At 41.6% G+C, this 288358-nt stretch overlaps 15 protein-coding genes across 18 annotated transcripts in view; 9 read left to right on the top strand and 6 right to left on the bottom strand.

Moving 5' to 3' along the window:
• tenm2a (teneurin transmembrane protein 2a) overlaps window positions 1-16791 on the top strand; it is a gene marked incomplete at both ends in the record, with an annotated part of 170095 nt that extends 153304 nt beyond the window's left edge. Inside the window, 21 exons of the mRNA XM_083891509.1 lie at window positions 324-443; window positions 1880-2141; window positions 2420-2687; window positions 3913-4056; window positions 5123-5372; window positions 5739-5759; window positions 5896-6125; window positions 7384-7538; window positions 7818-7919; window positions 8194-8367; window positions 8521-9158; window positions 9468-9643; window positions 12184-12419; window positions 12515-12811; window positions 13043-13600; window positions 13689-13958; window positions 14121-14531; window positions 14653-14763; window positions 14924-15191; window positions 15819-15949; window positions 16054-16791. Coding sequence (XP_083747635.1) covers window positions 324-443; window positions 1880-2141; window positions 2420-2687; window positions 3913-4056; window positions 5123-5372; window positions 5739-5759; window positions 5896-6125; window positions 7384-7538; window positions 7818-7919; window positions 8194-8367; window positions 8521-9158; window positions 9468-9643; window positions 12184-12419; window positions 12515-12811; window positions 13043-13600; window positions 13689-13958; window positions 14121-14531; window positions 14653-14763; window positions 14924-15191; window positions 15819-15949; window positions 16054-16791 — 5560 coding nt within the window. The remainder of the gene's footprint in view (window positions 1-323; window positions 444-1879; window positions 2142-2419; window positions 2688-3912; window positions 4057-5122; window positions 5373-5738; window positions 5760-5895; window positions 6126-7383; window positions 7539-7817; window positions 7920-8193; window positions 8368-8520; window positions 9159-9467; window positions 9644-12183; window positions 12420-12514; window positions 12812-13042; window positions 13601-13688; window positions 13959-14120; window positions 14532-14652; window positions 14764-14923; window positions 15192-15818; window positions 15950-16053) is intronic.
• A 5769-nt stretch (window positions 16792-22560) lies between these two features.
• Window positions 22561-31264, bottom strand: LOC310928696 (cysteine-rich and transmembrane domain-containing protein 1). The gene is made up of 3 exons (XM_083891336.1): window positions 31124-31264; window positions 26361-26680; window positions 22561-23552 (listed from the first exon to the last, which is right to left on the bottom strand). Exons 2-3 carry the CDS (start codon window positions 26659-26661, stop codon window positions 23449-23451), a joined length of 405 nt encoding a protein of 134 aa, XP_083747462.1. The 5' UTR covers window positions 26662-26680; window positions 31124-31264; the 3' UTR covers window positions 22561-23448.
• A 5846-nt stretch (window positions 31265-37110) lies between these two features.
• On the bottom strand, window positions 37111-41602 carry eif4ebp3l (eukaryotic translation initiation factor 4E binding protein 3, like). Of its 2 annotated transcripts, none has more exons than XM_083891195.1 (3): window positions 41157-41602; window positions 38961-39134; window positions 37111-37685 (listed from the first exon to the last, which is right to left on the bottom strand). In XM_083891195.1, exons 1-3 carry the CDS (start codon window positions 41287-41289, stop codon window positions 37654-37656), a joined length of 339 nt encoding a protein of 112 aa, XP_083747321.1. In that variant the 5' UTR covers window positions 41290-41602; the 3' UTR covers window positions 37111-37653. The 2 variants fall into 2 exon arrangements, with proteins under 2 accessions (XP_083747321.1, XP_083747322.1); XM_083891196.1 differs by having other exon boundaries at window positions 37111-37682.
• An 8800-nt stretch (window positions 41603-50402) lies between these two features.
• On the top strand, window positions 50403-58772 carry acsl4a (acyl-CoA synthetase long chain family member 4a). The gene is made up of 14 exons (XM_083891825.1): window positions 50403-51184; window positions 51260-51437; window positions 51527-51636; window positions 52597-52735; window positions 52854-53004; window positions 53330-53453; window positions 53633-53704; window positions 53790-53929; window positions 54025-54197; window positions 54293-54367; window positions 54455-54643; window positions 55963-56077; window positions 56726-56883; window positions 57032-58772. The coding sequence occupies exons 1-14, from the start codon at window positions 50828-50830 to the stop codon at window positions 57187-57189; spliced, it is 2139 nt and encodes a 712-aa protein (XP_083747951.1). The 5' UTR covers window positions 50403-50827; the 3' UTR covers window positions 57190-58772.
• Window positions 58773-58898: 126 nt separating this feature from the next.
• On the bottom strand, window positions 58899-62472 carry nxt2 (nuclear transport factor 2-like export factor 2). The gene is made up of 4 exons (XM_083890966.1): window positions 62357-62472; window positions 62177-62263; window positions 59378-59522; window positions 58899-59097 (listed from the first exon to the last, which is right to left on the bottom strand). Exons 1-4 carry the CDS (start codon window positions 62369-62371, stop codon window positions 58913-58915), a joined length of 432 nt encoding a protein of 143 aa, XP_083747092.1. The 5' UTR covers window positions 62372-62472; the 3' UTR covers window positions 58899-58912.
• A 1323-nt stretch (window positions 62473-63795) lies between these two features.
• Window positions 63796-65520, top strand: LOC310929104 (tripartite motif-containing protein 29-like). The gene has a single exon (XM_083891809.1). The coding sequence runs from the start codon at window positions 63949-63951 to the stop codon at window positions 65014-65016; it is 1068 nt and encodes a 355-aa protein (XP_083747935.1). The 5' UTR covers window positions 63796-63948; the 3' UTR covers window positions 65017-65520.
• Window positions 65521-65887: 367 nt separating this feature from the next.
• Window positions 65888-73312, top strand: psmd10 (proteasome 26S subunit, non-ATPase 10). Its single transcript, XM_083890964.1, has 6 exons — window positions 65888-65896; window positions 66836-67087; window positions 67215-67313; window positions 68955-69101; window positions 72540-72706; window positions 72902-73312. Exons 2-6 carry the CDS (start codon window positions 66974-66976, stop codon window positions 73053-73055), a joined length of 681 nt encoding a protein of 226 aa, XP_083747090.1. The 5' UTR covers window positions 65888-65896; window positions 66836-66973; the 3' UTR covers window positions 73056-73312.
• A 2520-nt stretch (window positions 73313-75832) lies between these two features.
• Window positions 75833-79192, top strand: xiap (X-linked inhibitor of apoptosis; the record flags this gene model as incomplete). Its single annotated transcript, XM_083891583.1, has 7 exons — window positions 75833-76072; window positions 76163-76724; window positions 76844-76943; window positions 77064-77142; window positions 77717-77756; window positions 77882-78064; window positions 78190-79192. The coding sequence occupies 7 exons, from the start codon at window positions 75833-75835 to the stop codon at window positions 78381-78383; spliced, it is 1398 nt and encodes a 465-aa protein (XP_083747709.1). The 3' UTR covers window positions 78384-79192.
• Window positions 79193-80188: 996 nt separating this feature from the next.
• On the top strand, window positions 80189-106767 carry stag2b (STAG2 cohesin complex component b). The gene is made up of 34 exons (XM_083890628.1): window positions 80189-80316; window positions 82769-82896; window positions 84359-84440; window positions 84606-84746; window positions 84866-84962; window positions 85136-85212; window positions 86544-86748; window positions 88251-88402; window positions 91493-91566; window positions 91672-91795; window positions 92845-92943; window positions 93054-93133; window positions 93267-93374; window positions 93671-93782; window positions 93892-94009; window positions 94431-94534; window positions 95108-95200; window positions 95287-95376; window positions 95483-95686; window positions 95933-96003; window positions 96146-96233; window positions 96344-96424; window positions 96865-96957; window positions 97230-97404; window positions 97510-97649; window positions 97735-97836; window positions 97932-98080; window positions 99114-99242; window positions 99463-99689; window positions 101264-101492; window positions 103033-103137; window positions 103229-103355; window positions 105034-105111; window positions 106588-106767. Exons 2-34 carry the CDS (start codon window positions 82853-82855, stop codon window positions 106609-106611), a joined length of 3822 nt encoding a protein of 1273 aa, XP_083746754.1. The 5' UTR covers window positions 80189-80316; window positions 82769-82852; the 3' UTR covers window positions 106612-106767.
• Window positions 106768-124576: 17809 nt separating this feature from the next.
• Window positions 124577-179497, top strand: efnb1 (ephrin-B1; the record flags this gene model as incomplete). The annotated part of the gene is made up of 5 exons (XM_083891323.1): window positions 124577-124692; window positions 147695-147972; window positions 171358-171450; window positions 176511-176627; window positions 178833-179497. The coding sequence occupies 5 exons, from the start codon at window positions 124577-124579 to the stop codon at window positions 179222-179224; spliced, it is 996 nt and encodes a 331-aa protein (XP_083747449.1). The 3' UTR covers window positions 179225-179497.
• A 36005-nt stretch (window positions 179498-215502) lies between these two features.
• On the bottom strand, window positions 215503-226136 carry LOC310928887 (progesterone receptor-like). The gene is made up of 9 exons (XM_083891547.1): window positions 225290-226136; window positions 224187-224323; window positions 223789-223905; window positions 223214-223357; window positions 222859-223068; window positions 220267-220411; window positions 219216-219346; window positions 218963-219111; window positions 215503-216504 (listed from the first exon to the last, which is right to left on the bottom strand). Exons 1-9 carry the CDS (start codon window positions 226102-226104, stop codon window positions 216319-216321), a joined length of 2034 nt encoding a protein of 677 aa, XP_083747673.1. The 5' UTR covers window positions 226105-226136; the 3' UTR covers window positions 215503-216318.
• A 4502-nt stretch (window positions 226137-230638) lies between these two features.
• On the bottom strand, window positions 230639-241348 carry LOC310928185 (moesin-like; the record flags this gene model as incomplete). The annotated part of the gene is given in 16 exon segments (XM_083890678.1): window positions 230639-230803; window positions 233288-233521; window positions 233934-234026; window positions 234429-234589; window positions 234767-234897; window positions 235023-235186; window positions 235774-235870; window positions 237588-237734; window positions 237842-237925; window positions 238028-238179; window positions 239815-239937; window positions 240112-240207; window positions 240372-240455; window positions 240662-240709; window positions 241261-241278; window positions 241280-241348. Coding segments are annotated over 16 exon segments (1866 nt in total).
• A 2487-nt stretch (window positions 241349-243835) lies between these two features.
• Window positions 243836-250299, top strand: zc4h2 (zinc finger, C4H2 domain containing). The gene is made up of 5 exons (XM_083891209.1): window positions 243836-243956; window positions 244649-244820; window positions 245029-245201; window positions 248855-249017; window positions 249661-250299. The coding sequence occupies exons 1-5, from the start codon at window positions 243904-243906 to the stop codon at window positions 249772-249774; spliced, it is 675 nt and encodes a 224-aa protein (XP_083747335.1). The 5' UTR covers window positions 243836-243903; the 3' UTR covers window positions 249775-250299.
• Window positions 250300-252796: 2497 nt separating this feature from the next.
• Window positions 252797-257224, top strand: LOC310928165 (ankyrin repeat and SOCS box protein 12-like). The gene is made up of 4 exons (XM_083890657.1): window positions 252797-252937; window positions 255127-255450; window positions 256262-256790; window positions 256891-257224. Exons 2-4 carry the CDS (start codon window positions 255166-255168, stop codon window positions 257034-257036), a joined length of 960 nt encoding a protein of 319 aa, XP_083746783.1. The 5' UTR covers window positions 252797-252937; window positions 255127-255165; the 3' UTR covers window positions 257037-257224.
• Window positions 257225-262918: 5694 nt separating this feature from the next.
• Window positions 262919-283799, bottom strand: arhgef9a (Cdc42 guanine nucleotide exchange factor (GEF) 9a; the record flags this gene model as incomplete). Of its 3 annotated transcripts, XM_083891691.1 has the most annotated exons (10): window positions 283659-283799; window positions 280360-280449; window positions 279165-279365; window positions 275143-275322; window positions 274670-274902; window positions 273573-273702; window positions 271911-272042; window positions 267633-267876; window positions 265364-265432; window positions 262919-263094 (listed from the first exon to the last, which is right to left on the bottom strand). In XM_083891691.1, the coding sequence occupies exons 1-10, from the start codon at window positions 283782-283784 to the stop codon at window positions 262919-262921; spliced, it is 1581 nt and encodes a 526-aa protein (XP_083747817.1). In that variant the 5' UTR covers window positions 283785-283799. The 3 variants fall into 3 exon arrangements, with proteins under 3 accessions (XP_083747817.1, XP_083747818.1, XP_083747819.1); XM_083891692.1 differs by lacking the exon at window positions 280360-280449; XM_083891693.1 differs by lacking the exons at window positions 271911-272042; window positions 280360-280449.
• Between the last annotated feature and the right edge of the window lie 4559 nt (window positions 283800-288358).

Below are 288358 nucleotides of genomic sequence, written 5' to 3'. Positions count from 1 at the left end.
GATGTCCTTCTGCGTGCATCAGTTCACTGGAATGCAGGCACACAAACACACACACACACACACATACGTATACACATCCATCTATATTGTCATGGTTTGTTTACATAATTGACATGAGCTATTCTAAATGGAGTGGGCTGCTGATTTTTTTTTTTTTTTTTCAAATTAATGGCTGATAGAGGAGCAGTGTATCTGATTAATGGGGAAATGGGATGATTGAAAGATGGAGTGATTCATCAAAGCGATATGATTGATGGTTAGAAAGATTAGACTGATGGATTGACTACCGCTTCGTCACCCTTCTCTCCTCTGTCCTTTTCCAGTTTGACATCTCTAATCCGGGGTCAGGTGTTGACTACAGATGGAACCCCTCTGGTGGGGGTGAACGTGTCTTTTGTCAACTATCCTCACTACGGATACACGCTGACGCGGCAGGATGGAATGTATGTACAACAGCTACCCAGCATGCCTTGCTGAGACTCTGAAACTACCTCACCACATGGACTGCATGATTAGATTAGATTAGATTAGATTAGATTAGATTAGATTAGATTAGATTAGATTAGATTAGAATAGATTATGAAATGTGTATGATGATCCCAAGAGGGCACTCACTGTTTCCTTCATTGACAGTTAGGGATGATTTGAAACGGTACTCAGTATCAACATCAGTCCGATACTGGCCGAAATCCATTAACCCTAAATATAATATAAATGTTTCACCAGACACAGAAATCATGCGTGAAGACGTGAGTGGGAGTCAAATGTAAATGTCTTCCATTCAGTTGAACCATTATGTGTTATCTCCAGGTAAGGTGCTTCAAAGGGTTAAAAGACTGTATCGGACTGTATCAGTAGGAATTCAATGTTGTTATATTGGTTTTGGTATCGTTATCGATATCAGACACACAAAAAAGTGGTATCGAGCTGTCCCTAGTGACAATTGCAATGAAAATTACTTTTTTTCTGTAATAACCGTAATGTTTTGCTTTAATAGGCACTATTTAAAAAAGAAACTTTGATAAACTACCTGATGTCTGTTTCTCCTTCATGACTTCCAGCTTCCAGAGAGTTTTTGCTCTGCTGTAATTTGACTTTTCTGTCTATTTCTTCTCCCCACAAGTTAAATTGAATTTGTGTCTGACTGACATCCATAACATGTTTTCTTTCCAAAATGTGATTCATTGGTGCCCCAGTCTGACCTCTGCTCATTAAATGTACACTTTCTGTGTTTCCAGTCTCAGGTTGTTTGAGCACTTGTCTCTCTGTCTTATAAATCACTTTTTTGCAGCATTTTCTCCCTGTTAGGCCAAGCTGTAGCTGAAACATCTGAACTTCTAGTAACATTTAATAGGCCTTAAATTTCAGGGGGCAGTTATTCACTAGTTCATTAGCCGTATGGACATGTTCTCATGTTCCTACCTGACCTTCTTTAGATTTTTCTTGCAGTCATTTAAGCCACATCACTTACCAAGATCTGGCAATTTCTCCGAAGAAATTGTAATGTGTTTATTTGATATACTAATCATTAGCCCACAGCTTCTAACCATGATTTGTGCAGAGGTGGATTAAAGGAGAACGTCTACTGTATTAAAATCCCTATGCGTTTTGAAACTGTCATTCTAACATTGTAATTTTCATGTTTCAGGCTTTTAACTGATGCCTAGAAAAGCGTGTTGTGAAAGCTTGTCGTGTCATATTGTTGAAAAATTTATTCCAGGTGTTTGTGCTGTTGAATTATTTCTTCTTATGCGGTGGAGTAAATTTTGAGTTAGAGGAAGAGAAACACTTACATTGTATGAGACCGACTAACACTCCACCCACCACAGCACTCCCCACCTGTACCTCATTCCCATCCTCTTCTTGCAAACCTCTCCAGGTTTGACCTGATAGCTAATGGTGGTGCATCACTGACTCTGCGGTTCGAGCGTGCCCCCTTCCTGAGCCAGGAGCGCACCGTGTGGCTGCCCTGGAGCCAGTTTTATGCTATGGACACTCTGGTGCTTAAGACAGAAGAGAACACGATCCCTGGCTGTGATCTGAGCGGCTTCGTCAGGCCTGACCCTCTTGTGATTGCATCCCCTCTCTCCTCCTTCTTCAGCTCCAAACCAGGGGAGAAACCCATCATACCGGAGACACAGGTGCAGTACCACTGACCTCTGGCAGCCGGTTAATCTTCCTTCTGGTTCCCTTGCTCTCTTCCCACTCTCCTGTATGCCTGCCTCTTGTAGCTCTCTCTCCCTTTTCCCGTCTCTTTCCCCCCATTTCTTCCCTCTTCCTCTCTTTCTTTATTACTTCCATTGTTTTTTCCCCTTTTTTTGTCCTTCAGCCGTCAGTGGAAGCGTGACCCCCATTACTCCCTCACTCTCTAATCCCCCCTAATCCTTCTCTCCTGTCATCTTGTCTTTTTGTCTTCCAGGTGCTGCATGAGCAGATCGAGGTGCCTGGCACAAGCCTGAAGCTGTGCTACCTCAGCTCCAGGACACAGGGCTACCGATCCCTGCTCAAGGTGACCATGACTCCAGCTGTGGTGTCTATGGGCCTGCTCAAGGTTCACCTCATGGTAGCAGTGGAGGGACACCTCTTCCAGAAGTGGTTCCACGCCTCACCAAACTTGGCCTATACCTACATCTGGGATAAAACTGATGCATATGGACAGAGGGTCTACGGGCTTTCTGAAGCTGTTGGTAAGTAGAAGGAATCGATGGAGAAGAAGCTGTTTTGAGGTGAAGGCAGCATCTTTTTTCCATGCTTGTACTCACTAAATAGATTAGAAACTACCAGCAAGACAGTGCTCTCTCTAACACAGGGAGAGAGTGCTAATTAGAAAGCTTGAAAGAGATAATACCCCGAGAAACTCGGCCTCCGTCCACTCCTCGGTATAGCCGCAGTTAAGTGCTTCTTTTCCAGACGTCTATTTTTCATTGAGGCGGCGTTTGGTTCAGTCAGCTGTAACTGTGCTGAAGGGTTATTAGCCATCAGGGTGAGTTAGGAGTTAGCTACTGGAGCAGGAAGCAGGAGTCCTGGGGAGCCACAGTGCTATTACAGTCTGCCGTCACAGTCGCTCACAGATGCTGTCAGCCAAACACTGCTGTCAGGCCACAGATGCAGTGGACATCTGGGGCTTCAGTGTGGACTAAATTCATGAGGGGCATTCAGTTTGTGAAATTACATTCAGTCAAAAATCCCATCGTTCCCTGGTGCAGCTGTAATTTTACTCTGTTCAAATAAAGTAAAGCATATATATGTGTGTTGCTTTGAATCAGGTTATTGTTTGTTAACTGTGGATACAGAAGCAGGCGGTATACACTGTTGGTTACAATGACGCTGAAAAGGTGCCTGTAATAGCACTCTCACTGTGACTCAAGTGGGAGTTGATGTGTTAACACACTTTTCCTTTTGACAAGTGCAACACCATTCATGCACACACATTTAAAGTGTGTGTGTGTGTGTGCGTGCATGCATGCGTGCGTGTGTGTGTGTGTACATACTCGCATGATATACAGCAGCACATACAAATATTGATACACATGCATATACTTTTAAAAGCAACATATTGTGCTCCTGTCAGCGCATGTGTGACTGGGATATAATATTTCCACCAGCAGTTTTCACCATGGCAACTGGTTTGGCCTATAGAATAAATCAGACAATCAATCCAATTAACAAGGTTTTTAATTGATTTAGCAGCACGTGAGAGTGTTAGTTCAATGCGAGTGCAGGGTTTAGTGCAGGTGCTAACTAGCTTCTGTGTGTTACACATAACACAATTTAAATACATTATGTAGGCTATGCTCTAATGATGGTTTCCGTTGCCAATCTCTGTGTGATGTTTTTGTTTTATATTTATGCTCGTTATTTCATCACTTCTTGACTCCCCTCTGTTTTTCTCCCCTCTCCTATATAACATAGTGTCAGTGGGCTATGAGTATGAGTCCTGTGCCAGCCTCATCCTCTGGGAGAAGAGGACAGCTATTCTGCAAGGCTATGAACTGGATCCCACCAATCTGGGCGGCTGGTCACTGAACAAACACCACATACTCAACACACGCAGTAGTAAGTATACTTGCACATCTCATATTAAACACAAATAAGTTCAGATTTCTCCCAATTGTTCGTTCTAGTTTATATTTAGCCAGTTTTTACATAAAGCAGGTTTGCAGTGCTGTATATCTCTGACTTTGCTATTGCCTTTGGGAGGCTCTACTCTTTCAGTGGTTCACACTTAGTTGTCAGGCACCTTTTTTACCTGACAGTGGGGATTTTCACAGGTAGAGAGTGTGTTCTCTCTCCCAGTCAGACTCCCTCATACACTCCCATGAGCCCCACTGAGAGAACATGTATACCAACCAATCAGCAGAAGCTAGCAGAGCAGAGGCAGGGGGTTAGGGAGTAGGGGGCAGAAGACTAATTCAGGATCTCTGTGGAGATGGACAAGTGGGAGTTACAGTATTCTTGCATTTTCTGCAATACCATTTTTCAGTTTTCCTGCAGTAATGCTAAAAAGCATGAAAAAAATAAATGGGTTGATGCACTCATTCTCCTGCTGTGACAATCAATGTGCTAATGGAATGGACATAACCAAAGAACCAGTGGGGTGTGGAGGTATTTTTAGAAGTCAGGGAATCAGCCACACCTCCCTCATACCCTCATGCAATGTTTTATAGTGTGACATTACCACCAGACCAATTTGTATTTGTGTTTGTTCTTCCTTTGAGAAAATGTATTGCAGCTCATTTCATAATCTCTACTTCCACCGCCTTGGTTACCAGAAAACATGCTTTTGTCACACTCCCTTAGATAATTGGCTATGATTGGCCTGACCAGTTGCAGCGGAGATGGAAATTGGTCAGAGAGTCCAGACCCATCTGCAAGAGCAAATGAACACAATCTCGTTTACTTATTGGTCTGGTTTCCAGACTCATGTTTTCCCTGAGAATGGTGCAATGCTACGCTGCTGGTGCTTTGCAATTAAAAAGATAAAAATTACAGAATAATTAAGTGATCTATAAAGAACAAATGCCACCCAACAACTTTCAAAATAATCAAAAACATTATTAGAATGACTCCTGATGGAAACATTAATATATTTATAAAATATTCCATCCTCCCTGCTCTCCAGGTATCCTCCACAAAGGCAGTGGTGAAAACATCTTTGTGACTGAGCAGCCCCCTGTTATCACCAGCATCATGGGAAATGGCCGAAGGCGCAGTATCTCCTGTCCCAGCTGTAACGGCCTCGCAGACGGTAACAAGCTGCTGGCGCCTGTTGCCTTGGCAATGGGCATCGACGGCAGCCTCTATGTTGGTGACCTCAACTTTGTACGCAGGGTCTATCCATCGATGAACACGACTGCCATCCTGGAGTTAAGGTAAAACCGCAAACCACATCAGTTACGTAAAGGAAAGCACAAGAAAAGAAAGTGAGATAAAAATACATTTGAAAGGATGAAAGATACTGATAGATAAAAGATAAATTTGGCAGATTAAAGTTGCATGGTGGGAGAAGCAGAGGGGAAAAGATGGAATGTTTTCAGGGCATGCAGAATTGTAAACAGAGAGAATAAGGTGAAACACAGGGGATGGGGAGACAGACTTACACAGATATCATTTCTCCAGGGTGTTTTTACCCATGTTAAAATTCTGCTGTTCACACCGAACCCAGATATGTGTTGTTCTCTGCAGACTCTGTGAAATAACATTTGTTTTGTTCTTTTATCTCACTCTCTCCTCTGTAGGAACAAAGATTTCCGACACAGGTAAGATCCTTATAATCATAAATTGTATTCCTGCACCTAAAACACATAAGAAGTTGAAACCCTGTTCTCTGAAAAATATGAAATCAAACCAGCTGGCAACCGGCATTATATTAATTACCATTTTCTGTTGTCATAGTAATAATCCAACCCATAAGTACTTCCTGGCTGTGGATCCTGTGTCTGGGGCAGTGTTTATCTCAGACACCAACTCCAGAAGAATTTATCGTGTTCGTTCAGTAACAGGAGGTCGGCCACTGTCAGACAATGCGGAGGTGGTTGCTGGGACAGGGGAGCAGTGTCTGCCCTTTGATGAACGCTGCGGCGATGGCGGCAAAGCCACTGAAGCTACACTTATGAGCCCTAAAGGTGAGTCATGGCCAAGAAAAGAAAACGAACCTCAGACACAATTTGTATATCATCTGATTCCTGTCTCTAAAAGAGTTCTGTTTTTTATTATCATGAGGTAAATGCTGTTTGATTTCACACTGTTGTTTTGGACAAAGATTTAAACATGTAATATTGAATTGTAAGACATGATCAGTAAAGCCAATAATCTCTGTAGTATTCAGCTTCATCATATTTGGGATTTTTAAGTTCAAATGATCCTTTTTGATTTCCTCGCTTTGATTTTTTTTTTCTCAGGCAGAGACTTAGATTTTTTTTTTTTCCTGAACCGCAACCAGATTTATGACTCAACTAAAGCAGGGTGGAGACAGAAGGAGGTTATAAACCAGGTTAATGTTGAACTTATTAATTAATTTATTTTTGTGGATCATTGGATCTTAGAACATTGTGACACCAAACTGTCAAGCATGTCACATTGTCACATTTCATATCTGTGCGCACACACACACACACGGTACACACGTGCAGATCTTAGTATGAGTACAGTATGTGTGAGTGTGCTGTGTGGTTGTTGTGAGAGGAGATCGGAGAGATCGGTGACGACAGTGAGCTACTGATTCCGTATTACCTGTCACCGACACAGTCAGCTGTTGCACATCAGCTTATGATTCCCCCTCATGCCTCACCCCCAGCATTCTTTTTCCCTGTCTTTCTCTGATTTGCTCTGTGCGCTGTGCGATGCTGTATCCCTCCCCCATCTGTTGTTGTGTATCTCAGTTTGTGGAGAAGTTATTTTGGGGCACATTTGCCTCGAACAAACACACCTGTCTGAATGTCTGCTGCCTGTTACACCAGCGAGGCTTATACTGCGCCCCTGGTAAAATATAAAACTAGTGAAAACAAAGCGTGAGGGGGTGACAAAAAGTAAAAAGAGGAGCGAGAGGAAATAATAAAAGGAAGTAAAGTGTAACTCATCACTTACCTCTAAAGAATCTGTCTGCAATTTGTGATTGCCCTCTGGGAGGAGTATGAGCGCGTCTACTCATCCAGATTTAAGATGACTCATCCCGAAACAAAGACGTTCTCAGAACGTCACTGTTCACACCCTCACTTTCTTCCCTCTCATTCAATGAAGCATCGAGCAGTTTAGCTGTCAGGGCTGCTATCTGTTTCCAGTCAGTGGCAGGACTGACATTTAATTGACTTAAAATGTCTGTGGGACGCCTGCAGTGTTTGAATTATGAGGCGTCACTCATGGGTTTCATCTTCCCTCTGACAGGTATCGCTGTGGATAAAAATGGCCTGATGTACTTTGTGGACGCCACCATGATCCGTAAGGTGGATCAGAACGGCATCATCTCCACTCTGCTCGGGGCCAATGATCTGACCGCCATACGGCCACTGAGCTGTGACACAAGCATGGATGTCAGCCAGGTACGATGGTTTGGGGGGAAACGCATAAGAGACAAGGGGTGATAGCACAATAGATGATGAGCTAATAATGCTGTAAGTGCTGAGCTATAATGATTGTCCAGAAAGAAGCCAGCCAAGAAGGTTAGGGAGAAACTGATTTAGGAGGTGAGAGTCCATTGATAAATGAATGAATCAAAAGAAAATGAAGACTGTAGTCACTTAGAATAATGGCATCCTTTCAAAACACTCCCCTCAGCATATTATCTTCTCTCATGTCTAACTTCTGCTTTTGCCTACCAGGTGCGTCTCGAGTGGCCCACAGACTTAGCTGTGAACCCCATGGACAACTCTCTCTATGTCTTGGAAAACAATGTCATCCTACGCATCACTGAAAACCACCAGGTCTGTACCATAAGGCTGGATCACCTCTGCAAACCCCATAGGGTGGACACTCACTATTGGTCTTTGACAGGATTTAGTCCCAATTAAGCTTCCTAAGGCAGCTCATTTAGAAGTAGAGCATCACTTTGTTGGAAAGTTTCCCAAGTTTTGCAGTGGTGGAAACATTACTATTGACTCAACTTTGGGCAAGCTACTCTGAAATCTTGATTCATTAAAATCCCTGCCTTTTTTGTGGGCTAATTATAGATTTTTGTATTATCTTTCCTGCCGTCAGGTGAGCATCATTGCAGGTCGGCCCATGCATTGTCAGGTGCCAGGTATTGACTACAGCCTGAGCAAACTAGCTATCCATGCTGCCCTGGAGAGCGCCACCGCCATTGCCCTGTCCCACACTGGCATCCTCTTCATCGCTGAGACAGACGAGAAAAAGATCAACCGTGTCAGACAGGTAAAAGATGGGGAAGTGTAGTGCACAGTGTGCTATGGTCTCAGATTGCTAGACTCTCCATGTAGTTCAGACACTTTGTGCTTTGTCTGTTATTTTGATTTTGATCAATAACTGTGTCCCCTCGTTCCTTTTCTGTCGATGTCTCTGTTTCAGGTAAACACAAATGGAGAAATCTCCCTCCTTGCTGGCGCTGCCTCTGACTGTGACTGCAAAAATGACGTAAACTGCAACTGCTTCTACGGCGATGATGGCTATGCCCCCGATGCTGGCTTGAACTCACCCACTTCCTTAGCCGTGTCCCCTGATGGATCGCTCTTCATTGCAGACCTCAACAATATACGTATCAGAGCTGTGAGAGCCAATCGACCTGGGCCTGCTGTGTCAAGCATTGGCTATGGAGGATCTGCACAGTATGAGGTTGCATCACCAAGGGAACAGGAGCTATATGTCTTCAATGGAGACGGGCTTCATATCCAGACAATTAGCCTGGTAACTGGGGAGCCACTTTATAATTTTACCTACGGCCCTGATGGAGAGCTGTCAATGCTGGTGGACAACTGCAACAATACAGTCAAAGTACGGAGGGATGGTTTGGGCCAGGGAGGAGGAGCCGGCCTGCTCAGACTGGTGCTGCTGCCTGAGAATCAAGTAGTGACTCTGGGTCTGGACCCCACAGGAGGGCTGCGTAGTGTGTCTGCCATTGGCCAGGAGGTGGCTCTGATGGGCTACAGTGGTAACACGGGTCTCCTGGCCACTAAAGCTGATGAGACTGGATGGACCACGTTTTACCAGTAAGTATGTAATAGAGGGCATGGTGTCTGAATGTGTATTTGTATAATTTTTTTCCTTGTTTATGTCAAATAGAAAATGAGATTTTGCATCCTACTGGATCCCCTATTACACGGGCTCTCCACAGTGTTCTCCTGCCCCCTGGTGTTTGCTGTAATAACTGCAGCCAATTCTCATGAGATGACTTGTTATTTTTGTCTCAGCCTTTAGTTTTCTTTTGGGGGGGGGGGGGTTTAATGGATCTGATTGTGTGCATATTTCAACATGTGTTCTCTTGCCAGTCGTCCTCACTGCAATCTCCCACTTCCTAGGTACGACAGCGAGGGCCGCCTGACCAATGTCACATACCCCACGGGTATGGTGACGAGTCTGCACCGCGAGATTGAGCGCTCCATCAACATTGACATTGAGAGCTCAAGCAGGGATGATGATGTCACTGTCATCACCAACCTGTCCTCCGTGGAAGCCTCTTACACCGTCGTGCAAGGTAGAGCCTCATACAGGTCACGGCACAAATACTGAGCTTGCGTAATTAAATTGAAATTAAAATTAAATATGCATATCTCTGATTAATTATATTTCAGGCAGATATGGGTTCATGTAGTTCTGAAAGCTAAAATCAAAAGGCTTTTTTTTGTTACATGATAAGCCTGATGAGATACATAAAGTTATCTTAGTATTCAAAAGCACAGGCGCCCTCTGTGACGGCGAATATGCAGTGGTCTGCCGACTCTAATTGAAAGTCTTGTTATTTTCACTCAGTTATGTGCATGCTCCAGGAGATTATTTTCACAAACAGCTCTCTCGCTTCCTCTCATGGAGTAAAATTACCAATATATAGTCATTAATCCCAGCTGGGTTCATCCTGCTTTTGAATATCACCAGAACACAATTCATTAACTTTGGTAGACTCGAGTCCTCCTCTTCCCTGAAGCTTTCTCTTCGCACACACGTGCACCAACATACAAATACAGCTCTCAACCTGTTCCCATAATCCCTCAGCCTATTTGGCCTGTTTATAGAAGGAGAAGAAGGGGGGGGGGGGGGTAATTGTCTTATTTCTCTTGACCAGAGCAAGTGGTGTGACAAAGGTATGAATGGAGGCTGTGGGCTATATACCTCAGAGAGAATATGTCGTATATAGGTTCCAGGAAGAGGAGGAAGAGTTGTTCACAGAAATCTAAGTCATTTAAGGTTTCCACTGCACTATGTGGGTTTCAGCACAGCTCTCTGCTGACATACTCACTTAACCATCTCCCTCTCTTTCCGCTCTCTCTCTTGCTCTCTTCATTAACTTCTGCACAGTGAATTCTCCTTGGCCCTCAAGCTCTCATTTCTCTCTTTCCCTCTCCCTCGCTCCTGTTTTATTACAAGGTTGTTCAGACAGAGAGAGCAAAGAAGATTTATCTAAAGGCTGTTGCTGCCAAGTCAATGGAAAAAGCTTCACTTGTCTGTTTGAGGCATTGTTAAAATGTGCCTGGAGCTTTAGTACAAATTGGCCTTATGGATTACTGTCATTTATGGTGGGGCTTCAGAGGGAGACACCCACTGATCCTCTCACCTTTTGTAAATGAAATAAAAAAGATGCTCTCCCCTCTGAATCTGCCAGATATTTCGAGCTGAAAACAACTTTATCTCACTTTCAATCACTTGAGTGCGATCAAGATGCCTGTTTTCAGACATCAGAGGGAAAATGTCGTCTCAGCTTATCTGTTTCCATTCTTGTGTTTCAGACTGAATCATCAACTTGTAGAGATGCAGAGATTGTAGAGAGATGTCAGTTTACCCTTTTTTTAGACTACTTTTATTCAGAAGATTTTGGAGTTTGTAGGAATTTGAATCGGGTTCATAAATATTTAATGGACATGAGCTGGTTCTTACTGTCATGAGCCTCCAAGCTTGACTTGAATTTTACTTTCTGTAGTAAACTTAAAAGAGGGTGCACCGCACTTTCACAAATCTGCACATTCAATTTAATTTCCTTGTATCATTAACTGCTCTCCTGAAGGGTTTGGAACAGCATTTCAACTGATACGGTATCTCATCTAATGTTCTGAAACTGGCATTCAGTTCTGGTACTCGAAAATATCTCCTATCTCCCTTAAACATTATGTAATTCATATACTGAAGTATTGTTTGAAGGTTAATAATAAGTCTCTTTCATACTATTTAAGGGGAAAAAACACTGTGAAAAAACTCTCTCCAACTATTTCTTTTTACTCCAACCAGCTCATCTGAAAGTGATGATGAAGTTGATGATGATTATTATTATTATTATTAATGTTTAATTGTCCATGGGGTATTTTAGGTTCTTTGGAGCTGGCCGTGGGCATGCTAACATTAGCTGCACTTGCTTTGGGGTTTTTTTCCAGGCTATCAAACACGGTGCCAGCAGATCCACACATAATCTCCATATCCAGAAATATAACAACACCTCTGCATATTGTTCCACAGATTTTAAACACTATGCTTTTTTGTAAATTGCATCACTGTGTAGGACAATTTCTTCTTGTTTTAAAGTCAAGACACTGAAATTAGTTTATTGCAATCGAGTCAAATGGGAAGGGCTTGATTTAAAGCCCTCTTGTGTAATTCTCGACTCCCAAACATTCACCCTCTCAAGGGAATACACGGTGCAGAAGCCAAAGATGGTTTCAGTTTCACTGGGACTTTAGGGATCAAAGTTAATGAAAACAAAATGTAAGAATTTGATTTATTGCCGGAGAACTGAGCATGCACAATTTGTGAACACAGATTAGAGATTCAGCCAAGGAATTATCTTTTAATTCTCTCAAAGAGGTGGAGCAGAGGAGCATAGGTTCCTGTGTTCCCTTGGCTAAAAAGACACAGAAATGGACACCACTCAGACTTTTCAGCAGATAATTGAAAAGCTGCCATGTAGCTACACAATAGATCCCTCTCATCTTAGAAAACCTTATCATTTCTGTCACATCTATGTGGTCAAACTCTGGCTCCTTGTGCATCTTCGGCTTTTGTCTCTCTGACACTCTTTGTCTCCATCTACAGATCAGGTGAGGAACAGCTATCAGTTGTGCAACAATGGAACCCTGAGAGTGATGTACGCCAATGGAATGGGCATCAGTTTTCACACAGAGCCCCACATCCTGGCAGGTTCTGTTAGCCCCACGATTGGTCGGAGGAACATCACCCTGCCCACAGACAATGGCCTCAACTCCATTGAGTGGCGTCTGCGCAAGGAGCAGACTAAGGGCAAGGTCACTGTTTTTGGCAGAAAGCTTAGGGTGAGTTATTTTAACTATGATCTCGATGTTTTAGATATATCATCTTTAATGTTGGCATAAAATGCTACTACTAAATATTTTCTTTTTTCCTTTAGGCTCATGGGCGCAACCTCCTCTCCATTGACTTTGACCGCAACACTCGCACAGAGAAGATTTACGATGATCACCGCAAGTTCACGCTGCGCATCATGTACGATGCTCAGGGCCGTCCGGCTATGTGGCTGCCCAGCAGCAGTCTGGCTGTGGTCAATGTGTCTTACTCCACCACTGGCCAGCTTGTTGGGCTGCAGAGAGGCAGCATGAGCGAGAGGACTGAATTTGACCCTCAGGGACGCATCCTTTCTCGTTCTTTTGTGGACGGGAAGGTGTGGAGCTACAGCTACCTTGACAAAGTGAGTATTTTTTATCTTTAAAATTGTCCTCTAAGAAGCAGTAGCAATAGAGCATAGTCATTTTGTTTGCAACAGTAAGTGGAATCATCCTAATACTTAATTTTCACAGTTATTAAGATTAAAATTTGTCAGCTCAAAGAAAATTATGCCTGGTGCTATTTCACACAAGGCAAGTCACCCATTGATAATGCTATTTTACTAATCTGTATTCTGCCTCCCTGTCTTTCCCAGTCCATGGTGCTGCTCTTGCAGAGCCAAAGACAGTACGTATTTGAGTTTGATGCCTCAGGTCAAGTGTCCGCTGTCACCATGCCCAGTGTGGCCCGCCACACCATGTTCACACATGTGTCGGTGGGCTATATCCGCAACACCTACAACCCCCCAGAAAGCAACGCCTCCATAATCCATGACTTCTGTGAGGATGGCAGACCCCAGGCCATACATTATCTAGGCACCGGCCGCCGTGTTCTCTACAAGTACGGAAAGCTGGCAAAGCTGTCAGAGATCGTGTATGACAGCACTGCCGTCACTTTCGGGTACGATGAGACAGCTGGTGTGCTGAAGATGGTCAATCTGCAAAGTGGGGGCTTCTCGTGCACCATTCGCTACCGCAAAATGGGCCCGCTTATTGACAAGCAGATCTACCGCTTCAGTGAGGAGGGGATGGTGAATGCAAGGTTTGACTACACCTACCACGACAACAGCTTTCGTATCGCCAGCATGAAGCCAGTCATCAGTGAGACGCCACTGCCTGTTGACCTCTACAGATATGACGAGATTTCTGGAAAGGTAAAGGGTAGAAATTTGGCTTTCATCAAATTTTTTGTGCAGTCCTATAACTTTTTTCCTTCCTATAACCTTTTATTCACTCCCACAGGTGGAGCACTTTGGAAAGTTCGGGGTCATTTACTACGACATCAATCAGATCATCACCACAGCTGTTATGACACTGAGTAAGCATTTTGACACCCACGGTCGCATCAAGGAGGTCCAGTATGAAATCTTCCGGTCACTCATGTACTGGATGACAGTGCAGTATGACAGCATGGGACGTGTGGTGAAGAGAGAGCTCAAAATTGGACCCTACGCCAACACCACTCAGTACCGCTATGATTATGATGGAGACGGACAGCTCAGTGGCGTCAAGGTGAATATTCTGAGTGGAGTGAAAAGCAGCTGTCTCAAGTGTAGAACCTGTCAATTCCACTTCATTCACACAATCTGTCATAACGCTGGCCTTGCTGTTGTTAGGTCATATTTATGGTTTTAAAATACAAAAAAAATAGTGGCATCCCATCATTTCTTCCAGGTGAATGACTGGTCCACCTGGCGCTACAGTTATGACCTGAACGGTAACCTCCATCTGCTGAATCCTGGGAACAGTGCGCGAATCTTGCCACTCCGCTACGATCTGAGAGACCGCATCACGCGCATGGGCGATGTCCAGTATCGCCTGGATGAAGACGGGTTCCTCAGCCAACGTGGTTCAGACGTGTTCGACTATAATTCCAAAGGTCAGCTGCTGCGGGCCTACAATCGAGGTCCCGGTGGTTGGAGTGTTGTGTATCACTATGATGGCCTGGGTCGCAGGGTGTCCACAAGGAACAGCTTGGGACAGCACCTTCAGTTCTTCTACGCTGATCTTAACCACCCGACCAGGGTCACGCACATCTTCAATCACTCCAGCTCAGATATATCATCCCTCTACTATGACCTGCAGGTAAGCGCACAAAGTCTGACATCTGCCTTGCCCAATTTCCCGTCCTTATATTTCAACAACTCAGCAAAAACTCTGTCCTGAAACATGATATGTATTGAATTTCTGACTGTGTCACCATCAGGGACATTTGTTTGCCATGGAGGTGAGCAGTGGGGAGGAATACTACATAGCATCTGACAACACTGGAACGCCACTGGCAGTCTTCAGCAGCAATGGACAGATGATCAAACAGGTACAACACAAAATGGCCTTGAATCGGTTTATTTGATAGTTTTGCAAAAATTTCGTTTTGAAAAATAAGTGAACAGCTTCAGCAGCAGAATAACTCACTCCATGTTTAGAGATGTCCATTTCCATTTTTTATGTATTCTTTTTCCACTTCTGTCACCCAGTTGCAATATACAGCCTACGGAGAAGTGTACCTGGACTCTAACCCAGAGTTCCAGCTGGTAGTGGGTTTCCACGGTGGTCTCTATGACCCATTGACCAAGCTGGTCCATTTTACCCAGCGTGACTACGATGTCTTGGCTGGACGCTGGACTTCACCTGACTATAGCATCTGGCCCAAGATAGGGAAGGATCCCTCACCATTTAATCTGTACATGTTCAAGAACAACAACCCGCTCAGTGACATGCTGGATGTCAAGAACTACGTCACAGGTAAAAGCCAAATATGAAACAATTTATTGAAAATGTTTCAGGTTGAATTCATATTTTCATTCATATATCCACGTATATCTTTTACATTTATAATAATAATAAAATTTGTATTGGATTTGAGTACTTCTTATGTTTTATACAATATATAAATATATATATATATATATATTATATATTCCAATATATATATAATATATATATATATATATATTGGAAAAAAAATACAGATTTTTGTAAATATATATTATATATTTACACAAATCTGTATTCTTTTTCAATAGCCATGTCATGCACATCCAATGAATGTCACAAAGCTTGCTTGGATTTTAGTGCCTTTATTTTTATTGCATTTATATGAATACAAATATTTAAATGTATATTTAATATTTTTTATTTTATTTTTATCAATTGCTTAATGTCTCACATTTCCTAGAAGTACAGCATAAAATCACAAACTGTAAATATACACAAAAACCTGTCCTGATACTGGTTTATATAGGCTGGAGGCTTTACGTTAACACCACCTGAGTCACAGGAGCCAACACACATTTACTTTTTTTTTATTGGTTGAAAAAATGTTTAACTTTGAGATTCAGCAAAGTCATTGTCTCCTTTCTCCTGCTGCAGATGTGAAGAGCTGGCTCGTGATGTTTGGCTTCCAGCTCAGTAACATAATCCCAGGTTTCCCTCGACACACGCTCTACTTTGTGGAGCCACCGTATGAGCTGCAGGCCACCCAGCACTGTGAGAACGGACAGGTACAAAAACAAGTGGCCAATATCTTGATCAAATACAGAGGTGATTGAGCTTGTGTTTAACTTCTTTTTTTTGTGGTAACACGTTATCTAACTTTTCCATTTAGCTCATCACTGGCGTGCAACAGGCAGCAGAGCGTCACAACCAGGCTTTCATGGCTCTGGAGGGTCGTCTCCTCAACAAGGAACGACGCAGACGAAAGGACAAGCCAGGTCACTGGTTTGGTACCAGCACACCCATTATAGGTCGTGGGGTAAGGCTGGCATTAAAGGAGGGCCGAGTAGTTGCTGGTGTGTCAGCTTTGGCCAGCGATGACAGCCGCAAAGTGGCTCTGGTGCTCAACGGGGCTCAGTACCTCGAAGGCACCCATTACACTCAGGACAGGAAGGACTGTCACTACTTTGTGAAAGTCGGCTCTGCTGACAGTGACCTGTTGGCCCTGGGACTAACAAACGGGCGCAAGTCACTGGAGAGCGGCATCAACGTTACTGTGAGTGGCCGCTCAAGGAGAGGAGTGACTGTAGAGTTTGCAGTTCCATCGTTAATACTTAGTGTTCGGTATGGGCTGGCTGTGGACGTGGTGGATGAAGAGAAGGTAAGACTGTTGGAGCTGGCCAGACAAAGAGCTTTGGCCGGGGCCTGGGCTAAGGAACAGCAGAGAGCCAGGGATGGGAAGGGAGGAAGCCGCCTCTGGACGGAGGGGGAGCGACAGCAGCTCTTAACAACAGGTAGAGTACAAGGCTACGACGGCTACTATGTACTGCCTGTGGAGCAGTATCCAGAACTCGCTGACAGCAGCAACAACATCCAGTTCCTCAGACAGAATGAGATGGGCAAGAGGTAACAGCCCACCTGAACTCACTTGAAGGAAAGACTGTTCCCTCTCTCTCTCTCCACAAACTTTCATTTCTCAAATTCCTGCTCCTTTTTCCTACCCAGCCTCCTCAACCCTTCTCCTCTCAAAGCCCATCGAGAATTAACCAACAAATGGGGTTACTCGCGGAACGCTGCAGGGACTTTTGAAAAGAATGACTTATCCGAAAACATATTATTGTTAATTTTACTGCCACAGGCAAAAAAAAAATTATAGTTAAGTCAAATGTTTTGTTTTGTTTTTGGAGAAAACTTTAAACTGAAAAAGCACTGAAGAACTTTAAGAACTGTTGCTTAATGAATAAGAAGATTCCCCTTTTTAAAAAAGATAGTGATATTTTCGCCCATATTTTTTGGGTCACACTGAGAGCGGCAAAGACAGCTCCTGAACACACGGTGGAGTTGTTCTGTGTTGGCATCTGCAGTAAAGGCTTGTCTGTCTCTAATAGACACTGAAGGCAAAGGGACCAAAGTGGAGACAAAGCCACTCCAGAGGGCAGCCATTACAACTACACAACATGAGAGGACATTGTAAAACAGCGGCAGACAAGGAAAGGTTAAATGTTTGTCCAATACTTTGAGTCGTCTCCCTGTCTCAGGCCTCCCATTGTCCACCAAGGTCCAGTCCTCTGCTGCTGAGGCAGCGCACATCCAACCAACAAATGACATAGCTGAACAAATCCAAGCTGTTGATGGACTAGAAAAGAAACTTTTTAAGAGAAAAAAACCAAGTCAAAAAAGTGATGGATATATTTGTGGACCGTGGTATCATACAGCATTGTTTATTTTGAAACAAGGAGAAGAATCATACTACTACATATGTGTCTGACTACACTAAATTTCAGGATGTTGCGTAAACTGTAGATGCCGTAGTTTTGTACGTTTCAGTCGCGGTAGAATTGTGAGACTGTCACCAAGGCACTTCTGTACAGAACACACCACACACACACACATACACAGAGTCTGGAAAACATACTTAAGTTAGTATTTATTTTATTCTTTTTTATTTATTTATTCTTAGTACTATATGACAATCATGAATGAGTCACCAGTTCTATTTGAAATGAACATTGATGGACGAGTTTATTTTCTTTTGTAAAAAAAAAAAAAAAAATGGATGATTTTGTTTTTGTATTAATTTCAGTTTGCTGCCAGGGCAAATAATAGTCACTCTCAAAAAGAATAATTTATGTAACAAAGTGTTTTAAAAAAACAAAACAAAAAAAACACAAAAAAAACGGTTTATACTTTAAATAAAGTCTTTAAAACTGTGAAATCTGTTTTTTCGAAATATATTTCGATGTACAGTGTATAGACCTACCTTTATGCAGCACAGTAGAATATTGTTCAGAATATCAAGTTTTATATTTCTAAGAGGAAGTGGCTTGTAATGTGCAAAATCTTTAGCTGGTCTTACTACTCTAGAGTTTTGTGACACTCTAATATTCCATATCTACAATATCAATGCCCAGTTTGTTGTTTTTGGCTGTTTGTTTTTGTTTTGAAAGCAGAGATATTTCTGTCCTAGATCCCAACAGCAGTAGCAGTAATGGATGCCTCTCACTGTGAAGAGACTCGTGCTGGATGTCATAATGTACCAAATCAGTATTATCAAAGGATGATTCTTATACATTCACTGAAACGAGACTCTTCTGAGAACCTTAACAATAAAAGATAATTGTTTACTTCACCTGAGCACCGTGTAGTTCACTTTCATCTCGCTTGTGTGCTTGAAAAATAATGCTTTCTTGTTTTACAGGAAGCACACTTGCCTTTGCAGCAAGAGGACACAGGTTCGAGACCGGGTCAGAGCAAGAGCCTTTCTGCATGGAGTTTGAATGTTTATCGCTGTGTGTGCGTGGGTTTTTGATTTGGGGATTAGGTAATTTGGACACTCTAAACTGACCATAGGTGTGAGTGTGAGATTGGATGATTGTTTGTCTCTATGTGGCCCTGTGATGAACTGGTGACCTGTCCAGGGTGTACCCCGCCTGTCGCCCTATGTCAGCTGAGATTGGCACCAGTGCCCCCCGCAACCCTCATGTGGAAGATCAAGCAGTATAAGATGAGTGAGTGTTGTACAGAAGGGCAGACTGCACATACACACATAGCTCGTGGCTGGTTCACGTGGTGTTTGCATTCGATGCATAGGTTTCCTCCCTCATGTCCAAAACATGCTGAGGTTAATTGAACACTCTAAATTGCCAGTATATTTTAATTACTAATTAATCAATTTATACTATAAAACACAATCTCCTGTTTTGAAATGATGACACTTTAGAAAGCAAACTAGGGGCCTTCATACCGGTTTTCGGTAACACTACAATAAGTGTCCCTTTATTAGCGTTAGTTAGTATATTAGCATTAATTAACTGTTTAATAATATATTAACAATCATTATTATGTATAACTAAGTATTAGTTAACATTAGTTAACATATTAATAAGCAGTTCGTTAATGTTTACTACTCAAAGTTAGTTAATAAATTATTTAGCATTAATAAAAGTGACCTATTGTAATTAGTTATCATTATGCATGCATCACTTTATTAACACATTAGTTCATATATTGTCAGTCATTAATAATGTCTCTAGTAATCATAAGCATTTATTAACATTAAGTAACAGCTTACTAATGCATCTAATCATTTTGTTATATGATGTACATTTTACCTGGATGAGCATTAATAAACAATTAATTTAGGTCTTAATTAATAATTTACTAATGCTGTGCTGTGTATGTTATCAGGTAGCCCTAACCTAACCTTATGTGATTGTAGCATTATAAGCATTTTTGTCTTATTTTCCCCCTCACTCTTTTTGTTTACATTGGTTGCTATGGTTTCCGTTCTTCACCAGTGGCGCTAATCATTATTGAGGTGAGCCGGTACATAAGCCGCAGTTCGCTCCCCGGTTCTTCCTCTCTGACATGGATGTATTGTAAGAACTGGATAGAGCACCGCCCTTGAAGACAAGTTTGTCATGGTGGCCACTCGTGGTACTGCAACAAAAAAATACTCCCAATACGGCCCAAAAAGCAATTTCCAATTGACCAAAATAGTAAAAGAGACGCCTGTAAAAGTGTCCACAGCACACCTCGAGACATGGACACAGGCTTTTATAGATCTTTATATTCTATATTTTTAATTCAAGGAGTTGCCAAATGTGTGGAGTGGAGCTCTGTGACCTTGTGATACACTGAGCCCTGCGGTCTCTTCACCACTGGTTCGCGGGGAGGCTGCTTGCCTTATGGTTACTATCAGTTCATAAATTTACTGGTAAATGTGATGAACACATCAATAAGAGTTGAAGATAAACATGTTGATGAAAGAATGTGGAGTTACAAAGCTACTTTAACACATTAGTGTTGTTCCTAAAAAAAAAAAATATTGCCGCATTTCCACTGGCTCTACTTGCCTCTGCACGGATAAGTTGCATTTCCATTAGCAAATGTCATAGTTTATTATGTCGTCCAAAAAGTTAAAAAAAATGTCATAGTTTAATATGTCGTCCAAAAAGTAAAAGAAAATGTCATAGTTTAATATGTCGTCCACAAAGTACAAAAAATGGCATAGTTTAATATGTTGTCCAAAAAGTGCAAAATAATGGCATAGTTTAATATGTCGTCCAAAAACGAAAAAACATGTCATAGTCCTGTATGTTGTCAAAAAGTTTTAAAAAATGTCGTTTTGTATGTCGTCCAAAACGTCAAAAAATTGTATAGTTTAATATGTCGTCAAAAAGTCAAAATGTTATTGGGTTAGGACGTTTACCTGCTTTACTTCCCCTGCTCTTGGTGCATCTCCATGGACAGTCATCCTGTTTCATGCATCAACAAAAAAATCTATAAATGACACCAAGTCATAATTGCATGCAAGTTAATAATAGCAGCAACTCTTAACCAGTGTTTTTTCTTCTCCAAGCATAGTCCTCACAGTGATAATTACTCAGATTTAGACAATATTTTTTGACATTTTTTTCATCTATCTTAATGTACTTTTAAGTGGCCATTTATCTAACCCCTGTTAATGTTAATGCAGAGGCCTCAAGACCATTAACTTTCTTTTCCTGAGATAAATTGTCTCCACGGAATATTAGCAGCCTCATCTCCTTTAATCCGTAATATAAGAGGTTTTCATGTCTAAGGCTATTGTTTTTTGAACAGTGGAATAAGTGACTATGTATGACATAAAAGAGTCAGTGAACCCATAAAATATGATACACAAAATATATGTTTTAATGTTGTGACTCACCAGTGGATACATGTCATTTCAGTCTCTGAGAATGAAGAATGTGATTTTAAACTTAACTTTAAACGCTCATTATTCTCCATATCTTTATGGCTGGAGTATGTCATTCATTAACAGATCTGCCACAACAGTAAAACCAACTATCAGTTTAAATGCTGTATATGTAAGTTCAAATGGAACTCATTAGATTGTGATTGTGACATGGGCAGTGGTGCACATAGTGTCATGATAACGCTGATGCTTAGCAACAGCAACATGGAAAAAAAATACAGAAGGTATAATGAGAGAGACAAAGGATGAAGTCATTAGCAATTCTTCCTTTGACATATCAGGAAATTACATTAGAACTACAATTATAGAACGTTAACTTGGTAGCCAGTGAAAATGTACTTATTTGGCCTTCATAATACCTGGAAATGTCATCAAATACAGTACATTGTGAACTCGCAGCTTTCATTCAGACCCCATCTGATGTTGGCATTAGTTCCAAGTTCATGCCATCATGTGAGCTGGCTTACTTTCATGACTTAACTGGGACACTGCTTGGTGGGAAAAGGGCTGGAACCATGATGGAACCAAGCCATCAGCATCATAAATCTTCTTCAGTCAAGACACTGACGCATAAGACACTGTGTACACTGTACTCATTGGTGTGGTGCATGAATCCCGACAGTGGTATTATCTCAAATCAGATGCAGACATTGCCCACTTAAATTAAAATGTGTTACAGCAGCACATGACTGACTGTCACTCGCCAAAAAACGCCAGCTCACATGGCTTGAAAATGGTCTTTGTTTGGTCCAAGTCATGTGACAAGGTAATTACACCACCGTCTGTGTCAGTTTCACAAATTTGAAAATATTCCCCCTGCATAGGTGTCAATTATTTTAACCTTTTAACAATTTGTTGTGCACAATCCAAGTATTTTCTTGCACTGTATTTTTCTGCTCACTCACACACACACACAAACACATTCTGCTATAAACAGGCAGTTTATTTGGATTTATTAAGATTTATTAAGAGATTAAAAATCAAAATTATGTCAATTTTGACTTCTTCATTTTGTTTTTCTGAGTAGTACTCTACCATGCAGATAAATGTAAAGGCACATTATTTTCCTATAGTTATCAACATTGAGAGCATAAAACAAATTAATTAAACTAAAATCAACTACATCAAAACATTACTTGAGTAAATGTGATTTCAACCATTATGTACAGTATTAAGAGAGCCATTCATCCCCTTTTCAGTTTTATGTAAGATTCCCTCTTGTGATTAACTTTCACTTCACTTTTGTGAACAACACTGAATGCACCAGGCAAGCAGCCATGTTGCAACCAACATCCTGCAGGAGCAGATGTGTTAAAATAGCAGACAAACTGTCACACAATCTTTACTCTCTTCCGACCACCGACGCACCACTCACATGCACATGTACAATGCTGCAATCAAACTGATAAACATAAAACGCAGAGACTTACATTTCATGGGACTAAATTTTAATGCAAGATTATCATCTAAAGCAAACAGGCATCTACAACAAGTCATTCGGATTCCTCTGTTGCGCAATCACAACTTTCTTATTCAGATTTTCTGTTTGTTTGCCAAGGTACGTATGTAATAAAAGTAATATCGAAATCATTTTCATATCAAGGTTATCATGGAAAAAAAAGCTGTCAACATTTAATGTGAACACTAATCAGACATTAATCACTGTACCCTTTAAAACTGTACTCCATTTATTGTCATGTGATTCCACCTGAAGATGTACATCTGCAAAAAGAACAAAAGTGTGCACATGCAAGGGAAATGTTTCGAACATGGACTTCTTTAACACAGCCTGATTCTCATTAACAGACAGAGACTTAGTGGCTTCTAAGGACATGGGGGGGGGGGGGGGCAGAGGAAGTAACATAGCTGAGAGGGTGGGGTTAGGGAAGGTTGGATTTGTTTGAAATGTCAGGCAGGAGTAGTATCTTACAGAGGTAATCATTATAAAGTGCCTTAAGAGCATCACATTCAATGAGCCTGAGGTCTAAGTATACTCTGTATGTGTGCATGTGTGAAGTGCCTGAGATTCAGGTCGTGTTTTTGAAGCTCAGTTACAAGCTGCTATCGAGTAGCCCTCGGACAGTGTCGGTCAGTCAATCTGAGCTGAGGATTTCACATTTGAGGAGGAGACAGTGGCCGCAAGAAGAGACTTCCACATGAGATCAAAGCTACTATTTATAGACGAGCAAAAAATAAAAAGATGTGTAGGGAAATTTTAAGGGGGGGTGGGGGGGGGTGCAAAGTTTAAGGCAGATGGGAAGGAGGGCAAAGGGGTTCAAGGCACAGAAATGGGGTGGAGGTGGAGGTGGAGCGGGTGGTCAAGTAGCGTTATGTAAGCATGTCCCAGAGACAGCAACAACACAGGGCTGTCCAGCAAGCTGTTAGGCATGTGTCTCCCGAGTCGTTTCGTCTCCTGTCCTCCACCACATACACTGCAGAGACAGACAGACAGACAGACAGACAGACAGACAGATAGACAGACAGACAGACAGTAGAGAAGGAGAAGACAAAAAATCAGAACATTATCAGTGATTTCTTTTCTAGAAGTGCATAAGACCTCATCATGTCTTCTTCAATTGTCACATCAAGTGTAACCGTGGCTGCTATGATTTTCCTCTAATTACATTCATCATGGGAGGCACATCTCCATGGTGATAACCATAGCAGCCCAGAGCCGTGATCAGACAGCATTACAACTGAGTAACATTAGCGCCGCTTTGAGGAATCATTGGGCAAATGAAACCAGAGCTTTCACCATCACACGCACGTCTGTGGACCAACAAGGCTTTTCCTTTACTTCAAATGTATAGCAGCAGCTTTATTAAATCTTCTGTCAATACATCTAGTTATATGAAAGTATTAGATTACCCTTGTGAATGGTTTGCCTTCTGTTCCAGACCAAAAACAAACAAAAAACCAAGTCAAACAGGCCTTGATGAATACATTTCCCCCTTCTGAATGTTTGTGATTAATCTTTTATTCTGCTCTTAACAGCAAGGTGCATTGACTCATCAAACAGGTGAATGTGTTGCTATGGTGACCTGATCCTAATCAAGCCACTTATCACCCTGACCTCTGATAATAATGCAGCAAATGTCTGGTTAATGTTTAGCCAATATTAAATAAGGAACAGCTGTATCAACGTATCAAAATTAGCCACATGAGACTTGTCGTAAGTCAGTTACAGGTGCAGTAACACCTTCATTCCTCCTCTGCTTCATGTAGGTGTTAAATCTCTTCGTTGGAACATTTATTTTTAATGTTTTACAGTGTGTTTTTCGACTCTTAACTTGTACAACAGCGTATCCTACCAGGTGCTACTGAAGTTTCACAGCTTTAATCTTAAACCTGGCTTGACTTCACACTCCTGAGCCCAAATGCACTCCTCACATGTGTCAGCCCAGTACAGAGCTGAAACAACTTATCACTAAAATTAGAAGACAAAATCATTATTTTGAGAATCAATTAAATGTGTTTCAAGGAAAAATGCAAAGTATTTCATGGTCCTTGCTTTTCAGCTGCGAGGTGAGGATTTCCCAATTGTCCCTGTTTTACATTATAATAAATATTGTTGTGTTCTGGGATTTATGTCGTACTAAAAACAATTAGAATATGTTGCCGTGGGAAATGGAAAAATAGAGTTTAACAGTAGCACTTTATTATCATCTTCTGACATAATAATAAAAAAACCTGAAATGTAATAAAATAATGAATTTATCGTGAATACAATAAGCCAGCTTTTTTGACTGGGAAAGCACAGGTTACTACACAAACACACTAACAATGGCTCCTTTCTATTCAAGTGTCCCTTTATTAGTTTATCTGTGGTTCATCTACTGGGACATATAATAAATGACAAACACCTGATGAGAAAAGACTGAGACAGAGGGACTGAGACCAACACTAAATAAAATATAGATCAGTATCAATCATTATTAGATATTAGCCATCTACATGTGCCTGATTCTTTTGTTATGAACTCATTGGTTGAAAAACTTCTTTCTCGCAAGGTTAAAGAAAACAAACAAAAAACATCTTGTATCTACCCCCTTGATCAAAGCCTCTCTAATGATTAATAATTCCTCCTTGGACCATATCACCATTCAATAACATTTTCCCTTACATTCCATGACTTAATGGGTGAGTCTGTTGCAGAAATAGAGTCTGTCCCTGTTGTCTGTCATGTGGTCCTCGTATTAACTGACTATAATTGAGTAACACTTAACGGTAAGGGTACATGAATGATCATGAATTACCTCATGTACTATGAGTAATGGGCAATGCCATGCTTGACTTCATGATGGCACATGACATTAATGCATTAACTCAGGTATTGGACATCATGACTTACATACAATTGCATTGACTTATCACTGTAATACAACTTGACAATTTTACTTCAAACCTAAATGTCAGGGATGAGTAATGGTATGTGCATTTCCTGACAAAATGATTCACAACTGTCATATGAGGTTTTATAATAAATGATGGTTAAATAAAGAACAGTTGTTAATACAGTTTCACCTGAAGAACTACATAAGATTGCATTATCAAACCACCGATTATCATATGTTGCAAGTGATAAAGACAAATCGCAGTGCCACAAACACGATGACGAAGTAATGCAGAATTCATCATGATTAGAAGACTTGGGATTCAGTAGAGTAGCCGTTTTTCTTCTCATGTCCTTTAGACAACATATTTGCCTATAAAGTTATCAAGAACATCATTAATAACTCATAGGTCATGATGATTCCAATGCCTTAGTAAATGCATTAATTAATGTCATGTGCCCTCATGAAGCCAGGCATGAAATACTATTAGTACATGTGAATTGGTGATAGTTCATCAGGTAATTAATCAATACATTGATAATTCATGTACCATTTCAGTAAAGTGTTACCTATATAACCTTGCCATTAGATGATCAATTACTCATATACATTGTGCTTTATCGTGTAATTTACTCTAAATGGGAACTGAATTCAAAACACTGATTTAATGTTCTAGTGAAGAAGACCTGAAACTGTGCAACCACTGGAGCCACCCCTTCTTTACTTCTGCCCTACTTCCTGGGATTCACTTTTTAAAATGGAAGACTGCATCCATTTATTTGTTTATGGTTCACTACCATGCAGTCATAGCAGTACATCAATAATCTCCTTAAGTAGCCCTTCTCAAAATTCTCTCAAATTCATTCAGCATATTTATACTGATCTTTGTTGTGTGTTATCACTTACCTGTGTTTTTGGGTGCTTCTCCATACATAGGCCCAGGAGCAGGTCCCCCCTGCCAGCCCATCTGTGGTTGTGCTGGGTATCCCTGATAAGGAGGCATTCCTTGGCCAGGATAAGGACCCCCAGGGCCCATTTGCCCAGCAGGGTAGTTGGGGTATGCCGAATTAGGCTGCTCCATGTTCACAGGGTATCCCTGTTGAGGATAACCCTGTGGAGGGTAACCTTGTGGAGGTGGGCCCTGTGCTGGGTAGCCTGGAGCAGAGGGGCCGCTGCCCGGGTATGGTGGTGGCTGCTCGAAGTTCATCTTTGGTTTGAACAGTCACCTGAGAAACAAGAAAATGTTTATGAAGTGGTGTTCGACTAGGGTTACATTACCAGTCCACATTGTTCAACAAAGTGTCTATTTTTCTGTGAACACCCTCTGTCATTGATGTTTGGCTTTGATGTACTGCTGGTGCAGCACATGCATGGGACTCATGGATTCAGAACTGAAAATATGTTTGTTTTTTTTGTCAAATTTAGCCTGTTAATATAAATGAATGCAGTCTTATTGTAGTTTGCCCTTGAAGAAAGTCAGTGGATGTACATCCTTGCACTGATCAATATAGTAGTATAAACAAGAAATAACTGGGGCAATACTAAATACATAATGCAGGTTAATATCAGGTACCACGTGTATACCACCACCATTACAACCATTATTATTATATCTATGGGTGCAGAAAACTAAAATAAAAGGTGCTTTAAGGCTGGGGGTTTTTTCAGTAGATGTGAGGTGAGATAAGATCAACGTGTGGTACTGTAGTCAATATGAAGAATTGTGTGAGTGTGACTTTCATGTGTCTTTCTATGTGTGTGCAATTCAGCCTCTTGAGACACACTAAGCAACAAACTCTCCAGAGACCTGATATAAAGGCATAATATTTTCAGACAGGCATAAAAGTGATGCAACTTTTCCCAGAACAGAGAAGTACAGAGCACAAAAAAAACTCTACGGTTTCATGTTTTTACAGATTTAGTAATATAGTCTCCCTGGCCCTACAGGAAAGACAAGCACAGGGGTTTTTTTTTTCTTATGAGTCAATACAACCCACATGAGCCCAACCAGAGGTCAGCACCATTATCTTAACACTGTTCACACACAGACATCACAAATGGAGGCTTTGTCACAGTGTGCAGAGGTGAATCAAATGAATCATGAGAAATAAGGGCGGGATAAGATTACAGTGACCATACAGGCCTGCACTGGGAGCATCTTCACACTCTTAACTTAAAAACACACAAATGTGACATTGTCCTATTGGCAAGCTCACATGTCCTTGTTGTATTTATCTGGTATGTGTGAAACTAAGGTGATTAAAAAAAACATCCAGGTACTGTTTTAATATTTAGAGATAATATAGAGAACGTTGAGCTTAAATTTGTCAATACGATGTTAAAACTAATAGTGTAAAGTGTAATGGTAATACACAATAAGAACAATTGCTGGTGGGCTTTACCCTCGAACCAGGCACCTGTTGGACAACACCCACTGTCATTGGTGTCCACTCATTTGTGCTGTTTTTGCTACAAACTTTACATCCAGTGCGATTGAGGAAGAGCTGAAACAACCAAGTGAGACCATTAACACCTCAGCAAAATGTTTACTAACATTATAAATCAAATGAGAATTCAGCTGATTTCCCATAGACTTTCAACCGAGTTCTTTTTGCCTTGTTTCTATTGTAAGCTACTTTATCTCTCAGGATTTAGTAGTCTACTGCTGCCTTTATTATAAATGTGAATTTAAAAATGGGAACACTGAAGTCACAAAATAACTGACATTTAAAATGGAGGAAGCAGATGACCAAAACATCTGCGTTCTATGAGGCAAAATCAGTTTTTGTCAGTGAACCCTGGTGCAGGGGAAGTGAGTATTTCAGAGTGAAACAAACCCCAGTTTCATTTGAGATTCGACTGTAGCAAGGTGGAGCAGTGAGATAGGGTACACTTAAGCACTTAAGACAAAGTAGATTTTATTAAGTAAGCCTTTTGTTCGGCTGCCAATTTTGTTTTTTCCACTGGCCTTGCTTGCATTTATGTTTCAAGAACGTACTCACACCCACAATCAGCTGCTTATCAGCACATATAGTGTGTACAGAGTACAGTCATCTACATTATACACTGACAATGTACAAGTACCTCCTACAACTCCACTTCAAAAATCCTGACTATCTGTTTGAGCTGTTTTGGAAGTAAATTAAACTCTGTGGAGGTTATTCGTTTCTTTCTCGGCCACATGAGAAGGAAGTTCACTTCTAGCTCAACCACTAATGGCTTCTGATAAGGCAAATCCTGGTCCAACACAAACGTTGTCCAACCTTTCGTTTCTGAATTTGCTCATGCAGAACAGCGGCAACAATGGAAAGCAGGCCAAATGGAGGACAACAAGTCTGTAAGGCCTCCCAGAGTTCCCGTTATATGTACACCATAAACATCATTAGAGTCCTCTCTAACTCCCCTCAGCTTAGCTGCTGTAGTTATCCACATCGACTCTACTGTGTGTAATAAAACAATGCAGTGTGTATAGTTGTAAGCCAAACTGGGTCAACAAGCATTTCTTACAGTACTAGATATACTACTGGTTGGTTGTTAGTGCCATTATCTGTTTTGGAAAAACAATTACGTATTTATGACAGCCATAAGGGAATTGGAATAAATACACCTGCTGATGTCTGCAGTAAAACATGATTACTTGGTCATGCTTTATGTCTTCAGTAAACCTCTGGAACTGGACATTTCACCACCTTAATGTGTTCTTGAAGGTACAGACAGATGGCAGGTCCTTTGTTACTATAGTTACGGTGCTCCAGGTGGAACAGAACAATCCCCAGTGATTTGTTTTTCTTGGACGTTAAGGCAGGGTGGAATAACAAAATAACACAATGATCAGATTTATCTTTCTCCCTGTAAAAATGGACACCTCTTTGGTGACCGTCCATTGTTGCTTCTCTTTAGTCATCTGCGATTACAAAGTGTTACAGTTACAAATAATCAGTAATCTGACACCAGCCCGGGATGTCTACTGAGCCAAAGTTCAATGTGTATAATACCTTTATTGTGGCCTTAAAGCTCCAATAGTCTTTGATATCAGGTCCAGAAATATTTTACAGCTCTAAAGGCTCACACAATTTGAGCGCATGTTTGCAGAAGAAGTGCTTGCTCATTTGAATTTGGGTCATTTGTTTATTGTTTTTCCCCCTGATGCATTGCACAATTCTGCAAATGAGCTCAGTCACTGTTTCCACAACAACGAGGTGATTATATCACATACATACACACACATGGACATTGCACTGAGCTCTAAACGTAATACTATTGTATAGGGATGGAGGGGTGTACATTAACAAATGTGTCATTTTATGACAGAGTTTCACAAAAAACATAAACGCGTAACTGTGAGGAGAATATTAACCTATATAAAAAATGCAATTATAGATGGGGGAGGGACAAAATTAAGTATATGATTGAATATGTTGAAATTAAGTGCACACAGCACTGTTAATAGCAGCTGCTATCAAGCTCAAGTATACACCAGTGGTTATAAAATGATTAGACATGAATACATTATTGGTGATATTATCCCTAAAATTATGTTCAGAGGTGTTTGGTCGAATGTCCAATGTTGTGTTGTGTTGTGTTCAACACAACACAACATTCGTCTATGTAGCATACATGGCTCGGGACAGCTCTGTAGCCTGGCAGCGACTGTTGACTTTCTTCTGGAGACAACACAATAACTAAGAGACCTAATTAGGATGAACCAGAGGTACAGCCACCTCTCACACCTGGAATAACTTGCTTTTAGCTTATAGAACTAGTGGTTGACCGATGCACTAGTGGCCATCCAGGACAGCCAATATAGTATCTGGTAAATAAAAATACACAACATAAAAATATAACACATTTGTAACATAAACACAAATGTACACTTGTTGACTTGTAGTCATGAGTCATGAAAACCTCAGCTGCTTCCAAGTTTATGTCAGTTTATTTATATGCAATATATTTATACTGCCTGTATTTACTTAATTATTTAATTTAGGGCTGAAGCAAGTAATCGATTAATCGATTATTAATCATTACTAAATAAATCATCAACTAACAATCGATTGATCAGTTTCAGGGTTCTTAAATGTGAATATTTCCTGGTTTCGTTGCTCCACATAACAAATAAATAATTAAATCATGAATCATTATTTAATTGAGGACAAAACAAGACATTTGACAACATCATGATTTCCGGGGTTGAAAAACACAATTTTCTGACATTTAATTGACCCAACATAACTCGATTCATGGAAAAAATATTGTTTAAAAAATGTTAGTTGAAGCCCTAAGTTTGTTGTTTTTTTCTAGGGTGTATATTTATTTTGTAAGTATTCAAAATGGCATTACTATTATACTCCCCCCTTCTCCCAGACGAGGAACACGTTGTGTATACATAAAATGTTAGAATGCAGTATGCTATTCAGGGGAAATTCTAAGTATTTAAATAAAATTAGCTAATTAGTATCATGACATTATCTGTTAGGTTTCATGTGTTAGTTCCAATGTTACATTAAGTCATTTCAATCAAGAATAAGAAACAGGAGGCTACGAACGTAAGTCAGAAAGACGATGCACCTGCAGGCCGCAGCAGCCCAATGTAGCACCAGCTTCATCATGACGAGGCCCCCACACTCAACCACAGAGACAAAGAGTCACGGAGTGAGTGCACCACGTACCTTACAACAAACTGTAGCCCTGTCGTGTCGTGTGTGGCAGCGGCGTCTGTGACTCCTCCTGGCACGAGGTGTTTACTTTTATTTATGTTGTTTTATTTTTCCGCATAGAGCGACCCTCCGTCTTCCCGGCCTCACAACCAGTGCGTGTGTCTGTGTGGTGTTTGCTGTACGTGACGTCATTTTAGGGAAGGGGAGCTGTGGGCAGTACAACGAAAGACGTGATTGGCTGTGGCGACTGCCCGCTACTCACGCCGACCAATCACGAGGAGCCGCAGTACGTCAGAAGAAAACGATGACTCCTGACCAGGATCATCTGACCAGATTAATTATTAAAAAGGGCATACGTCACCGTGTGAGTACGATGAGCCACAGTTGCCGAGACGAGACTAATTACCGTTAATCATTAATGAGTGAACTGGTCACGTCTAATCTATCTATCTATCTATCTATCTATCTATCTATCTATCTATCTATCTATCTATCTATCTATCTATCTATCTATCTATCTATCTATGAATGTAATACAAACTACACACTCAAACATCATTTTAAACAGAATTCAAACAAAATGTAAAATAATAACAGTAACAAACAACAACCAACAAGTGGCGCACTTTTGTTTACAACAGTGCGCATTACCGAGTTTTGGCCAGCAGAGGTCAGACACTTCCCAGCATGTTTTCATCTGTGACACGTTAGTAGCCGTTTCTAGCACTGGGAGCTGTAAAACTGCTCTGTTGTGATCATATAATATTATTTTATATTCTAATGATATTCTAACCCGTTGTTTTAGAAGAGGAGAGTTGTTAAATGAGGGCCGTGGAACATTTCGTGGAATTGTAATTTAAAATAGGTTTCACAAACAAGGAGACCCTTTATCTTTTGGCACATCAGTATCACATTGTCATAAGTATCAGGACTATGTCTGTATCTTTTCCGCAGAAAGAACCAGGCGGACTTGGAGGAAATCGCTGCTTTTGTGGAGGGGCTGAGAGAGGGGCAGCTGGAACTGGTCGACTGCAGGTTGATCGATGGATGCATCAGCGGGCCATTCAGAGGGTTTAATGGTTTCTCAATTAAATAAATTTTACGCCTTGATCACTCGCTCTTTATTCAAATAGTATGAACAGACATAAATAAAATTTATTATTATTACACACAACACTTGTCACAGTCAACGCTTCGACTTTCAGTTCCGGTCCGTCACCGTAAGACGTCCGTGTGCACAATACGAACAATGACAACAATTCCCACTGTTAAACACGCCGACGGTACTGGACGATGTTATTCTCGTAAATGTAAGACGTTTTTCTCGTAAATCTACGACTTCATTCTCGTAGTCTGTAATATTTTTCTCTCTATGGGGCCCTTATACTCCGTCGTAATTTATTTAGGCAGTTGTCAGAAGTTGCATCAGAAATACAGTACTGTGCAACACTTTCATACAGGTGTGGAAAGAAATGTTGCAAAGTTAGAATGCTTTAACATATATCTGAAGTTGTTCTCATTAACATTTAAACATTGTTTGCTTTCATCCATTTAAAAAATGCAAAGTGGCTAACAGGAGAAAAATCGAAGTCAAATTGATATTCAGTGTGACCACCCCTCTGCCTTCTAACCAGCATCATTTCTTCTTGGTGCATTTGATCAAGTCAGGGAGATTGTAGGATTATGGTCAGGTGTACGATTAACCAGTTATGCTAAATAGGTGCTAATGATCATCATTTTAATATGTAGTTTGAAACACAATCATTAACTGAAAGAGAAGCAACTGTGTAGGGGGCTTCAAACGGGTTGAGGAACAGCCAGACAGGTGAGGTTGTAGAAGACAGTTCCATGTCACAGGTCATACACCATGGCACGACTGAGTACAGGAACAAGACAAAAGTCAGTAAGATCTACTCGTTAAAGACTTTAAAGCAGACTGGTGCTGTTCAAGCTCTTTTCAAGAGGTACAGAGAAACAGGCAATTTTGATGATTGTAAATGCAGTGTGGCAGATGAAAGACACATCATGCTTATTTCCCTTCAAAATTGGAAGATGTTCAGCAGTGCCATCAGCTCAGAACTGGCACACCCACCTGCTGTCTGTAGAACTCTGGCCACAAGTGGTCTTTATGGATTGTGGCCAAAAAGTCATACCTAAGACCAATAACTCAAGTATGCATGAAAACATAAGAATTGGGGTGCAGAAAAATGAAATAGTCGATATTTTAAATATTTGGCTGTAGCAGAAAGCAGTTTGTTTGCTTTCTTTTACAAGATACTGACATCATTTGAATTTCAGCTCCTGTAAACAAAGTGCTTGTTCTGATAAACTGGTTTGGAGAAGTGATTTCTCAGTGAGTATCCTGTTTCCGCCATGCACATGAGAGCGCTGTGGCTCATGTGCTACACTGCACGTGTCACACTTTTAACCCAGAGTGTCAATGTCTGTTTTCTTTTTCGGTGGTCAGTGAGTGCACAGTTCACAAACAGAGCGCAGACAACTTGCAAACACATGCATGTTATCATTGTGAGTGTAAATAAGTTTGCATTTATCTTGTGTGTTACAGCAACTGTGGCAGTACCTCAAAACAAACATAAAGATGTTGAAGTAGTAGCAGAATATCTACAAATGTTACAGTGTTATTTAACACCTTGTAGTAGTTTCGGCTGCAATAACATAGTAAGCTGAAACTGAGTAATTTTAGATTATGTTCAGTTGCTCGTCTCTGGCAAAGTGTCATGTTTTATAAGCTGGAGATGCAGTTTGGATATTTATTGTTACTCTGTAGCTCATAAATATAGCTGTCAAATAAATGCATCTATGTACCACACACACACACACACAAGGGCTGTGAGACATGGTTGGGAAACATCATCTCAGCTCCTCCAGTAGACATGGCATTACATGAGTACAGTATGAATATAGTAGCATACCAGCGACTGGTCTGTGTGACAGCTGCTGTTCACAGTGGAAATCCAAAGGAAATTGACTCTATTCTGCCAGCCGAGGCCAAGCTATGCAACAATATGTGATGAGGCTTACACAGTGAATATGTACAATTGGTATATTGGACGGAGTTGAAGTCCAGTGCCCTTGAGATACAAGAACCTGACCTTTGGCAGACTCAGTGAGCTATGTTTACAGCTGGTGTAATGTTATGCATGCAGAACATGAAGACAGGTATTACGACTGATGATAATGTCCTATGGGGCCTCTCAGAGATTAAATCCATGCAGTGTAAAAGTTAATTTATTCACACAACACAACAATAGTTGTTGTAAAAGGCACAACAATAACAATACCACAAAGCAAAAGAAAGTGATACTTGCACGTTAATTAAGATACATCTCAATAAATGTCAGGAATTAAAAGCCAACACAAAGAAGAAATCAAAGACTTGACTGAAACTGAGGGTCTGGGCAGGTTTTAATTATAACAAACTGCTCCACAGTTTAGAGGCACCCACCTAAAAAGGCCTCCGTATGTGTCCATGTTTGAGACAAACATGCAGCCTGCCTGAGCCTCTGTCCCCCTCCCTGTCATGATGGACGTGACCGAGCACTTTATGTGTTTGAGTGTCTGTTTACATCGTCACCCTGGCAATTCATCCCGAGCTCGGACCAGCGGTCTCAACAGGGGCAGCTGACAAAAATAGTTCATTGCCAACTGAACTCAACACAACCCTCTTACTGGGAATCTGGAAGTGGAGCAGGGGGGTAATGGACGGGGTGAGCAGATGAAAAGGAAGGATATTTTGTCTATGGAAACTGCAATGAAGCAAGTAAACTAGGGTTTGTTTCAGCTCAGATGGAAGGCAGGGTGAGGTGAAGTTGTTCCCAAGGCAGATATTTTCCAAAACATAGACATGGAATAAACAAGAACCGTAGTGTATATGGCAATAAAACCACTGAGGGTTTTAAATCAAGCATTTCATGTTTAGACCAGAAGAGGCCACTGGGTCTCATTTATGATCTCTCTTTGGATACTGAAATCCTACTAATCTGAAAAATGTTATATTATTTGTACATCTAAAATGTATAATTATAATTATCATGCACAAACCAATAAAACAATAGAATAATTCAAATGTCTGTTTGCAGGCTCCAAGCATTACCCCAGGGGTGGATCTCATTTGGAAAATTACAGACTGTTACTGTCACTTGTCCACTGATTTATGTTCCGGTATAAACCTCCCACTGTGATCACTGCTGCAAATATTTCTTCTTAATATAGACTAGACCTTCCTTTTTGAAGGTTTTAAGTTTGAAGGTTGTTTTGAAGGACCCTTCAGATCCAGTTGTGAGACTAGTAGGATTGATATCAGTGCCATTTTTTACTACAATTCATGTATGAATAACGCTTTTAAACTATAAACATCTCACACCTGTCTTCACAACTTCTCTGACAGTAAGTAATACAACTTATACACATTTGCTCCTAGCCTCTCTCTCTTCTGTCTCTACTCCTGACCCATTACGTCAGTGGATGATTAAAGAAGTTTGTGCTTACGTGCGCGTGTGTGTGTGTGTGTGTGTGTGTGTGTGTGTGTGTGTGTGTGTGTGTGTGTGTGTGTGTGTGTGTGTGTGTGTGTGTGTGTGTGTGTGTGTGTGTGTGTGTGTGTGTGTGTGTGTGTGTGTGTGTGTGTGTGTGTGTGTGTGTGTGTGCACCAAGACAGGTTTTGCAAAGTACATGCAAGCATCATTTAAGTTACAGGTATCTCTTCCTTCAGTCAGGGTGGAAGGCCATCAGAACCACATGTTGGTGGCTGGTGTCTCAGGTATTTAGACACCTGGCTACCAGCTATGTTGTCACATGCTCTTGTTCAAACGCGTGGTACATGCAGGTGAACCAGCTTATTTTACAGAATCAACACACAACTGTACACTGATCACTTTAGGCAAAAAAAGGTTTTCTTATTATCCTGCTGTGTTGATCTAGTACTTGTTGTAGGGAACCATGACATTGTGTTTTTGCTTTTAGACATATATAAATCAGAGCATCCTAAAGCCTTATGCAATTTAATGTGGTTGCCAATAACATGATCTAGCTGAGCAGACTGTCCCACATCACAACCTACAAAAGACTCATAGGGACCCGTTTATTAGTTCTCACTATGCAGCACTTAAAAAAAAGACACGAGCAATAGCTTAAAAATCCAAATCCTGAACCTCCTCAACACAATTCATTCTCACTAGATACACATTTTCATATGTGAGATACCTCCCGGGTCAAATACCAGAGACTGTCACACCCAACCCCCACGTCGCAGACATAACTGGTTTCAAGAGGTCTCGCATTTGGGCTGCAGCTGCCGTCATTCCTTAAGGCCAGGCCTGCTTAATCAGCACCCCCATTTTTTTTTTTTTTTACCCTGCTCTCAGTGTGTGAGGATGAATACACAGTGCACGTCTCCAGTTTGCCTTCAGCGTTTCTGTAATGTGCTTAGTGTGTACTTTGATTTCTTTCATACCATTCAGGTTTCAGAAGTGTGTTCCCTTTGGATTTATTAGGTTGTATGAGATGCTCATGCATAAATTATGCAAAATAAACAAATAAATAAAACATTCAGTATCGGAAAATGGCTTAATTGCTTTATCAATTCAAACAGGTCACCTCTCTCTGAATATGTATGAGTAGATTTGCCTCAGTGCACAAACACATACCATTCTTATGAGATGGTTACACAACTTATTAACACTTAGGTTTATGTGGCGACATACTTTCCTATTACACATGGAGCTGGGACATAACACATTAAACAACCGAGTAGAAAAACATAATGTAGTTTGTAAAATGGAGCTAAACACTCAAGTTTTTTTTTTTATAATAAATGTGTGACATCACAAGGTGTTATAACTGTCAAGGTTTTAGCATTGAGCTACAAGTTCAGGGAAGAAAACATGACGCAGCTTCATGTTACTGATCATTGTCATAGAAGCAGATAACACAATTCTAGGTATTATGCAACACAGTGATGACAATAAAATAAAAACACATAATTCATGACTGAAATGTTTTTTATTAAATTTGAAATTATTCACATTTCATTCCTCCCTCCATACAAAAGCTGTTTTTTTTTGTTTTTTTTTGTGGGCCAAAAACTCCCAGTATTAGGAGATAATTGTTTGCCCATCACAAAGTCAGTTGACCTTCCTTATTGGGAGGGAAATACAACAAAACTGATGCCCGCAGTGAAAAACCCCACTTTACATGTCTTAATGTAATCACATTACTGTCCCCAACTTAAAAAATAGGCTACATAGTAAATTTGCTTATTTACAAAAGATAAAAAAGTTAAATCAAAATGGATTTTTTCAATCCTGCCACAGCTCTAAAGTGAGTGAGCAACCAATCAACTCATTTCATGTAGGGTCAAAACACCCTATAGTTTTCTAACTTACTTTCTCTTTGGTTCCCCTCGAGCTTTTATTAAAAGAAGGGTGGGGAAAAAAAAAAAGCTTAATGTGTATAATGCATTATGGTCTTCAATGACCTTGGCGGTGTTTTAACCAATAACTCTCCACAGGAGGTAATACTGCAGCTCAGATGTCCATCTCAAACTGGTTGTCATCTGCTGAAAAGAAACGGAAGGGAAGTTGATTAAAAACAAAAAGGAACAGATATGTGACAATCAGCTGATGTTCAACGTTTGTTTGCACCCCAAGCACAACCACACCTTACAGAACTACAGAAGGGGACAAACTACTGCTCTTATCAACATATTCATAACTGGCAAAAAAAAAAGAAAAACACAAAAAAAAACAGAACGTTTGGACTGAGAGGGCGTAGCTCACAAATCCAATCTGCATGACATGTCCTGTGTGTTCACTGAACAAGATAAGAAAACTGAAAAAAAAACAGGTCAGCTCTAATCCCCATGGTCTTAAGTTAGGGCATGAGGAATGGAGAGGGAATGATTGATGGTTGGATTTATTTCACTAGATAATAAATAGCGGTCTCAACTTGCACATGAACGTAGACCTTGTCACACTGCCACAACAATCCACACACAAGGGTCAGTGCCAAAATTATTTCTAATAGCTTTTAGAGCTGAAACAATTGATTTTTTAATTAATCGTCAACTATTTTGATAATCAATGTGAAGCTTTTTTCATTATTAAAACAAGATTTCACATCGTTTTAGCTTCTTAAATGTGAATATTTTCTGCTATACTTTGCTCCACATAAAGAAATCATTAAAGCAGAATCATTTTGGTTTGTGTACAAAACAAGACAGTCGAGAACCTCGTCATTTCCAGGTTTGACAAACGCTGATCAACGTTTGTTTAACATTTTATGGACCGAACCATTAATCGAGAAAATAATTCACAGGTTAATCTATTACGAAAATAATCGTTAGTTGCAGCTCTAATTGTTTTTATTGACTTTACTCAGGAAGTAAATATCAGTGATGCAAATTTGCAGAGGCCAACTGCCATAACAGCCCAAGATCAAACAAAAACAAACTTCAGTCGCAGCCCATAACACAGGTTCAACTGCTGTGTTGCAGAAACAGACAGTGAGAAGACATGCGGCACACATTTGCCATGTTAACACATGCTGCCAACACATGACAGAAGAAAGAGAAAAGTGTGATGGGGACAATAGGATTGCAAGTTCACATCAAGCTGAAAAGTTACTGTCTAAATTGAGACGAGAGTCTCATGGTCCACATGGACCAATATGTGAAGATGGATAAGGAAATGTACATACATGACTGGTATAGATTCTCCGCTATACCATGAAATGAATCACATGCTCGCACAGATATCCATGGATGCAGAAAGTATATCCATGACTTGGTGCTAAACAAGTTTTGAGAGGACCATTTACATGGCTGTGTGCTTACCAATGTCTTTTTCTTCCTCCTCGGCCTCCTCTTTGAGATCCTGCAATTTCCCCATGGGGTGTGACGCGGGTACTGTTACCCCGGGGATTTGGGGCAGACAGCATGGAGGGGTTCGGGCAATAGGGGAGTTTCGACAATCCAACAGAAACTTCCTGTCATAGATGATGCGGGTACCTGTGTTTAAGAATGAATTCATTAATAAGCAGAGTTGACCCACAGTAAAAACAAACATCAAACCTCTCTTCATCAAATAAAGTAGATTAAATGTTTCAAAACACAAACGGGCCAAATGCTGGAGCTTTACAGATGTAAATGATTTGCCTGGTTGTTAGTGGTGCACCTTTGTACCACAGCAAGGAGCACATCTGGTGAGTTCAGTGTTACTCTGTAGTGGAGAGGATTTGAGTGGAAAAAGGTGGGTTCTGGGAGTGATGAGGACTTCTATCACAATGACTTCTAGGAAATCAGAGAACAAAACATTCCTTCTCTGAAGCAAGATGACTTGCCATATTTTCCCCGAGTGCACTGAAACTTAAACAACATTGACAGTAACTATATCATGTTTGGATTTGTATCCAGCGATGACTTTCCTCCTGCGGCTACATTATTTGGGCTTAAAACCACAGGAAAACGTGTATATTAAAGCTCCACAAAACTCTGCATCTCGACACAGCTCAGGTCTATTTGACACGTGCCATGTTTGTCACCACTGGGACTGCATTATAAATAGCATGTACAGACAAGTTTGACCAGGACATGGGTGAGCCAAGGAGTGGTCTGGTGCTCATATTATTCTTTACAGGACTTTGATCTGTACTGTACAGCATCACTTCACCCCTCCGACAAGAAAAACAAGTTATGTAATAACCGAGTGGTGAGCAGGTCATCCTGGACAAAGAGAAGTAAAGAACAGAGGGTGAGTGTAAGACGTGGGGCGAAAAAAGGGGGCTGGAATGTATTGCACTAAAGCACAAGCAAATGCATCGAGCAGTATTGATGAGTGGAACATTTATGTAACAAAAAGGAAAGCCTGGGCAACACTGGCAAAACCCCAATGCAGTTTAATGTTTGGTACTTAAAGTAGAAACTGTATGTCGCAGCTCCCTACACAGCTGAAATTAGTGTTTGGTGCACACAAGGACAAAAATACTTAGATATTGCTCCTCCAGCCCATGCATTAGACATTTCCTGTCCCTCCTCCTCCTCCTCTCAACTTGTACAGAATGTTCTCAACTGTTCCTGAAATGCAAAGCTAAGAGAGGCAGGGATAGGACGGCCTTCAGCTCCTCCACCAGTGCAGAGGCCAATCCTGAGCTGTGCGTGAACACCCTCTCTTCATAAACAAGTCACATGTCAGACAGCTACAGTGCAACAGCAACAAGTGACTGCATGAATGAGACCTCAATGTATTCAACAATTATGTGAGTTGTAGAAGTATGTGCCAACATTCATGTACATCTACATTTCATACAACCAATGCACAACATTGTGCAAAACAAATGTAGATACTGTTGAAAATTACTGCTTATGATGTAAAGTAGGTAGTTAAAGATGCATGTGTCGTATATATACAGCCCGATCAACAAACAGAAGGAGGGACAGTTTATTTACATCATGCAGCTGCAGCCAACAGCAGTTACTGTGCAAAATCCAACTTGTATCAAAAACAGAACCGGGTTTATGGCCAGGTATATTTTACAATTTTGTTCTGGTCGATGGGCCAAACCAAGAGCAAACAAACAAATAAGAGCGAAATAAAACTATGAAAATAATAAGTAGGGTGCAATTATTTACAAGAGAAATATTAATAAAAATGTTAGCATAATGTTAGTTGAAAAATATTACGTTCGCTTCTTGGTGTTACTGTGAGCTTATGTTGTAAGTCGATGTTTTATTGACATTAACTGCTAAAAAGCGTTAGACGAATTGTTGTAACCGGGAGGATTTCAAGCTGATTGGCACTTATGGAAAAAACCCTAGAAGTTGCTTTTTATCGCGAGAACTTACAGCAGAACTGTGCATGTTGGCACACATGCAAGAGTCCCCCCGAGTGTCATCAGCAAGTTAATTATGACTCGTCTCAGTAAGCTTTCCGTCATGTGAACACATCTGACAACAACAACGTACACTACGCATTGGATAGTATATTAGCTGTACGTGTAATAACAACACACTTGACTTGCAAACGGTTCTTACCTCCTGGCGTGGTGGAGAACAGAGTTCCCCCGGGTGTCTGACTGTAACAGTCGGGTAGCTGGGACCAGTCCTTCAGGGTGAGCACTCTGGTGGGGATGGGGCAGCTTTTCACTTGATTCGTGCCGGTCGACATTTTAGCTTTTTGTGTAGCTTCTGTTTAGCTGCAGGCGGAGTGCGGGGTCAACTACTGTTTTCCGTTAAAGTCCACACACTCACAGTTTTAAAGCTCGCTCGCAGTTTCGTACAAAGACAAATGGCGAGTTTTACATTTAACGGTTCCAAAAGGAGAAGCCGTTGCAGCTTTGAGTAGAAATAGCTGAAAATGTTCTTTCTTTTTTTCTAAACAAAATAAACTCGGGAGCGTTGCTGAGGCCCAGCAGCAGCAGCAGCAGCAGCAGCGGTGGTGGTGGTGGTGGTTCTCTGTCTACGCGCAGCTCCAAGCAGCGACCATGTGCTGTATTTGTAGCACAGCTGCAGCAGCCACACTCGTGATGTTTTTGTGCACCAGAGACGAGACACGTGTTCCAAAGTCTGCGGTGCGAGTGTTTTCTTCTACAAGACAGCCCGCCGGGGCGGCGATGTGACGAAGAATACAAGAAAAACAATGTAGCTTTTATGCCACAACAAACTGTTTTGAATTAGTCAACCAAACTCACACCAATCATTCATTTACATAAATCAAAAATAAATAAATAAGCATGCCAAATTATACTATATACCTCATACATAGGGATATCTAACTAAATAAACGTCTGCAATAAATGTTTCCATTTTTTTCACTGATATGTTTTGACCCTCTTAAGTAATTAATATACTACAATTCAGTTTTATTTTATCCATGCATAAATATATGATTCCCCGTTTATAATAAACAGATTTAAAATCAAAACATTGTGATGGAGGTTTTGCGCTACTGTTTATGATGTGCATATGTAACCATTATGTAACTTCCATTTGTAACACACGGCGACCTTGAGTGTCTTGAAAGGCGCCTTCAAATATAATGCATTTTTATTATAATTATTATTATTATTATTATTATTATTAATAATAATAATAATATATAATACAATTTCATCACCAATTCTGTAAATGAGAGAAGAAAAGGTTAATCCAACAGAACCATTGGTGCATTTTTCAAGTGTCTTGTCCTTTTTATTTTATGTTTATAAATCGATATAAAGTCCACATACCTGAGATGTTCTTCTTTCTGGCATGTCTGAAATATAGAAACATTAAAAATCTCACGATGAGAAGCAGACACTGAAAAGCAGTTATCAAAAAGTGTTGTTTGGAGCTATAAATGAGAATGTTACTTTCACACATGTATCCACATTTGTAAGGTGTCTCTGGCATCAAATCTTGCTCCATTGCCTAATGTAGACTAAATATAGATGTGTCAGTCTCACCACTGTCACTCTCACCCTCAGACTGTATATTCTAAAACTCTTCAGGTCGGCTTCTCTCCATTCCTCTTATATAGTTGTACAGTATGTAAAGAACAGTTTAAATTTAAAAGGTAAAATGTGGATTGAAAAGGTTCAGTGATGCACTAGTTCACAAAACAAGCGCACCTCCACCTCATGCTTGTTACTCATTTGACAGCACTGCCCCCTATTGGCGCCTCACAGTGGTTTTCCAGGAAAAGCGCGTCACTGACTCAAAATTCTTAAAAAGTAAACATTTACATGGTAAATACTTCCATAATAATGATAAATCAGGAGCATTTTAACAGTGTTTTTTTAAAAGAAGGAATCTGTATACAGTCCAACAATGTGCACTGGACTATGATACTGTGTTATCGCTCTCTCTCAATTCAATTTCAAAGGGTCTTCTTTGGTATGGTTTAAGGTGGTTGTAGTGCATAAGAAGTCCTTGTCCTGTCACAGCAGTTTACAAATCTTTGCACATTGTTGTACTTCACCCAGCAGGTATGGAAGTGTGTTGTAATCTGTTAGGTTTTCAAAATCTTTCTGGGTGTTTGTGATTAAAGGGAAGTATGTGTTTCTGAGTTCTCGGTATAGTTGACTGTCTGTCTTGTTTTGGGAGCCAGGCCTGCCTCTGGGCTGTGTACCGTCTCAATTTGGCATCTGTCCCAATTTGATAAAGTCCTGGTTGGCTATAGCAGGCCCCAGATCTCACAACCATAGAAAGAAATGGGTTCTGTAACATAATTAAGATTTTGAGCCAGATCTGAATTGGGATTTCTAATTGAATATCTCTTTGATGGTAAAATGCATTCTCCACCTTGTCTCTCAGGGGGTTCACAGCTTTGTTGGAGTTACTGGTGAAATACCTTGTGTGTCATACATTTAATATCTTTGCGTTTTAATTAGGCAAGTGAAATTTCAAATTACAGTGTCAGCACTTTCAGTTCCTTGTTCATATGAAAAAAGTTACTTCTATCTTTTGTCTATTTAACTTTATCAACACATGTTTTTACTTCACAACATTGATGCTAACTTGAGGTTTCTATAGGAAGTATGTTGACAAAGAATGATCCTTTTTTCCTAATGAAAAAACATCTTTATATGTTGAAATTTGAAATTCGCGTAACAAACAATGTTTCTCAAAAACAACAGATAGCAATAATCTGTGAAAAATGTATTTTTCATCAAAATATCGATACAGGCCAATATGCACATTATTATATGCACTTATTGAAAGGGAAAAAAAAGTGTTGCTTTATTTTCGTGGTTGTTTGGACTTCACTGTTCAGAATGATCTGCAGCATTGTCAGAGTTGTCCTGTTTTCACATTTTGCTGTGCTCATGTTAAATCTGCATTTTTAGTGCATCATTTAGTAACATCACTGACTTTCAGTGAAGAGAGTTTGCACTTGTTTGCACATTAAGTACTTTCAACCTCCTTTTTTTCAAGTTTGTTAAAAAAAAAAATAATAATAATAATAAAAAAAAATAAAAAAAATAATAATAATTTTTAAAAAACTATAGCTAATAATAGCCAGATCTTCCCTTTTTTCAGATCCTGAAATATGTCTGAATAAGATCCTTGATAGCATAGCCTTAATCTATATATCAACACTTCCCCAAGTATGGACCGTGAAGGTATTATAGGTATTACATTATCTAATTTTATATTCTATTTGCAGATTTAATTGCAAAATGTATTATTTATTCTGGGGATGTTTCATAAAATATTCCTTCTCGCGTTGTTATTTATAATTTAATGATAATAAGCATCAAATATAGGGCTTCTAAGTTGTGGTCATATGATCAGGTGCATGGGCTTCCAAAGTTTTAAGGGGCCTCAAACTTCTGACCTTTGGAAAGCGATGGTATACATATACAGTACCTAAATATATGTATACGTATACGTACGTACACATGTATATATATCCTACAGTACCACATTTACAGCCAGGAGAGTAGCTGATCTAAATGGTACCTGTTTAGACTAAATTCCGCTTAAATATGTCAAAATGAATGTTTAAATGCAAAAACAAATTAAGTTTCCACATGATAGGCAGTGTAGTCCCAGGAGTAACACAAGGGCAGAAGCTGTACCTTTATCCAACTATTTGCCCTCAAACAACCTTGTCTTCTTGATTTTATTTATCTTTCTTTTTTTAAATGTGGTTGTTTCTGTGCCGGCTTTCTCTGTTAGTCATGTTATTATTAGGGCCTGAGCACTCACACAGTGAACAAACTTGTCCCACAGCTTTGGTCCGATCATCTTCAAACTTGGTAAGGTCACTGTGGACAAGTTGAGGAGCTTAGGTTCTTAATAGTTAACCTTAATCGTTTCCGTTTGTTCACACACATAAGGATAGATATACAGGCATATGTACAAATAACTGAAGACACGTGAAACAGGACACTACATAAACTCCGTAGAGCTTGAAGAAAAAGGGCCCGATCACTAAGTAAACGATAATTATCAGACCATCTAAAAAACACAAAAATTAGGAATTACATTAATAATAACCACATTACAATACTTTTTAATTGCCTAACGGTCCCAAGACAGTTGTTATATTAGTCTAGACTTGAGATATTATCAAGATAGAAACAAGACGATTACAAAGTAGATTAGGTCATTTAAGATCCAGCCATTCAGGTTACTCAAGTTTTAATTTATTTGAGCAGTAAATTCTGCATTCATTTATTTTAGTAGAAACACAGACCCAGTAGCATACATTTTATTGTGTTATCTATTTCATTCCACACATGTAGACCTTTGTAAAAAAAAACTTGTACATCTGTTTATTAGATGCTGTTTTCTAGTCCCACATGGATGTAAAAAAGAGTAATGGGAATGAGGTCACACTCTGTCATTGAGCCTATTTACAACATCATACATTAATTTACATTACTGTAGCTGTAAAAGAGATGGTCAACAGGAGCATTTTCCTTAGATCATGTTATCTCGATCTCTTTGGTCGCAACCCCTAAAGGTTTTAGTCATCTCAAGTTTAAATTCTACTCTCGGCATCTGGGTCATTCTACGAAAACGTGCCATTTTGCATTCTGAAAATCTGATTTTCAAAGCATTATTTTTGTTGTGTTCAAGGACTTATTTGGTTTAAGTAGACCCTTACCTGTCAGGAAAAAAACATGTCGTTTATTAATACATTTCCTAAAATAATCAATCATACGCATGTGTTTTGTACCAACACCAAATTGTATTTAAAAAGTATTTTAAGTGACACTTCAGAATAAATCTGGTATATTATGAAAGATATATCATCCCTGTTTACATTCAAAATTCAGAATTCAAAGTGTTTAGAAATGAATATAATTTTCAAAAATTCATTAAAAATATTCTTCAAGAGATATGCAAATATATTCAACGGATTCTTCTTCAGGGCATGCTTGACTATGACTGTGTACAATTTCAAGACATTCCAAGATACTTTTGGGGTCTTTTTGGACGAAAAAGTTAAGTCACTGCCTAAGTGCATGGATCGCTTTCCTGATTTTCTAAAATTCATTAAAAATATTCCTTAAGCGATATGCAAATATTTTCAACGGATTCTTGTTCAGGGCGTCGTTGACTATGACTGAGTACAATTTCAAGACATTCCAACATACTTGGAATGTCCAAGTGCATGGATCGCTTTCCTGATTTTCAAAAGTTCATTAAAAATATTCTTCAAGAGATATGCAAATTTATTCAACGGATTCTTGTTCAGGGCATGCTTGACTATAACTGTGTACAATTTCAAGACATTCCAAGATACTTTTGGGGTCTTTTTTGAATAAAAAGTTAAGTCACTGCCTAAGTGCACAGACTTTCCTCATTTTCAAAAATTCATTAAAAATATTCCTTAAGAGATATGCAAATATTTTCAATGGGTTTTGTGTGAGGGACGCAAAATGGCATTTCTTCATAGAATGACCATATACAGTGTACTGCTGCACTTTGACTACAATCGGCATTATTTACCTATTATACAGTAGAGCAGCAGTTGAGTATAGTGTATATGTACTGGGCGGTTTCCCTGCAGCGTTTGGACTAACAAGGTTAAACATCCTTGACTGGGATGTTCAAGCCCTCAGGTTTCATTTATAGAGCACTTTGTAAAATATATCTTACAGAATCCTTCACAACATTAGCAGACGGGCTACAGACAGACACGAGGTGGTGCTCAAGCACCTGCCCCTGAGCACTGGGATCAGGTATGGACCGCTTTGAAAGACATTTGTATTCTTTTCTTTTTCCCTCCCCACCCACCAAAAAAAATGATTGTATTAACTTGTTGAGTCAACAGTTGTGTTGCTATAAAAAAAAAATTATCTGAAATGTGCATGCACCTGACACTGTCAGAACCACTTAAATGCAAAATACACAGATCAACATTCTATATTTTAAGTTTGAACATGACTGAAACAGTGGTTCTTTATTAGATGTCTGTGATACAAAGACATGCTGTGGCTTTATTACAATGCTTCTTATTTTTGTTATTAGTGGCTTATCACCAGACACTGCCAGTCAAACTGCACTTTTATTTCCCTAAGTCGTTTAATCATTTCTTATACTTAAAGGTGCCATATGTAAGAATGTGGCCAAAAAACGGTTGCTACATTCAAATTCAAAATACCGAGGTCTTTTAGGTTACGTTTTCTGACGTAACTGGCAACCCGTGGTTGCTCGGCAGCTGAGACTCTACTGACTGCAGTGATTGGTAGACGGCGGTAGGTGGCGCTACATGCCAAAACATGATTTCAAAACATAAACATGATTTGCAGTCTGCAACATATTTTTTTTAAAGGCAAATATTTTGGCTGTACTGTTGTTGTTGGTGAGTTCAGTTTGTTATATGAACATTATTCCTGAGTCTCTGTGACATATTAGGAGGATTTTATGGCCAGTTGCTTTAGATTTATTACATAATGCACCTTTAACCATAACATGTTATATTGGTTACCCATTAAGGCCAGTGTGTCCCAATCTAAGACTTGATATTATCCTTTCACTGTTAAATCCTGTTACTGTTAAATCAGGGTTGTTTTACTTTGGAGATTCCTTAGGTCGCTTATCAGAACTTTAACCTCTACATGAGCTGGTACACACAAAAAAAACTGTTAATCCGATCATTTAAATTCTGTAAATGTTTATTTTATAGCTATTTCTGGCAGACTGTACACAGATGTGTAATGCTGCTTCATCACAGCTCAAAGACAATCCTGCTTTTGCTTTTTTGTCATAGCACTTTATTCCATCATTATGATGATGGTGGTGATATATGACCAAGATCAAAGTAAAACTACATACAATAACAAAGTGCAAACTGTGCACCTGCTGGGAGAGGATGAAGGCTGCTGTGTGGACTGTGATGTTTTTGAGGGCTGAAGGAAAAAAAACCAGGGCAAACCACTCCGGCTGCTGATTGGTTCAGAAATATGGAATCAGATGACGTAGTAGTTCCGGGTCTCTATGTCCTCAGCGAGAGGTAACTGTCGGTCATACAGGCTGAGAGACACGACGGAAGGTAAGGACACGATCATGCCGGCTTGTGGGACTTATTACACCGGGTATCACACACCAGCTTAGCGATGTAATCTCATTGGCGTCTTCATCCCTTTATAGATTTACGTTGGTGTTAATTTGTGTTGACATTTCCCTGAAAATGCCTGTTTTTTTCTTTAATTTAATTCAGTCTCGGTAGCTAACGTAATCAACTTTCCGGCGGTTGCTCAACGATAGCTGTAACGGCAGCTTGTGTGTCGGCGACGGCTTTGTTATCGTCCCGCTCCGCCGCCGTAATAAAACAGGTGTTATACAACATTATGTTTCACTGTAATCATGTAATTTAATGCCGTATTTCGAGGATACTAAATCCAAATTTCCCCGTGTAGCCCGCTGAGCCTTCACAGCGTTTAAATGTTATTTTCCGTGCTGAATGTGAGGTTATTATTCCCCCGTTATATGTTTCTGTGGGTTAAACGACTGCTTCATTTCAGTCATTCACACCCCCCCCCCCCCCCCACACACACACACACACACACACACACACACACACACACACACGGTGTGAGACGCGGGCTCTTTAGTGTGACGTGGGTTTAAAGCTGTGATTGACTGGAATGTTTTGTAATGATTCAGTGGAATAATGATGCCTTCGGGAAGGGGAAGCACACTTAATTCAGGCCTGACTCGAACATATCAAACAGTGTTCCCAGAGGCTGAGATGTCGGTCTTTCCCAGTCAAAATTTCCAGTGTCAATCTTCCTAGTACAGATTAAATCACTTCTCCCGTTCACGTTCACACGTCATATTTTACTCAATTGAAGATATACACAGTGTGGGATTGGGACTATTGATAATCACCAATGTTAACATCCACAATTTTAAATGTGACGAGTCATATTCCCAGATCTCTCAAACTGGAATTATGAATATTAGTCACATAAACCACATTGTAAAGATCTACAATTGACTTAAAGATTCACATGACGGAATAATTAAGTTATTTTTGCTCACACACCAATTAGTGATAGTGAATTTGACCAAGTATGCAGCACTTATCTGGGCCTGGGGAACAATGGGGCGATTGGGTGCCTTGCTCAGGGACACCCCAGCCCTTAGCTGTTCCCTGGATTTGAATCAGCGACCCCCTAAGTTACAATTCCTTTCCTTTTGGCCATGGGCTATATCATTGTGTGCATAACTGATGTTTATCATGGCTTATTTTGAGAATGATTTACTTTCTGTCGTATATATACAGATGTATATATTCAAATCTAAAACAGCTTACCATGCTCCACCAATCCTTAACTCCATGTCAGTGTATGATCGTTGACACACTGTATGAAAGCAGTGGTCGTCAGGAATTGATTGACCTCAATAGTACCTGTATCTTTGTTAGATTCCCATTGACATGGTCTACATACGTAGGTTATCCAACACAGTTGAAAGGTACATCAATGCATTTAGCGAAATTTTACACAGTAGACCTGTTCTCATCCTTGCTATCTCATTTGGAAATGCTTATGCTTGACTTAAAAAGATTCCATCGCAAATCATATCTGGTGTACGCTTTGGCCTGATTTTAACTGAGTTGATACAGCAAAAGAAGCTGGGTTTTTTCTGTTGAATGTTTTTTTAATTATTTTGTTAGTTTTAAGATAAGGTAGAGATACACGCATGTGGCCCTTATCAACAAGTACATGGTGTAATGTTGTTTAAGGGTGGGAACAATAAACATACAAGAAAGAAATGTAGATGTGGTGCGTGTATGGATTAATATTTGTTTTTCCGTGACTCAAATACAAAGAATTTGAAGAAAGAAATAATATTAAGAAAAGTGATAATAATAATCATGTTCTGAATTTGTTACTTGGTGAAAGATGCTCCCACATGACGGCTGATGGCTTAAAATAACCCATCACACTTTTTTCAGCTGTGGATTTAATTTACAGTTCAGAGTGCAACACTTTTTCTTTTTTTTTAACTGCTTCAGCCACACTGTACTGTGAGATCATCACTGAGCTGAGTTTGACCTAGAGTGCCCTCCATACAGAGCATGGAGTGGGGTGAGCCTCAAGAGAATTGTCATTGGCCGTCCACAGCTCGATCCTCTTCAGCATAACCAACCAGGCCGAGTCATTGGCCAGTGTAACTGACTGGACTCAGCACAGTGTCACACTCCCCCCATAACAACTAAATAACTTTATTAGGACCAACAGGTGTTTGAACAGTGCAAGGGAGGAACTACTCCGAACTACTGGAACACACCACTTTAGGAAGTCTCATAAATATGTGAGCTTTGAAAGCTTGTCAGACATATAAAGCAGATACAGAGGCTGTTTGAGCAGGAAAGAGGTGAGTGTCTGAGTGTAGTTAACTATCAGCATAACAAAGTTATTCCAAGTTTGAGAGGAGATTTTAACGGGGCTGATTGAAGTGACTTTAAGATAAAGATGGTATGTAAACTTCACTTAAAGCTGGTGATTTACAAACCATTTTTTGTCAAGGTTCATTGAGTTTATTTTTTATATATATATTTTAAGTGATTTTTTTCTGGGCAAGACTATTTCTGATGGTAATGTGCTTCTGTTTTTTCTCCCCAAATTTTAGGAGTATTGTCAGCGTGACAGTGGACCAATTTTATATTTTACAGTTGTGTGATATTCTCTCAGCTGTCCAGTTCGGGGGATTCCTATTTCTCAAGCCTTCCATCTGGTACAATTCTCCTATAAAGCGGTATGGGACTCCAGGTGGACTCGACACTCCACTCTATTCTCCTCATTCCAATCCACTTCCTGATATGGTTGTACTCCGTCCTGACCTTCCTACCCTGGTACTACATCACCGGTGCTGGCAAAAGAAGAACTATGTCTAACCGGGTGAAGGCCTGTTCCACCTCCGGCCGCCCTGAGGGACCTTACCGCTCTGTGGACCAGTTCGACTCCCTAGCTAAGGAGGACTTCCCAGGCAAGGACACTCTGGACAAGCTGTTTGAGTATGCTGTGCAACGTTTTGGAGAATCACATTGTCTCGGCACCAGGGAGATTCTGAGTGAAGAAAATGAGATTCAGCCCAGTGGTAAAGTTTTTAAAAAGGTAAGAATGCTCATTGAGTTTTTGTGAAGGATGCTTGAAAGAACACAGATGTCTAACTCTTTTCTCCTCTTCCAGCTGATTCTGGGGGAGTACAGGTGGCTGTCCTACAAGGAAATCGACTCTGTTGTCAGTCAGTTTGGAAGTGGATTTGCAGCTTTGGGACAGCAGCCCAAAAGCACTATTGCGATTTTCTGTGAAACCAGAGCGGAATGGATGATCACTGCTCAGGCATGCTTCAGGCGCAATTTCCCATGTAAGCATAGCAAATATACACAAATGTAAATGGTGGAACTTATGCATGTGTTGTTTTTTTACTCAATGAGTGTTTTGTATTCACAACAGTGGTGACATTCTATGCCACACTCGGAGAGGAGGCAATTGCCTTTGGACTGAATGAGACTGGTGTTTCACATCTAGTCACCAGCACGGAACTGCTCGAGACTAAACTGAAAGTGGGTTTATCTCTTTCTGTACTTGATTAGAATCACTCTTTCTGAGTTAAAAAAAGAGAAATTATTTCTCAACATAATGTCTGTTTATTGAAGTAGCCACAATATAAAAAAAAAAAGATGTATTTGGGTCAAGAAAGCTTCTCTGACCACGTAGACAAATGGATGAACACAGTATCTGTTAAGATTAACTGAATCCTCCTGATATAGACTAGACTAAGTTTTGACACAGGAAAGGAAACTCTTTTGATAAGAGTAACCAAACAATTGTGGGAACTTGAACGTTTTCTGTTGCCTTTTTGAATTAAACAGGAGACATAAATTATTAAATGATAGTCCTGCAGTGGTAGCATATAGTATACTTGTGTTTTTAAGCCGTTGACTAAATGCATTCTGACAGTCGTTCAAACTTTAGGCCCTTAGCCAGTTGTGAGAAAGTGTGCTTTACATGAGCTGTATTAATGGATTTGACCTTTTCAATCTTTGTAACGACCTTTATGAGTCATTTATTGAACACATACTTCTAATGTAATGACTGTAACAGATTTACTGGCAAAACATCAGACAGTAGTGAGTGATGATAATGATGTTGCTGACAGTTGGCTTTCCAGATGTATCTTGTAGCCATGAATTTTTGCAAGAGCCTATTTAGTTAAGAACTGCTTACAGCAGGTTGTCAGAACTAATGTCCTGTCTCTGTTTCATACAGTTTATATGAACACAAAGAGAGACATTTTGTCTTGTGGACCTTATCAGGTTTCCCACCCTTGCTTAACCATAGGTGAATTTGAATCAGTTAACGTCACAAAATTCCCAACTTATTGCAGTGGACCTTTTTTTTAGCAAGTCATGCTCATTGTAAAGGTAGAATGTGTGAATATGGAACAAAAAATCTTCCCATTTATAAAATGTGTTATTTGGCATCCTGTTCTGATATCATTGTTGTCCTCTCTTTTTGTGCAGAAAGTGCTTCCACTGTGTCCAAAACTGAAGCATGTGATTTACGTGGACCAGAAGAAAGTGAGCACAGAAGGCTACCCAGCAGGAATATCCATCCACAGCATGCAGGCTGTGTTAGAGATGGGCGCACTGCCTGAAAATAGTGAGTAGTTCTCTGTCCAAACTTGATTGTGCTATTTGCTTTATTATTTTTGTTCAGTTCCTGTCTGAGACGTCTGACACATGCGTTGTAAAAGAATAACTCTTTATTTGTCCTGCAGTGGGGAGGGCTGTAGTGAAGCCCCAGCCCTCTGATCTGGCTGTGGTGATGTATACCAGTGGCTCCACTGGACGACCCAAAGGAGTGATGATTGTCCACAGAAACCTGATTGCAGGAATGACAGGACAGTGTGAGCGCATCCCTGGACTAGGGTAAGTTTAAGTATTCTGTCAGTATGAATTGATACAGTAGGGTGAGAACAGGGCTGTTTCTTGGACCATTCTCCAGTATAGGGCTCAACTTTTATCATCTTTTATTGAGAAATGCATTTCTCCGTTGCTCTTTTATCTATTCCAAGTAAAACATTGATTTGAAGTTGATATTGGTCGAATTTTTTGTCACACAAATCTTTTTTAACACGTAACATAATAACCAGAGAGAACTGTGATCAAAGATGCTCATTGTGAAATGAGGAAAGAACAAACAAAGTATTATGGCTCGTGCTTCTAACCATTTACTCTCTCTCTGTTGATACAGGCCCAATGACACGTACATAGCCTATCTGCCCCTGGCTCATGTTCTGGAAATGACAGCCGAGATCTCCTGTGTCACATATGGTTGTCGGATTGGCTACTCCTCCCCACAGACTCTGTCAGACCAGGTAATCCTCAGTCAGCTTCAACGTCAGGTCTCGCATTCTGTTTGCCAAAACGTGTTCTTCATATTTTTATCATCATGGAGACATAGGTGTGGTTACATTTTTGAAGTAGCCTAATTAGTGTTGTTGTCTTGTGTGAATGATGCATTCAGCAGTTTTTTTTTTCTTCCTGTTTCCTTTAGTCCACCAAAATAAAGAAAGGAAGTAAAGGAGACAGCTCCGTGCTCAAACCCACCCTGATGGCAGCTGTGCCAGTAAGAAACCTGCTTTGTATTCTTTTTTTTTTTTTTTCGCCTACTTGTCATCAAATAAATCCATCCTGTGCTCTCTCCTAAAAAGGAAATCATGGATCGGATCAACAAGAACGTAATGAGCAAAGTGCAGGAAATGAGTATCATTCAGAAGACGCTGTTTACACTGGGCTACAAATATAAGCTGGAGCAGATCAAGAGGGGCTATGATGCACCGCTCTGCAATGCGTAAGAAACCATTACATTGCCCTCAGGGCTTCTACAAATAGAATTCTGTTGTTAAGCCTCAAATTAAATGCACAACAAATGTCGTGTCTTTACAGCGTGTTATTCCAGAAAGTCAAGAAACTGCTGGGAGGACGGGTGAGGATGATGCTGTCAGGAGGGGCACCCCTTTCCTCCGCCACTCAAAGATTCATGAATGTGTGCTTCTGTTGTCCAGTGGGCCAGGGCTACGGCCTCACTGAAACCTGTGGAGCAGGCACCATCACAGAGGGTAAGATACGATTTAAAGTGTAGGGTAAGAGGAGAGATTATAAATGGGAAACGGTAACAATGTAATTCTAAAATATTCTATTCTTAATGATACAGTTGCAGACATCAGCACCGGTCGTGTTGGAGCTCCTCTTATTTGCTGTGAGATCAAACTCCGGGACTGGGCTGAAGGTATGGCTGAATATTTGTGTGGGCACATGCTCTACGATTTAATTCTTTTATATAACCGTAGAGTAATAATCAGCTGTTTTACTACAGGTGGCTACACCAGCAAAGACCAGCCGAACCCAAGGGGGGAGGTCCTTATTGGCGGTCCTAATGTAACCATGGGTTACTACAGGCATGAAGGCAATGATCAGGACTTTTTTGTGGACGAAAAAGGGCAGAGATGGTTCTGCACTGGAGATGTAGGAGAGGTTTACCCAGATGGCTGTCTACAAATAGTTGGTATGTATATTATCGAACCAGTTATTTAGACTTGAAACAGCTAGTATTTTATGATGTAGGCCAGAGGAAGTCGTAACTCTGGTCATCTTAGAACAGAGTTTTTAACGATGCTATTGAGGCAGTTTCTCTGTTAAACCATAAGAGAAAAGAAAGTTCAAAGGATTTCCAACAAAATACCAATTAAACCCACAGAGGATGACAGGCCTGACAGAAAGATGTATGAATAAATATGACTTAAGACCAAATGGACACACACTTGTAGCAAGCTTGTTGACTTTGGCTGTCAGTTTGACGAGAAGTGTGAGCCATAGTACGAGCTGGCCAGGCTAACTTAAATATTTTTTAAGATGGTTAATTATTCTTACCTTAATCTCAGCAATGGCTGAACTGTTTGTTTCGAAACATCAGGGCTTCGTAAACAAGGCAATGACGCAGATACACATTAAAAAACAGCGTTAATTGGAACTTCCGGTCTAGGTCCGCTTTAAATTATTGATCAGATGTTTTAATATTTCCATTAATAACGTTAGCAATTGAATTCCCACATGTTGGATGAGGTAAAATTACTTCTCATTTCAGCCACACAACATTTGTCAGTTCTTATTTTTCCAACACATCAACAAACCAGTTTGGCTTGGTTGCCCTAATTTGCATATCCTGTTTTGCATATACATTCCTGTAGCATAATATTGTCAGATAACATTTCCTAATTTGAATTTTCCTATAATATACATTCCTTAATTTGTATAGTATTCTTTCATTTTGTCATGAGAGACACTATAGTTTAATTCTGGCTTGTAGAATGTTTAATTAACTTATCTTATATATTTATATAATTGTTGATAATATTAATACAATCTTCAGTTATAACAATTGTATTTCTAGTATTATAAATATGGAAAAGAGCGGCTCATTTCTATGTCCGTGATGCCCCGTGTGCCTGACGACACAGTATCCAGCTCTCTACGACTGTACATATTCATATACATGCACACCTTTATTCTTGTACAGTCCCCTCACACTACTGTAATGCCAAAATCTCTGCCTCCATCTCCTGTCATTTACACTGTCAAAACATAAAAAACTAGTTCTGCGGCAGATTCTTTTCACTTTGTTTATCTTGTTATTTCCTGCATTATCAATTTCTAAAATGAAGCCCACGGCTATCATCTGATGGTGTTTGTAAAAGATGCTCCTTTCAAACTCAATTTCATAGACCTAATTTGCATTCAATGTGGTTGTAACTTATGACAGAAAAAACAGTTTGCACGCAATACAAGATCACTGGTTAACTATTCTTTTTTCTCTCTCTCATTTAGACCGCAAGAAAGACTTGGTCAAACTTCAGGCTGGAGAGTATGTGTCTCTTGGTAAAGTGGAATCTGCGCTGAAAAACTGTGTTATCATTGACAACATCTGTGCTTACGCAAACAGGTGCGTAATATATCTTGATAATAAGACAAACTCAACTTTTTCTTTTCACGAAACAGAAGTTTCTTTTTCAAGCACTTTCAGGCAAACTACAGCAATTCTCATGTTGTGGTGCTTTATCAAACACTCATTAAAGGCACATAAACATTTTATAATATCCATTTCTGTGAATCTTCATTTCAGTTAAGTGGGCAGCTCAGAGTTTTGAGAAGATGTAGGACATTTTTCACATTCTTTGCAGTTTGTCTGTTCATAATCATGTCTATGTTCTTATACTTGAGCCGACAAATTCAATGAGTTTTTTGCGTTTATACATAAGAAGTGTCAATACATTAATTCAATATGCACTTCACCTGAATGCTACCAGTGACATTTCACCTCCTTTCAGTGCTTGAACCTTCAGCAACTTCCTAACTACAATGTCAGCTTTTAATTATTCAAACTGGGGATGGGGACATTGAGTTTTATTATGCATCTTGATCAAGAGCTCTCGCAACAAGTTCATCAGGATAAATTTCCATCATCAGTCATGAGTATTTCATGTTAGTGACTTGAAAATGCTGTCTAATTGAAGTCCAGTGGTATTCTGCGAGGCTGCAGGCCAAAATAACTTTATTGACCCTCATACTCTTATAATACTCATCCTTGCAGTGAGCAGAACTACGTGATCAGCTTTGTGGTTCCCAACCAGAAGAAGTTGACAGAACTGGCCAAACAGAGAGGCATCGATGGAACATGGGAGGAGATCTGTGTTCACCCTGAAATGGAAAGAGAAGTTCTGGAGGCGATCAAAGTCGCTGCTGCCAGCAGTAAGAGTCCTTATTATCTTTGCTCTCATGTCTCTCCTGTCCATATCCATGCCTTATTTTACTATGTTGTGTGGTAGAAAATTATCCATTCCTCTGTTCTGATAAACATGACTGAGCGTAACTGTTGTCCCCTTTACTCTTCATCCAGTTAAACTCCAGCGATTTGAGATTCCCATGAAGGTCCATCTGAGTCCCGAGCCGTGGACGCCAGAAACGGGTCTTGTTACAGATGCATTCAAGCTAAAGAGGATAGAGTTGAAGAACCACTATCTCCACCACATAGAGAGGATGTATGGAGGAAAATAGCTTGGACAGTTTCACCAAGAGTCTAAGAGCGCTTTCACACCAACAGCAGTTGGTGCGCACCAAACGATACATTTGAACCAAAAACTCTAGTTCGTTTCGTTTTCATTGGTGTGAAAGCATCAATCGCACTCGGGTCCGCACCAAATCAAGCAGACCGAGACCGACAAAAAGAGGTGGTCTCTGTCCGCTTGACTCCGCACCAAATGTCAGACTCTGGTGCGGTCCCTCTGGTGAGAACGCAAACTCGGGTCCAAACCATATTCTGCAGTAAATGCCATGGACATAGCCTACCTTGTAGGTCTTTGGAGCAATCTTCGTCTCATAGCGCGTCATATCTGCCTGAAAAGACGCGCTATAAGTCTTCGCCGACTCCAGTGCATCAGCTGATTGTTCTCCAGACGCAGCCGCGGCTCATTCTCAAATTGGATATTTTGCCAAAAATGGCCAATACAGAGAATATAATAAACGGAGATCAGAGCAAGTAGCAATGTGCGAATGTGTTGCTCCATAGTGAGTCAAAATTGACGCTTTTCTACCAGAAGATATATACACATTGATGAAACGTCAATCGGGCCAATTTTGGTTCGTTTGCTGGTGTGAAAGCGGACCACACTGGAGTCATATGTTACATAATAACAATTGTATTGCCTGGTGCGGATCAAATAATCAAACGAGTGGTATGAAAGCGCCCTAAGATATCACCATAACCACTGTTTTGTGATCTATAAATATTTCCTTAAAGCAGTTTGTGATCCACATGGAAGTGTCTTGAAAAGCTTAATGCTGTGGATATTAATAGTTGTTTCCTATGTGCTACTTTATATTCACGTGATGAAGTTTTTTGATTGTCGAAGATACAGACTGTAGTGGGTTCCATACCATGGTCACACTCAGCTGCCATCCATTCAAATCTGTTGGCTTTCTATTTGAAGCCTAGCCTACATATATTTTCATTGCACTGTTGTGACTTACATTGAAAATATTACCAACTGTATTCATCAGGCTTCTAAAGCTCTTGTAATGTTGGAGTGCGTTTGTTACTGTGCCTTCAGTCTGCAGTACTTGTGTAGTCGAGCAGAAGTGGGATCTATTAAAAAAAGAAGTAGTTTGAGTGTTTGTTACTAAGAAAATGGCAAAAGTGCCACATTAATGTTTACTTGGGGCTTTAGGAAATATCCCCCCACCCAACCCACTCCATGTTTTATTTATTCAGTTAATGTGTCAATATATTCAGAAAGACCAAAATGTGTACACATAAATGACTCAGGAAGAAAAAAAACAATTTAATATATGAAATTTGGAAATGGTGGGTTTCTTGTATAGGAAAATTTGTTCTAAGTGTTGTGGGGACCTTATTTATTTTAAGTGCAAGTTTGCTTAACTACTAAAAATGCTTCTACACATTAACTGAAGTCACATCTGGCATACTGTAATACAGTGCGTAATTTACCTCAGTTAACAGATTTGTGTACAAATTGGCATCATAAGGTTATTTGAAGTCTGTTCATATTAATGAGTGTTTTTGATGGATTTCCTTGACAGCGTTACAGCTAGTTGTACAGTGATCCTTCTTGTATTTATTATGCCATTTTGATCACAAGGCTTGATCAACACAACGAAAAATAAACATCCTTTTTGTAAACTGAGATGTGTGACATTGGCATTTTATTACAAAGGAAATATAAGATCATGTTTAAATGAGTCCACTGATGAAGAGAGCGCCTCAGCTGTTCCAGTCCTGAAATCGGAAACAGTCACTTGCAATTTTCCAAACAGGCTGGTCATTGTTGGGTGAAGCTTGAGCCGTCAGGAGAAAGTTCTGGTTGAAGAAACGCTGTTTGTTTCCTTCAAACTTGACGGTCCCACCGGTGACCACAAGCAGTGTGGTCTGGCCTTGGGTTGCTTGTTCTGTGAATCAAGAAAAGGAATTACTGGCGTGCAACTACCATGCCCTATGTAGAACATCACATGTTGAAATTATAGACATGGATATTTTCCTACTTAAAATATGTGACACATTTACACACTCCAGGAAACGGGAATGTCCACCACACTTGTGTATGTGTATATTGTGTATATTAATACATTTTATACGATATTATTTGGCTGTAATGATACTGCAGTTTTCACTTTGAAATGAATAAACGATCAGTCTAAACCCATTAGCATTTATGTTGCTCCCACTTACCATGAACTGGCTGACAATCTAGCGTGTGCACTTGGAACTCGCTCGACGGCAGAGACTCAAAAAACTCGGCCAAAGCGTCCTGTCCTGATAAAGCATTGCCATTCCACACCAGTGTCGCTTTGTCCAGATAGAGTCGGGTCAAATTCTGTAAATAAAGACAGCAAAAAGGGAGAATAACGACATAATTTACAAGCAGAATATTGTATTGTTCTCTGCTGCACAGCCTGACCAACACCGACTTGTAGGAGCAATACCGATATTGATATTCAAGTATTGAACAAAAACATCAGATAATGCTAACTTAATTTTGGTGACAAGCGAAATTAAATTCTCTGCATACATATAAAAAGAGCTCAATGTTTGAAAATGGCTTGGCCATTTTTTAACTTAAAGAATAATAAATTATAACAATAATACAAATAAGTAGATTGGTGTAAATCAAGTAGCCTGTTGATCTTGAATCTTGATCAGTAATCAGTGAAATACTACCACAAGTATTAACAGTACTAATTGTAAGGTTTGTTATCATCATGTGCACCACGCGGACAAAAGAAGAGAAACCCCCTGTGACCACAGATGCTAATAGCTCTTTTACACAGGAGACATATTGCCTAGGAGAGACCCAGGGGTTCCTGGTGGCTCTGTTTGGCCACTGTGTCATGTCTGTCTTTTGTGATAAAAGCCCTTATTAGTGGGAAGATTAAGGTTCACTAGAGCACACGCGGAAAAATAAAAAGGTAACAGGTGTTACTGACAACACTAACAACGGCTATTTTCAATTCCATACGAGTCAGCTAGCATGTAAATTAAACTCAGTGAGTATTCATTTGTTATCGACACCTGGACTTTGCCTACTGTGACCTGTCTCCACATCCTCTGCAAAAGTACTCATGTCAGACACATGTATTGTTTTCTCATGTGAAGAGACCAGAGTTTTGAAAACAGAAAAAACATGTTGGCAAGTCACTAATAAGCTCCTTGGAGTAATTATGACAGATCCAACTAAAGGTAGTGATTTATTTTTGTAAACCTATATCATTCAGTACAGTATATTTAATTACTAAGTTTATATAGGTAAGTTGTTTACAGCATTTTATTGTTATTTACATTTATATTTTCACATACTTTATTTATCTTTCCGTTCTTACAATATAAAGAGAAAATTAGAATTTTCTGGCATATTTACGAAAGGTAATTAATCGTGATTAATCCACAGCTACCCTGTGACTTATCTGATTGAAAATGTTAATCTTTTGACAGCCCTAATATACATATATAATTGGGCTGAAAATAAAGAAAATAATTTCTCTACACCTTACTGTTGTTAAGAAATCATTCACATTGTATGAAAGTTATGGAAAGCTTAAAAAAGGTGACCTTTTGGCGTTAAAGGCGACGCAATTAAAATGTGGGTGCACCTTAATTTTCTGCTGGTGCACCTAACTTATTAGTTTAGGTGCACCAGTGCGACCAATGCAAAAAGTTAGTCTGTAGCCCTGTGTACATACAAAGAAGGCGTTCAAACATCACAACTGTAAAATATGGAGGACGCTCAGTTGTTAAATGTTATGTTCAGGGTCAATGAAACCAGATGTTTTTGTTTCTATGTTCAGAGATTGACTTGCTGCCCACTGCTCTGTTATCAGTCACAGGTCATGGCTTCTTCTCCAAAGAAAACAAAACATACATCTACAAAGCAGGTGATAATACAGCATTGTAGTCTTGTGAAGTGGAACACCACAAATCAAAAATCTTAATCCAAGTGATCATTGAATCAGTGATCAATTGCAATTTTGACTGAAATTGTGAAATGATTTGTGATATCAGAGGGAATGGTATTTTTTATACAATTGTTCTCAGTTCCATTTGAAGAACATATTTTAATTTATTACTGTGTGATATTTGTGTAGATCTGTGAGAAACACATATGTTTTCCTGTATAGGTCAACCACCACGGTTGGTGTAGTGGTTAGCACTCCTCTGGCCTTTGCAGCCAGAAGACCCAGGTTGAGCCCCGTTTGGAACATCTTCGGAACAAGGGCCTTTCTGCAAGGAGTTTGTATGTTCTCCCCGTGTGTGCGTGGGTTTCCTCCGGGTTCTCCGGCTTCCTCCCACAGTCCAAAAACATGCGATATGGGGATTAGGTGAATTGGTCACTCTAAATTGACCGTAGGTGTGAGTGTGTGAGTGAATGGTTGTTTGTCTCTATATGTGGCCCTGTGATGGACTGGCGAACTGTCCAGGGTGTACCCTGCCTATCGCCCAATGTCTGCTGAGATAGGCACAGCACCCCCCACGACCCTCTGGTGGAGGATAAAGCGGTGGATAATGGATATTATCCACAATATTTTATCTAAAATGGTAATCCGACACACATTTTGGCTTTAAGAAATATGGCACCTCCAGCAATTTGAAAATGAGTAGGCCGTATAGCAATTTTGAAAAAATTTCGAAGAATCGTTCAGCTCTAATCAAAATTATTTCTGTTAATTTTTTCTCAGTTAAGTGAGTACTTGTTTGGTCCATAAAATGTCAGTTAATGTCCCCCAAAGGAAAGGGAACAAGGACATGTTTACTTTTAAAAGAAGCTGAAAACTCAGAGAGCTTGTTTTAATTATTAAAAAATATCAATTAAAACAGATCAAATCGATGATCAAAATAGTTGAGAAATCAATGAATAATCAATTAATCGTAATACACCGGATAATACACTCGGCGAATCGGGGTCTAGCTTCAGCGTCGTTCGGCCAAAGCTTAATTGTGTATTTTCTGTGAAACAAAGACAGGATCATTACTCACCCTCCTTTTCTTGTCCATACAGTCGTAGTAAATGTTGACAAACTCTTCTGAATAACGACACGACTGGTCCACATGGGTCCTGAAATCCTGTTGTGACAACCACAAATACATCGAGTTAGCCGAATTGCTTGTTCAATCGTTTAATTCAGTCTAAAAGAGCAGCGAACGTTTTAGACTTACCAATGTGGTCGCCATAATGAAGACGGGAAAAACGTTGAGAACAACAATCAAGTGGATAATTGTGAATCTTTATATAATCAAGTTGTATAGTTGTCCTGATTATGATCCAGTATCTGCCGCCATTTTGTTGGTAATATTACTTCCGCCGGTCACCGGCGATACCCTACAAAATAAAAGATTTGCATCTTACTTTCAGACTGTCAGGTTCAACGTCAAACATTTGTTTTTTTTCACAATTTCTAACCACCCTCATTAAAACTAAGTAAGCGCATTTTGTAGGGGAGCAATAACTCTTTCATAAACGACCACCAGAGCCCAAAACCACTTCTTCTGATGAAGTGCACCCAAACCATGCGACTTATCAAAAGAAAAAAGAAAATAATGAGAATAAGAACAATAATAATAACAAAATGTATATAACACAAAAATGTATATAATACAAAACCAGAAACTAACAAAAATAATGAAATAAATCAATACATAAATAAACTAACAACGAAAACAATATAATGCACATTAAAAACTTTTTTTTGTTTGTAATAGTATTTGATATAAATTGTTTTTGGAATCACACTAACTGCTGTCATGTAATCTGGTGTAAGTGCATGCGTTTGTCTTTATTGCTTTGTTCTTTGTAAATGTCACCTGCTGGTTAAAAAGAGTAGCGCTGTGTGAACACTTCCTGTTTTCTTATGTACGTTGTTCTTTACGAAATTTGTAAAGAACAATGTACAATAAGAATAAGAACAATAATAATAACAAAATGTATATAACACAAAAATGTATATAATACAAAACCAGAAACTAACAAAAATTATGAAATAAATCAATACATAAATAAACTAACAACGAAAACAATATAATGCACATTAAAAACTTTTTTTTGTTTGTAATAGTATTTGATATAAATTGTTTTTGGAATCACACTAACTGCTGTCATGTAATCTGGTGTAAGTGCATGCGTTTGTCTTTATTGCTTTGTTCTTTGTAAATGTCACCTGCTGGTTAAAAAGAGTAGCGCTGTGTGAACACTTCCTGTTTTCTTATGTACATTGTTCTTTACGAAATTCCTTTTCAGACAAAAGTATCAGAAATTCGGTCTGCCGGCTTCCACACACCTGCAAACCGGATGTTTTATTTTCCTACTTCCTTTCCCGCTCTTGCACCGCTGAATTATGCGGCTCGGCTATGCCATCCCCCAGAAATAGAAGTGCTGCATATCCATCCATCTGAGTGGGTTAGGGTTTCACAGAGACACACAGAGACACACACACACGCACACACACACACACACACACACACACACACACACACACACACACACACACACACACACACACACATACTCTGCCCACTGCTGCGTCACATGTTGTTGAGCTCAGAGCTCAAACCAGTTCTACTTCTGAGAAACAGAAACTCAAAGCAGTTGTGGTGACCGAGCAGTGAAATGGCAGGAGTTCAGCTGCATAGAGAAACCTTCTCTTGTTCCATCTGTTTGGATCTTCTGAATGATCCGGTGGCTCTTACCTGTGGACACAGCTTCTGTATGAACTGTATTAAAAACCACTGGGACTCAGAGGAGGAAGATCTTCATGCCGAGGCCTGAACTCTTAAAAAACATAATATTAGCAGATTTAGTGGAGGAGCTGAAGAAGACTGGACTCCACACTGCTCCTGCAGATCACTGCTATGCTGGAGCTGAAGATGTGGCCTGTGATGTCTGCACTGACAGGAAACTGAAAGCTCTCAAGTCCTGTTTGGTTTGTTTGGCCTCTTACTGTGAGGAACATCTCCAGCTGCATTATCAATCACCTCCATTAAAGAAACACAAGCTGGTGGAGCCCTCCAAGAACCTCCAGGAGTACATCTGCCCTCGTCACAATGAGTTGATGAAGATGTTCTGTCGCACTGATCAGCAGTGCATCTGTTATCTCTGCTCTGTGGACGAACATAAAGACCACGACACAGTCACAGCTGCAGCAGAGCGGACGCAGAAGCAGAGAGAGCTGTATCTGAGTCTAGAAAACATCCAGCAGAGACTCCAAGACATAGACACAGACGTGAAGGTGCTTCAACAGCAGAGAGAGGCTCTCACTCTATCTGCTGATAAAGCCATGGAGGACACAGACAAGGTCTTCGCTGAGATGAGGCGTCTCCTGCAGAAGAGGAGCTCTGACGTGAAGCAGCAGATCAGATCCAAGCAGGAAACGGAAGTGAGTCGAGTCAGAGATGTTGAGAAGAAGCTTCAGCATGAGAGCATTGAGCTGAAGAAGAGAGAAGCTGAACTGAAGAAGCTCTCACTCACACACGATCACAACCAGTTTCTCCTCAACTACGGTTCACTGTCAGCACTCAGTCCATCTACACACTCGTCCACCATCGATGTTCGTCCTCTGAGACACTTTGAGGTCGTGACAGTGGCTGTGGCGAAGCTCAGAGGTCAACTGCAGGACGTCCTGACCAGAACAAGGACAAACATCTCACTGCCTGTGGTAGATGTTTTACTGCCAGAACCAAGTACTAGGGGTGTAACTAATCCGAAACGAAAACTTTTTCCTACTGCGGTCAAGCTAGCTGAACCTCGGCTGCGCTCCTCATCAGCTTCTAGTGATAGGTCGGTTGTGAACAAGAGCCAGATTAGAGCCGGCTCTTTGAAGTGAATGACTGGAGCTGGCTCGCGATCGAGAGCAATTTAACACATACATACATGAACAGGAGGAAGAGAGACGAGAGGAGACATGGTTGCACATTTTAATTTATGTTTTGTTGAGGATTTGTTCATTTTGATTTGATTTATTTAGACAATGTAGACTGCTTTTATTAAATGATTATGTTTTTGTATTCCTGGATAGTTAAGAGATTAAGAGAAGTGTTTATTTTGGTCTAAAGACAAGTGTTATACTCGTAGTGTTCATGGTCTTGATATTGCAATGCAACAATCGTTTAATAAAAGCTACACATTGTTTCTAGAAGTTTTCCAAAAGGTTTTTCAGTATGTTTTTAAAAACCAATGTTTAAACCGAACTGTGAGTCAAAAACCATGTGACCGAAGGACAGTAACATTTGTCTCTTTAAATATCATAGTTTAATTCTTGTTTGTATTCTTTTTTTCATGTTTGAGGTGAAACAAAGTGCTTGTTTGCTCTTGTTGGCACACACACACCTTGGGCTAAAGTGATGACTTCCTGTCATCACAGCATTGTGTTTGTTTACCATGAAAACCACAAACACAAAGAAAACATATTTTTGTTCCATTAAAAATAGAAAACATTTAATAAACAATGTAAAACAAAATAAAACAGAAGCAGTTTTTTTTTTTAAAACTGTTAACACTAGAACTACCAAGTTCTCGTGTTTTTTTTTTTTATTTGTCACAAAATTCACACTTTGATTGACCATTGAAGAGGGGGCGGAGTCATGCTGTGATGCAGGAGGCGGTCCCACGCTGCTGGAAATCGGGTTTAATAAACTGAATGTTCCCAATGTTTCAAGAAGGTCTAACTGCAGATCGCAGACAGAGGTAGACACACACCCCTTCAGGTAGAGGGACGATGAGACAAACCTATGCAGTAAGCTAGCCAACGCGCAGACGTTCCCAGTTGTCTCAAAGTATTTGCCATAGTGTTGGCAGTAAGGGCGCACTTGAAATGTTGGAGCGGCTGGCTTGACGATGCGAAATCGAGACACGACTGGCTTGACCGCAGTAATGTGATCGCCATAACGAAGACAGGAAAAACGCCGAGACAATAATCAGTAATAACGCGAATCTTTTATAGCATCAAGTTGTGTAGTTGTCTTGTTCATGACCCAGTATGTGCCGCCATTTTGTTGGTAAAATTACTTCCTCCGGTCTTCTTCTTTCTTATTAATGACGGGTTGCAGATTTTGTTTGCGTATACCGCCACCTACTGTACAAGTGGTGTGTAAAGGGACTGGATGGGATAGACTCGGTCGCATTCTTGTAAGGAAAAAATAAATAAATATTATTATAAAAATAATAATAATTAAAAGTAAATCACTGTAACTAAATTATTTCCATTAATCTTGTATTACTTCCTCCGGTCACCGACGATACCCTACAAAAGATTTGCATCTTACTCTCAGACTGTCAGGTTCTACGTCAAACATTTGCTTTCACAATTTCTAACCACCCTCATTCAAACTAAATACGCGCAATTTGTAATGCAGCAATAAATATTTTATAACAGTGAAAGAGTGTACATCTGTAGAACTCTTTCATAACATGTTGATTACCACCAGAGCTCAAAACCGCTTCCTCTGATAAAATCCCAAAACATGCGACTTCAAAAGAAATCATAAAATAATCATTTGTAGTTGTATTTTTTTATTAATCACATTAACTGTCATGTGATCTCGTGTAAGTGCATCTAAGTTTGTTCTTGTCTTTGTTGCTTTGTTCTTTGCACAAACTTGTTCTTTGTCATGTTGTCATCGTCGTTGTGGTATTTTAATTTGAAGGAAAGGAAATCGAGCCATGCGGAAGTGGAGATAATCATTTCCGGAGTCATTGCTTTACTGATTCAAATCAGAAACGATTCAAGTCCTGAATGCACTGGCAGTGTGTTCTGTCTGACAACGACAGTTTATTTATCAATAATGGAGGGTTCCGTGTCAAATGTCGAAGTGTGTAATTTTGCTTACACGGGACAGTTTGAGAAAGTAAGGGAGTGTATACTGTCAGATAAAACACTTGCCTGGAAAACGGACCAGGTAAGAATAAATGACCCAGCAAACTCAAAGCCTCGCGATATTTGCTTTTATTTCCTCATAATATTGAAACAAAGACGCATGCCAATTGAAGCCTCCCACGTGATTGTCTTGTACTGTGTTATTTCAGGACCGGAGAACCGCTCTTCACTGGGCCTGCTCTGCTGGACACACCAACATCGTGGAGTTTCTGCTTGACCTGGGAGTTGAAGTGAATCTGCAAGATGACGTAGATTAATTTATGTTAAATATTTACAATTCTTTTCTGTGTTCAAGTGTGATGCAGTGTGTTTGTACCACAAACAGGTGGAGGTAAAATCCTTAAAACTAGACAGGTGCACCTCACAACACAATCACAACAAGCCAGGTCAAAACTGGTATGTAATATAAACATGCCAATATTCACATGTATACATATTGCCCAAGTATTTACACTTACACATCCTGAAGTCCGGTTTGTAAAGCTTTGCTCTGGTCCTTGACATTATTGTCAGGTGCACCCCTTTGGGTTGGGTGCTTAGAACTACAGGAGACACACCTATGGTCTCTCTCACTCACTCACTCACTCACTCACTCACTCACTCACTCACTCACTCACTCACTCACTCACTCACTCACTCACTCACTCATCTTCTACCACTTTATCCTCCACATGAGGGTTGCGGGTGGGACTGGTACCAATCCCAGCTGACATAGGAAGTTGCCGTGTCCACAGGGTCACATAGAGACAAACAACCATTTGCTTGTACACCCACACCTGTCTACTGCATGTTTTTGGCTGTGGGTGGAAACTGGAGAACCCGGAGAAAACCCATGCACACACGGAGAGAACATGCAAGCTCAGTGCAGAAAGGCCCTTATTCTGACCGGGTCGCAAATCTGTGTCTTTTTGCTGCAAAGGCAAGAATACTTTGGTCTCAAAATTGTGAAATTGTCATGCTATGTCAGGACAAAATCAAAACCATTCAGTTCAAGGAACTTTCATTTTACCGCCTTAATAACACTTAGGGGTGAGGCATAGATCAAGGTAAAGGTATAAAATGTATTCTAGACCTTTGGGTGTTGTCAACGTGAATCACTAGGTCTCTTACAGAACAAAATGATATGTGGTGGTCTCAGTCACAAAGTGAACTTTTGGGGATGAACCCCATCCTCCGTGTCAAGCTAACAGGACACACTTCTTGTCACTCAGGTCTTGCACTGGTGAATGTAGGTAGAGGCATCATGTTAGAAAGTAGTCAAAAGAACAGAGGCTGGTCAATGAGGAGAGGATGAATGCAGACGTAATAATGCACGGTGGAGCTTGAAGAAAACAGAGGCAAGCTCCTCTTTGTGTTTTGCTTTTCCTACTCTGTTTGCAACTGTCTTATTTTACTTTTGCAATGCTGTAAGCATTTCCTGTGTGCACCGTGGGAATGTTGCCTGGGCGATATGAGATCGAAACACAGATAAAATATGTAGATGCCTCTTCAGCAGAATAAATCTCTACAAACACCTACATTTAAGCACTTCTCAACAGGTCCTCTTAAGTGCAATTAGAAAAATTGCATATATTTTGCATATATTCTGTCCGTTTTTGCTTATGCAATTTTCAGGTGCTTGTCATCCAAGCTAAATGCACAAACTGGTTGGGAAGAATGGAATAAACTGCTTAAATGTAGATGTTATGTTGAGATTTATTCTGTGAAATACAATTTAATATGGGGTCTCTATGTGCATGTATTTATATAGTTGTGAAGAAATTTTTTTGGTTCATCAATTGGATTTTTTAGGGTCATGGGTTAGAATTAGGATTATTAAGAGTACCTTCAAGTTTATTCAATTACATTTGTATTGACAAATTAACTGAACGTGATGTTTTTCTTTCCAGGCTTCTTGGAGCCCTCTTCACATCGCTGCATCAGCAGGCAGAGAAGACATAGTGAGATCTCTGATATCCAAAGGAGCTCAGCTGAATTCGGTTAATCAGAATGGATGCACCCCCCTGCACTATGCTGCCTCCAAAGACAGATATGAGGTGAGGTTACTAGCTTGCAGTAATAGTGCCTCATGAAGCTGCTTGTCTGCATGTCTCTGTAGCATCTTTCAATTAGAGTAACTATTATGATTGTTATTATATTAAGTGTTACATTTTGTGTCAGAGATCTATTGGTTTCTACATGTATTATAGTTTTATATATGTGTGTGTAATATATATACAGTTAGGTCCATAAATATTTGGACATCGACACAGTTCTCTTTATTTTGGCTCTATACACCACTACAATGGATTTGAAATGAAACGAACAAGATGTGCTTTAACTGCACACTTTCAACTTTAATTTGAGGGCATTTACATCCAAATCAAGTGAACGGTGTAGCAATTACAACACTTTCTATATGTGCCTCCCACTTTTTAGGGGACCAAAAGTAATTGGACAATTGACTGAAAAGCTATTTCATGGACAGTTGTGGGCTATTCCCTCATTATTTCATCTTCAATGACACAGGTAAAAGTTTGGGAGTTGATTCCAGGAGTGAAATTTGCATTTGGAATCTGATGCTGTTAACTTTCTATACGAGATCCAAGGAGCTGTCACTGTCAGTGAAGCAAGCCATCATTAGGCTGAAAAATCAAAACAAACACATCAGAGAAATAGCAAAAACATTAGGTGTGGCCAAATCAACTGTTTGGAACATTCTTAAAATGAAAGAACGCACCAGTAAGTTCAGCAACACCAAAGGACCTAGAAGACAACAGAAAACTACTGTGGTGGACGACAGAAGAATTCTTTCCCTGGTGAAGAAAAAGCCCTTCACAACAGTTGGCCAGATCAAAAACACTCTCCAGGAGGTAGGTGTTTGTGTTTCAAAGTCAACAATCAAAAGAAGACTTCACCAGAGTGAATACAGAGGGTTCACCACAAGATGCAAACCATTGGTGAGTCTCAAAAACAGGAAGACAAGATTAGAATTTGCCAAACAACACCTAAAAAAGCCGTTACAATTCTGGAAGAACATCCTCTGGACAGACGAGACCAAGATCAACTTGTACCACAGGAGAAGGAAAGGAACTGCTCATGGTCCACAACATACCACCTCATCAGTGAAGGATGGTGGTGGTAGTGTCATGGCGTGGGCATGTATGGCTGCCAATGGAACTGGTTCCCTTGTATCTATTGATGATGTAACTGCTGACAAAAGCAGCAGGATGAATTCTGAAGTGTTTCCAACAATATTATCTGCTCATATTCAGCCAAATGCTTCAGAACTCATTGGACGGCGCTTCACAGTGCAGATGGACAATGACCCAAAGCAAACTGAAAAAGCAACCAAAGAGTTTTTTAAGGTAAATATGGAATGTTATCAGTCAATCACCTGACCTGAATCTGATGAGAGGCCTCACGGAGCATCACCAGGGATGAAACCCAGTGACTGGTGATGTCTATGCCTTCCAGACTTCAGGCTGGAATTGACTGCAAAGGATTTGTAACCAAGTATTAAACGATGAAAGGTTGATTTATGATTGTTTAGATTGTCCAATTACTTTTGGTCCCCAAAAAAGTGGGAGTGAAAGTGTACCATTAGAGCACATCTTGTTCGTTTCATTTAAAATCTATTGTAGTGGTGCATAGAGCCAAAATAAAGAGAACTGTGCCGATGTCCAAATATTTATGGGCCTAACTGTATATATATATATACATATATATATATATATATGTATATATGTGTATACATATATGTATGTATATATATATGTATATGTATATATATATGTATATATGTGTGTGTATATATACAGTACAGACCAAAAGTTCGGACACACCTTCTCATTCAATGAGTTTCCTTTCTTTTCATGACTATTGACATTGTAGATTCCCACTGAAGGCATCAAAACTATGAAATAACACATGTGGAAATATGTAATTAACCAAAAAGTGTACAACTGAAAATACGCCTTATATTAGTTTCTTCTAGTTTCTTCAAAGTAAAATGAAAATAAAGAAAACTCTTTGAATGAGAAGGTGTGTCCAAACTTTTGGTCTGTACTGTATATATATATATGTGTGTATATATATATACACACATATAGTAGAGAATCAACTAATTGTCGCTACATCAGTGTTTAACATTGAAGTCAGTTACAGTAGTAGTTTTTCATCGCACATTTCATATTTAAGAACAGCACAGTGGCAAAATTATTTGTATTATTCTTAGTAGCTAAGAATAGTATTATAGTAGTATATAGTATTATATTATAACTATACAGAAACTACTGTTGTCATAGGAAATGCCCGCTTATTTGCCTATTGGCTTCCCCTTCCATGTATGTGAAACTAAAATATACGCTACATCATCACAGTGATACTACAGATGTGGAAGTGAGAAGGTCAGCTTTTTATTGCTAACCTCTGGGGTTTTCCCTCTTACTATTAGAGAACAACTATAATATTGATGATCTGAAGTATAAAAAAAAATCCCAAGTAGTAGAAGATTAAAAAATAAAATAAAATGATAGAATCAAGAGTATCAAAGGAATTGAGGTTACAGTGCAGTATTAGAAATGACTGAAATGCAGCGGTAAACAGAAAAGTCTTCACTCTTGATTTAAAAGAGGTGAGGGTTTCAGCAGACCTACAGTTTTATGGTCTATGTGGTGCATAGAAACTAAACGCTTTTTTCTCAGAGAGCAAGTTGAATTGATGTTTATCACGTCGTTTATTCTCATGATACTAATTGCAGAACATATTGTGACATTGCGGTGTAACTGGGTGGTGGAGAATAACGAGGAGTAGCTTTGTAGCTCAACTTGCCAGAGCAGCAGCTAACCCAGAGGTTGAGGGGTCCCCGGGGAAAACAAAACAGGGTGGCTAACCCACTAGCAATATTCTTCCACTCGTTACTAGTGGAACTCCTCTTCCTAACAGGAGTATTCCTTCGTGAACAGACAGCCTCCTGCCAATAAAAGAAAACCCTCCCCAGAACTACTTCCCACCCAATTACCCACTATGCTGCACACGTCTCTCAATAACTATTCCCAACAACACAGTGAAGTATACACATAACAGTAACCAACCTTATAATATAAAAGATCTAGTGCTGTCAGTTAAATGCGTTATTAATGGTGTTAACGCAAACCCGAGGCGTAAATTTTTATATCACGCGATTAACGATCTTTTTGGCCGAGCAAACTTTGTAGTAGTTTTTGTAATATTAAAACAATGATAATATATACAATGTGGGCTTTATGGATCTTGTTAAAGTGTGCATTTTAAAGTGGACGTTTTCCTTCATAACCAAATAAATACACGTTACCTGACTTTCCTGATTGGGAAAGGAGTGGTGGATCTAGGAGTCTCACCACTAGATGGCACAAATTCTTTCACAGTGGACGTTCAAATGGAAAATAATAAAATTATTTAAAGTAGGATACTTGTCCATGACTTGTGAGCAACACGGTTTTCTGTCTTTGTAGATTGCTTTGCTGTTACTGGAAAATGGAGCAGACCCCAATGCCACTGACAAGTTGGAGTCAACTCCCCTTCACAGAGCTTCTGCTAAGGGAAACTACCGCCTCATCCAGCTGCTCCTCAAACAAAGTGCCTCAACTAACATCCAGGACACGCAGGGCAACACACCACTGTATGTGTGAATAAGTATTTGTCTAATACCACATTGTGGCTGCTGGCCATGTTTTTGAACATGCTTGCGCTGTTATTGGTATCCAGCTATGCTGATGTGTAGTAGTGTTTTTGTCTTTAAATTTGAGATTTCACCTTTAGTCTGTCATAGCAGAAATTAATTTGAAATTAAAAATTACATTTTTTTTTTCACCAGCCACCTGGCTTGCGATGAGGAACGTGTGGAAGCAGCCAAGGTACTAGTGGAACACGGAGCCAGTATCTACATAGAGAACAAGGAGGAGAAAACCCCCCTCCAGTTAGCCAAGGGGGGTCTAGGCAACATACTTCGTCGGATTGTGGAGGGATGATACCTTTACTGACCTACTAGTCTTGGTCCAGTTGGATTCCCCGCTATTGCTAAGATACCGAATGAAAAATCTCATCCCAGTAAATCCCTCTTGGGCAGTCTGGAGTGACACTTTGAGATGTGTGACAGGTGAAAAATGAGAGAGCATCAAGGACGAATGTTGGACTGAAGAGTGTCTAGCTCTTGTGCATGGATAAGAGCCTGTGTAGACATGAGAGGTCTGATTAAAAACACTCCTGCACTAAGCAACCTGACACTGCAGCCATCCTTTTTTTTTGTGTAAAAAAATAAATACATTTGAATTGAAAAAATAAGAAAAAAAGCGCTTATTAAAAATCTATGTTCAGCCTCTTAATAAATTATGTTTTGGGTATGTTTTTTCTGCACATGTATCTACACACATTGAAGGTGCCGTCATAACTTCCGCAAATGACGATGGCCCAAAATGCTGTGAAAACTCTACTTTATAATGTTATTAAATACACATTAATCTCAACACAAATATATGCATGTTCTAACCCAGGGTTTCTCACTCCTGGTGCTGGGGAGCCACTGTCCTGAATGTTTTAGATGTTTCCCTGCTCCAACACAGCACATTCAAATAAATGGGTCGAATCTGGTGTATTTGAGCAGGAAAACATCTAAACATGCAGGAAAGTGGCTCCCCAGGACCAGGAGTGAGAAACCCTGTCCTCACCATAGATAATTGCTTGTTCTGAGTTTATTTTTTTCTGTTTTCTGTGTGATGCAGGGGGTATTAAAATCAGTCATGTAACAGCATGGGTTAAAGGTGAGTAAAAAGAAGAGGGCAAGATTTACAGTAAATTGTTCTCGGGGTTTACTCGGGGTTTACTCGGGGCACCCCCACCCCACCCCACGCCCTGTCTGTGTTACGTCAGTGGTCAGCTGAGCTGCGCATGAGCAGTTACTCATTTTTCCAACCCCGTTACTTCCACTTCCTCATAGCGAGGTCACAAAAAGTAAACTGCTCGCTTTAATCATTGGCCTAACTTGTAGGCGGTGTCCACGGCAAGGACTGGCTGACAGAAGAGACCAGATATCCACCACATAAGGTATCAAAACGTTATTGTTTTCCGTTTTGTAACTACTACACTAGAATAAATAACTTTCCGACCTATAGCTATGTGCAGCAGTTGAGCTAACGTAGCTAACTGACGTGTGTTGCTATCGTCAGATATCTTTTCAACCCCGTTTACTGAATGTCAATATGCAGCTCAGATCACTGGTCAAAGTCCAGATCAGCTGCTTTTAAACTTCGCTGTTTTCTTTGTCGACGTAGTTTACCCAGTGGCGTAGTTTTAGCTTAACACATTGAGCTAAAACTACGCCACTGGGCTAAACATGCTGTGTGTGTGTGGTTGGTTGGTAAAGTGTCAACGGTTAAACGCAAACATAAACTTTGCTCACATCGACGTTTACCTAAGTATAACTTAGCTGTTGTTAACCCTTTAATCGCGAGTGTTTTGCGATCATTCAAAGTGTATAGCCTCATCGTCAGGTACACAGGACGTCTGAAAAGTGAAAGCAGTGACTGTTGTTGTGATTTGTCTGCTGCTGTAGCCCAACTGTATCAAGGCTCTCAATACAGAGATGGTCCTCTGCTTACATTGGCTGTAATAGACAATATTATTACAATAGTGGTCAATTTCATCTGACCTGCGGTCAACAATCGGGATGAATAACCAATCGCTTTCAAATCGCAATTTGAAGCAATGCAACTAGGACATCGCAAAAGCTGCAACGTCTGTCTGTCTGTCCATCTGTCAGGGTCGCTTTGCATCAAAGTCATCACAGATCTCTTGCCTTCGATGACTTTGAACGTTCCTTTGCCTTTAAAACAGTGCGCCTTTTGATGACTTTGTGAAAGTTTAGTGATTTTCTCAGCCATAAAACAAGCATTGTGAACGCTGTTGCAAGAAGAGGATAAATGCAAGGCTATGTGCCGTGACCGATGAGTCAGTTGAAGCGGAGGTGAGGGTACTGCATCATTTGTATGTAAACACTAGAGATGGTTGTGTGTGAAAATCAATTTTTGACCAATATCCAGACCAACCTGTCTGGCACCAACATTCATGTCTTCAAATTCTCTTAAAATCGCATATCTTCCTCATCCTGATGCTTGGTTTTTACAATTTCTGTTGTTCTTGCTCTCCCATTTAACTGCTTGACATTTGTGTTAATTTTACTTCTTGAAAAAATTTATAGCAAATTTCTTCTCATAGAAATTTAATTGAAAGGAAAGATCAAAGGCAACAAATGGTATTGGGGGGGGGTTAATTGAATGTCCTTGTTCCACTGTCATCATGACAACTTTTTTCGTTCTGTCCCAAACGTTCTGTCCTGTGTTACTATTTTACATCCTCAATATTAGTACTGTTTGATTATCCGTTTAGGAAAAACTGTCTTGTATCCTTTTAGTCTTGTTTGGTTTTCTTTTATTTGTTGGAATGCAAAGGCATACACCCTCAACCCTGCCTCTCATGTGCCCAACCCTCACATGGAATATTCAATGCCACCACGTGATTATGTGTGGCAGTTTTTCTTAAAGGCACAGTAACACTCTTATCGTATAAGTAAATGCTAACTATGAAGTACTTTGTTTCCTTTTATCCTCTATTAAACTATATAAGAACATCACATAATTAGAGAAAAATGGAAAAAGTTTTGGCACAATTTACAGGCACTCATTGTTTTTGTCTTTTTGTTTTATCTACAGAAATTCCATCCGTCAAGCAGTCTCACTCAGCAGGCTCTAACATGTGCGATTTGGGACAAGACAGCAACTTGGAAACAGATTTCACTGATCATTTTTCCAGTATGAACAGTCGACTGGACTCGTTCCGTGGTTCTAGTCTGGCTCAGCAGGTGCCAGCAGAGAGACTGGCCCGGGCTGGCTTCTTCTTCACTGGCCCTGGTGATCGTGTCCGCTGTTTCAGCTGTCAGAAGACTGTGGAAGACTGGCACAGGGAAGACACACCTGTAGAGAGACATAAACAGGTGATAATACTAACAATGAAAAACAGTGTGATTATATTTCAGTTTTTATTCTGTTCTTAATCACTGAATGAATCAATTTCACTGTCACAGGTTTCCCCATCATGCACGTTTCTCAGGTGCACAATTGGCTCTCACCCAAGTTTTGATACAACACTCACAAATGGTTCCATCTACAATGAAGAAGCAGAAGACCTCCAATATCGTTTGAGAACAGGAGAGGTGGTTGATGAGTCCACCTTCCCCATGGTACCTCATATGAGGAATGAAGAGGCCAGGCTTCAGACCTTCTCTTCTTGGCCATCTAATGCACCTGTGAGACCCCGGGATCTGGCCCAAGCTGGCCTCTACTACTTGGGAGCGAGGGACAGGGTGCAGTGTTTCTGTTGTGGTGGCATGCTGGCTGGCTGGGAGACAGGGGACACTCCATGGGGAGAACATGCCAAACATTTTCCCAACTGCTTCTTCATCCTTGGGCACGATGTAGGCAACATGCCATTCATGGGGAGTACAGAGGAGGAGGAGAGCAGCAGTAGACAGCATGGAAACACTCGTGTCTCTATGGGCAGTTTTGAGGAGAGGCTTGATAGTTTTGCAGGCATCCAGCACCCTATTGACTGTGAAAGACTTGCCAGAGCCGGCTTCTACAGCACAGGTAGAGCACAGACGCCTGACCAATGGTGAACACATTGGGAATTGAGAAAGGAAAAATGAACACCTGTTTACATTTTTCTTGGTTTTTGTAGTCATAGCGCATTGTGTCTGTGCTTACAGGGACGGGAGACAGGGTGTTGTGTTTCGGCTGTGGTGGAGGTTTGAAAGGCTGGCAGCCTGAGGAAGACCCTTGGGAAGAACATGCCAAACACTATCCTGGGTAAGAAATAAACATAACATTATGTGAGACTTTTTGCCACACCAGCATTATTCTTTTGGTTCCCACTGTAAAAGCAATCCATACTGCGGCATTTACTTTTGTACTTTTTCTTTTAATCAGTTGCAGCTTCCTGTTGGCAGAAAAGGGACCAGAATTTGTCAACAGCATCCAGCTGCAAGACCCACGACGAAATGGAGCTGTAAGCTTTCAGTATTTTGCATGTACATAAATACCTAGATTGTTCAGGACTTTGCAAGTAATCTAAAGCATCATGTAAACAAACAAAAAGTACATAATATAAACATTAATCTGAACAACGGATTTGATAGCTTATAAAAATAAGTATGTATGACACCAAAAGTAGTGTGGCAACTTACACTGCTTACCTTTGTAACGGTTAAAGAATCTGTTCACTCGGATGAACTGCAGGGTTACTTGCAGTGCGTGTAAAGACATTCTCCGATTTCTCAACATTCATCTGAGTTCTCTCTGTTAGGCCTGCTTCTGTGCATGAAAACACAATCAATCAAATTCATATCTGCTATTGATTGTATTGTAGTGATGCACACAGTCCTGTGACACACATAAATTGTCATTTGTTATATTTTCCAGCTGAAAACGGTGAAGGATGTCACTGATATATATTTGTCATTTAATATTTGCAATACCTGCAGTTGTGTTGTTTCTAGTGATGTCACTCCTGGTGTTTTATTGTACTTAAATTATACTGAAAATAGCTATATCACCTTGTGTGTTCTGTGTTTTTTGTTTAGACTTCAAGTCATCAGAATGGATTTTCTGGAAATACAAATGGTACATATTTATTTTGATGACCCACTACTGATGCCCTGCACTTGAAAGACATTTACAAGTGTACTGTAAGTGTCTAACAACCTAAAATAACATGTGTCTGCGTGTACACCGTTCGTTGTGCTCAGAGGTGCTGCGGTCTTCCATCGCTCAGAAGGCCATAGAGATGGGCTTGAAGCCATTTGTGGTGGAAAAGACCATCTTGGAGAAGATCAGTCAGACAGGCTCAGACTACTCCAGCCTGGAAAAACTTGTGGAGGATACCCTTAACAACACTCCACAGAGTGATCCTGCCCAGACAGAGAGGCAAGGTACTGTACCCTCTCTGTCCAGAGCTGTATTTATCACACCAACAACTGCTGACTACATAAAATAAAGCTTGAGCAGCAGTGCTTTTAGGTAAAGTAAACATGTTTTGGTCTTTTTCTCCTTTCAGATGAGGACCCACTGGAAAAACTAATGAAGCTGCAAAGAGAAAAACAGTGTAAAATATGTATGGACAGAGATATTAGTATTGTCTTCATCCCGTGTGCACATCTGGTCACTTGTGAGCTCTGTTCAAGATCACTCGTCAAATGTCCAATCTGCTGTGGAGCAATATCGCAGAAGCTCAAGACGTATATCTCTTAAGGGAATAACATTCTTGCTAAATGTTAATGCTGCTTTCTCACTATCTTGATAATTGTGTTTATTTTAATAGAAAATGTAGATAATTTGTAATATATTTAAAGACCATATTGTCTGTGTGTATGCCAATGAAAGAACGTGTAAATGTCTCAAGAAATAATATTTTATTTTGACAATCAATGCATTGGTGATGAGGTTATAACTTTTTAATGTTTAATATATTGCATACTGACAGCTGTTGAAACACACTAAAAGATCATTAGCATTTTACTTCACACTTTTTTTTGCCAGGGGTGCCTTTCTCAAGGTTTATTTTCTAGTGTCTGTTTTTGTTGTTTTTACTTTGGACATTTAGCACAGTTGAACTGAACATAAGATAAAGTATCAAGTTTCATTTAAATTTCATACAATTACGTTTTCCTGCTCATGAATTTGTCTGGTGTTGAATGATTAATTTTCGATGATTAACATTTGTTGGTCTGTTGCAACATCCAAGTTAATTTTTTTCAATATTAACAAGTCAACTTTAGTTGTGAACCTGAGATTTAATTAGCATGGTGTAAAGTTATTTTACCATTCCATTATGCAATCGGTTGTACCATGAGAGTAAATAAATCTGAATGATTGTACTTGAAATTTGTTTTTCCACTCATTGCTATTACATTTTTTTTTTTTTTGACTGCACCCATTTGGATTTGGTGTTTAGAGGACACTTAACTCAGAATTGCTGTATAAAATATGATCATCCAGAATTTACTTTTTCCTCAGTTGACTTTTGCAAAGACCCATTGTTGACAGTTTTGAAACTTTAGGCTTGCTTGAGACTTTTCAGATTTTTATATTTTGTTTGGAAATATTTAACTGCATTTTTTCTTCCATGGGGAATGAATTAAAAGTGTGTGCGTCAGTGACAGACAAGGCAGATAAAACATCTCTTTATCTTTTTCTTTCCGCTCTTTTTTTCACTGCAAGTAGGAACTGATTTTATTAAAATGGGAATTGTTTGAGGGGTACTTTAGTGTGTTTTCAATGATTTTGTCAGTGAATGAATGTGTGGGAGATAAGTAAATGTTCTATAAATAAACTTGGGCCTTTGACACAAGATAAATCGCTGTAATTCAGCTGCACATTGGTGAATCTTAACCAAATTTCAAAATTTTAGTTAGTGTCCTGCTCTGAAGACATCAACATGTCAGCATATTATGTTGTGGAATAGTTGCTCAGCAGAGTAGCACGTTTTAAAGCAAAGTGCTGACCTACAGGTCTGACATTTTTATTTGTAATACATCATTCATGGTCACTACTTCCTCGTACGTTTTAATGAATTTCAACAATTTATACATGAAAACCTTCAATTTGTTCAAGACATTTTCTTCAAAGTTGCAAATCTTAACAGATTTGAATAAGGACAACATAAATTCCACCCACACTTTCTCTGGAAATGCATTTTACAACATTTCTTTGGGAACTGAACTACAAAGGTGCTCATGATGGTGTTGAAAATAATGGGAGGGAGAAAAATTATATCAAATAAAATTATTGAAATTGCTGGGCTTGCTCTGGTTGCTTGCTTGAAATAATTCAGGATGTTGTGATTTAATTGTTTTCGTCCTGTAATTTAGAGAGAGACAGAGTAAATGAAGAAGCTACGTGTGAATGTAGTATGCAACTTTGACCACTAGGTGTCAGGTCATCAACTGTGAATCTAATGTGAGCATTGTGGCCGCTAGGTGGTAGCTCTGCACCAGGATTTCCTCCTCCCAGGTCGTCGAAACAACAAACCGAACTACGGAGCAAGCGGGGTGAGAGAACGTCCGAAACCGCCTCTGACCGCGACTTTTAAACTCTTTTTACTGAATTGTGGTGGGATTCGGACGGAGCCTGTATAAGAGTAGTTAAAAGTTACGGTTCTACCGGGATTACATTTTACAACAAGGTAAGTTAGCTATAAAATGGCGGAGAGCTATCTGGAAGTTAGTTGATTTGTATTTTGCTAGCCGTCTCGCTAGCCTGGCTAGCTCTGGATGAGCCCTGAGCGCGGATGTCTGCCTGAACCAAGTCGCTTGGTTAGCTCGCGGTACATGGCTAGTTCGGTTGTTAGCGCGCTAACGAGCAAGATTTTTGGCAAACGACTGCGAAATACATCCTACTCAACTGAAAGAAATGCTCAATAGTTTAAAACGACTTATTTACACTTTGTATATTTGTAAACAAAGTGTTAGTTGCTTATGCAATACGGTGCTGGAACTCCCGAGGCAAGATGGAGGACGCAAGGACGTGCTGTTTTTTTGGTACGTTAGCAGTAGCAGTTAGCATGCTAACCATTGGGAGTTATTCTCGGCCATTTGATTTCAGCATATCAAGTGTGCCTATTTACTTTTCCATTTATGTGAGCACGGCCTGCCCCTGTTTTGAAGACGGAAAATAGTTGATGTGTATGGAAATGGCAGTGCCGAGCGTTATTGTGTGGTGCTAACGTTAGCTTGCGATGGTACAGTACTGCTTGCGTTGTTTTGTTATTATGTACCAACTATAATAGCGTGAGTAAATGCTAACATTTTCTTCATCTGGTACATAATATCTGATGAAAACGCGCTATACAAGTCTGTCGTCCTTCATGTTCTACAATTTGTTCATTCTTTGAGTCGGATAAGTGCACGCTTACTTTAACAAATTTCGTTTAGCTGACGCCGAGGAACGACGCTAAATCCTCGGTTGCTTAGCTTGTGGCGCTAGCACCAGCAGCGCACCGGTGTCAATTTTGACAGGAGCCGCCGCAGAGCATGGTTATGTCGGCATTGTTGGAGGAAGCTGAGCCGGTACTTTTGAGCATCGTTTACGCGCAGGAATGCTCAAAGTTAGGCATGACAATTTCGTCTTATTTAAAATCGTCTGGTCTAGCTTCACAGTCACAAGTTTATGGGATTCATGGCTCGATTTGGCGCCACTTTTTCTGTCTACACCCATAGATCCCCGTCGTCTTGTCACACAATTACTCTTAAGGATTCGGGTCTGATGTTTTTTTTTTCTAGCTAATACATACTGCATTTAAAATTAAACTCAGTACCACAATCAATTAATACATAGTATTTCCTATGTGTCTACTTTGGTGGGATGTTTGATCATGTTCGGAATTTTAACTATTTTACGAAAGGCTCGTCTGTAAAAGATGCCAATATCGCACATGTGGGTCACCATCTCCCAGAGCATCGTGAGGGAGAGGACCCAAGACTTACAGACTGAATATGTTGTAGTTGAACACCAATACATATGTATGCAATAACTACGCCTGCTGGGATTAACATGTGCAGCTACTGTACCCAGAATGGGTAAGGGGGAGTTGATGTCAACCCTTTCAGTTTAGAACAGTTGCTCCTGGCATTTTTAATGGCATGTATGGCTGTTAAGGAGGCATTTACCCATGTTATGAATTGTGGACAAAGTAAGAATCCGAAGGAAAATGCAAAGGTGTCACCCCCCTTTGATGTTGGTGCTTTTAATTTACACATCACAACCATGCAATCGTTTCTCTGTGGCCTGCGGTATCTTGTTGATGTTGATACTGTTTTTTGATTGGTTGAGATGCTAGTGGGGCGTATAGGGCAATGCCGTATTTGGTCGTTGAGGAAGACGCTCTAATCTGTGTTGCATGACGTTGCCTGTAAACCAAGGGAAACGGAGAAAGGGAGGGAGCCAATGGCTAGACTCTGGCGTATGACAGAAACATTCGTATCCGCCCCAGTTACCATGTGAAGCCATTTTTCCCCCCTATGAATGGCATCAAACTAACAGTCCAGCATTAAGATAAAATTGAGAGCATGGTGAGTAGAAAGTGATGGGGGGGGGGGGGGGGGGGGTTGTTCTGTAATCAAACTGGCAAAGGGGAATTTGTTCTGGAATCTGTTACCTTTGGGCACATGTTTTAGACTGGGCATATTCAAAACCAACTGTCTTAAGCTCTCTGTTTTTCTCTCACTCTGCTCAACAATGACACATGTTTATTTCTGTCATGTTCTTATTAAGTACTGTCACTTTTCATGTACATTTTGCTTTTGTTTGTTTTAGATTCTTTTTTTACCTGGACTACTTGTTTTATAGTTGGTGCAATATTATCTTAATAATATTTTGTTTTTTTTATTCTGTTATTTATTCTCTATGCATTATGTTCTTGTTGGTTGTTCTCTATGTGTTGCATTGTTCTGCCTCCATGGTAGCACTTGCCCAGGACAGACTTTTCCTGGGGGGAAAAGCATATTTGAAATATATTTCAACAAACGGCCTATGTTTGCTTCATTTGTATCGTTTATTTATTCTATTGAAATTGCTTGAAATGTGCAATGTGTCTTCATGGGTAGTCTTCTAATTTGCCCTTTTTTTTCCTATTCTAGGTCACATGCAACTTCCCCTATTGTGAATTTCCTGAGAATCTCAAGCCAGTCATAAGTTGAAGTTATCCAGAAGATGTTACAGAAATGATAGCAGCACCAGAAATACCAACGGAGTACTCCTTTACTCAGTAAGTTCATGCTCACCATTGTTCAGGGTATCTGCGGGGACTTACAAAGTCTTAAAAAGTCTTAAATCCAATAATTTGAATTTAAGGCCTTAAAATGTCTTAAATTCTCCTAAAATCTCACAAAAGGTCTTAAATACATTTTAGAAAGGTCTTAAAAAATCTATTAATGTTAGGGCTGGAAGGTTAATCGAATTTTAATCGATTTTGTCTTCTCACGGTCATAAAAGACTATAAATGAAGAAAAACGAATATGCGCCACACCGCGCGGCGTGTATGTAAATTCCAATGCTAGAAAAAGACATTGAATGCACCAGTGTAACGTGCGGCTGCAGCTAGCAAGTGACGTGTGTGGATCAATAATAGGAGCGAACGTTTGAAAAGGCAGAAAGGTAACAAAGGTAGGAAAATATCAACTAACTGGAAACATTTCGGCTTCAATTTGACGTCGAGCAAAAGTCAATTGTTTGCAAAGTTTCTCGCGCCAACACAGTCCTCTATTAAGGACACTGTTTACAATGCCGTTTCATATCCACCACGTCCCGCAGACATCAAAAGATAGCAGAGGCTGTGACGTTAATTAAAAAATATGGTAGTGAAGGACGCATCAGTACCATAAGCAAACCCAGGATTCTAGACGCAAGTTAAGACTTTGGACAAGCGTCAGGTGTTGCCTTCACATAAATATTTCCAGTCATGTATGACAGATGTTGTGCTGAAGTTGCAGAGTATTTTGTTTTGATTTTGCCTGTGTTATTAGTGTTGTCAGTGCATGTTGTACATCTTTGCAAGTTATGCAGCAGTTATTTTTATTTGTGTCTTTATTACTATCATTATTTTAATTTACTGTTATTATTTTTCTTGTTTATGTGTTACAAATTTATTTCTGGCTGTTCTTTTAAGTTATATTTAAAGTTGAGTTTTGGTGGTTCAATAAATACTCAAGTTTGGAATCAATGAATAATTGTGTTTATTAATCATGATTTCAATATCAATCAAATTAATCGTGATTATTATTTTTGCCATAATCTTCCAGCCCTAATTAATGTTACTTTTATTTAAAACATGCATAAACTTCAGTCTCGCTTTGAAATGTTTCTATTTTTGAGGATGTGATAACATAGCTACAACACAGAACTAAAGTAGGCCGCCTGTGCTGCCCGGTGAGAATTTATCGAGCACCACGAGCTAGTGTGCTGTGCGCGCGCCGCGGTGTGTTACAGCTTAGCATAGCAGCGGAGAAAACTTAATGAAAACCCAAGTTCAAAATTTTTTGGCTCCAATTTTCCTTCATGTCTTTTGTACTTTTTTGCCAGTATAGATTTGAAATGGGTCGTAAATTGTATTCATTATGGTCTTAAAAAAGTCTTAAATTTGACTTGTTGAAACCTGCAGAGACCTCGATTGTTATTGACTATTAAGCTCCAGCTGCATGTTTATACAAATGTGGTCTTTTGTCAATCAGGGATACAGATACTCGATTCTCATCAGACACAGACTTCTCAGAAGATCCTGATGGAAGGGGTGCAAACACAACTAAAGGAAAGGTATGACAAAGCACAAATGGCTCCAATGACCTGGCTTGTGGCAGCCTGTGCACACAAATTAATATTGAGGCCTCTTTTGCAGTTTTTTGTAATGTATATCAAATAACCAATGTAGTTTTTGTTATCTCTGATTATTCTTATACAGTATCTCTTTTGTTGTTTCAGGGTGGAAAGAAGGGGAAGAAGGCGGCAGGGGAGAGAGGCAAAGGGAAGGGAGCAGGTCGGTTAAATGGCCACCACCAAGAGAATGGCATGGAAAATATGATGCTGTTTGAGGTGGTGAAGCTGGGCAGAAGTGCAATGCAGGTATGAATGGAGATTTATAAGATTACAGTTCTTTGCATGTTTTTTTCCACCCCATTTAAAGTAAATACATTATTGTTCAATGTCTAATTCAAAATGCATCTTTATCATTCTCCCTGCAGTCTGTCGTTGATGACTGGATTGAGTCGTATAAACATGACAGAGATGTTGCACTTCTCGATCTCATCAATTTCTTCATCCAGTGCTCAGGGTGTAAAGGTGTGTACCTGTTTGAGTCTCTTTACCTTGTGATTGGGCTTTTTAAAACCTTACTGAGGATAATGCTTCGTTCTGCGTGTCCTGCAGAACCATGTTTGGTACTCTCCATTCCCAGAGTTTGTCTCCTTGACCACTGAGTAAATTGCCTCCTGTCTAATCACTGTGCTTACCAGGTGTGGTCAGTGGAGAAATGTTCCGCAACATGCAGAACTCCGAGATCATCCGACGAATGACAGAGGAATTTGATGAGGTAATTTTTATTTACCCTGTGCTGTCATTAATGTATTTTAAACATCCATAGTGTCATTTAAAGGGCCCATATTGTGCAAAATCAACTTTTTAATCTTTTAGTACTGATATTTGGGACTCAGGGGGCCATACCATACCCCAAAATGTGAAAAAACAAGACTTAGTCATGTTTTAGTGGTTCCACTTAGTGTAAATATAGGCGATAAAACACACGATGTTTAAACCTCCCTCAGAATGATGACATAGCGAGCATTTCACCGTGAATGTTGGCACCCCGCCAGGCAGAGTACTTCACAGCTCCACCGTAGCTCCTCCTTGTCCCTGTGAAATACGAGAGTGCAGGCAAGGGAGGAAGAGTGGTTGCACAGCGGAGCACAGTGTTTAACACAAACTTCTAGCCTCAGAGGACTTGTGTGTCCAGTGGATATATTTTATTTATGAAAAAAATGTTCACAAGCTTCACAAGCCCTTTGTTGTTGATCGTGTATGTAAATTTCTATGCTAGAAAAACACCTTGAACGCACCAGTTAAGTGCCTGCAGTTAGCGAGTGACGTGTGGATCAATAATATGAAGAGCACGCGTTTGAACGCACTGCAGAAAGATGTAGATGTCGTCCTACATTTCTTCTCAACCTAAGGCTACCTTTCTGTCGTGTTTCCACGTTCTCTCCTCATATTATTGATCCACACACGTCACTTGCAGCTGGTGCATTCAAGGTGTTTTTCTAGCATAGGAATTTACATACGCGCCGCGCTGCCCATTAATCGTTTTTCTTCGATTCTAATGTTTTTATGATCGCGAGAAGCCAAAATCGTGGTCACTCTATGCATTATGGTGAAACGCAGTTACAACGGGTAAACGGACATTACTATGGGGTATGGGGAGCGGGGGTTGTGACAACGGTGCATGACAATAGGTGATAAGTGGTGACAGTATGGCTGTGGATATTAAGTTAGATCGACACTCCCCTGGAAGCAGTGGGTGTGTGTTTACCTGGGTCTCATTCACATGTAAATGACCAGACACAAAACCGAGCGTTCTGAAAAAGGCTGTTTTGGCAGGGTTATTGAACTGCTATTGTGCTTCATCCTTATGATATTTTGACTAAAGCATGACACCGACATGTTCATTAGGGCATCAGGAACTAGTTTAATTTGGGGTAATAGGGTATAATATGGGCTCTTTAAGATTAAATATCCACTCTATAATTAATTTATCGACAAAGTAAACAGTAAAACTTACTAACATGTTACAGGTTGGAGATGGTATCACATGTAAGTCGCATATCATAAATTCATTTACTGATGGATTGCCCTCTGTGGACTCTGTAGGACAGCGGTGATTATCCTCTAACCATAGCTGGGCCCCAATGGAAGAAGTTTAAATCAAGCTTTTGTGAATTCATTGCCGTGCTTGTGCGCCAGTGTCAGTACAGTATCATCTATGATGAGTACATGATGGACACAGTCATCTCTCTTCTCACGGGACTATCGGACTCCCAAGTCCGAGCCTTCCGACACACCTCAACACTGGCAGGTAAGATGAACTATTTCTGTGTTTGTGTGTGTGTGTGTGTGTGTAAGCGATACATTTAAATGTTAGGGTTGACGTAGGCTACATCCATACGACTCCATTTTCATAAGCTTTCCATACTACCATGCTGTTTGGAGCCCCACAAACAGGAATTCATACATGTTTGTTTATCTCAAAGATGCATTGTAGAATAGATGGGCAAAAAGTAGACATTTGGAAACAATGATGCAGTTACCTGCATTCATGTAAAGCTTTGTTTACACTTGCTCTCACTTCATCATTGATCTAATAAAAAAAAAAAACTTCTGTTCAACTTTTTACTATTGTTGTTTCTCTTTAGTAACACTCTCTGAAACTAAGCAAACAACTGCAGATGAAAGAATCAACTTCCTGTTCACACCAGCATGCACATGCCCAGTGTACCTGTAAGGTCACATGATCACACACAACACCTTTGTTGAAACAAGATTGTTAAGTGTGATTAGAACTCCCAGCTGTGTAGAAGTCACCTGGCAGCAGTGAATGCAAAAGTGTGTATCACAAAATATTGGTGTAAGGGTCTTTTAGTCCATTCTGTTTTGTGTTGCGTCAGAGCGGTCATGTGATACACATTTTTAGACCTGTTGGCATAGAAGCAGAAAAATTCTGAAATTGAGCTAAAATGCTTGTCTGGATGTAGATCCTGTTTTGTCTCAAAACCACAAGTTTTATGTGAAAATGTAATAGTATGGATGTAGCGTTTACGGTACTCAATGTGATCTTGGAGTGGAGAGTTAAATTAGCAGGGTGGGAAAAGTAACAGGGCTGATTATGATCGGAATATTAGCACATTTACACATTTCAAGAGCTATTTTCTTAAAGGGTGGAGGGAGGATAATTGTGTAGGTTTTTAATTGAACAGTGTAATATTTTAATTTGTTAATGTCATTTTGACTGATTCAAAGACATAATTAATACATGCACTAGTAGAGCAGACGTTTCTCCATAATAACAAGAGGCATGCAGAATACACAGCAGCAGCATCATGTGTTTTACAACAGTCATTAATAGTACAGGTGGGAGGAGTAACTACAAGAACACATGCATTGTTGTCTGCGCCTGACACCACTTATGTCATCTTTACCTGTCCATGATTAAGGGAAAGCCAGCTAGTAATCTCTTGAGTAATGATTGTAACTGCACATTTAAGTGCATGTAAATGCAGCAATCAAGGTAAACTGAAATTGAAGTACTTGAAGTATATGGCATTTGTTCACTTAAATTAATTCTGATATAAGCATGGTCCATTTGTCAAAAATAGGTTATTCTTAATATGAAATATATTTAATGTGACCTATTTCATCATGCAGTAAGATAAGCTTCGTGTCAACAACCTTGTCTCCTAATTCTGTGCCTTGTCTTAATAAATTCACACACCACACCAGTTTTTATCTCATTATATATTACGTTAATAAATTGGCGTTTTCTGTGGATTTTTTTCTTGATGCTGCATGTTCTTTTGGCAGCCATGAAGCTGATGACAGCCCTGGTGAATGTAGCTCTAAACCTGAGCATCAACATGGACAACACCCAGCGCCAGTATGAGGCAGAGAGAAATAAAGCTGTGCCCAAAAGGGCCAATGACCGACTAGAGCTGCTCCTGCAGAAACGCAAAGAGGTAAGCGTAACCACATGGCTGTCTATATTCTTGTTTTCCCTTTAAGCCCAATTTATACTCCTGTGTAAAGTGCTCTGCATAGGTTACACAGAGCCTGTCGGATAGCCTCTGGCGGAGCTGATCACCACCGACGACGTCGCTGCCAAACTATAAATACGTCACATCTTAATACACACAGCATATGTTTAGACTCTAAATGGCCAATTTCTCGCCTCAAATTAACTTAAAACTGTGTTCTGTGACACAGAAAAGTGACAAACGGCCACTGTTTCAACTACAACAGTCTTTCTCTCTCGGACGCCATTGCTCACTGTAGCCAGAAGCACAACAACCTTGCGCAGCGACCCCTACTGATCGGGCGGGAAATTGTAGAAGTATGAAGGCTCGAGGGGTCTCCGTGGTTACGCAGACGGAGAAGTATAATGTGGCCTTTAGACAGCATGCATATTAAGTGAATCAAATTGTAACTGAATTTTAGAATTTCAACAGTGGTGTGTTTTGCATAACCTTTGTAGAAAGTTGTGGCCCAGATCACGTGTTATTTTTACTTTAGAACTATGTTTTCACAGTTGTGGACTCTGTCTTACACTCCTTCAACTTATGAGTTTTGCTTTTAATAGCCCCAGTTGCTGGACAAGACAATATTGCAGTATTTTCTATGCCTGAAGACAATGTCAGTCGATGGAACCCCCATCATCTTTGCAGCATTTCCTAAACTCATCAAACTCTGGTTGATGGAGAATATAATTCTGCCCTTTTCACTGCAAAAGCCTAGCTATAGTACATGGGGGAAGGAATTGGTTTCACTGATACTGTTGTAGGTGAGAAGCTGTTTTTTACTGCTAGAGATGGCAATAGTAACATCAAATGAGGAAAAAAATTAATTGGTGATGTTGGCTGAAAACATTTGTTTCATTCTCCAGCCGTGTTGTCATTTAATTGACAAAGGACACAAACAAACAAGTACCTCTCCTATTGTTTACTGATTAAATTTATAATCATGTAAACATTTTAGAAAAAATGACTGTCAATCTTAGTTAACAGCAAGGAAGGCAACCTCAACCACATCAGCAGTTTATGTTGTAAATGTGCCTGACTATGGGTTGACAGTTATGTGGTAGAAACAGCCCTTTAAAAGTGGCTGTAAAACTTCAAATCCAGTTTATTTTAGCAGTCAGAATGAAATACCAGCCGTTGTAATCAGTTTTTGTAGTTTTGACAATGTCTTTTATAATTTATACGACAATGTGCAAAAGTCTTTACTATTTTATTTGTTGTTTTAACAATGCTGTAATGATTATACAGTGATTTTTTTTTCTCAGTCACTTTATTGGAACACATCCAGAAAATACAGGAAATGTGTATGCAGTTAAAAATAAACAAATATTTACTGTGGCCTACCCTTATACTTGAACAATTGCATGATCCTGGCTCTCTTAAACTTGAAAACTGGAGTGGGACCCAAAATAATGTTGCTGGTTAAAACAGTGTTTGTCCTACAATATCATATCAAAATATCTGCTGGGAATAGGGGTGCAAAGGATCAAAAAACTCACGGTTCTGATCGTTTCTCGGATCAGAGTCACAGATCGGATAATTTTTTCGAATCAGCAAAAAAAAAAATAGACAAATAAACACAAGTTTTGTCTTTTCGTTTATTAACACTTAAATTATTAATTTAAAATATATAAAATCGACTTAAAGTGCACAAGGCATAATATATACTTTTTCAACACAATTAATGAAAAACAACTCAAAGTTGCAACATAAAAAGGTATATCTCCTTCCTTTTCAAATTAAAATTGGGTGAATTCAAATTCACTACATGTGCAAAGCACCCTATCTGTTGGCCCAGTCCTGCCTCATTCACTGCATTTATTTGATGTTTGGCATTTCAGTTGTGACTGGGATATTAGTAGTGGACCACTTTATCTTCCATTCCTCCACTGCCTCTGTCAGTAGCTGCGCAAGGTGAGTGCCTGTGTGACTCTCATAGAGGGGGCGTGTCTGCAGCACCAGACTTCTCATCTCCAAATCTGCTGTGATGAAGTGAGCGGTTATTGTCACATAGCTCAACGTCCCCTGGACGTTCACCCTTCTGTTGTGAGCAAAACAGAGGGTGCTCGGGATAGTTAATCCACAACTTTTTTCTTCTCCTGCTCATAGGCTAAATATCTGGCACAATCTTTTAGCTGAAGTGGGTGCGCGACAGTATGTCGTAACGTGGCTCAAGCACTTTCAGCATGTGTTTAAAGCCCTCGTTTTGCACAACTGAATATGGCCTCATGCCTGCACCTATAAACGCACCGATAGCGTTTGTGATAGCTTTAGCCCAGACGGATTGTGCAGCAAGGGGTTGCTTAAATGCCGCGGTGAGAAGTGGTTGTTGAGCAGCTTTTGTTTTCACTCATGTCAGTGAAACACTTGGGTGATGTCGCTTCAAATGTGTGGCCATGCTAGATGTGTTTCCACTGTCATATGGCTTTCTTGTGCTACAGTGCATGCACACCGTCACAAACAGGGGATTTAAATGGCGTGGGGCGTTCAAGTTCCTCCGCTCGCCATGACCACGCTGTGTGTGGACTGAACATGACCACATCGTGAATGGTCTGTTGCACCAGGTTTATTCAAGAGATGGTTGAATAAACATAGAATTCAATGATGGTTCATCAGGAAGGCCATTTTGGTAGCTTCGGTTTTATAAGGTTTACTGCAAGAATCCGCAAAAATGCATCCACTGTATTACCAAGTCAAACCAATTAAAGTCAGAACTTTCTAATTAAAAAATTAAATTTGATTGAAAAACGACTTTTACTTGAGTCTGTTCCATTCATTTTGTACATGAAGCACCTCTCTCTGACCGTTAGTGTTGTGTTGTGTGCTATTCGGGTTGCATTGTCTGCTAGGTTACATAACACGGAGTCCCACAGGGCATCCATCTGTTATTTAATCATGCAGCCACACCGCACCATGGTGGCAGTGTTCACTGTCGCACACGTCTAGTAAAGTTAATGCCTCCTGGTTGCCTCTATAGCATTCTAGCCAGGTCGGATTTATGCTAATGTTTTTTTTTTCTGTTCTTCATTTCAGCTCCAAGAAAATCAAGATGAGATTGAAAACATGATGAATGCAATCTTCAAAGGAGTGTTTGTTCACAGATATCGGTATGACTACGTTATCCATCAACAGTGTTGACTTTTGATACATATCTCATACTTCCTGTTATTGAAAAGTCTCATAAATGTCTACTGTTTTTATTGTTTCAACAGTGATTCGATAGCAGAAATCAGGGCAATCTGTATAGAAGAGATTGGCGTGTGGATGAAACTCTATAGTGATGCCTTTCTCAATGACAGCTACCTGAAGTATGTGGGATGGACCATGCATGATAAGGTGAGTTAGAGGACATTAATACACACATCATCCGTAGGAATTTTTACATTGTTTTTCATGATTTGACCCCTTCTCAGCACCATGGGCATGCACATACTCAGCCAGGTGGTTTGTTTTAATGGTTGTGGATGCACTAATGTGACACCGATACTTCTCACTAACACGCCGTTTTGCATTATTAGTATAGACAAGAATAGCAAATGGAACAAAACAATAGTGACCAATAGCTCTGTGAAACATGGAACAATGAAACAAAACTAATCCCCTACCTGCTATACAGAAACAGAGCAACCTCCACACCCATCTTCTTGCTGTCTGTCCATCATGGTACAGCTATAGCATTGGTTCTCAAAGTTCAGCCCGGGGGCCAATGGCGGCCCGCAGAAACATTTCTGGCGGCCCGCAATGAATTACAGTTGATAGTTTTAATCCAGGTGCTACTAAGCTTGTTAAATGTGTATTGGACATTACTGGATACAGACCAATAAGTGTAAACAAAAATACTGGGTATTTCCCTGGTTTCTATATGGTGAATTTTAGTGTATTATTGGGTTATAAACTGGTAATAAGCAGGTAGCTACAGCCCCCAATTACTAGCTATTTACCCGTAAATATATGGTAACAGAAATGTGTTACTTGGTATTAACCTGTAATTAGAAGGTAAGCACAATGGCCAAAATACTGGGTAATTACCCAGTAAATTACAAAGCGTTATTATATTAATGCTTAAATAACCTTATATTAACACTTATATTACTTAACTCTAAACTGTAGAACTGCAATCTGGTCATTAAAATTATTATAAATGGGATTTCTTTCTGTTTTCTTTCCTTTGGCGGCCCTCAGTCAACTGTTGGGTTCCTAAATTGGCCCTCAGGTATCAAAACTTTGAGAACCCCTGAGCTATAGGAACAATCACTGTTTCAACCAATGACTAAATTACTTACAATGTGAATCCAGAAATAATTTAAAATACAGGATTTTGTTTCCACAGTTCAGACAAATAAAAATCTGTTTACCGTTTACCGTTTACCACTTCTCTTTTTCAGCAAGGTGAGGTTCGTCTCAAGTGTCTGACAGCTCTGCAGGGTCTCTACCACAACAGAGAGCTCAATGCAAGATTGGAACTTTTCACCAGTCGCTTCAAGGTCAGCACCACCTGCTGGGCAACTTAGACACAACAACACAAACTTAATTGTTTCTCACTCTGTCACTGCAACAAACCATGGACTCATTAAATCTCTTCTCTCTCGCTCAGGATCGTATCGTCTCCATGACTCTTGACAAAGAGTATGATGTTGCTGTTCAGGCAATTAAGCTACTCACACTCGTCCTGAAGTAAGTCAATAGTTTCAGTTTTGTGACAGTTGATTTCAGAACTTGGATCCATGTTGACATATCAGAACATGGGATGTTTTAATTCTACGATAAATTTTGACTGACCATTTGTTTCTCGTTTTTGTCTCCGCAGTAGTACGGAGGAAGTGTTGACCTCTGAAGACTGTGAGAGTGTCTATCACTTGGTCTACTCGGCACACAGGCCAGTCGCTATTGCAGCAGGAGAATTCCTCTATAAGAAGTATGCCTGGCATGAATTTATCACTGAATAGTAGCTGTAACTGTTTTCAGGAATATTGATATAGTTGCAGGTTTATTTAGAAGTAGTTAGACACACTCAATACCTCTGTTTGTGTAAGTCAACATTGTAGTAAAACTATTTCATTTCTCAGTTTGCCTAGTAATATTTTTTTACTTCTCAGCTTACCATATGATTATTTTGTAATTTTGATACTTCTTTCTACTGCTTTGTGGCTGGTAGATTATGCAAGGGTTGCTTTTGTTTAATACCAAACTAATGATTTAATATTCTTGAAGATTGTTCAGCCATCGGGAGCCGGAGGAGGATGGTGCCCCCAAGAGAAGAGGCAGACAAAGCCCCAATGCCAACCTCATTAAGACCACTGTCTTCTTCTTCCTGGAGAGTGAGGTACAGCATCACATTTCCTTCTCTCCCCAGACAAAGGGTGACATTTCTGTCCTTTTTTTGTGGGTATGTACGCAGACTGAGTCATCTGTCCTTCATTCTCTCTTGTTAGCTCCATGAGCATGCAGCCTATCTAGTGGATTCCCTCTGGGAATGCGGTCCAGAGCTACTGAAGGACTGGGAGTGTATGATCAGCTTACTGCTAGATGAACCTTTACCAGGAGAGGAAGGTATGACTGGTTTCTTTCAAACCAACTTATCTGGTCTGCTATTCAGGCCACACGTGTTGGAACTACATTGGAGTATGTTGCCAAATCAGGTTTATGTACACAGTGGAACGCAGGGTTCAAAGGAATTGGCTTCATTCCCTTCTGTAAAGTACAGTTTGGATGTCACTCAGTTATACTATGGGATATTTTGACATTTTTGGCACAGGGGAGTTTGATAAAAATGTGTGCATGACAGCTGGATGGTGACCTGATCATTTTCATTTGCAGTGTTGTTAAAAACCTCTTGCAAAAGAATAAAAATAAGTGCCCGTTGAAATAAATATGAAATCCGATATTGTCAACCTAATGTACTGTTGTTAGTTTCAATTGATTTCAGGAGAGTTTACCTCGGTTGTTATTAAAGTGTGTGGTCTTTTTGTAGCTCTTACAGACAGACAAGAGACAGCGTTGATTGAAATCATGCTGTGCACTGTACGCCAAGCTGCTGAATGCCACCCACCTGTTGGAAGAGGCACAGGGAAGAGGGTAAGAGCAACTAGTATACTTTTATTTCCTACATGCCCACAGCTGTGGAGGGATGTGATAATGTGTTGAACATTCACTTGATTAATAACTGTAGAGCTGATTAAGCTCATACCTTTGATTTTTATCATCCCATCCAAGTCTGTTTTCTGGAATTGAAAACATGCTAAGGGTTTGTTAACAGGGATTTTCAGAATTACCGCTTGCATTTTCTCTATCTGACGTTATGGGATCTTTAGTTTCACAAGCTAATAGTTATTGCCGTCTTGATATTTTTATGTTGTAACTGTTACTTATTTCTCATTAGATTTAACTGACGGATTTTGCATCGACTCTTATTTTACAATCATTGTTACAGAGTCTGTTCCTTCTGTTTGATTAAAAACAAACTGTTCTGGATGATTTATGTTACCTAATAATAATGTAAAGAAGATAAACATTGAAATAAAATACAGTGAGTCATGGTCAGGGCAAAGATTAAACTTAACAAAATAAAAAACAGCCCAGCACTGTATTTTTTGTTTAAAAGCAACCTTGTAGTGAGGATAAGCATACAGTTTATTGCTTTTTGATCAGGTGATGACAGCGAAAGAGAAGAAGACTCAGCTGGATGACAGAACAAGAATGACAGAGCTGTTTGCTGTGGCATTGCCCCCTCTACTGGCCAAGGTTTGTTAAGTCCTCTCCTTTTTAAATAATTCACTTCTTCTTTTTCACAATCAGATTGTAATTCAATTGAATCGTTTGTTGTACAGTACGCTGTGGATTCTGAGAAGGTGACCAACTTATTGCAGCTGCCTCAGTTTTTCGACCTGGAAATTTATACCACGGGGCGTCTGGAGAAGGTAAAGCAGTCATCAGGCGACAATGATCCAAATACAAAAAGACCATATACTGAACCTGAGAACTAAATTCTTTTATCTTTTGTGTAATTCTTTCCCTCTAACCCAGCACCTGGAATCCCTGCTGCGTCAGATCAAGGAAATTGTGGAGAAGCACACAGACACTGAAGTTTTGGAGGCTTGCTCTAAGACTTACCATGCCCTTTGTAACGAGGAGTTCACAATCTTTAATCGGGTTGACATTGCCCGCTCCCAGCTGCTGGATGAGCTGGTTGACAAGTTCAGCAGGCTACTGGAGGATTTTCTACAAGAGGTAGGAGTGACGTGTGTGTTTGCTGGCCATAAATATGTTTATGACATTAATTGACTAACTGGTTTCTTCTTATCACAATTATCTATTTGCTGATCTTTTTTTTAGCTTGATAATGTTTTGGCTCGTATCACCCAGGCCAACTGCAAATAGATGTTTCTTCTCATGGTCTCCTATTCGAGATGGTTAATGCTTGAAAATGAGTAAATTCGTCAAACGAAACTTGAGTTGTATAATTTCTCTTTCCAGGGGGAAGAAGCTGATGAAGATGATGCATATCAGGTTTTGTCAACTCTAAAGAGGATCACAGCATTTCACAAGTAAGACGTTACTTTCAATACCAGTTTCCTCACAAATTTCATATAGCTGTGTATTATCTGACGTATCCACTTAGACTGGTCATTTGGTTGTGTTCGCAAATCTTACTCAGTTTTTTTTTCTTCTTGTTTTTATCTTTTGCAGTGCTCATGATCTGTCTGGGTGGGACCTTTTTACGAGTAACTTCAAGCTCCTCAACACAGGCATAGAGAACGGAGATATGCCAGAGCAGGTCGATATATGAACCTCTTCAAGTTGTAGTTCTATGATTCAACAATCAATCAGACTTTTGGAAATGCAACCGATTATTGACCTGTGTTTACGTCTTTCTCTTGTGAGCAGATAGTCATCCACTCGCTGCAGTGTACCCACTATGTGATCTTATGGCATCTGGCCAAGATATCGGAGGGCAGCTCCAGGAAGGTGAGCTATGTTTACTCTAGGGCTGCAACTAATCATTATTTTAAGTATTTTTTTTAACTCTGTTGTTTGATTTGTAAAACATCAGTAAATGGTGAAAATGTCTATCGGTGTTTCCCAGACCTTAACATTTTGATGCTTGATTACGAACGACCATCAGTTGTTCTTAATTCTCTCTTTTTGAACTGTAACCGCTGATGTATATTCACATTATACAACCATTGTGGTTTATTTTGAGTAGGTGTGGGGGAAAATGTTCAATTATGAATCTTTTTTTTTATTTTTTTATAAAAATCACTCGAACTGATCATCAGTCAAAACAATTGCTATTATGAGAATAATCCATTCACTTTTACTGACCTTGTTCACGATCTTTACTGTTTTGAAGATGTTTTGAGGACACAAGTATGATGTTTCAATAAATTCTAACTCTCTTGAACCAGGATGACATGGTGACTCTGAGGAAGCAGATGAGGGCATTCTGTATGATGTGTCAGCGCTACCTCACCAATGTTAACACTTCTGTGAAAGAACAGGTAAAATAAATATGATGGTCTGTGTGTGTAGCAGCAGTCGTAAAAGCTACTTAAATGCAAGAGAGTATAATATAAATTGGAGATAAGTAACGATTGGACAATATGCATTGGAACTCACTAACACTCACATCAGAAACTGACTTCCCTGCTATGTTCATGAATGAAGAAAATGTGTAATGTTAAACTTTGGAGCTCTATGGAATTCCACTAAATCTCTTGTTGTGCTGTGCTTACTGAACGTTGTTTTCTGTCCTTTTTCTGTCTTCCCACAGGCCTTCACCATCCTGTGTGACCTCCTGCTCATCTTCAGCCACCAGATGGTGTCTGGAGGCAGAGAACACCTGGAGCCTCTTGTCTATTCCTCCGAGGACTCATTGCAGTCCGAGCTACTCTCCTTCATCCTGAACCATGTCTTCATAGACCAGGACGATGACACAAATAGCACAGGTACAAATGCTAATGTGCCGTTCAAGACCGCTAATTTACTTCCTGCTCCAATGCACAAGATGAGTAAGTAGAAGACGGTCTCCTAACTTTACTTTCACTCTTCAGATGGGCAACAGGACGACGAGGCAGTCAAGATTGAAGCTCTGCACAAGAGAAGAAACCTCCTGGCTGCCTACTGTAAACTGATCATCTACTGTGTGGTCGAGATGAAGACGGGGGCTGACATCTTTAAACAGTACATGCGGGTAAGACGAGTGTACATGTAATTCTGCTCATATATACAGTACAGTTTTTCTCAATGGCTCAATTATTTATTTTCTTTCTTTGCAGTATTACAATGATTATGGTGACATCATCAAGGAGACAATGAGTAAGACTCGGCAAATAGACAAGATCCAGTGTGCCAAGACTCTCATTCTCAGTCTGCAGCAGGTCAGTGCATTCACACTTTCTTTCACATCATAGTCGCATTCTATTTGTAAGAGAAAGTTAATCCAGTGTTTCCATTTTGTGTCTGTCTCTGTCAGCTGTTTAATGAAATGCTGTCTGAACTGGGTCATGGGTTTGATCGTTCCGCCTCTTCATTCTGTGGAATTAAAGAGTTGGCCCGTCGCTTTTCTCTAACATTTGGTCTGGACCAAGTCAAAACCAGAGATGCCATTGCTATGCTACACAAGTAAGGTTTCATTCTGTTTTGGTTGTCTTGCATTGGTCATATTAGATTGTGGTATTTGTATTTGGGATCTGCCATGACAAACAATTCTTGAATACTGTGTTTGACCTAGTGCGTTTTTTCCTCCCAACACCCATGCACTTAAAAGATTGTAGAAAAATATGTCCAAATAACGCACATCAAGCAAAAGAGCTATTAAACCAAAGTGATCTGTGGTCTGTTACACAGTTGCACACCATGAAACAAGTGTAACACCAGCATCCGTCATTCTGCTGTTGTACTTTTAAATTTTCCCAGTGGCAATGTAAGAAAATGTTGTTAATACTGTCTTGACCTTTGATACACATTTGTTTTTAACAGCTATACACATAATCTTCCATATAACCATCAGTGTTTTTTCCTGCTTATTTTTAATTTTATTTTTTTGAACGATGATTATTATATCAGTCAGGTGTGTGCACATTTACAGTTTTTTTGTTGCTTTTCCCTGGGGTTTTCCCAGTATGCTCACAGCCTGTATGAATATGCCATATTTGCAGCAGTCTTTTGGGTAATCAGATAAAGGCTTCTGCCTTCTTTCTATCGAGAATCTAATATTTTTATACTTAAACAGGTGAGTTAATAACCTCTCTTTTCAAGTTATTGTTAGCCAGCAGCATCACAGGTTTTAAAACAGGACAGTATAACAATACCAGATGTTAATGTTGAATATAAAAATGATAAACGGTTTACATGATTGCTGGTGTGTTGTGAAATAAACATCCAGATAAGTGCTCTATAAAATGTAGAACTTGTTTAATTTTACATCCAATTTATTCATGATTGTGTTATAAGCCCAAATACTCCTTACTGAGCCACATAGCAATAGGTTTTCCAAACTCCTTTTTTATAAAAGTGACTTTTTTCCTTTAGTCCCTGAAGACTATGATGGTTTATAGCACCTAATTCTGTTTTATGGCAGTGAAACAATTTTATTTCACAGCTCACTATGTGCCTATTAATTCTCTCTCTCTCCCTCCCCCTCCCCCTCCCCCAGAGATGGTATTGAGTTTGCGTTTAAGGACCCCAGTCCCCAGGGAGAAGGAGGTCCTCCCCTCAACCTGGCTTTCTTAGATATCCTCAGCGAGTTCTCCTCCAAGCTTATGAGACAAGACAAGAGGACTGTGTAAGTGTTTTCTTGCTGAGTGGGTGGGAGGTTTCGGTGCCTCAGTGCAACAGGTGCTGGTGACAACTGGTGCAACTGGTGTTTCTGATGTGAGAGTGGTTGCCATGAGGCCTTTTAACCCCCGTTGGAATTTGCACCTGGTTATGTTTGTAACATTTGTTCTTTAAATGCATGGATGCATGAGTTTATTCATATCTGTGTGACCTCCCTTCTCTCCCAGCCACATGTACCTGGAGCGTTTCATGACGTTCCAGATGGCACTGCAGCGAGAGGACTGCTGGCTCCCCCTCATCTCCTACAGGAATTCCTTGCAGGCTGGGGGTGACGACGATACCATGTCGGTGATGAGTGGCTACTCCAGCAGAGGCTCCTCCATTCGCTCCAAGAAAAGCAAGCCTCCCTCTGTAACAGCTGGAACATCGGCAGCCAAGAGAAAGCTCCCTGAAGGTACAGCACTTGGAAATCAACAAATACATTTTTCATTGTTTAATACAGGGTTTCTCAATCCTGGTCCTGGGGAGCCGCTGTCCTGCATGTGTTAGATGTTTCCCTGCTCAAACACACCTGAAAACAAAATTAGATGTAATTTTTGGGGGACTGCGGACATATTTTTAGTTAACCTTCCATAGTTCATGCAGTAATTCTGTTTTCATTCGCTTGACTCGGCAACTAATTAAGATAGATTTTGGTGGTCAATATGCAATGTCAGCATGACATCGGATTTGCGCCAAGTGAACCTAGTGTTTCAGGAATGCCAGGGGGTCTTTTATTAAATCTGGCACAAGCATACACTCGGTCTCAGTGACATACTGGGTAGGAACCAAAGGTCACCGCAACCTTACAAAACATGTTTTGGCCATAATTTAAGAAATAACGTGTGTATCCATCAACTGCTGTCAACTGAATATTGGGAGTAAGTTCATTTAGTTAAGCAGTAGGTGGCGCCAAAGTACGTGTCATCCACTGGAGGATTTTCAACTGACGATGAAGACCTTCAATAGCTGTTGATACATGGTTGTGTTTTTGTTTTTTTTCCCTGAAGCATTTTCCCAGTACACTTATTTGCATCTACCCTTTATCCATTTGCCAACCCCCCTTAAGCAAAATTATTTTTATTAAATCTTTTTTAAATTTCCATTCTGATTTATTTATGCAAATTGAAATTAAATTAAATTAAATCAGGCTGATGGAAGAGCAGTGTTTTTCCTTTGGGTTTTTTAGTGTTTGAGTGTGTTTTTTAATACTGCAAGTAAAAATAAATCATGTCTTCATGCAACGCATATATTCTATAGCCTTGTCCAGTCATGATATTACAAAAGTGGTGTCGGAGCCCAGATTAACCCAGATGTGTTTCTAGCACCCTGGCTCAGCCAGCAGAGCTGATGGGTGAGGAGATTAAACAGCAGATGGTAGGATGGAGACAAACCAATCCTCACCATGCACAGTGATGCAGAATGTAGGCACAGTGAAGTGTGTGACAAAGTGTAACTGTAGTGTTACAGCATGCAGTTTTTGGTGTAGAAGTAGTAATGAGCCAGCCTGTCACTGAAGTGCAGTCAAAATGAAACCGTTGCTTTAAGTGTTAGTAGTTGTGATACCTTTTGTTAATATCTAAGGTTCAGATTTCACTGTCAGGATTATTTCTGGCATACACTCTCGCACTGTGAATTGCAAATTTTTCAGCTGTGAAAGAGCAAATCTCCAGATGCAATGATTGGATGCTACTCCTACATGAACAGTATTCCACATCTTTTGAGAAAACGTTTAATTTGATTTTGGAAATTCTACTCCCATATTCCAACCTCATTTTAGAATTCTTCAGCAAACCAAAAGAGAAACCCAGCCTCCAGTGTAAAGAAGCATTTGGTGGTTTTGTTATAGTACCAAGTTAAAGCCCTACATTTGATCACGGTCATATTTTGAAACTCAACATAGTTCAAACTTAAATTTACAACACATGTGCAGATGCTTATCACAGATTTCCCTCACAAGTTGTTTGTCTTGACACGTTTCCCTGTCAGAGGAGAGCAGCAGCAGCAGCGAAGTGTGGCAGCAGACCATGCAGACCCCGGTCATGCTACCATCGCCCCACCTCACCTCTACTGCCATGCGCGACCCTAAGAGGGGCCGTGATGACAGCTTCATGGGAGTCTATCCCCTCCCTCACGACCAGCAGCAGCAGCAGCCCCACCAACACCCACAACACCATCAACAGACGCCTCAGCATCACCAGACACCCATGGATTACAAGTAAGATGAATTCAGTTGCTCAATATGCACAAGGTATTTGATACAAAATTAATTGAAAAGTCATGTTCATGAATTCCCCAGCTTAACATCCAGAAATGATCACAATTATCATTGCATTTAAAATACAATAAATGATGGTCTTATAGTAGGGATAGGAAAATGTGTCCGATAACGAAAAAAAAAGCTTGCACGAGTCATTTCAAAGATATAATACTCCAAGTGTAACAAATATTGTTCTCTGAAAAAGAAGAAATACTCTACTAAAATTTTATATAATTTTTATCTGTCATATATCCGATCCAGTGATTTTTGGCCATTATCGAAACAATACAGATACTGACAAATACCGATTCTCAGCCCTATCATATAGTTGGAGCATAGAATGTATTTGTAAATAGGTGCAGTAAGAAGATTTGAATGGAAGTGAAAATGTGCCTAAAATAACACGATGTCAGTTTTGTAAATTATGTTCCCATGTAGAGGACAATTGATGAAAATGTTTGGTACTTGAGTGTACTCCAGTGTGACTGACAGCTAGTCCATTATGTGGACTAGCTTTTTTATTTATTTTTTTATTTTTTTTATCAGGTGACATTAGTAAAATTGCAAAAACTGCCTGGGTTGTGAGTGTGTAAGTGCCAGAAGTACATTTTGTTAAAGGTTACTGGTGAATGTGTCTCAGGTTTGAGGTTTTCAGACTAGCCACTGCAATTCTTTACAGTCTGCTGTGCTGCAGCAGATGAACAGCAATGTACTGTAATGTTCAGCAATGTACTGAACATTACAACGACATGTCAGTCTGGACAGGTTTCACTACTATTTCATTTTTAGTGCAAATTTAAATAAACAATGAATTCAAATACTATTAAAAGTTAAACGTCAAATTCCCCAAGCCACAAAAAACAAAGCTGTAACATCCTCACAAAAACTTATTGATATTTGTCTGATGTATTTAATGTATGTAAATAAAGGCATGCTTACTTTGTTATTAGTTCAGCTCTCTTGTACACACCATCAAACATATAAAATACTGAATATTGTGCCAGAACTTACACAAATTACTTCTCCAATTTCACAATCCTGCATTAAATTTTATTTTCATTTGCTGGTTAGTCCATCATCATTTCCAAGACTCTTTGATGGCCATTTACTAAAACATCTGTTATTCCTTTGCATTCTAATACTTCCTGCCACAAAACTTTGACCAGGCCTAGACTGAGGTCCAACACTCAGATTTGCTGCATCACTTATTCTCAAAGAATGGAATCAGAGGACTGCAATATGAGCCATGAAACATTGGGACGTGGTTCACTGGAGTTTCCTTTTTGTGTGCAATTAATTTAAATGGTAGCAAAATACTTGCCCTTTCCAGCCTGCCAAGTGTTGGCTCAACTGGGACTGAAACTGACAAGTTTATTTGTCCAACCTGACTCTCATCTGTGTGAGGCCAGTGGGTTATCTGCTCACATCTTTATGGTTTCTCTAGTTAGGTCACCAAACACATGGATAAACAAACGGCTAATTACTCATGTGCTTTTAGTTCCCAGGTCACGTGGATGCTGGCTCAGAGACAGGAAGAGGCGCGCCAGCAGCAGGAACGAGCCATGAACTACGCCAAGCTCAGAAACAACCTGCAACACGCCATGTAAGACACAAACACCCTTTGCACATAAATCATGTCACTGAAAACATGTGATTGCTTTGTGATTACTTTACGGTTTTCTTGGCTTTTGCAGTCGTCGCGGCACAGGGCTTATGGAGGAAGATGAAGAGCCAATCGTGGAGGACGTCATGATGTCATCTGAGGGTCGTATGGATGACCTCAATGAAGGCATGGACTTTGACACCATGGACATTGATCTGGTGAGATATGTAACTAATTAAACCAACATATTTTTGTTTGAGGTGCTAATCCTTTCTCTGAAGGCTGACATTCTGTTTTATATGAAACTCAGTACATCTCTTGCTGTCCTTTTCTCGACTCTTAATATCAACTATATCATTCTTTAGTATCTAAGGCAGCTCCTGTTTGTGTCTGCTAAAGTGGTGGCGATCAGGCATTAGTCAATGATATTGAGGTGCCACTAAATCGAATGATTTGTTAATAATTTGTAAATATCATTGACAGCAGGTCAGCTTATTATTCTGAAAGTTTCATGTAAGAAACTACTGTTTGTTTTATGTTTGACGGCCAATGACCCAACCTAACCTAATCTCTCCTCGCCAGTCAAACACACAAAAACCCATTGTCCTCTCATTAGGGGTGCAATAAAAAAATCAATACAGCAATTTCTCAGCGTTTTTTAAACACGCTGTTGCTCATCCTGTCACGGCTGCAACAGCAGATACTGGATTCCCTTAAACAGTGCTCTTATAATTAAACCTCACTTTGACCTGTCACAGCTGTATAAATGAATGTAAATTATTATTCCTCCTGGTTCAGGTTTGGTATCAGAGTAATACTCAGAACACAAAGTGACCAGGATGATGAAAATATAGAATATGTTTGTAAAAAGAATGGGATAAACAGTAGTAGAAAGCGGCATTAGAGTTTTTCACGGAAGTGAAACTCTTTTTAAATATTTGCAATATGACCCAATATACTGTAATATATTGTTCCGCAGCCCCTGTATCACTTTATGTATCATACCCGGACCTACACTGTTCATAGTTGGACTTGTCAATGTAGGCACAACAACTTCATGTCAGAAACTGGTAAAACACACAAAACAAGACTGGTCACAGGCAGCACAGGAGCAACAAAACTGTCAGAAAAAGTTCTTAGTGTCTTCAGCAGGCAGTCATAGCTCAGTATTGCATTGGTAGATTTAACTTTAGCTGTGCTTATTCCCACAATCGGCAGGCAGACCACAGCATAATACTTGAACTCCCTGTCATTTTGGATGCACATGAGAGTCACGTGCGTGCATGTTCACTGGGCAATTACAATAATCAACCCCCTCGGCCTGAACTCCACCCTCTGCAACCCCCTGCTGCCACAGATAAAATCTAATTCTGTGAGAAACACTGATGTGCTCCGTCGACAGCGCCTCGACACTGTTGATACAACACGTGGCAACGTGATTCTTATTTGAGCGTTCACGCCAACACTACACAACCATGTATGATATGGGAAGCCAGAACTCAATTTTATCCAAGACAAATGTCTGTTTTGGATGCTTACACTTGTGCTGTACTCTGAGAAAGGCTCTAAATGTCATGTTGAATCAACCAGAAAATTGAACAACTGCCCTAGTTCCTTTGAATCGACTGTTCGCTGCGTGTGTGATAAATTCTTTCCAAATTGAGCCACGAGGGTTCACTGTTACAAATATCTGCTAAAATGATTAATCCTTTCTTTAATATGGTAATACATAATGCAAAAGGCCGTGTCTGTGTTGTCTGCCTTTTTGATACGGTTCAAACTCATTTTTAGTGTAAGCAAAAATGGAAACATTAATTGGTCGTCTGCTAAAGCAGCTGTGTTGGCAAAAAAGGTTAATGGAGTGTCTGCTCTCAACCCTTCCTCTTTCTCCTCCAGCCACCCTCCAAGAATCGTCGTGAGAGATCTGAGCTCAAGCCAGACTACTTTGACCCTGCTTCTATCATGGATGAATCGGTGAGGAGCTTCTTGACTATTTAGCCTTTTCTAATCTTGTGTACTCGGACAATCCAATGCAGTGCAACAAACGAATACCAAAACACAGTTGCAGATTCCAGGTGTGTTTGTGTGATGGCCAGCTGGAGATGGTTGAGCGGAACAGGGAGAGTAATCACGACATGTCGTCTCTTCAAAGGAAGTATGCACTAAAATTAGCATTAAGTCTGAGGTTAAATTGAAGATAGGTGGCTTACAATAAGCCTTACATGGCTCACTTGCAAGCGTGTTGTATTTGCAGCACTGAATGAGACAGTAAAACATTGAGACAACTTCAGCAGACCAGGCTGAATGTGCAGCAGCCAAATGCTACATTTCATAGTGGTTGCAAAGCTGCCATTTCTGTCTGCATAAACATGCCAAATGTTATTTATTTCAGTGTGTACTGCCAGCCTTAAATTCTTCAATATGTCTCTGCTTTAATAAAAGCAAGTGATTTGCCTTAGGGGTTTCTTCTTATTTTGTGCTTGGAAATGCAAGGCGCCACCTCAATATAGAGAAGCCGTTGGGTGTTTTCTGTCAGGTTTAAATCACTTAATTGTCATAAATGTATCAAAGCCTTCTCTAAGCAACGTAACAAAGCAGCACACCTGGCTGCACAGCTGTTGACGTCGCTGCAGATGACATTTTGAAACAGACAAAGTCAAACACATTCAACACAGTAGGATTTTAGAAACAGGCAATAAAGGCAATAATTGTTACAGTGAGCAGATTGAAGTTAATGACTAGATGACTTTCTCCCAATGACACTTTGGCAACAACTACAGTAATGATTCACACACTCAGGTGACACCCTGCCTTTAGGAGACCAAACCTGTATTTTTATAGTCGCATATAAACTTAACAGGTTCACCTCGTTACCTCCTCACTTTATCCATAGCCCTTCATTAGACCAATGCCGTCATTCATGTATGTTTCCACGCTATACATGTGCAAGAGAGCTTTTGTTTTTCAGTTTTTCAGACTTCATTGGTTCAAATAGAAATTGAAGAACAAAGTGCATTACATGATAAAATGCGTGCTGCTCTCAAGTCTTCAGGGAAACTGTTCCATAAATGTGGGCCATAGTAACTAAAAGCTGCTTCACTGTGAGTTTTAGTTTTTAGTCTTGGGATAATTAAAGGAGCAGAACCAGAAGACCTGAAGTTTCTCGATGGTTCATAGTGTAAAAGCAAAACTATGAAGACCATTAAGTGCTTTAAAAACCAGTAAAAGGACCTACTTCAGGATTAGTGTGATGTTCGCTTCCTGGTCTTAATCAAGAGACGAGCTGCAGAGTTCTGCAGAAACTGTAAATAATATATGTTCTTTTTTGGAAGACCAGGAAATAGAGCATTGCAATAGTCAACCCTACAGGAGATAAAAACATGAATTAACTTCTCTGCATTGGCCTGATTTGATGTATTAAAACGTTTTTTTTTTGTTTGTTTCTTCTAGGTTCTTGGAGTGTCCATGTTTTAAGCTAGTATCCAGATGATTTTGACGCTGGGATGATGGAAGAGGCGCTTTGTATTTAAAGAGAATTTTAGATGCAAACACAGAAGCGTTTTTCTCTAAGAAAAAGCGAAAACAAGACAAAAAAAAATTTCTGGCTTGTACTCCACGTGGACCAATGACAACCCCACACTCAGTGTTGCTTGCTCAGAGAGGACTTTGTTTCAAATATTTACTTTTATAATCTTGGGTAAGCTCTTCCTGTTAAGAAATAGTGTAACAGGCCACTTCCAAACCTATTAGAAATGAGACGTGTCTGAAGAAAAATCCATATAGTTCTTTTTTTTTTTTTTTTTTTTTTTTTTTTTAAACCCCCTTTCTTTTTTCATCGGGGATGAATTGGTGTGTTTAACTTAAGAAAATTTTTTTTTTTGTTCATGTCTAACCCTTTTTACAACTGTAGTAAGTTACCAGGTGTGAAGTAGTAATTTATAAACAGACTGTAGTAGCTTGCTTGTACTGTGTTAGCCAATTGGATGGAGGTCTTTATGTTCCTGTGCTCTTTCTTTTTTTTTTTTCCCTCCCTCTATCTTTTTAAGTTTCTTCTCCGTTGCTGGGCCCGAGTTGAGGTCCAGATAACCACTGGTGGTTAAGATGGTCAACGGTCACATAGAATCAGTCAGGATTTCTTTTTGATGTAAAGGTTCCCAGAGTCCATTGAATGCTCCTCGCTGTTAAGCAGTAAGTAGTAGAGCTTATCCTCAGACTGAATCACCGACTGGGGACGCGTTTCCCCCAACAATGAGCAGAGTTTAATCCTTGTAGCGCCACTGTGTGGGCTCTGGAAGAAAGCAGCCCAGTCTAAGAAAATCATGTTCTTTTTTTTTCCTCTTAAAATCCAGCAGCATAATGTTGACATGGGTATCTCTCTACGTTTTAAATAAAAGATATATATGAATCGGTGCTGATTTTATATATATATATGTGCTTTTGGTTTTTCTTATTTTCAACTTTTCAACCTGCAGTCACAAAGTTTGGAAATGTGTAAGTAAAATAAAAAAATTAAAGCATGTGAAGCCATGCATCAAGGACGATTTTTAAATTTGTATTTTTATTTTTTGGTTTATTTTTTTCTTCCCCCTCTCCTTTTTGTCTTGATAATGTCTTCGGGTTTCTACCTTTTTTCCTACATGTAAATTAGTTTGGATAAAACTAATGAAAAGACTTGTGAAATTCAGCTTTAAGGTTTTCTCAACACAAAAAAAGTCCTGTCACATGATACTTAAAGGTTTCAAATGTGTAAGGTAGTCATTCAGACAATACTGAAGATGAGAATAATTCAGCAGCGTTGTGGCAGCTAGACAGAGCTTAGATTTTGACATATATTTGTCACACAAGTTTTAATGAAATGTTTTGTCTACTGAGGTTTTTTATTTTGTAGTCATTCCATGCTTAAGCCTTAAACATGCTTGTGAAGGTCACCTTCTCTCACAGTAATCTTCCATGTCCGAGGATCAGTCATGTTAAAGGTGGATAATTGGCTTCTTAGAACATGAAAACATGAGGTGGTCAGATGTAATGTGATAAAGTAGATGAACAGCCTATATGTGTTTTGCCTAATTATTTTATGTAAGTAAAAGAGAAAATTCTTTTAAGGAAAAAGTACTGTTTATTGTTTGTTACTTACCACTACATTGGTATAAATTCTTATTAGATCATGTGTATATATACAAAATTTAATTTCTTTCCTTCCTTTTGGCCATTTTAAGTGTTTGTTTTTTCTTTTTTCCATGCACTCTTGCCTACACTCTAAGTTGTTGTCTATTATCCCATCCTCTTCCAGTCACTCTGTTTTCTGATTTGTACTTGTCTGAAGACAGTAACTTTTGAATAAAAATCAACACATTTCATCGGTGTTACTTTTTACTGACCACACTATGTTCACTACGGTTAAGATGGGGTTTCTTAGGTCTTGCATGGTCTTTTTGTCTCTTATTTTCCTTTTCCACACTGTGCGATTAATGGTAAAATATAATTGTTGTTTTAATGATATCCACCCAGATTGTGTCCACTGTTGAAGCACAAGGGGGCAGTAGAGTCCCAGGCGGATTCCTCCTCCTCTTCACATGTAGTCTGTATCCTTTTCACTCTAAAAGGGCTGTGGAAATGTGTTCTCAGGCCCTCTACATATTCAACGCACACATTTCCCCTGCACGCAACAGCTTTTGCGGTTCACAATCAAAGGGGCTCATTGTAACAGAGGTACTGTCTTGCTCACAGTTTGTGTAATGATAAAAGTGAGGACACGAAGCGGAGACGAGGATGAAAGCAACAGAGACTTCAGTGTTAAGTGCATGATTAATAAAGAGGAGCTCACATCAATGCGAGCATATTCGAATAGGACCGGTAGAGACTTACCTTCATGTCCAGCCTGTGAAACATGAAGAGGCTTCCTCTATCGCTACGTCACACGTCTGCTGTCACAGTAATGTGCAGAAAAAGCACTTACCTCGGCAGACTTGCTCGACTGTCTTCAAAGCTGTCAGCCCTTTTTTGTTACTGTCAGTGATGTTTTTGCAGAAAGAGTTCTAGATCAGTGCCGGGCTGTCGTTGAACCAGTTTTCTGAAAGTTGAGACAAGTCTTTTGTGTTCACATCTCATGCTTCTGTGCCAGAACATGTTTTATCTCTTATTTTCTTTGGCTATAATTAGTTCTCACAAGAGTGCATCTGGTTAGTTTGACTTGGGTTAAGTTTGGGTCAGGACTGAGTTTAAAATCAGAGCCACGGTGTCTGTTGTGCTTTCAGCCTCTTATTTGCCTCTGATAACCCAGAGGCCTCCACAGGCTCTATCAGTTAAGCTGGTGTTGGGACCTCGGAGAGGGTCAAGGAGGACGGGGAACCATGACTCACGAGCAGAGTTCACTGTGTGGGTGACTCATCGAGCAGACTTTTAAAAGTTTTTCATGGCATCTCAAAATATACGTGTTTGCACTGCCACACCTTTAATTGAATTAAGTAAAACTCTCTGAAGGGCTCTTGGCCGTGAAGGACAAGAGGTGGCCAGTGTCCTGCAAAAAAGAAAAAACCCACAGAATTTTAATGTCATGGATAAATCATTAATGAGAGCATTGGTTGTAATCTCCTCAGCTTGTAAGGGCAGAGAAAAGCAGCTGACCCTAGGAAATCATTTACCAGAACCTGCTTTAGATTAGACACTGGGACACACACACACACACACACACACACACACACACACACACACACACACACACACACACACACACACACACACACACACACACACACACACACACACACACACACACACACACACACAGGCTGCTCACATGTCCAGACTCATCTTCTGGAGCTCGTTGCTGCAGTGCACCCCATCCTTGACATTTCTGAGCCTCATTGTTACAACAATGGCCCATGCATGCTGTAAATAGCCAAATAAAAGGAAAGCATCTCTCCTGAATTGCTCTATGGGCCATAACAGAGATGTCAAGGTGAATGTTAATTAAGTGAGAGGATCAATGCCTGTCATTATGAGGAGCAGGTTTCATAAGACAGGCCCGAACAGGTCAGAGATTCCAGCGGAGAACTATGAATAGAGCTCTGTGGGAACTTACTGTCTGCCTCCTGTTGGTTTGCTTTGTATTGACAGGCAGAGCAGCTAAAGGTATGCTGAATGAGTGGACGAGTGATACCACTATTGTACTAAGGGGACAGAAGCAGGGGGATTAGTCCCCCTTTGGCACTGATGGTCCAGTGTGTGGAGGGAATCTGTCATCAGCAGGACTGCAGGTGGTCCAGAGGTCTGGGCAGGGCAGGCGAGAAAACAAGGCGAGTTTTCAGCAGGGAGCAGGGTGATGTTTACCCTGGGTTACCCTGGAATCTGATTCTCTACACCTTCTCTCCTCACCTCACACTTATTGTTGTGCAACCACTTTCACTCGTCCCAGTGGGCCTGCGCTCTGCAGCGGGGATAATAATGTTTCTCCCTGCAGGAGGAGGAAACGAGATTATGGCTTTTCAATTAGGAAGAGGGGGTGGAGGCAGGGTAAATCTCTGAACATGCAAGCTGGCGAGGCAGCACTGTCCCCCAATGAAGGCCGACATTTCTACATTTCAAATTTCTGATCCGTTGAAGCTCATTCAAAGGTGACCCACACTTGACTGAACGTCTTTCTGGGCCAAGCTTGGCTCTGCTAAATCACGAGTCTTGGTAAAGTTTGGATGAGTGTCTTATAAGGGCATGATGAGACAAGCCTCATAAAGATGACAGAGAGCGCTGCATGTCACCAGCCCCTGCCAGGAAACCCCGATGATTAATGAGGGCTCGTACACCTCCGCTAATAAGACTCATCTCTTTAATTGGCTTCATGATATGACTGTGAAAATGGCGGTGGGTGCTGGTGTGTGTGCATATAACAGACACATCTATGCTGTGCCTTTTTGTGCATGTACATGGGGGTCAGGTGTGTGCACGTGTCGGGTGTGTCTGCAGCAGCCACACTTGTGCACGTGCCTGTTATTAGCTTTCCCGACTCCTTCTGCACAGATGCAACCCAGAGATGAGGCATGGAGGCCTCATCAGAAAGAGAGCACTTCTATTTCCTGCCAAGATTTAACACCTCACCCAATAATTTATTCAATCTATTCTTGAGTATTGCATGTGCTTGTAGATGGAGCATAGGTTATGTAAGAATGTGACAGGGCCTAGTTTGAATGTGATATGATGATAATTATAAATCCAAGGGAGACGACAGATGGCGAGGTACTTTAAAGGTTCAGCAGGTATAAGTATTACTACTTTGCCTCTGCCAGATCAGACCCCATGAGAGTGAGAGGGAGGAAAAAAAATGAGAGGCCGTCAAAGAAAGGAAAAGAAGAGAGAGTGCAGACACAGTAAGGGAGAGCTGGTCCCCGTTAGCACACTATTCATCAGCCTTGATGAGGTCGGGGTTCAGGGAGCCCTGAGGGGTGGTGCGTGACCCATCACCTCCCACCTCTGACCCTCAGCCAGCACCTGGAGCTGAGGTATTTCCTCACAACATTAACTTGTAACATTTTGTCTCTATTACCGTGAAGTGAAAAGCTTTGGGTTGTTGTAAATTTGGCTACTATCTGCGGAACATATCGCAAACCAGCCAACCCTGTTTCTGTGTTTGGAGAGCAAGGAGTGGTTGACCCGGGGTGAATGGGAGTACACGGCGCTACATAGCAAGGAGGAAATGCTGAGAGGACAGGGAGGTACGAGAGAAGGAATGGGCAGAGGAGGGAGGGATGGAGGTCAGGGTTGCAGCTGCAATAAAGAGGTCAGAAAGAAAGATGTTGCTCCAGTCCGACAATGAAGAAAACAAACATCCTCCTAAAAATACTTTGGATACCTGCTCATCTGTTGCCACTGTGGCGTCAGCCAGGTGTGAGCAACTATGCTCTGACCTGACATCTGCACACCTCTCTTTACAAACTGGGTTAATAATAATGTAAAAAAAAAAAAGAAAGAAAAAAGACGTCTACAGGCCTCGATCCTGTCTTCACTGGAGTTCTTAGGCCTCTTTGACAAACACACTCAGCGATAGTGGTTGTCTTAACCCCTCCAATAAATATGACATTTGCCTCTGACCACTAAATATCCAACTTTGACCCTTTTACCCCGACTGAAGCTCTTGACTTTCCTCTCTTCATGCGTCTTAATTTCCTGTGAAGCATTTATCCTGAGCCACGCAGAGCTGCTTGGAAATCAGTTTCTGTTTTCTTGGACTGGCTGATTGACAGATTGCAGTGTGAACGAGCCCAAATGCTCGAGGCAAAAAAAGACAAGCAGGAACACACGCACACCTCTCTACCTCCATCTGTCTGTATCATTAATTCTGTCTTTTTCTCTGTGTAGCCTCCCCCACATCCCTCTCCACTTTTTCCGGTGCCCCTCCTTCCTTTATTTATGCCTGCAGTGCCACTTTGTTGTGCTTTTAGTGGCTGGGTTTGTAGATTGAGCAGATGCTGGAGCTGATATTCCGTGATCCTACAGCAAGCCGAGATAAGAGCAGATTTATGCCAGAGTGAGGGAGCATGGGAGTAATTGCTGAGGCTTTGATGATGCGGCTGAGAGCTCTCGTGTACCCTCGGCTGCTTACTAACAAGGACACCCTCAGATTTAGGAGTTTGTCTTCCTTGGGTTTAAAGTCTGGGATTTTGTTTTATACCTTTGGTTACCAAGAGGTGTGTTTGTGAAACAGTGCGTGTAAAAGGCTGTAATCCTTCCTTCTGCCTCCTTCACAGTTAATATTTAGGCAAATGCACATTAGCTGGGATTAATTCTTACATCTTTTAAAGCATTTTCAAACCGTATCACAATTACCACCTGTGTGTGTGCGTGTGTGTGTGTACATGCGCGCCTGTGTGTTTTTATGTGTGTGTGTGTGGGCACCACGCTCTGCAGAACTCCTCCAGGATTTTTATGGCCTCTTTATTTATAGCTGCGCAGAATCGCACTCAGCTGAAAACATATGACATAATCAGGATGACAGATAACATTTTTATCTGCAGATAAGGTTATCTCAATGTGATTTTCTGTGACTCAAATGCCAGTGGATTTCCCATAAACACACAATGGCAGCCTCTAAATTTGAATTAAAGCCAGATTCAGGGGATGTATGTGGAGACTCTCATTCATCCAGGTCACGCTGATCCAAAGGTGTTCAATCCGGAGCAAGTTGTGACGCGGTTGTGGATTCAGAGGATGGCTCTCATCAGCCGCATGCAGGGTTAATGTAAGTAGCCTTTAAAATATAAATGTATGATCAAAGCTGCTGCAGCCCACGCCATCAACACTGCACCTGTAAAAAGGCAACGCTGATGAGGTGGTTGGGGCGACTTCAGTCTGTTCTCTGATTAGGGTTGAATTCTAATGCCTCTTCACTTAAGCTCTGATGATAGATGAATCATCTGCTCAGTGTCCCTGGGTGATGATGTCACCGAGGACATGTCAGCGACACCAGGCAGCAACAATGACACGTTGATCCCAGGGGCTTTGGAGCCTGATCTGACTCTTGACCGCTGCAAGTGGGCTCCAACTGGACAGATAGCTTTGTGAGGCATGCAACACACACACACACAAATCTTATCTTTCTGCGTGCCCTGGCCATCACCCCAGGTCTTCCTGTTATTCTCAGAGGCCCAGGAAGATTCTGTGCTGCAGTCGTCACAGTCGTGTGTGTGTGTGAGGTTATTAGCTCTGCTGTGGAAGAGACACTCTGAGGAGTATCCACTATAGAGGGAAAGAGAGGGGGCTGATAAGAGGAAGATCATTAGAAGCCCTGCACCACGTCCAAATAGAATAAGATGGTGCACACCACAAGATCATAACGCGGGCCAGAATCAGGGAGGACGCTGGGATCAAATTAGAGCGAAATCCCTCTGTATCATTTAGCAACAATAATTTCTTCAACACGTCAGCTCTGTGGGCTACTTGTTTCATTTCCAGCCCTGCCAAAGGAGAGCCAGCGCTCAGTTCAGAGGGGGGAGAGCAATGAGTCAGATCCTCTGCTCCAATTATATCTGCATCCTGCAGTCTGCTCTTTAAAAGAAAACACACGCACACACATCCTCACACAAGACCAAAAATACACACAGGCAGACAGACACACTTTAAAATCCACACTGTCTGCATAGCTGCCAAGAAATGCATGTAACAGTCAGAAAACACACACACACACGCACACACACACACGCACACACACACACACACACACACACACACACACACACACACACACACACACACACACACACACACACACACACACACACACACACACACACACACACACACACACACACACACACACACACACACACCACTTGAGCAGGAGCTTGTTGACCATCACACAGCCAAGGGACTGGGAAGAAGAAGAAGAAGAAGAAGAAGAAGAAGGGGGGAATGAGCTCACAGAGGTCGCTTTGAAGTTTCTATTCAGGTCTTTGTCCTATTCAGGCTGCTGGCAGCAGACATCTCTACTAGAGGCCTGGCCCCTCCCATCATCACACCGTACACACACACACACACACACACACGCACTACAATGAAAAGAAGGCACGTCCACAGGTCCCGTCCATCACACAGGCCTTGATTAGAGTGGATTCAAATGCCCCCCTTTGTACCCTTCTCACTCGCTCCTCTTTCTTTAACCCCCCACCCTCATTTCACTTCTCCTTTCACCAGTTCTCACCCTCTCTTTTTCACCCATTCCTCCCTCTCTCCCTAACCCTTTTTCACTTTTGTTGCCCTCCTTTTTTGCCAGAGAGTGAGGCACCTCTCCAGACATTTTTTTTTTCTTCTCATCGCCTTGAGCCCCTTTCTACCCACTCACACCCCCTCCCGAATTTGGAAGCTGACTGTGACCTAATGTTTGACAGACAAGTAGCCTCGGAGAAAGGACTCATCTATCAGAGGCTTGTAATTCTATTAGAATGGACATAACACACACCCCCGAGCCAGCATTTGGCATATTTTCTCCATCCATTTAGCTCTTCTCTAAACCCTCTGGGCCATGAGTCCACAAAATGCAGTTTACGTTAACAAATAACCACAGCGAGTTAATAACGTATGTGTGTCTGTATGCATGCGTGACCGAACTTCCTGTCCATGTTTTTATCAGGAATTGTTAGAGCATTTGAGGTGTTTGATATTAAGCATCAAAGTACAATTTCTCTTTTCAAATTCTAATCTCGGCTGAGAGGCTAAAATGGAAAAGCGGGGAGCTGCGGTGTGAGTGAAAAATGGGAGGATCACAACAGCTTCTAATCAGGATTGGTATCAAGATTCCCCGTTGTTTATATGTAGACAAAGATGGTTACACGAAACATCTATTGTCTCCGCTCGTTATCAGACCTAATTACTGATATGCGAGAAGTGGAGAGAAGAGAAATGGAGGTTTTGCTTGTTCATCTCCTGCCGTGGTGTTATATTTAGGACATGTTTAGCGCAGATTGTTATTTGTCTGTAATCAGCGCTTTCCTGTCAGTCATGATGGCTGGGATGAGGAGACATTGGTAGAATGCAGCAGCAGAACGAGTGCACACAGAGGAGGAGGAAGACGTCTGGACAGCAATCAGCCACAAACAGGAAACGATGCCCCGGATGTGGCTGCTGGAGTGTTTGGCCTTGCTGCTGTTACAGTTAAATCAAAGCAGCATGAATAGCTCAAACAACAACTTCTTCGCTTGTCTGCCTCTGAAAATAGTTAGTTTACATTAAGAGAGTTTTCCCACTGTTTCAGTTGGCCCAGTGTTTGGACTGAGTCTGTGTTGTTTGCGTTTATGCCCTTGTGTTTTTCTAGTGAACACTTTATAGTGCGTGACATGGACGGGAAACATGTGCTGCTAAGTGCTTGTGTATGTGTGTGTGTGTGTGTGTGTGTGAGGATCTGTTGTCTCACTGGTTAATGGCTGTTCAATATTGATTACAGCTGGAACGTTTGCGTCACATGTTCCTTGTCCTCTCCAGATAATGAGGGTTAACCACTTGACCCTATGCATGCCAGTGGGGCTCCGCTCATACCTGGATCTATAACCCCTCACTGGCTCCACTGTGGCAGTGGCCCACCAATCTCCAGCCTGGCCCAGGGATCATTGCCATGTCACAGAGCCGCACCAAGAGGGAAACGTGCCAGACTTCATTAAGAGCAGATTAAAAACAAGAAGAGGTCACTTAATCTGTGATTAATTTTCACTGCGAGGCTGCTGGACTGACTGCAGACTAAAGAATGATGATGTCATGGTTTCAGTGTTTGCTAAGTGTAAATAACACATTGGGAAGGAGCTATGTTGTCAGCACCATGGTTCCTCTTTGAGTTTTAAAGAGAAGGAAACAAAAGCTACAGCGAAACTATTCTTTATTGTGGAGCTAAAACATGACGGCATCAGATGAATATGAATTTGATACACTGCCCCTGACCACAAAAACAGAGCCAACAGAAAAGCAGTCAGTCATTTTTAGAGCATTAAAAAAAACGACATTTTAATTTAGGATAAAAAATGGGATAAAAAGAGATACATTTTGATGCTTGGCACAACTCTTTTTCAACTCTATTTCAAAATGTGTGCTTATGTCCCTGTACTATAAACTGCACTCAGTCACTGACAAACGTTTTTATGAGTGTTAAAGGTCAAGTGTGTAACATTTAGCAGGGTTTACTGGCACAAACTAAACCCATCATTTGTTTGTAAAAGTGTATGACTGTCTTAAAGTAAAAATGACTTTGTTTTCATAACCTTTGAATAAGCTTTTTATTTGTACTTTATGTAGGTCACCGTCGTGGGCCGTAGAACGACTTTGTCATTTTGAAGTGGATGCTTAAACGACCAAGAACAATGTCCTTGTCCTCTCGTATTCGAAGGCCACCGTGATTCCCTGACACTCTTGGCAAAGCGAGGTGTGAGCGATGGAGTCGTACGTTTGTTACAATCTGTAGTCAAGGATTCTGATACGCTGGTCCTTTGGGTAAGAAACTTTTATGTTCAATTCACATGCTCATTCCTTGTGAGATACGTTTTTTTTTTAATATCAACCACTTTGAAGTCAATTTCAGTTAAATAATAAATAAGTCAATTTGGCCTAATTAGTTTAAAGCCAATTAAGATTAGATTAGACTATTAATCCTACACCAGGGAAATTCACTTGTTACTACACATACAGTGCACACACACATAATATATATAGTGTATGTGTAGTTGAATTAACTTTGGTGAAGCATCTATCGTCAGATGGTGCTAATGATGCAACCTGCAGCTGTTTTTTCAGGTTCGGATCAGTCAGTTATGATTGGAACTGAGTGTTTCCATGAGTCTGTTTTGTCACGAGCTCCTCACAGCAGAAGTCTGTCTCAAACAGAGATGTAAACTCCACTGCCTGTTTCCTCAGAGTGGAAAACATCCCCAGTATGAGCCTACAGTTTACAGAACTGGAGCAGAGAGGGGTTATTCTACTTAGCTTGCAGCTTGTCCTTACTTTTCGGGTCAGTGATTTCATGTTGTAGATTGTCAGGCACATCACTTGGTTCCCCATTAAACAGCACAGTAAACATGTACAGCTCCCTTTGTTTACTGTTTATGTCATGTAACGTCTTGCCAAACGCCTGGAGGAGTGTTGTACTCGCCATCATATTTGCATGTCATAGCAAACTTTTGTTCCCAGTGAATAGGAAAATGCGTAGTGTTTGCAGACATTGCAAAAATCTTATTTTTTCATGCGGTTCTATCAGCTCTGCAGAAACAGCAAGGCTCCTTCACATATTCTCCTTCTTTGGTTTCAGCTTCGTTGCTATTAGATCACTAACCACAAAACTTGCCTGTGCAACATTGTCTCTGTCAGAATGTGGTCTTGTGAAAGCTGGTTGTTGGGCACACAAACTCCACCAAAGAGTATTAATTTTATACATGCACATTTGTCCTTGTAACTCGTCCAGTGTGGCTGCAAGTTTCCAGCTGTAATGATGTTCAACATGGGGCTTTTTCATCACTGCGCACGTCCCTGCAAACTAAGCACTTTTCTTTTACTGTTAACCAAACCCCTAACCTTAGCCTAACCCGAACTTAAGTTGGTCCATTTCTTTTGGAAAATGTGATCTTCATTTACTCTTCTTTTTCTTTACGGCCTCCACGATGCTTGTCAGTGATGACATACAACTGCTAAGTGAGAGTTTTGTTTAAAGACACCGAGCTAGAGGGACCACCCTGAAGAATAGGGCAGTCTACTGTTTAAGTTTATGAAGCTCTAGTTCTGCAGGAAGTGTGCTCCCTTTCATGCTTTGATGAAAGTTTAATTCTCATACTAAAGCATGTCCCGCGGGTGTCAATGCTGTAATCAGTTTGACATCAGTTGGTCTAATCTGCAACACACCCAGCTTGTTGGCCAACTCATCCTCCATCTCCCCAGTCTTCACAGTCTCATCTGATCCATCAATCTTCATTCTTAACAAGTCTCATCAGGTCACCAACCACCATCATCACCACCAGTGTGTGAACTTTGAGAGACTTTTTTTTTTTTTTTTTACTAGTCACTGCCATGTGTGCAGCCAGTAATGGGCAGCCAAGTTTGATTAAAAAAAAAAATATTTTGTTACAAAATACTAAAAACATGTATGTAAGAAAGGAAATGCATTTAAAATTGTACTTATTGTTGCCTTGTGTGTGCCTAATCTGCCGTCTGATTAAAACGGAACTGATGAATGAAGTTGTCGGGGGCCGGAATGTAATTAATTGGTGGTTCCGACAGGTAGCCTGGGCTGCTTTCCAGCTAGTTAGCCGATATAGGTAATATTATCACCACAGCAATGGCTAAGAAAAGTTTGTTATTGTGTTATTTTAAGAAAGCAAGAATTGAGGAAGAAGACGGGCCACTGCCTCCATCAACCGAGTCCAATCAGCCCAGTTCTTCAGATTCATAAGTCCACAAGAAGGTTAGCCTGGCCCCGTACACGGATGTTTGCTCCCCGGCACAATTGTTCTCTCCCGGTCAGGTTGACCCACGCAACGATGAGGCACCTTCACAGCCAAATTTGAAGGTATTTGAAGGTATTTCCCTGCACTGTCACAAATGGAAATCAAGGTGCTTTTCATCATTGGTACGGACAGTTTTCTTAGTTGGAGTACAGTGTAAATAAGGACGAGAGAGGGGTTTGTGGACTGGAAGCACACAGAGAGTGACACAGCCGCCACGCATCGGCACAGTGAGGACACACACACACGAACACGCTCACACACGCACACACATGTATAAGGTCATAAAATAGCACATCATGAGAATTTTTTTTTGTATTTTTGTTTCATTGGAGTTGAATTCTCCCGTTGACTCTCAGGCTGTACATGACCCGGAGGCTGGAGATTCCCCAGCCCTGGTGTACATCATAAACATAATATCTGCTTATCAGCACACTGTGAACATGTTGACATGCAGAAATTAACATTTAGCCCTTAGCTTTACTGTGCACAGTAAAACCTCACAAAGCGAGAAAGTGAAGATGTCACATGATGCCTCTTCTGTCATAATTAAATCTGGTAAACAAATGATTTGTAAAAAAAAGGTGATCTGCTCTGCTCTGAAGCGCATGAGCGTCTGTGGTATCAAAGTACACGGGCACTATATATAGAGAAACTAATCAGCCACCTATACAGATTACCATGATGACCTCATTCCTTAGAAATGCCACTATTTCACGGGCAGTTGTTTGAACGGGTTGGAAATATCACCTTGCCTTCCACGGTGTGCGTGACTGAACAAGAATGCTTGCTCCTTCCATGTACTGCACCATGTCATGATACTTTAAAACTCTAGTGCATGACTTTTAAATACAAACACATGTCTATTAAATTCAAACCACTGTCAAATTAGTTCACACAATGTCGATTACGTGTCTCAGCTCCACACAGCTCGCTCTGTGTTTCTCAGTGTAGCAGTGTTTAGATCTTGTGTGGCCTGGCGACATTCCCACGCTGCACACAGGAAGTGATTTGTTTAATGTGAAGACAAACGATCGCAATGGTGACATTGGACTGGCAAAGTGAGACAGCTGCAAACAGGAAGGAGGACGACAGAAAACACAAGAAAAGGGCCCACAAAAAAGTATCAGAAGTGAAATGTATGACTATAGAAGAACATAGTTGTTCTGCAGTCAGGTGGCACAAAAATGTCTTGTCCCCTCTCCTGTGCTGCCCTCATTCTGCCGCTTTTTCACGATACAGTTCCAGCATGACTCACTCCGGCATGGCTTGTGTCAGTAGTACCTCATCAGTAGAGTCATCATAGCACGGCTGCATGAAACTGCCGTGAGCCATTATTGACTTGTAAAGCAGTTGTTATTAGGGATAGAACGATGCATCGTGACGCGAATCTGTACAAATGCGTGACGATTCGCACAGAAATCGTTGACAGAAAAAATGAATTGCAAATGCGAGAGAAGTAGGATATGTTCTTGTTCTTCTTTCTTTCTTTTTAGAAATAGGTTATGTTATCTTAAAAAAATAGTCACTGGTTGGTAACTTACGTCACTACGTAGGTACGGGGCACAGAACGAGGGAAGACATGGCGACGGTAGGCAACAACTTTGAGATAGAGGATGCACCGATTTGTTTAAAATCACCTGTGTGATGGCATTTTGGATTCTCTATATACACAAATACAACCGGTGAGAAATGGACAGACAAAACCAAAACAGCATGTAAATATTGCAAGAGACTGCTAACATATAACGGCAACACGAGCAACATGCAGCAGCATATTAGCCGCCACCACAGTGAGAAGCAAAGTAACGTTACGCCACCTCATGAGCTGCTATCTTAATACACAAACCACGTAATTAGACTCTAAATGGACAATTTCTCGCCTCAAATTATCTTAAAACTGTGTTCCGTGACAGAAAAGTGAGAAACGGCCTCTGTTTCAATGTTATTCCGCTTCCACAGTCTCTCGGTTGCTCACTGTAGCTAAAAGCACAACAACGTTACGTAGCGACCCCTACTGATCGGGCGGGAAATTGCAGTTTGTATCCGTCACCACGAAGGAGAAGTATGAAGGCTCGAGGGGTCTCCGTGGTTACGCAGTCGGACAACGCATTACGCAGTCCGAGAAGTATAATGTGGCGTGTTTCTAAAGAAAGGAGATGTTTTTCATGTATTTTCTGTAAAGAAAGCACCTCTAAGATTTTTTTCCTACGATTAAAAGATAATTTTATTAGTTCGTAATTTGTCTGTAGCTCATTTTGATAAAAAAAAATTGTATCGTGAACAAAAAATCGTGAACCATATCGAGTTGTGAGTTGAGTGTATCGTTACATCCCTAGTTGTTATCATTGTACTGAATCATTAGAATTAGTTAATGGAAATATTTATTTACAGGATTGTTCAGTGCTTCCTGCATGACCGGAGCACAGGCTCCATCTGACAGTCACTGAACTGAAATACAGTGGAAGAGGATGCTCGCGAATGCGGCGACTCATGTTTTTAGGAAGTCCTGTGAACTGATGCTCACAGGACTGGTGCTCATGCCTCTTCCAGTGCCTTCACTCTGCCAATCAGTGGCAGGCTGTCTGTCGACGTAACACATAGTATCAGCGCAGCTCGCTTGGAACCCTGCCAGAGCAGGTACTGTAGTACCAGATACCAGGTACCAGGTACTATTTCTAATTGAAAAGCAAAAAAAAAAAGTGCCTTGTTGAGCTGTGCTGTAACTGGGTAGTGGGAAAAGTGCCAATAGTGTTGCTTGACAGAGCCTGTTTTTCAGATGAAGGTGGCAGCATACTAATAATAACACCAACAACAACAGATACCACCACCCAGCAGCTTTAAATTGTTATGTTTCTGTAAAGTGATGTGGACAGTCCATTATCTGCTACAAATCCTCTATATAATCCTCTTGTCCTGTTTATAAAGAGGTTTTTCTCTGTAGGCGTTTATTGTCGGTATGTTTACTTTATTGCTTCCCACGGCAAGTGCCTGTATAATATTATACGTGGCTAATACGTTGTTTTTGATTCCGCTGATACCAGACCACGATTTGATCATTCGGTTACAACAACAGCTTGGTATGTCCACCATTATTGTCCTGCAGACGTTGGTCAGTCAGCCTTGGCCACAGCTGTGGCAGCCGTCAAACTTGTACACAGGAGGCGTCTCATTGGCTCGCAGCAGATCAGGTATCTATCTGTGACCTTCCGATTGGCCGTTAAGGTATCAGGTATCCCATACATCTTGGCCATCAGAAGGAACATACCATCCCTGTGGCAACTGGCTTATGTTTGCTGTTACTACGGCAACATTCTGATGGTCTGTCTGTCTGTAGCCAGGCTCCTGAAGCAGCTATGGCACTCAGTGGCCCCTGCTATCACACACACACACACACACACACACACACGCGCACATGCACACGCGCACACGCACACGCACACGCACACACACACACACTTATAACTTATAACTTACACACACGTAAATACTCTCGGGCAATTAGAGCGCATTATCATTTGGGTGTGAAGCTGATGTTGAGCTCATTGTTTCACAAAGATTTATGGGCTGTCAACCCACAACAGGATGTAATAAAAATAATTCCAGGGGCCAAAAGACATGTATTTAAATGTCTGTTATCTCTCCTTTTCCAATTATAATAAATCCTCCCCTTTCAGATTATGTGAGTTGGTCTCATTACAACCATTAGGGGGCGGCATTGATTGAACAAATGCAAGAAAATTATGGGAGAAGCATTCTCTGTCTATCTCTCGCTCTCTCTCTCTGACACACACACAAAGGGGGCACAGACATGGACATGATCAATTATGTGTCAAGCGTTTCTTCCTCAAAGAATGAATGGCCCAATGACTATAGGATACCGACCGTCTATTGTCTATTGACACTGGAGACTAAGTTCTCATGCAGTTCATTATGCCAGGAGGGGGACAACTAGGAAGAGATCCAAAGAGACCATTAATCATCATACCCTTCAGTGAGGAAAAAAGGAAAAGAAAGGACTAAAATAACGTACTGTAATCCTATACAGTTAGCCTTCAGGGTTTGTGAATAGCCCATATACCTGTGTATATACATCTAGAAAGGCTCATAATGTTATTGTAGCAGAGTTGTAAAGCCAAAATATTACAAATCCAATTATCCCACCTACCACATACATAATTACAACTCCCTTTGGACAGATTTCCACTGGCTTAAACTATAAAAATGTTATGGCATAATTGTTTAGTTCAGGGTCTGCTGGGACATTTAGGTTGTGGACTTTAAAGGGGACACTTTTTGCTTCTGTAAGCACTTTGACTCCAGCAGCCTATCACACTCACCAAAAGCTTTCAGTATGACGAATAGGCCTAACTCCAAAGTCCATTTCAATTTGGGTCGATGGCCGGGGCTCGGGGTGTTGGTGGTGGCGGTGGTGTGAGTGGAGATGTGGGGGTCAACCCAATAACACCCCCCCTCTCTTTCCCTCCACGTCCCCATAAATGTTTTTGCTTCCTGCTTCCAAGTTCGGACAGAGCGCTGTGATTGGCCGCGGCTCACACTGTGGGCTGTTCCCCCTCCTGCGCTGCGCTCAGCTCGGGTTACAGTTGAGCTGGAGCTGCCTCACGCACCGGAGCGCCGTGAGTTCTTCACACGCCTAAACAAAGCTATACCGGCGTGGAAATGTTGACGAGCGGATTCAAAGCCACGGATCAGACTGTTGAGAGGATCTAAATTTCCCCTCAGCACTTTTTTTTTTGGTATTTTGTTTCCGTACTGTGACAAAGGTGTGTGTGTGTTTATATACACACACATACATATTTACGCACCGGGCTCCGAGTCGGACTAGAGAAGCTGTCCTGCTGGGGCGCACTAAGAGCCGGGAGGAATATTTACAATAGAAGGGAAGAATAGCAGCAGCAGCAGCAGGAGGTGGAGGTGGAGTGAAAGATTACACTGGAATGAAGTGGACCTCGAGATTCCCAGCGTGCTGCGGAGTTGTGACTGATGGATGTGGTCATGTGTAGGGTAGAAACAGCGACAGGTACAGACGCAGCAGCAGTAGCAGCAGCAGCAGCAGCAGCGGGGGAGCTGTGACAAAGACGCTTCAGCCGCATCACCATCCACCACATCGTTTCTTCAACAACAAAAAAAACACTGTATGACTGGTTAGATCTGTTTTGCCACAAACACCAACCAGATCGTATCGCCGAGAGAGAAGCAGCAGCAGCAGCAGCAGCCACAGGTCAACCAGGACACTCCGGAGCCGATTGTCCCCTCACATCACACTCCACAATCCACGCTGCTGCTTTGGAGCGTTTTATGAAGAAGTCGCACAGAAGGACATGTATCTGACATCGACCTCACATGCTCCCGACTGATCGTTTCTCACCTTCCCACCGGGCGAACCACAGATAAAGGCTGCCACGCGCACCGCGCGACTCTCGCTCAGAGTTCTCGGCTCACTGTCTGTACAATTTAGCAGAATGGCGGGACCCGCTTGTTGGAAGTATTACCTCTGGATCTTTATTTTAATCTGCAGGTCCGCGTTGCCTTCTGCGAAAACGATGGAGACTATAATTTGGAGCTCACAGAATCCCAAGTAAGTCTCGTATTTCGTTTATACAAGCATATGCCAAACGCGCTGGGCGAGTGTTCTGCGTGCGTGCGTGCGTAATGGAGGACTAACATTAATACTGGAGGAAAAAAAGTTGCCATTGTGTGCAAGTTGAGTTAAATGTTCCGTTAGATATGGCAATTATCTCAAAAAGAACACAATTTATTTTAGTTTGAATTGTTATTCCTGCACCGCAGAGGTTTGTGCTGATTTAATTCTCAGTGGGGGAAATTCCCAGCACCAAAGAAACACAGCAGGCACAGGCTTACACAATATACAATATTCCACAACTAATCCACTATAATAAAAGGTTAGTTCTCGCAATTTAGGACTCTGTTTCATGCACCTGTGTATTACCAGGCTGAAGAGCTTAGCTGCTTCATATCTGAGAGTTTCAGAGTTTGTCCACTTCCTTAAAATTAACCTTGTGCGTGATGTCATTTGTTGAGTAAGAAATGAAAGAGAAAAGGCAGGTGAAATATTAAAAAGCCAAACAAATAAACCTGGGGGTTCCACGCGTCCTATAACATGGATAAAGTCTGGCCTCACACAGGGCCAGGCCACACTGGCTCCCAGCCCTCCAAGTTTCTTTTCACTTTCTCCATAGAAAAATCACAAACCACGTGATAAGATGATTTCACAGATCAGAGAAGCAAATGCTTGGGGGAGAAACAAATGATTAAATGTTCATAATTGCCCTGGCCATGACCCAACCCTAATTTCTCAACATCAAATCAAAGTTTGTCAAAGGCAAGCAGCCGGAGCCGGGCATCTTTCTGAACAGTTATATTGTTCCCATCAAAAAGAGCAGAGTGAGCCCAGACTGCTGATAATAAAACACTCTCTGGTAACAATTATCACCCACTTAGACTTGACTCCCACATTTGCATGATGTTGGAAAGCATACATGAGGGAAAAACAAACTAAAAAAGAGAGAGGGGAGGAGTGTTTCTGTGTGGTTTGAGCTGCGAAGCTGACCTTCATTTGAGCTCCCAGGGGCGAGGGGGAAATGGAGAATATAGCTCCACCAGCTTATAACTAGAACTTACTCATTCAAGTGAATCCATGATTTATCCCCTAAATGTCAGATGTCATTGGAGCTCGTTGTGCAGCCAGTGAGTATGAATATTGCCACCATGTTCACTGGAGTGGAGGTAGATACGTGTGTGCATGTGTGTGTGGCCTGGTTCCTAATGGTGAGACTACGGCCCATCAGCTTTTATTCGACTGCAGAGGTAGTGGAACAATGAGCGTCAGCATGCAGACTCACACACACATCCACAGACAGCATTATCCTCGCACACAAAAAAACTCCACACTTTGTGTCAGACATGAGAAGACAAATGAAAAGAAGACGGAGGGAGGGGGGGGGCAGTTATTGATTGATGATGTCACCTGCAGAGAATGTCTAAGAAGTTTACCACGCTGGTTTGGGGGATTGAAAGATCATTTCTCCATCTGTTCCTCCCCTTCGCTCCTTGTAAAAATCCCCACGCCGGCCGAATATTTCATAAAGTTCACAGTGGAACAATAATGCACTCTGCAAAGTGTTCGCTCTCAACCTAATTATCCTGCTGCTCTGCGCTTAGAAAACAATAGACAATTATCTTGCTGTGCACAGGCTTTGCAATAACAAAAGACAAACCTGTTTTTCAGTGTCTGATAGGCAATAAAAAAGGAATATTTTTACTGCAGTCAACATCTGTCTTCCCCGCTTGTTGCCTTAAACTCCATCTTTCTTTTGTTGGGTCTATATATATATATATTGCTCCACTGTGATAACAGAGAGAGAGCGAGGGAGAGGCCTACAGAAATGTACAGTACACTATCTTGTGACTTATCTAGATTTACGATGTCTTAGTTCCTGTTCCCACTTTGGGGAGCACTGCAGCCTGAGCTAATAAATTAATCTGGCCCTCTGCTTGCTTACTGTACCACATACACACAAAATATAACAATACCAGCGCCTCCCCACAGGCCATGAGTTATGAGACAAACTGTAGGAAACCAGCAGGTTTGGGCCCCTCTGTGTGTGTGTGTGTGTGTGTGTTTGCAGGCTTTATGTGTGTGTCCCCTTGAGTGTTCCCTCTGTTATGGATTTCCATGTGAAGATGCCATCACTCCGGCTCCTGCGTTATCAATAACTGGGGTTTGCTTAATTGATTTCCTCCCAGCATGCTTGAACAGGCAACATACATCATCAGCTTTAACGCCATCTGCAAAAGAAGGCGAAGAAAGGGGGGGGGGGAAAGAAGCAACATTCCTAGGTTTTCATCGTCGCTTCAGGATGTATGAGGCCTTTTTGATATTTAATTTGAGGCTGGATGAGTGAAATGTCGGAGGAGTGTGAGTGTGTGTGTGTGTGTGTGTGTGTGTGTGTGTGTGTGTTGGGCAGCCGCGCAGAGGAACGATAGATGTGTGAGCGTCCCCGCTCGGTAAAGAACCGTCCAACATTTGATCAGAGCAAATCGGATTAGCTCTCATTTAGCTGAGTGGGATTATGCCAGAAAATGTCACTTTGTTATGACTGATCACGTTCCATCAGTTTGGCTGGAGCCAGCACGACAGTGTTCAGGCACATACTGCATACATAGTGTACACTCACGCAGTGTGCTCAGGAATGCTGCAGTGATGCCAATTTCACAATAATCTGACAAGGTTGGCATGGGCGGATCCTGCACATCCTTAGCTAATATCTACCTCATGACCTGTAGCCTGTACGCGGCAGCAGCAGCAGCAGCACAGGAGACAAACAAGATGATGAGAGAACAAGCTGGAAAACCCAGCAGCACCTCTGAAACCCGCTGACACACAGCAAGGGAACGGCACGACATGGGCAGAAGTCTGCTGTACTCACATTGAACCCCTCACATTTCATCCAGTCTTGGAAATATTTTGACACATATTTTTGCGAAACAACAACAAAATAGCCAAACAGAGAGAGAGAGTGGTGTTTTCTGTTTGTGTCGATAAAAGGCAAATGCAGCTTCTGTTGCTTCGGGCTTTTACTTAGTCATTTTATTTCCCTCTGTGTTGACCTCAGCTGCCTGGCTCACAGTTGTAACACTTGAGTGATTTGGTTTATAATGTGCTTGCATGGTTTAAAGGCTCAGTGAGTTTGATGATTACTCTGGTTTTGATTAACGCCGTGGTTTTTTAGCAGAATAGAAAAACAAATTTCTGTCGCATTATTTTAAGGGGAAAAAAACACAACAACCCTGAACTTTTAAGATAATGGGGTGGCACGTTTATTTTTAAACACCATTTAACTAAAAGCAGCATCATTTTATTTGTCTGCTATTAAAAGAGCAGGTACACAGACGGCCTCATTAAAATTAGGTTTAGTAGGTTTTGTTTTCATCATTAGGTTTTTGAGTCAGTGTAATTAAAGGGCAAAAATGAAAGAAAATAGGAAAAACAGAAACTCCTTCGGTGTCTTCACTTTCATAAGCTGCTGTTTTCAAAGCAAACACTAACCCTGAGAAAACGTTGACTCGTTGCAAAGTGACATTTACAAAAGACCCATAATGCTGACGCTCAAATAAACTCATTTCAGTCAGAGGTTAGAAAAACAAACTGCAATTGCAAAACTTGAAACTGCCACAACCTGTCGAGTGAGAGCCAGGTGAGACTGTAAACAGGATTTGGTTCCTCACAGCGAGTCCACCGAGCACTCCCCCGTGCTGGTCGCTGCAGTCCGGGTCACTGCTGAGAGGGTCAGAGGCCCGGATTTTGTCTCTTCCCTGCCCCTCGCTCTGCCGCCTACCCCCCTTTTTCACCCCACTGCAATATACACCTTCTCTTTCCTTGCCTCCCTGATTCCCCCCTTTCTCTCCCCTTCAGACTCTGATCATGTTTCCCTCTGATACAGATCTCATTACACACAGAGAAGACTTAGAGCCGGAGCCCCACTCAGAGAGAAAGAGCGAGGGCTAACCAACAAGAAATGCTTCTGGAAAGCAACTGGCCCGTGGTGCTCCAGAGGGCTCTCTGTGTCTCAGTATAAGGACAGCTGCATTTGCTTTTATGTGTGTGTGCATTTCTGTGCCTACATGACTGTTGTTTCAGCGGTGTGTAACAACAGATTCTTCGTTTGGTTATCTTTCGGAGGCACCTGGGCTCAGAGAAGGGGCTGTAGAGCTGTAGGGTATTTCAGGGAAACATTTTTGTTTTTCCATCATAGTTTTTTTTTTTTTTTTTTACTCCAGATGGACTCACTTTATCTGCTGGTGGTTTGGCTGCCACATCACTGGAAACTGATCATTGTTCCTTTTTGTGTGTTATTGTTGCATTCGTTTTTATGTCTAACCAGCGGTGCTCATGAATTTCGAGCTTCATTCCACGGCTTGCAACTAATTTTTAGCATTATTTAAAATGTTTGCTGCATGACATCCAGAATGGTCCTCACGACCCCGAGTTACAGTTCAGTTTCCTTAAAAGGCATTTACAGTCCCCACATTCACAGCCGAGTGTATTGAACCACTTGTATGTACAGAGTTTTGAGGAAATAAGTTAACTGATTAACTATTTGGACTAAAACAAAATTACAAAAATCAGGGTATATTTTATATTGCCACATTTTCAGTGTTGTTATATATTATATTTTCTTAAACTTTATCAGAGAGTAACAACTTTGTTTTGTTTAAAAGGAAATTAATTATCCGACAAATAAAACAGAAACCCAAAGAGTAGAATGGATTTTTTTTATTGTCTTTTATTTCATTGCTTGTAATTAATCTGACAAAAACAATTTAAATGTGAGGGTATTTTACAAAACCATGTGTTTGTGTTATTGAGTATTTGTCGGATGCATGCAATTCTTAGAAATAATAATAATAATAAATTGTCCAAAACTAATTTAAAAAAAATGAATGAACGATCCTCAATATCCATAGAATAGGCAACTGATCTTGACAACCAGAGTTTGGAGTTACGAGACACTCACATAGGCGTGACAGACATAGGATTAGTTTGTCTGTGGTGAGTCACTAAAATATGACAAACTGCCGAAACTTTGTATTAGTCAACATATTTGAAGACTTAAGACCTAAAGAAACCAAACCAAAAACCAGTATTAGAAATGTCTTCTGTATCTGGACCAATTTGAAAAATAAAACAAATCCATTTAAGTACTGTTTTTTTTTAAACTTAGTTTCTCTTCTTGCTGCAGTTAAAGGACATTAAAGCTCATGTGAATGGGACAAGTATAGGCTTATGGGAGTGAATGAGTGCTTGAGAGTGCATGTCGGTGTGCTATTGTTCTTTGTTCAGCCACAGAGCAGCATTAAGGAAGTGTTTGGAGCGTGCCAGTGTGCCCCTGTGAAAGTGTCGAGGGCCGAGTGGTGAACGAGCGTGGAGTGGCTGAACAGTGGCTGCCTCACAGGCAGTTAGTGAGCGGGCTTCATTAGACGCAGGCCTGGCAGGCAGCAACCAGGAAGTTCCCATCAGCTTCAGCTCTGCCAAGCAGAGATGCAGCCTTCGCTGGTGCTGGAAACCTTCCCTTAAGATTTCCACACGCCGCCCGCCTCAACTGCGCCGTAGCCGAATCCAGAGAAAACGTCGGGATGCAGAGTTACAGGAAGAGGGGAAAAGTTGAATGGGCAAAGTCTGCCTTTTGTTTGCCATTTTAGTTCTTTTGCAGAGCAGTTGAAAATAAGGGGATTAAACAGGAGAGGAAAGGAAGCTAATGTAGAGCGTTGAAACGCGGCCCTGGGCTCAACCGCACATCCTTTCAGTCCTGCATAGAGCTTCCAGATTACTTCCATGTGTCAGTGCGAAGGGAAAAGAGAAGGAGAAAAGAAGAAAGGGGGACAGGGAGAGAGAAGTTGAGCGACTGAAAAGCAGACTTGGATTGGTGGAGATCAGTGGCGGTGTTGGACAGTGGAACGGATCTGTGTGACAGCCATCTCTAAAACCATTACCCCCACGGCTCCAACTCGGGAACTCGTAACCTCCTCCTCCGGACGGACCATATAGACTTAACTCTTTCTCAGAGAACCCCTCTGTGCTGCAGAGGCAGCCCTCATCAGTCTCCAGGCCCAAACAGCGTGCAGGCAACCTTAACAGCCAGCTGCACTACCAGTCCTTTAAGACGTCATGAGTTGTCACCGGCATACAGGCGGCGAGGGATCTGTTTCCCCCCTGGTTTGTGGCACTCCAAAGACTTTTGTGGGAAAGTTTGAATTTAGCATGCCAAGACTTTGGGGAAGGGGATGACGGATCTCAACAAATAATGACAACAAAATGAATAGGACAGGACTTAGAGTCCTGTTGTGGTTTTACTGAGAAACTGAGCCTGCTCTGTAAACCATGATGCAAGTACAGACAACTTTTTTTAGAGAAGGAAAATAAACAGAAAGAATGAAAGTAGGAAAGAAAGAACAAAAACAACTTTATTAGTAAATTTACAAGTCTATTGAGACACTTTAAACTAAAATCTTAATCACAAAAGTGTGTTTGGAAATAATTAACCTCAACGACTAATTTGCTTTGTAAGTAGACTTACATTTTTCAGGAGCTGTTAAATAGTTTTTGATAAAGAAAAAATCATATGTATATACAGTAATATATGTATATATATATATATACACACACACGCACGCACACACATATATAAATATATAGAGTATAGTATAGTAATTATAAAAATAATAATGAAATAGTAATTGTAGAATAATAATAATAATAGTATAATTCTTTCTGGAGATTTCAACAAGTTGTCAAAAGTTTACAGCCAAAGCAATTCCAACTTAGGGTAACTCTAATAAAAACTCAGCCACTGGCTGGTAGTATAAGTAAATAAAAAATATAAATAAATAAATTCAAAATTTCAAGACTTGATTTAAAATAATTTAAAAATGGTCAAAAGCAATATAACTTCACTTAATATAATAAAATATAAGAACAGAACAGAATAGAGTAGAATAGAAACTGGTAACAGTTTCAGCTTCCATAAAGTGAGATTTACTTTGGTGAGAAATACATATATTTTACACACAGATACTAAATGAAGCACGACCAAACCCAATCATCCCTGAACACATCATCGATGAGCATCATTCAGCTCTTTGTTCACTCCTACGAGTACACTAATGGAGTGACAGTGTAATTGAATGGAGTGGTAGGATAATAGAATGATAGAATGATAAAGTAATGGAATAGTATGGCAGGAGCCTCCTTTTCCCAAGGGATGCCCCCCGTAAGTGTGTCAGCGTGGCAGACAGGCGGTCTGTGACAGCACCCCCCCACCCCCATGTTAATTATAAAGCATCATAATCCATCTATGGCATACAGAGGCAGGACATGGAGACTATTAGGGGAGCATGGAAATGGCACAGTGTATAATCCCCAGGACTTTACCACTATTAGGCTCCACAAGCAAAAACCACTAGTTTCTCCGGTAATTTAGTCTGAGCAATACCTTGCTTGCTGTCCTCTGTGAGTGTGTGTCCCACATTTTAGGATATTAACTGGAGTTTTGCTTTTGCCTTTTCTCTTTTCTTCCCCCTTCTTCATTTTTTCTTGCCCACAGGCAAGACCGACAACACCAAATGCATTCTAGCTTGTGTGTGAGTGTGTACGCATTCCTACGTTAACCCATTCTGCCAAGTCTTGGCTCGGCCCTTTCTATGCAAACTCCCAGCATGACCCCGGTCCCCCTTGTGCTGGTGAGAGGAGCTGGAAGAAAAGGCCTTGTGGGATTCCTGCAGCTTCCAGGCTCGTCCCCGGGCCACTCTGTCTGAGAGGGCCGGGCCTGGGATTTGCTGTGCGCCGCGGCTCTGTGTGGCAGCTGTGAGTGACGCTTCAATCGCCTCTCCCTGGGACGCCCCAGTGCAACCCTGCATTCCCTTTCACACCTCGGAAACAGGGGGAAAAAGACAATTACACACATATTCAGCACACCCCCCCTCCCCCTTCCTAGTTTCTCAGCAATCCTGCAACTCTTGACGTTTACTTCATCCATAAAAAATATTTTTATGTGTTGTGCAAACAAGTCCTCTTCTAAACAAGTTATAAATTAGTTTTATGGTCAGCCTGTCTGCAATGTCATCATGTGTTTTAAGTAGCTCATGTTTATTTAATCTCTTCCGAGTTGTCATGTCCCCATTTAGAAGTTATAAGTCAGCTATTTCCTTTACATTTCCCTGGATATTTTGAAAATGTAAGTAATGGAAAAAGATTTGAGCCTTAAAGTAGAGTTAATGCTATCATGTATGGATTGCCAGTAAATTGAGTTTTTCTCTAGGCTATTGGAGCAGGGACTCGTAAGCCAGCGGGATTTCTGTCTCTTAATTGAATTATTTTGATTGCTGACTTGATTGATGGAGTCAGATGTGCTGCAGTTTCCACGAGTTTTTGTCTGACTAATTCTTCTTCCAATAGAGCCATACCAGACAGACACAATAGGAACCTGCAATCAATCACAAGTGCAACCCCGGGCATTTTGTTCTGAGTGAAATGAGTCTGCCATCAGGTCAGAGTTCCACAAGCCATCCAGACAAACGTAAAACCAACAATGACATCAGATAGTAGAGCTCTCTAAAGTCTAATCTTTCCATAATGCCATGCTAAACCCCACAGAGACCCACGGCAGGGAGAAAAGCTTTTTTTTATGCCCCCACACTGATCCTCCTCCCATGGCCTGTGGCTCTCTGTGAGTGTGTGTGTGTTTGTGTGTGTCCATGCATGTTGGGCTAGAAAAAAAGAAGTGAATGGAGATGTCACTGTCAGACTCTGGCCTCCACATGAATCCACTGCAGAATGGCCATATTGGCAGCTTGTGTGTGTTGAGTGAGACAGCCTGTTGGGGGTCTGCCATTTCCCCTCCACGCCACGTTCTCGCGGCCGTGATTTGAACGCGGCAGGACACAGGTCTATATTTCATCCTATTCATATGAGGGAGGCCGTTTCATCTACCACACACATGTTTCCCATCAGATGTGTGTGTTTATTCTCCCCCATGATGTGCTTGGGCATGGAAGCCTCTCATCTCTCCAATATTAGAAATAGGAGCGAGAGTCTGCTAAAGCAAACACAATATCCTAAACTTCTCGGCTCTCTTTATGAACTCTGTAGAAAATGAGACCGAAGGCTTTGCGTCGACTCAATTTAATGAGTAACCATGCCAGGTTTTCCTTCTAAAAGCTCCGTAATATTATACTTCACACTGTGATTTTAACACACTAAGCCTAATGTGCCACGCTGGCCTGTGCTCCGTTGTCTCATCTTCCACTTCTGCCCTTGTACTAAAAACTTTAACTACTTTTAGCTATTCTCCTCATCTGTCTCTCAACCTCCCCGCTGTGAAACATGACAGCCACCACCTCCACCACATCACTCCTCTCTTTTCCTCTCCTGTCTCGGAGATGAAAGCTTTGCTTTTGGAGACAAATCTCTGTGAGTCCTTTCGGCGCGCCAGGCCCGAGCCCCGTGTTTCTGCTTTTAGTAGCTCTGTTTGCAGCATTTTCTGATTTATTTATACACTTCTGATTGTAGCACCCCGTGCATGTCAGGAATCTCATAGTCAGAATCTTGCATGTGCAGTATGCGGGGCTGAGTCAAATTCTTATTTGAAATATACATGAATGCATGAATATATTTATCATCCCGGAGCCCCTTGTTCATCTGGGGCAGTCTCATTTCCTGTCGTGGCCCTTCTCTGGAATGGAGTGGCGTGATCCTTGAAGGCGCCCCGCATGCGGCCACCAAATAGAACCGCCTGGTGCACCGCTCACACAATGGAATGGTAGCGGCAAGGGAAATGATTTGGCTCCTAACGGATTGGCTGGAGAATTCCCTTCAAAGCAGTGTGCCTGGCTGGGGCTTTAACCGGCCTTCTCTCTGCATTAGATGTGCGTCCTGTGACGAGCCTTTGAAGGGTGCGGGCAGCTCTGGCTGGGAGATTGCGATTGCATTGCAGTGCACGGATGTCGGGGTCCAGCCGTACACAAAGACAGAGAGAGTTTTGCAAGTCTGTGGCTGCAGCAGGACTGTGCTGCTCCTCTCCGCGTTGCTTAAGTAGGCTGGACTGAAACGTGTTGACCCGAAAGCCGCAATGTGATGAGGGAACAGCTGCTGTGTCACGTTTTGATATACACACACACACACACACTTGCATGCATATATCACACAGCGGAAGGTAGTGTGGATGTGTGTGTACTCACTAGCTCGGGAGTCAGCTGTGGTTGGCTTGGGCAGATTAAGGTCTGAGTGTGCCTTACAGATGGCGGTAATAATGATCAGATAGCCCTTGTAATGGAGACGGCCCAGTTTGTAATGGCTTCCTAAAACAACACATGGAGCGTCTTTACGAGGCCACAATCCGCCCCGGTTATCACAGAGCAAACTGTGTGAATGAAAATAGCATCATGTCAAACAAGCAATTTATTAGCACACACATCACACACAAACACACACATCACACACACACAGACATATTTCATTTTAATACCGACAGCCTGCCTCTTGCCCGCGCTTGGCTTGTTAAAGGCGAGTTTTATCAGCGGAGACACAGACTTCCACTACACCAGTTAGACTCATCCTCCCCCTTTACATTCACTGTTAATGAGCCTAATGATGTGTGTCTCTGTGATCGCATCAGTCAATATGCTGTTCAATATGGGGTTTAGAAACCCACTGACAACTTAAGCATGTCCGCCTGGATAAGATCTCCCATCCTAGGGAGGAACCAAAGAGCAACTAATTTGTCTTGCATTGGATGGGACATGTGTAGCTGTCTTCTACAATCATGAGCTGAGATTGTAAGCAGAGAATAGACTTGTCAATCACATCGTGTGATAAGAAGCTGCTTTTAACGCAAGCAGAAAAGCAAAGCAGTGCGTGTATTAAATACACCGTGCCCCGGACTGAACAGCGTCCCGTGCTCTCGTCTGTGCAGATCTATTGTTTGTTTGGCGTAAAAAGTTCTCTGTTGAGCACAGTTTTTAGTCCAATGCGGGTTTTGTTTTGGGTTAAATTTTTGTAATGTTTTATACGGGGTTTAGCTGGAGTTATATTTCAGTTTGTGTCAGAAGGTATTTAGTGTGTTAGAGCACAGGGACATTTAGATTCATGCTTTGTTACAGAGTTGCAGCTGGAGTTTAATAGTCTCCGTCTACTGATTACAGATGTCTTTTTCATGCCTGTACATTTTTTTCCCACTGTAACCTATAACCCTTATTATTTTAGTCACATTATTAGTATAATTTTCTCTCCAGCTGCTTAATATACTTTCTCTAGCTTAGTGTTCTGTTTGTTTTATATTTAGCTTACTGTGCTAATATTTTTGTCTTCTGTCAGAAAAGAAAAAGAGTCGGCTGAGGCCCTTATGACACTGAAACACTGTTCTTTTCATAAACCACACAGCCTTTGATTGATCTGTCCTTTGGTCTTGATCCCTGGGCTTGGTTGATTAAACCTATCCATCAGCTTCTCTTATCAGCGTCCTAACAGATCGACTGCAGGACACTCAACTAAAGCCCCTTTATTGTTGTTACACAGAAAAAGTCAAAGGCTAAGGACAGGGAAGGGAGAGGTTTGCCAGAACCCTCCTCGTCACGGCCTTTAGAACAAAGAGAAAAAGCCCACACTTTGTTGTTTTAAAGAAAATAGCTCCTGGTTAAAAAACAACAACACGGCTTTTGTCATACCATGATATCATTCTCATGTTAGGGCCCCACATATACACACACACTTACATGAATGTGTTGTACACCCTGATGTAACCTCTAAATGAGGTCGAACAGTAGCATTGCATATTGCGACAAGAGTGTTTCCCCTCTGGAGAGATATCAGAAAGTAATGTTTCCTGTCCTCAGAGTGTCAACTCTCCACTAGTGATGTGACCCTGCCCCTGGTCACAGCTCGCAGACATCAGCCCAGATAATGACATTTCTTTCACTGACAGGCTGTCAATCACGCGTCTGTGGAAGTATCAACTCACACTCGAATGTGTACGTGCAGGCGTGATTGTGGGCTCACCTGAAAACAAGGGCACGACCGTTGTTATGATTCATTTGAATGATTTGCAAGTCAAATTGCCCGTTTGATAAGCCGTGGCTGTTATTTTCCTGAGATAGATTTCAGTTTCTCATCTTCCATGTGACTGTTAAGGCAAATACATCAAGGCTCCTAAAACGCGGATGATTGCATGTCACTTTGCTCTCATTTATCTGGAGGCATCTATTACCATCATGTTGTCAAGTCACTGAAAGCAGCACAGGAAAAAAACCAACAGATGGCTTTGTATAATTCACAGATGTGCGGTTTTGGGACGGTTTGTTCAAGATAAAACCTCTTATCCTTGTTCTTATCTCAAACGTCTTAAACTGCCTTGAATTACGATTCTTAACATACAGACTAAAAACTATTACACAGACTTAAAGATAAGCGCAATTTTCTATGGTGGATAACAGTCACAGTCTGCATGCTGGTTCATCCAAGCATTACTGCATATCAGGATCTGATAGTGCTGAAATTTTGCAACTTACTGCCTTATCGAGAAACCATCAACCAGAGTTTACATAGCCTCCTTTCACATTGGAAGAAGATAGTTTATTGAATTCCTGTTGCAGCATGTCCTGCAGAAGCAGGTGTGGACATGCTCGCTTGTCTATTTGCCACTAGTGATTTCTTGGGGGAGGGAGTGTGAACGCTCCCCAAATGTTAGACGAGAGAAGTTGCCTGCGTGGCACATTCATTAACCTGGAGTCTAACTAATCTCCTGGCTAATTCATTTAGTCCTCGGAGGACTCCTGCGTATTAATATCCTCGCTGCGTTGCTGCTCGGGTTGTAGTAGAAGCGTAGCCATGGCGATGATTGTGTCATTATTTTGCAGTCAGATGAGTGATATCCCAGAGGGCTGTAGCTGGGTTGTCCAGGCCAGTTGAGTGGGGCTGATTTGAATTGCAAATGGATGCCAAGTGTTGTGTTTATTGTGTGTCTCAATATTGGAGACAATCAGGCGAATCAAAGCCCTCAGCTGGAGAGATGGGACTGAGGCACGGTGGGCCTCTCTGGTTGGCACTGTGTCCTCAGTGCTTGCGCAGTTCCACCCTCCCCTCTCGCTTTCTCCTCGCTGTTGCCCCCCGTCTCCCGGTCGACTTTGTCGTGTGTGTAGGCCCTGAAGTACGTGGACACAGCTGGAGGAGGAGAAGGAGAGACAGACAGAGCCACTAAATCTAGTGCACTCAATCATCTGTAGTGTGTCGCTCCTCTCACACAGCTGAGAAATATTAAACACGCTTTATGATAATGAAAGTGCTGGCGACAGACATAAATATCACAGGCAAAGTGCTGAAGGATTAAACTGTCTTGTACGTTTGCTCATAACACAAATTTGTCATTGATTTCATGGCTTCTTGAATCGTTAGAGACAGAATTATCAGCTTTTCATCAGTCGAATATCTTTTTTTCCCCTCCAAAGCCTGTCTGTGATGAGGAATATTGAGTCGCTGCACATTGTAAGGCCTCAGAAATATTCACATATGTGCATGCGGTGCAAATGTGAAGCCCCAAAAATGAAACCTATTGGCAGCGTGCCTTTGTTATGGCTGGGTGACAAACTGTGGTGCAAAGTGCCCCAAACACATTTTCTCCACAAATGACTTGAGGATTGTTCTTCCTCAGCGATTGGCCATTACCCGAATATTGACTCACTGTTTGTACAAGATTCAGTGAAAATCCATCTGAAAGCCATCCAGTGCTACAGGAAACTAGTGTTTTAGCTCACCGTGTAATTCACTCTGTCAGTTGCACACAGAGAGGCCTATCTTCTCCTGTTTCGCTACTGTTGGCTTGTAAAGAATGAGTGTGTATATATAATGTACAGGCACATGTAAGAATGTGTGTGTGTGTGTATTTGTGCACTCATGCGTGTGTACATCTCTGTTAGAACACAGGACAATTCCTCAGGTCAAACATGCTCCCCATAAATCCCAGCATGACCAGTCACAACAGGTATACGTGAGTCCCAGGTATGGGCATGCACAGCGTACAGGTATCGCTACAGGGAAATAACTGTTAAAGCTACGTTTTATTGCGCCACACACGTTCTTTTAACCTCCGGCTGCTGCAGGCTAAATGAATAACTAATTTAAGAGGAATGTGTTCACACTTGACAGAAATCCCATAGATTTACTGTTAGCTCTTACCATGACTCATGGATGAAGAGAAGGCCTGCAGCCACTGTAATGCTCACATGACATGATCCAGTTGTGGGTCTTTGAAAAGCAACAGCGCAGTTGTTTGGACTGCGTTGTGTGTCGTTGAGCTTGACGAGCAACTGACGAGAGATCCTTACATTGTGTGTGTGTGTGTGGAAGGGAGAAAAAAAGAGAATGGTTGAGAGGCAGAGTGTGTGTCAGATCGCCAACGTGGACGTTTCTGAGTGTGTGAAAGCGAGGAGAGAGTTCATGAGGTGACATCTCGTCAGCTGTTTGACTTTCCCAGTTTCCCAGGGAAGCAGTTTCTAGAACAATGAAGACGAAAAATCCACCAACCACCGACAATTGAAATGCCACAAAAAAAGCCCCTCCGCTGTTTGTTGGTGACTGAATTATTGCTTTTGCTCGAGACTCGAGACAAGGGAAAATGTGTGAGCGACTGCACTGGGCTTGTAGCAGACACATATCACCGACCGGACTCCTCTACCAATCCATCTCCCTGCGCTCTTCACAATAACAGGAATACATTAAAAAAAAGAGTGAGTCAGGAGGGAAGGGGATGCAAGATAAATATTGTGTTAGTATTTACCCTCCCTCTCCCTTCCAATTGTCTCTCAGGCTGACAGATGAACAATGAAAGTATTTTGAACTTTGCTGCGTGCTATCTTTTACTTCTGGGTTCAGAGCCGTGCTGTCAAAGCCAGGCGTATTCTGACAGAGATTGATTGATTTGCTTTCTGAGCACCATGTCTTCCCTTTGTTCTCCTAAAAAAAAGCCTTTGGTTTCTCTCCAGTATTCCAGACACTGTAGCTGTGTCACATTAACACCTGTTTAGAACACACAGACCCATAAAATATCGATTCAGCTCCCTTTTGATCGAAAAAGTGTTCCGACTGGAAGCAGTTTATTTCTTTATTCTGAAAGACACAAATGTCAAGACAAATCTCTCCGCTCTTTTGAAGGGAGGGGCAAGGGGAGAATAAAAAAAAAAAGAGAAATAAATACAATTTCAAGGGAATGTATGAATTTTGCTTTCTTGCCAAGTGTTAGATGAGAAGATTGATATAACTCTCACATCTGCTCACTAAAGCCACCCTTAGCCTAGCTTAGTGACTGGAAACAGATGAAACAGGCAGCTTGGCTCAGCCAAAAGGTGACAAGAGGAGCACCTTAAATGTACTAATTAATACATTATGCCTCATTTGGTTAACCTGTTTAAAATGACACTTTGCAGTGTTACAGACCGAGCTCGCAGGCGGATCCTGTTACCCACTGGTGGAGCCTGTTTACCCCTGTTTCCAGTGTTTATGTTGAGCTAAGCTGCTGCTGACTCTAGCTCCCTTTGTGCCTCACAGATATGAGCGTGATATCAATTTTTGGGAACTCTGGGGAAGAAAGCAAACATATTCCCCACAATGTCAAACCATTCCTTCAAGAAAAGCCTCATTAGTAATGGGTGTCAGGTTTGTTTGGGATATGTCTGCACTGATTTGATTCCCAGATGTGTTGATGCCAAAATACTGCTGTGCTGGGCAAATAACCGCCCCACCTCTTCCTTCTCTCCTCCTCGGGTTGTCTGAGAGTCAACTCATTGTGTGCGCGAGTTAAATAAAACTTTAGCTCCAAACCGTGGCCGTTTCTTATCCTCAATGAGCTTTTCACTCTGCCTCATAAAACTGGGATCCCTGGACTAATTTTTAACCACACTGAGACAGAAGGGCAATTGTAAAAAAATTGAATTTAGCCAATTACTGGCCCTATCTAAATCTAATAGAGCTTTGTGTAATACAGAGTTGCGTGGGTTGCCAGTGTGTGCTTCTATAAGTAAATGCGATATGGTTATTGAGAAGCAACATTAAACGGGTGGTTTTTTTTAAGAACTGCTGTCTGTGGGCTTATCGGTGGGGTTGAAGATATGGAGCAGAAAATGGCTGCTGGTTAACAACACGGGCAAGCTGCGTGGGTTTGATAATGGTTATGATTCTTTCTCTCTCTAGTTTCTTCTTCTCTCCCCTGAGTGGGAGTGAAACACAATCGGGTGAGTGTGAGAGGCGCTATTGTTCATCTGGGAGGTTCTCCTGCTTTCGCTCGCCTCCTGCTCTGCTCAGCACTGATTACAACCTTGCATCCTGGTCCAGATCTTGACTCTCTGCTCTGCAGCTCTTAGTCCCGGGGGGGGATTCCTCTGATCAGGACTGTCCAGCCTCCTGACCACTGCACAGAAACACACGCACGCCAACGCTGGGCGTCTGGCACACTAACACACAAACACTCACCCACTCAGGGTAGTATGGGCACACATATATGTGCATGCACAGTCACACAAACACACTCACACATACAGTGGGCTCGGGCCAGGCGGGTTTGGCAGCAACTGTAGACTGGGCCTGTGGAGAGATCTTTACGGAGCATGCAGAGCCCATCTGTGGCTGCTCCTCGGTGATGGAAGGCAGCTGGCTCTGTGTGTGTGTGTGTGCGCCGTGTCATGGCCAGAGAAAGAACTAGGAGAGGAGGAAAGAGGCTTGTGCGTGTTTGGGCCACAGATCAACTCCAGAATGAGGCTAAACCCAAGATGAAACTGACCCAAGTTCTCTCCTCTATCCTGATCTTCTCTCCTTTCCTCTCCTTACCCGACAGCCCTCCAGCTGGAAGGGCTCAGTCTCTGGGCTCCAGGATGAATAAGTGGAGACAAAGAGAGCAACAGTCTGGGCCTTCTCTTGCTGTCAGTGATACCGTGGATGACGTTCAATCACAACCACATACACCCGTGCTCGCTTAACTCCCCTGCTCTTAGAGAGGGATGGGCTCTGCATTGACAGAAACCACAGAGGCCATAAGAAGAAACAGATTATGCTCTTTCTCCTCCCTAATGACTTGTGACACTGCTCTCGCTCAACAGTCCTCTTCAGCCTGCTTGTCTCGTAACAACGTCCACTTCTGTCCTCCTTGTGGCAAGGCCATCTGGGTGTCATCTTGTTAGCTCATTATGGCCGCTGATAGTGCGATGCTAACCCCTCATGTGACAGTGATCGAGGGCAAGCATACTGAGCCTGTTTGGTGAACATGAGAGGTGTGTGTCAGCCATACTTGTGTGTGTGTGTGTGTGTGTGTGTGTGTGTGTGTGTGTTGCCTGTGTGCAACTGTTATGAGTCACGCTCAATCTCATTTGCTGTGCATGCCAGGCTGTTGACTGAGCTAAGTGAAACTAGTGTGTGTTTGTCTGTGTCTGTGTGAGAGCGAGGGAATGGGTGTCTGTGTTCACACGTACAAAAGCAGTTCTCTGCAGGGTGGAATTCAGGATATTCTGTCTGTCTTTTTTGCCTCTGACATCTTCATTTATGTCTCTCTAATGGGGACAGCCTGGAGGGAAAATACCACGCTTTCTGCTTTTCAGCAAGTCACTCCTGCCAAGTCTGTCCTACTGAGGTTTTAATGAAACTTGGATTGAGTTTATAGTTTATCCAATACCACTACCCATTGGCGAGTTTGTCCGTCTTTTCTATAATAAGGGTCAAAATCCCTTTTGCTTTGCTAAACAGTTCTGCAGCCAGATGGCCCTTGTTTTTCTTAATTTCGGGATCCTTGTGTTTGCTCGTGTGCCTCCATGTGTGTGTGGCCCTCACGGGCACTGAGGCAACTTGTTTACCATGCTTGACATGTGAGGAAATCGGTGTGTGTACACATTGGGGCGTGTGTTTATGTATGCACCTTTATAGTCAGGACTTCCTTAAGAACATCTGCCCCTGTCTGACAGAAGCCAGCTATGTATACAAGCGCTCAGGTTGAGCTGCCGGGGACGAGCTAAGACCTACGATCAGCTCACCTTCCCACGGCACCACTTCAAAACTCTGGTGGGAGATTGTTCAGACTGGGCTTAGATCTGTTACTCATATAACAGACAGTTCAAATGGCCCGACAGTATTACAGATGTGGCAAATTTCTCTGGAGCATTACAAACACACCGACAGTTTGATGATACATGCTTCCCCCCCCCCCCCAAGTATGAAATGATCGCACTGTGTCAACAGCACTGAGTGGATCTTAACCACATATCAAGAGCGAAACCATTCAGAAGCCGCTTGAATGTTTCCATTGTGAGCCCAGAGTGAGCATGTGGCTCTATCTTGATGGATCTGAAAGCAGGCTGAAGGCTGAAGCAGTCGTTGCTAGTGGACAATTATTTAATATTGATTGACTTGAATGCGCACAGGATGTGTTTGTGGCCTGTGATTACACAAAACATAGACAGCCTCAGGCAAGTGAAGCTCTAAATCTCCGCAGTTATATTCATTACACAAGAGCTCAACTACAATGCTCTATATAACACAGCTTTGTGTTCACTCCAGACTTAAGTGTAACCCTGTCATATGGCTGAATTACTGTAATTTTTCATAAGAAGCCATAAAATGTGTCCGAACTGTAAGCCTCCGCAGTATTGATTGAAACGGTTGTAAATATAGCTGCTGTATGAATAGTGACATCTGGAATAACAGGAGGGAGGCAGCCACGCTGATTTTGTGGATGATGTAAAAGAAAAAATGATAATCAGAAAGGTAACACTTTCCTGGTGTGATAATTACCACACCGATAGCAAGGGGATAGGATCCCTATTGTGGTGATGATTATGTGTGCAGCGTGTGTGTATTTGTGTGTTTGTTTTTCGTGTGCTTAAAAGGCCTGAGAGAGAGAGAGAGGGAGAGAAAGATCAACTGTCTGACTGCAGAAATGAGGACAGCAGGAAGCAATAGCACCTTCATCCGGGCTGATGATGAAGTCAATCATCTCATGTATACGCACAGTACATGACAATAATTAATTTGAATTGATATGTGTGGTATGTTCGTGCTACTGATAAGGAGGAACACATCGGTTTCTCTTAATATAAGCGGTCTCTGTCTCTTTTTCTCATATAGTTCCTGTGTTTCAGGTCCATTCATTGAACAGTTGAGGCTGCCTGCCAGTGCAGTGCTCGGGGCAGAGGCCTGAGTTGACTGGACGGGGGTGGAGGACACGGGGGGAAGGGCTGGTAACTGGTTTGAGGCTCTGTAAGGGGCTTTGAGTGGGCCTTAGTGTAGGCGGCGTTTTATACGAAAGTCGGTGAGGGCAAGGCGCTTGAATAGGGGTGGCTGGGAAGTTGGGCTGGGAAGGTCCAGGATGCACCCCACAGTGCTTTTGTGTGCTCTCACATCCGTGTGTGTGTATGGGGAGGTAGTGGGGGTGTGTGTATAGCATATGTGAGATCATGTGCTCATATTCACCAGTGGAATGTAAAAAGAAAGAGGAGGTGGGGGCTCTCCTCTCGCCTCTCTTTTCCTCGGCCTCGTTGTTTTCTGTTCTCTCTCCACTGTGCTGTAGCCTAGGTCTGTTTGTGTAAGCTCTTTACAGGATTGAGCACACTGTGGAGCCATCCAGATGAAACAAAAACCAACCTCATTTGGTTGTTTTGAAAATGATTCGCTTTATTTTGTTTGGTTCGGGCAGATCCACCTCGTTTGACATGAGGGGGATAAAGGGTCCCTCACGTTCAGGGTCATTTCCCAGAAACATCGTTTGTATCTGCTTGGGCTCTTCCTCTGTGCACTCAAACTTCTTTCATCAACAGGTCTTATAAAGTCTCCAGACGACATAAATGAAAGATGCAATTCAGCCTCCCCTTTCCCCCCTTTTTCCCTTTCGACCTCCTCAAAAGTACAATAATCTTCAGTCACTCGCCTCCTCCTCTCCATTGCGTGGCTGTGTGTAGCACCGGAGTGGTGCTGATTAAGCCAACAGAGAGACAAACGGGAGACAAAGTCCCAGCCCACCAGTTTAGTTTCGCATCCTGGACTGGAGCTGGGCCGTAGCTTGCCAAGTGGAGGGCTTTTAAACTGGGCTAAACACTAATTGCTGCCCTATTTCTTTTATGTTGCTTCTTTCCCATCTGCGATTGCGCTTCCAGACCTCCACAGCAGCCAGAGCCTCATTATAGCAGACAGTTAACAAAGGCTGGGAAACAGAAGCGGAGAATTCACTTAGGATAGCTATCTAAGCGCCAAATAAGGATTCCTGCTCTGAAAATTGAATCAATGACAGGGGCCGGATTGTGATAAACCCCTTTGGGGATAGTAAGATATTAATATTTGGAAATTTTAATTATTGCTATAAATTGTTGTGGCTTAAACTGGGAAGACAAATTTATTCAGTTTGAGAGGCAGATTCTTCAATATTTAATTTTTTATTCTGCAAAATGTCCTGCTTTACCGGAACAGAAGGGAGAAAACAGCAACTTGTTGATTAAAAGAAAAATTGAAGTTTAATTGTGATGTTTGTCTGGACTTTTCCCGCTGATTCCTCACTTGTTTTTCTCTAGGTGTTCTTCTGTGAGTGGAGAGGTGGGATGTGTGAGGGGGGAGAATGGGGGGGAGGGGAGGGGGTTAGAGAAAAGAGAATGAAGGAAATGTTGAAGAGGTGAATGAGAGAGAAGGATAAAGCTGGAGGGAATGAGATCGGGGACTGGAATTAAAGAGGGGGCTGAGATGGAGACGGGGGGGGGGGGGGGGGAGAGAGGGAGGGATGGCGAGAAGGTGGGAAGGAGAGGGGGTGGTCAGCAACAAAGCCGAATGTTACCATGGAAACTTGTTTATGCCTCGCTGATGCATCTTGTAGATCCAATTAGGGACTGATTGTGTCCATGTCTTCATAGACATACACACGTGTGCCCAGACATGGTGCATGCACGCGCATACACACACGCACGCACACACACACACACACAGGTTTGTGCACCTATTCTTCTTAGGACACTGCATTGTCTTCCATTCATTTGTACAGCCTAAACAAAGTGTTTCCCCAGAAACGAGGTTCTGCCTCATTAGGACCAGGTTTTGGTCTCCATGAGGACTACTGGTCCTGATAAAGACACTGCTTATGCCAGAAAAGGTCCTAATGAGGCAGCAAATACAAGCACACACACACACACATGCAGGTACGCTATGCTTATTCACACTCACTCACGAGCACATGTAGAGTGTTGCTGAAAAGCAGCAAACTGTTGAAAGAGGCAGGACAAAGGATATCCCACATTCTTTCTCTTATCAGCCTTTTGAATTAGCGCAAACCCCTCCCCTCGTCCACCCCTCGGCCCCCGGCTCATCGACATGAGCGTCAGACAATAGCGGCGGAATAACGTCTCACCCGCATCCCAGCCTTGCACCAGAGCCCCTGTTGCCACATGCTTTCATGACATCATATTCAGCGGACAAAAAAGGCAGCGTAGGGAGGGAGCGGTGGACAGGATTGTGACCGCTTTGCACATTTTATTTTGCATTTAACTCTTTTGTGAAATGAGCCATTTATTTGATAGTGCCCCTGTCCATGAAGAATGCACATGAATTTTGAAAAGGCCCTAATCCAATCATGTTTATTTTCATGGGGGGTATTTCTTCAGAAAATTGGGCTTTGAAAACAATGTTTTTTTTTCTTCTCATGGCCACTTGCCAGGATTTTACATCAGAGAACAAGGGATGGTGATCATGAGCCTCCTCCTCCTATCATTCTTCTTCAGGAGCCATCACAATCTCCCCGTCCCCTTAGCCACTCTGAAGAGTGAGTAATTTAGTGGTAAAATGATGTGTGTGATGATGAAATGAGGGCCTGAAGATAAGGTGAGATTAGAAAAGAGAAGGGGGAGACAGAGAAGGACAGAAAATGGACCCTGCCCCTGATGTCTTGTTAAAATGCGAGGGATCAGAAAGAACAACAAATGTATCGTGTGCTGCTAAATCCTGCTTAAATCCGCTGGCATGGGCAGATCTAGCAGATAGCACTGCTGCTGTGCTCACTGTGTCCTACCAAAACACACGCACACACACACACACACACACACACACACGCACATAAACACACCCGTGGTCAGTCCGGCTGTCTGGGTTAATGCTTGGCTAACTGGGACAGCAGAGCTGAACCATGTTGACATTTTAAGCCTCAACAAGTCCAGAACAATGATTCAGCCCGTCTGCCCACCACTCCACCCCCCACACCCCATCAGACCGCAACCTCAGCCTCTTTTGCTGACCGACTAGCACACACACACACACACACACACACATGCAGACCTGCATAAACATACACACCACTGCCCAAACACACTGTGAGTACTCAGTGCACTCCCGCCCCCTCTCTTCACACACGCTTACACACGCACACTGGTTCGGTCTCCTCCTGTTCCCCACCTTTAGTGAATAAAAGAGAACAAAAGCTGATCTGATTGAGTTGACAGCAGAGAGCGAGGTGGAGAGGTACAGTAAGGCCACATGGATTATCTTAATCCTCCAATGGATGAACATGGACAGAGGGAAGATGAACCCGGAAGCCTTAACCTCCTGACTGACCCCTGCCCACCTCTGAAGTAGCAGCAGTGCCGATATTAAGTTGAGGCCACTGGTCTTATGTGGAACTCCAGATATATGAAAAAACAATCCGCAGCATTCTTCGGACGTAATCCTATCTGCAGCCATTTCTGGGGCAGCCATTTTGTGTTTGGCCACCTTGTTTGCCCCCTTGTAAACTTTTGGTATGCTTTGATTCACATCCAGAACTTTAGAGGATTTGTGTGCCGCACTGTTGAGTAACACTGAACAATGTCAGGCTGCTACATGTAGTCATTTTGTGGGGCCAAATTAACTACACTCCACTAAAAGCCCATTCCAGACAAATCTAAACCCATAACTCCCGAAGCTCAAAGTATTTAGACAGTGTAAACTATTGTTGAATTATGTGCCTGCTTTTCCAGACTCCTTTTATGATGTGCTATTTATGCTCTGTCATGTTTTCCTTGTTCCTCAGGTTTCTGGTTGGGAAAGGCCTGGTGATCTACCCAGACATTGGGGACAAGTTGGACATCATCTGTCCCAAAGCAGACCAGGCTAGAGAATATGAGTTCTACAAGCTGTACCTGGTAAAGAGGGAGCAGGCGGAGAGCTGCAGTACAGTCCTCGATCCTAATGTCCTGGTCAACTGCAACAAGCCCGAAAAGGACATCAAGTTCACCATCAAATTCCAGGAGTTCAGCCCCAACTACATGGGCCTAGAGTTCAAGAGGAACGTAAACTACTACATCACCTGTAAGTTTGTCTGACAAGATGATTTATTGTTCATATTTACAGGCTTTTAACCTTCATTTAATCACAGAGGCCTGACTCAGAGATTTGAACAATAATCTCTGCTTCACACTCAGTTACACACAGTCACACCTGGGAGTTTCCAAGTAAAACTGTATTTCCATAGCAACAAGTGGCTTATGACAGGACGTGCCTTGCTTATAAAGAAGTGGTATTAGGTGGTTTCTCCGACAGTGCAGGACCCAGACTGAATACATATACTTCATGCCTTCATGCTTTATTTCGTTTTGGAAAAACACATCATCTTTTATGTACGTTTACATTTTTCATTACACCTCTTTTTTCAGAGCCAAATATTAGTCAAATACACCACAATCGTCATTATTAATAAACTAACCAAACATTAACATTTAATACAGCAGGAGCAATGATAATAATATTCCATAATTACAATATTCATGAAAGTGGGTAATTATATTTTCAAATCAGCAGATTATTGTAATTTTATAGAAGCTTTGTGAAAAAAATTACAGTGTATTTTAGGAAAAAAGAAATAAAGACAGGGAATTTGACATGTATTACTTGTGAGTTACTGCAGGTCAGGTAAACATTTTAAACTTGCAATGAGGCAGGACAAAATTTGATTATGAAACGACTTTTTTCTAATGATGAACAAATAATGAAAAAATATTATTGTCGTCAAGATTTAAATGTATACTTAATTCTGCTTTTCTCTGTAATTATCATCTATTTAAATGTGTAATATATTGTTATCGACTGGAAATCTCAGAAGTTTAAAATGAGGCATTGCCTAAAAGTGCATTTAGAAAGTGGTTATTTTGCATTATGGGTTCGTTTTCTTATTTATTAATAGTCACTTAATGCGTTGCCACATTCCAAAACACTGTTTACACATAAACAGCGGAGAGAATTAACAATTCGACACACACACACAACCACATTTACTTTATGATTTATTGGGAATGTATTTTTTTAATTATGTTAGGATAATTACATTTTCTGTGCAACTGCACAGTGTTTTAAGGATCCAGTGAAAGGAAGCTTTATTTTATTTTCTTCTCTGTCATCTCTGTCATACATCTGCGTGATCAACAACAGAAACTACAGGTTCAAGAGGAGGGCAAAAAGCAGCTGGTGAAGCTTCAAACACTATAGAGTCTGTTTGTCTGGTCCACTTTTTGTTCCTCTCCTGGCCCTGACTTTAATTTCTGTCCTCCCTGTCCTTGAAGTTAGTATCATGAGTGGTGTCAGTGGGACCACAGCAGAGTTTAGGGCTCCACTGGATTCTGAGTGCTCTTCAAGGCTTGACTTTCATTGTCGTCCTCCGTGTCCTGATCCATTGAAACAGATGGTTGCAGCTTCAGCAGGGGGTAACGGAGAAGCTTGAGCAATCTCAGCAGAGTTTGGTTCACAGGGGGATTTTTGGGACCTTATCTGGGCTCGGTTTTCCACTGCCGTGCTCCCTGGTCTGAATTTGGAGGTTCTTTGAGGACAAATGTGTCCACATTCCTCAACTACATGAACACAATCCATCCTCAGGACGGATTAGAGACCACCTCCTCAGCTGACGTTGTTTGACCGGGGGTAGTTTTTTTTTTACACTAATCACCAGAATGTTAACACTCGTCATCACATGATCTCTTTTTTTTGAGTGGTTAAAACTTTATTAGACCTTAGATCCACTAGGGTTCCCTCTTGTCTCTTTCCCCTCTTTCTCTTTGTCACGTATGGACACATAAAAACCCGCTGACAGTGGACACAGCTGCACAGTCAAGACTCACTGAAAACCACATTTTGTGCTTGCAAACAGTCTATTTAAAGCAAAAATGAGCTGGGTCTGATGTGATCACAGGATACGCATCCAGCACACATTTTTAAATTAAATTAGGTTTTAATTAATTTATTTATTTATCTACTTAGTTATCTTCTACTAGGACCTTCCTCTTAGAACTGGAAGCTGTCTTCTCCTCAGGTGGTGTGGGGCTCTGGGGATGAAACATCCTACAAATCTGTCTGAATATAACATCAACAATACTTCTCTGCAGCGCTGGTGCCAAACTGTTTATTTAATTTATTTTCCCCAGGATATCGTGTGGTTACATCTGTATGACCTCTGTTAGGATAGACGGGACCACATCATCCCATATGAAATGGGAGAGGTTAGCCTTACATTCCACAGTGCTGAAAGCATTGGAAGTGGCCATCGTAAACACCCAACATGTTGTAGACGGGTGAGTGGGAAGCATCCAGAAGCCCTGCAGGACGATGGGAAAAACCTTTATCACAACTTCCTATGGACAGTTGGTTTTCCCTCTGGTTCTTTGTATAGGCTGAAGATTACATTCAGTACAATTCATTTTGAAACCTTTGAGAACATCACTGAGATATTAAACGGCCAGTTTTCAACTGTCAATACATGTGTGTCAAATGTGACTCACTGAAAAATAGGAGACAAGAAGTCTGGGGACTTGAAAGTCCTTTGCGCTTCAAAGTCATCATCCCTCATTTTGTTGATGCCCAGACCTGAAGCAAGCAATTAACTGTGACTTTTCGTTTTTGGCATATTTAGATATTAAAATCAACATCATAAAAATAAACAATTGGAATAATTTTTTTTGGATTCTTGTCTGACCAGAATCAGAGGAGGTTTGACGTCCTCCTCGCAAAAGAATCTTCCGCCTCAGATACAAAACACAAGACTTTAAAGAGAAACAGAGCAGAAAATGTATCTTTAATGTTCCACTTATTTCATTACAGACAGGTTGTGACATGAGTTCAAGCTGCAGTGGTGGACTCCATCTGCGGGCTTATGCTATCCTCCCAAGATGATATTTATCATGTCTTCAGCAGTCATCTGAGATAGGATCTGGCTTTCCTGCTAGGAGTTTCACCAAAACTGCAATCTAATTTAGGAGATATGTCATACGTTTGCAGACAGTCTGAGGCTTGTATCTGCTCATATGCCAGCATACCCACATATACTGTAACTCATTTGAATAAAATAACACCGTTAGTCAGCTAAGTCAGTTAAATAAACACCTCAAAAGCTTAAACATTAAGAACAAAACTCCCTCACACACAGTGATGGCTCTGAAGTGAGTCACCTACTTCTTCCAACAAAAAACTCATACATATGGAATTCCTATATATCACAATAAAGAGGAAATTACATTTTCAAGACAACATTTAAATATGTAATATAGTGTATGTAAATGTGGTATTTACATATATGGAAAAATGTACATTCAATCATTTTTCAAAACTAGGCAATTGTAAATGATGCATAATCTGCTTTTTGTCATTATAAGCCATTAATTACATACCAACATTCTTAACTCTGCTAAGTCCACTGGTATAGTTTTCAGCAAATGATAAAGTGGATGATGTTTTAGAGTTTTTATTTAACTGTCAACAAATCCCATGAAAGCACCAAAAACCAAAGTCTTGCATTTTCTTGGAATAACATGAAACGCTTTTTTCTAAAATCACAACATGTGTTGTGGTTGATCTGTCAGATGGGAGCTCTGCTGCATCTGTAATTGATTCTGCTCTCAATCAATGAAATGATCAGAGATTGCAGAGATGAAATGTCTGAATAATAATACAACAAGCCTTTCTTTAAGAACTGCTGGCAGAGTAAAAAATAAAAAATAAAAATCAGCGGAGAAGCTGCAGGCATATAGTGGGGGAAAAAACCCCCCCTGATCAGTCACAATTTACTCCCATGTAACACTATTAATAAAAATACTGTTACATATACAATGGCATAATCCACCTTTCAATGCTTTTTATTTTCCCCTGGATATGGATGCAATGCTTACATAGATTTAACTTCACATAATTCTGAAGAAGATATTAAGTTGCACGTCTCATATACAAACCACAGTGTAGTTTTAGTTTCTCCACATCATCTCCCTGTGATGGAACAGTCCACTCCAAATTAAAATCTCATGTATGTTTTTCCTCTGGATCTGTGGCAGCTCAATCAATATTTGTGAGCTGACCCGCAAAGGAAAAATGCAAGGGAGCATGAAGCTTGTGATGTTATCAAGTAGCAGTTTTTCGGGGGGGGGGGGGCTCATCTGTAGCAAAATCTCGCATGGACATTCTGAGTATTATTACACCCATATGTATGTAGAAAACACCTTGGGGCAATTTCGGCGTCTGCTCAAACTCCTGTCCGCCTGTTAAAGGGGGTTGTCTCGTGATTACATCATAAATATTTTAACCGACTCCAGTTGCGTGTGCACGGGCCGGCATCTTTTCTACGGCATGATCCAAAACCAAAGCAGAAACATCAAATTAACTTTGGGCTGAATTTGCTTTTATATAACACACTCTTGCGTCTCCGCCGTATAACAACATTCTTGCTGATGTGTGTCTTATATGTTGTGCGTGTTAGTAACACTTAACACCCACGGCATATTGTTTCTGTGACTGTGAACTCACAACTGGAACCAGTTGTAAATTCTCCACGATGGAAGCAGCCCGTGGCTGCAGGATCCAGCCTGATGGTGGATCATTATTAGGCTCATATACTGTAACGTTCCCGCGTCAGCAGTAATAGGATGCAGTATTTGTCTTGGTATTATGTTAATGCTGTTGTCCTTTGCAACAGAAAGAGCTTGCTTTATTTATTCCACTGCAGCCTGTGCATACACCACGACACACTTCATCTATCATTTAGATAATGGCCGTGTGTGGCTGCTGGGTGTGTGTGTTTTTCTTGTAAGGGCCAGAGAGCACCAATGCTAAACATACTTCCCCAGCATAGTCCTGAGTCAGTGTGTTTCCGTTCATAGTTCAAGTCAATCTTGTAGCTCTGCAGTTGAAGCCTGACTATGCCATTTAATTTGACAGCTTTCCTTGTTGTTAGTATTAAGAGGTTTCCGCTTTAGTTGACAGCTAGTTGTCAGCATGTTGCGCACCAGTCTTTAAAATATTCAATTCTTTGAGCTGGCAGAGCATTAACTCAGTGTCCTCATGAGTTCAAAAATAAATGCAGCGGCCTGGATTTCCCCTGGTTTTCCTTGCTGTTGTCTTGTACCATCTTTTTCTATTATTTCCAGAGTGCCTTGGCCAACGCGAGTCCGACCAAACATGCAGTAGTAATTAGATTCCCAGCTGTATTATCTGTTTGTTAGTCCAACTTTAAGAAATTCAGTCTGACTGAAATTATACTAAATACATGTTTAGATGTGTTATGAAAGTCCAGTTTTTGTGGGACTAACACCCTTTTTTTAATCTGATTTTAACATACTGACCTACTCCATGTATGTGTGTGTGTATGTGCACGCGTGTGGAAGCCCATTAGGCCAGCTTAGCCCCACCTAGAAGATGTGAGTGCGTTATCCCACCGTCTCTGTTGGCGATGTGATCCAGCCGGCCAGCAGAGCAGTGTAAATCTCCTCGGCCTATAAAGACCCAGCTTATCTGACCTGATTAACGGTCAAACGTGGCAGACGCTGTTTGAGACGAGAAGAAGATGCATAGGGAGTGAACATTCCTGCACTGAATCTTCCGGCAGGCCTTTTTTGTCTCCACGGCTCCGATTGTCACTCATCCCCAACCCCCCACCCCCATCTACTTCTGCTCCTTCCAAGAGGTAGAATAAGCAACAAAGGGTGTGGGGTAAAGTAAGCAACAAATGGTCTGTGTGTGTATTTGTTTATGTGTGTGTCCCGTGCCTTGGTGTCACAGCAGGGGATCCTGTCCACTCGGTCTCGACCGTCCTAGCTGGACTCTGACAGGAATCATGGGGAGGAGGGGGTTATAGGTCAAAACTCACGGGGAAGGGTCACGGAAACACAGCAAGGGGTTAGTAATGATAACCCATTCTGCTCTGATCTAAACCCCAGACCCAGCACCAGGCTGCGCTGTCCATCATCACCGCCACCCCCCTCTCCCCCCACACCCACACACCCCCTTTGTGCACACACACTTACATACATACTGTATACATATATATATATACCTTCCAGGTTGTATTTCATCGCGTTGTCCAAACATAGGATATGGGATGAGCTGTTTGTGAAGAAAAGGGGCTCAGCATCAGGAGAGAAGTGATTTCTGACAGGAGGCTCTTAAAGCAAAGGATATATCATGGAGAAAATTAGCAACAGAGAAGAGAAGATGAAAGAGAGGACAAGCGCATGGCCACACATGCACACACACTGTATATACAGAGAGGCTTTATATCATCCCAACAAAGCAAAAAAAGTCCCTTCATTTTTGCTACCATTTGCCCCAAGTCAAAATAATGCACTGTGGGTACTTGGTGAGATGTTTGCTGTGGTTAGCTACGCCGGTGAGTCTCTGTTCTATATGAGGTTGAGGCCATGAGGCACTAAACAGAGGCAGCCTGTCGCCGTGCACTCCTTCCCTCCCTTGATTTCCTGTGTAGCGGGCAGGGTAAGCCTGATCCTTCCCGACAGCTGTCACTCTCCATCTCAGTGTACCATCGTGGACTCTGACACACGCCTGCTCCCTCACCAGAATAATGCTGCAGCTGGGCACACACTATCTCACCTCCAGATGATTGCCTTGGAGAAATATATAATGCCAGCTCGCAGCATCCAGCCAATGTGTTTTCACTCTTGCTGCTAAGTTTCTTTGACATAGCAGGCAAATCCACTGCAACTTCTATCACTTTATAGTTTGGGAACACACAGTGACCGATAAGCACTTTATTATTCATGGACAAATCGGTAATGGAAATGCTCTGTTTATACTTCTGAGTTGTTTAAACACTGGGTGCTGACCCAGTCTGTGAAAAACAAAAGACAAGAATGTATCTAGGCAAATCACATTTGACACTGGGAGGAAGATCTTTCTGTGGTAGTCAAACTCGACAGGATTAAGGTTACGACCTAACACCTACACCCTTTAGCGTGGGCTCTTCTTCTCGATCACTTTTTTGTCTCTTCACACCGATCACCTCTCCAACCCAAATGAATCCTCCTTCACTGGGTAATATGCACCCAACACTACACATATTTCGGCGTCTTCTTATTTGCCTTTGGGAGAGTTGAAGGTCAAGTATGAAATCGCTGGCCCGGCTGCAGCAGATCACAAGATCCTCTGCTGCCCTACATATGTGCGTATGTGCACAGGCACTCCCACGCAGGTACTCATGGTCATAATGCAAGTGAGCTCAAGAACACACAAACACACACACACACACACACACACACACACACACACATATGTAAGTGAAGGCTTGTACAATGTAAATATGAGCGAGGGCTCGATTTCAGAGCAGCAGCAGTGATCAGATCAGAGTGTTAAATGTCATGTTTTAGCATAAACATAAAAGGCCTGCAATCAAAACCACGGCCACTCTGGGGAAAAAAAAGGCAGTTGCATTTGTCAGCGGCACGTTTGAAAAAGACAAAGGCATTTCGACTGTCACGTTATAGACATGCTAATAAATCAGGCACTTCCAACTTGCAATTAAATGATTTTTTTCCGTTGTTGTTGAGGGATGACAACTGTTCTCATATGGTAACCTCCATCTGTAAAAATCGCACTGAAATGTTTTAATTACAAGCAAGAGACATCAATTATGGACTTCCCCATGTGCTTGTCATCAGTAGAACAAAGGACAGGCATTAACGAAAACAGAAATAATGATTTATTGTGTTGCCAACATTTCTATTCCTTTTCAAAATGGTTTTATATCACACACACACACACATGCATGCACACACAAAAGAGAATATAAATGCTCGGAACTTGCAATCATTTTTTATTAGTCCATATTCCAGGGTTCCTGCGTTGACTGTTAAAGTTAAACATTACCTTTGTCAGTGCTGCGGCATCAATCATTTTGTTCCTGTTTTGCTTAGATTTGTTTTTGAAGCCGTTGACTTTTAAGCAGCTAATCAGGAAGCCTTAACGGATTTCATTTCCAAGGTAAACCCTGCTAACAGGACAGGTTAGCAGCAGTAAAGCAGCATGGTCCAAGATAAGGAGATTTAACCCCCCTCTGTGAGTGACTATAGCCAAGTGTTTATTAGAGTGCCATTGTAATATATGACTTTGTGCTTGCTTTGCAAATCTATTCAGGGTGCCTCTGCTGCTTCTCCTCTGGATATTTCATTCGGAGAGGGTTAGCAGGCACAGCGTTATTGTGGCTGGTTATTGCCTTTCGTTTATTACAGAGGAGTTTGTTTAGAGTGGGGGTGGGAGGGCAGAAGCAGGAGGGACATGAGGATTTTCCTTGAGAGGGAGGGCTCTTCATGTGACTGTACAAATGAATGGTAACCATTGGTTACAGCTCAACCCATTGCTGATAGATGAGACTGATATATTCATTTATTCATCACAATTAGTCCGCTCTGTGCATCTCCAAACGCAGACACTCATCCCTCCTCAGCTGTGCTCCGCACTTATCTTATTAGAATATTTTATACCGCGTGCAAAGGGCCACTCACTCCCTCTCTCTCTTCTTGTATGTCATCCCTTGCTCCCACTCCTCCAAACATCCCGTTGTTCTTCTTTACTTCTGTCCTTCCGACATTTGGAAGTTGTTTATGTGCGTGAGAGTGTAGGTGCTGTGGCAAGTCTGTGTTCAAGTCCCTTTTGTTAACCGATATCTTGTCCTCTCAGCACACAGAGCGCGGGAGACCACAGAGCCAACTCTGCGAAACAACAACATTGTTGATTTTTTGTTTTTGTTCTCCTCTCAACTAATGCAAACTCATTTGCTGAATGACTTTTTTTCTCTTCTTTTTCTTCTTCTTCTTCTTCTTCTTCTTCTTCTTCTTCTTCTTCTTCTTCTTCTTCTTCTTCTTCTTCTTCTTCTCCGTGAGCGATTTTCAATTGTTAAAAGTAGCTTCTTGGTTTTTCTTTCATTCCATGTGCTATGCAGAAAATGTCTCTGTGGTTCTGCAACCCTAAAATAGCTCTAAGCAAAAGGAGAGGAGACATCCTAAGATTGCTGGGGAGATGCATGTTTGGAGTAGAGTTCACAGTGATGAAGAAAAGTAATTGAAGGACACAAAAATATGAATACCGTCCGTGAGGGAAATTGTATCGGACAGTGTTGTATCATTAAAAAAAAACAAAAAACATAAGCACAGGATAAAACAATGACAGCCCATAATCAAAAACACTTGAGAAATACATATTTCTCTTTCCATTTGAGATGTCTGAGGTTGTTTGCCCTCTGCTTTGCCAACAACACATATCCTCAGCGTCTTTCTTCTCCGGCCAATAGCTAAGCTCAAATCACAGCTCTCTGTCTGTCAGACGGAGCTTGCTCTCCCTCTCCACCATCCCAAGAACAGTGGTTTCTCTTTTTTCCAAGGCACACTCTGAAATGGCTTTGTTTTCCAACAACCATTCAGTGGCACCCTCGGCTTAGGTCTGCCAAGAAGTCCGCCTCCCCGAGCTGGAGCCCAGGCTTGTTTACACAAACTCATTGGAGAAATATGGATGTATAATTATAGAGGTTGTTAGTTTTAATGTCGCATCCTCGCTATGGAAACCACTGCATGCTTGGTCAGCTACGATGAGGGGTGGCTGATGAAACCCTGACTGGGGATGGCGTGAACATTTCTGCGGAAAGCGTTTTCGGGGGAGCAGGAGAGAAAAAGGAGCTTTTTGATGGAATCGAATCAGTGCCGAGCAAAAGCAAACAAACATGAATCGCAAGGCGGTGATAGAGATTGCTGTGGTTGTCCAACGCATAAATACAGAGTCTAAATACTGCACACCAGGCCAGGACCAAGCCCGTTTCTGTGAATTCAGCTCGGTGGCAAAATGTCCATGTTCCATTCCAGCATGACCACAGTCTCACAAACACTGTAACAGGAGCAGACAAACACACAGGATGCGTGTGTGTGTGTGTGTACACAGGCATAAATAAGCACAAAGCCACATACGCAAATTTAAATATATATATACGCTTATACGCTTGCAGTAGCATGCAAATAGATGCACAAAAGACATAATGTGTTCATGCACGTCCATGCTCCTCTCTGCTAAGATTTGCTTGCATTACAGTGTGCATTGTGCATCTGGTAATGCACATTAGAGAGGGCACTGGAGCTTCAGTCAGCAGTCCCATGGGTTTGAAGGTGTGCACTGTCAGAGTTTGTGCACTTGCACCATGATGGATGGATGCTGACTGACACCTCAGGACTTCACAGATATATGTGTTGTTTTTGAGCTCAGGCTCTGCTACCTCTCACTGAGAGCTGATGATTTCATCAACAGCGATGGCACAATTTTACCTCCCATTGCAAACCCACAAGTCCAATTTCCCTCTCGCTCTTTATGTCCCCCTCTTCTCCTTTTTTGTCCTGCAACTTAATCGCTCTCTCTCTCTGCCTTTGCCATTCCACCTATTTTCTCTCCCCCTTAGATCTAACCCCTCCTCCCCTTGCCTCCTCTCTTCGTGCACAGTGACAGATCCTTCAGGAAATTGTTTCTGGTCTGCCAGACTCTTTTTTTTTTTTTATGTTGTAGCTGTTTATTTGTACTGGGGGCACGGGGCTCCGGAACCTCGGTCTCTCTCCTGCTCTCGGGCTGAAGGTTAAGCTCCAAAACTCTTTTCACCGCCCTGCACCAAAACACACTGATCCTCGATCAGCGTGGCTTTACCGTGTAACTGATACCAGGGATGAGGATCGAGGAGCAGCAGAGAGGATGTAATCAGTGTGTGTGTGTGTGCATGTTTGTGTATGTGCGTCAGCTGCTGGCTTTGTGTGTATTAGGATGTAATCAGCAGCATTTTCTCTGTGGTCTGCTGTGCTCTCTGATTGGGGTTTTGGCGAAAAACAGGGGCAGGGAGGAAAAATGTGTCTCTCTTCCTGCTTCTTGTGTTGCAGCCCAGCCTCAGAGCTCGAGAAGCCTTCGCTGTGGTTAGAGGCTGCGTTCGAAACTCTGGCACTTTACACATCAGCTTCATCAAAATCCTTTATCTATTATATATTATATAGACGCTGTCTCTGAGATATCATGTGTATGTTTTATTAGAGATGCGCTGACTTGGGTCCCGTGTTTGTTGCAGTCAGCTTTGTTCAGTCACCTCTGCGTTAGCAGGTACAAGAAAATCCCTGCAGGGTTTTAGGTGAACACACACACACACACAGATGGATGGAGACGGACACACACCTGTGCACTGTTCTCTCTCTCTTGCTCTCGATCTTTGTCTTTGTTCTGTCTGGAGTTTGTTTTTGTGGACAACAGATGGCCTGACATCGACTCTCTCCTCTATAACAAGTACAGTCTCTGTACTGTCCCTTACTCTGTCTCTGACATCTCCCTCTCTCTTTCACTCGCTCTCTCTCTCTTTGTCTTTACTGCCTGTCTGCTCTGTAATCTCTGCGGCGCTGAAATGTAATCATTCGAGGAACTTACCAAAGAAAAAATCTTAAATATGGAGCCATTGCAGCTTCTTCTCAAATGTGAACATTTGCTGCTTTGCTCTGTTAAATATCATTGTATATTGAATATGTAGAATGTGTACTGATGCATAAGGTTTGGAAACATCACCGTCTATCAATTTTTCATAGTTTTCTGGCATCTTGTAGACGCAACGATGAATAAGTTATTCCAAAAAATAATCCAAATGTCAAAATAAGTTAGCTGTAGTCCCAAATCTTTCCATATTTTTGTTTTCCTCTGACCTGAGGAAAGTTTCATTAGCCTGAATACGATTTTCCATCTCAGCCTTCTCTCTTCTCGCACGCAGCGTCCCTGCAGCTCATTGTACCTCATTGGATTTATTTTGCATTGCCTATCTGAGATTGAAAGTGCTGAGCCTGCGGTAAGAGTTTAGTTTTTTCGGTTCCCATCTTTGATGTATGTTATTGTGCTGAGGAACACGGGGTTGGCCCAGTTGTCATAATGTTCTTCTGGAGGCCAGTTTGAAAAGGTCAGTGAAAATGAAGCTCCTCTCTACAGAAGATGAATGGACACAGTGCAGCAGCTCCACACAGACACTGAAAAGCCGCACACACACGAAGACATCGAAACACATTTATTCAACAACCCACAAACACACATACACAAGTACATGTGAGCACATTTTTTATACATGCACCAGCACGAGCAGCAAGTTCTCTCTCTGATATTTTGGCCTCTGCTTTCCATCGTGCTATGGCTTTGGCTCCGGTTTCCCTCAGTGGGGAGTTAGTTCACAGTTTAGCTCTTTAGTCCGTCTTGATTTTCGGAGCCTCATGGCCTTTGACATGCCACCACTATCTCCCACTGCATTCCGATCCATCCCAGTGCTTCTTTTATCAGGCTGCACAGGCTGATTTGTGGCCTGTGGACGTTGAGATCGAGCAGGGCGACTCCTCTGAGGAGTTCAGAGTCCCACATCACCTTTGTAGATGACCACAGAGGCCAGTGAAAGGACAGAGGGGATCAGTTTTATCATCTGCTGGGGTTTAGAGAGTGAACCATGATTCACCTCATGTAATTATCAGCACAAATGAAGAAAGAGGAAAACGTCAATAAGCCTCTCGCTGAGGAACAAGATCATCCAAGAGATCTTCTGTGAGCATCTGTCAAATGATTACACATGTGTAACCTGACAACACAAATACCACCCACTAATATGGATAATACTGGCTGTTTTTGAGGAAAACTACTGGGATTTCAGCTTAATACAAAGATTTTTTTTATGGAAACAATAATGGGATAATTGGAGCACTATGCTCTGTTTTCTCTTTTGACAGCCTATAATTTTAAGTTTCATTGCACTCAGAAAGAAATCCAGAGCACTGTGTTTAGTTATGAATTGGGTGCAAAATTTGTTTCCAATTTTAATAAGTGCATAAAATTGCATCTTTACATATTTGATTCCAACTGACGCACTGGGACTCAAAATGTGTGGTCAAGAAAAAGATTAGGTTCAGAGGATAATTTGAGGAGATAAACGTCTTTTACATAACTGTTGCCCCCCCCCTACTTTTCTCTGTTATTTTCAGGTTAATAATGGGTCATTTGACCTCACTATGCCTCTTAAAATGAAACAAAAATATCTCATATAATTTGAGAAGAGAGGTCAAAAGTAGACTGAGCTTCATTTGAAGGGGAGGCAAGCCAAAACGTTTGGGAATAATTTAAGTTGGCTCTCTGCTATGCATAATGTCCAATAATGTATTCATAATGTCCAAAGCTCAGACTTATATTATCCAGACCATCAAGCCTAATACACACACATATGTGTGTATATTCAAGTCCACATAAAACAGTGATTCCCACTCATCTTTAGTTTATGTGAAACATTTGCAATTATTTCAGGGGTAATTTCAGGACAGTTCCTCTTATAGTAGCTTTTTATCCCTCATAATAGGAAATTTGATTAAATACCCATTTTCTTGGTCTGGAACCTCCTAGATTGATTTCAACTTGAGGTGTATCCAATGGAAATTCCTAAGGTGAATGGTTTTTAATTTGAAGTTGCTTCAGGAAGTGATCAGTCAGTTTAACTGCAGCTCTTCATAAGAGGCTCGACTGGGAAGTACTGAGGGGGAGCTGGAGTAGTAGATGTCATGTTGACTGATTGTTGATGTGGATTAATGGACATGTTGGTCCTCGAGTGTTGGCGTCTTGCCCGCTGTTTTCTGCAGTAAAAAATAAACACTGGGCATGTGATTGGATTAATGAAACACTAATGTGTGGCTCTCCTCTGTCTTTAATAAGGGTAAAACTCTGTGTGCTCACTGTGACCGGCACACACACGCTCACACACACACACACACACACACACACACACACACACACACACACACACACACACACACACACACACACACACACACACACACACACACACAGACACTCCGTACATTTCCATACACAGTTAAGTGGAGGGACTACAGTGTTCAGCTGGACGACTGTCCTTGTCCAAGTATACACTAGGGGAATTGATTTGTGTCTGCCTCCACACGGGGGCGAAATGCTCCTTCCACATTAGGCGGTTTCCAGTTGTTAGCATGTCGAGCAACATGCTGAGTCTTCCCTCCATCCACCGACTTAATAACATAAATCTTTTTAAAGCTTATAGAGCATAAAATTGGTTTCCTTATCAGTCCAATAAATGTCCCTGTCCTGAATTTTGCCATGTTTTTTTTTTTTTTTTCCCGCTGCTGTTGTCTCATTCTTTCGTGAACTGGCTTCTATTATTTCGGTGGCTCATGTGCAGAGCTCCCAGGCCAGCTTTAGTCCAACTCTGGTCCAACTGAGCCTGACTCCCAATCGCATTATCAGGGTGTGTTAGTATGACTTTGACAAATTTGATTTAGTGCAATTTCAGTTGGAATAAATAGATTTTAAAAATTAGTTTTTTGTCGGACTAACACCATAAATTTTTTTTTTTTCTAATATCATGGATTTTCCTGACACACACACACACACACACACACACACACACACACACACACACACACACACACACACACACACACACACACACACACACACACACACACACACACACACACACACACACACACACACACACACACACACACACACAATAACTCAGCAACTCCCACATGAACAATATTAACCTTTTAGCTTCTCAGTGTTTGAGCGAGTGTGCGCGCTTCAGCATGTGTTGAATCTCTTCTAACCTTTAGCTCGGACCAATAGGAAGGTGAAGTGCCTTTTTTTTTCTCTCTGACCCAGTTCCCTCTCTGCTCATTTCTCTGAACACGCAACATTTCAGCAGCTATTAGTCAAATGATGCGCTGTCTGCGAGGGGAGTTCGCAGGCAACTGTGTGTGTGGTGTGTGTGTGTGTGTATGTGTGTGGTGTGGCTCTCAGGGCATGTTTGTTCACCTGTTAGTGTTGTGTATTCAAGGGTGCTAATGTGTGTGTGCCCAGTAGGGCTGTGCCAGTTTTTTAAAAATAATCATGTAATGGGGAGAGGGGGGAGCAATGATTACACAAACAAAGAAAAATAACAGTTGCAACCTGAAATGTTCTATTTTCCCCCCTCTGTCTTTCATTGAATCTGTGCTTTTAGATACATGCAGCTGCTGGTCAGCGGGAACAAAAAAAAAGTGAGCGGGCCACTTCAACAGTCTGTTTTTTTTCCACCCTGCACATGATTTGTGTAAAATTGCTAAGGTTTTCTGTGGCTGCTGCTCAGCTCAGTGATATCGGTGAAAAGAGCCATTACAGCCAATTAGCTACTCTGTCATTAGGGAGGGTTGTGTGGGCTACTGGCAACTTCTCCACACAACAGAATACATTATGGCTGAAATAGCTGGTAAAGCTGAAAACACTAATACCTAAAAAATGTTCCATATTGGGAACAGCAGAGCTGTGGCAGGTTTTTATTTTACAGTCAGTGTGGTTATGAAATTAATATTGGATATTTTGGCTGCTGCCTTCGCGTCTCATAAATTCAGTACTATATGCAGAAGCTTATCGTATTATAAAGTACCCCCTTCCCAGGTTACTTTATTTCATTGTGCCAATTGACCATGTTCAGAATTCTGCACTCCCCCGGTGCACACCTGTCAGATCTTGTGGGTTTTGGCGAAGAAGCATGCATGCACATTTTAAACAGAGACCTCCTTTATTTTGTGTGATCAAATGTGTGTGTGTGTGTCTGGTGGAGGGCAGGGTAAAGGAAAGGGCTATGAGTGCAGCCGAAAGGTTTAGGATGAGATGGACTCGAGTCTGTCTGCATCTGTCATGTTGGAGTGTGCTCAGTCTGTTCATGTTTGAGACAGATGACTTGCTCTGCTCCCCAAGGTCCTTCCTGTTATTCTGCATCCTTTATCTCCTACTGATCCGGCAGACGGCCTGCACACAGCCGCATGTGTACTCGTATGAGCGTGAGTGTGTATGTGAACAATTTTTCTTGTGCACATCTTGTCTTGTTTGCTTCTTCGAACTTGTGCATTCTATACGTGTGTGTGTGTGTGTGTGTGTGTGTGTGTGTGTGTGTGTGTAGGGGGGTGTACTCCAGCAAGTTTTGTGCTGTGTATTGAATCCCAGGGTTTTGCAACATGCTGAGTTGGGAAATGGGGAGTGGAGAGTGCAGCAGTACAGAAGCTCTGCCCCTGCTAGATCCACCGGGGAGTTCACATGCACGCACGCACACACACACACACACACACACACACACACACACACACACACACACACACACACACACACACACACACACACACACACACACACACACACACACACACACACACACACACACACACACACCTGCAGCTAAATGATGCAGAAGGTCTGTGTCTTTGCAGGCTGTGGAATGTGTATGGAGACACAGTCACAGATACACACACAGACACTTTGGGAGCCGCTGACAGGTCCTCTACAAAGGTTAAAAGCTGTCATAAGTATCTTTGAAGCACCAGTGGTGCTGGCTATAGAAGTCCATAATGCTCAACGTTTAGCTCTGTAATTAAGGGATTGTTATGACTGACAAATAAACAGACACGTCAACACACACCCACACACACATACTGTTTTAAGCTGCTATTCTTCTTAAGACACTACAATGGCTTCCATTCATTTGCACTTGACTAAACCAAGTATTATTCCTAACCATAACCATGACTAGTTAATGGATTTACCATAAAACTTAAACAGCTCTACCTCATTGGGACCAGGTCCTAACAGATACAAGCACACACACACAACATGTCACGTCACATTCAGCTATTATATCTGTTGTTTCATGTGCCAGATGACAGCATCAGAGAATACTATTATTGAGGCCAAGTTTCACTCGGTTTCACCAGGTTTATACTGGCCCTCATGTCTGTAGACAGGTGAAAGTGGCTGACTTGGCATGTATTAACCGTTTATTATTATTTAATTAATTATTTTATGTTAACATCTATTTTTTTATGTTGTGCTATAGACCTTCTTCGTCTGTTTTTAATCTAACAATGATAATAAAAATTAAATGCGCACTGTTGCACCGGGACCATACTGCACATGGGCAAAATGGTGAGTGTGAGTGAGAGGGAGGCAAGTTGGCAGTCGCACACACTCACACTCGCACTCACACTCACACTCACACTCACACTCACACGCTCACATGTATGCTTCCTCTGCTCCATAGAGAGAGATCACCTCCCACTTCTTCTTCTTTTTTTTCCAAACTGAGCTCTCCTCCTCCTGTTCCTCTCAACTCCTCACTTCATCACCTCCTTCCATATTCCCTCACCAGCATATGCACGCAAGGACAGATCAGGTCTCACTCCTCTCTGGCTCGCACACTCTCATGTCTTAAAAAAAAAGGAATCTCTTGCTTCCACTCCTGTCCAGCACTCCTCTTTCCATTCACCCTCTAAACACCTCAACCCCCCCCCCCCCACACACACACACACACGTCGCCACTTTACCTCCCTCACTCACCCTTCTGCAGCACCTCCCAACCCTCCTCACCCCACCCCATTCTATCCCATAGTGCTCTCTGCTGGGAGGATTTAGAGGCACCCTGTAATTTTGGTGCCGGAGGAGCTCTTAAGTCCTGCCTGATCTTCTGGCTATAAAGGCAGCCAACGTGTGTGTGTGTGTGTGTATGTGTGAATATGAAATTATGTGTGTGCGCATGTCAGTGTGTGTTCCATTCTGTCGGACCTAGTGCTTACATGTATGTTTTTTTTTTTCCCGCAGCCATTTCAGATGTGGATGTATCTGTATGTGTGTGCAGCCGGGTATGCTCTTGCTTTCTGTCTCAGTGTGTGTGTGTGTGTCAGAGAGAGAGAGAGAAAGAGAGAGCAGCAGTCTAATCAGGGCACAGGAGAGGAGCTCCCCCTCTGGCTGTATCCTGAAGCTGTGAGCTGAGCAACAGTTGTGTGCACTGAGCTGCTTACCACCCTTAAACCTTGACACTAAAGCCCCATTTCTATGGAGCAGTACATTTGGATTCAGTTTGGCACATGACGCAATGATTTGTGTGTGTCAAACGTTGAGGAGGGCACCAAAATAACAAAATCCTACTGTCCCACTTTTGGAGGAGCAGCTCCTACAAAGTGGAGCTAGACACCCTGCAGTCTGTTGACTGGTCGACAGAGAATCATCAATTTTGTACAACAACGGGGGAAAAACAGCAAACTTTTGCCCGTAAAAGCCTGCAGCCTTCGCTCAAGCTTGTCGTCTTGTGATAAATAGCTCTGTGCCGAAAAAGAAACAACACAAAATGGGAGACGTTGCTCTTTGTTTACTGTGTCACATTCGTCTTATTCATGGGATTTATTGGCGAGCCACACTGTGTCGCGCTGGTATGTCGTCATGTTGTTTGTGTAGCCGACGCACATTATGTAAATAGCTTCGTTATTTATGTATCCAGCCCACACACCCCGCAGTGGAAACACAAGTCAGATCAGGGTGTACCAATCGAAACCTCACCGTGGTGAGCTGAACTGCGACTGTACCGCTTGGTGGAAACCTGGCTACCAGCATAGCAGCCTCTGGTAAGAGGCGGCATGCAGAGATGTGAGAGGTGCTCCATGGTGATACTTTTCAATAACTAAATGGCTAAAAATTGAAGAGGAAGATTCGAGAATTAGCCGTGTCCTTGTGCATTATTCAAAACCGTGCTCATCCTAAGCTAAATTAAATATTGTATTCACAAAATGGCATGAAAAACATGCAGCGCTGGTGTCAAAGATATGACTATTTAATATTCTCTGTCAACTTTGATTATTGTGAAGATAGAAGAAAAGAAAATATTGGCCGAGCTCAGTGCCCCCAATTCATCTGAGATGATAAGTCTCAATGTATTTTCTTTGCCGATGCCAAACCTGCGGAGGAGGCGATGGGGCGAGACAGCGAGTGAAGGGGTTGGAGGTTGATTACTGATTTCCATTTCTATTTCAGGGACAAAGAAATGGAAGACTGATGGGCTGGGACATCTATTTAGATCTATTTCATTCTGCCATAATCAGGCTTTAGCCATGCCCTAATACTTGGGATTAGAAAAGGTTCAAAGTGCAAACATCTAGATCCCTCCGTATTATTCCAGTCTGTCAACCTCACTTTGTATGTTTTTGCATGTGAGCGTGCACATGCATACTTGCATGCGTGCCAGATCTGCTGGGAAGGGTTATCAAGCTGGATTCAGCCCCATAAACCTAATCTGACCCTCCCTGTGCTCACTCAAGAGTGAAATATTTTGGTCAAATAGGTCTTCCTCTCTCCTTCTATACCTTTGTTGACTCATGGTTCACTAATGCAAACAAAAACTGAGAGAGGAATATTGCAGGTATGATAAAAATCCATTTCTGCTGCGACGCCCTGTTTGATACAGACACACACACTTGAATGCTTGTGTTTAGCTTCCTCCTTTGAATCAAACGGATGAAACAGCTCTTTGTGTTCGTGTTTTTTCCTTGATGCTTAGTGTGAGTGATCAGACTGTGGTTGTGCCTGTTTATATATTTAGCTCATTTCAGATTTTTCTTTTCTTTATGTCGACATTATTACTGGTTGTTACTGTGAGTACCTGCTGCTTGCTTGGCTCGTCTAAGTGGAAGTCTGAATGCTGGGGAGAATGGGGCGGGGGGGGGGGGTGGTGTGTGAAAGGTAGCCAATGAATGTCACCTCTCATCCACTTTCTCATTAAACAACCTGCTCTCTGTCTGTCACATGGGCTGTATCCATCCCCTCTTTTTGTGCTGTGGGCGCGTAAGCGTGCACGCGCATGCATCGACACAGGAGCACATGAACATGCGTGTACACACAGCGCACATTGTGCCGTATGAAAGCAAGCCCCCCTTGGGCTGGACAGGAATAATAAGCAGCAGATGATTCATGATGGAGATGGGGAATGTATTCGGCAGGACCACCTGAGTGACCTCATTTAGCAGACCTGAGAATAAATATAGACCACTGTTTCGCACTCTCGCCTTACCTTGTGTGCGTCGTCTCGACCAGTCAGCACTACGTCTCTCACACATCTCCCACTCCTCTCCTCGGAGCACCTCGGGGAGCAGTCCTTCTACTCTGCCCCAAATGTCCTTGTGAAATCTGTGTGCATTTTTGCATAATGCAAGTGTGTGCATTCATGTACGCACGTTAATGTGTCAGCAGCAGCGGTACGTGTATAGAACTGGAACAGGAGCGTTTGTTGTGGGCCAGCTCTCACCCTTGTATGGCTTTCTCTTGGCTGATACTTTGTACTGTAGATATTTCCCAACATCAACATTTGGCACCTGGTTTCTCTTATGACTTCAGCAGCTGTAGATCTTTTGTTCTCCCTCTAGTCATTCTGCGGCCAATGATCCACACCCACAAAAAGGCCCTAAATCTTACAAAAAATTTCTCTTTGGAGCCAACTGCTTTATAAAAAAAAAAAAAATTCCTTCATGCAATGACCAGTTCTTTTGGTATTCTGGGCCACTAACATTGAACCAGTTCTCTCCAGTAAATCATTAGCAGTGGACTGGTTTCTTTGTTCTTCGCCCTGTCGTTACTTTATCCCCTTGTGTTTTTATCTCCCTGCTGAGACAGGAAGACCCAGTTCCCCAGTTTCCTCTCTCCAAAACATGACATGACTGTCGGCCTTTTAATATCTGTAAATCCAGATATGGATTAGTGTTTGGGGATGAAATGAGAGAAAGAGAGAGAGAGGGTTAGAGAGTAAGAAAAATTGAGTCAGAGAAAGAGGAGATGGAGTGAGTGAAAGGCATTCAGATTAAAGAAAAAGCTGGCAGCGTGTATTTGTGTTGGAGTCAGGTTATAAAGTTGGCACGTCTGGAAATATGGCTGGCAAATCACTGACTTTTTTTTAGAGTGAACTTTTGACATGAGCGATCTAAATACACTGATAAACAGAGATTAAAATGACAAATGTAGCAGTACTTTAGAGACAGCAACATTTTGGAAATGCATTTTTAATGCACTCAGCAGTTGTATCTGTAGCTGATTTCCATCTTGAATAGTACTTGAAGGATGGATTCACATCAGGAAATGTGCTTACAATTTGACGCAGTTAATCGGATTATGAATTTCCAGGAGAACAGTAAAGGTCTTGAATTATTTGACATTTTAAATGTCTCAATACAAACAACATGTAAAGCGATCATTTCTTTATAAATCCAGCTCACTTTCAGTTGTTAGTACAAACAGGGACCTCCAGGGGCAAATTTATCATCATGCCACATCAGTAATGCAGGAGCCTGAAGGAATAGTTAATTTCAATGACAGAAGTAAGTTAACACCGAAAAGATCTGCTCTCCCTGAATGGATATAAAATTCATAGCACGATGCTCACAGAGGTAGATTATTCCAGTGCCTTTGAGCTCGATCTTCACAGAGCTAATTTTTCTATAACCTTGCCCTGGAAATTTTCAAATTGAAAGAAGAGGGGAAATTGGGTGGAAAATGGCAGGATGAGGTTAGTACTCGTGGCAGCGTTTGGGCCCTTCAAGCTGAGCGTCGCTGGAAACAGCCGTGCTCACTTTGCTGTCTTTGAATGTCTCCTTTAGCAGCGGCCTGCTCCTTGCATAGACTTTACATAAATCATAAGACTCACTTAGCCTTGAGTGTTCATTCACAGTAATGGCCCACGTAAATTTGAAATGTTTGTGTTCCTGTGCTGCACTCGGCTCCGGCTGACCCCTCATATATATATTTCACTCAGTGACCGGTTCACTCGGTTACAGTATGAGTCGACAGTGGGGGGGGGTGGTTTGACGCGATGTTATCGCAATCATTTTCACAAATTATCACGCACTCAACAGTATGTTGTGGTCCACTTTGTAATACTGAGCTCTGAGTATGATCTGATAATGTAAATTAATGTTAGTGCAATTCATTATTTAGTTTTCGTCAATTTTCGCCACGGTACAAAGCTGAAGTCCCACAGGGCAACGAATGTCAGCATTAATAATGCTTAGGAATGACAAGGCATGAATCAACTAGATGAGCTTTTCCATAGCTGCAGAGCCAGATTTCAACACTGCTTGATGTAACATTAGTTCATAGCATGGAAATGAACATAGAAACAGCCATACATCATAGCAGAGACGGCGCGGTGAGTATTTTGATATTTGTGACGCATTATTCCAGCCCCCACCCTTCCCATCTGTAGCTGAGTCTGTCTCACAATGTCATCATTAGATAAACACCCACTCAAAGACTATCTCATCATAATGAGGGTGCCATCTGAAGCAATCACCCAGGGAGATGGTCATTGAGTTAAGAGGGAGGGAAAGGGAGGGGTAGAGCCTGATAGCGCAGATAAAAAAAAAGAAAAAAAAAGAACTGATTGAAAAAAAAAACCAGAGAAAGGCAAAGACTGATAACGTGAGGAAGAGAAACAATAGCATTTCAGAGGAAGGGAGTTAAACAGCAGGCTAAGTGGAGATGGAGAGTATTTGGGGAATTCCAAAATTAGAGCTGCCATCGTCTGCGCCTACTCGGATGCACATACGCTCGCACACACACGCACACACACACACACACACACACACACACACACACACACACACACACACACACACACACACACACACACACACACACACACACACACACACACACACACACATGCACACCCCTACACCTTACAAGTGCCTTGTGCTTAGCTGCTCAGTGTAAAGGTCAGAGTCACACTCTGTCTCCCTAGGTCATTATCATGAGCCTGAAAATAGACAGCCAATTGTGCCACAGTGTCTGAAGTGAATGTGACATTGAATAAACAACCGTTGACCCTGAGCTCCTCACTCAAATCAGAGCAGAACACACACTTTTAAACAAAGGGAAAGAAGCTGACACACACACACACACACTAATATATACTGTAAATGACACACACACACACACACACACACACACACACTCACGAACATTAAGGGAGGCATTTAGCTCTCAGCACTACCAGCAAGTAATGACACATGTGGCTCAGAGGGAGTAAGCTGCTCGAGGACTTGGCGAGAAGCTGGAACTCTCGCTGACATGTCTCACTGCTCAACTATGCACAGACCAAAAACACACTCCCTCGCTTTCTGTCTGTCTCTCCCTATCTTTCACGCACACACACGCACACACACACCCCCCCCACACACACACACATAGACCCAGGTCTGACCATGTCCCTCCTCCACCTTGGCGTCCACCCTCCCTCAGTACAGGCTCTAATGTTGTTCCATTCATTTGACTTCACTTTACTGTGTTAATGAGAGATACCATTGAGAAAAGCCGGCGGTTGATTGAGAGTGAGAATGGCTAATCACTGGGACAACTAATCAGCGCTTGTCGTAAATATTGATTAGTTCTGTGCGTTATGGACATGCTCATTAACCAATGTGTCTTTTCTCCTCCTCTTTTTCGGCACCTCCTGCTTTTCTTCTCCTCACCCCTCCATCACCCCTCTTGTCTTTCTCCCCTCTTCCTCTTCCTCTGTATCTTTGCCTCCTCCAGCGACCTCCAATGGCACAGTCGAGGGCCTGGAGAACCGAGAGGGAGGCGCTTGCAAGAGCCGAGCCATGAAAGTCATCATGAAAGTCGGACAAGGTAAATGTGCGCTCATGTCACATGCAGAACACAACACAGAGCCGATGCCTTAAAGCCATGTTTCACTTTTGTGTGACATTTTCATTTATCGCCATGTGTGAATAGCGTGACTTTGTCCGCCACCAGCCTCTGATGGGACCTGCTCTCTACAGCTTTAAAGGTGTGTTGTAGAATGAAGAGGCCACCGGCGTTGATGACTTCAAACAATTTTTATATGAACGTCTTTAACACCACTACCTGGAGCTGCAGCATAAATCAACTGTGACCTATAGGGGTGTCCCATCACAATTATGTGTTTGAAATAATTCCAGTAGTCATTAAAAAATGGTTTATGCACCTTTTCACCATTATACTGTTCACTCTTCATCTCAATATTATGACATGACACTGTAATTAAACATCACCATACATTGGCAGGCTATATCAGTTTTTTTCAGATATTGAAGATAAAAATATTTATACTAAATAATCAGGAGCATGGTCAGCTCTACAGAGGCTGTAGATGCCAACTGAAGGCTTCAACACACATGGTAGTGAAGGGTGAGGTGAGAAGCTGCAACATGTAACTTAAACGTATAAATGTAACAAAAAAATAAAATATAGATAAGTTAACAAATAATAATGAAATTACTTTTCTCAATGGGTATTTGACAACCCAGTGTGAAAGAGCTGTAATTATATTTAATGATATATAACTGCACTCGTAAACAAATTCCTACTGTGTGTAATAAAACTTGTATTTACTGTTTATAGGTATGTACAATTAGTACAATTATCTAGATGGGTTTAAAACTTTTTCAATTAAGTTTGACATAATGTTTGCAAACCACAAAACTTAAAAAAAAAAAAAATCAAACAGTTATAAATGAGTACTTAATAACCACTTCAGATTTGTGGTTACAACACATTACAGTTCATTATTGTTGATTAGAAAAAGTCTTCTATTATTCATGTACTGGCTACAAATGCTAAGCAGCTGTGTTTTTCGCAAAGTGAGAAATGGGTCAGTATAAATAATAGAAGAGATTTGTCTCAGCAAACCACTGACACTGAAGGAACTGTCCCTTTAATAACTCAGATTTGCAGGCAGCAGTGCAAATCAATAAGCAAGACTGCCTCATGCACTGCTTTATTGGATTTGCAGGATTTTTGCTTCAGTTTGATGAAGTACCCTGATTTCTTAGATGTGCCGTGTTTATGTTTGTCTTTAAGGAACACTCCATCGGACTACTTTCTAATTTGATTTAGATAGATTTTTTGATACCGTGCTGCAAATTTTCATTTCTTGTGATAAAAGATCGTTATCATGTTCCCCACCTCTATTAGGCTCATATTGTGTTTTTTGAAGAAATCGCTTTATATACAAACTCAAAGGGACGAGGTTTGAAGAGTTTGCAGATGTTCTTCCACCTGATTTTCGTTAATCAGGGGCACAGAAATGTCAGTGCATGCGTGGTCGCCGGCGCTAAGTCGTCTTAAAGTGCTGGAAGTAAACAAACTAGCTTTGTTTAGATATCCTCGGACACAGCATTTGGTTTGCATCATACATTTCACTTTTAGATGCAGCGTTATTCAGTATGTGGACATCCATATCCTGATTTTGACAGGGTTTAGTACACAGATGTGTGACTCTGTAAACACCCCCCCTCCACTAAGTGTGGTTGTTTTGACTGAAATAGACACTAACCATCTGAGAGGAACATCTGCCTGCTGCAATGATTCCAACTTTAAAGCTGGATCTCAACATGTCAGAAATAAACTGGGACTTGCTGAACAATCTGCGAAGTGTGTGTGTGTGTGTGTGTGTGTGTGTGTGTGTGTGTGTGTGTGTGTGTGTGCGTGTGTGCGTGTGCGTGTGCGTGCGCGTGCGTGCGTGCGTGTGTGTGCGCAGATATTTGAATGTTGGCTAGTTGGATGACAGCAATGTATCCATGGCAGTCAGTAGGAGAATAGAAGTTAACAAGCTGCTGATGCTCGTGAGGTCCGAGTCAGAACAAATTCAGCAGATAACCCATATTCTCAGAGACAGACAGGTATCACACTAGAATCCCATGTAGGTCAATTACAGCATTTGACAGCCCAGCATTGCAACACCATCGTCAAATTACACCATAGTTACACAAATGCACACACAACACACACTCTTGCATGGCAAACACTAACGTACACCCAGGAGAAAACGGACGACCGTGAACGTGTTAATGAAATTGGAGAAAGGAAATGTCGAGTTCGAGGACAGTTCTCGGAAAGTTCCTCCTCAGCTTCTGTCTGTTTCTGTGGCTGCCGGCTGTTCCTCAACTTCGCCAGAGCCATGCACTCATTTCCCACAGAAGTCTGAAGCTGAGCTGTCACTCACAGTCAATGTGCCCTAAAAACCCTGTTAGAAAAGATGCCGTTGGCCCAGCTGCTACTACTTAATCTATAAAAATATATCGACTAAATCTTTTTTCTGTGGATGAAATCGTTGGTGCATAATTTGCGACCCATTCGACCCAGTAATTGTTTGAAGAAGGGCTGCAAGAAATTAGTGCATTGACAGAAACTTTGATTATGCTGCTGTGGACCATTTCTAGGAGATTGTTTTTCCTGGGAAAATAATGAAGGTGCCATTAAGGGTTGCCAGTGCTGAAAAGATTTGCTGATTAATTGGCTAAAGTGTTGACAGAAAATTCATTTGATAGTCATTTATACCAACGAGTCATTAACAAGCAGAAAACTGCAAATAGTTGCTGATTCTTGGACTTGGAACAGAGAAAATCTGCTGCTTTCCTGTGTTTTAATTAATTATACATTGAAAGCATTTGGCTTGTGGACTGTTTGGAGACATCACCTTGGCCTCTGGGAGACTGTGAAGGGCTCGCTACTTTCTGACATTTAAATCGATGTATTGAAAAAGTCCCTTAAAAGACTGATGCGTGATGGAAATAGTCCTTATACTGTATGCAGCAGGAGACTCTACGTTCTGCAGCCACACTCACACACTCGGCTCTGACCCAAGATGGTATTGTGTTTAAGCCACATTTCCTCTGTCTCTGCAGCTGAATGCCAATACTCGCTCTAGTCAAGTCTCCAAGATCTCTCCATATGTCCACTCCTTTGCATGTTGTACTGATTTTTCGGTGACTCATAACAATGGGTAAAATGTTCCCATTCTTTTAATGTTACAGTTGCATGGAAACGTTCCCGGTCTTAATCATGTTGAATCGTCACCATTTGCAGGAAGTTACGTGCCCTGACACATTCATATCTAATTGTGCGTTAAATGCCTGGTGTTCCGTCGTTTGTCTTTCTATTAAATGTGAAGTAAAAAGGGAAGGGAAATTGAATGAATAGGGAAAATAGGAGGTGCCCATATTTTATACATCCGTCGCTATTCGGTGCTCCTTTTTTTTTCCTCCAGCACATCATTTCGGTGTGCTCATTAGAAATATGTTGACTCACTGCCTCGCGCACACCCTCCCTCCTCGTTTTTTTTCCTCTCCTTTTCTACCTCTCCTTACATATCTGTCTCTCCCCCAGTGTCGCTCGATCATTGTCTCCCTCGCTCTCACTCCCCCCGCCGCCTTTTCCCTCCTCCTGGTGGGCTGGCAGTTCTGAGGTAGCTGCTGTCTGCATAGCTAAGAGAAATGTCAGCAGTACACACAGAAAAAATGGGTCAGAACATTACAACGCTGCCTGCACATGCTCAGTGGTTGACACAGTGTTGGTCTATAAGTAGGGAGTGAATCAGATCACTGTGTCCTCTCATATCCTCTACCATGCGTGAATGTTCCCACTTCTCACTCCTGTCCTTTCTCATCAATTATTGACGGCACACAACAGCTCATGGCTACACTCAACGCTGCTGCAATCAGTGCTGGGCCATGTGATGGTCAGGATATGAACAATAGATGAGGGAAGGGGAGACCAGTATGTTAATAGTGTGCTTATTGTCACCAAGCAGTGGACACTGCCATGGATTCATATTCTCTTGCTTAATTCTTTTTCTTTCTTTCTGTTGTTCAAAGTGCCTGCTGTCCCACACCCAAAGCTTTTCTCCTGACAAGTCAAACTGGGTTGGAAATAGCAAACAGACTGCTATCCCCCTCTCTCCCTCTCACACACACACATATGCACGCTGACACACACTTGCCATGAGGGACTTAGATGTAAATTGCCTCCCCACACGCCCTCCTCTCTATTTCTCACACACGCCTTGAGCAGGCTTTTGGGCAGATGCAGATAAGGCCCGATAGAGGAGAGGCATCTGATAGCGTGCTGTGGAATCCATCTGACCGGCATCGGTAATAGTTTAGAACAGTCCCCCGTCTGCTGGCCCTGCCCTCGTAAAAAAGCCACGCCATGGACCCACCAGTGTTTACCGCACAAAGACTTCAAAGTGTGTGTGCTGAAATCACAACAGACAGACAGATAAACTGTCTGTTTCCTTTGCGTTCTCCTCAGAGCTTTTGCGGCCCCCTCCTCTCCGCTTCTCCTCGTCTCCCCCTGCTCTCCCTGCACTCCTATTCTCTTCAGAAGTGTGCCTCTCTCCGGCAGAGTTAAAGCCAGAGCAATAAATAAGGCATATTATGGCCTTTTAACGTGATGAATAATGTAAAACAATAAAAAGTTAATATATAACTACTTTACCCTCATTCTGCCATGCCTAAGTGTATTGTAAGTATATTCTAGGTGTGTGCATATATGTGTGTTTGCAAGCATGCCTGCGCGTGTGTGTGCTACGCTCTCATGAATGTGTCAGTGTTGGAAATGCCTGTCTGAGTGTTTGCTGAAGGAGCAGCTGATGTAGATGTGAGCTCATTTTTTACGACAGGACAGGGATACTGGTGTGTTTCACAGACGTTTGCTAACTTGTTCTTCCTCTTTTTTTGTGCTTTCATCTTCACTTCTGAGATGCTTTCAGCGCTAGCAGAGATAACCTTCTCTCTCTCTGTATAAATGATATATCAAAAGATAATAATAAAAAAAAAGAAACCATGCCAGTACAGAGGAACAAGTCATTGTAATTCAGCATGTGCAGCGTGCCAAGGCTGAGTTTCTGTGTTTTCTGTTTCCCACAGTTCCAAACGCGGTGAACCCTGTGGCGCCGGAGGCTCCAAAAGACAACGCCATACCAGAGTCCAGTCCAAGTCCGCCTGACCAAGGTCGCGATGGGCCTGAGATGCCAGGAAATCCTGGTGAGCAGATTGACAGACAAACAGTACACCCATAAACCGCTTCTCGAGACTCTTCAGCAGAATGCTTTTGAGATTCGAGAGTGCAAATTTTCTTCGAAGAAAAGGGTTTTGAAATGTTCACAGCCTCGAGGGCTCTTCCAAGAGTTAATCACAATTAGCCTAAAAAAATAACATAAAAATAATCGTTGACTCACTCAAAGTACCTCATTCTCATGCGGCTGTCTTTTGCCGCAGGCTGTCTTGATTGCTGGGGGTCACTGTGCTGGAATAGACGTAAAACCAGTTGCACAGAACACAATGATACTCAGTTAAAGAATGACTGCAAATAACACCAAATTGAACCCCTCCCAAAAAAGAAATATGGCTCGAACTGCGTTATCAGACGAAACACAAAGGTTGTGCTGCACCCAAAGAGACTCAAAGGTTCACTACTACTTTATGAGATGTCTTTTTTAAAAAACATCTGTAGAATCACAGATCAGTGAAGATTAAACACAGAGTTAAGTGAAGAAGTCACTTCAGCCTCCTTGGATGCTCGGGGCTCTGCTTGTTTCCTGTTTTCAACAACACCTTTCATAGCTGCTGCTTCCCACTGGAGGAACTTCCTCTCTCGCTCTCTCTCACTCTGTTCAATAACTTTTTGACTTACTCCACAACTTTGTATGCCACAAACTTCCTTCAGTACAGACTGTTCTGCCTGCCTCAATGTGATAAGTTGTCCTCACTTAGTAATTGCTTATTTGACACAATATAATAAGAGTTCCTTCCTAATGTCACTTTTCCCTATTCCTGGGCTTTTACCTGTCTACCACTGTTAGATCAGTGATTACGTCAAGTGAAGAAGTGCAGGGTGGAATGAAGGATGTGTCACTGTGGTTTGAGGGGCTGATATTTCAGGAATGAATTTTCTGACAGCCTCTCTCCAGCTCGGTCCTCCAGTGCCCAGACTGTACAAAAATTCCTCGCGAGTCTGATTTCGCCGATAAAAGCTGGACTCGGTAGCTTTCAGTGATGTCATTGAGTTGTGATAAGGCTGTTATCCACCTCTCACTAAATGGTTAAGTGCAGAGTGGTCAGTGGAGTGCTGAGTCACAGTCATTAGTGGGGAGGGCAGTCTCTGGAGGTATGAGGCTTTTGTGTGTGTGTGTGTGTGTGTGTGTGTGTACATGTGTGTGTGGGGGGGTAATGGACAGTAAAGAGGTGGTGCATGGGGTCCTGCTCTTTGGCAGCAGCTGCACACATACATGGAAAACAGATTTGGTTCTTCTCAGATTTCAGTCAGCGGAGGAGTCATGACCCCCCCCCCCATATGTCTCTCTCCCATCCTAAATAAAAAGGATAAATAAAATCAGATGTTCAGATATGTACTCCTCATTTTTGGTTGATATCTCACTTGGCCTCTGCCTTAATATGGTGGCCTCCACTGGTCATAAAGTCTGCACTCTTATCGGAGCAGCAATCTTTGTTTTGCTGAGCAATGACTGCAGATTTCTTTGGGAAGCAATTTTGACTGACGTAATTCAATGGGATTAAATCAACAGGGCTGTTAGTGGTGTAACGCACACAGAAAAAACAGGGCAGTGATCATTGTTGATCCAGTACCAGAACAGTAAGATCTAGATATGACAGGGCAGAACAGGGTAGCTGTGAATGTTATTAGACCTGTGATTGTGTAGCAGTCTCTGAGCAGGGAGGAGGTGCTCATAAATCCAAAATGTTTTATTTGAACATGACACATGAAAAGGCAAAGGACGTCCCTGGGGTTGTGACTGCTTACTCTGGACTATGACTTTCAGTTAGACAATAACAGCAATATTTATTCAAACAAATGATGAAAATACATGTGCAGCCACTTTCAATTTGTAAATAAATAGCTGCTAAATAAGCTGTTTTAACAGTTACCAACTGAGTGAAACAAGAAGAGGCGAATGTGCTGAAGGGCTTTCGCACCCCAACCCATATTGTCTGCATATGGCCAAGTAGAACTTCGTGGCACATGTGAAAACCATCTTTTTGATGTACCTATTCAAGCTTTTTTTCATGTAATAAATCTCAAAAATATAAAATAGAGTTATGGGGGGAAGTCAGACGACCCCTCCTCCAAAAATAAATTAACAATGCACTCTTCCTCCTCTGACCCTTCCTCTCTCCATAATAACTTTTGTCCAGTGTCTAACTCCTTGATCTTTTTATTTCTCTGTCTAGACCACATGAATCAGGATCCGGGTTCTCCGCCAAACACAGACAGCATCTTTGGATCCAGAGTGGCCGTGTTCTCCGCCATTGTGGCGGGCTGCATCATCTTCCTCCTGCTCATCCTGCTCCTCATCATCCTGCTCATCAAGATGCGCAAGCGCTCCAGGAAAAATACCCACTCTCAGCCCCGCCCCTCGGCGCTGTCGCTCAGCACGCTGTCCAATCCCAAGCTGCCCGGGGGCACAGCTGGCACTGAGCCCAGTGACATCATCATTCCGCTGCGGACAGAGAACAACTACTGCCCTCACTATGAGAAGGTGAGCGGCGACTATGGCCACCCCGTCTACATTGTCCAGGAGATGCCGCCGCAGAGCCCCGCCAACATCTACTACAAAGTCTGACATGCTCCGCACAGCCAGCGACACAGCCAGGAGAGAGAGAGAGAAAGGGGGGAGCGCTTGATTTATGTTCCTGGGAAGAACACCTTCCTTTGCATTCTGGGGACTTGATGTTTCTTCAAGCCCCTGTTATTTCTACCACCTGCTGCACAAATCTGGAGAGACATGCACTGACCAGTAACCAGCAGGGTTGTGAGCTGACTGATGAGAGGTTTATTTTGTTTGTTTGGGTTGTCTGAAATATCCCCACCCTACTCCCCCCCCCCCCCCCCTCACCTCCAAACTCCTTCGTCTCCCTGCTGGGCGCCAACAGGGGGGGCAGGGCTGTAGCAAACCAACAGATGGAACTTTAGCTTCCTGGTTTGCTGTCCCCTTTAATGGGCAGGATATAACTTATCTCAGTTCCCTGAAGTACAGTCTGTGCTACACCCAATTAAATACACCACCCGAGCACACCAGCCAGGAACAGGCTGACACAGGCACCGACCGCCACTCAGCCTGCAGTTTATGTGTGTGTGTGTGTGTCGGCGTGCATGTGTGTGTGTATTAGTCAGGGCTCTGTGCTGGACCAGGAAACTCTCCAGATAGCTCAGGTATCAGACACAGTGTGTGAAATGATGTGTTCCTCTCCCTTTCGCACCTCTGATGTTTGCCTTACTTAACTATTTTTGATGGAGGATCTCCTCAAACCCTGAGTCAGTTCACAAAGCAGTTGTATTTTGTTAGACTTTTCCTACAAGTGCACAATGTATAGAGTTGAATAGATCATCATTATTACACCAACATCCTTTCACTACCAATGTCATCCTTTGCAGTCATATCCCCCCCCCCCCCCCCGATTAAAGAATTAGCTGGACTGCTGATGTTGAGGTGTGTATGTTAATGTTCATGTATGTGACTGTGTGTGTGTGTGTTCATGGTAATACTCCCTCCACCACTAGTCTGATGTGAGTTGTGCCATTACTCTGGTATTTATGACTTGTGTCCTTTGAACGAGTGAGTGTGTGCGCGCGTTTGTTCGGACATGTCTAGACCAGTCTAGTATCCAGGCAGACTTGTTGGCTTAGGGGCAGAACAGTAAGTTACTGTGTCATATGCTTCAAAAAGAAGACGGACAGACTAACTGTCTTTCCTGAAGACATGCCCGAGATCTAACTGGCACCAACTGATTTATTGAGTGTGATTAGTTTTTTTTCAGGGGAGAATGGTTTTCCGTACTCTGGCAGGCATGTTGATATGTGTTTGTTCTCACTTCTGGTGCTACGGTGTACGATTCAAACAGCTAGTTTTGTGCCTGCTGCCTGAGCTCGGGTGCTCAGTGCTGACTGCCTGGCCTACATAGGTAGAATGCCCTATATATAAGTTGGAGCGCACGCTACGGCTGAAGATTGGGATACATTACTGTTAGATGCCAATTGGCTGCCATCTGTACATGAGTCAGTGGAGTGTGCAGTCAGCGGTGTCGCCAGCGTGTGACTAATCTGTGTGCCATCTCCATGCCCACACTCACCAGCCGGGGAGGAGAGTGAGTGAGAGGAGAGCATGAGAGAGAGCGGCAGATGAAGGAGAAAATGTTCTTGTGACTTGGCTTTAACCTGAGAGCAAGATGGCGGTGGGTACTGGGTGTAGGGGGGGGTTTGGCAGGGAGGAGGAGGTAGTGGGGGAGGGGGAGGGGGGGTGCAGTTTAGTATTCATTTTTTCCATCCGCTCACCAGTTGTGCTGTGAATTAAAAAAAAAAAAAAAAAAAAAAACCCTGTGCAGAAATATTCCACAGTCAAGGTGTGCAGGCTGCGAGGACACTGCAGCTCAGCTATCACACAGCCCAGGGCAGCGGCACCGAGGCAGGATTTACTGCAGCCGGGTGCATGAACATGTGTGCACACTGAAGCTCGCCTTCAGGTGGGGTAGAGGGAGGGGTGGTGATTGAATCTGTCTGTGTGAACATGTAGGTGTTTTTTTGTGCTTATATTTGCAGTTTTTCTCTCGGTGTGTATGTGTATGTGTGTGTGTGTGTATGTGTGTGAATGCTTATGGGGTTTTAAGCAGCAGAAGGGGAGGTTGGACTAGAGCTCGGCGCTCCAAACAGTGTAGCCGCCGAAGTACGAAGCGCCGCAGTCCCAGTTAATGATGTGTGAGAGGAGAGGAGATAAGAACGGCCGTTCCTCAGCATGCAGACACAAGCTGACGTTTAATGCACATGTGCGTACAAACACACGCACAGACTGACGGGTTCGGGTTTATCTCCAGTCAAACGGTCAGACGGCCGCTGAATGTTTATTCACCAGCGGAGGGACCTATCATCTGCTGCCACAAACTATCGCCATCCACTGATATACACTGCTGGGATAAAAGGCAGCCCAGCTTGAAGACACAGGGAAGACTCCAATAGCTTTTGCGTGTCGTTAACCTTAAAGTTAACAGCCTAAACAGCTGCTCATGCTTTAGTGGTCCTGTGTTTTAACTCAGCATGCAGCCCTCAGTGGCCCTCTGTGAAACACATCCAGATCAAATATTTTTGTTTCGCATCAGTGCGCATCCGTTCACCTAAACCAGCCAAGGGAGTCATTACCAAATTACCACAAACCATATCTCACTTTCATTCATTCTCGTGACCACTTAATGTTATTCAAATTTGGGGGAGAATAAAAAATTAAGAGGGGAATATCAGAGAAATGTAAATATATGGATAGAGTCCAATTTAAGATGTAATTTCACCTGAAAACTGCTCATAATAAAAAAAAAATTTAAGATTAGATTTTTGTAATGGAGGATGTTTGTAAATAGCTGTCTTTTTAAAAGTGTGTTTTGTATGAATCCTTGCATTTTTTTGGTCTCTGTTTGCAATATGTTTTTCTTTTCTTTTCTTTTAGAGTTAAACTGAATATTGCAGCAGACACAGACACGCTGTCTCTTTTTGCAGTGTCCAGTATTGTCAAAATAAATAAGTCTTTGTTACCACATGTGTTAAAAAAAGAGAAAAAACACCACCACCAACAACAACAACAACAACAACAACAACTGGGGTTCAGAGTTTTTTATGTTGCCATTCAACAGGATTTTCATTGCTCAGAAACTGTTCAGGACTGAAGCTTTGTCAGTGAGCAGCTTTGAAATGGATATGTCATGATAATGATAAGGCCCCCTTTCCCTGTTGGAGACAGCACTTAACTCTGCGTATGAAGACTGTGTTATTCCACTGCCTTTGAGGTATCTACACCTTCCACTCCATTATGAGATGTAACAAAAACATTTTTGGTCCTCAGTGATTAATCCTTTCTCCGTTTTAATAAGTCCGATGGAGAGAGACGGAGAGAGTGAGGGAGAGAGAAAAGGAGAGTAAAAAAGGAAAAGGGGCCACGTATGAGAGTGTGACCGTACTGCACCCGCTAATAAATCATCCGGTTTACACCACTCATTATCTCCCAGGCGGTCCTTTGTTTTAAAGTTGCTCTCTCTGCCTCTCTTTCCCTCCCTCCGCCCTTCTCCTTTGTCATCTCTCTTTTCCTAATTTAGCACAAGGATGTTGGTCGCTCATGGTATGAGTCTCACTGTAGGTTGATTTCTGCTATTGTTCAAAGCCACAGTATTATTTTTCAATGTGCATGTGTAAGCAAAACCTGTTGACTTTGTTTCCCTTTGTTTGAATCATAGCTGTCAAGTTTTGTTATTTTCTTTCTTTTCTTTTTTTTGTTTTGTTTTGCCATTCACTTTTTTTGCCGCTTCTCAGCGTAACATATTGGCACCAGCTACAATGGAAATAACGTTCCACCAGTTTGGAAACATCTGCATTATTGATGAATAAAATTTTTCCCATGGAATATGCTGTCGACTGATGTTCTTTCTGTCTTCATTCATTCATTCATACATTGTTTCTTGTCCTTTCAGCTTTGCAAATGAGCGTAAAAGGTTTCATTTCCCATCTCACTGGCCACTCACTGGTTCATGGTGGGAGCATAAACCAGCCGCCCACGCTCACAGCACTCCCCCCCGCCCCAAAACCCCTCACCTCAGGGGTCAGTGCTGCACAGATGGGTTTGTTCTGATACATTAGTCAGATTGAAATCACAAGCAGGCTTCATAAATTCATATTCGGGGAGTATGGACACGCCTTTTTGCATAGTAACTAATACCCATATCAACCCGCTCTGCCCTGATGTCCTCCAAAATTACATTTCTTCATACATGATTAAATCTGATTGGCTGCACCCGGCATTTCCACTGCGTTTGTCTGGAATTACACTCTGCATTTATCCGACTGAGGAACAAACTCCAAAGTCCTTGGTGAAAGCAGAGATGGCATGAAATGTTATTAAAGTGATTGGGCATTTTACCCTGACAAACACATCAGTGTTTGTGGGCTCGGCTTTTGTGTGGCTGATGAAGTAAGCAGGGGACGCAGAGGGCGAGCAATGAGACTAATGACAGGGGAGTCAAACAGCCAGCGCAATGAGAGACAGAACATGCCTGTGGCTTCACTGCCACACCAAACACCCCCACCCACCCCAACCTCACCGACCCCACCCCACACAGGCCCCCACCCTCGCTGTCACTCCGTGTGCCCCAGGGCAGGTACGCTCATCTGGTTTCCCGGCTCGGTCTCGCGACACCACCATGGATCCACAGCACTGTGGATTTATTAAAACCTTCCCCCTCACTGAGCTACTGTGTGCGACTGCATGCTTTTTTGTATATAGGAGAAGACCTTTTTCTGTGTGTGTGTGTGTGTGTGTGTTTAGATTTGCCAAAGGGTTGTTCTGTTGTTCTACGACAGAGTCATCACGACACAATAAGAAAAGACTACTGTTGCAGCATGCACTGCAGCATTTTTACTCTGTGGAAAATGCATCGTCTCCTTATTAAATTAAATATAACCTTTATTTATGGATCCTTTAATCCTTTAATATAAATTAAATATTAGTTTTACATTCATTGAATTGAAATTAAACCGCAAGGTCAAGGGTTCAAATGTTTTACTGGGTATACAATATCAGCAAAGTAAAAACAGGCATTGTAATGAAACAGTGATAAGGGCATTATTTCTTATATTTATGGGGTGTTATTACACATTTACAAACTTAAATATTGCTTCATCAGAAACATTTACACTCCACTACATTTTCTTAAAAACTGTGGCACAAACACCCCCTTGAGTTTTCAGTGGATGTGAGCGAGTGTAATTGCCCACGTTGTTTTTTTTCTTGTTCAACATGGTGGCTCACATGTCTTTAGATGGAACAAGTCACCTGGGAAAGTAACAGCTGCCAGCAGTTTGAGCTGGCTTGGGAACAATTTAACTCTCACTCGTTTTCATCCATGATCATGAATACTAATTCCAAGGAAGCAACATCCACTTCAGCCTGTACTGTGGAAAATAAGTAAATTGGGCCGCACATTTTCATAGGGTCACTTTTGAGGCGCGGACACCTACAGGCAGAGCAAACGTGCCACTTATGAGTGGAATAATGTTTTACTTTCTTCTTAAACTGGCAAATAAATTGCATGATATCAATCCATATCCACCATAGTAATTACTGTCAAACATATAGAAACTAAATGAGTGCAGGGTCTTTTAAGGTGAGGAAGCAACGTGTGATTTTTTTTTTTTTTGAGTAATTCATTTAAGAATGCAGTGGGCGTTTGCTTCCCTCAGATGATGAGTGACTGGTCGTGCATTAGCATAGTTTACTTGTCACTCTATTTACCTCTAGATACCTCTGTATCACTGCTTGCAAGCAAAGTTGTTTCCAGTCCTGACAAGGCTGCGAGGCCAGTGCCATGACGGAGCCGTGCAAAGAAAATACAGCTATCAGCAGGAGATGTAACGTGATAACAAACCAGAGCAGGGAAAGAATTCAATAAGACTGGTACAATTCTTTTAACAGTGTAGTTGGCACCGTTTCCCCCCACTTTATTTCACACACTCTGCTCCCACACAAAATCTGCTGCATGTGCAGACTCTACCCTCTACTTGATCTGTTAAAACAAGGGAGTTCAAACTCTGCAACTCCTCAATCGTGACTGTGCATTCTAAAAGGGGGGGGGGGGGTGCGTCAATGGAGCTCTTAAATGATTTTGGTGTACCATCCCATCCCCTAATGTTTTTTCATATGGATCGCGGAGCAACGCTCGTAACTCACGCCATAATCAATATGACATGCTATGGGACATGTTCTTTCTCATGTAATGTACATATACATTTTTAATGAGTTAATGCATCTCCCGCCGTTCATAAATAATGCAGGCCTGCTAATGCCTTTCATCAAATGCTGCTCATCAAATATCAAGCAGATTTTTTTGGTCAATCTCAGAGCGGCGCAGAGGAAACCTGAGAGGGCACGAGGCAGCTGAAACTGAGAGCAGGAAAAATGGTGCACGAGAGTTCATTAGTCAAACAGTAACATATGGATCGTTCATGAAAGGCCTAATTAATGTGATCCAAATTCCAATCAATGAGGGGGAACTATATCTAAACATTGTTCCTCTTTAATCCCTCGGAGGGCCAGGAAATGGAAATTCCACCAAAGTATGGAGGGTCTCTGGGGTTATTGTTTGCTTCTCTTTTATGTTTCATTAAACACACACGCACACCCCCCCCCCCCCCCCCCCCCCCCCACACACACAGAGTGGATTGCATTCCATTCATTTAAACAGCCCAAACAATATCCCTAACCTTAACCTTACCAAAATGTGCATCTAAACTATCTATCACCATCTATGTGCCCTAAACAAGCATATCCTCAGCTTCATTAAGACCAGGTTTTGAGGACTACTGGTCCTGACAAGGTCAGTGTTTATGCCAGAAAAGGTTCTAAAAAGTAACACACACACATGTACGCACGCACGCACGCACGCACGCACGCACGCACGCACGTACACACACACACACACACACAGCCGTCAACCATTTATTGATGGCACTGTTATGACCAGAACATGCCTGATCAGGCCTGGGCCATGGCAGGGATCCAGGTCCGACCGAGACTCATCAATCATGCATTGGGTGAGAGAACCTAAGAGACTTTACACACATGAGAATCTGAAAAATGCACACACACGCACACACACACACACACACACACTCTCCACCCAGGCGGCTGGCTGCTGGGTCACAGGTGTGGAGATCAAGAAAGAAAATGAGAATTATTCCCTTTATTTCCCTCCTACACTTAAAAAGAAACAGCTCCCCTTCTCTTTCTCTCTCTCTCTCCCTCTTTGCTCTCTCTCTCTGATGTCTTCCTCCATCTTTGAAAACATCACATTTCCATCCCGTTTTCCTTCCCCCAATTTAAAACCCACACTTCATTTGCCCCTTCAGCATCACCAGCGCTCTCCTCCTCCTCTAACTTACACTCTCATTTAGGCCATGCCTCGAATCTCAGGCATTATCTCTGCTGGCCATTTATACAACTCCAAAATGCATTTGCACACTTTTCCAATTACACTATTATGCCTCCAAGCTTTGGTTCCCTCTGATGCTCTCATTTCCCCCCTTTCACTCAAACTGCTCTTGATGTTTAACACTACAAAAGATTCAGCCCCTGCAACACCCACTGCCACTGTAGTGTAATAGCCTTTTTCCATTTATTCTTTGTTGATATTTGTGAAACTTTCTGTGTGCTGGCACTGGCTGACTGACAGCTAAGAACAGAATACTCAGTAGGTAGGGCCGGAAAAGACCAAAATATCATAGAAAAATAATGCATACATAATCAAATGTACTATACATTCTTGCATCACTGGTGTTTAATCCAGTTATTTGACCAATAAACCTGATAAGTCAATGCAAATGAATCAGTAAAACTTGAAAGTGAAACTGTTCCCTAAGTCAGTAAGTGTTGAACCCAGAGGATCTTGAATGAAGCACCTATAGAAAAATATAAAATAAATGCCAGAAAAGCTGAACAAGTATGAGGACCCACAGATATAGGAAAGAAATCCTGAGTGAAAATATCAAAAGTTATTAATTATGAACAGAATTTCCAGAAGTATGTTCAGAGAAAGCCTATGAATTATTTTAGCTTGGAATGTGGAACGAATGCCTAAAATATTTAATGAGAAGTGAAGAATATTGAATGGCCATGGTAAAATATTAAGGCAATAGTGTTGTGTGACATGGTTAGAAAACGGAGCCTGGGTATAGTGAATGAAAACCTGATCACAAAAGTACTACTTACACCAGCAGTCCTGTGGTGTAATACAAGTATATATGAAGGAGATGAATGAGTGAGCATCAGCATAATAATATTGAATATAAATGACTAAATTACTATTTGGTAACACTGAAACACAGTCTGAACATATTGATCAAAATCATCACAATATTGATAATTGAATAAAAAAATATAGCAGTAATACATCAATTACATTTTTACATGACCTTAAAAACTTCCCACATTATTCCGTTAGTCTGACTAAAACAGGAGTTTTAAAATACATGTTAGTCCAAAACCGCAGCAAATCTCATTTCTCAAAGTGGCACAAACACACGCAGATAATGCAAGGGGGATTTGGACAGTTCCAATTCCCCAGCTCAAACCCAGAAATGAAGCCGTAACACAAAAGAATAAGACAACAGGGACAAATACATGGGGGAATTCAGGCCGCTCAAATTATTTGGGCTTTTTGGACTAAAAGAGGAGACTGATTTTATGCTCTGTCAGCTTTAAAGAATTTAATATTTTACAGTTCATGCGTGGTACGAAGAACCGAAACGGCCCTTCACATGCAAACATCTGAACCGTCAACCGAATGTGCAGTATGTGATGGTACATGATGGACACTGAAACTTTTTATTTTTTGCTGCGCGACATGCACAGCTTGTGTGAAAAACAAAAGAAAGACACATGCACGGCATGCATGTGATGTGACATACGGTCTCGTGAGTTACCATGTGCGCCTTCATGAAGAGAGAGACATACTGCACACAGCTGGCTCCAGGCGTAAGCGAACTAAGCGGCTGCTAGGGGCCCCCTCATCACCAGGGGTCCTCAATAGTGTGTGGGGAAAAAAGAGAATCTGTCACGATCTTCCCTCTCAGTCATCTCGTTCACCTCAGCTCACAGTGTTTCCACCGGCTCCTCCTCCTCATCACCTGCCTGCCACTCCCTCCTCATCAGCACCACTCACCTGTTCACCGCAGCTGCACCTGATCACTAACCACTCCATTATATATACTCCTCTCCATCATGCACACATTGGGTTGTTCTATGTCTCCAGCACTAGTCTTTTTGGACTGTTTTCCCGGTTTTGACCCAGCCTTTCCCTGACCTGTCTGCTCCAGTCTTCTGCCTCTTAAAGACATCCAGAGATCTACAGTGAGCCCAGCTTCCCCTCGCTGGGTTTTCATTGAACTGTCGCTGAACATTGTGGCTAATAAACGTCATTACTAGCTGTCTCCGTGTACTGCATTTGGGTCCTTCCCTGACTCATTACAGAATCAACAAATGCTCGGATACATTTATATAACCAAGCTTTTTTTTTTCTAACTTATTTGGTTTTATTTTTGTAGTTGAGGAATGCACATGTGTTTCAAGTTGCCTGCTGTCTGTTGAATTTTCTTATTTTTCAATCCAAGTTTAGTATCCGCACACTTAGTGCTTCACTTTACAAAAATGAAAATCAATACCAGGCCACTTGAGATTTTACTCGCGTCTAATGTTAAAAAAACACCACTTGTTTGGAGTAAATAAGACAACTATAATATAATTGGAATTTATAGTGTTTGTATCAATAATAGGTGACTCCAAGGGGCCCCCAAAGCAAATACAAACAAGCTAAAACCAAGCATATACATATAGACACCTTATGGAGCGGAGTTGGACTTACTTCATCTACCCTCAAAGAGAGTAGTCCAATTAAATAGCATAACCATCAGTTACTTCACCATGCATGTGCGACAGTAACAGCAGCAGCAGCAGGAGTGTTTACACTGAGTTTATCATAATAATAGTAATATTCTAGTAACTGTAAACTGGATCACAGCATTTGTGTCTTGTTGTCGTTAGCAGGACCATAACGCTGTTTGGTGTCCGTAAGCAAACACTGTCGGTTATAATTAACAAAGAGCTGCACTTCCGGGCCTCTCCGGGGTGGCCGCAGAGCTGACTGCTCTATTGTATCAGTTCCTGGAAACTCAAGCTAATACAAGCGTTGCTGACCACCCAACTGCAGACTAACTGACCTAAATACTAAGCCACATCTGTGGGCGTAGAGATGGAGAATGCTGACGGATAGAGTATGTGTGTGTGTGTGTGTGCGCGACTGTTTGACAATGACAATGACAGAATAATAATATCTCTCAGTCAGTGCAGAAGCAAAGGATCTCTCAATGTCAGTTGCATTAAAGAGATCAGAACAGACTTTTCATACTGCAGCTCCTCAAATTCAAGGCAAATACCCCTGCAGAGAAATTACATCTGAAAAGAGTGGTCAGGAAGCATCATGAGTGGATGTAGCAGACATGTCTTTGTGTTGCCTGCGATGATGCTGTGGCTGAGCAGCAGTTGACAGGATGCATTAGACAATCCCTCAGTGAAGGGTGTCTGACCTAAACATGTGAACTAAGTGCTGCCCTAGTTTTAAGGGTGCCACATGAGGATCAAGAGGAATTCACTCAGCTGCGTTTTATTGTTGGCTCCAGACAAGCTCACATTTTTTGGGAGAAACTATAACGCAATCCCTATTTTTTTTTTTTATTTGCAGCAGTAAAGACAGCTTTGGGGGATCACTGTTACCAGGGCAACCTGTTTTCCCACACGCAAACTGACATCAGTGAGACATCAGTGTAACACAGGGGGTAACTGAATATTCATGAAGGGCAGGGACCCATTTGAAAACCAATGAACACTCCCTCCCTCCTGCCCTCACACACACACACACACACACACACACACACACACACACACACACACACACACACACACACACACACACACACACACACACACACACACACACACACACACACACACATGCACAGTCCAGTCACAGAATCATACACACACGAGAAGTGCAAGGACTTGTTCCATACCAGCAGGCACATACTCATCTCATGCCTCGCTGCACTCATTCATTTCAAAAGCGCATGCTCATTACATACAACGGCAAAACATACACACACACACACGCATTATAGGCCAAATACAACTCATCTAACTTGACTTCTCCCATAAAAGATATAATAAACATTTGAACAGTATCTCTTAGCAACGACTGCTTATGAATCCATTAGCTCAATAAGTGTATCTCTTGTTTCATTATAAAATGACTGCTTAAGATAGCTTAAGGCTAAATCTGCCATGTGCAAAAAAGCAATGAGAAGAGACAGCTCAGCTTAAAGCAGATGGTTCCTCGCAGCATCTAACAGCTGGATTCATGTTTCCCATTCATGCAGACATTGTTTGACATCGTGATTATTAAACAGGCCCATTTCAGCACTGTTTCTCTTCTATGTTATTCTGATATTGGTATGCAGAGGCGCCCGTGAGAGGAGGAGGAGTGGACGGAGCGATGAGAGGATAGTCTTGGATGTGATGAGAGGCTGAGGGCAGTCAGTCTGGACGTTTGGCACAGAGACAGTAGATTCCATTTTCATGCCAATCTGCTTGTCTCTCTCTGAATCAGACTTGACCTTCACAGGCTGGCAACTCCAGAAGCCTGGGCCAGCAGAGGCCAACAGGAAGCATGCACAATGGGAAAAACATTCCCACCCCGTGCACTCACAACTACAGTATATTTGCACACACTCAAATGAAGCCATGCATGTGCGAAAAGCTTTAACCATGACTTAGTATGGGGGGGGGGGGGGGTTCTCTCTTGATTTACTGTAGAAGAGGGATACAAAGGATTGAAATGAGACCAGATTGTCTTAAGAGAGCCAACCCTCGGCGCAGATGGCTCTGTTTTTCATCTTCTGTCTCTCATGAGATCTCATTTTCTGTGCTCTGTTCAGCACTTTCACTTGTTTTCGCCATTCAAGTTTGCTTCTATAAGACGACAACAGAATCCAACTCAACAAAACAAATAATTAACAAAATAAATGGCTCTCTAGAGGACCCCCCCTCTCTCCAACCCACTACTTTTACACCTCCCCCATCTCCTGCACACACCTCTGAGGTCCAGGTACTCAGCCCCCCGACTTCCTTGTGTTTAAAACCAGACTAAAATAGACCTTTACAAGTCGCCTAATGAAAGTGGGCCCTGTAGTTAATTGACCACCTTTAAAGAGTGTCAAACTGCGGCGGTCATTAGGCTGGGGGTTGCCACAGGTCACTGCTGGGGTGAGACAGAAAGAAAAAAAAGAGTGAAAGGGGGTTGAAACGGATAAGGCAGTAAAATATAACTATTCCATGTTGCTCTGTTGTGTTGTTGCTGTGTGTGTTACCAGTGTGATGAACATTATACATGCACTTCTTTATGTGCACAGCCCCAGGGCAGCACCTGTCCTGCGAACAGTGCCTAACGTAACGCGTGAAGCAGCAACCATATGGCTGGAAATTCTTATATGTATAATATATTACACCCAGATCAGCTGTCCTTCATCTCTCCACCAGCCACATTTAGTATTTTGCCTCAGCAGCAGCTGGCATCTTTTTCACAAACAAATCTAATAAGCAAGCCAAGGAAAATAGAGAAGTGTTTCTCTGTTTGTGCTTGAGCCGCATAGGCTGCCTGTCAATTTACACCTCTGCGTCTGATTTAGGAACCGGGGGCAGTAAACGACCACCATCATCTAGTCTGACACTGTTGTTAGGACAGAGATTTGTGTTTTCATTTGTTTCAGATAATAATGAATACCTATTTGAAGGCGTGAATTTACTGTTGATGACCTTATTTCAAAAGCATATTGCAAGCAAACAAACAGAATGTCCTTGTCCTTCGGCGCAAACGCTCCTCCAAGGATACACAAAGACACACTCGTATATGTTTGTGGGCATGTGCGCATACGCACGCACCTAAAGCCTCTGTGTTATTGGATTGAAATGGAGCCCACCACATATTTCCTTGGAGTATTGATTCAATCAACTGCGTATCATGTTAAGACCCGTATCATCCGATGCAACACACACCACCAGCAGGAAAAAGAAGCGATCCATCACCATTTAGCCGGACAGGCCCTTGTAGTCTAAACACGGAACCATTACGCATGGTTTAACATGGACACTTTGACCTTTGGGGGGTGACAAGGTCAATGACATCATTAGACAGGAGTCAGTCTGTTTGCTGGAGTGAGACTAATTGTTATCAGACCTCAATCACGACTAATAAATCCTTAGATTTGTTTCGATACTCATATTATCCACTTCGGATTTCCTGACAGGTTTGTTGTCGTTTCCACACCAGTAGAGGGAGAAGCTATTGGCACCACATGTGGTTTGTTGCTATGGCCTCTCAGTGGATCCTTTAATCTTAAGACTCTGTTAGTCCATTCAAAGGTACCTAAGCTTACAAAACTGCGAGCAGGTGATTTGCCAGACACAGATAAAGCCCAGACTTGAAAATCACTTTCAAAGTATCAGCTTCTCTTAAGATACTTTGAACCCCTGGAGACGCATTTGAACAAGTGATGCATGGAAACCTGAGGCTACATCCATACGACTATATTTTCATTTAAAAAACTAAATTTTACATGAGATTCAGCTGCATATCAGAAAGAAATGGGAAACAACAATGGTAAAGACTGTTGTTAGACTGAAAATGAGGTTACACTGAAAGTGCAAGTAAGAGTTAATGGAGCATGTCATTCAAAGCTCAGAGTCAGATGGTGGCCAATAACAACTGTTAAGGTATTTTCAAACGAAACAGAGCCAGGAGTGTTTTCAAACGTCTCCATTTTGGGACTGTAAAAGGCTAGGGTATTTTGGATGGCAAGTGTATTTGGAGCTGAATTTATGAGTTTCTAAATGAAAATGGAGTGGTGTGGATGATGGAGCCTGAATTTTCGAGGGAAATGCCTACATTTCCATGTCCTTCTTCTTCCCTGTAGTGTGGCGTGATGTTGCAGTTGGCCACTGTGGTCCAGGTCTTGTCACACTATCACAGGCTCGCCCTAGAGGCGCCACAGACGGCCTCACCCATCATGGCTTTGTCAGCGACCTCAGTGGACCATGAACACAGACAGAGCGCTCCGGAATGTCAGCAGGGCCAGTATCGACCTAAGCGCTCAAATGGACGAGCGCACAGATGAGTGCACACACACACGCACACACACACATGCGAGCAGAAGTAACTTGATCCAATGACACAGGAGCTGCCTCAGTGTGCGGCTAACTGCCTTATCTCCCTCTGGCCGCGCTCCTCTTTCCTCTCAACATTCTTTCAGGTATTTGGCCGAGACCTTTTCTCTTTGTCTGCCCTTTTCAAAGACTTGCTTTATGCGGGGAGCCCTCCAGCCGTTGTTCAGCAACCTCCTCTCTCCCTCTCGCTTTCTTTTGACCCATCTTCTTTTTTTTCTGCCCACACATCTCCAAAATTTGTGTCCCCCCCCCACCTGCTGTCCTTATCTTTCAAATCCCTCTCTCCTCCACTGTAATTTTCCTCCTGCTACCTCAGCTCATATTGGAGGAGAGAACGACACCTGTGTTGAATCCTAAAGGTGCAAGGTAAGGGATAGCAATTCCCAAACTATGCCATTCGGGGACACAAGTGGACTTAAGTTAGATTAATGAGACATGTGATCTGGTCTTTGCAATGGAGCGAGAATGGCCTTCTCTGAAGGGACAGGTGAAGTGTTTGTGGCCACATATGGGGGAGGATTGCAATCAGTGTGCATCTGTGAAGGGCCATCCAGTGTCCTCAAAAACCCACCAAACTAATCTGTCGTTGGATGACTGACTAGTGATCACACTTCAGAAAGCAATGGCACCCAGCAACCCACACAGATGCTGTCCACCCAGGTGATCAATCGATTTTTTTGCGTGCACACATTCCTTCATGACTACAATCCACACAATACCTGTGCAGCTTTTGGAGAGCGTTTGGACTAATCAGCTCTGACAAGTGGAACAAAACAATTTAATACAGGGCTGATTTCACATCTGAGCGGCTCATCATTTACATAAGCTTTTCACAGTCTGCTCAGTGAGCTGCGACAAGCATGCAGTGTGCCTAGAGAGACCAAAGGGCTGCTCCAAATGTTCCCTCTCTCTATCTGACCTCACCAAGGAGAAGGTTACACATGTGCCTGTACACGCAAAGGCTCATTAGGACACACACGTGTGCAAATCATAGTCCCCAATATCCTTGTTTCCAGCACACACCCATAAACATGCATGCACACAGACATTTTTAGTGTCCAGTGGTTAGGAGAGAGAGGAAGCAGTGGCACATCTCTGTGCTGACTTAATGTCTTCTAACAGTTTGGCTCCGGGACCAGGGGTTGGTCAGAGCTGAGCTTAAGCCAAAAGTGGGCCTGATCATCTGTGACGGCAAAAAAAACCTGAGGCAGTGTGTGTGTGCAAGAGTGTCTGAGAGAGAGAGAGAGAGAGAGAGAGAGAGAGAGAGAGAGAGAGAGAGAGAGAGAGAGAGAGAGAGAGAGAGAGAGAGAAATGCTTCTCTGCCTGTCGCACGCTCCCTCTGCTTTCATTGTCTCCATTTCAGCTTCTCCATATCTGCATGTGTGTGTATGAAGTGTGTGCCGATGTGTGTGAAACACTTTGCTGGTTGAAACTACAGGGGACAGAAACACCAGCGGACTAAATTACCCTGGACAAAGCCACTGACAGAGGCATTAAAGTGACAATAGAATATTTACAGCCCACAGAGCTGATTCACTTTACTGCCTAATATGCAGCACATCAATATCCAGGAGAATGTTTGTAGCACACTGCAGTGCACCGTGGTGGAAATTAGCCCGGCATACAATCTCGCAGATGCACAGTTGCACACGCGTACGCACACACACGTGGAACTACTAACTGGTGCTGACTTGAAGGCAAACGCGAAGGGATGGGGAGCAGAGTGGAGCAGAGGAGGGCGGGAAATAACTGCTGCTCTGCTTGAGTAAGTTCTTCTCAGCACCGAGGAGAATAAATTGCTGTGTCCCATTGCAGGGGTTTACCTCTCAGGTGGCCCACAGGACACCAAGTCACCTTGTCATTTAATATCAGACACAGGAGAACAGCTGTACCTTTTTCGAATGTTTATGCTGATGGGCATTACCTCCATAATTGTGCGCGTGTGTGTGTGTGTGTGTGTGTGTGTGTGTGTGTGTGTGTGTGTGTGTGTGTGTGTGTGTGTGTGTGTGTGTGTGTGTGTGTGTGTGTGTGTGTGCCTGCATGCATGCTCACGCATGCTTGGAAATGATTTGAAGTTCATAGCCCAAAGGCCCCGGGTTTACCCCCCGTTCCACCAGAGCTCCTCAGAAAAAAATCTGCACCAGATCACACAAACATGTCATTCAGTTTGCTAACTTTCCTCCCAGACCACTAACCACCGCTCCATTCCCCGTATTCACAGCCAGTTAGATCATGCTCACATGCACGACAGACCTCTCTCCCCTGTCTCAGTTTCACAGTCCAGAGCTGCCGAAATAGCCAACATATGTTTGGAAAATGAATGTGCTGCATAGAGGTCAAACAGTTATGCAGTGCATGGCTCTAGGCTCATTTAGTTAAGTATGGACCACCACATACTTAGCTTGATTATGAAACCCTCTCTGCTGTTGCTCTACGCTCGTTTTTAAATATTTTATATCATTCATAATTTACCAGCACTGGAAAAATTAAGAGCACTTACAATGGTTGTAATTTGAGAGAAGAAACAAGTCATTGGAGTGCTGTTTGCTGACAGTGATATATGTACGAACCACTGATTAGAAATGTTCATATTGCTATGTTATATGCATTAGAGGAGGAATGCCAACTGATATATTGTGTGCTGGCATACGACACAGAACAATGAAGTGTTGAAACACACTGAACTGTGATACAGCAGTGTGGCCTCTTTGAAATGAGCCAAATGTTTTCTGTGTTTGGCTTTGAACGCTGTAGAATAAGATCTAGGGAAAAGATCTGCAGTCTTTCTGCAGTGGCACATTATGCGTTGAGTTAAAACTTGACTTCCTGTACAGTAATGTTAAAGTGATTAAAGGAGGTTTAGTGCTGCTATATCACTTGCTCTGCAAAAATCCCTTAATAGCAAACAAGCAAAAGACTGCAAATTCGACAAAAATCTAGCAAAGTGCATAGTGGAAAGAAGAAAAAAAAAAAAACCTCCAAGAAAATGTTTTTGTTGTGCCAAATCTTCACCAAATCTCAACTGCAGAGGTAATCAAACAGGAGTCATTCAGCTAATTTATAATGGTGTTGTTTTTTAAAAAGGCAACAGACAGTTTTCATGTCCCTTGTGGTTCCTCTTTGGTCACTGTAATAAAGAAGCAGCAGTAGTCAAATGCAGGCAAGGACACAGATACTTTTCATCCAAGCCAATGTTATGTCAAAATAAGAACTCAGTGTTAAAATATAGTCGACACTTGGTGAACGTTAATCATGCCAGTTTTAGATAAGGAACAATGCAGTTTCTTTGTGCCATAAACTGAGTCGTAATTGTTCCTCAAAAAGGAGCAATCAGAAGGACAATTACGCAAAACAACCGAAGACCTGATTGGTCATTAGTGTCATTAATATCAGTCCAAAAAACCGACAATACTGAATGTTAATAATGTCTGACGTTGTGTCGAAAGCAGCCTTTCCTAAACCTAAGGATGAAACCGCCCCTTTTTAAATTCTGCAAATCCTCTATGGACCACCAAAACCTTAAATTGTGTAAGATTTATTTCATGAAGTCAGAAAATAATGTTAAATAATGTAATGTGTTTACTTGAATGTAACAATAACAATAAAAATTAGTAAATGTAACAATAATCTTACTTTTAAGTTTTAGATTACTAGATTAGCTTTGTGATTTTAGTATAAAACGCCCTGTCTCTAACTGTATCTCTAAAAAAAAAACTTTTGTGCCAGGGCTCCATTAGTTCAGGAATGTAAAAAAAAGAATGTGACACCATAATATTTTACTGCCAATGTTTTATGTGAAACAATCACAACTGTGGCAAACACCTCTTTTCACTGACTTTCCCAGTCATTTCTTCAACATTTTCCTTCTTGAAACAGTGTAGGTAGCGAGCATAATTTATGTGGGCACACATGTACAAACGAAACTGAGATCAACTGGGTTAAATTAGGCGAATACTTTGAGTTTTCTGTTACGGTAACAGATGTTTGGGATGTGAGTGTGACAAACCACGCAATTAAATTCTAAGACCTGCTCCTTGTCAGCTCTTGCTGGAAAATAGATTGAATAACTTAGTAAGACAAATTAAGAGCGGTAGTGTTGAGTTAATAATTCATGACAATTGGTGCCTGACAAGATAATTTATCTTCGATATGAAAATGAAATTAGCGATTCAACAGCGCTAAAAATTCAGTTTCTTTCTTGAATTGCCTCAGAGTTTATCATTTTGATTCATATCATATTGAGGGTAAGTTTGTTCCCACAAGCAGAGAGGTGGGTGAAGTGAGAATTGCTGGGTTTCCTCTGCAACAAATTGGAGAGTAATACCAGTCCCTCAGTGAGATGTTCAACTTTCAACTCAAAGACGAGTGGGAGCGGGAGCTGAAGCAGAGCAGCAGTGCAGAGGTGTGGATATTGACCAACAGCAGACGACAGATGAAAGAGTCCAGCCTGTCTGCTGTCCTTCATTAGGACTTGTCCGGGATGCAGATGGATGTACTTAGCTTTAATAGTGCTGATAATTAGCCCTGCCATTCCACATTCTCTCGACGTAAACACACCGCCACTCATACGCTCACACTCGCACACAACCACACACACACACACACACACACTGCAGAGTTTATTACTTGGAAGGGAATCATTATCAAGGATAATTTGAAAGCAATTTTGAGGCTCACCTATTACCTCTGTTTTGGTTCCTCCTGGTCATTAGCAGAGCTGTCAGGAAGATTGAATATTACACATTTAGAGGGGGGTCCCTGACTCCAGGTGTCAGGAGAGGTTACGTAGAGCAAACGCAATGACAGACCATCACACATAAAACCACGGCCTGTCCCCTGAACTGCACCTTCATTTGTGTTTCTTGTTGAGAAATTAGTTATGTTAGCAATTTTGGTAGTTTGTGTATTTATCATGGGGGTGTACTGATTCTAGCAGAGATAAATCTGGGCTCCGGTTAAATCAGAGTTGCAAGAGGAAGTTAAACATGTTCCCTGTCCTTCTTTCTTTTCTTTTTTTTAACTGTGAATGATTAATCACTGTTTCAGTAAATGTGTTGGAGAAGCTGTGGAATATCAATAAAGGGGCCAATTATAAATTTGAGGTGCAGCCATTGTCTGTGGATGGCTTCTTTTTTGCTGGATTAATTATGAAGCTGCCTTTTACCTGCTGATTTTATTAATCCTTTTCATGTCTCAGGTTCCATCTATTCTTTGAGCATTAATATGCAGATCAAAAAAAGGAGGCAGATTTTCTCCGGCAAACAGAGAGGTCATGCTTTGAATTACCATATTACTAATCTACATAAAATTGCTCCTCATCTTATTAGAGTCACAGCTCTGGGTGCAGTTTTATGTCGACTCCATAGTGACAAGGTTGAGTGGGCTTGTTATTCTAAATGTAACACTATTAACTTTACACTAGTACATTCCACGGTATGTGCTTGCATATATTTGTCTCAGTAGGGCTGCGTTCATGGCTGGCACTTTACAACTCTTGTATTGTATATCAGTCCATTTTAAACTTCACTCAATCAACTGTTTCAGGTCATAGTAGTGAGGGGGAAATACAGAAGAGATGCCTGTGCTAATGTTTGAATGTTATTGAGATGCAGCAGTGAAACAGACAAGCCCAAACCTACTGTATGAATAATCTGCCTTCGTGTTGATATTTACAAGCTGACTGAAAATGTCATCGTCTCTATAGATCATCTTTTCCCCCCATGTGGTTGGGTCTGTTTTGTATTCTCTCAGCACTTTAAGGTAAAGCCGGAGAAAATTAAATCATGAAATCATTACTCGGAAAGGTCAGAACATAAATATTTCATAATGCGATATTTTTTCGTGAAATATTGAGTTTATGCACCGTGACGCGGCGGCTTTGTGGAGATAGAAATATCAGGCTACTGTGTCTTTATCTTAGCTAAGCAAGTTCTCAGTGTGATGTCAGGAAAATCACTGGCGACTTTTTTTTTTTTTTGCTGAATGTCCAAACTCAGACCACAGTCTGGACAATGACGGATGAAAAATGGCACCGCTGCACTTCTTTGTAGTCTTTGCCCCAGCTGTCTTGCATAAGTTAATCCTTTTTTACCACTTCAGGCAGATCAATAAAGTTCTATACCTGCTGGTCCAACTAATAAAACGGTCGGGTAACTCAAGTCTCCACAGTGTGTCATGGGGTGCTGAGGCCCACAAGTCTGTGTGCTCTGCTCTCCCCACACCCTTCCCTTTCTTAATGATCAGGATTAGAGAGGCTGGGGCCTCTACTGTAGGAGGAAGCAGCTGCTTCCATGCTCATTATAACCTCACAACTCCATAGAGTGGTAACAGCTGGAACACACGTTTCAGAGGGAGAGAGCTGGGATACTACGAGGATCTCATGTGGCAACAGGCATTCCACAATGAGCAGTGAACTGCGGCATCGCATGACAAGCAGATGACAAGGGGAAACCAAAATGAACTGACTCGTGCATTAGTCAAATCATTTGTTTAGGTGTTGTAATTTGATGTTATCAACTGACGTCTGCGGCGGACTGGGAGGGCTGCTCGACTTTCCATTGCTTTTATGACATCTCCTAATCACCCATATTTCTGTGTCGATGCAGAGGTGGATTGGTGGAGAAATAAAAGCCGAGTTTCTCTTAATTGAGCATTTTTTAATCAGGGGATGCGGTGTAGTTAAATGACAACTGCAGACTATATCAGCAGCTGATGGTAATGACACAATGAGGTGGGCTAATGAAAGTGATGGTGGAGTACACTGATAAGGCTGCTGAACCACAGTCCAGGCTCAAATATTACTTTAATGACTTGATCGTCCTTTGCATTTATAATGGGACAAGGATTGTCTGCAGCGGCTTGATAAAACAGTTCCAGTGTGCAAAGGTGACAGGCCATTTGCTCAACATAACATTTCGGGCCTGTACCTGCAGTGAAACACCAGCGTAGTGGGAACACTGCAGTGGCAAAGGCAGACATCAGTGTGACACATAGACACTTAACAATAACATTTAGAAATTTAATGGCTGGAGCTATCTCAGTCGACATCTCCTAAATACCTGCAGAAATTGAGTTTGCCCCCATTTAGTTTCCCTGAGAGCATCCATTTTCTTCCTCCCTGCCAGCAGCATCTCATCCCCCTGCTGTGAGAATGCGGATATCCCCGTTGGCAAGCGAGGCCAGAGCTCGGGCTGAGACGAGACGGACTCTGTATATTACCTAACGCCGCGCCTTCTATAATTCTACACTAATTGTCTGAAGCCTCTGCATTCAGGTGTGGAATAATACGGACCGGGTGGCATATTGAAATTTCACTGGTCTACTCCCTGGGGTCACATTGACAATATGCAGCTCCACAGAGCTCTGAATCTAGAGTTTAGCCTTCTGCACAAGGTAATGAAGAGTTGTGTGCATTCAGAAGAGCTCCCTCTCCACTGCGACGAGGCAGCGGCACCTTTGGGCTTATTATCGCAGCACTGCTGTGACAGGTACAGGCGCTTCACGCCCAGACACCCTGAACTTTCATTACAGCGCTCCTCTGCAGAGGTGCTGAAATCATAACAAGGACTTTTATGTTCCTACATCCATCCTATCCTACTGAAGAGAAGAGAAGAGAAGAGAAGAGAAGAGAAGAGAAGAGAAGAGAAGAGAAGAGAAGAGAAGAGAAGAGAGAAAAGAAGTGGCAGTAAATAAATGAAGCAGGCACAATGATAGATGATGGAAAATAAGCAAGACAATAAGAAGGACTGAAAAGAAGAAAAGCTTTAGCATAATAAAGTAGTACATAACAAAAGCTCCACAGCAGGCCAAAAGCAACTCCATAGTAAGCCCCCTCTCCATTGTAACCCTGCTTTTGAGTGTGTGGACACCATGTGGGTATTTATACATCCTGTACCACCAACTCCCCCGTGATGACTAATGAAGTTGACACAGGGTTTTCAACAATTCATGACTCGGGGTCTGAATTATTTGTTGGGTTGATGTAAGCAGACAAACTGTTTCCAGCGATCAAACCCTGGAAGAAAAAAAACTGTCGCCCTCTGTGGGAATCTTTCGACTAGGCGTGCCTTTGATATCAGAAGCACTGTCTCTGTTTCCGACATCAGCTCCTTGCATTTGGGGTGGATGTTTTGTGCAGCTGTGGGCATGCAAGAGAGAAGAAGAAGAAGAGACAGAGGGAAGAAGATGGAAGAGGCTAAGCCAAAGCTCATTATGGTTCCTGCTTGCTGGCGTTGTGTGGATATTCTATTAGCCATATCTAAAGTGTAATTGTACCATGGGGGGGACAGTGTTGTTGGGGTGCCAAGCTTTCTCTCGCAACTAGCCGAGTGTGGTAATCTCACACACCATCTCATTACAGTTTAAACCTCCAGCAGCTGCTTGCATTAGACTTTTATTACATGCTGCCGCTCACAGCTGTGCTGGCATAGGCCCGGACAGGATGGTGAGAGACGTGAACAAAGACAGACAGACACAGGGATTCCAGCACAACATTTGGCTCCCATCAAAAAAGTGGAAATATCGAAGCAGAGGGTTATAATGACCCTAACAGCCTCTCAGTGTGATAACTCCACAGCCCCCTCTACTTCAGACCCGCAACCAAGGCCAAGGACAGTCACACAGATGGACCAAGTCAAACCCAGTCAGAGTGGGATTCAATCAAATCTGCCAGAGCAGTGGTCATGCAAAGGCTTCATGCAGGGCCAGCTTTCATAAGCATTTGTCTCGTTCTGAGAGCAGCGTGAGGTGATGGTGCTCTGTTATTTCAACAGTCACATCTGTTTTATGCAACTGTAAGTGTGTGTGTGTGTGTGTGTGTGTGTGCGCGCATGTACACAAGAACATAAGTAACCGTGCAACCTATAAAAGTCCATTTTATTAGGTACAACTGTCCTAGTGCTTGTGCAAGCAAATCTCTAATCAGCCAATGATACGACAGTAACTCAGTGCATTTAAGCGTGTAAGCGTGGTCAAGATGACTTGCTGAAGTTCAAGCATCAGCATGGGGAAGAATTTACTTAAAATGTGCCAGATGTGCTGGTATAAATATTTCATAAAATGCTGGTATACTGGGATTTTCACACACAATCATTTGTAGTGTTTACAGAAAGTGCTCTGAAAAAGTGAAAATATCCTCGTTGATGCCAGAGGTCAGAGGAGAATGGCCAGACGGTTTGAAATGATGGATAGGAAAATACTCCTATCCACTATAAACAAGTTCTGCAGAAGAACAAACAACAAACCTTAAAGCAGATGCGCCACACCATCAGAAAACCATGCCATACACCACTGCTGACACTTTATTAGGTGTCCTGTGTACCTAAGAAAGAGCCAGGTATATCTGTATATATGATAATATGGATTAAACCCAACCTTATGAAATGACCAGACACCAAGACAGATATTTTTAATTTTGCACACTGCAATTATACTTATTAACCTGGTCATATTGTATTTCTCAACAATGTGAGGTTTCAAGGTTTATACAGGGTCATATTCGCTTAGGTGTGGTTTATCATTTAAAAATCTCTGTATTTATGATATTGTTATAGGAAGGTTGTTTCTGGAGCAACCTTCTCACTGCTCATTTATTTTCATTTAAGTATGGAAACAGATAACTAACCTCCGTTTTTTTGGCAGTCTGAAACAGATGCTATAGTGTTTCTGGCTGGTGATTATCAACCGAGTCAAAAATAATTCAGGTTTACCCAAGTAAAGAGTTTTGGAGATAAAAGGCTAAATAGCGAGACATCATTTACTCTTGACAGTTGGCCCCGGAACCACTGAATGATGAATATCCTGTAAGATGTTCACATTATTAAAGAAACAAAACGACATAAACACAATACAATATAATGCAATCCAGTGCAATAGCAACAAAATAAGCCGAGCTGCTGTATTAGGTGTTATTGTGTCCATGGTCTGCATTCATAATACTGTTCTCCTTATGTGGCAGCACGTCTTTCTGTGTCGGCTCTCTCTCTCTCTCTGTGTGTGTGTGTGTGTGTGTCTCTGTATCTCACCTTGACTTCTGTGTGAATGCACTGGACTCGCAGAGGACACCGGGACACACAGCCCAGCGGGGGATGGAGATGAAGCACAGCTGGGGATAATTAAACCCAGCACCATCTCCGTGAAGGGGACAGGCAGCCGGGCCGGCCTGGTGTCCCCCCCCCCAGTCAGAGCAGCTTGGACTGGGACTCATGATACCACAGTCTCCCTTCACTGTGTTCCCAGATCAGAGGAACAGACAACAATCTCAGCAGTGGAAATATGTCTGGATAAAAACCCAAAGACACAGCATGACTCTCTCTCTCTCTTGTAGTTTCGCTTAAATGAACAATAATTTTGTGAAGCCACCCATTTGCAGTGATAAGCAACGTGCGATTGTAAGCATCTGAAAAGATAATTGGCTAAACCACTGATAACACGGAGGTTAACTGTAATAGACCTGGCTGAGTTTATCAGCTCTAAATTTGCATTGGCTCTGGGAGCAAACATGGACACTGGCCATATCACAGCCAGGGCTTGTCCACATCAAGCTCGGGCTGAGGTTTGTCTAATTTAGGGAATGCCTTTTCCTGTTTCTCCTCCACACGGCTGATTAATTTACAATGGCACCGCACTCCGTCTGCACTGCACCGGTTCTGTATCATTGGAAATGAAAAGGTTTATTTTGGATGTTGTGTTAGAAAAGTGAAACCCTGTCTGGATCAGCCAAATATCTTTTTAAAAACCTATGGAGCATGCCAACTCAAACACTTTTATATTGAATGAATTGACCTGTCCTCTGTTCTTGGTGTGATGATAAAGTGGCACTTTCCGAGAACCATCAACCTCATTGCTGTTGCCAAAACTACTGAGGTGAATGACCTAGTGTGCAAAAACTGCAGTGTGATTAATCAGAAAAGACATAGGAGCAACACATTGCCGACTGAGCTCTAACAACTGTTTCACTTCCCACTATTTGTTTGAACAGGTTCGACTGCTGAACGGAACCATTTGATTACAAAGGCATCGAGCTGGCTCATTAATGATGCTGTTAATGGCATCCTCCATCATTGTGGAATCACTATGTTGTTCTACAAGCAGTCAATACAGCAGCCATTTCACCGCCTTTATTAAGTTACACTTTACTGGTCTGTAAAATTTGACTGCAGACATTTTATTTGCCACTTCTTGATGGCTGTGTTTGAAATATGGGCCGTGTGGAACATGTGTAGGCATCTATCTTTCCTCTTCAACATCCTACACTTGCTTGGTTGTAAATAATGCCTGGGTCTCACATCTCTCTTTAACCACCATTTGGCTGCTTCACTGCAACCTTCACCTGTGAGTAACTTTGTCGTCTCAGCTGTAAAAAAGAAACAAGGCCACAGGGAGATCATTAGCTGCAGTTAGGTCAGTTATTTTTCTGATCGGAGCCTCAGTGGTTAGGGTGATAATGTGCAATATGTCTTCATTATCATAAATCATTATTATGTATTCTGAGTAATGGACCAATGGCAGTTGTGCAAGAGCAGCTACAGGATCTTTGATTAAATCCCAAGCTACAGAATGAGCTCCATTGGCAGTGGCATTACTTTTTATTGCCTAAGCTTTCACATGAAATGGTATTTTAACAAAGCAAAGCTCCCTTTTTTCAATATGCTTGATTTCCACGACGGGCACGGATCTCACTTCAAGATGTGTCACTATACACCATAGCAAGCACGAGACAGGCAAACACGTGCCGAACACCATGATCAGCCAGGCGTGAGTTGCAAAATAGACTGCATTATCAAGTGGATTAGAAGCAAAACTGATAAACCTTGTACACAGAGCAGCTCACAAACAAGCCGTCTGTTTGTTCATTTGGCCTTGATATTTACTCCAGTCTCTGTAACTAACAGAAGATGTGAATGACACTCATTCATATCAGGTAACTATACAGATTAGCAAACATGCTCTCCCGCTTCAGTTGCCATCACAGCACACAGATAACAGCTCTCTGCCTCAGTTCTGCACACACACTGTGCAAAGCAAACAATTTAATTTCTTTGTATCATCACGTCTGAAAGGATCATTGAACCAAGGCATAATAAATGCAGCTAACCATGATGGATGGCTGAACAACTTCATAGTCCTCTTCCTGCCTCAATGGAGATGAGTTGTTTCTGCATTGCAACATCAATTGTGACGTCTCCTTTGGGTTCTTGTGGGAAGGGAACTCATTCCACCCCTCGAATCCATCAGACTTTAGCAGGGGCTCCCCGCAGCTTGTTAGAGTAACACGTATGACCACGTAGGGGCCCTAATGAGCTGGGAGAACTGTGTCTGAACGACAGAGAACATAAATCTCCTGTCCCACTCTGCACCCCAGGGACTCCACGGACACCAAGACTACGTGAATCTACAGAGCATGTGTGTGTGTGTGTGTGTGTGTGTGTGTGTGTGTGTGTGTGTGTGTGCATGTACGTATAGGGGGTGCGTGCAGGTGAACACACACAGAATGCAGATGACTGAAGCAGTATCCTCCTGAGAGCTTCATCGAACACAGTTGAAAGAAACAGGTTGTTTGAATTATGATCTAACAATAGTGTTCCACACTCCTACTCTATAAATGAATACAATACTGGCATAACTATCATTACCACAGGATGTGGATGTGTGCTTGCTTCTTTTTATTTGAAAACGCTTTTGAAATCAATCCATCCATATTCTGGTTTGCACAAACCACTATGCAGGCAATGATAAAGTCTCTCTGTTTGTCAGATCTCCGGTACGCTGAGGCATTGATCAGATTTAATGTGATCAGATTTAGTGCGTCTCACTCACTTCCTTCCTGCTTCCAAATCTGCGCTCATCGGCTGTACCTTGGTGGTATAGAGTAACATGTGGATGGATGGTCTTCTTCCCTGAGACGCACTGCACCTTTCTTCACCTTGCAGAGCAAAATGACTGCAGTGGGAGTTGTGTAGCAAAGGTATGACAGTCCATTAAAGCATTGATTTGTAGATAAATGTTTACCTCCCGTACTGTGGGATATGGCTTTAAATAAAACTGTGTTCATGTTTGGGTGAGTGCAATAGAATGAGAGAGAAAGAGAGAGAGAGAGAGGGAGGCATGGGGCAGTGAGCTTGCATGCATGCCACAGGAATGTGTACCATAGTGTGTGTGCGGCAGGGAGAGAGAGTGTGTGTATGTACGGGTTATATAGCCCTACAGGGAGCTGCTATGGTCATATTTTAATAACAGGCAGTATGTTGTATTATGTACTGTGGACTTGTAATATCACACCGACAGGGCAAAAGCCCTAAATGATACTCTGTTAGCTGGCCCATAGCAGGAAAATATCCCCCACATATCAGGGGACTCGCTGAAACATTGTTTTCAGTTTTGCAGCACTTGTGAAAATGTGCGTTCCCACATGATTCCAGTTCAAAGGTATGCCTTTGCCTTTTTGTCTGCCTCAGCACGCGGAGCTCTCTCTCTCCCAGCTACAATGAGCAGAGCTCCAGGTTTAATAGGCCTTAAGTAGTGCACCCCCCTTTGCTGCCTTTGAAGAGCAAACACTCTTTCACTTACCCACACACACACACACACACACACACACACACACACACACACACACACACACACACACACACACACACACACACACACACACACACACACACAAATACGCAAGTTGCTTTGTGAACAATAAAAAACAGTGGCTACTTCACTCTGACACATCAAACGGGGAGCTGAGGGGAGTAATGCGTGGAATGATGTGTGTGTAGGCCAAGGCCAGGATGCCATTCATGGTTGTAACATTGCGGTTTTAACTGCCCGAGGAGGCTTTGAGTCTGTGGTTGGCAAGTTCAACACAGTTGTTTTAACACGCAGTCATGCCACGATCTCAGGCGCTGTTTGTGCATATATTTCAACGTCACATATTTTGTATCAGTGTCTTCGTTTTACCTGACCTAAGTGCAGAGAAACATCATTTAATGACGGTCAGGTGATTGTCATTAAAGTAGCTGCAATATCAAAATCACATGGCTCACTTTATAACACAATAAAAGCCCATAAACAGCATTGACAAACATACTGTTGTTCAGGAGAAAGAAAGTGAAACTGTACTGTGCACACACACACACACACACTGCATGAGTGTGTGTCCTGTATGTAAGCACACATGCATGTTCACATGTCTGACTTTGAGCTATCGTATAACTCAGGCACTGAAGGAGAAGGGGAACGTTACAATTAGACTGCTGCCGAAAGCACAGCCCCATTCTCTGAGGCATGTTTACGCTTTAGTCATGCGGTAATTACATGTGTCGTCTTTTGTTTTCTGTTTCTCATAAAATGGTGAACATAATGAGGGAAAAAGAAAATCAGGAAGAGAAAAAAAAAAGCCAACTACATGGTTCTCTTTTTGTCTTCAAGCTCATTTAGACCTCAGCAGACATCTATGGGGTTTGAAATGAGAGGAGAGGAGAGGAAGAGGGGACTGTAAACAGCGACTCTGCTTCTCCAGATGAGAAACTTCTGTTAAACTCTTTAGTGAATGCACAATGACGCAAATTTGCTTGATGGAGCTAGACATGGCAGCGGTCTCCTTCAGGAATACAGAAAAAAAAACTATCAAAACTTTTGCCTTTTTCTTGATTTACTCCCTATGATGCATTTTGAGCTCTAAGTGGAAGAGAAATGTCTTCATTAAATGTTTCAGAGAACATTTTTTTTCCCTATTCTTTCTAACTATTGCCCAAAAAGGGAGAGTCAGTGAAGAGGCAAGTACAAATGATAAAAAAACACAAAAGCAGGAGTGACTGCTCCTAATGGGACTGTTTTCAGCAGCTGCATTAACAAGCCTGTTTGATTTCCGTCTCCTAAGTGAAGTTGTCAGCCCATGTGTCCAGTGTTCTATGTTTAGGATGTCTAAAAGAGTGTGTTTTCTGGCAGCGACTGCTAATAAATGCTAAAGGGGTGACCTTATGTCTCTTTCCCCGTGTTGCTCTACGGTCATTCTCAAAACAGACCGAGAAATCCTCCAAGCCAAAGGTCGGGAATCCATCACCAGGGTTTTTACAATAACACGCAACATTTCCATACTGGCTCTGTGAGAAACGGGCCTCAAGGAAAGGGGGAGTTCTGCCTCTGGTCGGTTCTGATGTCCTCTCAAAACATCATAAAGCAACAGAACACTTTCAATTGGAGCTCTTCTTGGTTAAATAGGGTTAAAACACTCGCAGTTCTCTGAGTGTAGTTCTTTACATATGCAAATGTGAGCATACATAATTGTCTGCTTTCATTTCCATAATGTGAATCATCAGTGTGCTGATTTGCTTGGTTGATTTCCAGCTAGGCTCAGAAAGAAATCCATATTCTGCTGTGGAAAGAAGGCACAAAGAGCCAGAGTATTACTCATGTTGTGAGGACCGAAATCTGTTTACACAGTCACATTACGGGGACTTATGGGTACAAAAATCAAGTCTCCATTACATACTTATTACATTTTAAGGTGAAGGCATGTTGAATGGTTAGGTTAAGGTTAGGCCAGTATAGTTATGGGAAATGGATGTCCTGTGGTTTTGCACACACACACACACACACACATGGCTTATAAATAATATCTGGATATTTTTAGGCTATCTCAATACACAAGACATACAGGGTTATAAAATATAAAGCTACACACAGGTTGTTTCTCTGGGCTCATGAGAGGATTCACAGTTCACTCTAAAATAATAATAAATAATAATATATTGTTCATGATCTGTGTTGCACACTTACAAAACAGATATTGCCTTTCATTTAAGAAAATACCTTGTTTATTTCTTTGGCTTTTTCAATATTAAATGTGTCATGCCTGTGTCGTTTGTCTCCTTTTGTGTGTCTCTGCTTTATTTTGTAGTTCTTCCTGTGTGTGTTTGTGTTTCTCCCACTTACCTGCTGTCTCTGCTCACTCCCCCTCCCTTCCCTGTTCTCTTGATGAGCCTCAGCCTGTTCATCTGCGTCTGATTTGCCACACCTGATTTCTGTTCTCCGTTCACCTTCCTCCCTACTTAAGCCTGCCCTTCCCAGTGTGTCTTTGTCAGATTGTCACTCGAGTCCGTGTCTCCCTTCCCCTGTGTTCATATGTCGCTCTGCCCTGATTCCTGATTGCTTGTGGTTTTTTTGGATTTATCTGCCCGCCTGTTTTTCCTGACTGCCTTTTTGATCTGCGACCTGTCTGCCTGCCTGTGTTCTGGCTTGTTTCGTTTGACCATCCGGTTGAATAAATCCTGCCTTTTTGAGCTCTGAAACGCTGCCTGCGCTTCGGTCCTCTGTACGGCCTGACAAAATGAAGGATATTTATTTGTGTTAGAAACAGTGGGGAAAAAACTATAGAAACAATGAAACTGCCTGTGAATACAGTCAAAGTGTGCTATAACACACATGGCTTAAGATTAAAGAAGTGCATTTCTTTTCTTTTTTTTTGTTAAGATTCCATCTCTCTTTATATCAAATTATAATAATGTATTTATATAATATTTCTTATATTTCATTATATATATTCAATGTAATAAATATGATCATTAACAATGCAACAGCCTTTTAAATCAGAAAAACTCATCAGAGATACCTTTCCACAGTATGATAATAAATCCAACATGATATCTTGTCTCATTTTACAATATATATATATATATATATATATATATATATATATATATATATATATATATATATATATATATATATATATATATATATATATATATATATATATATATATATATATATATATATATATATATATATATATATATATAATACACGCTCTCGCACTTCATAGACCAGTGTATTGTGAAAGAGTTCCATCATCGTGAATAACCAAACCATGACAGTTATGATGAAAATGTAAATGTATCGTCTTGTCCTTGAAAATGTGGCACAGCAGTCGATAAAGTTCCGCAGAATCAGTAATACTCTTCACTGCGAAGGCATCGGACTAAAGACACATTTTGACTGTTAAAACAATGGAGGGGGATGAGGAGGAAGAGGAAGGACAGGCGGAGGGAAAACATTCTTTTGCACAGTGTGCATTATTGGATTTGGATTGTAACATGGTAGGATCAAGTTAGGCTGAGAAGGGGTCTGTGAATATCACGTTGAAATCACAATAGACAAGGGCCGATTGTTATTGCACTGCACTTCCATTAATAATTCAATCATTTGACCCACGACACGATTTCCCGTAAAACAATCTGATCCTCTGAGGGGTGATAGAGATATTTGAAATCTGTGTGTGTGTGTGTGTGTGTGTGTTTTGACCTTCCCAGTATGACATAGAGCCTATGCCTGAGGGTATAAGTACAAGTATAATATTTAGAGGGGAGAAGAGGAGAGACAAGACATCAGAAAGTGTGAACAGTGCAGCTCAACTATGCCGCAGTGTTTCCTAAACAAAAAGATGTGCCTGTCCCGAGGGTGCACCAATAAGAAAGCCACACAAATGGAAGGCCTTACACAAACAATGCACTTAAAACTGAGCAGCACTCTCAAAGCATGGGCAGAAAATCAGTGCAATGCATGCAGAGTGCATAAAAAAGAAAACACACACACACACACACACACACACACACACACATACACACTGTGAGTGAGTGGAAATGAAGCCCAGGAATATTATAATACATTGTTTTAGGGATCACTACTGACAGAGGAAACGCTGCTGTTCCAGCTCTGGCCTGCTTTAACACAAAGACCCATACACATGTGGACATAGATAAATGAGATGAGGGACACAAATGCAAACACAGATGTGTACACACACACACACACACACACACACACACACACACACACACACGTTTGTGCAGCATTCGCAGTGAGGACACTCAGACATAACATATTCACTAGACCATTACACTAACCTTAACCATCTCAACTTTAATGCTCTAAAACCAAGTCCTGACAAAAATCCCCGTTAAGGGGTGACAGGATGCAAGGACCAGCCAAAAGGTTCTCACAAAAATTCCCATACAAGAGTACACACACACACACACACACACACAAAATACCAACACACTCGCATGCATGCGCAGAAAAATTGCAGGGGTGCCATCCATCAGGCTGCAGACTGGAGCCTTGGATGGGGAAATCTGTCCTGTGATGGCTGTAAATGAGGGCTGTGGCAGCGCTGTCACATCGCGTTTGGCTGGGACACAGGAGCTATCAGGGTCTACGAGTGGCGGAGGCCGTGGACACTGTGTATGGATATAATGAACTTGGGAGATAGCTGGGGCACTGGCAGACAATGTGATTCTGTCACAGCAGGTGGTGCACCTACTGCTGCAGCTGGAGAGGGAAAAGGGAAAAGGGAAAAGAGAAAGGTGGGGGAGAGGAGGTGAATTGAGTGCAGGGAGGAAAAACAAGTGAGGAAGAAGCAAAGACAATGATCGAGACACAGGAACAGAAGGAGAATGACGAACAGGGAAGCTGTGGGAATGCATGAGCTGCCCCTCGGAAAAAACGCAGGGCTAATCACTGTTGGAGTGGTGAAGCAACACTGCTCTTATAGCACAGGAATATTTACTCTAATTAGAGCCAGCTAATGTGTCTCCAGGTATAAAGGCTGTCGACGCTTTCCTGTGAATAATTAGGAGAGTGGAGCATGAATTGTCCAGGAGAGCTGTGCAGAGCTGCCTTTGTACACTATTAACAGTTCACTGACAACAAAAGCTAAGTTAATAGAATGTAATGTGGTGTCCTCACCCATCCGTTTGTAGAATGGTTATTAGGTAATCCAGAGTAATTTCTTCCTTCTGTGTTTCCACTCCTCTCACCTCCAAAGTAGCCCTCTGAAGTTATTTTTGTTTTATTCACCTTGACAGGGAATTGACTCTAGTCTCCCACTGTCCTCCATACTGAGATGATAAATGTGATTTTATGGCATATTACAAACATCAGTCTCTGTAAAACACACAAAATCCCAGACAAAAGAATTAATTCTGCTTTGCAGAGAGAGGGAGACAGAGCCAAACGTATGGATTTACAATTCCACACCTGAGTTCCCCACCACCTTTTAATGCATCATAAACACTTGGTGTTTTTTGGTCTCTGTTCCAATAAAAACAGAGCGCGGGGGTGTAATATCTGGAGCTGGGGGAAATTAAAGCTGAAGTTCCTCTCCTCCTCGCAGCACTCCCAGCACATGCACACGTGCGAGCACACTCATTGAGACACACACACACACACACACACACACTGACTGACCCACACAGACACACATAAAGATACACACACAGTTAATCAGCAGCCCAGAGAGAAATCTAAGACCACATCTACACCCAGTGGAGGGAACCTGATACAACCACATCTTTCCCCCTTCCCACATTCCCTTCTTTCTCTTAATCATCAACAAACACACACACACATACACACGCACAGACACTTGCTGATAAATTAGTCGCCAGGTTCAGTATGATTAACTAAAGTTAATGAAGACTGAAAGTGATCTCTAACAAGGTAACCATAGAAGGGAAGTCTTTAAGAAAACACGACGACTCCATTAGAAAACCAGGAGACATTCCTTTTTTCCATTTCTGCTTCTGCTGCTATTTCCAAAAGTCCTTTCAGTGTGCGGTGACAAACATAACCCTTCTGACTGGTGGAAAAATAAATCATACTTTCAAGTGAAGACAAATGCCTTATCCGCTGGGAGTAGCCTCAGGCTATAGTCATAATGGCCTCTCTCTCTCTCTCTCTGCCTCTCTTTCTGCTTCTCTTTCTTTTCCTCTCAAGACAGGGAGTTTCCCTGATGTAGTTTTAAATGTCCACCTCAAACCAGCTTTATACAGCCAAGAACGCTAATGCAGGATAGATCACAAGCAAGGCAGTTATTTCAGTTTTATGTCGTATAATAAAGTTCTTCACAATAAAGCTCACAAAAGTCAACTATTACTTTAAATCCCGGAGGCGAAAAAAAAAAATGCTGCTCATCTGCAATCTAAATCTAAAGTAAACAAGAGCGAACCCATTAGTCACATCTTTCACTGTCAAAACACAACTATGATCAACACATGGCGCAAAGGTCATTGCTCATGTCTGATCTTGTGTCAGAGCCATAAAATCATGGATTTCCTATCGCTGCGATGCCCCTGTGTGTGTGTGTGTGTGTGTGTGTGTGTGTGTGTGTGTGTGTGTGTGTGTGTGTGTGTGTGTGTGTGTTGCCCAGCTCAGGCTTGGCTCGGTGCAGGCCAGGCCAGCTGCAGAAGTCTGTCTCCTCTCTCCATTCCTCTGCTCTCAGTGCTATCAGGTTGCCACTCCTCCTCCTCCAGCCCATTACACAGGCCTCTTTATGCTGCGCTAAAAGCTGCTCATGTTCAAACACTCCTGGGAAAAGCTCCTTAAAACACGTCAAGATGAGAGGCCCTGTCTGGTAAAATATTAATAGGAAGTTAATTGGTTGTTAATGGACTGGTGCTTGGGCAGGAATCACCCTCCATTAGATAGGCCACTGAAACAACCCATTCAATGGTGTCTTCTTACCACCTCCACAATCTAATTGTTTTCCGGTCACTGTAGCCGTGAGTTGTGGTAACCTGGTGTTAAAGACATTATTTCTGGAGTTTAATGTACGGCCCTTCGAGCAGCGATGTCCCCCCACGCCAACTACATTTCCTCAGGAGCGTGGTATCGTGGGTGTTTGGTTACTTTAGCGTCAAGTTTGAACTCCCCTTCCATGTTAGTCGTGCTCTCCTTTGTGTCATCCTCGCACATTTAAACTGTTACAAGTTGGAAAATCTTCCATTCCGTTGAACTCTCATCTACATCTGCACATAAGGAAAGAGTTTTAACTTTTGTTGTTTGAGGCCAGATTGTTTGTGCTTTCTGTGGTTGCTATTACCCAACAGGAAAAAATCCCTCCTCCGCTACAGTAGGCATGTAATATTGATGCAGAACCGACTCTGAGAGAAACACAGAAATCAAATGGACTCTAAACTAAGTTCAAATGTCGACATCAACACATACATTTTTGATTACTGCAAATCTACAAGACGCAAATGCCTTTTAAGGGAAACCACATGGGCATGTGTGGCAGGGAATATATTTAGAAATAAGTGATATTTCAGCATGTCTTTCAATTCCAACTTCGTTCAGCTCCGATTCATTTATGAGAGGGACAAATATTTGTTGAAAGAGCAGTTCAGGAAATGGGCCTTGAGACGGCCACAGAGGTTACCCAGACAGACTGCTTTTACAGTTTGGCTTTTTTAATGTGCCGTATAACTAAAATACACCAACTCCTACAGATACTTCCGCTTATAGGTCTATTGTACGTGCTGAAAAGATCCATTTATTTTAAAAATAAATCATGTCAGCTCTTACTTCCTAACGTTTACCTTTTAACTACTAAGTCAGCTAATGTGCTTTTAATTCAAATGCCTTCTTTGTTTACCATCACCCTTTAATGCCATTAACTATCCTCTCGTGACACTGACTATTTAACGGTAACCTCATTCAAACATTGAGTGAATCCGTGTCCAATTACATTACGCAGCAAATGTCAATGGATCCAACAGATGTACTGGTGTGCCTCACCGAACAGTGTGCAATAGCCGCCACCAGATGGCACAAAAGCACAAGCAGAAGAATTAGAGCAGAAGACGTAGTTGCTTGGTTCAGGATAAAGACGATGGAATAACTCATCAGTCCCCCCCTGTAATGTTTGAAGTTTGCGTTGTGATCCATTACCTGGGGGATGAAGACTCACATAATCTCTCCACTTGACTTCAACACAACCTGAACTGAATCCATCAGAAAGAGGAAAACAGGGAGATTACTCCATTGTTATTGCCATGCACCCAAAAGAAACCACAATCAAACCCAGATTTGTGCTCAGCAAGTGACTCTGCCCTAATTATAAACGGACAGGTACACACTCATGCTTCAATTTTATTACATTCAGCAAAGTAGATGTAGCAACAAACAAGTAGATTCATTTAATGTGTCAAAAGCTCCAAGAAGGAATACATAATGATACACAACGAAGCACCTGTACTTTAAGAACACTTTAAGAAACTGTAGAAAAGTTCAAACAGTATGAAATGTCCACTCGGTAAAATCTATAATTGAATAACATTTAACATTCAAAAACGAGCAAACATAAAAAGAGAGAAGTCACTGTATATTGTTAGCCAACTCACAATGTGTGTGTGTGCACTAGTTAATAGCTTCATTGTTTTTAGTGAACTTTGGAAAATATACATCTGAAATTTCCTGACACCTGAAGCCAGTCGACTGTTATTTCTACAGAGAAGAGCTATTTTTCGATGCTTTATGGCAGTGCGGCTCTGCTTCTGCACATGCATGTCCCTACCATTTATTAACTGTCAGTCAACGCCTTTGTTCATCTCAGTTGCACACAATAACATTCATTGTGGGGGAAAAAAAACACTAGTCCAAATGTCACACTACTACACACACAGACATGCTATGGTGATGTGAGCACAGCAAAATTGTTTTACTTACAACCGTCTCCAAAAAAAATGAAATATTGCCTGTTGACACAATCTGTATGAAGGGTTGAGGAAGTCTACATGCTGGGACAGTGGCCACTCGCAGGGCTTTGTGCAGGAATGCATGCTAAATAGTGTTTTAATGAGCCCCAGAAACATTTGTTGCGCGTGATACACAAAACAGGCAGTAAGAAGAGCAGAGTACAGATGAAACGAGATTAAATTAGACTGGAAGAATGTGCTCTATTCCCTTCAGTTAAAAATCCACTCATAGCCCTCACTGTGTCCTACTCTCACACTGTCGGTAAAGAGGGGCTATTCTTTTGTTTTTACCTCATAAAATCATTAATTCTCCCTTGAAGGTGAAGAGCTTGAGTGTCTCCTCTATCTCCCTCTCTCCATTTCTGTCTCAACCGTGTGGAAAAGGATGGGCTTGACCATGCCGGACAGGATCTTCGGCACATGAACGCTCACAATCTCTGAGATCATCTCTGGGAAGTTGACCCGCATCTGCAGGGACTGAGCTTTGACGAAGAGATCATAAGTGAACTGGTGCAACTTCCTCACAATCTGAGAAGAAGAGAAAGAGACAAAAAGACAGCATGCAGGGGTTATTAGTAACCAAGCAGCCTCACTTAGATTCAAACAGCATTAAAAAGGAACAAAGCCTGCAGATGAGAGAGGAAATAACAAATGACACACAGGACCAACTTTGATGGAATCTTTAAGAAGGGGCTTAAAACGATGACACTTTTATGGCGCGATAAGCTCCACAGGCAAAGGTGGAGCTGAAGGTGATTGAACTGCAAAGTCTCGATCAACTCTGGTCTCCCTCCTAAAGAACTCTGCCAGACAATCCCTGGCTAACTGCCAGCTCTTAAGGCCTGGGAAGATCTGAGATGTGAGTAGGACACAGACAAAGCTGAGCCTTTAAGAGTAAATCCAGTGTGAGACGCATGAGGCTGAAACTGCGGCCGCTCTGCTCTGTGTGGGAGGAAATGTTCCTGTGCCTCTTGTCACACCCCAATCTGGAGTTTTTCCTTTGACAAATAACTGTTCTCACCAATTAGTTAGCAGTTTAAAGGTATAAAAGAAGAAAGTGTCTACGCCCTCTAGTGGCTGCAAATAAGTCCCTCTGAACCAAATCCATAGCTTTTGTTAAACACACTACATAAGTACTACAAGTGTGCAATTACAGCATATTCATCCTCTGAATCCAAAACATTATTGATAATCAATGTCCACCGAAAAATAAAGGCTAATTCAGAAATATTTAAATTGGAAAAAAAAAAAAAAAAAGAATGCCTTATTTCAGGTTTTACAGATATTACATGTTCCCCAAGCAGGAGTCTGGAAATATTAATGGCACAGGAATTAGCAGTGTAACTCAATTAAAGTATACTGTGAGCCTCTAGTTTAACTGCAGTATAAGAAATATTATCCTTCATAGATCCATCACTTAATAATAGAACAACTTATAAAACTGAAAATCTCTGTGTCATGCCATCTTCCCCTAGATATTAATCATACAGAAATAAAGTTCATCTTGAGGCTATAAAACAGCAAATGTTAGGTTCAGTGACTTGGGCTTAATGTTAGGCTTTTATAGGCACTTGACAATGAAACAGGAGAGTCTGTCAAGTGTTTCTAGGAAGTAGTAAACTATCCAGACCTGACTGTTGCACAAAAGGAAGGTGTGTGTGTGTGATTCGTAAAATACTTTTTTTTGTATTGTCCAGGATTTAATTGCACAGGACTCCTCATCCTCCTCCTCTCCGTTAAGTAACACATAATTATTGGTGTGTGTTCTGAGTACAAGTGGGAATCACAGGGTACCTCACCATACACCATGATATCTATAATATCATGATACAAGGATTCTGTCATAATCAATATATTACGATATATCATGATATCTGTCTAACAAAAGACTTTAAGACAAAAGAAGTTCAAGCGGACGTAGACCGGAAGTTCCAATTAACGCTGTTTTTTAGTGTGTATCTGCGTCATTACCTTGTTTAATAAGCCCTGAAGTTTCGGAAAACAAGCAGTTCAGCCACTGCTGAGAACGATGTGTTTTATTGTAATCTCAGGGCTCAGCGAGATCTCTGAAAATCCCGTTATAGTTACGTAAACATCGGTTCTCCTGAACAGCAGATCCTCCTGCTCCGGGCACTAGTCCGGGCACATCTGGTTGCGTACATTGAACCGCAGAAGAAGAATAACGTCCGTTGTGGAGGTGTTTCACGAGAGACAGTGTCTTCTGACTCTGGGTCTGACTCCGGGTCAAAGTCATAAAAGGGACTGCGGCAGGGAGTCGTGACGAAGCTAATTTTAAACATTGTTAAAACAATATTTTGATAATCAGGAGCAGTGCATCCACCGTTCCAGAGGGTGGGGAGCTGTGCTTCTGAGAGCTGGTGTGCTGATTATGTCACTTCCGGGTTGAGAGATTTGAGTCTCAAGTCTCGCGGCTGGGAAACACCGTCAGAAAAGAGGATTTCTATCGGCTCGTTTACAGCAACTACAAGGTTTTTGACCATAAAAACAACTTAATGTATGTAAGTAGACCTCCATAAGTAACATGTGCAACAGGACCACTCTATGTGACCTTTAAAAGTATAGGATTTCTCAATTTATTCAACATAGAGAACTTGTTTTTTCTTGTACACGGAGAAAACCACACACACACACACACACACACACACACACACACACACACACAGGGACAACATACAGAGTCCACACAGAAAGACCCTCATCAGAGCTGGGATTCAAACTGGCTGCCTTCTTGCTGAGAGGCAACAGTGCCCTGCCATGTGGCCCACACTTAAATATACTACGCTTAAATAATAAAAACAGGGCAGTTTAGCTCTTCATAATAAGGCTGCACTGACTTGCTGTTAGCCAAATACCTTGTCTGTGTACTCTATCTACATTTCTCACTCGTGTGGTTCTGTGACATTAACTAAAAGGGTATTTATACACTATTCCACAGTACAATGTGAAATGGAGCTGTGTGTATTACCGACTGGAGGTAGTCCAGCAGCTGTGTGAGCTGAAACAGTCTCTGTGTACGGGTGGTCTCTCCGCTGTAGCTGGCCAAACGGTCCAGCTCCTTGATGTAGGAGGTCCGCAGTTCATCAAAACAACGTTGGCTCTTAAGACCCAATGGCACTGTGATCACAAAGCCAGAACATAACAGTAACTCTCACATACTTTATCCATCCCATCAATTCTATGAAGTGTCGTCATATTTCACTTGGTCTTATCTGACTCACTGATGCTGAAGAGGACCAGGGCCTTCATGCACAGGAACTCCTCTTGGGTGACCTTCAGCGAGCAGAACCTCTGGGAGAGCAGCTTCATTCTCACACAGTGCTCATACATACTGGAAACTTGCATCCGCTGGCTGTGAGGGGAGATGAAGGAGCACGAGGTGCAACACAAAACAGGAGGTGAGAAGCAGCCAAGGTGAGGTTCAGATAAGACAAAATATAGTGAGGAGAAAGACAATTCATGGTGGCAGAAACAAGAGTGGATGGAAAAGAGGAAAGAGCAGCAGAGGTGAGAAGAAATGAGTGAGATGGATAATGGAAAAAGAGAACAGCAGCGAGGCAGAGAAAAATGAGGGTCAGCAACAAGGGCAGGCTTATCCATGACCAAGCAGGTCAGAGGAAGAACAATAAAGTGACAGAGGTTTAATGCAGACAGAATGGGTGTTTCGCTAATGCTGTGGGATAAAGCAGCCATGAGGGCCTGAGGCTAGCTTTAGCATTCTGAGCAAGACAATCTACGGATGTGAGGCTGTAGCCCTGAGATACTATCATTTCATGCACAGACATTTGTTTCATTTTATTTAAGTGCAATGTTTGTTTCATTTTTTTTAAGTGCAATGAGAAGAAAAAAACAGGGTCAAGGGTATCACAGAAACATTTTTATAGAGGTTGCAGTGCGAATCCATACTTCTCGAAGTAAAGAAAGAAGAAGAGAGAAGCAACTCAGTGTTGCAATGATTCTTCACAATTGGCAGTTTTTCAAAGATAAAACAGAATACATCAGCTGAGGTGATGGCCCTGCCTCCACGTATATATCAGATAGCAAGGAAACAGTAAAACAGAACAGACGTGTTTACTGTCTCGCCTAATAAGGTGACATTCAGTGTGTGTGGTTTTTTTTTACAGTCCTTCTCTGCAGCTCGCATTTCATTCACTATGCATTTCTTTCTATTGTAAGAAAACAATGATTATTATTACAGTTGTCTAGTGCAAGCAAACTCTGCCATCATTTAAGACCTTTGTGTGAGTGTAATGAGTATTTTTCTTGACTTACTCATTGAAGACTAGGTCTGGAGCAAAGTAGAGCATGGAGCTGTTAGTAAGTGTGTAGGACCTCCAGCCCAAAGCAAGCACCATCACGCCCATCCATGACAACTGAATCGCAGACATCTGATCATCCATGTGCAGGTCACGGAAACCTGTTCACAAAATTCACGTTTATTCTGGTTGAACTGATGAAGCACAACGACTTCAAACAACTGACTTTAGAGATCGTACAGCATGCAGCACATTGCTGACCATTTCCAGCTTACAGGTCTTGGCTTAAATTTGAACATATCTCCCTCTAGTGGTTGATAATTGAATAGGCTGCTTTCCATTGCACAGAATTGGCTGCTCCAACATGGTCGTTACATTAGCACATAATGATGGCATCGCTCAAAGACATTCTCAATACAAACAGAGATCAGACTGTAGGACTGCACCATGTTAGAAAAACATGTGAAATGCAAAAAGGTTCTTCAGGATTTCTGATGCAATAAATAAACTATTATTTTTTATACTATTTATTAAAGACAAAAAAAGAAAGTTTAAAGTATATATATATATATATATATATATATATATATATATATATTGAATTGAATTGTTGAAAAAAAGGAAAAATAATAATCTGAAAACTATATTACATAAATGTGAGCATACTAATCCAAATGCATCGTCCGTAATTTTTAGTCGTCTGACCAATTATTCTCCTCTCATGTCTATGTCCAGCTAGAATTTGGAGTATGAAGATGTTGCAATAACGGTGGGTTTCCTGTAGAGTAAAGTGTGCTCGGTTGACATAATTGCAAAAATTCAAAAAATAATATAAATGATCTACCTTTATGGTATGTATAAAGAAAACTAACAAAACAATATGTACATTCTTACAACTCAAGCAGACACTGCTATATGTAGATATATCTTTTTATTTTGTGTAAATTGCGCATCTTAATATTGCTTCATTCTCTTTTGGCTTTCAGCGGATCATCTCGTCTCTATCATGTCCTCTCCCTTGTGTCCTCTTACACCAACTATCCTCATTGTCCTCGTTCACAACATCCATGGACCTTCTCTGTGGTCTTCCTCTTTTCCATCTGCCTACCGTCTTAAACATCCTTTGTCTAATAACACAATCGCTCCTCTGCAGGTGACCAAAACCATATCAACCTCGACTCTCTTACTTTGTCTCCAAACCGTTCAACCTGAGCTGTCCCTCTAATATGCACCATTATCTCCAAGCCATACATCATAGGAGGTCTCACTACCATCTTGGTGAACTTCCCTGTCACTTTTGCTGCTATCCTTCTGTCACACTTTACCCCTGACACTCGTCTCCACCCACTCCACCCTGCCTGCATTCTCTTTTTTACCTCTCTTGTGCACTGTGCATTGCTTTGTATGGTTGACCCCAGGTATTTAAACTCAATGCACATGTTAATATATTGCAATCATGATACATTATAGATATATTCTGCAACCCTATTAGGTTATGTTCAGATTACCAGGCTTAGACTACTCTTATCAGATTTAGTCTGTTGATGTGACTCAGATCTGATATGTCTTTGGACCGTGAGGACACAGAGATCCCATCATTAATGCCAATTGTTTTTAATTAGATTTGTGTGACCTCATTGTGTGGTCCTCTAGGATTAGATTTATATTCAATATATGCCATGTGCACTGTGGCAGAGCAGACAATTCATACAATAATGCTAAATCTCACTCACAAATTTCCTGCAATAGCTTCCCTTTCTGAATTCCCCCTAGTGGGGATCAATAAAGGAACAATACATCTTATCATATCTTACATATATCCCACGTGAATTCAAAGTCTTTCAAATATGTCATTTTCTGTTGTTGATGATGATGAAGGGCGCATGATATAAAAAGACCACGAGCATTGTAAAAAGAAATAACGAGTATCTGAATACAACATCCCCTGCTGTGGCAAAAACACACATAAGCCCAAGCTGTCACAGTAATATCTGCTGACTTGTCTGAAACTTTCACTTAACAGTGGGAGTAATGATAGAATCACGCTCCCATCTTGTGGTTGCAGTGGTTTTTTCTCTCTCTCTGGACACATTGTCCTCTAAACTAACTGTAGATGTGGGGCCCGGCTGCTGGAAGCACTCAGAAGTGTTGCTTGCTTCCGTCTCATTTCACCTTGGTTCTGTGATGCATTAGCGTGCTGAGCTTGACCCTGTGGAGTCCAGTCCTCTCCAGTCACCAAAAAAGCTAGACACACTCGATGTCTGACCAGTGCAATTTTATAATATTGAAATAGTTTCCTAAAGAAGATGACTGCTTTTCCCACCTGCATTTTTTGCAAAAACAAATAGCTTGAGTGTAAGACCTGTTTAAGTACAGTGTTGATACATATAGTTATACAGAAATCCGGGCCCTTTTGCAGTGGGTATACCTGCATATCATGTAAATTACACCACTGATCCACCCTTTTTTTACAGTATTGTGAACAAGTCTGATCTTGCACTGTTATACTAAGCGCAATCGTTTCCCTGGCAATATAATTACAACAGCAGCAGTGACGGCCTTGACACAGACTAGTTTGCAGTATGTTACCTTGGCCTAAACTCTTTACCTGGTATTGCCTTGGCCCAACGCACCACAGTAACCAGCTGTCTTTCCCCGAGCTCATTGAGACTGGTGAGCAATGACGTAGGACTGTCTGGCTGGGTGGGGTTATGTCCGGCATTGACAACGTTTGGCTCAATGGCCTGCAGGACGGAGAGCAGCGAGTGGCAGGAGCGCGGGTTCGGGGATATACCTATAGCCAGGGTCTGGGACATCCCTAAACATGCACAGACATAATAACACAAAGGCCAGAGGAATAGTACAAAATTAAAGAAAACAATTAAACAATCTTTTATGATCAAGGTATGTTCAATATTGGGATAGCCTGATATTTGATCTTGTAAGACACTAATCCACACCACCTTGAGCCCTGGCACCTACACTTCCAGGCTGCAAGATAACATCTTTCTTACCAGACTGCTCTCTTCTATCTCCATGGCCCCAGGCAGAAGGAACTTGCTCGTCCTCTCCGTTTTTCATCTGTCCACTTCCCTTCAGCCGGCGACCTAGAATTTGCCAACAAATATATCATTAATTAGAGGGTAAAAATGGCTGAAACGACAGTAGAAGCATCCATTCTTTGTATTCCCTGACTGCACATAATTTAAACTTGAAAAAAAAAAATCATGAAAATACTACAATTACTATGACGAGGAGAATAGTTATATGAACATTAGCTCAAGGCACTGTTCCTCATAGTGACCATTTGGAAAAGGTTTTAATCACTGGCTGCTGGACAAAATAACAACAAAAAAACTGTTTTGGCCTTTGCTGAAATGCATTTCTTACGCTGTATTAAGATGAGAACATTTGATTAGAAAGTTCTGATCCAGTGCATGTCAGGTATTTAACCACTAAGCCCCTTTTCCAAGGACACATCACACATACAGTTCTTTACTTCCCCTTTCTCTTTCTCTTCTCACCTTTACTTCCTCACCTTTAAGGCTCATTCCCGACATGAAGCATCTCTTCAGGCGACAGGAGGCACAGTTTTTCCTCCTCAGTTTGTCGATGGTGCAGTCGTTCCGGCTGGCACACAGGTGGTTCTGCTTACCTGGAGGCACACAAAAGTCCTGGGGGATGAGGGGAATGATTTCGACAATGCCTCGTCCTCCACTCATAGCAACGACATGTGGGTGTTTACTGATAACAAACAACTCTCCCTCGTAATGTCAGGTCACTCTGCCCTGCCTGCATGAGCGAGCGAGTGGGTGTAAGAAATTAAATCAGTGTATGGGTAATTGTGAGTGCACAGTGCATCCGTGTGTGTGTGTGTGTGTGTGTGTGTGTGTGTGTGTGTGTGTGTGTGTGTGTGTGTGTGTGGATCACACCCACCTGCAGCGGCCCTCTTGAAGAACACTTTGCAGCTGCCACAGGTGACTGCTCCATAGTGACAACCAGAGGCATCGTCCCCACACACCTGACACACTCTCCGGTCTGACAGGTACACACCTGGAAATAAATCCTCATGCCTAAACAATACACGGGAACACACACACAGACACAAAACCAAATATAAACGATGCTCTTTAATTATTCAAAAAGAAGGCACAGGCATTAGAAAAGAATTGTTTCCCTGGGTGCAACCTTATACCTGTAGAGACTAGGACAGACTGCCAAACAGACGCATTAACAACAGATTTAGGTCACTAGGTCTGCACATGTCAGGCTTACTGATATGATGTTTTGGGAAAATAATTCCCTAAATCCAATTAAACAAGGGGAGTCCTCTATCTGTTTGATTACATGAAGTCAATTCATGTACAAATTAACCTACAATTAAAGAATTCCGCTGTTGGGCTTTATCAGAAAACAACAAGTGCAAGTACTTTCTTTCCCAACTCTGAGCAACAGGTGCTATATCTTGAGATTGTAGTGACATTGATATAGTAGCGGTTACTATGCCCAGGCAAGTAGACACAACACTAGTGGTTCTGGAGAGAGTTAGTGATTGGATGACCTTTGACACAGTCTGAAGATCACGCTGAAACACTGCACCAAGGCCAGGAGGAGCAGGGACGTTAGAGCGCCAGTGATTGGTGGATTTATGAATTTATGAGCACCTGCACAAAAGTCGACTTCATAATGTATTCAAGGATGTCATCATGGCACATAATAAAATACATTTGACTTGAATTTGTTTTGATTGCGCAACACAAACAGTATGAATATGTTCAGTGAGTGAGGAGTAAATAAGCCTCGTGTTGATAACGCTGCTTTAATAGAAGACAGGAAGACAATTTAACAAAGCAAAACTAATTAGAACCTACACTAGAGCTTTGTGGATTTAAGCGCAGTCACTAGGCACGCGCTTCACGCTGCGTTTGTCCCTTTGTCCCTGACTGAAGAAAGATGAGACCGAAGGAACGGTGGCTATTAACAGAGCTGTTTACCTGGTGCCAATGCAAAGCAGAACTGATCAAAACTCTGACATTTACCTGAAACTGCGATCTGCGCAATCCACCCAAACTCCCGGCTCTGTCTTGATAGTAGAAAAAGTGCCTTGTCCTTGAGCCATTGCGCTTTGGTATCTTTCCATTTGAGCATACCGTTGTTCCACCACTGAACGTAAGCCCCCTTTGCCACACTGCTCGCCTTTACCGTACCAGACACAGCCGCACTCCTGTTTGGACCCAACGGGAGTTGATCCACAATTACAATATTTGCACAACATATTATATCCGCCGGATGCGCCTCTCTCTGGCTCGGACCGAGCGCCGTATGCGCGCTCGTTTCCGCACCACACACTCTGAGTGTCTCTGAGCAGGTTTGGGTGAACAGAGTACGCAGAATATTGTTTCAGAGGCAGGAGTTCACCTGACTGAGTGGGCACGGGCAGCTCCACGACGTGGCCGGTGAACAAGTTCGATTCCTTGCACACGTATCTGGACATGAGCGGACCGCGCGTCATGGACTGCGCGTCGTCAATTTCGCCCGATCTGAGCATATCCATGCAGCTCACCTGCTCCATGCCGTGGCACACTTCTCCAAAGTCCTCCTCGCTCGTACTGCTGTCATGTGAGTTCGCGTTCCCACCTGTTCCCAACTCCAGCACCACTCGAGAAGTGTCCTCCACGGCGGAGGAGTCGTAGTCCGCGAAGGCGCCGCTGCTGCTGGAGCAAAGGTTCATGTTGCTGAGCGGGGAAGACACTGAATCCAAACTCAAGGACACCGACACTGCCTTACTGAGCTCGGCGGTGCTGTGACACACATACACGTCCGCGCTGCTGTCCAGGCGATTCTGCTCATTCATTATTAAAGTGTGAGACGTTTCTTGTATAGCGCACAAACTCGGGTGGAAGGCCATGCTGGACTCGCGTCGCGACAGTTGAAACAGCTGCGGTTGGTTACGCGGAGGACAAATAAAACAACACTTTCCTTCGGAGTGAACGCCTACCCACTGAGCCTCAGCGGAGAGGACCAGTTATCGACGTAGGTTGTTAGTTCAGGATAGGGACGTCCCATCGAGCCGTTCTGCAGGGAGCGAGTGAAGAGATGACGAACTTACAGTTGATCTCTTTGCAGAAACTAAACTCGCCTCAGGCAAGAACCACACGCATGAAAACCGATTACGTTTGTCACCGTGACCCGTTTTACTCACTGAACAAACAAACTTTATATCTCACTTGAAATCCCTGCCAGTACCGCGCCACAGCTTATTAAAATGCAAAACTATTCTAAATCTCGCGAGAATTAGCAGAATTACACTATATCCATATAAAACAGGTTGACAGTTTTACTTTGATCCATTCTTATTTTTCAAAATGTATTAAAATGCACCACGGATCTTACGACATAATAGCCATATTAGTAAGAGAATAAAGTCGAAATATTATGAGAATAAACTCGTAATATTATGAGATGTTTTTTTGTTTTTTTTTATCATTATCTAATATATTATTAAATAGCAACATCACGCAGATGTAACCAGCGATAGCCTACAGTCTCCTAACCTGTGTGATTCTTGCTTCCAAACAGACTCAGTATTATTATTACGTCCTGATGCTTAACATAATGCGGTGCTGGTGAGCTACAAATATTAAGTAGTTATTTATTTGTGAGGCCACAATCAAAATGTAAACTTCACGAAATGCTCAAGAGCAGAAGCGTGTTGCAGCAGATTTTGCTCTAATAATAATTACGACTTTATTCTCACAATATTAAGACTTAATTCAGGAAATATTACAACTTCATTCTCATAATATTGTGACTGAATTCTCGATTTCTTTATTTTCTATTTATTTTTTATTTTTTTAATCTTCAGTGAAATTCATAGATTATTTCAGAGACAACCCAAAAATATTATCATGCACTGTGGGGCATAGCACAGGTGTCACATGCTGGGTCTGATAGCCTTTCTGGATTTTCAGTTTATTTATGGGCAGCATTTGATGGAAGAGAACTCTTGTCAGCAACAAGAGAAGGTGAAGAGAAGACTTCGGATCAGTGGAATTAGTATGTATATGTCATGGGGCGTCTGGGATGTTTCAGGGAAGCTAGAAGGCATTGCACTTGAGAGCAGTGAGATGGAAGAGGTACAGGATTTGGGTAGAAGGCATCAATGTCACTTAACATTACACAGACAGACGTCTATTTGAAGGCGATAATTGGATTTTATTTTTGATTACAGCTCATCAGTTGTGCTGTACAAACAGTTGCCTCATTAGGCACAATAGAGGTGATGCTTTCGCATACACATGGGAACTGACGCACAAACAATAGTTTCTGTGTATTTTATTTTTTGCAATAACACATGAAGCTTTTACCATTTATTTTGAGTAATGGCAAATGCCTCGTTATTATGCAATCGCCCTCATTATTCTGTATTAATGAGGTTTGCGTGCGTTGGCATGTTGCATTTGCAAATGTGTGTAATAAGATTGACACTGACAAAAGCTCCTTGGTATGACTGAGAGCACTGGTGATATGTTAGCCTCATATATTTGCAACACTGCACTGGACCGGTAATGTGTTTTCTGTTCCTCTGAAATGTATTTTGAAGGAGAGATGTCATTTTTCTGACTTATTACTCTGTCAAGGAGGTTGTAGTTTATTCTCTTTTTTTTTCAGAAGGATTATGTAAAATTGATTTGCACTAAACTTGTCGCAGGGGGAGAATCTATTTGATGTTAGTGTGGATCCTGTGACAGGTTAATAACACATGTAAAATGGTCTGTATTCACATAACACTTTTCTACTCTTGATGACCACTCAAAGCTGCTTTACACTGCAGTTTGGCAATTCACCCATTCACACAGCGTGTCTATGTGCAGCACAACATCTATCACACATCTTTCATATTCACACGCTGCCATCCCGGCCGTCACGAACAACGTGGGGTAAAGTGTCTAGTGAAGCCGGAAATTGAATCCAGAACCTTCAAGTCTACCACTGAGCTACAATCGCACCTATGTATCTCGATCTGGTGACATAAAAACAACGTACCTTGAACCACATGCACTACATGCAATTAATGAAGTTACACAACTGCCGTTGTAAAGCTGACGTGGGATTGTTTGGCCTTGGCAGAGGCAGGTGCTCCACTGAATGTTACTCTAGTCTATCACTAAAATTGTTCAGACGAGTTCCTTGTTTACAAACATCGCTGGGCGCAGACACACCCAAGGGTGAAGCCATGGCAGCTGATAATTTCTGTTATTTAGAAATTAAACAGCTGCTGAAATCCTGTGAAAGTGCTGTTCGGAATTTGTACGCATATCAGTATGTCTAATAATTTACCATCACTTTACTGAAACAGTTCTGTTGTTTTCCCAATTCCCACACACCAATTGAAAACACATGGTGTGCGTTTGTGTACTTGTGTTTGTTACCTCTTTAGAAGTCTGTTGTTAGGATCAGTTGTCCTCACGGAGACCAAAACCTCATCCTAATGAGACAGAACCTCACTATTCTGAGGAACTAGTTACACTACCATTCAAAAGTTTGGGGTCACCTATACAATTTTGTGTTTTCCATTAAAACTCACACTTTTATTCATCAAAAGAGTTGCAAAATGAATAGAAAATAAAGACAAGATGAGAAAGAATTATTCAAAATAATAGTTTTGCCCTTCAAACTTTGTTTTCATCAAAGAACCAGCAAAACTGTTTTCAGCTGTGCTAACATAATTGCACAAGGGTTTTCTAATCATCCAATAGCCTTCTAACGCGATTAGCAAACACAATGTACCATTAGAACACTGGAAATGGGCCTCTATACACCTACATACTCCATTAAAAACCAGACGTTTGCAGCTAGAATAGTCGTTTACCACATTAACAATGTATAGAGTGTATTTCTGATTCATTTAATGTTATATTCATTGAAATATAGTGCTTTTCCTTAAAAAATAAGGACATTTCTAAGTGACCCCAAACTTTTGAACGGCAGTGTAAGTTTAGCGCTGTGGTTTGAATTGTTGTATGATTAAAGGGATATTTCACCATTGAAAAGATGAATGTCTATTAAAACTGGGTCATATATGTAGCAGAAATGTGAAATAATATTTGAAGCAAGTGCCTTCTTGGAAGAGAAAAAAATAATTTTTCGCTCATGTACACACATGACATCAACTCCCATCAGGCACTGCGCTCGCTGCCCCGCGAGAGTCTCGCTGTCTCCAGTGTAACTTCTGTGACACAGAGGTGAAGCAGATAGCATTAAATGTGAAAACACACAAATCCCTGTGAGGAATTAGTTGGCTAATACATTACGGACCTGCAAATTACACAGGTTTTTTCTATGGTGCTAAATTGTACCGGGATGTAAAATCAAGGAAAAGTTCCCATTACTTGTTGGTCAGTCTTTCTCCAGGCGCTGGTACCCGGCTCTGGCGGCAGTCTTCTCAGTTCATAAGGCCAAATTAAAGAGAGCTAGAGCCAGGTGTAACTATTAGTAAAGATGGTAGACGCCATGTTTACATTCTGGGAATGGGTGAGACTAAAAAGTGCAGAACTAGCGTTGTAGTTTCAAACCGTGAACGTTTTGTCGACCAGTGATAGAGTGGGCAAACAGAGGCGAACCAGTGAAGAATAGCTCTGTGTGTGTGTGTGTGTGTATTTGTTCAGTTTTTGTTGTCCTGGTTTCCATGTTGTAGATGTACACAGAGTTATGAAAAAAAAGTCAAATTCCTTGTATGTGTACGCATACTTGATTCAGAAACAGTATCTAGTAGCAGTAATGCTACATGCTATCTCCACATAGTGCCATGACCTTGTGTGTCCTGAAATAAATAATCCACTGACAGCATGGGCTTCACTTAAAAGCACATTAGCACGGAAAAAATAATGTTGTGATGTGATGTTTCCTGTATTTGCAACATTATGGAAATTCTGCTTTCAAAGGATTAGAAGTGTGCTTCTCTATTGACTGTAAATTATTCATAAGCTCAAAATACGGACGTCAAACAGAAACACATGGCAGTGGTAGTGGCGTTTAAAGTGCTGTTTATTCCTGCTGTTTTGGTGTAAAATCCACAACATTCATTAAATCCTGAGTTGTGACCAGATGGGCTGTATGAACTAAACGCCAGGGTTACTTCTTGGGATAATGATAGTTTTAAAGTATTTACGTTGATCTTCTCATAAGCTGTCTAAATAGTCTTGTTTGAAAACCAAATCATTAAATCGTGACTATCAATACAATGAATTAGCTGTCATTTTCAACTTTCAATTTATTTACTAGCTCTGAAATTGTCTGAAACTACACCTCAAAAATATATTTGTGTGTCCAGTTCTTCATCTCTCCTTGCCTTGCCTCCAGTCTGAGTAGGGCCACAACACGCGCTCTCACATGGACTCAAATTCATCGATACGTTGCTTGGTGTTGCCCTGACGAATCTGACGTAGTGTCTTGTATTTGTCGCGGCCCGCCTTCACATTCTCAGCATGGATCAGGTCATTATGGGTCTTTTTGCTCTCGTCCACAGCTCCAGCCAGCTCAGCGCTCAGGAACTAAAAGAGAACGCAAACATGCAGTGAATGAAATCCTCTTACACTAGAATCTTTGTGAGACTATTCAGAAGCCTTACCTCTCAACAACACACTCCCCCCCAATCCCCATCTGAAAACACTCTATTGTCCAGAGTTATTAAGTCCATTTTTGTGTTGAGTCCTCTGTGCAACAAACATATCTTGTTTTGTCAGTGAGATAGATACCAATTTCACTTCAGCTGTAATAGGCTCTGGACTGTATGAGATTTGCAACATGAATGAAAGAAACCCAACACAGGGATAATTTACCGGCAACAATGTTTGATTATTAAAAATGCAATGAGTTCTTGGTGATCATTTTTTTGCAACAGAGTCAAATCACTAAACCACTATTTAAACAGCACAACTGTGAAAAAGTGTGGGTTTCAAACCACATATTGTATAAGGTGGGACAAGACAGAGTCACTCTGAAATATCCTCCATATATCTTATTAAGCCTAGACCACTGAAATACTATTATGGACACCGAAAGTGAGAGCCTGTGGAAACAAAAAAAACAAGTTTCCAGCTCATCCTGTGTCATCTTGTGTCACAGCTTAGGCAAAGTGTTATTTTAGGCTCAGTTTTACTCATCGTCAATATCCTGATAGTAATCTGTTATGCTAACATTCCCAGGTTTCCAGGTACAATTTGCAGAAATAGATGTTCAGGGACTTCACAATGAACCACATATACCAACAAAGTCTTGTGGTGCATGTTTTACCCTGCGGAGACAATGATGATCTATTCAAAATGTCATGGCAATTCACATCATTGTCCTTGATGTTTAGGCTGAGGCAGTAAACAAACCAGGAGACGGCCTCACCACAAGTGGGCGAAAGGCTAAAGTGCCATGCCAACATGTTCCCAATGACACTGTCAAAAGGTATCATGCATGTGCAGTATTTCCCTACAGTCATTTAGCAGCCACCGTTGTTAGATTATTGACTCCATAAATGCCACACGATCAATTTATTCATCGATTCATCAGTGTGCCACTAACGATTGTCACTTGTGCAAGTGGCCACCAAACACTGCAAATTAAGATAAGGAAAAACAAAACAACAACAAAATGAATAACCTACAATTACTATTTGGACATTTAATTCAAAAGCAAGAAAGTCATCAGTTTGAATCCTGGTTCGACTAAGGGCCTTTCAATGTGGAGTTGTCATGTTCTAACTGTGTGCGCATGGGTTTTCCCCGGGTACTCAGGGTTCGTCCCACAGTCCAAAAACATGCAGAGGTAATTGGACACTTTAATTTGACCTGAGGTGTGAATGTGAGAGTGAATGGTTGTCCAGCTCTTTGTTGTTTTGCTCTGCAATGGACTGACAAACTGTCCAGGCTGTACCTTACCTTTCACCCCATGTCAACTGGACTTAGCTCCTGTATTCCGCAACCCTCATGTGGAGTTTGAAGCAGTAGACGATGAGTGAGTGAGTGAGTGAGTGAGTGAATAATGGGCCATGTCTTTGGGCCAGGGATACACTGATGTACCATATTCATCGTCATGATTTAGGAATTTAAAAATGTTTAACATTCTGGTTTGAGGATAGGATGATTTTGCTTTAAATAATGTAGAGATGTATAACTTGAAATTTTACCTAGGGACATTTAGGGAAAAGTCAGAGAACATCAGTGAATGCATTAGAATTCATAATTTAGGCACAAAGAATGTAAAAAAAGAAAAAGTATGAACCACAGTGGTGCAGGCATGGCTAAAATCTGACAGAGGTTGGGAGTTAATTTTGATTCAGTTATTTCATGTTGTTGATGCATTAAAGGTCCATTACAGTGGATTAATGTGTGCGTTGTGTCAACGCTTGACAGTGGGCTCGCCTGGCACTTGGTGCTGGAGGAAGTTATCAGAGGCTAGCAGAGCAGTGTTTGTCATGCTGACTGTGAAGCTTAAGTGAAGATGATGTGATGTTGGCATATCTGCCATTGTTGGCTGCACTTTGTCCAACAAAAATACCAATAGAACAACCTTGTGTGAGAGCTCACTTTAACCTGCGTAGTGTTTCAGCTAAACACATAAATGTGATTTAACTGGTCTGTTCCTGTGTTGGTATATTTGCACATCTTGTAAAGGTGAACATTTGCCAACTCCTGCCACTTGCAACACGAGCAAAGCAAAGCAACAAACCCACAGTGCTTGATGCTGCTCCATTCAAAGTGAATGAAAATCACTTCTATTTACACCTCCTCTGCGTATGTGTGAGTCCAGCACAGTCTCTGGTCTTAGTATTCAGCTGGGGTTGTTGTAAATTTAGTGTGAGTGGAGTGTGTTATCTCCTGATTAAAATACATTTGAAGGCATTTTGTGATTTGCTTGTCTGCAAACTTAAAATCTCAAGGGCAGCTCCAGACTTTCTAATCTGCTGAACTTGACCTATGACCAAAAGGGAGGAGGAGAGCAGCAAATTAGTGTTAAGGAATATTTAACTCCTCATTTGACCTTACCTTAAGGTTTTTCTGCAGTCTCTGGTTCTTCTGAGCCTCTGTTACTCTTTCCTCTTCACTGCGATCTCGGACCATGCCTGGAGAAGTCAGCTCAGCGCTCGCCTCTGCGCTGCTCTCATCAGTCTCATCGTGCTCGTGCATGTGGGGTTGAACTGAATCCTGAATCTGGACACCCATGAGTTTAGTCTTCAGCCCGTCTTTGGTTCGCTCCAAATCAGCTTCAGCCATCAACGCCTGCCAACCCACATGACATGTATTAAAGAGGCTGTATTTGAGACAAATGTATACTCTAACTAAATGATTGCTTGAGGTTTGCTTGCATAAGTGCAACACATTAGAAAATAGGTGTGAGAATAACACTGTGGTATAACAAGACAATGTGGAGATTATACTGGCAATCTTATATATTGCAGGCAAAGATTCCATTACAGTCAAGATAAAACTTGGCTCAGGTTTACTGTATGTGACAATGCAGTGTCAATGACAAATCATTCGATCAGTTTGAAAGTATAGTAAAAATCTTGTCGGTAGTAGAAGTTTTACTTCTATTTTACTCAGCTTTAACACTTGGTCGTGTCAGAAATTCCTCTTTGCTCATGTTTGATTCATCCTTCACCTCTCTTGTGGTTCTTTGATTAATTCTCACCCTTCCCTGCCATTTCTTTGCCTCCTCGTCCTTTTTCTTCTTGGCATCTTCCAGCTGGGAGATCTTAGAGGTAAGCTCTGCCAGCTCAGTGGCCTGTACACACACAGGCACACCAATGGGAAGAGAGTTAAAAGTGCTCTGGATCGGAGGTCAGTGTGCTCTATCTGCATGTGAATGTGTGTGTTTTTTGAGTGCTCTCATATCTATTCATATGCAGAATCACAGAGGTAATTTATATCAGTTCAAGATGAAAAAATACAAATCAGTTTTTGTTAAAAATCCTTTGTGATGTTAGACAGAATAATTTAATAAATCATTTAACAACACAAAGAACTAGAAAAAACTTTTTTTGGGGGGATATACATATATATATATACATATATATATATATGTATGTATATATATATATATACATTTTACAGCAAAACTTTTTAGGTACGAACAAATGTGCAATTGAATGACTATATTCAAATGCAAATGTATGTGGAAAAATACCAAGCCTTCCTGGTTCTTGATCTGAGTTTCAGAATGGTGTAGCAGGGCTGCTTTAGCTTCTACAGCCGCTCGGCGGTCCTTGTCCAGGAGCTCAGCCTCCTCCTGAGCAATTTTCCTTTCCTTCTCTAACTCAAGAGCCCTCCGAGTCTGCTCCTCCAGCTCTGAAATACACATGCACAAACATCCAGCACACGTGCAGACATCCCCCACGTATGATATTTAACAGATAATGCATTAAAAAGTAAGCCCATACATTATGTTATTATGTTTTTTAACATTTAACAAGAAAAAACTGAAGCTTGAGTTGAGAAACATTTGTATTCAGAAAGGTATCAGACCATCTTGAGCTCTCTTTGTCTGCTCTTCAATCTGTCTCAATCTCTCCATCAGCTCCATGGTCTCACGGGCAATCTTCTCAGTTTCCTTCTCGGCATTTTCTCGCTTTTTTTTCTCACTCTCAAGCAGAGCCCTGACAAGAGAATTGAGCATAAATACACATCTAAAAAAATATATCGCCTCGCAGTTCTTTCTTACAGCAAAGAGAACACACTGTAAAACTGTTAAAAAAGCCTACATTCATTTATCCACTCGTACCTTTCCATCTGCCTCTTATTCTTCTCCTGTTTGGCCTGGGCCTTCATCTGCTGCACCTCGATGGTATCAGGTTTACGCCTGCGCATGTACAGGTCATGATTCCCCATACACAATGCAAGGATTCGTTTGTTAATGCGAAGACGAGGAACGTAGAAAACGAAGTCCTGCAACACAAAAACCACGAGCAGTGATTGCCCCGGGGTTCATTTATGACACATAATCAACATCACATCTGTTTTATATTCAAGCATGGGCTTGAATAACCTAAAGCAATAGTTCAGTTGTGGGGGAATTCAATTTAATTTATTATTTTCCCCTGAACTTTTGGATGTTTTTCTTAAGCATGTGCGTGCGGTCACGCGGCAACTTGAACTGAGAAGCTAAACCCACGTTTGTCTGTTTGTGAACGAGATCATGTTCTATATCCACTGCGGTCATTACATTGTTCTGGTTTATGCTTTTTCAAACTTGGTATTTTTCCAGTAACAAGGATTCGGGGTTCTCTCACATCTACAGTGAAGAAATATGAAATATGAATAGGCATATCTTTTTGAATGTAGTTGTGAAAATGAATTCCTAATACTCACATTTGAAAAATATCTAATTTCCCACAAAATGATCGAGTTTATATTTTGACCTGACAGCAGCAGAGAAATGTACTGTATTTCATGAAATGTCATGGTCCATAGAAATTGGAGCTGCTGCAGCTCAATCACAATTATGGATCACTATTGACAATGTAATAGAATACCGGAGCCTTCTTGTCAATTGGCTTGATGAGGAATTTCTTGTCATTGAAGGAAATATTTCTGATCTCACTCCAGGGGAAGCCAATCTTCGGGGTCATCCTGTAAAATATAAAATAATATTATAAGCATTGCAGTTCTTCATAGCATAATATCATAATAGCATACAGGGCTCTGTCAGGCAATACTATCAGACATGACTGAGGGAGTATGAGTGCATTGATGGGCAGGTGAAGAAGCATTTATCCCATCAAGTAGATTAAACTTTTCCTGGACACTTCTTTAAGTTTTCAGTCATAAGCTCACCGGTCAGTCAAACATTTACTAGCTTTGCTGTTGCCTCTGTCCAAGTAAGTAGCAGCCTGTAGTGATGTCACCCACAAGAATTTGGTTTTGCCTGAGGATTTGCAATTTGGCCAGCACCATGTAGAAGTTTTGCAACCAGACATTTACCAATGTCCACTGCAGCCAGGCACCTATTAGGCAACAGCGGCTGTCAGTCACAGTGGTGTTCACTCAAATAGGCTGTGCTGTGCTTTGTTATCTATTTTACTCTAAATGGGAACATCATTTACAAAATTGACATCATGATCTATTGGAGGAGTTGAAACGAGCAATTTAGAGCATTAACTCTTCAGGAAAATGTTCACCGACATAGTAAATCAAGGGAGCAGCAGGCTCATGATCTTATAGACTTCCATTCAGAACCATTTCTTTTTCCAGCTCTTCTCTCACTATCGGGTTGTCCTGAGCCAGCAAACTGAAAGTCTTTGGCCACTTTTTATATACCATCATAAATCTTGTCACAATAAGAATCACTTCCTGTATGAAACGAGATCACTGCTATGTTGAGATAGGCTTATTAATTATTGTGTGAACTCATTTGACAAAGGTCTGAATGTAACTGTGAATGTATTTGTTTATGTTTAAAGGTTACACACTACAGCTTTAAATAGGAGCATCATAGGAGCATCAATATTCTCTCAAACCCACAATAATTATGACTACACCAAAGACATACACAAGTTTGCCATGTTCATAGAATAGAAAATAACCCTTTATTGTTAAAAAATACGACAACATTTTGTTGTTATCATTCACTCCTCCCAAAAAACGCACACTCACATACTCGCACATAAAAATGATGACGACCTAAAAGCAAATTAGTGCTATTTAAAGACATGTTTAAAACTGTTATTGCATATCTGCGTGCAGGAAACCGTCCTTAATTATTGTGGCAGTGGTGGGACAGGGCGTGGGATGATAGGACAAGAATTCATCACTTCAGTATGTGAGTTAGCAGGCTAAAACTGCTGAGCACTAAATTCAAACCTTTATAATATATTATGGATTTTTCAGTGAGGGAGAAAGAGCAGATGTGTTTTTCAGAAAGGTCTAATCTTACACTGAGCCTGAAGGGGCTCGTAATGTGTGTACAAAATTTAATGTGAGCAGTACATCTAGTTGTCAGCACATAAAATGTCAAAAATAGTAGCACCAGAAGAAAAAAAAAAACAATAGGTCACCAAATGAATTATTGTTCAAACAGATTCAAACAGAAACAAACACCATTTCGTCCTTAGGATTTGGGACAATTCGTCTACTGCATATTTTAGCTGTCCATCTAATTGATGAGCTATTTCAGTATAAAAACTGATCTCATTGTGACACAAAATGAGAGGTCACTAATTTGAGCACACAGTTTAGTGCTAATCATTGTCATAGTCCAAAGTAGTTGAAGACTGACCAGTCATCATGACATACAGGAGTGTACAACTTTGCCGGACACAGACATGTACATTTCAAAAGTGTGACTTACTTATCCTTTTTGTCGTAGATATTGAGGCCCAGTGCGTCCACTCCCAGCCACAGCTCTGATCCTTTCTTGTTTTTGATGCTGAAATAGTTAACCCCATACATCTCTAGATCCTGGGCTATTTTCAAATATTCCACCATGGCATCTTCTCTGTGGTGTGGAATAATTTAATGAGCTACAGAAAAACTGTTTGCCAAAACAAAAATTAATTAATGACTTTTTATAGACTGCAGACAGCACATGCACGGCTGTAGTACCTCAGCATTCCTTTGTGCTCCTGATGCCACACTTGAATTCTTTCCTCCCACTGATTCTTATTCAGTTTGTGCTGTTCCAAAACCCTGGGTTTATCAGTGGAAAGGACACATCAGTTAGATTCAAGTTGACTGAACCTGGAATTAAGGTGACCTCTGGTTAACACTTCAATGTAAAGGACTCACTACCTCTGTGGCAGTAGCTTCTCTTTTGTCAGATATCCTGGTACGTGATAGTCTTTCTTGTAGTCCCCGTGTTTGACCTGAACTGCATATGAGGCTAAGAGAACTGCAGTCTCAGGAGGACAGTATATGTCGTCATTTAAGATGCACTCCTTCACCTAACACACAGACACAGGCATTAATCTCTCATGTTTTTTTTTTTTATTCTATCATCATATATAACATAATAATTCTAAAACCGCTCACATGACTCATAGGCAATGGTCAAAAGTAACTAAGTACATGAGTTCTTGTACTTTACTTAAATTTGCAACATTTGTAATATACCTCTATTGTATTTTAGATGGAAATTATGAACTATCCACTCCACTACACTTCAGCCCCTTTTCCACCATATATGGTCCCAGCTCGCCTTGGCACGGCACGACACGGTTTAAGTTGGTTTTCCACTACATAGTGCTTACTCAATGTGGGCGGAGTCATCACTGCACGGCTGCATGAAACTGATGTGACTTTTTTACACGCGACACAAATGAGTGACTAGTGACTTGTAAAGCATCATTAGAATCAGTTCATTAAAAATATTTGTTCAGTACCTCTTCCATGACGGAGCACAGACTGAAATTTTTTTAGGGTTGTTTTCGTCTTTTTAACTGATCTACAATTCAGCATTGTTCGGCTTGATTCCTGTGTCGGATGGCACTCTGACCAATCAGTGGCGGGCACTCTGGCGACGTCATGCATAGTATCGCCTCAGCTCGCTTGGAACCTTGCCAGAAAAGGTATTAAAAAAAGTACCAGGTACTATCGCTAGTGAAAACGCAAAATAAACGTGCTGTGCCAAGGTCGAGCCTGTGGAAACACACAATGATTGACAGCTATAGTTACTGGTTACCATTTCGTTGGGGATTTCACACAGTGGCTTCACACTGCAAGAAAGCAGTGTGTATAATTGAAATCTTAGCAGTGCCATCAAATAGCTCTAATCTTCTCACACAGCTTCATTTTGATATAAATACTCAAATAGTCCAATATTTCATAAAAGATTGAGGATTACAGGAAAGGTTCAAGAACTGACATCAGAAAAGTGTGTCAGATTATTTCATTACCTCTCATTTTTCCTCATGTCTGATGTTTGTAAAACTGTATATAAAGTAGCTCAAACTTCCAACAGTAACAAGCTGGTCATGTTTATGATGCAGTATTAATCTTCTGATGATATCATAAATAATAACACTCCAGTCAAAAGTATCAACCTAGCACTAATATAATTACAATTTGCTATTAATTTGTTTCGAATTTCACCTTTACTTGTCATGAAGTACTTTAACAGGGTTGTAATCCTACTTCTACTTCCACTGTGTTTAGTTTGTGTACCTGAATCCATATTATGTATGCATGAACTCCCTTATGGAAAACCCAGGAGGATTATTGGGATCTGCTTGAGTCATCATGAAACCCCCACTGGTCGTTAAGACATGTTCAGAGTTTTGTTTTGATTAAGATCTCTTATTTGTCATCACGTGTTATGTGTGCCACTCTTGCATAAGATAACATTATTCACACTGCAATAACAACTAATACACATTTATGTTTGTTCTAGTGAAGTTAATATGAACTTGCATTTAAGAACATAGATTGTTTGTAAGGTAGGAAGACAGAAATATTGTCCAATATAATTCAGACATTCTGTGAGATAGACTATAAAAGCTCATTATTTCAAAACTGTGTTTTAAAATACAATTCTTATTTTTTTAAAAAAACATCCATACTCATTTGTACTTATCTACAACCTGCAGAAAGAAGAGGCGCTGCGTTGCCTCCTGGATCAGTTCATCTGTGACATCCTCAGGGTAAAACTTGGCCCTGAACTTGATCAACAAAGGGTTGTCCCTTTTCACATCTTGAGCTGTCACCTGGGATTGGCAGCCCACAGCAATGGGATGCCAGAATGAAGAAATAGATACTAATTAGCCTCAATGGGGTGATACAGTAACTTTACCGAAACCAGAATCATTAGTGCATCTTCATTTATATCCAGCTGTCAAGGGAGTCAGGTTGTGAAGCTCATACAAAAACTTTGTTCTCACCCTCTTGTTCAGTTTGAGCCACGTGGAGAAGCCTTTGCTGTCCTGATACTGGAGGCCAAAGAACCAGGTTTCCCTCAGCCCAATGGTCTTCACTATCTGAACATAATAAAAAACACATGATCATTTTTTGCAAGCCAACGTGCCTACTTGATACCTGCACAAGTATTTGTTCTGACATAAATCGCAATTCCAAATGATTGGCAATATATTTTTGAAATGTGACTTAAATTTGAAAATGATAAACTGTTCAACCCTAGTACCTGGTCAAAAAGTTGTTTGCCAGTTGTGCTGGGCAGGATGGCGAAGTCCAGCTCAGCATCCATGGTTGTAACTCGGACATTTATCTAGCAAAGAACACAAGCACACTGAGCTACAAGAGGAGAAAAAGATCCCTGCTGTTCGTTCATCTGTGTCACTGGAGAAGCATCAAGGAGCAGGCAGACTGAGCAAAAGAGCAGTACCACTTCTGAAATGGCTTTGTTTGTTATTTGAAACAATGCTTAATGTCTTTTTGTGACAGCAAAATGACCAAAAAAGAGTTGTTCCTTACATTCTTTTGTTCAACCAGGAGCATCCACTCACAAGAGGTTGGTGGGGACTACAATCAAAAAATGAAGCCCACAAAATATTTTAGACTTAACCAAGAACATGGGGGTTCATTCAGTGACGACTATTAATGGCAGGGTGAAACCAGTGACACCCGATTAACAACATTTATCTTGGATTGTACATTTACAGTTGTTCTACCATCTACACAACAGATTTGCACTTGTTGGTAGAAACTGACTGGTGAAATAGAGAAATTCAGCCAAAAAAAAAGTTCACTGCTCACAAGCATTTCTTCAGTTTGTTGTGCAAAGCAGCCTTCCACCAAAGCCTACGACAATACATTGATATAACAAATGTGCTGCGGTTATAAGACCGTTAAAGTAATTAAGGGCTTAGCATTTTGTTTGTGCAGAAAACGTGAGAACTCATTACTTCAAAGGGAACATGATATCATCACAGATTCAGCTCAAGAAAAGGACGAACAAACACTTTCTCGCAGACTTTACCTCATAGAGCAGGTTCACGCCTTTCAATCATACTACTGCCATAGCAATCTAGACATTCCAATAAAAGTATAATCAATTAAAGATCAATACTTACAGTTGACATTTGTGTTGTTGTTTTTTATTTCTAGTCGAAACACTTCTGGAGCAAGGTGCTTGTAGAAGCCTTTTCTCTGCGGAGTCATATGAAACTGCTTGCAATACCTACAAGGATTATAGTGAATGAGAATGGACCATTGTATTGTTCCCAAGTATGTCTTAGTTAATCCAGCAGCTAGGGGGCCCACATAATTTAGACTGACAGCCTTCATCTGCAGTGCTAGCTTTTTCCACTTACATTGGTAAGGATTTCGATTGATCATTACTCACCGAGTTCTAAGACGTGATCGGTGTCTGCTAAACTTATAGGGTCGGGCTTTAGCAACACCTCAGCACCTGCAGATGTTCCAGTAGCAGTCAAAGTGCCAGCACATTCTGCTATTCTATTAATCATTCCAGGTAATGTTTTAAGCAAATGCTGTTATGGCATACAGTCATCTTGTGGTTGATGGGGTGGTATGTTTGGCCCGACACTAACTGCACACATTGCAGCAAGAGCGTATTCATGTGAGCTGACAGAGCTGGCATACATACTGAGACCATGTGCCCAATAAGTCTCATTTCTGTGTAATACATTCAGTACATTACGTATATTGCATTTTTCTTATTTTGAATGCAACATTTTACTTCAACATTTCTTCCTTGAGATAAGCCAACGTCTACTTTCATGTGTGTCATTTGATCAGAACATTGAAAACATGACCAGCATATGTCCCCTTGATATGATCATAAACATTGCTTTACCCTGTCATTCATGTATTGTATAATGTAGTGGGTGGTGCAGTGACTAGCATTGTTGCCTCACAACAAGAAGGTTACCAGTTCAGGTCCTGGTTCTGTTTCTGAGTTTGCATGTCCTCCCATGTCCTCCCTGGGTACTCTGGTTTCCTCCCACAGTCCAAAAACATGCTTGACAGTAGGTGCGACTGTGAGAGCAACTGGTTATTCGTTTCTGAACACATGCCTTGTGATGGACTGACGCCTGTGGATAGTGGTTTTAACATTTAATCAGTTGACAGGGTATCAGGATCATTCTTACTATTTAAAACTACAGTTACATATCTGCAATTCAGTACTAGTCAGGACAACGTCACAGTTCAAGATATCTTCAATTATCCTCAATTGAAGATATCTACATTGTACTTCGGACATCTTGAAATAAGTTTCAGATAGTCAGAATGAAGTTGTAGATATCTGAAACTGGAAACTGAATAGTAGATACAGTCAGGACCATACATATTGGGCCATCAACACAATTATCTTCTTTTTGGCTCTGTACACCACTACAATAGATTTGAAATGAAACGAACAAGATGTGTTTTAACGGCACACTTTCAGCTTTAATTTCAAATCAGATGAACATTTTCTATATGTGCTGCCCCCTTTTTAGGGGAACAAAAGTAATGGGACAATTGACTGAAAAGCTATTTCATGGACAGGTGTGGGTTATTCCCTTGTTACATCATCTTCAATTAAGCAGGTTAAAGTTCTGGAGTTGATTCCAGGAGTGACATTTGCATTTGGAATCTGTTGCAGTTAATTCTCAATGTGAGATCCAAGGAGCTGTCACTGTCATTGAAGCAGGCCATCATTGGGCTTAAAAATCAAAACAAACCCATCAGAGAAATAGCAAAAACATTAGGGTGTGGCCAAATCAACTGTTTGGAACATTCTTAAAAAGAAAGAATGCACCGGTGAGCTCAGCAACACCAAAAGACCTAGAAGACCACAGAAAACCACTGTGGTGGACGAAAGAAGAATTATTTTTCTCTGTAATTGACTGCAAAAGGATTTGCAACCAAGTATTAAACAATTAAAGTTTGACTTGAATTGTTCGTCCCTTTACTTTTGGTCTGCTCAAAAGTGTGAGGCACATATAGAAAGTGTTGTAATTCCTACACCGTTCACTTGATTTGGATGTATTCAAATCAAATCCATTGTAGTGGTGTATAGAGCCAAAAAGAAGAGAATTATGTCCATGTCCCACATCTGTAATGACAAACACCATACACCTGAATGGCAAAAGTGATGCCATTCGGACTAATAAAACTGTAGTTTTGATTGGCAAAAATTATAAATAAAAATTCACAGATATCACAGGTAACAACAATTCATACTAGTCCCAATAAAATGACGACTAGTCAAAAGGACGTCACAGATATCTGTAATGGAAATTCCAGAAAGTCACACTTGGTGATTAAATGTTAAAAAGGCTTGCCATAGGTTCCCTGCCAAAAGTACAAAAGACTTAATGCCATGATTATGTAAACAATACAAACACATTAATGGGTAGCTTCAATTTCTGCCAGTTACAACTCCTAAATGTCACACACTAGACCTTTAACTTTGAAAAAGTATTCATTTTCAAGTCAGTATATGTTATTATTACTATTTTAATAAGAAATGTTGCACTCACCATTTTCAAAAACGTGCCAGTACAGACCTGTGGTTGTTACCTGTGTTGTGTGTGTGTCTGGCAGTCGGCGGTGCCACTCATCACACGTAGCCACGGTTTCACATTGCGGGCGCGTGCTTGTGTGCGCGATCACGCGGGCTATTGTGTTTTCAATCAACAAGGAGAGCACCGTGTCCAACACGGTGAACTGAGGCAGCCAGCTGAGCGACAGGGCACCGTTAAACCATGGCGGATGAACAAGAAATCATGTGCAAATTAGAAAATATCTTGGAAATACGGTAAGACGTTGTACATGGAATACATTAATGGTTTCCAGGTGTTTGACACGTACCTAGCACATTATCTTGTAAGCTAACGTTAGCCGGGCCACGAATAAGCCCCTGGGCTTCGCTTTTGTTACTGGGCTAGCTTCCATTAGCTCGTCTGCGCTGAACCCCCATTTTATAGCTCTCTGCTCCTGTTTGCCTTAGTTTGTTTGTGACTGTGTTGCCAAGCATATGGTACATGTTAACTAAGAGATAAATACACCAAAGCTGTAGTTAAGCGACATGTTCACATACACACACATCGGTAATCCAGATGCGTGTCAACTCAATGCCAGATGTGCGCTGCTAATAATTGCTGCGGGTAAGCTAGCTACTTAGCTAGCAAGCTTCGCTGTCTGTCATTAACTGTTAACTGCGGTGACAGTATTGTGTTTGTTTACACTGTTGTATTCACAACAACACTAAAAAACACAGCAACAAATGACATTATGTCACAGTAGTAAGTATCGGTTCCGTGTAAACGTAGGACACCTGCGAAGTTAACGGTTGTGTGCTGAAGAACAACCAGTGGAAAGTATGTGTAGTGACTGTACACACAGTTATGTTTGGAATAAAACCTCTGTATTTAGTGATTTACAGTATATATCTTTTGGTTTGTGAGGAAAATAACTTGACAGGTGGTTTGTCTGTGCTGCTGACTGCAGGAACAAGACTATCCAGATGCAAAAAATCAAGTCTCGACTGAAGGTTGAGTTTGAGTCTCTGGAGTCTGAGGAGAAGCATCTCAAAGAGTACAAACAGGAGATGGATCTCCTTCTACAAGAGAAGATGGCTCATGTGGAGGAGCTGCGGCTCATCCATGCAGATATTAACGTGGTGAGTGAATATGACGTCTACAAGTAAGGAAGTGTGTCATCTCAACTCAGACAGTCTAGTTACAAATTGATAGTAGCAAAGTAAAGATCATGTAAATGTAATTTCTGTATCTTTGTTATTGCCATTATAATGGCATAATAACTAGGCCATCACAAATAGCTTATCATGTTACTGTGTTTTTCTGAAATATCTAATCACGGCCTTTCAGATGGAAAGCACCATCAAGCAGTCGGAGAATGACCTGAATAAGCTGTTAGAGACAACTCGCCGTCTGCATGATGAGTACAAACCCCTGAAGGAACATGTTGATGCCCTCAGGATGGCTTTAGGTCTACACAGACTGCCAAACCTCAACGAAGAAGAGGAGAAACTCTCTTTGGAGTATGTATTCACACACGTTTATTTATACATTATACAAGCACACAAACTAAATGCATGCAAACCAAGTTCTTTTAGGCTGGTTTTGTCTTGATGTAGTTTTGTGAAACAGGGTTTTCTTCGCTATTTTAACAAATAACCTGTTATGAGTTTCGAAAACAGCTGTTTAATGTTAAGCCATGACAGAAATAAATTCACGATGAATGGAAATTTGTTTTTGGAATCCTGGACACTGCTATCAGAATGACGGGCATGCAGAGCAGGCCATTTTTTACGGTCCACCCGCTTCGTGGTATGTGGTCGACTTGACTTTCCACAAGCCCATTGAGATGATTCCTACATGGACATCTTCCTAGTTTGACTATGAACAAGGGAGAAACTCTGTCAAGCAGACAAGAATTTTAAGTATCACTGATTAACTGTTAGAGGGAATAATTATAAATTCTTACTATTACTAGTGGCCACTGGGTAACTGAGCTGTCTACAGACATTCAACTGCACAAAACACTTTTGTATTTTCAGAGGGTTATGAGAGGATGGCTGTGATACATTTTCTCCTCAAATTCATTGACTAGAAATTTTATTCAAGATAAAATTGTTTCATCTTTCTTTATAATGTTTGGTTGTGATGATGATTCTAATTATACATTTCATATAGACCACATTTCACACTGCTCAGACATTTTACATAGGCTTGAAATTGGAAAAATTGGAAAGGAAAAAACACACCATGTAAAAAAAAAAAGTCTGTGTTGAACAGAAATGACCCAAAATGATGTGTATGAATATTTGCACAATGCAAAACCGTCAAACACACATAACTTATTTGTCAGTTTGTTAACGTCAGTCAGTCAGTTGTCTATTTATTTTCCTTGGCATGTCTTCTTTTTCTGTTTTCATTTTAATAACACAGAGAGCAGGAAAAAAACTGAGTCATATTCCTGGCATGTGCAATTATGTTTGGCCAATAAAGCTGATTCTGATTCTGGTATGAGTGTCAGACCATGTAATGCACATATAAATAGCAGCAACAACTGACATTAAAATGTCACTAAGCGTAAGCAAAATATTTACTATTAGAAATTGTGAACTGTGCATTATCAGAATTTAATTGGATTTGTAGAAACATAAGAAGTAGTCTAGGTGCGTTTGTTTATTTATATAAGATGAGAACAGATTGTACAGTACATAGAAGGTCCATGAAAGGAGTTTTGTGGAGCAACATGTGTTATTACCTTTTCATTTGAATGTTGGAACTGTGTTAAATAGCAGTGCAAACATAAGCACTGAGCAAGAGATTAATTAATTAATTAATTACAACAACACCTTTGATTGTATCGGTGACTGAGCAACAGTAGATTTGATGCTGGAAAATGTGTGATGTCTGTTTTTAATTATTATTATTATTATTCAAGAATTTGGGCTATTGAAGAAGGTGGTGAATTATGATGAATTTAGCTGATGCTGTGTTCAGAGAGACTGGCTGTGATTACAGCAAATAATCAGAAAATTAAGTAGGGCAGGAATCCGAGATCAGATATTTTTGGCTTTATCTACAAAAGCTACATATGTTTGGATCTTGGGCTGACCTGATAGAGGAGTGGCTAGTGTGAATATCAGTCAGTTTGAGTCTACAGTGGTACAGTCAAGACGCTGTTTGGCTGGACTATTTGCTTCATGTCGTTCCCCTGCATACATAATGTGTTTTTATAATAATTAACAAATGCGTTTGATACATCAAGTAGTATGTAATAAAAATTAATGAAGTGTGCTTATTTGAAGTGACTTTTCACAATCAAGAATTTTAGTATGTCTTGATCATTCTGCCAGTGCACCACATTCTTTTGTGCATGAGTAAAACAATATGTACAATATATCATTATTTATCCCACAACTGGTGGGCAAGATTTAGGATGAAATCCCTCTCAAACAATAACATAAATAGTTTACTTTTTAATTGTAAAAAGCATAATGTAATATTGTAGATTTTAAAAGCTGCAGTTATAGTGTTTTGTACACACTAGATTAGATTTAAACACACTAAAATCCCCCAGAGTAACAGATGTTTTACAAATCCAGCAGCATAACCTCACAAGGGAAAATAAGGACTGAAGCAGATTAATTTGCAGCCTGTTTTAGTGCAAACAGAAGGCAACACACATCTGTCTGACATATCATTGTGGTTATTATGATTGCCATCATTGTTAGTTGGGGGCAGGAAAACTTCACCTGAAAATAAAAATGCAGTTTGGGAATTCAAATATTTTAGTTTTTTTCTGACGGTCATGTTGAGTGAGTGAGTGAGTGAGTGAGTGAGTGAGTGAGTGAGTGAGTGAGTGAGTGAGTGAGTGAGTGAGTGAGTGAGTGAGTGAGTGAGTGAGTACAGCAGTGCTATTGAATGTTTCTGTAGCATAACTGGAGTATCATGAGGTAGCTGTGGCAGAGAGTGGATGGTTGTAATAGGTCATGTGTGTCAGGCACTACTGCCTGCTGGTGACATCCGCTCAGATGTCACCAGCTTGTTAGGCTATGAAATGCAGACAAGCATGGTGCCAATTCTAAAGACAATGCAAGATAGCGTAAACCTTAGTGGAGATGGAGGGCTGAAATTGAATGCAGTTTGGTCATTAGATGATTAATTTGCTGCAGTCCTGTGAGTGGGAGATTGTTTTACTGCATTGGCATCCACTTTAACTTGGTATCCAAAGTGTAAGTGTTATCTTTGGTACTCTCATCATACAAATTTTGTTAATTAGGATCTGTCTGTTGCAAAATGAAAATTTTCTCACAAATGAAGAGCTGAAATTTGCGAGGAATAGTGTTGAACCACTCTGCGTGCTGACAGCATTTTTGGCAGGCTGGCTTCTCAGTTTGGCTTTGTAATGTGTGGAAGCTTGGATGATGAGTTCATTTCTGGCCAGGTGGTTCTCATCTCCTTTTCCCTTCATGGTGGTGTGGTTCTCGTTGTTCCTCGACTTTATGAGCGAGTTAAACAGTTGTGGCCAATCACTGCTGTTCCTTCGATGGCTTTTCTTAGTAGTCGGGGGGCAAACTACTAGTAGCAATAGTGATTGTGCCTACTATGATAATATTCAAGGTGATGGAACATTCTGGGGGCATTCATTTCAGGCCACTGAGTGAGTGATATATCTGCACAAAACCGAACATTCTACACCTCAGGTATGGTTAAAAAATTACAAACAAAATATTAATTTATATGAAAACATTGTAATTCATGTTTTAATGGTGTATATACGCTTTGTTGTTTGGCACCTAAGTAGATTGCGGTTACACTGACCAGCCTATGAACTTTGTTCTGTAAATGCTCTAAGTTCTTCTCTATCTCATTCCTATTTTGAGAGAAACATTTATTCTTGAAAATAAGCCAGTCAGGCATTAAGTCCAAGGCCACATTTCTTTCCCAACCCTCTCCTGCCCACACACACACACACACAGGCAGACACACACACACACACACACACACACACACACACACAGGCAGACAAACACTCTCACCATGACCGTACTCAAGCTCAGAGTTGCTCAATAAAGATGTGATATTATTACTTTGATGTGGTCATAAGCTCGAGTAAGTCAAATAAGACCCACGTGTAAAAAAAAATACCTGGTTTTCCGTGTTGCTTTGTGTTCGACAGCTACTTTGAGAAGCAAAAAGCGGAGTGGCAGAAGGAGCCACATGACCCTCCCATCCCAGAATCCCTTGCAGCTGCTGCTGCAGCAGCACAGCAGCTTCAGGTATCCAGGAAGCAAGATGCCCGCCAGACAGCCACCTTCAGACAGCAGCCTCCACCTATGAAGGTAATGATGCTGTCGATTTAAAACAGGGGTTCTCAAAGTTTTGATACCTGAGGGCCAATTTAGGAACCCAACATTGGACTGAGGGCCGCCAAAGGAAAAAAAACAAAGAAATCCCATTTGTAATAATTTTAATGACCAGATTGCAGTTCTACAGTTTACACTTATTGGTCTGTATCTAGTAATGTCCAATAAACATTTAACAAGCTTAGTAGCTCCTGGAAAAAAACTATCAACTGTAATTCATTGCGGGCCGCCAGAAATGTTTCTGCGGGCCGCAGTGCTAAAGGGTAGGCAAGAAGAAAGAACACAAATTTACAATTATATGAACATAAGAAAAGACTCTGAACTGTTTGTTCAGTGTCCTCCTTTTCACAACAGCCTTAAATGTTTCCTGCTTGCAGCCAATCACAGAGACAGCTTTATAAATTAGTTTGAGGAGTGTTTTATTTTTGTTTTCATTTTTACATATATTTAAAAAAAAAAAAAAGGTTTACGTCATGGCAAACAGTGGCAAAGAACACTACACTGACACTGTAATAGAATAAACAATTGAAATACACAGCACCTGACTAATTGTTTGCTCATAGCTGCAAGCGACGTAACTGACGTAGTAACTGTTGTGATATTCCCTCCCTTGCTCTAGGCTTGCTTGTCCTGCCACCAGCAAATTCATCGTAATGCTCCCATCTGCCCATTGTGCAAAGCCAAGAGCCGCTCCCGCAACCCAAAGAAGCCCAAGAGGAAGCCAGATGAGTAGATCCGACTCCATCTTCAGTTGTGTTTATAAATGGAACTGCTCCAATACACTGATCAAACATTAGCCACGCCAATAAGACCGCGTGGCTGAAATACTGTAAGATCTGTGCTGCTGGACGACTTCCACATTCACTCCCCACTGAAACAGTATCTTGTTCTTAGTAACTCGGTCATAAGCAGTCAACAAATGATTGAGGATCTGATAATGTCTTTTTGTTGTCTGTTTTTATTAGTGCTTTGGATGTGTAGCAGTATGACTTCCATAGTAGGTTTTGAGTAGGTAACCGCAATAATGCAAAAATGAAGTCGATAAAAAAATGTCCAAATAACTTCCATGACCATGTCGCTATTGTTCATTGCCATAGATATTGTGATGTACTTATTATGTTTTAATGCATGAGGCTTCCATACTTGTCTGTTGTGCCAATTTAAATAGGTTAAATTGCTAAGTTAAATAAAACAGTGTTGTTTTAATGTTTACAAAGTTCAAGTGACTTTAAGCTGGACGGAAAGATGCCAGACATTTGCTCTGAATAGTGTTGTGTGTAATACTTTAATACAGTGATAAGAAAATAAATGGCTGTTTTGTACTATACACGTCGTCGTTGTGGTTGTTGTGTTTTGAAAAATATGCTCACTTGGTATGTGGCGTGAACGTTAACAACCGCTGCTGAGTACGGTAACTGCAGACCACCATCAGCATATGGATCAATGTTTATTGGGCAAATTGGTGGGTTTAGTATGTGTGTGTGTGAAACTAAGAGGTAGGAATATGTCTGACTCCACCACAACATTGTCCCTTCTATTATATTAATATGGTGCCCGTCATGTCTGCAGCTATCTGTCTGGAAAAGGACAGCGAGGTCTTGCTAAATGAGTTCCTGTAGCGCTTTTGTCAGGGTGACCCCTCATTTCATCTGTTGCCAGGGCAACTCCACGTTCCTCAGTGGTTGCTACGGCAACCCCAGGTTGCTGTGACCCGCATATCTTCACCAAGTAGTCCCTCCCAAATCCAGTGAGGGGTATCGGGCGACTTTGGGAGATACTGCACAAACCTATCCAATTTGTATCATCCTGCAAACGACAGAGAGACATTTCAGTGCGGTAAATAATCCATTTGATCAGCCATGCTGGCATAAATATGTGACCTAGAGTTGGTCTTTCAGTGATATAATGCCTCTTACTCTGTGGCTTGACGGTGTGTTTAGTCTGCCCGTCAGTGTTTGGAGCTGCAGTTGTGTCTTCTTCCTCCAGATAAAACTTCTCAAGGCCAGAGAAGCCTGTTGCTGCTCACACATGCTGCACAGACGGGGATCATGGAGCTCCATGTCTGCAGCCTGCAACACAAGGAACACACAACGAGTGCAGTCATTTCTCTGCACTAATAACGGACACAGTAAATCGGGGGGCAACTCCGGACAGTCTCCTCCTCACCCTCCTCATCTCCTCCTTCAAAGTCTTGAGCCTCAGCGTTGAGATGAGCTGAAGGGGGACAGTCTGAACTTGTGGACCTCGACATTTGAGACCGAGGGAGGGTTGATGTTCAGGGAGGTTACACTCTCTGTCTCCAGCTTCACTCCTCTGTCTCCTTTGGCCTCCTGTTTATTTTTCCTGCTCACCTCCTTTACCGAGCCTTGAAGCTGCTGCTGCTGCTGTTTGTGCCGGACACGAGAAACCATCACTCTGCAGTAACGTCCCCGGGCCTCCTCCTCCTCCTCCTCTTCCTCCTCCTCCTCGTCCTCGACCTCCATCTTGCAGAATATTCAACACTTGGAAGTGTTTTAGTTTAGTAACTCCCCTTTCTTATTAACAAATCATGTTAGGGGTTAGTTAAAATGTTTTTATTTTATTTTACTGTCTGTAAAATGACATTTTCCTTTGTCTCTCAAGATATTTCTGGAGAAACAAATGCGTAGAAATCATAAAATCTCTCCGTCCGATCCGATACAATCCCATTTACAAAGCTGTTTCCACACTGTCTTCTTTTACTGTTTTCGAACAGCTGCATTTCCTGCCATCGGTGCATCACTACCGCCCTCTGGTGGCCAACAGGGGCAGAGTCAGATAATACATTTCTACTTCTGCATTAGTGCATTTGCATTCACTATCAAACTGCTTATGCAAATTATAATTAATAATATATAATAATCTATTTGAACATGACACAGTTGTGAATTGTCTGTGGTGCCTTGTTGATACTGCATTATTATTATGATTATTTTACTTAATTTTTGGGTTTTTTGCGCTATAATCTGTGACTCTAATAGAAGGACACCAGACGTTAAAATAAATCATTGTGTTGTGATGGCTGCTCAGCTCTTGTGTTGTTGTGTCACTGCTATTGGGTCAATGAACTTTGTTTCGAAAGTGGCCCTTGCTCTGCTCTTCCACATTTGATCATCCCATGTCATGAATAATACTTCTCCAAGTACTTGTACAATGTCTGGTATCTGGCCTCCTGTGCCATCTGCTGAAAGAATTCAGTGTGTCTCAGCCTTCCTTCCCTTTACACACGGGACAGTATGCAGACATGGGTGGGTCTGGCAGAGGAAACAGCTGACTGGCTGCTACTCCAAAGCTTCTGACAGTCACACAGCTGACACTTACCAAAATGGCTGTCTTGGTGTGAATCACGGTAACAGGGTTGCAGCAGGGCGCACGGAGCAGACACACTTTTTTAAATTTCCTCATAGATCAGTAGGTGTTACTGTTCCACTGGGAAACACACAAGTGACCACACAATGCTTTCGGTGGAGTTAAACTGACTCTGAGACATGGACGTCTCCATTTACGTGCTTGTGTTTTTATGCGGGACACAGGGAGAGACACACTTGCCAATCACAGGAGGAGTGTTGCCATTCTATCACCTTTCTAATTATAAACCTGAGCCTTGACTCTCCAAGAATGGAAGTTTAGCCAGGCCCATCTGTGGCCTAAAATTAGCCTCCCACCCCCCAGACAGGAGCTCTTCCCACCTTGTCAGCTAACAAACACACACACACACACACTATACTGCACTATTCACAGCTCTTATGCGAGCATCACACACTCCTTGGAGAACATTTTGCTTCTCTCATTCTCTTTCTCACATGACTTGTCCTGGAATTTTAAAAGGGTTTAGGTCTAATATTGTTGGAAATAACTTTGGCTGGCAGCACAGTGAGGTAAGTGTCTTGTTGCATCACGTTTTTTTTTTGTTTTAGATCGCTGACAAGCATTTCTGGAAACTCTTCACACAGTCTGCATGGCCAACATGCATCTCAGCCGAGCACTTCATCTCACCTCCGTACAGCAGAAATCCACAACGCTCTGCCGTCGCCCTGTTTTGATTGTGTTTTTAACAGTTTTGACAAAGTGTGTTCATGTTTGATAAAAAAAAAAGAGTCCAACAATGAAAAGTCATTCACAGTTACCTCCACACAGACTCTTTTTTTTACTGACTGTGTGAAGAGTGTTTGGTAGCAACTGAAAACCTGTTTGCTACTGTCATAACTGTGTTCCTATTGGGTGAAATCTGTCGACGTGTGGAGACAAAGATATCATTTGGTGTAATTTAGGTACAAAATACTCTCTCTTGTATGGTCACGTTAGGTTCATGATAAATCACTTAAAAGTCAGACTCTATATGGACAAGAGTATTTGGCCACATCTGGTAGAAAGTAATGAATTCAGGGGTTTCAATCAGGCCTTATCTCTAAGAAAGGACAATCTTGACTCCTCAGCATACCAACACATTTTGGGCAATGCTATGCTTCCAACTTTGTGGCAGCAGTTTGAGGAAAGCTCTTTTCTATTCCAACATGATTGTCTCCCGGTGCACAAAGCAAGGACTATAAAGACATGGTTTGACTTAGAGTTTGGTGTGGAAGAAGTTGACTGACCCGCACGGTGCCCTGACCTCCACCCCCATCGAGCACCTTTGGGATGAACTGGAACAGTCAGGCCAACATCAGTGTCTGTCTGACCTCATAAAAGCTCTACAGAATGAATGAGCACAAATTCACATAGAAAATCTGGAGGAAAGTTAAAGCTGCAAAAAGGGGGACCAACTCAAGTCCTGCATGTATGTATTTGTATTTGAATACGTCATTACAGTCACTGTTGGCGCAATGGTTAGGCGTCGGAATACTTGTGTCCATATAGCGCACCTTTTCTGAATTTGCCATCACAGACACAAATATGTTACTAGCCACCCGATCAAATTTGAATAATTGTCTTTAAAAGTGTTCAAATCATGTAAAATGCAGCACTGCTCTGCTCTGATACACTGGGGACGTGTCCACTTTAGCCACTTTATGTAGTTAGACGCACATACTGGTTTATACGGTCTAATGGGGACCAAAGTCAGCAAAGGACACTGCTTGTGCAGAATATGAAAGTAAAAATGCACCAGTATCAAACTTTCAGAGAAGTGATGTCCATCTGTTTTGGTCCTAATGCACTGCCACACACACACACGCACGCACGCACGCACGCACGCACACACACACACACACACACACACAGAGCTGGTTTAGCTGCAGTCTTCCCTTCTCTATCAGTGGAAACTACAGCCCCACAGCAGGAGTCTGCTCTTCTTTCTGTGTTTTTCTTTGTCTCCATTTCCTCATCTTTAGGATTTTTAAATAAAGTAGCAGAGCTTTTCTTTGTGTTTTTGCATCAAAGTGAGACCCATTTTCAAGCCAGATCCATCTCTGCTGGCAAACCAAAGACTAGCAGTTACTCAGTGTGAATGAATAAACGGCCGATAAATCTCACTGAGAGTTTTTATATCATTAACGAGGAGGAGTTATGCTGAATATGGCTCTAGTGCATCAACAAGCCATTTGTTTAGGCATGTCTAAAAAATCCTGAACAGAAGAATGTTTTCATTCTTTACTCGTTTCTAAACACTGTTGTAATTAAAGGTGCATTATGTAATAAGGCCTTAAAATCCTCCAAATATGTCACAGAGACTCAGGAATAATGTTCATATAACAAACTTAACTCACCAACAGCAACAGTACAGCCAAATTATTTGCATTAAAAATATATATTTTGCAGCCTGCAAATCATGTTTTGGCATGTGGCGCCATCTACCGCCGTCTACCAATCATTGCAGTTAGTAGAGTCTCAGCTACCGAGCAACCACGGGTTGCTAGTTACGTCAGAAAACGAAACCTAAGAGACCTTGATATTTTGAATTTGAATGTAGTGACCGTTTTTGGCCACATTCTTACATATTGCACCCTTAATGTTGCTCACGTGTTCCCAGTCTCGATTTTCTAACAAATATACTAAAACCAATAAAGTCAAGAGTATTTCAGCTTACATGTGTCACATGGTGCATCATCTTCCTCCCCTGTCACTACAGATGGAGGGTCTTTGACTTGCACTAGCCGGAAGTCACACTATGGTTCTGGGTCGAGCTGTCAATATGAGTTTGATGGACATTTCCAAGATCTTTTCCCTGCTGCAGCCTAAGGAGGAGGAAGGGGACAACGAGCAGAGTCAGGCCTTAAACAATGCCGTGAGCAGCAACAACGTGACTCTGCTCTCTGAGCTCCTTTCCCAGGAGAGCCACAGAAGGTGCATCAATGCTTGCAGTGGGTGGGGGGTCCCAGTAACCCCTCTGCGCACTGCAGCCGCTCTGGGACACTTGAGGTGCCTGGAGTTACTCTTGGAGCACGGCGCAGAGGTGAGATACAGAGAGAGAGATTTTTGTTCTCAGATGTGGATGATGAGATTGGGTGTGAATGGGGGAAGGTGGGATGCTACAAATGTGTCTGCTGGTGGGTGTAATGGACAGAAGTATCTCATTTGAATATGAAAATGACGCGCTGCACTCTGCCTGCACACATTATTTGGAAGATGTTTTCATCCCATTTGCTGTAATGAGTTGTTTTTATATGTATATAAGGGATGGATCAAATTTACTACACGTAAGGAAAAAAATAGAAGTGACAAGCCCATAAATGTCAATGCTAAAAAGCCTTTCAGCATCTGTTAGTTCTGTTTTTTTGGCAGCTGTGAATAGATTTATTGCGATGATGTTGCACACAGTCGTACATGTTCGAATAAAAAAGATCTGAAATTATAAAATATAATAAGACAACTCTTCAGGAACATGTTTATCTTTGTTATAAATCAAGTGAGAAGTTGGCCCAGACTTCCACTCAAATGGAGTCGCCTCCTGGTGGATAACTGCTACTTCTGTCCTTCATGGGCTTCACTTTTCAAACAAGAAGACTAAGTCCATTTTTTATACACATTCTATGCTAACAATGCCAGATAGGGGAGTGTATTGTGGGTAAGCCTTTGTGGACGTTTGTTGTATCTGAGTGCTTTCTCTTTAGTTTTCACAGCTAATCTCACAGAACTGTATCAGGTCAGAACTAAGGAGCAAACCAAGCAAACCTAGTCCCTAGATTTAATTCTTGGATCTTGAAACCACTGTTTGCTGCGATTACGTGTTATGATGTCAAACCGTCTCCTGTGTTTAACTTCAGATTGACTGCCTGGATGTGAAGGCCCAGACACCTCTGTTCACAGCTGTCAGTGGGAAACATCTGGACTGTGTGCTTGCCCTGCTGAAGGCTGGAGCTGATCCCAATGGCAGCGAGTATAACAACTGCTCTCCGTTGCTGACCGCTGCCCGGGAAGGTGATGTAGATGTGCTCAGAGAGCTGCTACGGTTTGGAGCCCAAGTGGATGTTAGAGCCAAAGTGCCTGACTGGGCCTCCAGTGGCACAGCGTGCCGGGGGCCACTGTATATCTCAGCTATTTACGGACACCTTGACTGCTTTAAATTGCTGCTTCTGCATGGGGCCAACCCCAACTACAACTGCACAGATGAGAAGATGCTGGCCAGGATCAAGCAACCAAAGACAGTTCTGGAGGTGTGTCTCCGTTATGGCTGCGGGGTGGAGTATATTCAGCTTCTTATAGACTTTGGGGCAGATGTTTATCTCCCTACACTCATCATTGACAAGACCACAAAGCAGAATGAAGCTCTGATGCTACTGTTAAAGGAGAGAGGTGAGAGTGTTCATGATTGTATCAGAAACTGATTCAAACACAATGTCTCAACATAAAACGTTGATCCATCTTCTTTTTTTCTCCCGTTTCTTTCTTCAAGTTTGTCCCAAAACACTGATGTCACAGACTCGGCTGGTGATTCGTAGACACGTCTCCTTCACCGATAAAGAGCCTGCCATAGACAGTTTGGATGTTCCTCAGATCCTGAGGAACTACCTGAAACATGACACCACGGAATTCATGTGATCATTCTCATTTGAAGACACATGGCCAGTGAATTCTTTTTTTTTACCTCGTTACTGTAAACTCATGACTGGATTGCTTTTTAGCTTTAAAGGACAGTCCCATACCCAGTCTCAACATTGATTTATTTTTATTTTTATTATTATTATTATTATTATTATTTAAAAAAAAAACAAAACAATAATAATAATATTAAGGTTTGTGTTGTTTCTCAGTTAAGTCCCGGGCATAACAGTGTGAAAATAAAAGTTTGTTTTTTTTTTTTTTAAAGAAGAAAAGGAACCAGTTTATTTAAAATAAATTAAATAAAACAAACAGCTCTGTGTCATGCCTGTGTCTTGTTTGTCTCCTTTTGTGTCTCTCTCTGCTTTATTTTGTAGTTCTCCTTCCTGTGTGTGCTTGTGTTTCTCCCACTTACCTGCTGCGCCTCGTCCTATTCACCTGTGTCTGATCCGCCACACCTGATTTTTGTTCTCCTCTCACCTTCCCAGTGTGTCTTTGTCAGATTGTCACTTGAGTCTGTGTCTCGCTTCCCATGTGTAAATCTGTCTTTTTTTTTTTTGATCTGCAACCTGTCTGCCTGCCTGTGTCCTGACTTGTTTTGTTTGACCTTCTTGTCGAAATAAATCCTGCCTTTTTGAACTCCGAAACGCTGCCTGCACTTGGGTCCTCTGTAAAATGGAAGAAAAAGACACATCAGCAGACTCTAATCAGCCAAAATTAAACTGAACAGTCACCTTTCTATACAGGTGTAGTATCACCCATTGTGATCGTAGTGCGAACATCTTAATTTAATCACACAGCTTTCTATGCTGCACACAGAATTACTGCTCTCAGGCACCAGACCCTGCATTTCCCTCTTATTTAATCCCCAGTAGAAAAATTGGATGTCTCTCATACCACCCTGGAACACAACATTCAGTGAAGCTGATGTTTGAATACATATTTTTTCCAACTTCTCCTTTTAGCCACAAAGATGCTTCCTTTTAGAAACATGCTCTGTCCTTGGGAAGTGCAGCACCACACTTGACCACTAGAGATCACAGTTACACTGCACATCGCAGCTCCTCATGCAAGGACGTCACAGGACGTCTCACATCTTCCCCGGGAAAAAAAAACACTCTCACATCTGTAGACTTCAAAACGTTAGGTAGCAGAGCCATCAGCCAACACTTCTGCATGGCCAACTGGGAGAATACATTAGCATAAGTATCATTACTTATTGATTACAGCATAGTTATATTCAGGCAACAATTTGAGGTTGGAATTTCTTCTTGTCTATCTCCAAAGTCCAAGGCCCTTCCTCCAAAACATGTCCAGGAATGAATGTGTCAGCTCTTGGGAATGGGCCTAACAAACAGGAAATGATGTCACACAACAGGAAACCCGGCACAATGCTCCCACTCACACTTTGACGCCTTGACACGCAGTTCTGCAGAGAATTTATTTTCAACAAAAGTACAGCTATATCAGATATGGATTTATTTTTACAGCGAAGTACAACATATTCCCAGTGCTTCTGATTACATCAAAACATATAATGTACATACAGTTGACATCTCCACTCTCCCATTCACAGTTTCTGGATTGAATAGGCATTATTTTTGAAGGTTTTTCCATTTCTACAACAAATAATCAAATCAAAATGCCAGCAAGAAAGGAAATGACAAATGTTTGTATATGGTGACAAAGGAATGAATGACACTGTGAGTACGTTTTTCCGTGATAGGCAAAAATCCAGAACTAGATGGTATTATACAATGACTTCAATTTCAAAAGTGGGACATCAGTCTTCTATTAACCTTGTTGTCACTCAACACCACATTAATATAAATGGCTCATTGATGACTTGTTGTTGCACCCTGACTAATCTAAAACCCAAACTCTGGACCGCATATCCAACTGCGAGGAGTTCCTACTGGAGATGTGGCGATGCTAAATGTGAGTGAACGCATTTACGAGCTTGTGCACACCCGGGATTAAAGAAAGCACAGAAATCTGAGCAAACTTCTGTTCCTGTCTTGGTTTTTTTGACTGAAAAGAGAAAAAATCAGCTGCACATTGGCAGTACAAGGTCAGACTTATAATTATATATCTATATCTATATCTATATATATATATGAAAAATAAAACCAATATATACATCCTTTTAACCATGTGGCCAAAATAGTACTATTTAATACTGCATTCAAAAAATACAAGCAAGGAATTAATTTGCCCGGTCAAGTCATTGTACTCTGAAGGAGAATTTGTAATTTGAAACAAAAGCATGACATGAACTGCAATGCAGCACTATGTATGTGTGTGTGTGTGTGTATGTGTTGTCAGGATTATATTTATTTTTAGTTTGTCCCAATCCCAAGAAGTTGCATTTATTCGGTTCTTCTACTTGACTACAAATCTGTACACAAACACCCATGATTGCTACTAACTCCTATTTGGTTCTCTGTTGTCATAGAAAAATGATACCCGTTTTTTTTTGCCTCAGCAGTTAATGGCATAAAAAAAAAAAAACACACGTCAACAGCAGCAGTTTGGACGATGAACAGTGTATGTTAAAGTGAATGAAAAGGAAACAAAACAATAATAAGAGGTTTAAAACAACATTACAGTTAAGAGTACCCATTACATCTGGGCACAGAGAGCATCAGTGCCTTTCATTTCATCACTCACAACAGTTCAGTCTTTGACTCAGCATGAGGAGATGTGTTCCTCCATGACTTGACAATAAATAAAACCAGAAGCTACGACGCTGGCGTGCAGTGAGCGGCACACACGGGTGGACACGGAAAAGAACTCCTTTAGTGAGAATGGCGTGGGCTTAAAATGAAAACTGAAACTAAACAATCCGTTAAGAGTTGTCTGAAGTCTCATGCAAAATATTGGATGCCACAAGCATGCAATTACCTGGTACTGAGGTCTACCGCACGCTAGAACTGGAACAACATTCGTCTCCAACGCAAAATACCAATATCCAAATATATGATCTGTTCTTTTTACAGTATTTACAGTGCTTAGTTGATAAAGGTGAAATAGATGATTCTTCTTCTAATTCATAATTCACTATTAATAATAAGAATCTGTTTCTCACTATATATTGAAATGAAACCGTCTTTTAGCAAGTTAAATAGATAAAAGGAATTCTACATAGTTTCTAAACATCTCAAATAAGAGTTAACTTCTTTTTTTGTGCAATAAAATTACCGCTATGTAAGTGTGACGTGATATAATAAGGTGTTTTAAAGTGTTTTCAGTCAGACAGCACAGTATCTACTCATATGAAAAGGCCTGACCTCTACGTTTGTGTCCGAGTGGATCTCGTGCACCGGGGAATGAGGGATTCCCAGTGTGTATGAGAGATAGAGAGAGAGAGAGAAAAGAGAAAAGTGAGAGTGAGAGAGAGATGCAAGTCCCACATTGTGAAGGGAAAATACATGACTAATTCAAATCTGCCTGTGAAACTGAATAGATAATCACTAGTGGAATGCTGGAAGGCACTGTTAGATAGCATCTCTCTTCTCCGCAGCAGAACGGGCCAGCGAGCATGTGCATGATGGTGTGTGTGTGTGTGTGTGTGTGTGCCTGGATGCTTGTGTCTAAATGTTGGTATTGGTGATGGTGGTGGCGGCGTGGAGCTGGGAGGCGGGGGAGTGGGTAAATGGGGGTGGGTGTAGCACGGGACCTGAGGTTATCATGGCCTGGGAACCATATCTTTTTGCTGTGCCAGATGTGGGAATTATCTTCCAAAACAATCTCTCTGGGAGCCATCTCTACAGACACCAGCAGCCAATTCACCCATTTCTCAACTTTCTTTACTGAAACAAAACATAAATTACACAACATACAAAGCAAATCTAAGGTCTTTTTTTCCAATAGGTTATAAGGCCCGTAAGAAGGCAAACAAATGACATAGAACGATATATAACTCTTTTATATCACGTTGTAGTGAGTAGTGAAGATATATGATGATATATCACATTGCACAAGTTGTCATACTGTATAAGTACTGTCCATCAGGTGATATACTTCAACACAAAGTGTACTTCTGTATCTGAGGTTAAAATATGATCACAAATCCTGGACAGTTGTATCACTTACATTCCAGCTGTAGAAAAAAAAGAGCAACACCTTTGCGTCAAACGTTGTGTTTAAATTGGTAGTTTTCTCCTCAGTTGAAGGACTCTGGAGTGCAGCACTATCTCTCGCTCTCTCAGCGGGGACTTTTGTTGATTAAACAAATCAATCTGATCAGGCCACAGTCCTTTCGTAAATCACTTAACAGTGCCAGAGCTACAACAGCCAGGACATGGATCAGATCTGGAAAACAATGTGGCGGGGGAAGAGAGCCAAGTTTTGAAGCCGCAGTCTTCAGAGATGCATGGATCTGTCAGGAGGACACCTGCGTGCTACAGACTAAATTCATCTTTCTGCCTCCCTGTGTTTGGCTCGCACTCTTCTTAAGCACTGACTCACAAGCTACTCATACATTGGTCTTGTTCATTTAAAATGTCTGCCATTTTGTGGACCATTTCCCCTTTGTGCTGGGCAGGGTGCTTTCCTAATTTGTCACACTGTGGCATAGCTGAACACTGAATATGTGCTGTGCTTTAAATTTTTTTTTTTTTTTTTTTTTTTCACAGCGATACAAAATAATCAAGTCAACTCAAGGAGTCTTTATTTTCTTTTCACAGCTGACAGGGGGGGGGGGGAAAGAGAGATTAATTTAGACCTTGGCCAATGCATCAACTTCATGCCTAGCTCTCAGTGGATTTTTTCCATGAGGTAGGCCGTGCTCTTACCAAACACCCAGTTAGCTGCCAGCACAGTGCTACAGGGGTGGTCTCTGGGGGGGGGGGGGTCTGGGAAGGGGATCTGACACAAGGCAGGTGAACCGTAGCCTGCCTATCTCCTGCTCCCAGCTGTTTCATCTGAGCGGCGAGCTCTCTGTCAAATGTAACCCACAGCCCCTTTGGCGTGATCGGATATGAATACCCTGTCAAAATTGGTTGGTGAAAGGATGTAAATATTCTATTGATGTTCTAGCTATTGATTTGTTCCTTGACCCATCTTATCGCAGCCAATGGCAAGCTTCCAAGAGTATGAAGCGCTTCCTCTGAGATCCTCTGACTCACAGAGGCTAAGCAGGTGGGTGGAGAGATATGGAGGACAAGAGAGGGATGTAGAGAGGGTGTGTGATGCTTGTGAGCGTCAGAGGATGACTATTGAATATGCAGACAGCCAGAGAAAGGAGTACGGAGAGTTGAGAGAGGGGAGGGGATCCAGACGCATGACATCAGAGATGGTCTCACCAGTCTGTGATCAGCGGCGGGGTGGATCTAACATAGACGTGGCACCGACAGCGGAGCCTCACAAGTCCTGGGGTCCATCGTCATTCAATCTCACATTCACAGGAATGCAACAAGTAATCTCACATAGCAGCACAGCAAGATCTCAGCTTTTGGACAACAATCATATCATCATCATCGGGGGAATGACTCGCCTCAGCCTCGTGTTTCTATCCAGGTGACGGATTAAAAATGAAATCATACAGAATAATAATCTCAATAACTCAAGTATTTTCAGATGGTGTGGATAATGCACAATCTGTGGGAAGGAGTTCATGACAGGTCGAAAGCATGATAACTAAGAAGGTTACTAACATATATGAAGTGAGTTGATATTTTTCTTCAATTTTTATTTTTAAATCCAAGTCTTCAGTCCTCTTGCTCCTCCATATCACACTCTTTTCAACAACATTGGTCCTTTGCTTCAGAGTCTTTAATGTATGTGTGTTTTTCATAATTTTCTTCATCATGGGACATGATCATCCAGTGTTTAGTGCTTCTAAGAAAAATAGCTGGTCCTTCAGAAGAGTCTGTGTATCTCTATTTCTTAAATGGAGCTAATCTACTAAAATTCTGCCAGAAAGGAGCCTGGCCTCTTTTGGATTGACTGAATTCAAAAACTTCTCCTTGTGCCATGTCCTCCGATACCTCATACTGCCCCGCACTGAGGGGGTCCTGGGGGGGCGGGTATGAGGGGGGTGTGCACCTGTTTACACCTAGGGAGGCAGGTGCAAAAAGAGCAAGGGGGGAGGAGACAAGGAGGCAGCGCAGGGCACAAAGCAGAGGAGATAAAGAAGGGGGAAGGATAGCAAACAGGAAACATTGTCAGTATCGCTTCTGAAACAGGCACAACAACACAACACCAAGTCATGCGTCCACAGAAAACAGGCACACAGATGCACAAAAGTGGCCTCCAGTGCTAACATTCCTGCATATTAATCCTGACACATGGCACATTGTGATCAGACGATGGCAGCTGAATTAGGAGAAAAGTGGAATTCAGCTCTAGCGATGACACAAGGGAGACTAAAGATGCTATTCAATCAAAGTCTGTTGCAGGCAAACAGGAGAACCCACATATTACATCAGATAGATAAGATGATGACACCAGGCATTTGGACAAGGGACACTGTTCCTCCATGTTTGTTGACAGCACGGTTGTTTGAATAGCACCCTTGACACTTGATAACACAAGAGTGGGGAAAATATAGAGCCAACAGAAAGCTGTTAATATGCATTTAACTACAGTCTACGACGTTGTTCAGCTACAAGCATCACAACTAGTGTAGCTAGTGTAATCCAAAAATTGAAACAATCAATATTTGAAGATGACATATTCAAAAGTTGCCATGGCATCTTAGACAAAAAGACACGGATGATGAACAGTGCCTTTTGTAAGGGATGTTTTTGCCCAACACTGTTTAAGCAGTTTGCAGGGTTCACTGTCTTTGTGTTAGTGGGACCGTGTTGTTTTGGACAGTGGACATAATGCTGTGTTAACAAGATTGAACAGTGAGCGCATGCTCCACTGCCAACGTTAAATCAAAGCGCCTCCCAATGCTGCTTAGCAGTTGCCATGGCATCTTATTGTGCTAGCTCTAAGGAGAACTCTAATGCATATACCTTTATCATTCTCAAACCATGTCCATACAACATGGCCCTCTTTCTCAAGATGAAATCTATAAATGAATCTGAAATTCAAGAGAGTACTTCACCTTGTGCCAGCCATGTACACACACAGCACTTAGAAACACACATTTACTTTTGACAGACATCTACGGGGAGCCTAACATCAGAGAGGACATTCCAGCAGAGGTCATTAGTTGTTTAATACCTCAATTGATGATCATGCTTACTGTGAAACTGGCACTAGCAAGAACATCAGTCATGGTAAATGTACAAACATCTAGCCTAACACTAAAACGGTTAAATCTTTAAGGATGATGCCAGTAAAGTCTACATGTGGGTCATCTGTCTTTGACAATGCACCAGGGACGATTAACAACTTGTTTGACATGTTTTTCTGGTTTTAGCTGGTATCTGTTGTTTTTAGAGCCTGATCCGATATGGATTTTGGGGGGCAGATGCTAATAAAAGACAATGTAATTACTTAATTAATTTCTCTCTATTTTACAACAATGATATTTATAACAAATAGCTAGAAAAAAAGAAGAAAAATACTTATTTAAAATGCCCCGCTTCAATCACCACTACAGTGAACCAAGGGACCAAACACGTTTGGTGCGCACCAAATGCTGTAGGTGTGAAAGCACCCTAATATTTGATGGTGATCCCTCTGCCTCCCTCTGAAATCTACGTACATGTGATCAAGTGTGGGAAACCTTCAAGGGACATTTACAACCATTTGTTTTAAAAATTGCAAAAATCTGCATTTCGTATTTAATCAAACAGCAGTTTTCATATTGGTTCCTATCGGCAAACATAAATGCTGATACCAATCACATCTGTCAACCACTATATGGGTCAGGCTCTATGTCATTCCATTGTTACACAATTCAGGCTAGGTTTTTCTGGATATTTATGGAGGTGCAACAGCAACAAGCACTCTAACTCAGGAAAAGGAAAAGAAAACTGTCTTAAATCACGCGACACAAGACCCACATGTCAAGAACACTGGTATCGCCCTTTAAACTCAATAGTTCATGCAAACAGCCCTCTGTCTTTTCATTGATGCTTAACAGCTGCTTCATAACTCACACAGTATCAAGTCATCCTCAAAGCCATAATATTGAAATTAATCTGCTGCCGTTAGATGACATGAATTCACTGGACTTCTTCTCGCTTACGCACTACAGAGCAAATCTAGACCGGTTCATAAACATCAGCGTGTGAGTTTGGAAAAAGAAGTAGAAGGTAAGAAAAGCAAAAGAGCAGGTTAAGGAAAGAGTAAACAGCGATGAGAAGACAGAGCACGCCGGCAAAGAAAAAAAGGGGAAATCACCTGATATCTTCTTGTTGCCTCACCTTTCTGTTTGGTCACCTTTCTCACTGTCATGGCCGCCTGCCGCTTCTGGTACTCGGAGATCTCAAAACCTAAAAGACAATATTGTCATAAGATTTATGGCATGTAAATAAACAACAAGATGGAATAAGTTACTGATTTATCTCTCACTTTGAGCAGAACTTTGAGTTTTCTAGGTTTAGTCACAAAGTAATCAATAATATTCAACAACAACATTTGTTACGCTCAGACTTATGACGCAGAGCCGCTTGTGTTTTGTACAAAAACAAGCCTCTTTGTACTCTGCTGCAGGATATTCATCACATACCTGAAGGCCCATTGTAGGACATGAATCACTATGAGATTTTCATGGTATGATAACCTCTCAAAAACATTCACCGTTTCACTGTACTGTATCCACAGTTGACCTTTACAGGAATGAAAACACAAGGTTGTATAGTTGAAGATGTTTGTTTACATGTTAGCAGCTGTGGTGGGGGGGGAGGATTCAGTCCTCTCTGCAAAAGCTACTTTGCAACATCCAAATACTGAGGAGTAAAATTAACAAACACGTACATTAAGAAATTGGTACATTTGTTTCTGAACTTTTTATCATATTTGATGAACTCTTCTTCTTCTATGTCCTGATATTTAAAGTTTCAATTTCTGAAATAAGCACAATCACTTAATTTCCCACATAACCTGGTGCCTGACCTTGGTCTTCAAAACAAGCCAAAGACACAGCTGAAGGAGCCACAATAGCCAGAAGTTAGCGAGCAAGTCAGAGGAAGAATGGCAGAGAAAGTGCAGCCATATTCCCAGTTCTTCAACAGATGATGACATCCAGTGATTTGGGGGGGCTGAGATTTTTTTAGGGCTAATCCAGGAGTTTGGGATCGGGGTCTTTGTTGAGGTTTTTTAAGTTTAGCTTTTAAGTATAAAAGTATTGTAGGTATGTATCTCTCCAAGTTAACCTAGTTCCCTGGTGTCCTAATGAACATGTCTGTGACATGCTTTGGTCAAAATACCATAATAATGAAGCACCACAGCAGTTCAATCACCCTGCCAAAACAGCCCTGTTCAGAACGCTCTGTTTAGTAGTATCTCTTTAGGTCCACCTTAAAAAAGTAAAACGAAAGTTAAGGGACAGGAAATGACATCAACCACAGAGGCTACTGGGAGCTAACAGCAGTTAGCATTAGGAAAAGTGATCATTTGCAGGCTCTAGCAGGCACATTGCTGTCATATATAACATGTATCCAGTGGACAGATAAATAGAATAGAATATAATTTTTGCGGATTTCACGGACTTTCGGTTTTCAGATACCATTAACCTCGACAGCACTCTCGCCTTTTACAGTCAAAGCAGAGCTCCGTGAGACAACAATTCCAGGAATTTAGCACGTTGTGCCGCCCCAATGAGTGCGGAAGTCAACATCGCGTGGTTTATCTCCTGAACTTAGAGGAGGACCACAAAAACATTTTTTTACTTTCTTCTTTCAAAGTTGATTTTGCATAATATGTCCCCTTTAAGTTTAGTATTTATTATGTGAATATTGTGGCTTGATAGGTAGAAGTCTTTAAACCACAAGGTTGGACATTCATTCCCAGGCTCCTCTAGGCTACATGTCCATGTATCCTTAGGCAAGACCCTTAAATGCCAAATATGTCATTTCTGCCACTAGGGGTCTGTCAATCAAAACAATAACAAAAGATCAGGATTGATGACATTTGTGAAGCACAGAAGAATCTTAGGAATTGTTGTCTGAGGGAAGCTTTTACAGCAGAAACAACAGCACATGGCAATGAATTGAAATGATCCATCTGTGACAAACACACACACACAATGAAACGCAAAAACAAAAGACATCACACTGGTTAACTAGTACAAAATATTTTCTTTGTCACTCTGATGTTTCCTTGGGGTTTTTTCCCCATAAGTTACAGCTGTCATATACGGTATTAATATGTCTGCACATTTGCAGCAGACACGGCGGTAACCAGAAGTCAAGGATCCCAGGAGAGTCGTAAGAGAGAACATAGGAGTGTGTTGCCTGTTCTGTGTCTGTGTGGATTTGTGTTATTAACGTTTTTGCTTGTCATTTTTAGACATTTTAATGCTGAAGGTGTGTATGAATATGTGTATGGCAAAACTATAATGTGCTTTGAGTTGTCATCAATCCTAGAGAAGCACTACATAGGTATACTCTGACTATTACTCATTGTGTGCATAAAAAGTATCCTGAAAAGAATTGCCCCCACTTTCCAAAACAGGGATGTGCAGTAACTAACCGATTTTCTCATCCTCCTGCACCATCTTCCTCTCCTCGTGGAAGGCTCTGAGCCAGCGGATCTTCTCCTCAGGCTTCTTAGCCAGGAAGATGTGGATCTCCTCGCTGTCTTTGTTGCACAATTTGAAGGCGTTCTTCACACTGACGTTGAAGTCATCGTCACGCCCGTCTATCGCGTCTCTCACTTCGTAGCGGTCCATGTCAATGCGGCCCTTATAGTACAGGATGTCCCGGCGTATCAGGTCCTTGGTGAGAAAAAAGGAAAGTGTGTGTGTTAATGTGTATGTGTGTGCTGAACAAGCATTCTTCCACCAGTGTCCTGAGAGGCACATCATAGACATCATGCATTCCCTAACCACTTACACCAACCTTACACATCAGAACTAAGTGCTTAACCTAAACCCAATTCTAACCCTAATCTCTTGACCCTCAAAAAGCAATTTAATGTTGTGGTACCCAGACAAAATGTCCCCACAAGGTTAAAATGTCCTCACAAACATAGGTTTGTATGTTGGTTTGGACCTCAAAGAGATATAAATAGAAGTACACACACACATGAATGCATTACTGGAAAAAAATGGTATGATAGAGATTAGATTTTGTCTTAGTCTTAGTCTTTTGGACTAAAATGCTTATTAGTTTTAGTCAAATTTTAGTCACTTCTATATGTGATAGTTTTAGTCCAGTGTTAGTCGAGAAAAGTTAAGTCTAGTTTTAGTTGATAAAAGAAAAAAAGAAATATAGTCTTTTAACAAATCTATTTAGGTCAATAAGTATTGGAGATTTCTGTTGGGCAGTGTCACACATAAGTTGTGAAAATAGCAGCAGATCTATAAGTGCAACACATTGCAACACATGATTTTTTTTAGAGGCTGCGCATAGCCCCTGCTGACGCTCTTCTCCCTCTCCTACATTGTGTGCCACTGTAGGCGGACTCTCTGTATCCAACGCACAATGGATACTTTCTCTATGCGCAGTTATATCTCCACATCCATATATGACACATAAACAATGATTTTTATGATGAGGATCGAGTACAGTCGCAATGAAATACAGGGGATCCAAGTAGATCTTAGTAAAACGCGTTGACAGATTCTCAAGAGCTCACTTTTCATTATTTTCACTCCATGGTCTCAATCTTTGTGTAATTAAGGGAATAACAGATGCATCGGATGAGCTGATCTCTTTAGTTAACTGCTCAAAGGGGGAGAGAGAAGAGAGGAGTTCATAATCTGCGCTGTTTGCAGCCAAGTTTTCGCTTTTTTCCAGCATTTAATAGGTGCTGTTCCACCGTGTCCTCGCATCTTGTTGGAATGGTTTTATTGATGTTCCAAACTGATCTTGGACAGACTCTAAGCGGGTACAGACAGGCGCGTGCTGGCCTCAGTTTTTGCATGCGTCATCACAACATTGTTTCGGTGGTTACGATATGTGTCCAGCCATGGCAAAACCGGGAACAGGGATAGAATGCAGCAGCAGATACTTTTTAGGTTTTAATTGAAACGCACAATAAGCAGAAATGTGATGCATTTTAAACGTCTGACAGACCCCCCACTAACATTTTCGTCAATTCTCGTCTCGTCAACGAAAACTCACGCAAGTCTCGTCATGTTTTAGTCATCAATGCCATGTTTATCTCGTCACCGTCTCGTTATCGTCATGAAAAAAAGTGCCGTCAACAAAATGATTTTGTCATCGTCATCCTTGACGAAAACAACACAGATTATGATGAACATTCAGTTGTTATCAATAATTATGATAATAAATTATGGTTTAAGTCAAAGAACCCTGTAAATCGTGGTTCTAAACTATTTTATGAACCAAAAAACCGACAATTACAAAAATATTTCACACATCTAGGGTAAAACATTCAAGGCATAAACATTATATTGACACATAATGTATACTGAACATTATGATTAAATAAAGTTAACTACAACACAACAACTGCTGCTATAACCCAAGTTAAAATTGCTCAGCAAACTTTCTTAATGTAATTCGTGATTGTTGAACCATTGCGGCCCCTGAAAATACACAGTACGAAACAACTGAATATTTAATTCTCATTTTTCAGCTACATCAGCATGGGAGCCACCACTAATGATTACTTTCATTAACAATTTATGTGCCAATTATTAATGGATAAATTGTTAGGGCTACGAAATGTCCAAGAAGAGCAAAAAAAATGCAAATCACGAGGATAAAAAAAAAAAAAGAACTAAATATTTAATGTCAAGCGACAACCACAGAACGTTTATCCTCCAAGAGTAAAAAACGACTTAAATTGATTAAGTAATTCTCTGCCAGTCTATGAATCAATTAATCAACAGATTAACTCCCTCCACCAAGCATAAATAAACTGAATTGATTCAAGGTTTGTGGTTTGTAGGAATAACACTATCATGTGACACAGTCTTTGTTGTGACTTCTGCCTCAGGACTAAATAATCCAGTCACACGAAAAGGTCAAGGAAGGTAAAATAAAAAAAGGAGCAGGATTTTTTAATAAGTGTACGGCAAGACAAATCTGCATCCGTGTGCTGATAAGAGATGAGAGGAGAAGATGGAAGGCTACATGCATCTTGCTAATAACACACCCTGAGGGCTTCTATTATACATGTTGTACAGAGGATGCTGAAGCAGGAAGTGTACAACAAAGACAAAAAATTACAATTTAAGATGTCTTGGAGCTGAATTTATGCAGCCGACCAGAACAGCCAGCACACGTGTGTGATCTGCAGACACACTGGAGTTTGTTCCTGATGCCAAAGATGTTGAGTTGTGATATAAGAGGGGAGGATGAGGACAAAGGGGGAGCTATAAAAACAGAGAGCCAGCACACCTTGTATGTATTACAGTAGGCTATCTTCTATTTTGGCATGTTTGTGTGTGTAATGTTGAAATGAGTGTTCCTCTGTGTGTACAAATGTGTGCCTGTGATGGAACAGTTATTCAGCCCTGGTGTGTTTTAATGTGTGTAGTGTCTGTCTACTTTTATGTCCGTGTCTCTGTGTGCATGTACTGCTGAGTCCAGTCAAGCGTGAACATCTGTCTGACAGGAGAGCACAGCCTTGGTGCATTAGAGCCCAAACTACCACAGCTCCATTTTGTGAAAGGTGCTGAGGTTTGGAATGCATCTTTACTCGGTGCTAGTGTGTCTGATAATGCATTTATTTGCAGAACTTTGGTAAGACTGAAGAAGTTTATAGTTATTATTGTGTAAGTCTGAGTAAACCAGACTTTAAAAATCCAAGTAAACCAGAGTTTTGCATGTTCTCCATGCGTGTGCGTGGGTTTTCTCTGGGTTCTTCGTCTTCCTCCCACAGTCCAAAAACATGTTATATGCGGATTAGGTAAATTGGACTCTCTTAGTTGTGTGTCTAATTACAATAATGGAAGTAAACATGCAATTCCGACTGAAATTACACTAAATCAAATACCTCAACATAATGTGACTGGGAGTCAAAGTACTATGTGTACAATCAGACTCTGAAACTGGCTTAGGCGCTCTGTGCATGCTCCACAGTTTCCATCCCGGGGCTTTGACCCGGAAAAGAAAAAGAAGACAACAGCAAGAAAAAATCCACACTGGTGCATTTTTGGACTGACAGTGATGCCAACGTAATGCTCTTTATAATGGTTGGTAGAATGGAGACTGTCCTCAAACGAATGGGTCATATTCAGAAATTTCAAACCGGGTACGTTGTTAGAATAGGCGCAGCAATCTGGTACCTTGGGTGTGTCATCATCAAGTAACTTTGATGAGGTTTCCACCCAGCAGTTCGCTTAGTGGATAAGTGGATAATGTGATCGAAACGTGTTCAACGCTCATTTTAGACTTTTCCACATGACACACAATTTTGTTTTGTTATTTTCTGTAACTTAGTGCATAGCCCTATCTTGTTTAGCTCTAACGTCACTAACACTTGTGCCAAGATGTGTTGAGAAATACCTAAAAACGTACCTATGGGTCGTATATATAGTTGGTAAAAAGATAAAGAAAGGTGCTCAACAGGCGAACAACTAAAACAGTTTCAACTAAAGTTGTTTTAGACTCTTACCTAACCAAGGTCATTAGGTCAACTGGGAAACATGCTTAGGAAAAGAGTCCAATTAAATGATCTAGTCAAGCTCGACAGAAAAGTATTGACTGTCCTCAAGTGTCTCTGTCACTAGAAATACAATACACAGCTTTCAAGAAAACAGGTCAAGCCAGCTAAGTCTTCAAATGTTCAAAAGAAAAGAAAGACAGTGAAGAAAGAGACATAGACGTCAACTACCTTCTTGCAGAGGACCAGCTGGTGATCAAAGAGGAAGAAGACTCGCTGCTGGCTGCGTCCATACGGCTGATAGATCCATGACAACTCCCCGGTGTAGATGAGCTCCGAGCTCCTGTCCAAGATATCATCTCCCTACACGTACACACAAACACAGACACAGTTAATACACGAAAAGACCACTAAACCGCTTTATTCATCAGGTTGAGCACTTTTCATTCTGACAGTTGTGCATTGTTTTAATCCCTCATGGTGACACCAGTATATCAAAAAGAAGTCAAACACCGTTACCACAGTAACCACTAAGAATTGTGACATAACCATCCACAAAACATTCTGTCTGTGAACATGTTTTTGCCCTTTGAAAACATGCTACTGTTGCACTAAACAGCCTGATGAGGGTAATGGGTTCATATTACACACTAACAAAGCAACATTTGATTGTGAAATGATTATGCAAGTGCAGTTTATAATCAGTGAGGTGAAGGGAAGGTTGGAGCCTGGGTAGTAGTTCCAATTCCAGTAAGAGGGTTCATTGGTATATTAGCTTTAAGTTTGAGCCTTTCATATTTACCTCAGGAAAGGACCTTGCTCTGCAGATGCTGCCATTTTGCACTGCCGTCTTTCGACAGCAGGTAGAATAGACATAATCTGACAAAGACAAACAGCTCTGACAATTCAAACCTGATGAATAATCCAAAGATGAAGAAGAAGGAAACGGCAGAAAGAGTGGAGAGAGTTGTGCGAGAGTGTTTGCTGACACACCAATTCTGTGTTTCCATCATGGTACAGTTCGGTTTGATGCAGTGCAGTAGGGTTTGCAGTTAACAGGCTTGCGTTTCGACTGATAACAGTGCCTTTACTTGCTGGACGGGGTGTGAGAGCTGTAGACTGACACCTTACTGGTGCGACGACAACAAATAACGACATGAAACGCGACATATCAGACAACTATGGAGGACATCAGGCACCTCTTCTTTGTCCTGCTCGATTTGTGGCTGTTTGTCTCAACACGACGTCAAGCTTTGTATGAGAATAGACAGATCAGCTGACTTGGTAATATTCCTAATGGAAATGCACAAAAATATGTACCGTGTATGTATCTGTACCAAACCACTGAGGTGAGTGGAGGAGTTCTCAGTTTGCTGCACCACTCTGCAGTCTCACCATTCGACGTCACAAATTCTTACACACTGGACCTTTAAACACAGCCCCTGTACCTTGGGTCTTCAGAAATATGCCATCAAGGTCAAAGTCAACTGCACAAGTGGCACTGAAGGAAAAGCAAGGGACAAAAACAGTTCTTCTTTCTTTCTTTTAAAAACTACTCAGTCCATTGTTTTCGGGTTCAAGTCGGTAGGCGTTTTGCTGTAGTGCTGCACTAGTAGGCTTAAAAAGACATGGCTGTTCAATAATTTCAGACAACCTCACAGTAAACTATGTTTTTTTTTGTTTTTTTTTAAAGATAAGGACAGAAAGAGAGCCGAAGAAAAAAAAAAATCAAAACTGATTGATTGTTTTCACGGGTTTGGTGACATGGGGACAAAAATGTAACTTCACTCATCCGTAATAAAAACCACGCCATAAAAACATTAGATGCAATAGATTTTTTGATTGATTTTCAATTGAAGATGTAATTATGTTACAGTCAGTACAAGCACATACCTCCCAGTCCAAAACAGAAGCTTGCCACTGGGCAATCTTGTCAATGTTCTCCAGCCTCCTCTTCCTTTCATTGATCTGCTGGGTGACGTTCCGCATTACTGCCAGGGCAGCTGCCACATATCGATAGTCACTATGGACACAGTGTGCACATAATTACACCCAGGTGTTAAGGGATGAAGTTACAGCTCCTGGAGACTAGACACTCTTAAAAAAGACTTAATGTTGCAGTAGTGAATGGCACAGAGTAGCCTATTAAAGACAGGGGTTATAAACTAAAAGTAACAGCAGTACATCTGCTGGAGCACAGTCATCAGCCATTTTCTCTATCCACGGTTAACTCTGACTGCGTCTTTGCTAACTGAGCTGGATTTATCCCTCTGGCTTAGATGTGCAATGGATCCAATCCTCACCGTGGAAGATAATGCATGTGTGTGACAGAGCTGTGTGTGTGACAGAGAGCTAGCCTATATTAGGCAGATTCTCCATCGCTCCCAACAGTCAAATGCTGTGATCTGGCATGCCTCGCTGGCAGAGCTGGCATCTTTCCCTCTCTGGCTGGGAATACATGGTTTGTGGATGACCTGAAGCTGGCTGAGACCCTGAATCATTGACACTGTCTGCATGCATGAGTTTGCACATCTGGTTGCTCGTGTGCGAGTCTGTTCATGAGAGATCATCTGCAAATATTTAGATTGTATATTGCTCCTCTGTGCTGTGCATACAGTGTGTGGAATGTTGATGCTTGAACATGTGCTAGAAAAGCCCAAATTCATATTTAATCTGCCTTCCATTTATATACAAAGTTCTTAATATGAACCCATGGCCATGTGCTGATATGAAAAACCATTTGGCTCATGACATTCAGTACTGTGCTGTTCATTGATAACAGGACTGCAAATCCTTAGTGAAATATTATTCCTCCACAACAGTTGCACACCATTAGTGAAACAATGGAAAAACAACATTTGCCTCAATTCATGCTTGGATAATAAACCTGACACCTGAAACAGCTGCATCACAACACAATGCATCTGGAAACCATCGATGCATCAGTAATAGCTTCTTTAGGAGGCAATAGATTCTGCAGTGTAGCGTACCTGTGCTCCTGGGCAGTATATTTGAGAAGCTCAGCCAACTGGAGCGGATATTTGCAGATTTTCTGGACCGGTGTGAGCAAGAAACCATCAATGGCAATGTCAATCATCTGCTGGAGGAGGCGACAGGCCTCGAAAAAGTGCTGGTACCTGCCATCCCTCATCAGTTTACTCAGCTCCATACAGGCGTCCAAATGGTTGTTACAGTATTCTGAGTAGATCCAAAAACCATCTTGCTGCAAAGTGAAGGAGTTCAGAGGAACATAATCAGAGAGGAAGATCCTCATTTCATTAAAAACCTGGGAGAAGCCATATAAGAATGGCTGTTTACACTTTTACCAATCCTTTCGTCAAGATTATGAGATAACTATCTCATTATTTTTAAGATATTGTTGCTCGTTACTATTATCTCAAGAGTTCTAACCTATAGGCAGCAGGCCTTTGTAGTGCAGGAACATTATAATAGCACAACTCACATGTTCTAGAAAACATGGTCCGATCTCAGAGAGGTGCGGTTCCTCTGTGTTGTACTGTTTCTCCAAGTCTCTGACAAAACCCATCTGGAAGCGGTAAATGTCCTCGATGTTCCCAAAGATGACCTTGAGCTGGTCGTCATTGAACATGTCCACACGCTTCCTGCACTGGCGCAGGTAGCCCTGCAAAAAAAATATTGGTTATGGCTGCTGAGAGGTTTTCACAAATGTTAAATGAGGTACACTGGACCTCATTGGACACTCATTTGCATAAAACCCCTACAGCCCTGACAGGAAATAAGACAATTAACTTCTGAGCACCAGACTATTTCTTTTCTTGATAAGTAACTTTTTTTTATTTATCCTGCACTTGTAATAAATTAAATTGTGTACATCAGATAAAAAAAAGTCATCTTTCAGGACACTTTTTTTTTTTTTACTGAACACATTACGTTTTTAATTATAATTCATTTGAATTAAAATGAACTTTGACTTGCCATAGGCTGTTTGAGAGTCAAAAAAACAACTTTGCATGGGTCGAAGTGTTGTCCCAATCTGTCAGTCCAGTGCTTGTAGTTAATTAAATGCCCTGATGCTTTGGCCCTGAAGCTTTGGAAAAGATCTGCTGGAAGACTTTTTCTATTTCACTCTCCACCACCCAGAATTATCTCTGCTGTCTTTATGAAATACACACACACTCTGATCCTTTTAGCTCTGCTTCTTGAAGCTTAGTCCAAATAACCAAAATGAAGCAGTGATTCGACTTGGGGTATCATCCATTTATGGAAATGTTGAGTGCTTGTGTGTAAGACAAATGTTAATGTAATGTAAAATGTAAATGTTTATGGAATATTACATGTGCAGAGTACGTGGTGTATTATGGTATGAAGCACTCCATCATAAACAAATCCACTCGATGGCATTTAGACATGGTGGGCAATGGGATTCCCACAGAAAATTCTCCTGAATCCTAAAACCTCTTACTTTTACCTGAATATAAATAGTCTCTTTGACCAGCTTATTCATATCTATTTTCTACAGCTGAAAAAACGGGTAATCCAGTACCACATAATAGCTATGCGGTTGACAAATAGAATATTAAAAAAACAACTGTTTCACATTCCATCCATCACCTGTATTGCTTCTCCTGTGTGAATCTGCCTCTTGATTAATGACATAAAAAACCCTGCACAGGTCACCACAGTCAATTACTCTAGTGATGACACAAAGAGACAAATATTCACACTTGCATCCACACCAAGGATTTAGAATTTCCAACCTAACCTAATTTCAGTCTGCATGTCTTTGGACTCTGGGAGAACATCCAAACTCCACACAGGCCAGCAATCTGTCACTATCACGCATAATAATAGTTAGTTTCTGTTTGTATTATTAATGTTTTCACCTTATATAAGAATTACAATGGAAAAAGTGTGATATTTACAATAAACCATGTTAATATTAAAGTAATAGCTTGGTAATGAGAATAACTATACTACAATTAGCATAATGCTTTCATAGGAAAATCCTTGTGAATCACAGCATTGTGGCCTCAGAAAGCACAGCATGGAGGTTCTTATAACAACCAGGATGGCCGAGTGTAGTCCTCGTGGGTTCGAACCCCACTCCTGGTAATAAGTGGTAATTTAGCATCCCATGACCAAATGGAAAGGGAACTAGTCTTGTAACTGTTCTTCCAGTTACAAGCTCCTGTCAGCTCCTCCTAAGTCTAGGAAGGTTTCTTGTAGAAGATGGATTAAATGCAGGGAATTAATTTCCCCTGTGGGTCTGATAAAGGGCTATTTGTTTTAAGTTGGAACTTTTGTGCCAAACTATTACTTGGTGAAAACTAAAGAAATTAGATAGTACTACCATAATAATACTTCCTCATTACAAAAACGACCATACAATTACAATATTGTTACTTTACTGCATAGGGTTCAGCTTCCGCTTCCACTTCACCTCATTTAGTTTTAAGAAGCAGCAAAAACAGTGATTGATAAGTTTTACTGACAAACACCAAACTGTTCAATGATGGATTCAATTTTAGAAAACAAATATTCAATTGTACTACACACATAAAAAGCAAATTCCTGGCACTTGTCGCTATAATTTGTTTCACAGTTGCTTTTTCAACAGCTTCACTCCTTGCTCTGCCAGTGTTTACTACTGTCTTTTAATATGTATTCCATTTGGGGCTGTTTACAGTGTTAACGTAATGTGTTAGATTGATTTACTTTGTATTAACTCAATAAAAAAGATCACGTTGTTATTGTTATAGTAATTTGTTATTACTTTTATTATTTATACAGTTTTCTCCTGCAGTTTTGTTTTGCCACACGGAAATCAAATCTGGCAGAAATTGACTCAGTTTGTGTTTCTCATTCCGTTTGACAGGCAGACAGACAGCTGTCTGTGTGCTGCTGTTGTATCACTGCCCATGTGTGCAGAAGCTCAGCCAGCGAGATGACAGAATAAACAGCGTTAGCTTTGTGGAAACATTTGCAGAATATCACAGTAAAAATGGAAGTTGTTTCTGTGTTACACGATATCGTTGACTGCGAGGAGCTCATGCACCTACTGCAGTGAGGCAGGGGAGGGGGAGGAGGAGGAGGAGGAGGAGGAGGAGGAGGATGCTGACAACAGCGTTCTTCAGCCCCAAGACAACACCTAACTTTTAACTAGGAGTTTCCTTTAATAAAATGATCAATACAATTCCTGAAACTCATCACAGAAGGTGCAGTAGCTGACAGAAAACCCATTTCTGTTACCCCAATATAGTTGACTTGAACATGATGAAGTTAAGTGTTTGGAATAGGTTTACGCCACAGCAAACGAGTAAACAGCCAACGCTTAGAGTTTTAAGGCCATGATCAAAAGCTTACTGGATTCAGTAAGCTTTTACTATGCAAATAACAGGAACATCATAGGGGTGTTTATATTTGATAACGCAGAAGTGCTGTAATTAGCTGCTTTTCTCAGTTGGTAGTGTGATGTAAAGAGTTACTTTTTAACTGCAGTATCTTTTGGTGCTTTTCCACTACACAGTTCCGGCACGGCGCGACTTTTCCATTAGCGATAGACGATAGTACCTGATGGTACTTTTTTTATTACCTGCTCTTGTGAAGTTCCAAGCGAGCTGAGCCGATACTATGTGATGTCCACTGACTGCTGTAGATCAGTTAGAAAGACATTTTCCTACATTGAACATGGGAAAATCTCAACCTTTAACAGAGGAGTCTGATTTAGTGACAGCGCTGCTGGAAATACATAGTGGAAAAGTGCCATTTGTAACTGAACTAGTTACTTTTAAAAAGTAACATTCTCCAAAACTGGTTATTAATACTCCTTTTATGCCAATAGGCTAGTGAGGTTTTTTCCCATGTGAGTCTAAAATGAATCCGTGGTGAGACAACCGGTCCTAAAATGTAGTTGGTGCAGTCAAACCACACTACAACCAAAAACTGTAGAACTGTTAGATTCTTATGGGAGGATCCCTAGATACCAAGTCCCTACATGCTTTATATGTGTGGTTCACAGTGTGATCAATGTGAAAGATCATATCAGGACACTGCAGTGAAATAACAACAATCTAGGTTGTGATTTGTAACACACCTCATTTTGGATTTTAGATTCAGGTTAATATTTGTTATGTTGTGATACTTTACAAGACTGTGTGTGCAACGCTTAAATGTGTTTTATTTTATTCGGTGTGAATTCTAGCTTGTCACTTACGTATGACTCATAATGTAATGACAATTTTTTTCTGGACTAAATCCCTCCAACAGTGTGCAACTGACATATTGTGTTTTCATATTCAACACAAATATTTTTGGATTGTTTTTTGGAATAAGAGTGTGGATGTGGGAGTGTTAATAATTCACACTAGTCCGCGGCTTCTTTGCTTCTGTTTCTGCTCCTTACCATTTATCTTTGCCACTGTGCCTTGGTATTAAAATGTGGCCTGGAATAGCAGTACATCTCTGTGTGTGCATGTGTGTGTGCGTGCGTGTGTGTTTTAGTACCTCACAGATGTCCTTGAGGTGTTTGATATAGTGCCTCTCTGTGCTCATGATCTCATTGATGACGTTAGCTCTCATCTGGTCTCGGTTCTGGAGGGGCGAGCCGAGACACAGGCAGTCATTGGTTGGGTCCAGGTGACCGTTCTGCACCTCGCTGGTCCTTTCAGCTGGTTCTGCTCCCCCATCCTCTTGGTTCACCCACAGCTGAGAATACACACGTACACACACACAGCACACACACAGGCACGCACACCCACACTCACTTGAATATGAGATATGCAGAGATACAAACGTGAGGTCAATGTAAGTATGCAAAATCGCAAAATCTTTCCAATAAAAATAGACTTTTTTTTTTATTAAAAACACACGTACACACACACACACACACACTTCTTCGTTTAGAGGGTCGCTGCTGGTTTGGACAGTGATGAAGCCTCTTGGTCCAGCATATCAGAAAGGTGTGGGACAAGCTGCCAAACAATCCGCAGCTTAAAATAAGCCTCTTTCTGAGATTGGTGCCCAGAATTCACTGTAATGCCAAACTTCAGCACCGTGTGTGACACAAAACGTCTCCCCTCTGCACATATGCATGCAGACACACACACACGACCTCTTCACGCAAGCATGCACGCATTGACATTCACACACACAAAGATCCACATACATAGTATATTCCACTCTCGGCCTCTGAGTGTGGTTTCAGATGCCCAGCAGCCAACACCTGATGACACACAGTTTGCCAAGAGAACATCAAAGAACCGACGGGTAGAATGCCAAACACAGAATGAGAAATGCAGCGCCACAGACAAGCAGAGTGACGGGTGGTGGAGCACTGACTGCACACAAGAACTAATAGCGCAGCATTAAGACTGAGAAATATTCAGAGTCAATAGTAAAAAAAAGTCCTGAAGAAAATGATAATGACAACTATTTAACAGGAAAAGTGATTTCAGAATTCATCTGCTGTAGTTCTATGTGAAACAATTTCTAGAATTTAAGGAGAAACTGAACAGAAGGCATTAGAGATTATCTTTACTTTTGACTCAGCTGTGCCTCTCTATTGACCCCACTGAGAATGATGTGACAATTTGATGGGAACGTTAATGTTAGGTAATGTCGAGGGTACGTTGCGTAGACAGACTGGAGCGGGCGGGTGTGCGGGCAGGCTGGATGGGTGGATGAAGCTGGGTAAACGCACCTTTGACGTGGTGTTTTGGAACCGTGGAGTTGCTATGGGGTTGATATAGAAAACCTGTTTTGTTTGGGGCTGAGGAGGGTGGGGTTCCACCTTGGAGAGAGAGAATGACAGAACAAAAAAGTACTTTTTGGATGACAGTCAGTCAGCCTGTCTGCCCTGCCCTCTCAGGAGTGACAATATGGAAAGGTAGGAATGGTCATGAGGAGGGAGGGGAGGGGTGGTATCTACTGTGGCAGCGTCCACCGACAACAAGGATACCATTTTTTTCCTGTTATATGTTAGGGGAAAGAGTAAAGTGGCAGGATCTCCGTGTTAAAGGGATAGTTCAGGTTTGTGTTTGTATGATGTATTGTTACATAGGTACAAACAGGAACAGAGGAAAAACAGATCATGGCCGCTAAACAAAAGGCTGACCTCATAAAATCTACACCTGCTATGCCTGGAAGTTAGAACAACTGCTCTCCCTCCCCACACCATAGTCCAGTGGGTTCAAATAGGGTTTCTTGTGAATTCTGTCCTTTCTTCAGAATAAGTGAAATAAACTTACCAGACGAGGGATCAGTAGACAAGCACCAACGTAATCTTAAGATATCATAGACTTATGCAGATGTAGATTTTATTACATGAGCCTTTTGTTAAGATAATCTGTGTCCACTTCCCGGGCTGGACGGCACATGGGGGGAATTAAGTGTTGATAATGTGTCAATACCTCATACAACCACACTTCAAAAAAAAAATAAAAAATAATATTTAATGCACTGTTGATTAAAACAGTAAATTCAGGTATGGGTGATATCATAAAAGCATAGAAAAGCAAACACGTAATTCATATTAATGGTTTCAAGGATAGGAGTTGAAGGTGCTATCATACTAAAAGATAGCCATCAGCATTTTGTCATCATCATCGACATAAAAATCATGATCATCATCGTCATCATCGTAGTTTTGATGTCCATGAGCACACTGTTATGTAAAGCTGGTTTCACATTGGTTGCACGTGTGATGTGTTGCAGCTGCGGTGCCTTGCCCCCCTTCTGTATTTAGGCACACTTTACCGTTTCATAACGTTCTCTAGGATTCCATCCAATGAAGACTTTCAGGCTCTATTGTGAAATGTGTGCAACTCAGACAGCAGTGCAGCTTCATACTGAAGAGTCCTGGGGCCTCATTTATAAACGTTGCGTACGCACAAAAGAAGGCGTACGCCACTCTCTACGCAAACCATGGGATTTATAAAAAGAGAACTTGACGGGAAAATGTGCGGTCCTCCACGCCAACTCTGACCCATGCGTACGCACATACCTGGGGTAAAGCGAAACTGCGCCACCGATGGCAGAAGAAAGAAACGGGAGAAATGTGTGAAACTGATCGTGTAAAATAAATTATAAGTTATATTACCTCTCATATATGAACAGTTTATTTGCAAGAAATGGATAAAAACAATTACATTTCTACAACGAACAAACAAACTAACTCCCTGGAGTGCACACGGGAAACATATGATTTAGGACAATAGTAAGACAACAGTAGGGCAAATTATGTATTCACTGATATCAGGGTAATTCTAACACGTGTAGCAGATACCTAATCGATGGGCATATAAAGGCAGGTACTCACAATGCGTCATGGCGCACAATGCTTTGGCACTGTTAGAGGATGTGGCAAACGGAAGGATACGGAGGGAGCGGAACTTCCGAGACGAGCTAGATCCACTGGCCAACAGTGATGAGTGGCTGATGAGCCGTTTCCGACTCCCACGAGCTGTCCTCTTGGATCTGTGTGCGGCATTGGGCTCAGCCTTAGAGAGGAGCACCCGCAGAAACCACGCCGTGCCAGTCCCGCTCCAAGTGCTCACAACACTCGGGTTTCTGGCGACAGGTGTTGTGCCAATGTAGGTATCCCCGACAGAAAGTGTTCACCCTGGCCACGGAGGCGGAGGCGGAGAAACAGTGGTGCGCTTGCTTTCACCCAAGTAAATTAAAACAATTGCATTGTTTAATGATTTATTTTATGTATACTTCACATACTAGTCTATAACCTCTGGTATTATGAACAGCTTTCTTCTATTCTAGCCGAAAATATGGGGGGATACAAATTATGGCAGACAGGTAAACAGTCTGAAATAATGTGTTTCCCCCCATATCTTTGCCAGACGTTATAGAGTAGTATGTGAAGTATACATAAAATACATCGTTAAACAATGCAATTGTTTTAATTTACTTGGGTGAAAGCAAGCGCACCACTGTTTCTCCGCCTCCGCGGCAACACTTTCTGTCGGGGATACCTACATTGGCGCGACACCTGCATGGGTGTCCCCCTAAACCTCCGTCACCTCTCCACTCAGGAGGGATTCCCCGATGATCCCCGCCAGTTTTTCATCCAGCGGGGTGAGCGCCGGTTGGCCCGTTCCCCCGCCCGTGGCACACTTTTTGGCGTCTACTTTAATGTCTGATCACTTTTTTTTCACCTCGGCCACACTCCGACCTTCTGAGGAAACAGCATTGAAATTATCCGCCACATGCTGCCACTCTAGAACACCAAACAATAAAGCCTTCCTCTTCTCCACCTCCCCAACAAGTACTTCCACCTCGTGAAATTACGTTATTTGGCCTTTCTCTCCGATTTCTGCATGATTTCAGTCATGAATCAATATTTATGAGGGGCGTTTCTCTGAATATTTATCGGCAAATATGGGCGTGGTATGACCCGCACACAGGTGCGCCACATTTAGAGTGGATTGTGATTTATAAAGGGAAATCGGCGTAGGACGTGCGTGCGCACTGTTTTATAAATCAGGATATTTTTGTGCGTAAGCACTTTCTGTGCTTCGTGCGTACGCCAATTTTGACGTCGGTCCTACGCACAGTTTTATAAATGAGGCCCCTGGTATTCAGATGAGCACCGAGGAGTATGCAAAGTATTTAAAATTATCTTTTATGATTTTGAAAGTCAAATTCTATGTAAAAGCTGAACAGAAGCTCTGCACCAGGTGAGGAGGACATATGGACTTGGTTTGAATGACAGATGTGGGCAAGACGCAGCAGATCAGCGCTGCTGCAGTAACATGCCACACACGCACCCAGTGTGAAACCAACCTGAGACTGAAATAAAGCATTATTCAACCGTGTGAAGAGCCAACATATTACTGTGTCTGTGTGTGTGACAAGATAATTGTGCACACGTACCTTCCTACTGTGTATTTATCAGTTTCTGTGCATATGTTCACATGCCTCCATCTTGGTTTGTGTGTGGGTGTGTGTTGTGTCTATGCTGGCCAGCCATGGCTACAGCTAACTCACCCGTACAAAGCTGGCAGGGAACCATCCTTCCTCCTCATCAATCTGGCCCCACCACCAGTCCTTGTTGGAGGCATCCAGCACCTTGATGACATCACCGGCCTTAAACGCCAACTCCCGGTCCGCCATGGTCACATGGTCCCATACCGCCTCAGCATTGACGATTGAACCTCCACTTATCAACTGGAGATATTGGAGGGAGAGACAGGCAATGCCTTATGTTTTATTCTCGTTATGTGGAGCCTCTGCTGTGGAAACACCACTAAAACAGATAAACATCACAGAATGGACTGCACAATCAATATGGAAGCTTGTGATCTAAAACAGAATGTAAATCGAATTTGAAACCGATTGTAATACAGCACTCAGCCTCATTTTGGCCCCTGATTTGTTGTTAAACCCACTCAGATTACTAATGAATGCAAATACACACCCTCAAAGGCAGGGCCCACTGGCAGCTTAAGGACTGCAAATAGAGCAACACAATAGCTAACACAGACCACAGCACAACACAACAACACAAAAAAGGAAGAGCCATTAGTGGAGAAACAACACAGCGTTCAGAGGCACAGCACCAGTCTCCACACAGGGATGGTAATTGGCCCATTATGACATTAAAATAATTACATGTGTTAATTTAATATAAATGCTGAGGAGGAAACAAATGTGAAGGGATAATCTCCTTTCCTTCATGCTGTCACCAGGGCTTGTTATTTTATCTGCAGCTCAGTCTAAGACAAAACATGGATGGATGACTCATCACATCTTTTCTATTGATTTTTACATAATGAATAAAGAATGTTGAAATTATGCGACACTGAAAAAAACAAATGTGAATTGTGACTTTAACTGTGTCGTGCACATGAGTAGTATTTCCTTTTTGGTTCGCACACTGGATCTGAAAGGGTAGTTCTCATTTACGGACATAAAACAGTGGACAATGTTCCCTAGAGTCTGACATAATCAATTTACCAAACAGCACCACTATCCATCACACTAAGGACTTAGCTTGGTTGCCTTGAGACATGCATCGGCACACACACAGACACACGCTTGTGCAGCATTTGTAGTGAGGACACGCATAGACAAATGCATTCCCAAGCCCCTCACTCTAACCTTAACCATCACAACTAAATGTCTAGCCCTAACCTTTACTCTAACAATAAACTAAACCCAATTATATCCCTAAACCTTAAACCAAGTAAACCCACAATAAGACCTGTTAAGGGGTGAAAGAATGTGAGGAACAGCCAGAATGTCCTCACTTACCAAAAAGTCCTCACTCCCTATGGTTTATACGTTTCTTGGTCCTCACAAATACACCCATACAAGAACACACACATGTGCAGCCACACTTATGCATCAAATCTGTGCACGCATCTGTGGAACAGCTCCAACTCTTTGTTCCAATCGTTCCGTCCAAAGTATTGTTCATCAGCATTCTCCAGTCCAGAGCTAACCATGCATCCAGTCCCTGGGGCAGTGGGCAGTGTGGCCAGTGCTAACCAACCCTGACAGTAGCTGCTTAAGCTCCAGGTAAGGAGCTGTCAGAGGCCGGGGGACAGCTTTGTCACATGGATGGACGTAAAAATTAGTCCTTCACTATGGTGTTACTAAGACCTCTGCATGTTGATATTGTGATGGTCGTGTTTTCGCCTAGTCATTCAGCTTTGCCAGCCTCAATGAGAAAACCTTTTAAATTGAATAACACCAGACCAGCACAAAAAATGCTATACCATCTTCCTGCTGATGCGGTGTATTTATAAGGATGTCCATGAGAAACTGCAGATTGTGTGCATATGTGTGTATGGAATAATCCCAGCCCCCCATGAGGATCAAAGCTCTCAGACTCAGCAGCTGCATTGCCCCATCCACCTGTAGAACAGAGCACCTCCCTGATGGCTTATTTGAACAGCTACAGAGAAGATAAGCCAATCAGAGCACAGGAGTGAACACAGGGAGGGTCATCCATGCCTGGAAGGGAAAGAACAGCAGTAGTCATGGCGACAGATGAGGATGCTTCACTGGTATTGACAAGATGATGGGATGAGGCAAGGACACTTGATGTTGCACCAGGATATTTCCAAATTTAGGTGTGTGCGAGTGCCTCTGTGAGAAGACATGGAGCCAGTGATTCAATGCAACATATCGTTCTAATATGGACTCGTAGAATGACAAACCAATCCCATTACAGAATTCAGCCAACATGATCATTTCCACGCTGATGTAAAATATAATAGTCCAGCCTTTGCAGGCAGATGTTAGATTAAAGCTGTCTTTGAGTAGGTTGATTCAGTCAGGTATCACATAGGCTGGTTGGTGGGATAACAAAAGCTCCAGCCTATATCTTAAAACTCTCCACTACAGGAAGAGAAGAGGATTACTGAAAAACATGTGCTATGCTGCCATGGAAACAGGGCCAATGAAATGAACTGTGCTCAAAAAAAAAAAAGTTGATTCATGGAAAAGAAGATTTTAAATGATGTATTACACAACTAACTGGACAGGTGGGAAAATAAAACAATGCTGCGATAACTAGGTGCAGCCAAATCAGTTCTGCTTGACCGTCACCATCTGACATGAGGACCTTTGTCTAAAACAGCATCCGTAGAACAGATGAGCCTTGGCACCGAGCCCCAGATGCCCCCCCTCTCCCCACCACCACCACCCCTCCATTTTCTGCCCCATTCACTCCAAGCACAATCTCTCCAGTCCCCATCAATCACCTGTAATATGGCCAACAGACAGAAAGAGCAAGGAGAGAGAGAAAGGGCCATTCAAATGTTCCTTCTTGCTCAGGCACCTCCATCTCCCTAATGAGATCAGCACTGGCCTCACCAATACATTGCATCCCTTTTCCCCCTCTACATGTCTGAATAAATTAAAAGCATTACATAATCAATCTTCCAAATTCCTCCCTGAGCACTGTTTCATATCTAGCTTGATCAAATGTCAGAGCAGTGGACGCAAAGACACACAGATGCAGAGATGTCTTACAAAGACACTCATCATTACCGGTGTCCCTGCTAGGTGTAATAACCTTTGTCATCATTATCGTTTCACGGCAGTTACAATTATAAACATCAGAGTGTCGTTCAGTTGGGAAAAAAAAACCTGTATTTAGGTCAATGCAAATGAATGCAGAGGAATCTGTCCCCATACGTGTACATATGCTACGATGCTCTCTGCTTCATGTTCCAGCACATAGTCACAAGGAAATATGTAAAAATGAAACATTCCGAATCACTAGCTTATATGGTCTTTGCAGCACAACACATCAGCATTCACTGCACTGGCAGCTCCACTGCATTCCAACATCCTCTTCTATCTCTAGCCACAGCACAGCTGCACCAAAGCACCTACAGCATCCCCGAGAAAACACACACACCAGCCTTACCATGTTTGTGGTATGAAACTGCTCGGAGAGTGTATGCATGGAGAAGTCTGGCTCATACAATCATGATAATTAAATCCCTTCAGGAAGAGGTCGAGGCGATGCTCCTCCGCAAGAGCTGAGTCCGGGATGTTGAGTAACAAGGTGGTGTATTCCAGAAAGAGGCTTCTCTTTCCGACGCACTGAGCGAGTCTCGCGATCCGTCCTCCCTGTGTCTGCCAGCCCTGTTATGTAATACACTTACACCCCGAGTCGAGGAGCCAATCAAAGATCCTCTACCTAAAACCGGTGAGAAATACACACACATCCTCCCTCACACACACACACACACACTGTTGTCTTGCTCGCACACACAGCAACCACACATTGATACTTCTGATTGCACAGCATTTAACAGAACTCTATTAGAAGGCACCTGTCCTAGAGGGAATACAAATGTGTGAACACCTGGGACATGTGCTAGGCACAGATTCAAAGATGAACTACGGATAACACCCACCCAAGACACACAACATAACATGCACACCCACAGCCAGCCAAATGAGCCATAACCACTCTGGTCTATAAAATGATGATGTGATGTTTAAGGCTCTGTGGGGGTCCATGCAAGGAGGCCTGTGTGTATGCCTCATACCCTGTGAGGAAAACATCAGCCTACAAGCCACGACTGTATGTTCACTGTATCATCATAATAAATGGCTGCCAACCATTTCTTTCCACACATACAGTACACCATTTACCACTTAACTAGACACACATTCACACAAACCCCACAGCACTTAGCCAGTTTTAGAGAACACATACAGTTTCTTCAAATATCTGAGCCAGCCTGCCATAACTATAAATAGGACCGTCATGGACAGCTTTGGGATGGGCTTTTAGAATATCTATTTCTGACATTCATTCAACATTCATGACACCTGCCTCAAAATCCTTTATCAGATCGTGCCACTGCATGTGAAGGAGAGGGGAATGGGCATTTGAATCTCCATCAGTCCAGCCTTCTGAAAGGAACATGCACATATATAGATGATAGATGTGTGTTCAGCCATTGTTAAGCTATTGGCTTATTTTTACTTATATATGTAAGTTTACACAATGTGGTCTTAGAAACTTGATAAATGCTGTATAACTTTTTTTTTAAATTTACATCCAAAATGTTATTTGACACATAATTACGAGTTAATAATTGTGACTTAAATGCACTGCAATGCAGACTGTTGAGTGTGGTTCAGTAAATGTAATTTTATGTTTTGCACTTGTGTGTGTGTTTTGTTATAAACTGTACAAATCAGCATCAGTGGCCAGC

This window comes from Microchirus variegatus (assembly GCF_963457635.1).
Source record: "Microchirus variegatus genome assembly, chromosome: 6".
Taxonomy (NCBI): domain Eukaryota; kingdom Metazoa; phylum Chordata; class Actinopteri; order Pleuronectiformes; family Soleidae; genus Microchirus; species Microchirus variegatus.
Note: the sequence above shows the minus strand (reverse complement) of the source record. Positions and strands in the feature narration are given on the sequence as shown.

What these genes read in the sequence shown, in the direction of transcription:
- LOC310928696 (XM_083891336.1), bottom strand. Translation starts at nt 26,661, where the DNA reads ATGAACTTCGAGCAGCCACCACCATACCCGGGCAGCGGCCCCTCTGCT. An exon ending in AGAAGCACCCAAAAACACAG is followed by an intron (nt 23,553 to 26,360) that starts GTAAGTGATAAC and finishes CTGTCTCTGCAG; the next exon opens with TGTATGTGGTGGAGGACAGG.
- eif4ebp3l (XM_083891195.1), bottom strand. Translation starts at nt 41,289, where the DNA reads ATGTCGACCGGCACGAATCAAGTGAAAAGCTGCCCCATCCCCACCAGA. An exon ending in GTTCTCCACCACGCCAGGAG is followed by an intron (nt 39,135 to 41,156) that starts GTAAGAACCGTT and finishes TCTTAAACACAG; the next exon opens with GTACCCGCATCATCTATGAC. An exon ending in GGAGGAAGAAAAAGACATTG is followed by an intron (nt 37,686 to 38,960) that starts GTAAGCACACAG and finishes GTTTCTTTTCAG; the next exon opens with CAGATGACAACCAGTTTGAG.
- acsl4a (XM_083891825.1), top strand. Translation starts at nt 50,828, where the DNA reads ATGGGACTCCAGGTGGACTCGACACTCCACTCTATTCTCCTCATTCCA. An exon ending in GAGCGCATCCCTGGACTAGG is followed by an intron (nt 53,005 to 53,329) that starts GTAAGTTTAAGT and finishes CTGTTGATACAG; the next exon opens with GCCCAATGACACGTACATAG. An exon ending in AGCAGGCACCATCACAGAGG is followed by an intron (nt 54,198 to 54,292) that starts GTAAGATACGAT and finishes TTAATGATACAG; the next exon opens with TTGCAGACATCAGCACCGGT.
- nxt2 (XM_083890966.1), bottom strand. An exon ending in GTATGGACAAGAAAAGGAGG is followed by an intron (nt 59,523 to 62,176) that starts GTGAGTAATGAT and finishes CTTTATTTACAG; the next exon opens with AATTTGACCCGACTCTATCT. An exon ending in AGATTGTCAGCCAGTTCATG is followed by an intron (nt 59,098 to 59,377) that starts GTAAGTGGGAGC and finishes CTTGATTCACAG; the next exon opens with AACAAGCAACCCAAGGCCAG.
- LOC310929104 (XM_083891809.1), top strand. Translation starts at nt 63,949, where the DNA reads ATGCCGAGGCCTGAACTCTTAAAAAACATAATATTAGCAGATTTAGTG.
- psmd10 (XM_083890964.1), top strand. Translation starts at nt 66,974, where the DNA reads ATGGAGGGTTCCGTGTCAAATGTCGAAGTGTGTAATTTTGCTTACACG. An exon ending in TTGCCTGGAAAACGGACCAG is followed by an intron (nt 67,088 to 67,214) that starts GTAAGAATAAAT and finishes GTGTTATTTCAG; the next exon opens with GACCGGAGAACCGCTCTTCA. An exon ending in ACGCAGGGCAACACACCACT is followed by an intron (nt 72,707 to 72,901) that starts GTATGTGTGAAT and finishes TTTTTTCACCAG; the next exon opens with CCACCTGGCTTGCGATGAGG.
- stag2b (XM_083890628.1), top strand. Translation starts at nt 82,853, where the DNA reads ATGATAGCAGCACCAGAAATACCAACGGAGTACTCCTTTACTCA. An exon ending in CAAACACAACTAAAGGAAAG is followed by an intron (nt 84,441 to 84,605) that starts GTATGACAAAGC and finishes TTGTTGTTTCAG; the next exon opens with GGTGGAAAGAAGGGGAAGAA. An exon ending in AACAACCTGCAACACGCCAT is followed by an intron (nt 103,138 to 103,228) that starts GTAAGACACAAA and finishes TGGCTTTTGCAG; the next exon opens with TCGTCGCGGCACAGGGCTTA.
- LOC310928887 (XM_083891547.1), bottom strand. Translation starts at nt 226,104, where the DNA reads ATGAATGAGCAGAATCGCCTGGACAGCAGCGCGGACGTGTATGTGTGT. An exon ending in CCTGGTCCTCTTCAGCATCA is followed by an intron (nt 219,112 to 219,215) that starts GTGAGTCAGATA and finishes TTGTGATCACAG; the next exon opens with TGCCATTGGGTCTTAAGAGC. An exon ending in TGCTGGACTACCTCCAGTCG is followed by an intron (nt 216,505 to 218,962) that starts GTAATACACACA and finishes TCTTCTTCTCAG; the next exon opens with ATTGTGAGGAAGTTGCACCA.
- zc4h2 (XM_083891209.1), top strand. Translation starts at nt 243,904, where the DNA reads ATGGCGGATGAACAAGAAATCATGTGCAAATTAGAAAATATCTTGGAA. An exon ending in GAAAATATCTTGGAAATACG is followed by an intron (nt 243,957 to 244,648) that starts GTAAGACGTTGT and finishes TGCTGACTGCAG; the next exon opens with GAACAAGACTATCCAGATGC. An exon ending in GAGGAGAAACTCTCTTTGGA is followed by an intron (nt 245,202 to 248,854) that starts GTATGTATTCAC and finishes TGTGTTCGACAG; the next exon opens with CTACTTTGAGAAGCAAAAAG.
- LOC310928165 (XM_083890657.1), top strand. Translation starts at nt 255,166, where the DNA reads ATGGTTCTGGGTCGAGCTGTCAATATGAGTTTGATGGACATTTCCAAG. An exon ending in TCTTGGAGCACGGCGCAGAG is followed by an intron (nt 255,451 to 256,261) that starts GTGAGATACAGA and finishes GTTTAACTTCAG; the next exon opens with ATTGACTGCCTGGATGTGAA. An exon ending in GCTACTGTTAAAGGAGAGAG is followed by an intron (nt 256,791 to 256,890) that starts GTGAGAGTGTTC and finishes TCTTTCTTCAAG; the next exon opens with TTTGTCCCAAAACACTGATG.